Genomic DNA, 243,793 nt, shown 5'->3' on the forward strand with positions numbered 1-243,793 from the left:
ATTTTCGAACACTGTTGAGGGCAAGTTGTGGTTCTTGGCAAAAAAGGACATCTGGGATTTTCGGGAGTGGGATGCACCATCTCGGGAGCAGATGCAGTGGACGTAAAGAAATTGGGAATAGGGGATGGCCTTTTTACAGGAAGAGGGTGAGAGGAGGAATATTCTAGGTAGTTGCAGGAGCCAGTAGGCTTAAAATGGATATCGGTTTCCAGGTGGATGCCAGAGATGGAGACAGAGAGGTCATCATCCTCTGACATTCCCGCCATCTGCAATCTGAACCCACTACCAAAGACATTTTTCCCTCCTCACCCTTATGTGCTTTCTGGAGGGATCACTCTCCCCATGACTTCCTTATCTGCTCCACACTCCCCTCCAGCCCCACGACCCCCAGCACTTTTCCCTGCACCCGAAGCAAGTGTTACATCTGCCCCTATACCTCGCCCCTCACCCCCATCCCAGGCCCTAAGAAGGCTTTCTTCATAAAACAGATGTTCACCTGCACATCTGTTAATGTGCTATACTGTGTCCGCTGTACCTGTTGTGGCCTCCTCTACATCGGGGAAACTAAGCAGAGGCTTGGGGACCACTTTGCGGAACACCTATGCTCAGTTTGCATCAAACAACTACACCTCCCAGTCGTGAACCATTTTGACTCTGCGCCCCCCCCAACACTCCTTGGACAACATGTCCATCAATGCCTCCTGCATTGCCACGATGACGTCGCCCAAAAGATGCAGGAACAGCAACTCATATTTCGCTTGGGAACCCTGCAGCCCAAGGGTATCAATGTGGACTTCACAAGCTTCAAAATCTCCCCTCCCCCGACCACATCCCAAAACCAGCCCAGCTCGTCCCTGCCTCCCTAACCATTCCTCCCACCTCAAGCCCCACTCCCATCTCCTACCCACTAATCTCCTCCCACCTCCTTGATCTGTCTGTCCTCCCTGGACCAACTTATCCCCTCCCTAACTCCCCACCTACATTCACCTTCACTGGCTCTAACCCTGCCTCTTTGACCTGTCTGTCTCCTCTCACCCCATCTTCTCCTTTATCCATCTTCTATCCGCCTCCCCCATCTCCCTACTTATTTCAGAATCCCCTTCTCCTCCCCCATTTCTAAAGAAGGGTCTCAACCCAAAACGTCAAACTTTCCTGTTCCTCTGATGCTGCTTGGCCTGCTGTGTTCATCCAGCTTCACACCTTGTTATCTCAGATTCTCCAGTTCCTACTATCTCTGTAACAACTTTAACTTGTAATTTTATATTTTCCCCAGTTCTGGCCATGTGATCTTAAATTGAACAAAGAGGCTCTGCAATCAAATTCATAATTTGAACTGAAGTCATCATCGCCTACAGCATCGTAAGACTACTCTCATTAAAGAAAGATATTTGGCAGTGCTTTAATCTGAGGGCCACCACACCTCAGGTGAGGAAAGAGATTGAGAAGGAGAATCGATAATGGTAACCTCAGATGTGTTAAAAATTGAACCCGTGCTATTAAGCATGATTCTGCAATGCACAGCCAACTGATCTAACTTTCTGACCTTACAGCCAACAGATCGAACCAGAAGTTCATAAGACAAAGGGGCAGAATTAGGCCTTTTGGCCACTTGAAGTCTGCTCCATTATTTCATCATGGCTGATATGCTTCTCAGCTCCATTTTCCTGCATTCTCCACAAAATCCTTCAACCCATTACCAGTTAGAAATCTGTCTAATTCCTTAAATTTACTCATTGTCCGAACATCCACCGCACTTTGGGGTAGCGAATTCCACAGATTCATAACCCTTTGTGAGAAGTTGTTTTTCCTCAACTGTGTTTTAAATTTGTTATCCTAAGACTATGACCTCTTGTCTTAGAATGCCCCACAGAGGAAATATCCACTCCACATCAATTTTATCTATACCTTTTATCATCTTGAATACCTCCATTTGACCTTCCCTTGTTCTTTTAAGTTGCAGAGAGTATAGGCCTAAACTGTGCAATCTCTCTTCATATGACAAACCCCTTATCACTGGGATCAATTTAGTGAGCCTCCTCTGAACTGCCTCCAATGTCACTACATCTTTCCTCAAATAAGGGAACCAAAACTGTGCACCATACTCCAGGTGCAGTCCCATCAATGCCTTGTATAGTTGCAGCAGTACTTCCTTACTTTTATATTCTATTCCTTTAGCTGTAAAAGCCAACATTCCATTTGCTTTATAACAAAGTGTGGAGCTGGATGAACACAGCAGGCCAAGCAGCATCTCAGGAACACAAAAGCTGACGTTTCAGGCCTAGACCCTTCATCAGAGACCCTGCTGTGTTCATCCAGCTCCACACTTTGTTATCTTGGATTCTTCAGCATCTGCAGTTCCCATTATCACTGATTCCATTTGCTTTCTTTATTTGCTGCACCTGCCAACCCCTGCATTTGCAATTTTGATTCCTGTAATGGGCTAAGAATTCAAAGTGTCACCTATCTGTGTTATATTCCTATTCCCAAACCCAAGCAACACACATTTTAAACCAGTTCACAACCAAATTATGACTCAGTTTCCCCACAGAAAATTACGTGCTGGCATGTGTATAAATAGAGGGGTGTTAGTTAGCTCAGACAGCTAGTTTGCGATGCAGTCACATCAGAAGCATGCGTTCAATTCCCATGTTGGCTGAGGTCTCCGTGAAGGTTCCGCCTTCTCAATCTCTCCCCTCATCTGAGGCACAGTGATCCTCAGGTTAAACCACCACCAGTCAACTCTCTCTAATCAGAGAGCAGCCCTGTGATCCACTGGCACTTCACCTGTGTAAATAGAATAAAAGCAACAAACTTATGTCATCAATATTAAAAACCAGATCTTTGGATCTATACACATATAATAATGTAGTCCAATCAAAATAATGGATCAAACTGTTCCGAAAATGACTTCAAACAAAAGCTGCACAATAAAAGTATAATTTAGTTCAATTTTACAAATATTTTCTTCTTTAAATTCTCTCAGATTGGAAGCTGCCAAACATTTTCAGTGACAGTTTCAACTATAATGGCAAAATTTCCCATTTTCACAATGTTCAGTCAGTGTACAGTCCACTGTAACTTGGAGTAACTTTTCTCATGCAATCTTCTCTCCACCTCATTAATTGTGCAACTGGCTCTTGGGTGTTTTCAGGGAATAGGCAGCTGGAGAAGCAGAAGTGCCACTGCCAGGACATTCTGGCATAGATGGCTGTGGTGCTACATTGAGGAACCAGAGGTGCACCACTTCATGTGTTGCAAGTTAGGAATAATCCTTCAGACCATGATGCTCAAGTTATAATATTCAAAACACACATTCACTAGCACCCTCCAGCAGCTCAGAGACGTTCACCTTGGTGAAAGATTGGATTTTCTAGATTAGACTCAGGATCTAGTGAGTAAGTTACTGACAGTCCTCCACAACTGGTCAAGGAAATTGTGACACAGGTCTCTGGCAGTCAAACGACTGACAGAGACCAGGTATCTGCTCTACCCTAGGCAGAAGATGAGCACCCGTTCTTGGTTATTAATTACTTTGTGAAGCTGTACAGACAGGCACTGGAGTATCAGGCAGGTTCGTCAGTGTTAGTCAATAAACTGACTCAAAAGATTGAGCAGACAACTAACAATGTCAGTACTACGCTAGCTCCAACGTGTATATATCCATTGTCTCTATTCTTAAGTTAGCAACTGCCATGGACAGCAATTTCCAGCACACTCAGTTTTTCCCAGATATGTGCACAGAGTTGCATTTTATTACTGAAGCCATAAATGTTCAACATCAAAGGAAATGCAAAAGAGATGATGAGGGACCATCTGACCTCACTTCAGGTGACTCTTTCTCTAAGGAAGATAGAGTAGTGCTAGCAGAACTCCTGCTATGGGGCGGAGGATCCATACACAAGATTCACAGAAGCTTCTTCTCAGGACACTCCATAGATACCTCATCCTTCCACCACCTGTAATGTTGGGCTTAAAAACAATATCTTCAAATCAGAACAGTTAATTGCTCATGGCAATGAACAATTCAAGCAGATTGGAAAAATACATGAAAATAGGCCAAACGTAAAGAAAACGTGCCTGTTTTAGTTGAGCGGGAACCTCATAAACTTGATTGTCTGTGGGAAGCATTCTTTCATGTAGTTAACATGGAGCAACCTGGAAATCTTGCAACTTCTTTTTTCTACAATGGAAAGTCTGGAAAAGTGTTGAAAGTATTACAAAATGGCAATTCAGCAGGTAATCGAAGATCCAGAATAATATTAATATCAGGAACTTCGCCCCATTCATCTGGAATTAGAGATGGAGCTACTGTCGCCAAAACCCCTGACGGATAGAAGGCAGTGTGACACTCACTGACCTTTATAAATGTATACTATGTAGTTAAGATAATGGATTCACCCATTGGTTTGCATATTTCTCTAGTATATATTAAGGAGATGAGCTAGTAAGTTTGCTACACGTTAAAGTGCACTTGTCTTGAAATCATTTAGATCAGACCTTAAAGCATCCATTAGGTACTTTCTACCTAATAATACACCAACCTCATACTTGTGATGCCGAAGCTTGCAGCAGTCCAAGCCAAGAAGAGCGGCATGCATCTTGGAAAGATACTTTCAGCAACGATTTCCACTTGCAATATCGTCCAAGGCAACAGAGCCAACCACAGTGCAGCCCCCAACACAGCTCAGGAGTACACTTATAAATAGTGGGAGGAAAAGGAAGAAAACTTATTGAGTGCACATTGGGTGGTATTGGTGACACATTGTAAATAATAATCCACTTCTTGAAATATTTTTACTGTTATTCTGCTGTTGTACAGTTTTTACTGTCATTCTTGTCTTAAGTCATACTCATGTCAGACGTGATCATCCCAAGGATGAAAGAAGTAATGGCTAATTATTGTATCACATGCATCTCAGATGTAACTGACTCCGTGACTGCAGATAGCCTCAGATGTCAGGACTTACTGAACTGTTGGTGATGATTATAGCCAATGTGTTTTGCTGTAATGTAAATAACAATGATGCTGAACATAGTTTGCTGGGATTGTGCTCAATTCTGACATGCACACAAAATCCAAATTGTGAAGGAGAGAATGGAATCGGTGATATTTCCACACATCTCTGCAGGGAAAAGTTCACACTGAACCAGCTTTTGAAGGGAGCGCATTGCCGTTCAAGGCAGGGAGATGTACAATGGGCAGCTTACATTTCCATCCACCTAATTATGCATTGGGCAGTAGATAAACACCACATGAAACGGAGCTTGGGTTTTTTTTAATTGGAACAGTGAAGGTTACTGGGGGTTCTGACAGGGGCACATGGACAGGTGGAACAGCTGTTCCCCTTAGTTGAAGGGTCAATATCAGAGTTGATTGGGGAAGCATAACCATCTAGGTGAAAGGCATGAGATTTAGTGAGGACTTGAGGAATGTTGTTTAACCAGAGTGGGGTAGGGTCTGGAATGCACTGCCTGGGAGGTTAGATGGAGCAGCTAACCTCACAACCTTTGAAAAGTACATGGCTGACCTCTTGAAGTATCATAACATTCAATGTTTTCAGCCAAGTGCAGGAAAATGGGACAGAGTTCTGAGGATGGGTCATCGGACCCAAACATTAACTGTGATATTTTCTTCACAGATGCTGCTGAACTTTTCCAGTAACTTCTGTTTTTGTTCCTGATTTACAGCATCCACAGTTTTTTGGGTTTTTATTTAGTATTTAACTCACTGCCATATCTCTTCTAGGCATGCCCACTTTGAAGTTCTGCTCCTCTGTCACCGATCACCAGAAGAGATTAAGGATATGAGCAGGATGGATGATGAGGCATTTATTCAGCAATATAAAAGGCAAAAATAACAAGGTCCATCCGTCCTTTGCTCTAAGCAAAAGCAGCTTGCCATACTACTGACAGAATGTTAAGCAATTAAACAAAGTTCCAACCTACCCCATTCCTTCTGGAAACCAGCTTTAATGAGGTTATCTCTGGCTTCTCGGGCTGGCAATACATTGATCTGACTTACTGTCTTCATAGAGTTATAGAATCCCTACAGTGTGCTATCAGGCCATTTGGCCATCAAGTCCACACTGATCCTCCGAAGAGCAGCCCATCCCCCCACCCTATTCCTGTAACCCTGCATTTCCAACAGCTAATTCAATTAGTCTGCACATCCCTGGACACTATGGGCAAATAAGCATGGCCAATCTACTTAGCCTGCGTATCTTTGGACTGCAGGGTGAAAACAGAGCACCCAGAGCAAACCATGCAGACAGGGGGAGAATGTGCAAACTGCACACATGGCCCTCTGAGGCTCCTGGTCAATGGTCTGATTCACACGTTAATTTTCACCTTCAGAAGATTGTTGCTGACTTCCCAATTCATCTGTATCCAGGACATCCCCTCTTTGTTTGAACCCAGTGCAATGGTTGCAGAATACCACAGTAATATGGGGCACCCTTCCCAGACTATACTACAAGACGCCACTGGAGTGGTCCAGGCATTGAAACCTCATCTTAAGGGAATGTCACAATGACACCACCCACAAACAGGAGGAGCAGCACCACATATTCTGCCTCAGGAGCCTACAGCCTGATGGCCTAAGCATCAAACCATCAGTTTTAAAATCTCCCCACCCCTGGCCTCATCCCATGTCCAACCCTCCCTCTCATCCCTGCTTCTCTGACATGACACAACCTGTCCATCTTCTCTCCCACCTATCCACCTCACCCATTCCACTGACCAAACCCACCACTCCCTACCTGCATTCACCTCTCAATATTCCCACCTTCCTTTCCCAGACCCACCCCTCTACTCTATTTATTTTCCAGCTCCCTTCCCCTCCCCATTGCTGAAAAACATCCTCACCCAAAACATCAACTTTCCTGTTCGTCTGATGCTGTGTGATCTGTTCCTCCAGCTCCACATTGTGCTGCTTTGGACTCCAGTGTCTGTAGTTCTTGCTATCTTTAAGGCAATCTATGGTCTGTTCCACTGTGGTACTGGTGAAAGTGTGGGCAGCATTGTATCTCCTTTCTGTGTCAGTCTGAAAGTTTCATAAAGGGGTTATGAACCTTGTTTGGAGTGGGTACCCTTTTCTTCCCAGCAGGCATCTCGATATGATCTGAGTATCTTGGTAGGAAGCAGGAACCTGAGAGTTCTCTGGTGTGTTAGAGTTTATATTTGTTTCAAAAATATGCTTTATCCATAAAAATATCTTTGTGTATATGCATTGTTCCAAATGCGCTGTACAGTAGCATATCAAGGAAACAAATGAACATTGGAGTTTGACTCTATCCGAAATAAAACCCAAAGACTGGTGGCTCCCAGGACATCTGGCACAACCTCCAGAATTTAACATCAATAGTCATGTATAATTTGAACATTGATGGAGTGGGTGCCTTTTCTGCTAATAACGATGCAGGTTAGTGAAAGGACGATCTCAAATAAACATGGATACAATCAATAACATTCTGCCCTTGAAGAAGCCAGCGGTGGTGGAGAGTGTCACTGCCCACATAAGTAAGCTGAACTGGGTCTTCAATGAGATGGAAATAAGAGATTCGCTACTCAGTAGTGAGATACTAAGTCACCATTTACACCTTGGGTAGAAGTTGGAAAAGCTTTTCTTTCAGTGTCAAAAATCTGAGCTGATTTTAATTCTCACCATATTTTCCAGCTTTCTCACCATTATGCATGCAATACTAGGGAGGGAAGCATTGTGCCCTAACTTGCTTTTCCTTCAAAACAGAATATGACATTTATACTTTTCTCAACAGGAGCTCTAACCTCACCTCTTTTCCACTTAATCTTTCTTCCCTCGTCACAGTGTAAACATAGAATATTTGATCAGGAGTAGGCCATTCAGGCTTTTAAGCTTATTACACCATTAGTAAGATCATCCAACTCAAAATCCTGTTCCTGCTTTTAACCACATCTTTCAATCCCTCGAGTCATAAGAACCATACCTATACCTTCCTTGAAAGCTTCAGTGCTTTGGCCTCAACAGTTTCCAGTGGCAGAGAATTCCACAGTCTCACCACTGTCTGAGTGAAGACATTTCTCATGTCAGTTCTAATTGGCCTACCCATTATCTTTAGACTGTGACCCCTGGTCTGGACTCACCGGTCATCAAGAACATATTTCCTGAACTTACCCTGTCTAATCCTGTTAGATTTCTATAGGTTTCTGTGAGATTGCCCCTCATTCTTCTGAACTCATGAATATAATCCTAACTGAGCCAGTCAGACTCGCTTCATCGAATCATAGAATCCCTACAGTCTGGAAGCAGGCCATTTGGCCTAATGAGTCCTTACCAACCCACCCACAAGCATCCCACCCAGATCCATCTCCCTACCTTATCCCTGTAACCCTGGACTTTCTCATGGCTAATCCACCTAATCTGCACATCCCTGGACACTATGGGCAATTTAACATGGCTAACCTGTCTTTGGACTCTGGGAGGAAACCAGAGCATCAAAGGAAACTCACACAGATGCAGGGAGAATATGAAAACTTTACAAAAAATGTTGTCCAAGGCTGGAATCAAATCTGAGTCCTTGGCACTGTGAGGCAGCAGTTACTGCTGTACTTAACTACTGTACTGCCCACTTAAAATAATCCTAAAATAATTTTCTGTGCATGGAATCTCTAAGGATTTATTATCTGTTTGTGATAATTTTAACTCCTGCTGCTTGTTGAACTATCATCTTAATATCTAGTTTTGATGTACCAGCTCTTGTTTGAATTTTTCTCCTGTTGTTTTAATTGGTTTCTCGCTTCTAAACCCAATTATCTACAAGGTAGTTGTCTGGGCTTTAATTAGGGCTAGTGAGGACTCCCTCCTGTAACTGAGTAAATGCTCTTCTCTGAGTGAATAGTTCATGCCATCAATGGACCCGTATGGTCCATGTTTCAGGAATGGGTGACAAGTCAGCTGAAACAACTCCTTGACCATGTAATACAGTATTACACATGATAAAGTGCCAAAGTTAGGTGATATAGGGACTTAAGCAGAGGATGTAGAGATATTTTGTTGACTTTACTTCTGCTTAAACCTGTTCAGCCTCTAGGAATCTGTTCTTATGCTGCTACAGGAAAATAAGCTGGTTAATTTGTGTATATCTGATAAATGTTTAAAGTATCTTCTGTTCTTAAGGTTCAAAGTATTGCAGGTCATGGTAAGGTTAATAAAATATATAAAACTTTAATTAAATACAAAGGTGAATACAATAATTAAGTAATTCCTTAGAACACATTAAGAATGGTAGGATAAGTACAATGTCACAGCTGACGCAAATGGGAGTTCCTGGATACCAGTTTAATCCAGAGCAAACACATCTTCATATATAACGAACAAAAACAGAGGTTGCTGGAACAGCTCAGGTGGTCTGGCAGCATCCGTGAAGAAAAATCAGAGTCAGTGTTTCAGGACTGGTGGCCCTCATAAATGTTTGATTTTGAGTGCCTTCAGCTCAGACTTTATCTGCTGGAGGATAAATTACAGATACTTTTACACATCAAAGAGAGGACAATTACCTGGATTCTTTACACCAAGAGGCAGTCACACCTCTTAGGGTTGGATTGTCTGGACCCGGGTTCGTTTCCAGCCTCGGGCGGCTGTCTGTGTGGAGTTTGCACATTCTTCCCATGTCTGTGTGGGTTTCCTCCAGGTGCTCCAGTTTCCTCCCGCAGTCCAAAGATGTGCAGGCTAAGTGGATTGGCCATGCTAAATTGCCCGTAGTTATTGGGGGTGTATGGGTTATGGGGGGATGGATCTGGGTGGGATGCTTCAAGGGGCGGTGTGGACTTGTTGGGCCAAAGGGCCTGTTTCCACACTGTAGGTAATCTAATGTAATCAAATTTGGTCAGTGTTCAGGGATGGTAGAATGTGACTCTGCATGAGACATTTAAGGAGACACAAGGGGCATGAGTCTCAGCCTTTGCAATTGTCCAATAGATTTGAGGTCTTTCAGCTATATGAATGCCAGTGAGGTCTGCAGAGAGAATGAGCAAACTGACCTGGCACCATGGTACATGAAGACATTCAGGGGTTGGCGGGAGTGTAAGAAAGAATATAGTGCTAATAGGGCACAGTACAGACAGGGGGAATAACACTGTTTTCTCCAACAAAGAGTGTGACTCCAAAAAATGTGTATCCCATGTCAGTGATTGGGACGTCTGTTCACATTTGCTTGACATATTTCTTCAAATCTCTCAGAAGGTGATGAATCTTTGAAACTTTCTTCTTGAAAAGCGTTTGGAAGCAGAGACCTTGGGTTGAGTTGTATAGAATCTCATTAGCAAAAGGATGAAACGTTACCAGAAGTAGATGGGAATGCAAATTTCAGGTTACACTGACATCAGGCATGATCTTATTGAATAGCTGCAAGACAGGCTTGAGGATTGAATGACCTACTCCTGCTCCTAATGTGTATGTGCATATATTTTTGTTACTGAGCAACCCGTCACATTGCCCTGTATCCCATGAGCTTTTACTTTTCCAACAAGAATAGAATTTAAAATATTGACAAGAAACCCAAAAACCAATAAAACTATACCACAGAATTTCCTCTAGAGCTCTCTCAAGCTTTTTACCAAGGGTGCCAGGCTTGATATTGACCATCATCCTCTTTTAGTTCTGTCTCCCTTTTAAATTGCAGTGCTGTCTAGTCTCAGGTCAACTCTCAACATTATTCTCATGTCCTGTAGCAAAACAAACACTTGCTGTCTACATGCAATGGGATATTCTATTTAATTAACCAGAGTCATAATCTCACTACTTCACAACACATCAATGCTGTCCTTGTACATTAGACAACGCAAGCTCACGAACTATCCTTTTTCAATTACGAGTTATGCTGACTTTGACAAATTCCTTGCCAATTCCCTAAGGCGGTCAATCAAAATTCGCATCTGCTCATCTTCTCAAAGGAAATTAGAGATAGTTAACAAATGCAGGCCTCACCAGTGGCGTCCATATTCTGTGAAAGAGTTCAAAAGTTACCTCTGATGATCCTGTAAGTTTAGTTCTATCCTTCATATGCTAAATTTTGTTGGGGTATAGTTACAAGCACAAAACCCTCTGGTATCTCAAACAAACAGAGATTCTTTGTGAGTAAACCTTAGTAATAAATCTTGTCAGTTGTTGAAACGTAATGGTTTAGGGTAATTCAGATTTAAGTGCATCATGTAAGATAAAAATGTCAAGTCACAACAATAATTGTTAATCATCAGTTGCAGGAAGCTGTGAGGAATGCAATTAACTTCCTATGTCTTTAGATGTTTAAAATTTCAGCCAAACATCCTGTGAGACAGATTGAATATTCAATGAAATATCAGCAAAAAGCTCCAGGGATTTGAACTAGTCTTCTTTCTTATTCATTACCTTTCCATCAACAAAGCTTCTCATTTTACCTGTAAACTTATCTTCCATTGCACCTGCAGGTTTTCTCAGGTATTGTCTGTATCATTACTATATTTGTAAGTTCTAGTGACTTGATGGGAGTTTCATTTACAATTTTCAAATTTACCTGTGTTCTCTGAAGTAAATTTTAGTACACCCAGAGAACCTCTACAGGCAACTATGTAATAGCTTTGTAGCATAGTTAGAACAGCAGATTTAAACAGAGTCATGGCAGAACACATAGCACCATGTGAGACTGGGTTTCATAGGATTTATGTGGTCCCATTGCTTTTACAGTTTGGAAAGAGGCCGTCAGGCCAATCGTGTCTACACCAGTCGTCAAACTTTCAACTATTCTAACACCATTTTCCAGCACTTGCCCCATCGCCTTTTATTTTCTGGTGTTTCCAGTGCATATCCAGATAGTTCTTACAGATCTTCAGGCTTCCTATACCTACCACACTTTAGGCAGTGAGTTCCGTATACATTCCACTCTCTGGGTGGAAAAGTATTTCCTCGAATTTCCTCGAAACCTCTGATCTTTGCCTTAAAATTGTGTATCTTGGTTATTCACCTCTCTACTAGCCTGAAAAGTTTCGCCCCACCTACCCTGTCTCCCTCCCTACACACCACTATCTGCGTGAAAAAGTCACCCCTCAGCACCTTCTTAAATCTTTTCCCTCTCACTTGAAACCTATGCCCTCCAGTTTTCAATTGTCCATCTTTGGAAAAGACTGTATGCATTCATCCTATCCAGTTCCTTCATGATTTTATACACCTTAAGGAATAAAGTCCTACCCTGGCCAACGTCACCCTATAACTCAGGCCTACTAGTCCTGGCCACATCCTCATAAATCTTTTTCGTGTACTTTCCAGTCTAACTATGTCATTCCCATAATAGGTGACCCTAAACTGTCCACAATACTCCAAGTGCGGCCTCGCCCACAACTTACATAATTATAACATAACTTCTCAACTCCTGTACTGAATGCCAATGAAGGCCAACATGCTAAATGCCTTCTTCACTACCCTGTCAATCTGTGCCACTGCTTTTAACGAACGATGTGCTTGTACTCTTAAGGCCTTCTGTTCCACAACACTCCTCAGGACCTTACCATTTACTATAGAAGTCCTACCTTAGTTTGACTTTCCAGAGTTCAACACCTCACACTTATCTGTGCATGAATTGCATTTGCCGATCCTCAGCCCACTTCATCTGATGAAGATCCGTCTGTGATTTTTGATAACCTTCCTCGCTATCAACGATACCTCCTAATTTTGTATCATCCGCAAACTTACTAATCATGCCTTGTACATTCACATTCAGATCATTTACATAAATAACAAACAACAAAGATCCCAGCATCAATCCCTGTGGTCCACCACTAGTCACAGGCCTCTAGTCCAAGAAACAACCTTCAACCATCTCTCCCTGCTTTCTACCATCAAGCCATTTTGAGGCCAATTAATTAGCTCTCCCTGGATCCCATGCAACCTAACCATCATGATCAGCCTGCCTTAAGGGACCTTGTCAAAGGCCTTACTAAAGTCCATACAGACAACGTACACTGCCCTATCCTCATCTATCATCTTGGTTACCTCTGAAAAACTCTAAAAGATCTGTCAGACATGACTTCCTGCGTATAAGTCAATGCTGACTATCCCTAATCAAACCTTGACTATCAAAATGGTGGTTGATCCTGTACTTCAGCATCCTCTCCAATAACTTGCCTACCACTGATGTCAGGTTCACCGGCCTGTAGTACCCTGGCTTGTGTTTGTTACCTTTATTAAACAATGAAACAACATTCTTCCAGTCTTCTGGAACTTCAGCTGTGACTAAAGTTGAAGCAAACATTTCTGCAAGGGCCTCTGCAATTTCTTCCAGAGCCTATCTGAGGATGGATTTGATCAGGCCCAGAAGATCTGTCCTTATCCACTTTAAGGCTGCAACCACCTCCTCTCTGGTAATATGTATGCTGTCCAGAACATCCCCACTTGTTTCCCTTATTTCCTTAGCATCCAGTAAATATTGAGGAGACATATTCGTCAAAAATCTCCCCCATCATCTGTGGCTCCATACATGGACAGCCATACTGATCTTTAAGGGGACCTATTCTCTTCCTAGCCACCTTCTTACTCTTAATATAGTTATAGAACCTCTTGGGATTATCTGTAACCTTAGATGCCAGATCCACTCATACCATGCTTTGCTCTTCTGGTTTCCCTCTTAAGTGTGTTCCAATACTTTTTGTAGTCATCTAGAGATTCATTTGAGCCTGATAGCTCAAACCTAATGTATGCCTTCTTCTTTTTCCTGACCAGAACCTCAATATCAAGGATCCCTAAACCTGCCAGCCTTTCCCCTCACCCTAACAGGGACATACTGTCCCTGGGCTCTTGATATGACACTTTTAAAACCTTCCCATTTGCCAGTCATTCCTTTTCTTTCAAACAGACTAACCCCAATCAACTGTTGCTAGATCCTGCCTAATGGCCCCAAAATTGGCCTTGCTCCAGTTTAGCACCTTAACCTGTGGACTGTCCTATCTTTTTCTACAACTGTGTTAAAACTATGTTGTGGTCATTGGAACCAAAGCACTCTCCACCTGACACTTCAGGCACTTGCCTGACCTTGTTTCCTAAGAGGAAGTCCAGGGTTGCACCCTCCTGAGTAGTGCCCTTTACATATTGATTTAGGAAACTTTCTTGGACATATTTAACAAATTCCACCCCATCCGGGCTTTTTACACTCTGGGTGGCCCAGTCAATACAGGGGAAATTAAAATCTTGAACCAGTACTATTCTGTTATTCCTACAGGCATTTGTAATCTGTCTACACATCTACTCTTCAAGTATCCACTGGCTATTTGGGATTCTATAATGTCCCAACTGAGTGACCATCCACTTCTTGTTTTTAACCTCTAATGATATGGCCTCATTTGATGACTCCTTAAGAATATCCTGTCTAAGCACTGTGGTTATGTGCTCCCTTGTCAAAGGGACAACTCCTCCTCCCCACTTCTGTCATACCTGTAGCTTCTGTATCCTGAAACATTATGCTGCCGGTCCTGCCCTTCTCTCAGCCTTGTTTCTGTTATAGCTATACTATCCCAGTCCCCAGTGCCAATCCTTGCTCTTAGCTCATCTGCCTTACCAGTCAGGCCTCATGCATTGAAATAAATGCACTTTAAACCAGAAGTCTCTTCCCTCCCTTTACCCTGCCCCGCCTATCCTGAATGGTAAACTTGCTCTGGACGGCTAATTTATTTTCCCCTGACCTCTCAATGGCCTCTCCCTTGTTCAGAGTCCTGCCCACCTACCAAACTAGTTTAATCACTCCTGGGTAACACTAGCAAATCTTTCTCAAAGAATATTGGACCCGCTCCAGTTCAAGTGCAACCGATCCCTCTTGTACAGGTCACCTCTACGCCAGAAGAGATTCTAATAATCAAGAACTGAAAACCCTGCCTCCGACACCAGCTCCTCAGCCACGCATTCATCTGGCCTGACTTTCTATTTCTATCCTCACTGGCATCTAGCACTAAGAGTAATTTGGGGATCATTATCCTTGAGGTCCTGCTTTTTAGTTTATCTAATGCTCATTTCACAGGACCCCATCTCTGTCTCCCTATGTCATTTGTACTGATGTGCACAATGACCTCTGGCTGTTCACCCTCCCCCTTGAGAATGTTCTGATACTGCTCAGAGACATCCTTGACCTGGCACCCGGGAAACGACACACCATCATGGTATCTCTTCTGCAGCCACAGAATCTCCTGCCTGTCCCCTTCACAACTGAGTCTCCTATCAATATTGCTCTGACTGCACCCTTTCCCTTTGAGCCTCAGAGCTGGCCCCACTGCCACTGTCCTATTGTCTATTGTCTATTAGTGGAGGCCAACTCTCTGGATACTTTTAAGAAAGAGATGGCTAGAGCTCTTAAAGATAGTAGAATCAAGGGTTAGTAGAATAAGGCAGGAACAGGATACTGATTGTGGATGATCAGCCATGATCATAATGAATGGTGTTGCTGGCTTGAAGGACCAAATGGCCTACTCCAACATCAATTGTCAATTGTCACTGAGTTGACTGCTACTGCTAGACCCTAAAAGATCATCTCCCCCAACATTATCCAAAGCACTACACCTGTTGTTGAGGGGAATGACCATAGGGGAACACTGTACTTTCTGCCCTCCCCTTTTACCTGTTCTGCTGCTCATCCAGCCGCTTGCAGCCTATACCTTAGGAGTGACCATTTCACTATAGCACTAATCAATGTTGTTCTCTGCACCCTGGATGATCCTGAGTGCATCCAGCTCCAGTTCCCTAACAGTCTGTCAAAAGTGGCAGCCAGGTGCACTTCTCACAGGTTTAGCCACCAGGGACACTGGAAGTCTCCTTGATCGCTCACATTCTGCAAGAGGAGTGTACCTATTGCCTTGCATCTGGACTAAAAAGATAACAAAGTGTGAAGCTAGATGAACACAGCAGGCCAAGCAGCATCTCAGAGGCTCTCTGATGAAAGATCTAGCCCCAAAATGTCAGCTTTTGTGTTCCTGCTTGGCCTGCTGTGTTCATCCAGCTCCACACTTTGCTACCTTGGATTCTATAGCATCTGCAGTTCCCATTATCACTATCCACCTCATAGAGCCTGTTTTCTTTTGGTCAGAGGACAAAGGAAGAAGTGAAACACCAATATAGTGTGAGTGATAATGGGAATTGCAGATGCTGGAGAATCCAAGATAATAAAATGTGAGGCTGGATGAACACAGCAGGCCCAGCAGCATCTCAGGAGCACAAAAGCTGACGTTTCGGGCCGAGACCCTTCATCAGAGAGGGGATGGGGTGAGGGTTCTGGAATAAATAGGGAGAGAGGGGGAGGCAGACCGAAGATGGAGAGAAAACAAGATAGGTGGAGAGGAGAGTATAGGTGGGGAGGTAGGGAGGGGATAGGCCAGCCCAGGGGAGATGGACAGGTCAAGGAGGTGGGATGAGGATAGTAGGTAGGAGATGGAGGTGCAGCTTGGGGTGGGAGGAAGGGATGGGTGAGAGGAAGAACAGGTTAGGGAGGCAGAGACAGGTTGGGCTGGTTTTGGGATGCAGTGGGTGGAGGGGAAGAGCTGGGCTGGTTGTGTGGTGCAGTGGGGGGAGGGGACGAACTGGGCTGGTTTTGGGATGCGCTGGGGGTAGGGGAGATTTTGAAGCTGGCGATGTCCACATTGATACCATTGGGCTGCAGGGTTCCCAAGTGGAATATGAGTTGCTGTTCCTGCAACCTTCAGGTGGCATAATTGTGGCACTGCAGGAGGCCCATGATGGACATGTCATCTAAAGAATGGGAGGGGGAGTGGAAATGGTTTGCAACTGGGAGGTGCAGTTGTTTATTGCGAACCGAGCGGAGGTGTTCTGCAAAGCGGTCCCCAAGCCTCCGCTTGGTTTCCCCAATGTGGAGGAAGCCACACCGGGTACAGTGGATGCAGTATACCACATTGGCAGATGTGCAGGTGAACCTCTGCTTAATGTGGAAAGTCATCTTGGTGCCTGGGATAGGGGTGAGGGAGGAGGTGTGGGGGCAAGTGTAGCATTTCCTGCGGTTGCAGGGGAAGGTGCCGGGCGTGGTGGGGTTGGAGGGCAGTGTGGAGCGAACAAGGGAGTCACAGAGAGAGTGGTCTCTCCGGAAAGCCGACAGGGGTGGGGATGGAAAAATGTCTTGGGTGGTGGGGTCGGATTGTAGATGGCGGAATTGTCGGAGGATGATGCGTTGTATCCGGAGGTTGGTGGGTTGGTGTGTGAGAACGAGGGGGATCCTCTTTGGGCGGTTGTGGCGGGGGCGGGGTGTGAGGGATGTGTTGCGGGAAATGCGGGAGACGCGGTCAAGGGCGTTCTCGATCACTGCGCGGGGAAAGTTGCGGTCCTTGAAGTACTTGGACATCTGGGATGTGCGGGAGTGGAATGCCTCGTCGTGGGAGCAGATGCGGTGGAGGCGGAGGAATTGGGAATAGGGGATGGAATTTTTGCAGGAGGGTGGGTGGGAAGAGGTGTATTCTAGGTAGCTGTGGGAGTCGGTGTGCTTGAAATGGACATCAGTAACTAGCTGTTTGCCTGAGATGGAGACTGAGAGGTCCAGGAAGGTGAGGGATGTGTTGGAGATGGCCCAGGTGAACTTTAGGTTGGGGTGGAAGGTGTTGGTGAAGTGGATGAACTGTTCCAGCTCCTCTGGGGAGCAAGAGGCGGCGCCGATACAGTCATCAATGTAATGGAGGAAGAGGTGGGGTTTGGGGCCTGTGTAGGTGTGGAAGAGGGACTGTTCCACATGACCTACAAAGAGACAGGCATAGCTGGGGCCCATGCGGGAACCCATGGCCACCCCCTTTGTCTGTAGCAAGTGGGAGGAATCGAAAGAGAAGTTGTTGAGGGTGAGGACGGGTTCGGTTAGGCAGATGAGGGTGTCAGTGGAGGAGGACTGGTCGGGCCTGCGGGACAGGAAGAAGCGGAGGGCCTTGAGGCCATCTGCATGAGGAATACAGGTGTATAGGGATTGGATGTTCATGGTGAAATGAGATGTTGGGAGCCAGGGAATTGGAAGTTCTGGAGGAGATGGAGGGCGTGGGTGGTGTCACGGACGTAGGAAGGGAGTTCCTGGACCAAAGGGGTGAAAATGGAGTCCAGATAGGTGGAGATGAGTTCGGTGGGGCAGGAACAGGCTGAGACAATGGGTTGACCAGGGCAGGCAGGTTTGTGGATTTTGGGAAGGAGATAGAAACGGGCTGTGCGGGGTTGGGGAACAATGAGGTTGGAGGCTGTGGGTGGGAGGTCCCCTGAGGTGATGAGGTCATGGATGGTGTTGGAGATGATGGTTTGGTGCTTGGGGTTGGGGTCATGATCAAGGGGGTGGTAGAGGAGGTGTCGGAGAGTTGGCGTCTGGCCTCGGCGATGTAGAGGTCAGTGCGCCATACTACCACTGCGCCACCCTTGTCTGTGGGTTTGATGTTAGGGTTGGAGCGGACGGCTGCCCATTCTGCAGGGGAGAGGTTGGAGTGGCTGAGAGGGGTGGAGAGGTTGAGGCGGTTAATGTCTCGACGGCAGTTGGAGATGCAGAGGTCGAGTGAGGGTAGGAGGCCTGGGGGTGGTGTCCAGGAAGAGGACTTGTGTTGGAAGCGGGCGAAGGGGTCAGTGGAGGGAGGGTTAAACTCCCAGTTAAAGAAGTAAGCGTGGAGGCGAAGGAGACGGAAAAACTACACTGTGTCCAAATGTGACTGGTATTCGTTGATGTGTGGTTGTAGGGGGACAAAGGTGAGCCCCTTGCTTAGGACTGACTGTTCGTCCTCAGTCAGTGGGAGGCCTGCGGGGATGGTGAAGATTTGGCAGGGCTCAGTGTGGTTGTCTACTCTGGGGTCGCTGGCTGTGGAGGTTGTGGGTGGAGCGATGAGGTCGTCGGCTGTGGACGGGGTTCCGTCGGTATCGGCCGTGGGCGGGGTTCTGTTGGCGTCGGCCGTGGGTGGGGTTCCGTCGGCGGTGGGAGGAGCGGGGTTGGCGACAGCAGCAGTGGTGAGGGTGGTGTGTGTAGTGTTATAACTGCAAGTGGAGGCTGTGACTGCAGCAGCGGTCCCGGAAGTGGTGTGCCTGGTGGTGGCGGATGTGATGTCATCGGTGGGGTCTCCGGCTGTGTCCTCATGGTCAATTTCCATCCCCACCCTTGTCTGCCTTCCGGAGACACCACTCTCTCCGAGACTCCCTTGATCGCTCCACACTGCCCTCCAGCCCCACCACATCCGGCACCTTCCCCTGCAACCGCAGGAAGTGCTACACTTGCCCCCACACCTCCTCCCTCACCCCCATCTCAGACCCCAAGATGACTTTCCATATTAAGCAGAGGTTCACCTGCACATCTGCCAATGTGGTATACTGCATCCACTGTACCCAGTGTGGCTTCCTCTACATTGGGGAAACCAAGCGGAGGCTTGGGGACCGCTTTGCGGAACACCTCCGCTCGCTTCACAATAAACAACTGCACCTCCCAGTCGTGAACCATTTTAACTCTCCCTCCCATTCTTTAGACGACATGTCCATCATGGGCCTCCTGCAGTGCCACAAGGATGCCACCCGAAGGTTGCAGGAACAGCAACTCATATTCCGTTTGGGAACCCTGAAGCCCAATGGTATCAATGTGGACTTCACCAGCTTCAAAATCTCCCCTTCCCCCAACGCATCCCACAACCAGCCCAGTTCGTCCCCTCCCCCCACTGCATCAAACAACCAGCCCAGCCCATCCCCTCCACCCACTGCATCCCAAATCCAGCCCGGCCTGTCTCTGCCTCCCTAACCTGTTCTTCCTCTCACCCATCCCTTCCTCCCATCTCAAGCCGCACCTCCATTCCCTACCTACTAACCTTATCCCACCTCCTTGACCTGTTTGTCTTCCCTGGACTGACCTATCCCCTCCCTACCTCCCCACCTATACTCTCCTCTCCACCTATCTTCTTTTCTCTCCATCTTCGGTCCGCCTCCCGCTCTCTCCCTAATTATTCCAGAACCCTCTCCCCATCCCCCTCTCTGATGAAGGGTCTAGGCCCGAAACGTCAGCTTTTGTGCTCCTGAGATGCTGCTTGGCCTGCTGTGTTCATCCAGCTCCACGCTTTATTATACCTGTATTATTGTTCTCCTGTCATCACATACCAGTTGCAGAGATAACAAAGTGTAGAGCTGGATGAACACAGCAGGCCAAGCAGCATCTTAGGAGCACAAAAGCTGATGCTTTGGGCCTAGACCCTTCATCAGAAAAGGGTTGGGGGGGTCTAGGCCCGACACGTCAGCTTTTGTGCTCCTAAGATGCTGCTTGGCCTGCTGTGTTCATCCACCTCCACACTTTGTTTAAAAAGTGTGAAGCTGGATGAACACAGCAGGCCAAGCAGCATCTCAGGAGCACAAAAGCTGACGTTTCAGGCCTAGACCCAGATGCTGCCTGGCCTGCTCTGTTCATCCAGCTTCACACTTTGTTATCTTGGATTCTCCAGCATCTGCAATTCCCATTATCTCTCTCCACAGTTTGTTATCTCATATTCTCCAGCATCTGCAGTTCCCATTATCTCACACACCAGTTGCACATATTTGGAGTGACTTACGAAAGCAGCTCGTTGATCCCAGAGAGATGTTATAGAACTTGAATGTATTCAATAATACATCGTACATGAGGAAAACCAGCAATGCCGTCAAAAGCAGCTGACCTTGCAGTATGACTGTTTTGAACAGTTGGTTAAGTGGATAACATAACTGGCATCAGTCCCTCCCTTATGTATCCATAATGAGATGCCTCATGTCACCCCTGCTGCCCTGGAAGCAACCTTTGGCATCGGAATTAAGAGTCACCATGTTTCAGTGTGTCCAGCCAAACAATCTGATAAATTTTGGGTGACCGTTTCTCATTCTCGCTCACCATTTCAGATGAGTATCAGAGATAATGGGAACTGCAGATGCTGGAGAATTCCAAGATAAATGGGGGGGTCTAGGCCCGACACGTCAGCTTTTGTGCTCCTAAGATGCTGCTTGGCCTGCTGTGTTCATCCAGCCTCACATTTTATTATCTTATTTCAGATGAGTATCTGGGTTAGAGGTCAGAGGTGAGGTGCTGAGCAGCTGAATGTGCCAGGAGCTGGTGGACAGGTGGCTGATTTGGAAATGCAGTTGTGTATGCTTGTTTTTATTCGCTCTTGGAATATGGGCATCACCACTGAGTGTTGGGAAAAAACCCATACGGCTCACTCATGTCCTTTAGGGAAGGAGACTGCCATACATGTGACTCCAGACCCATTGCAATGTAGTTGACTCTTAACGGCACTCTGGGATGGACAATAAATGCTGGCCTAGCCAGCAACGCCCTCATCCCAAGAGTGAATTTTAAAAAAAGTACTTCCCCACTATCATAAAATCCCTACAGTGCAGATAGAGGCCAATTGGCTGCACTCACCCTTCGAAGAGAATCCCATTCAAACCTGTCTCTATAACCCTGCATTAACCATGGCTTATCCACCCAGCCTGCACATCACTGGACACTACCGGGCAATTTAGAACAGCCAATCCACCTAAACTGCATATCATTGGACTATGGGAGGCTGGGAAATTGGTTGAGTAAGGTGACAGTACCTACCCATTATCCTTACTTTCTGTTGCCTGCCACTCAACCAATTTCCTAGCCATGTTAGTAATTTGTCCTCAGTTCTGTAAGCTTCTGCCTTAGTTAGCAGCATCTTATGTGGGACTTTATCAAAGGCCTTCTAGAGATCCAAATCAATAGACATTCCCCTACTCCCTTAGTCACTCCATCAAAAAATTCTTTGCAGTTTGTCAGACATGACCTACCAGTCATAAATCTATGATGTTTCTTCCTGATTACCTTAAATAATGATACATCTACGAGTATGTTTGGTGTCATCAATAGTGAAGTGTTGAGGATGGCAGGCGGAATAGTCATGGTCAAAATTCAAAGTTATATTGGGTAGTCATGTTCATAAAGTGGAAGGCTGTGCTAAATTGCCCTAGAGTGTCCAGCAATGTGCAGGCTGAGTGAATCAACATAGTTAATGCAGGGGTACAGGAATAGGCCTGGTGGGATGCTGTTCAAATGGTCAGTGCAGACTTGATGAGTCAATTGGCCTTTATCTGCATTGAAGAGATTCTACTATTGGTGAAGTGGGTGTTGAGAGAGGTACAAGATCAGAGGAATGGTTATGTTGTGGTCCATTAAAAATAATATGGGAAACATATGGGTTACAGAATGGTGTGAGAAGAAAGTGAGGTCTTGCTGTTCAGCAGTAAAGGCTGCAAGGCTAACAATAAGTGGCACAATTGTGCTCCCATGGTAATTTCCATTTTAGACTTCCTGTTATATTTTCCACTTATCCACTCTACTTTTTCTTTTTTTAATTCATTCTGAGGATTTGAGTGCTGTTAGAATGGGCAGCATCTATCGCTCATCCCTAATTGCCCTTAAGGAGGTAGTGGTGAACTGCCTTCTTAAACTCTGTGTCTATGTGGTGTAGATAGACCCACAATGCATTAGGGCCAGACCTCCAAGCCATTGACCCAGCCAGACTGAAGGAATGGTGGTATAATTCCAAGTTATGATAATATATACCTTGGAGGGGAACTTGCTGGTAGCAGTGAAACCACTTATCTGCTGCCCTTGTCCTTCAATGTGATAGTGTTCACGGACGAGATTCGCTGTTCATCTTGTGGATGGTACACATTCCTGCTTCTGTGTGAAAGTGGTGAAGGAAGTGAATGTTAAAGGCAGTGGATGAGTTGTGATAAGACAGGTAATTTCCTGCCTTTCGATTGGCTTGTGCTATTATGGATATGTTGTCCCAATTCTTTAGCCATGTGTGTTGAGACCAGTGAGAATTGGTCGTGTCTATTGGTGGTTAATTGGTGCTCGTGTACTCTTATTGCCAGTTTTCTTCCAGTTTGGCCTATGTCATGTTTCTCACAGTCCTTGCATGATATTTTGTATATTACATTATTTTTATTGGCTGTGGGAACGGGATTGTTGGGGGGGGGACTTACCAGGGGAAAGCAGTGGGGCACAGGTCTCTGGCACAGAGTCTGTCCTTGCTGCTCAGAAGGGAAGGGGGAAGAGGAGCAGAGCATTAGTCATTGGGGACTCCATAGTTAGGGGGACAGATAGGAGGTTCTGTGGGGACAAGAGAGACTCACGGTTGGTGTGTTGCCTCCCAGGTGCCAGGGTGCGTGATGTCTCTGATCATGTTTTTGGGATCTTTAAGGGGGAGGGGGAGCAGCCCCAAGTCGTGGTCCACATTGGCACCAACGACATAGGTGGGAAGAGAGACGGGGATTTAAGGTAGAAATTCAGGGAGCTAGGATGGAAGCTGAGAGCTAGGATGAACAGAGTTGTTCTCTCTGGTTTGTTGCCCGTGCCACGTGCTAGTGAGGCGAGGAATAGGGAGAGAGAGGAGTTGAACACGTGGCTACAGGGATGGTGCAGGAGGGAGGGTTTTGGATTCTTGGATAATTGGGGCTCTTTCTGGGGTAGTAGGGACCTCTAAGCAAGATGGTCTTCACCTGAACCAGAGGGGTACCGATATCCCTGGGGGGGGAAGTTTGCTAAGGCTATTCGGGTGGGTTTAAACTAATTCAGCAGGGGAATGGGCACGAAAATTGTAGTTCGACGATAGAAAAGGTTGAGAGTAGGTGGTCCGAAATAAAGTTTCAGGGAAGCAAGATGGCACCGGCAAGCAAGAAGTCAGATTGAAGTGTGTCTACTTCAATGCCAGGAGCGTCCGGAATAAGGTGGGTGAACTTGCAGCATGGGTTCGTACCTGGGACTTCGATGTTGTGGCCATTTCGGAGACATGGATAGAGCAGGGACAGGAATGGTTGTTGCCGGTTCCGGGATTTAGATGTTTCAGTAAGAACAGAGAAGATGGTAAAAGGGGCGGAGGTGTGGCATTGTTGGTCAAGGACAGTATTACAGTTGCAGAAGGGATGTTTGGGGACTCGTCAACTGAGGTAGTATGGGCTGAGGTTAGAAACAGGAAAGGAGAGGTCACCCTGTTGGGAGTTTTCTGTAGGCCTCTGAATAGTTCCAGAGATGTAGAGGAAAGGATAGCAAAGATGATTCTGGATAGGAGTGAGAGAGACAGGGTAGTTGTCATGGGGGACTTCAACTTTCCAGATATTGACTGGGAACACTATAGTTCGAGTACTATAGATGGGTCAGTTTTTGTCCAGAGTGTGCAAGAGGGCTTCTTGACACAGTATGTAGATAGGCCAACAAGAGGCGAAGCCACATTAGATTTGGTACTGGGTAATGAGCCCGGCCAGGTGTTAGATTTGGAAGTAGGTGAGCACTTTGGTGATAGCGATCACAATTCTGTTATGTTTACTTTAGTGATGGAAAGGGATAGGTGTATACCACTGGGCAAGAGTTATAGCTGGGGGAAAGGCAATTACAGTGAGATTAGGCAAGATTTAGGGAGCGTAGAATGGGGAAGGAAACTGCAGGGCATGGGCACATTAGAAACGTGGAGCTTATTCAAGGAAAAGCTCCTGTGTGTCCTAGATAAATATGTATCTGTCAGGCAGGGAGGAAGCTGTAGAGTGCGGGAGCCGTGGTTTACGAAGGAGGTGGAATCTCTGGTCAAGAGGAGGAAGAAGGCTTATGTTAGGATGAGATGTGAAGGCTCAGTTAGGGCACTTGAGGGCTACGAGGTAGCCAGGAAAGACCTAAAGAGAGAGCTCAGAAGAGCCAGGAGGAGACATGAGAAGTTGTTGGCGGATAGGATCAGGGTAAACCCTAAGGCTTTCTATAGGTATTTAAGGAATTAAAGAATGACGAAAGTAAGATTAGGCCCAATCAAGGATAGTAGTGGTACATTGTGTGTGGAGTCAGATGAGATAGGGGAAGCGCTAAATGAATATTTTTCAACAGTATTCACTCTAAAAAATGACAATGTTGTCGAGGAGAATACTGAGATACAGGCTACTAGACTAGGTGGGATTGAGGTTCACAAGAAAGAGGTATTAGAAATCCTTCAGAGGGTGAAGATAGGTAAGTCCCCTGGGCCGGATGGGATTTATCCTAGGATCCTCTGGGAAGCCAGGGAGGAGATTGCCGAGCCTTTGGCATTGACCTTTAACTCGTCATTGCGTACAGGATTGGTGCCAGACGACTGGAGGATAGCAAATGTGGTTCCCCTGTTCAAGAAGGGGCATAGAGACAACCCTGGTAATTATAGACCAGTGAGCCTTACCTCAGTTGTTGGTAAAGTGTTGGAAAAGGTTATTAGGGATAGGATTTATAATCATCTAGAAAAGAATACATTGATTAGGGATAGTCAGCACGGTTTTGTGAAGGGAAGGTGGTGCCTCACAAACCTTATTGAGTTCTTTGAGAAGGTGACCAAACAGGTAGATGAGAGTAAACCGGTTGATGTGGTGTATATGGATTTCAGCAAGGCGTTCGATAAGGCTCCCCACAGTAGGCTATTGTACAAAATGCGGAGGAATGGAATTGTGGGAGATATAGCAGTTTGGATCAGAAATTGGCTTGCTGAAAGAAGACAGAGGGTGGTAGTTGATGGGAAATGTTCATCCTGGAGACCAGTTACGAGTGGTGTAACACAAGGGTCGGTGTTGGGTCCACTGCTGTTTGTCATTTTTATAAATGACCTGGATGAGGGCGTAGAAGGATGGGTTAGTAAATTTGCAGATGACACTAAGGTCGGTGGAGTTGTGGACAGTGATGAAGGATGCTGTAGGTTGCAGAGAGACATAGATAAGCTGCAGAGCTGGGCTGAGAGGTGGCAAATGGAGTTTAATGCAGACAAGTGTGAGGTGATGCACTTTGGTAGGAGTAACCAGAAGGCAAAGTACAGGGCTAATGGTAAGATTCTTAATAGTGTAGATGAGCAGAGAGATCTCGGTGCCCATGTACACAGATCCTTGAAAGTTGCCACCCAGGTTGACAGGGTTGTTAAGAAGGCATACAGAGTTTTAGCTTTTATTAATAGAGGGATCGAGTTCCAGAACCAAGAGGTTATGGTGAAACTGTTCAAAACTCTGGTGCGGCCGCACTTGGAGTATTGTGTACAGTTGTGGTCACCGCATTATAAGAAGGATGTGGAAGCTTTCAAAAGGGTGCAGAGGAGATTTACTAGGATGTTGCCTGGTATGGAGGGAAGGTCTTACAAGGAAAGGCTGAGGGACTTGAGGCTGTTTTCATTAGAGAGAAGAAGGTTGAGAGGTGACTTAATTGAAACAAATAAAATAATCAGAGGGTTAGATAGGGTGGATAGGGAGAGCCTTTTTCCTAGGATGGTGACGGCGAGCGCGAGGGGGCATAGCTTTAAATTGAGGGGTGAAAGATATAGGACAGATGTCAGAGGTAGTCTCTTTACTCAGAGAGTAGTAAGGGAATGGAACGCTTTGCCTGCAACAGTAGTAGATTTGCCAACTTTAGGTACATATAAGTCGTCATTGGATAAGCATATGGACGTTCATGGAATAGTGTAGGTTAGATGGGCTTCAGATTGGTATGACAGGTCAGCACAACATCGAGGGCCAAAGGGTCTGCACTGTGCTGTAATGTTCTATGTTCTATGATCCTTTACGTTTGTCAGTAGCTATCACAGGCTGCCATGCCTTTCGCATATATACCATATATATATTTTCCCACTTATATTCAGTTCTGAAGAAGAATCACTGGACCTGAAACATTAATTCTACTTACTCTCCTCGGATGCTGCTGGACCAGCTAAGTTTTTCCAGAAATTTCTGTTTTTGTTGTTCTTGCTGGAAGAGGAGAATTGAGTGATAGTAATGTCATTGAATGTCAAGGGACAATGTTTAGTTTGTCTCTTAGAACATAGAACATAGAACAATACAGCTCAGAACCGGCCCTTTGGCACTCAATGTTGCGCCGACCTGTGAACTAATCTAAGCCCATCCCCCTATTATTGGAGATGGTTGTCACCTAGCACTTGTGTAGCACTAATGTCAGTTGTCACTTGTATTCCGAAGTCTGAGTATAGTCTAGGTCTTACTGCATTTGAATATGGACTGCTTCAGAATCTAAGGAATTGCAAATGGCACTGATTATTGTTCATTCATTAAGAGATGACTGCACTGCTGACCTGACGAGAGCAGGAAGATCCTGGTTGTGCTGACAACACTACCCAGAAATATCCTGAGGGTTTCAGATGTTTGTACCTGACAGAAACAGTTCATAATAACCTGTCAGCAGACATACGTTTGCATTCCTGGATGTTTACAGCTCTTGTTAACAGGCACACCCAGAATTAAGACCTGGGTTTTCTTTTCATTCTTTTGCAGATGATGATAGTCCTGTTCATAAATGGAATCTTTCCACTATTATCATAAACCACTCCCATGTTTTAATGCCTTCATATTTTTAACCTTAGTTGTGGAAAAATGCTACTTCAACCATAAAGTTTGGAGAAAAAATACTTCTACGCATACTCCAATTCAAAGGGTTTGCTTGGGACAGTGCCAATGTGGAGATTGCCAGATGATTTGCATGCTTAAAATTTCAAAAAATGGGACAAAATAGCTAAAAAAAAGATTACTTCCAGTGCTTGAGGGATCTTGATTGAAAGGACAAGTTATTTTATTAAAATGTAACATGCTTTCAAAGCTTTTACAAACCCACATTATCGACATCCTGGGATTACAATTGACCAGAGACTCAACTGGACTCGCCATGTAAATACAATGTCTACAAGAGGCAGCTCACCACCACCTTTTCAAGGATAGCTATGGGCAGGAATTAAATCCTGGCCCATCACCATTGCCTACATCTGATGAATGCATGAAGGAAAACTTCCAGCTCAGCCTTTATAAGGGAACAATGGATACCGATAGGCACAATGATTAGATTCTCTGTTATTGGAGGTGGTCATTGCCTGGCACTTGTGTAAAACAAGTGTTCCTTTCAACCCAAAGCTGGATATTGTCCAAGTCTTGCTACATTTGAACATGCTTCAGCATATGAGAAGCCATGAATGTTGCTGAACATCCTGCAATCTTTGGCAAACATCCCCATTTCTGACCTTATGATGGAGAGAAGGTCATTGAAGATGGTTAGACCTAGGACACTACCTTGAGGAACACCTACAGAGATGTCTCGGATCTGATATGATGCACTTCCAACAACCATCTTCCTATGTGCCAGATATGATTCCAACTAGTGTAAAGTTTTTTTCTGATTCTGATTGAATCCTTTCTTGCCCATGTTCAATATAATGCTGAGAAATGAGCTCCTGAGTCAATGTTGAGGACTGCAAGGGCAACTCCCTCCCTTTTCAGGGCCTGTCCCATTGACGGCATCATCAGGGACCACTGTAAGATATAATTCTGTGAGTATGTCCATGTCAGGTTGTTGCTTGACTAGACTATGATACAGCTGTCTCAACTTTGGCACGAGCCCTCAGATGTTGATAAAGATGGCTTTGCAGTGTTGACAAGGCTGTTGACTCCAATGTCTAGGTTGATATCAGGCATTCTGTCTGGCTGTGACATTTCAGCAGTTGATACAACTGTGATATTTCAGAGGGCAGTTGTGGGTCAACCACATTGCTATGGATTTGGAATCATTTGTGGGCCAGACTGACTAATGACAACAGATTTCCTTCCAAAAGGGCACTAGTGAAATTGATGGGTATTTACTACAACTCATAGTCTTCATTAGACTTTAATTCTGTACCTTTTGATTTCTGATTCCACAATCTCATGCCATGGGATTCAAACCCTAGACCTAGAATATCATTAGCAACAGTACTTCTACACATGCCAACAACTTATTTTGGAAATTTATATAATGCTTACCAATAAATATTTGAATAAAGTGACTGACGGAAAAACAGATTCTTTTATTTATGCACCATTCCCTTTGTTGAAAATAAGTTTGATTTATTTCTGACAATAATGCAGAAAGGAAGATAAATAATCATAAAATATCAACAAATGTTATATTTGCTTTACACACAATGCATTTTTCATGAGTATCTAACGCAACAGCCACTGCCAGAAAAGAAAACTGATGCAAATCCAAATAAATGTATGCCTGATATCTTACACATTTTTCCCTTTATGTCTCTCTCCTCCTTCAGACTTCTTGAAATGTAGCTCTTTGAATAACCTTCTGGTGAATAAGACCATAAATATGGGGACGGGTCTTTCGGCCCTTGACCCCCCTCCACCGTTCAATATGATTGTGGCCAATCTGATACCCCTCATATTCAATTTCCTGTGTTTTCCCCCGTAATCCTTGAGTCCCCTACTGGTCAATCTTTTTTGTTTCCTTCCATGGTTTGGCCTCCACATTTTTCTTTTAAGCCCTAAGAAATTCTCTTCCTCAGAAATCATTGGTTCTTGTGTCATTTAAATTATTCAAGGCATGAGGTGTATAAGTTTTTGATAGACAAGGGCGTCAAGGGTTGTAGGATGGAGTTAAGACCACAACAGATACCACAATTCATGAGCTTTTGGTGGAGCAGACTCAAAGAACCAAATAGGCTACATCTGCTCCTATTTCTCTATGAAACACCATGGGTTGATTTCCTAACTGGTAGAATTTCACCCTAGTCATTGAAGCAGAGTGAATATAATTTGTTTCAGTTCTTGGAATGTAGGTGTCTCTGTCACGAGGCAAACATTTATTGCGCAACCCTAAGTGTCAGTCACATTGCTGTGGTTCTGGAGTCACATGTGGGCTAGACCAGGTAAGAATGGCAGATTACTTTCCCTAAAGAACATTAGTGGACCAGGTGGGTTTTTACAACATGGTCACCATTAGGCTGGCTTTTTAATCCAAATTTTTAATGAATTCAAATTTCACCATTTGCAATCATGGACTTCAGACCCATGTCCCAATTCTAGATTATTAGTCCAGTAACACTATGCCACCACCTCCCCGAAGCCTGTCACTTTCCTGCTATGTACACACCCGATAGCCTGGTTCACAACAGTGAAGTTTAAAAACTGGTATAGATTGTGGGTTGCTGATGCTTTACCCAAGATAATTTCTATCTCTAATAAAATAATTCACAATTTTATCACTGACCTGCATTGTTTAATTCCCCCATCAACCCTTTCCAATTGACTGTTCTGAAATCAATTAGTATTTTTAACCAACTTGATCAGACATGTCACGGCACACCTCGACATCAGGTGGCCTTTAACCTGGGTCTCCCAGGCCAGATGTAGGGACACTGTCACTACAGTTGTCCAATACAGCTGTCTTCTTTATCACACAGGGTTCACTACTTGTTTGGAGACAGGCAGTGAATAAAAGAGAAATGAATAATGTACACACAATTACATCATACACAAGCAATGCGCAGTTGTTTATAAAGGAATTCATCATTATGATATTACAAATTAAAGCAATTTTCAGCTATATTCTAGTACTTATAATCAAGTTCCCTTCAAGAACAGCAATAGGCAAATATGACGATGTTCTGTTTAATAAATCCATGTTGGCAAGGTCTGAACATATCACTTGTGCCAAGTGCAGACACTGAATGCTGGAATAACCAAAGAGGCAGTCAGCTGATGTCAATGAAAAGTGCAATATCTGGAACATATTCCAGTAACACAGACTCAAACTCACAATAAACTAAACTTTAGGATGCAAAATAGCCCATCCATCAAGTGATTCTTCTCTGGTTACACAAAGGAAATTTTATGGATTTTCATCTTGTATTTCTGTATTGTTCCTGTCATCAAACTCTTCCATTGTGGGGGCTAAGTGGCACAACACAAGTGGCTCATAATTTTTTGAATTTTCTACTGAGACAGGATTAAATGCAGGAAATATTGGTTTGCGGAATTTTGTTTTAAAGGAGTGAATATGAGTCCCTCGGTTGATATTGTAGAAAGACAAGCGCCCTTCTTCATAATCTACAAATATTCCCAATCGTTCACAGTTGTGGTCCCTGCTGTTCAGATCAAGCAAAATGGATTCATCAGCATGAAGAGCATAATATTCCTTGTCAACCATCTGGATGGACCAGGAATATTTGTTCTTTCCCAGGATTGTTTCTTTACCTTTTCCTTTCCTGGCAATGGAGCTGTAGGCAACACCAATATTCCACCCATCCTTGTTCTTCACTTTGACCTCCCAGTAGTGTTTGCCTGATGAGAAGCTCTCATTTGCCAGAACATTGAACGAACACTCAAACCGTGCAGAATTGCTTTGGACACTAGTGGGTATGGGATTGTATTGCACAGAACGGAAGTCACTTGACAAAGTCAGATTCTTGTGTGCTGTGTTCTCATCAAAAGTAATATTGCTTGAATCTGTAACATTAAAAAAGATACTATTACTAAAATCTGAAATTTTACTGAAACTTGAAAAGGAACATAGTAGATGGGATATAATGCCTAAAAATGTTGATATCCACTTTGACAGGGAAAACAGAAAGGAGATTATTTCTTAATTGGTGAAAAATTATGAGGTGTTAATGTGCAAAGATACACGGGGATCCTTATTCTAACTCATTGAAAGCTAACATGCAGTTTCAACAAACAATTGGGAAAGCAAATGGTACATTTTTATTGCAAGAGGATTTGAGTACAGGAGTAAAGAAGTCTTGCTGTAATTGTTTCCAATCTTGATGAGATCATTCCTGTCATGTTGTCTACAGTTTTGGTCTCCTTGCTTAAGGAAGAATATTCTTGTAATAGAGGAAGTGCAACAAGTGTTCACCAGACCAATAAAAATTGAAAGAATCACAGATGCTGTAAACTGGGAACAAAAACAGAAGTTGCTGGAAGCTCAGCAGTTCTGGAAGCATCTGCGAAAAAAAAATCAGAGTTAATGTTTAGGGTCTAGTGACCCTTTCTCAGAAGGAACCGAAACATTAACTCTGATTTTTTTCTTCACAGATGCTGCCCAGACCTGCTGAGCTTACACCCAGCAACTTCTGTTTTTGTTCACCTGACTGATTCCTGACATGGCAGGAAAGATTTAGGAAACCAGGCATGTATTCACTAGAGTTTAGAAGAATGAGGCACACTGTCTTGAAACATTCAAAGTTCTTACATGACTCTACCAGATAGATGCTGAGAGGATGCTTCCTTTTGGTCAGGGGTTTTAGAATCAGGGACACAATCCCAGGTTAAGAGGTGGGCAATTTAAGACTGAGTTGCGGTGGAATTTCTTCATTCAGAGGATAGAACATAGAACATAGACCATTACAGCACAGTACAGGCTGTTCGGCCCTCGATGTTGTGCCGACCTGTCATACCGATCTCAAGCCCATCTAACCTACACTATTCCATGTACGTCCATATGCTTATCCAATGACGACTTATATGTACCTAAAGTTGGCGAATCTACTACCGTTGCAGGCAAAGCGTTCCATTCCCTTACTACTCTCTGAGTAAAGAAACTACCTCTGACATCTGTCCTATATCTTTCACCCCTCAATTTAAAGCTATGCCCCCTCATGCTCGCCATCACTATCCTAGGAAAAAGGCTCTCCCTATCCACCCTATCTAACCCTCTGATTATTTCATATGTTTCAATTAAGTCACCTCTCAACCTTCTTCTCTCTAATGAAGACAGCCTCAAGTCCCTCAGCCTTTCCTTGTAAGACCTTCCCTCCATACCAGGCAACATCCTAGTAAATCTCCTCTGCACCCTTTCCAAAGCTTCCACATCCTTCTTATAATGCGGTGACCAGAACTGGACACAATACTCCAAGTGCGGCCGCACCAGAGTTTTGTACAGCTACAGCATAACCTCTTGGTTCTGGAACTCGATCCCTCTATTAATAGAAGCTAAAACACTGTATGCCTTCTTAACAGCCCTGTCAACCTGGGTGGCAACTTTCAAGGATCTGTGTACATGGACACCGAGATCTCTCTGCTCATCTACACTACTAAGAATCTTACCATTAGCCCTGTACTTTGCCTTCTGGTTACTCCTACCAATGTGCATCACCTCACAGGATGGTGAATGTTGGAAATTCTCTACTCGAGAGGGCTATGGAAACTCAGTCATTGAACATATTTGAAAAGAGACTGACAGATTTCTAAATATTGAAGCTATCAAGGGACATGGGGACAGTGTGAAAAATGGTGTTAAGGTAAATTATCAGCCAACATCTAGTTGAATGGTGGTACTATAGGCTGAGGAGCTGAATAGCCAATACTCATGTGCCAGTTTTCTATGGCTATGGTTACTAACTGTACATTGCTGACTATGTTGAAGTTTGAATCAATATTGACAATGAAGCTTTGAATACGTAATTACACTGCATGGCATTCTTGATCATGGCTGTGATATGGTAGTGTAGTGGTTATGACCAATGTTCCCTCTAAGCTGTGTGCATGCAGCTGTGCCAAATGTCTGAGCATGGTAATCAGCATTTGTTTTTATTCATTCACAGGACGTGGACATCAATGTCCACCTCTAATTAGCCGAAAGCAGTTGACAGACAACCATATTGCTGTTGGTCTGGAGTCACATGCAGGCCAGGCTGGGTAAGGATGGTAGATTTTTTTTTGTAAGGACCATAAGTGAACCAGATGGGTTTTTCCAACAATTGGCAATGGTTTCATGGATATCGTTTGACTCTTGATCCAGATTTCCTTTTTATTGATTTCAAATTCTGGCCTGGCGGAATTTGATCCTGGATCCCCGAACACTAACTAGATTTCTGGATTAATAGTCTAGTGATAATATCACTAGCAATAGTTTCCCCTGCCAATTCCATTCACAGCATTGATCTCCATTTCTGAAAGTTGCTGCCATGCACAGACCTAAAAGGTCACCGCACAAGGGAAAAATGACTCAGAATGCCAATGATGACACAGGACTAATATTCAGTCATAAATCGCTTGGACCACTGCTCCAACCTTCCAAGAACTTCAAGTTCCTCTAATTCTGGCCTTTTCCCCATTCCTGGATATAATTACTCTTGAACCAAGACTGTAATGAGGTCAGGAGCTGAGTGGCCCTGGCGGAACCCAAACTGGGCGTCAGTGAGCAGGTTATTGTTGAGCAGGTGTTGTTTGATAGCACCATCAATGAAAACTTCCATCATTTTACTGATGATCAAAGGAGACTGTTTGGCCAATAATTGGTCAAGTTGTATTGACCTGTTTTTTTGTGCACTGTACATACCTGGGCAACTTTCTATACTGTGAAGCGGATGGTTGTGTTGCTGTACGAGAACAGCTTGGCTAGGGGTTACAGCAAGTTCTGGAACACAAGTGTTCAGTGCTATTGCTGGTATTTTGTCAGGGTTCACAGCCTATTCAGTATCCAATGCCTCCAATCATCAATTAATATCATGTGGAGTGAATTGAATTGGCTGAAGATTTTTTTTTACTGATTCATGAGACGAAGGCCTTGCTGGTCAGGCTGGTATCATTGCCCATTCTCCGTTGCCCAGAGGGTAACCACTTTGCTGTGTGTCTGGAGTCACACATAGACCAGACCAGGTAAGAATGGCAGTTTCCTTCCTTAAAGAACATTCGTGAACCAGATTTTTTTTCTAACAATCAGCAATGGCTTCATGATCATCATTGACTTATATTTCCAGATTTTTATTGAATTCAAATTCCACCATCTGCCATAGCGGTATTCAAACCCAGGTCCCCAGAACATTGCCTGGCTCTCTGGATTAACAGTCCAGCGATAATACCACTAGGCCATCACATCCCATTGTCCCCGCATCACTGGCCTCTGTGATGCTGAGGACCTGTGGAGGAAGCCAAGATGGATCATCTACTCAACACTTCTGGCTACAAATGTTTCAGACTTACCTTTTGCACTGAAGTGCTGGTCTCATCCAGCACATAGCTAGTCTCAATGGGGATATTTGTGACGACCTGTCCTACAGTACATTGTTTAATTGTCCACCACCATTCACAACTGGATGTGGCAGGACTGCATAGCTTAGATCTGATTCATTAGTTGTAAAATCCCTTAGCTCCATCTATCATTTACTGCTTATGCTCTTTGGCAGGCAAGTAATCCTGTTTTGTAGCTCCACCAGGGTGACCCCTCATTTTTAAGTGTACACAGTGCTGCTCCTGGCATGCCCTCCTGCATTCTTCATTGAACTAGAGTTGATCCCCTGGTTTGATGTAATGCTAGAGTGGAGGATATGCAAAGCCATGAGGTTGCAAATTGTTTTATAGAACATAGAACCATACAGCGCAGAACAGGCCCTTCGGCCCTTGATGTTGCGCCGACCTGTGAACTAATCTAAGCCCATCCCCCTACACTATCCCATCATCATCCATATGCTTATCCAAGGACTGTTTAAATGCCCCTAATGTGGCTGAGTTAACTACATTGGCAGGCAGGGCATCCCACGCCCTTACCACTCTCTGTGTAAAGAGCCTGCCTCTGACAGCTCTTAAATCTATCACGCCTCACTTTGCAGCTATGCCCCCTTGTACAAATGTTGGAGTAAGGTTCTGCTGCTAATGGCCCAGTTGGTACCCAGTCTTGTGTTGTTAGATCCCACTTAAAATGGTGTTAGTGCCCCACAAAATGATGGGGGGTACTCCCAATGTAGGTGTGACTTCATTTCCACAAAGACTGAGCAGTAGTAGCTCCTGCTGAAACTGTCATGGACAGGTACATCTGCAGCAGGCAGATTGATGAGTCAAGGACATTTATCTCACTTGTTGGTTCCCTGAATGGAGACCATGTCTGACAGCAACCTCCTTTAGGACTTGACCAGCTTGATCAGTAAAATTGCTTTCAAACCACTCTTGGTGATGGACCTTGAAGACTACTATAGTTTTACATATTAAACTACTATACTAATCCAATTTCTCGTCATTTTTGGCTCAATTCGAGGGAGACAGCAATATAGTGGTAATGTCATGAGACTTGTGATCATGAGGCCCAGAGCAGCAGGTGGAATTTAAATTCAGTGAATAAATCTTATACTCATAGATAGTCTCAGTGTTGGTGAACACAATACTGTCATTGACTTTTGTAAAAGTTCACCTAGTCCACTGAGGTCCTTTTAAGGGAAAGAAATCTGGTGTCCTTACCTGGTTTGGTCAATATGTAACTCCAGACCCACACTGACTCTTCTCTGCCCTCCAAAAATACCTAGAAAGACACTCAAGGGCAATCAATCAGTAACAAAGTCTGAGATAACAAAGTGTGGAGCTGGATGAACACAGCAGGCCAAGCAGCATCTCAGGAGCACAAAAGCTGACGTTTCGGGCCTAGACCCTTCATCATCTAGGCCCGAAACGTCAGCTTTTGTGCTCCTGAGATGCTGCTTGGCCTGCTGTGTTCATCCAGCCTCACATTTTATTATCTTGGAATCTCCAGCATCTGCAGTTCCCATTATCTCAGTAACAAAGTCTGGCCTTGTCACTTATGTCCCATGAGAGAATAAATACAAGTTTGCACCAGATGAAGTTCTGAAACTGAATGCTTTATTTGCAAAATTTTTGAGACAGCGCCAGAAAAAACAAATCTATTGCAGAGTTGCATCGTCCAATTGTTTCACTAACATTGCCAACTAACTTACTATTGCCACTTGCCCTGGGACACAATGTGACCCCAGGCCCACAATATTTGGCTGATTTTACATGTTGGGAATTGAACTCATGGCTTCTGGTGTGCTAGTTCAACCCCATACCACTAACATGTCTTCAGGAAGGTCTCAAATCCCAAAGGATATGATTTGAAATTAGGCAAATTACAATCAAGAAAGGAAGTCAAAGGTTAAAAAGTTGTAGACTGAGTTACCAAGAATTGAAATAAACTTAGTTCAAGGATTCAAGGACTAATTAAATGTTTCTGGAAGGAGGGAACATGTATATGGAAAATCAGGTCAGAGGGACTAACATTGTCTTATTGCTAAAGAAATCATTCATCAAAGATACTCTTCCCTCTATTGACCACCAGTGACAAAGGTAAGAGCAGAGCCTTTGCTTGTAGGCTTTTACAATATGCCTATAGCATTATCTCACAGAATACAAACAAAAACCAGAATAGGGAATGAGAATTTTCTTCACGTGCATAATTTATGCTATGAATGAAGAAACCTGGGTCTATTTGTCGATGAAAGAACTATTTTCTCACAGCTTACAATGTTACTAACCCACTCCTCATGCCCCACACTCACATTGCCACATTCGTGGAAGCAGTTTCTTCACAGCCTGGTGCAGCTCCTCAACAGAACGCACCAGTGATTTCAGTCTCCCATTCTCTGCTGGCATTTCTCTACCAATTGATCTTTGCAAATCTTCAAAAGCTTCCAGGCTAAAGAGTGTTAAAATAATGTGGAGATAGTGCACCTTTACAAGTTTGAATATTTGCAAGAATACAACTGAATTTCTTTATTAAAATATATAACTATAAATCTTTTTAGATCTCAAGCCCTACTTAGAAACCCAGACTCATAACCCATGCTACTGTTCCAGTGAAGTAGCAAGAAGCACTGTATTGTTAAACATGCCAGTTTTTTGGTGAGATGGCTATGATCTCATCTGATGGTCATAATGGATAAGTCTGATTTCAGATTAAATCTGGATTGATGGACCATAATAATAAAGTGTGAAGCTGGATGAACACAGCAGGCTAAGCAGCATCTCAGGACCACAAAAGCTGACGTTTCAGGCCTCGACCCTTCATCAGAGAGGGGGATGGGGAGAGGGTTTTGAAATAAATAGGGAGAGAGGGGGAGGCGGACCGAAGATGGAGAAAAAAGAAGATAGGTGGAGAGTAGAGTATAGGTGGAGAGGTAGGGAGGGGATAGGTCAGTCCAGGGAAGACAAACAGGTCAAGGAGGTGGGATAAGGTTAGTAGGTTGGAAATGGAGCTGCGGCTTGGGGTGGGAGGAAGGGATGGGTGAGAGGAAGAACAGGTTAGGGAGGCAGAGACAGGCTGGGCTGGTTTTGGGATGCAGTGGGGGGAAGGGAAGAGCTGGGCTGGTTGTGTGGTGCAGTGGGGGGAGGGGACGAACTGGGCTGGTTTTGGGATGCGGTGGGGCAAGGGGAGATTTTGGAGCTTGTGAAGTCCACATTGATACCATTGGGCTTCAGGGTTCCCAAGCGGAATATGAGTTGCTGTTCCTGCAACCTTTGGGTGGCATCCTTGTGGCACTGCAGGAGGCCCATAATGGACATGTCATCTGAAGAATGGGAGGGGGAGTTAAAATGGTTCACGACTGGGAGGTGCAGTTGTTTATTGCGAACCGAGCGGAGGTATTTCTGCAAAGCGGTCCCCAAGTCCCCACTTGGTTTCCCCAATGTAGAGGAAGCCACACCGGGTACAATGGATGCAGTATACCACATTGGCGGATGTGCAGGTGAACCTCTGCTTAATGTGGAAAGTCATCTTGGGGCCTGGGATGGGGGTGAGGGAGGAGGTGTGGGGGCAAGTGTAGCATTTCCTGCGGTTGCAGGGGAAGGTGCCGGATGTGGTGGGGTTGGAGGGCAGTGTGGAGTGAACAAGGGAGTCACGGAGAGAGTGGTCTCTCCGGAAGGCAGACAAGGGTGGGGACGGAAAAATGTCTTGGGTGGTGGGGTCGGATTGTAGATGGCGGAAGTGTCGGAGGATGATGCGTTGTATCCGGAGGTTGGTAGGGTGGTGTGTGAGAATGAGGGGGATCCTCTGGGGGCAGTAGTGGCGGGGGCAGGGTGTGAGGGATGTGTTGCAGGAAATGCGGGAGACGCAGTCAAGGGCGTTCTCGACCACTGCGCGGGCAAAGTTGCGGTCCTTAAAGAACTTGGACATGTGGGATGTGCGGGAGTGGAATGCCTCATCCTGGGAGCAGATGCAGTGGAGGCGGAGGAATTGGGAATAGGGGATGGAATTTTTGCAGGAGGGTGGGTGAGAGGAGGTGTATTCTAGGTAGCTATGGGAGTTGGTGGGCTTGAAATGGACATCAGTTTCTAGCTGGTTACCTGAGATGGAGACTGAGAGGTCCAATGTAGTGTTTGTCACAGTTTTTGCAAGGTATTGTGACAAACACTACATTGGACAAACAGGCAGAAAGCTAGCCACCAGGATACATGAACATCAACTAGCCACAAAACAACATGACCCACTATCACTAGTATCCTTACATACAGATGAGGAAGGACACCACTCTGGGACAACACATCCATCCTAGGACAAACCAAACAGAGACATGCACGAGAATTCCTAGGAGCATGGCATTCCAACTGGAACTCCATCAACAAACACATCGATTTGGAGCCAATCTACCATCCTCTGAGAAAAAGAACAGGAAATGACATCACCAATACAAGAAATGACATCACCAACCCAAGGAAACCTAAACAGATAAATAGAAAGCAGGACGTAACACCAGCACTTCATCGGAGGCTCACTGATGATGTTACCTAGAATGGTGACGAAACGTCTGAAAACTAACCTTGCAGCTCAGCGAGCAAACTCACATCCAGAACCTCAACCTGAACTACAAATCTTCTCAAAACTTGCTATGGGAAATCTTCCTTGTTCTCTTCCAACCTTTGTCAGCAAGATATAATGGCAATCTGCTGACCATGATTCGACCCATATTAAAGATTAGAGGCCAGAGGACAATCTTTCTTTCTCCCAGAGGCTGTAGCAATCTGGAATTCACTGCCTGAATGGATTGTAGAGTCACCACATTTAAAAATTACTTTGGTGCCTATTTGAAACATAATGACCTACAAGTGTGCAGAGGAGGCCTCTCCAGTTGATGTGCTTGGTTCCTTCACCTGTAGAGTAAACATTCATGATTTCTATCATGCATCTGTCTGGCTTTTTTGCCATCCACATGTCCAGAAATTGGATTATGGACTTCTATCCATCTTGACTTTTTCCCCAAATTTTCAACTTGCCACAGAAGTACAAATTTGACATTGCAGATCAATTGTGTATAAAGATCACCAAACTATAATACTTATTGATACTTATTGAAATCAGTATTAACTGGGTGGTACAGTTGCAACACCAATTTTACACACAGCAGAACGTTGAAAATGGACTTCATTGCAAACAGTCCTCCAGGCAGATTATTAAATCATTAAAAAAATGTGATTCTCACCGTGTCTTCCAACTCATGACTTCCTGTAATACAAAGGAATAGATAAATTAATTACACACTCATCCAGCACCAGTGAGACATTGAATATAATGCCAAAACCAATGTATCTGATCCTTTGCTGTCCTGGGAGTGTTTGATTGGGACAGTGGAGAGGAAGCTTCACTCTGCATCTTATTCTGTGTTGATTCTGTCCTGAGAATGTTTGATGGGGACAGTGCAGAGGGAATTTTACACTGTATCTAACCCCATGCTGTACCTGGGAGGATTTGATGAGAACAGTGTAGAGACATCTTTTTAGATTCATAGAATTTTTATTGCATGATAAAGAGGCCCTTCAGTAATCGTGTCAATGACAGTCATCAAACATTTATCTATTCGAACTGATTTTCCAGTACTTAACCCATAGCCTTGTATGGTCTGGCATCTCAAGCGTTTATTCAAATATTTCTTGTGTCTCAAGGGTTCCTATCTTTACCATCCTTTCAAGCAGTGAATTCCAGATACCAACCACCTCTGGAAGAAGATAAAAGTGTGGAGCTGGATGAACACAGCAGGCCAAGCAGCATCTCAGGAGTACAAAAGCTAACGTTTCCGGCCTAGACCCTTCATCAGAGAGGGGGATGGGGAGAGGGAACTGAAATAAATAGGGAGAGAGGGGGAGGCAGACCGAAGATGGAGAGAAAAGAAGATAGGTAGAGAGGAGAGTATAGGTGAGGAGGTGGGGAGAGGATAGGTCAGTCCAGGGAAGACGGACAGGTCAAGGAGGCGGGATGAGGTGATAGGTAGGAATTGGAGGTGTGGCTTGAGGTGGGAGGAAGGGATGGGCGAGAGGAAGAACAGGTTAGGGAAGCGGAGACAGGTTGGGCTGGTTTTGGGATGCAGTGGGGGGAGGGGTCGAGCTGGGCTGCTTTTGTGATGCAGTTGGGGGAGGGGAAGAACTGGGCTGGTTTTGGGATGCAGTGGGGGTAGGGGAGATTTTGAAGCTTGTGAAGTCCACATTGATACCATTGAGCTACAGGGTTCCCAAGCGGAATATGAGTTGCTGTTGTTGCAACCTTCGGGTGGCATCATTGTGGCACTGCAGGAGGCCCATGATGGACATGTCATCTGAGGAATGGGAATGGGAGTTAAAATGGTTCGCAACTGGGAGGTGCAGTTGTTTGTTGCGAACTGAGCGGAGGTGTTCTGCAATGCGGTCCCCAAGCCTCCACTTAGTTTCCCCAATGTAGAGGTAGCCACACCGGGTACAATGAATATAATATACCACATTGGCAGGTGTGCAGGTGAACCTCTGCTTCATATGGAATGTCATCTTGGGGCCTGGGATAGGGGTGAGGGAGGTGGTGTGGGGGCAAATTTAGCACTTCTTGCAGTTGCAGGGGAAGGTGCCGGGTGTGGTGGGGTTGGAGGGGAGTGTGGAGTGGACAAGAGAGTCGCGGAGAGAGTGGTCTCTCCGGAAGGTTGACAAGGGTGGGGATGGAAAAATGTCTTGGGTCGTGGGGTCGGATTGTAGATGGCGGAAGTGTCAGAGAATGATGCGTTGTATCCAGAGGTTGGTGGGGTGATATGTGAGAACGAGGGGGATCCTCTGGGGGCGGTTGTGGCGGGGGTGGGGTGTGAGGGATGTGTCGCGGGAAATGCAGGAGACGCGGGCAAGGGCGTTCTCGACCACTGCGCGGGGAAATTTGCGGTCCTGGAAGAATGTGGACATCTGGGATGTACGGGAGTGGAATGCCTCGTCCTGGGAGCAGATGCGGCGGAGGCGGAGGAATTGGGAATAGGGGATGGAATTTTTGCAGGAGGGTGGTTGGGAGGAGGTGTATTCTAGATAGCTGTGGGAGTCAGTGGGCTTGAAATGGACATCAGTTTCTAGCTGGTTACCTGAGATGGAGACTGAGAGGACCAGGAAGGTGAGGGATGTGTTGGAGATGGCCCAGGTGAACTTGAGTTTGGGGTGGAAGGTGCTGGTGAAGTGGATGAACTGTTCGAGCTCCTCTGGGGAGCAAGAGGCGCCGCCGATACAGTCATCAATGTAACGGAGGAAGAGGTGGGGTTTGGGGCCTGTGTAGGTGCGGAAGAGGGACTGTTCCACGTAACCTACAAAGAGGCAGGCATAGCTGGGGCCCATGGCCACCCCCTTTGTCTGTAGGAAGTGGGAGGAATCGAAAGAGAAGTTGTTGAGTGTGAGGACGAGTTTGGCTAGGCGGATGAGGGTGTCGATGGAGGGGGATTGGTCAGGCCTGTGGGACAGGAAGAAGCGGTGGGCCTTGAGGCCATCTGCATGAGGAATACCAGTGTATAGGCACTGGACGTCCATGATGAAAATGAGGTGTTGGGTGCCAGGGAATTGGAAGTCCTGGAGGAGGTGGAGGGTGTGGGTGGTGTCACGGATGTAGGTAGGGAGTTCCTGGACCAAAGGGAAGAAAATGGAGTCCAGATAGGTGGAGATGAGTTCGGTGGAGCAGGAACAGGCTGAGACAGTGGGTCGACCAGGGCAGGCAGGTTTGTGGATTTTGGGAAGGAGATAGAAACAGGCTGTGCGGGGTTGGGGAACAATGAGGTTGGAGGCTGTGGGTGGGAGGTCCCCTGAGGTGATGAGGTCATGGATGGCGTTGGAGATGATGGTTTGGTGCTCGGGGGTGGGGTCATGATCAAGGGGGCGGTAGGAGGAGGTTTCGGAGAGTTGGCGTTTGGCCTCGGCAATGTAGAGGTCAGTGCGCCATACTACCATTGCGCCTCCCTTGTCTGTGGGTCCGATGGTGAGGTTGGGGTTGGAGCGGAGGGCAGCCCGTTCTGCGGGGAAGAGGCTGGAGTGGGTGAGAGGGGTGGAGAGGTTGAGGCGGTTATGTCTCAACGGCAGTTGGAGATGAAGAGGTCGAAGGAGGGTAGGAGGCCTGGGGGTGGTGTCCAGGAAGAGGACTTGTGTTGGAAGTGGGCAAAGGGGTCTGTGGAGGGAGGGTTAGACTCCCGGTTAAAGAAGTAAGCGTGGAGGCAAAGGCGGCGGAACAGCTGCTCGATGTCCAAACATGACTGGTATTCGTTGATGTGTGGTTGTAGGGGGACAAAGGTGAGCCCCTTGCTTAGGACTGACCGTTCATCCTCAGTCAGTGGGAGGTCTGGTGGGATGGTGAAGATTCGGCAGGGTTCAGTGTGGCTGTCTTCTCTGGGGTTGCTGGCTGAGGAGGTTGTGGGCGAGTGATGTGGTCGTCAGCTGTGGGCGGGGTTCCGTCGGCTGTGGGCGGGATTCCGTCGGCGTCGGCTGTGGGCGGGATTCCGTCGGCGTCGGCTGTGGGCGGGGTTCCGTCAGCGTCAGTTGTGGGCAGGACAAAGTGGGCAGCAGCAGCAGCGGTGAGGGTGATTTGTTTGGTATTAGTTCTGGAAGTGGAGGCGGTGACTGCAGCAGTGGTCGCGTTCGCGGTCCCGGAAGTGGTGTGCCCGGCGGTGGCAGATGTGACGTCATCGGTGGGGTCACCGGCCGTGTCATCATGGTCAATGGCAGCGGGTGCATGGTGGGGGAGGGGCAGGGACAGGCTCGGGATTTGGGAGGTGCAGGAATCCTTCTTAAGGTGGCAGGAGCCAGTGAGTTTGTTGTACTTACGATTTTTGGAGTCCAGTAAATCTGAGTAGAACTGGGTGCATATTCCGCTTGGGAACCCTGCAGCCCAATGGTGTCAATGTGGACTTCACAAGCTTCAAAATCTCCCCTTCTCGCACTGCATCCCAAAACCAGCCCAGCTCATCCTCGCCCCCCACTGCATCACTAAACCAGCCCAGCTCGTCCCCGCCTCTCTAACCTGTTCTTCCTCTCACCCATCCCTTCCTCCCACCTCAAGCCGCACCTCCATTTCCTACCTACTAACCTCATCCCGCCTCCTTGACTTGTCCGTCTTCCCTGGAATGACCTATCCCCTCCCTACCTCCCCACCTATACTCTCCTCTCCACCTATCTTCTTTTCTCTACATCTTCGGTCCGCCTCCCGCTCTCTCCCTATTTATTCCAGAACCCTCTCCCCATCCCCCTCTCTGATGAAAGGTCTAGGCCCGAAACGTCAGCTTTTGTGCTCCTGAGATGCTGCTTGGCCTGCTGTGTTCATCCAGCTTCACACTTTATTATCTAGAACTGGGCGTTCAGTCTGTGGATCCTGCAGAGGATAAAAAAAACAGGAGAGATCCTTTAGAGGTCCTCAGTTATTGTACTCCTGAGATGCTGCTTGGCCTTCTGTGTTCATCCAGCTCCACACTTTGTTATCTTGGATTCTCCAGCATCTGCAGTTCCCATTATCACCTCTGGATGAAATTTCTTTTCTTCTAAACTCCTCTAAAACTCTAAAATAAATGCTGTTCATATTCACGTGCTGGAGTAATTGATGATGACAGTGTAGACGGCTCTTTACTCTGTCTCTTAACCCCATGCTGTCCCTGTTCTGGGAGACTTTGATGGGGACAGTGTTGAGGAAGGGTTACGTTCAGTTTAAAAAAATAGAGAGAGCTTTACACTGGATCTAACACCATGCTGTCACTGTCCTGGGAGTATTTGGTGAGGACAATGTCAAGGGAGCTCTACTTTGAGTTCCAAAGTAAGGAGATCTTTCCTTTCAGATTAAAAGAGAAGAATGAACTTTGCTCTGTTTCTAACCCTGTTCTACCTGTCCTTGAAGTGCTTGATAACAACATTCCTGAAGCAAAACGTGTTCAATTTCCACTGCTATATATGCCCCTCTGGTGAGCATAAAACTTAAACTATAAGATGTATCTGTGATAAGTATTATATATAAAAGATTTTTAGTGGTTTCCCAAAGCCTGTCCATCATCTAGAAGTTACAAATCAAGATTGTGATGGAATAAGAACAAGGGAACAAAGAAAATTACAGCACAGGAACAGATCATTCAGCCCTCTAAGTCCGTGCTGATCCAGATCTATCTAAACCTGTTGCCTATTTTCCAAGGATCTGTATCCCTCTGCTCCCTGCCTATTCTTGTATCTGTCCAAATACATCTTAAATGATGCTATCTTGCCAGCCTCTACCACCTTCGCTGGCAACACATTCCAGGCACCCACTACCCTCAGCGTAAAGTATTTTCCACGCACATCTCCCTTAAACTTTTCTCCTCTTACCTTGAAATCATGACCCCTAGTAATTGAGTCCCCCACTCTGGGAAAAAGCTTCTTGCTATCCACCCTGTCTATACCCCTCATGATTTTGTAGACCTCAATCAGGTCCATCCTCAACCTCTGTCTTTCTAATGTAAATAATCTTAATCTACTCAACCTCTCTTCATAGCTAGCACCCTCCATACCAGGAAACATCCTGGTGAATCTCTTCTGCACCCTCTCCAAAGCATCCACATCCTTTTGATAATGTGGCGACTAGAACTGTACGTAGTATTCCAAATGTGGTCGAACTAAAGTCCTAAACAACTGAAACATGACCTGCCAACTCTTGTACTCAATACCCTGTCCGATGAATGAAAATGCTATATGCCTTCTTGACCACTCTATTGACCTGCGTTGCCACCTTCAGGGTACAATGGACCTGAATACCCAAATCTCTCTGTGCATCAATTTTCCCCAGGGCTTTTCCATTTACCGTGTAGCTCACTCCTGAATTGGATGTTCCAAAATGCATTACCTCACATTTACCTGGATTGAACTCCATCTGTCATTTCTCTGCCCAACTCTCCAATCTATCAATATTCTGCTGCATTCTCCGACAGTCCCCCTCACTATCTGCTGCTCCACCAATCTTCGTGTCAGCTGCAAACTTGCTAATCAGACCACCTACACCTTCCTCCAGATCATTTATGTATATCACAAAGAGCAGTGGTCCCAACACAGATCCCCTGTGGAACACCACCGGTCACAGGTCTCCAATTTGAGAAACTCTCTTCCACTACTACTCTCTGTTTCCTGTTGCCCAGCCAGTTCTCTATCCATCTAGCTAGTACACCCTGGACCCCATGTGACTTCACTTTCTCCATCAGCCCATAATGGGAACCTTCTCAAACGCCTTACTGAAGTCCATGTATATGACATCTATAACCCTTCCCTCATCTATCAAATTTGCCACTTCCTCAAAGAATTCTATCAAATCGGTAAGACATGACCTTCCCTGCACAAAACCATGCTGCCTATCACTAATAAGCCCATTTTCTTCCAAATGTAAATAGATCCTATCCCTCAGTATCTTCTCCAGCAGCTCCCCCACCACTGACATTAGACTCACTGATCTGTAATTACCTGGATTATCCTTATTACCCTTCTTAAATAAGGGGACAACGTTAGCAATTCTTCAGTTCTCCGGGACCTCACCAGTGCCCAACAATGCTGCAAAGATATCTGTTAAGGCCCCAGCTATTTCCTCTCTCGATTCTCTCAGTAACTTGGGATAGATCCCATCAGGACCTGGGTACTTGTCTACCCTAATGCCTTTTAGAATACCCAACACTTCACTCCTCCTTATGCTGACTTGACCGAGAGTAATCAAACATCTTTCCCGGAGCAGCCACCCAGGTGGACAGAGTTGTTAGGATGGTGTGTTAGCTTTCATTAATAGAGGGATTGAGTTCAAGAGCATGAAGTTATTCTCCAGCTATACACAAGCCTGGTTTGGCCACATCTGGAGTATTGCGTCCAGTTCTGGTCGCCTCATTACAGGAATGATGTGGAAGCGTTGGAAAAGGTGCAGAGGAGATTTACCAGCACGTTGCCTGGAATGGAGGGAAGGTCTTATAAGGAGATGTTGAGAACTAGAGCTTTTCTCTTTAGAACGACGAAGGATGAGAGGTGACTTGATAGAGGTGTACAAAATGATCAGAGGTATAGTTAGAGTAGACAGCCAGAGACTTTTCCCTCGGGTGGAGGTAGCTATTACAAGGGGCATTGTTTTAAAGTGGAAGGAGGTAGATACAGGGGAGATGTCAGAGGTAGGTTCTTTATTCAGAGAGTGGTCGGGGCGTGAAATTCATTGCCAGAGTGGGTAGTAGAGTCAGCCTCATTAGGGGCATTTAAGCGGCTATTAAATAGGCATATGGATGATCATATAAGGTAGGGGTGGAGGTTAGATAGACCTTAGGTTTAGGGTAAAAGTTTGGCACAACACTGTGGGCCAAAAGGGCCTGTACTATGCTGTACAGTTCTGTGTTCTATGTTCTAACCTCAACATCCATCATGTCCCTCTCCTCGGTGAATACCGACGTAAAGTACTCATTAAGAATCTGACTCATTTTCTCTGACTCCTTGCATAACTTCCCTCCTTTGTCCTTGAGTGGGCCAACCCTTTCTCTAGTTACCCTCTTGCTCCTTATGTACGAATAAAAGGCTTTGGGATTTTTCTTAACCCTGTTTGCTAAAGATATTTCATGACCCTTTTTAGCCTCTTAATTCCTCGTTTCAGATTAGTCCTACTTTCCTGATATTCTTCCAAAGCTTTGTCTGTTTTCAGTCGCCTAGACCTTATGTATGCTTCCTTTCTCCTCTTTGCTAGTCTCACAATTTCACTTGTCATCCCTGGTTGCCTAATCTTGCCCTTTCTATCCCTCATTTTCACGGGGACATGTCTGTCTTGCACTCTAATCACCCTCTCTTTTAAAGCCTCCCCACATTTCACTGGGGATGTTTTGCGGTAAGGATAAATTATACAAGAGGGACGGATTGCACCTTAATAGGTGGGGTACCAGCATTCTGGCAGGCAGTTTTGCCACTGCAACGCAGGTGTGTTTAAACTAAGTAGTGGGGGGGAGGGGACATACTGGAAATGTAAGAAGCAAGTTAAAGGGAAAGTGAAAATAAGAGAAGTTAGGAAAGACAACAGAAGCAACCGAGCAGAAAACTCAAGAAGGGTTCATACAGAATGGTCAGGTGAAATAGGGATTGATAAGAAGGGTGAGGGGAGTAACAAATTAAAAATGTTATATATGAATGCACGAAGCATAAGAAATAAGGTGGATGAGCTTGAGGCTCAGTTGGAAATTGGCAGGTACGATGTTGTGGGGATAACTGAGATGTGGCTTCAAGTGGACAGGGCCTGGGAAATGAATACTCAAGGCTATACGAGCTATCGAAAGGACAAATAGATGGGCAGAGGGGGTGGGGTGGCCCTGTTGGTGAGGAGTGATATTCAGTCCCTTGCGAGGGGGGACATAGAATCAGGCGATGTAGAGTCAGTATGGATAGAGCTGAGGAATTCTAAGGGTAGAAAGACCATAATGGGAGTTATCTACAGGCCCCCAAACAGTAGGATGTAGGGCCTAAGTTGAATCAGGAATTGAAATTGGCCTGTTGCAAAGTTATTACTACAGTTGTTATGGGGGATTCCAACATGCGGGTAGACTGGGAGAATCAGGATGGTACTGGACCCTAAGAAAGGGAGTTTGTGAAGTGCCTCTGAGATGGATTCTTGGAACAGCTGCTACTGGAGCCTACCAGGGAGGAGGCAATTCTGGATCTGGTGTTGTGCAATGAACCGGATTTGATCAGGGACCTCAAAGTAAAGGAGCCATTAGGAGGTAGTGACCATAATATGATAAGTTTTAATCTGCCATTTGAGAGGGAGAAGGGACAATCGGAAGTGTCAGTATTGCAGTTGAACAAAGGGAACTGTGGAGCTATGAGGGAGGAGCTGGCCAAAGTTCAATGGTTCAATACCCTATCAGGGATGGCAGTGGAACAACAATGGCAGGTATTTCTGGATAATATGCAGAAGGAGCAGGATCAGTTCATTCCAAAGAGGAAGAACGATCCTAAGGGGAGGCAGGGGTGGCCATGGCTGATGAGAGAAGTTAGGGACTGTATAAAGATAAAAAAAGAAGTATAACATAGCAAAGTTGAGCGGGAAGCCGGAGGACTGGGAAAGCTTTAAAGAGCAACAGAGGATAACTAAAAAGGCAATTGTGGAGAAAAAATGAGGTTCGAAGACACACTGGCCAAAAATATAAAGGAGGATAGTAAAAGCTTTTTTAGGTATGCGAAAAAAAATGGTGAAGACTAAAATTGGGCCCTTGAAGTCAGAAAAAGGTGAATTTATGGGGAACAGGGAAATGGCAGAAAAGTTGAATAGGTACTTTGGATCTGTCTTCACTAGGGAAGACACAAGCAATCTCCCAGATGTTATAGTGACTGAAGGACCTAGGCTAATGGATGAACTGAAGGGAATTTATATTGGGCAGGAAATGGTGTTGGATAGATTATTAGGTCTGAAGGCTGATAAATCCCCAGGACCTGATGGTCTGCATCCCAGGGTACTTAAGGAGGGGGCTCTAGAAATCATGGACGTGTTGGTAATTATTTTCCAATGTTCTATAGATTCAGGATCAGTTCCTGAGCATTGGAGGATAGCTAATGTTGTCTCACTTTTCAAGAAAGGAGGGAGAGAGAAAACAGGGAATTATAGACCGGTTAGCCTGACGTCAGTGGTGGGAAAGATGCTGGAGTCAATTATAAATGATGAAATTACAAATCATTTGGATAGCAGTAACAGGATAGGTCAGAGTCAGCTTGGATTTACGAAGGGGAAATCATGCTTGACTAATCTTCTGGAATTTTTTGAGGATGTAACTATAAAGGTGGACAAGGGAGAGCCAGTGGATGTAGTGTACCTGGACTTTCAGAAAGCCTTTGATAAAGTCCCACATGGGAGATTAGTGAGCAAAATTAGGGCACATGGTATTGGGGGCAAAATACTGGCTTGGACTGAAAATTGGCTGTCTGACAGGAGGCAAAGAGTAGTGATAAATGAGTCCCTTTCGGAATGGCAGGCAGTGACCAGTGGGGTTCCACAAGGTTTGGTGCTGGGACTGCAGCTATTTACAATATACGTTAATGATATAGATGAAGGCATTAGAAGTAATATTAGCAAATTTGCTGATGACACAAAGCTGGGTGGCAGGGTGAAATGTGAGGAAGATGTTATGAGAATACAGGGTGACTTGTACAGTCTAGATGAGTGGACGGATGCATGGCAGATGCAGTTTAATGTGAATAAATAAGTGGCTATCCACTTTGGTGGCAAGAACAGGAAGGCAGATTACTATCTAAATGGAGTCAAGTTAGGTAAAGGGGAAGTACAATGAGATCTGGGTGTTCTTGCACATCAGTCAATGAAAGCAAGCATGCAGGTACAGCAGGCAGTGAAGAAAGCTAATGGCATGCTGGCCTTCATAACAAGAGGAATTGAGTATAGGAGCAAAGAGGTCCTTCTGCAGCTGTACAGGGCCCTCATGAGACTGCACCTGGAGTATTGTGTGTGGTTTTGGTCTCCAAATTTGAGGAAGGACATTCTGGCTATTGACGGAGTGCAGCGTAGGTTCACGAGGTCAATTCTCAGAATGGCGGGACTATCATATGTTGAAAGATTGGAGCGACTGGGCTTGTATACACTTGAGTTTAGGAGGATGAGAGGGTATCTGATTGAGACGTATAAGATTATTCAGGGATTGGACAATCTGGAGGCAGGAAGTATGTTTCCGTTGATGGGGGAGTCCAGAACCAGAGGACACAGTTTAAAAATAAGAGGTAGACCATTTAGAACGGAGTTGAGGGGAAACTTCTTCACCCAGAGAGTGGTGGATATATGGAATGCTCTGCCCCCGAAGGCAGTGGAGGCCAACTCTCTGGATACTTTCAAGAAAGAGATAGATAGAGCTCTTAAAGATAGTGGAATCAAGGGTTATGGGGATAAGGCAGGAACAGGATACTGATTGTGGATGATCAGCCATGATCATAATGAATGGTGGTGCTGGCTCGAAGGGCCGAATGGCCTACTCCTGCACCTATTGTCTATTGTCTATATGTGTGGATTTACCTTGAAACAGCTGCTCCCAATCCACATTCCCCAGCTCCTGTCAAATCTTGCTATAGTTGGCCTTCCCCCAATTTAGTACTCTTCCTTTAGGACCACTCTCATCTTTGTCTGTAAGTATTCTAAAACTTACAGAATTGTGATCACTGTTCCCAAAGTAATCCCCTACTGAAACTTCAACCCTCTGGCCGGGCTCATTCCCCAACACCAGGTCCAGTATGGCCCCTTCCCGAGTTGGACTATTCACATACTGCTCCATAAAACCCTCCTTACAAATTCTGCTCCATCTAAACCCCTAACACTAAGTGAATCCCAGTCAATGTTGGGAAAATTAAAATCTTCCATTACCATCACCCTGTTGTTCCTACATCTTTCCACAATTTATCTACATATTTGTACCTCTATCTCATCCTCGCTGTTGGGCGGCCTGTAGTACACCCCCAACATTGTCACCGCACCCATCCTATTTCTGAGCTCTGCCCATATTGCCTCACTGCTCCAGTCCTCCATAGTGCCATCCTTCAGCACAGCTGTGATATCCTCTTTGATGCAACTCCTTCATCCCTTTTACCTCCCACTCTATCCTGCCTGAAGCATCTATATCCTAGGATATTTTGTTGCCAATCTTGCCGTTCCCTCAACCAAGTCTCAGTAATAGCTATAACATCATACTCCCAGGTACTAATCCAAACCCTAAGTTCATCTGCCTTACCTATTACGCTTCTCACATTAAAACAAATGCACTTCACACCACCTGTCCCTCTGCTTCATCATCTGCTCTCTAACTACTCTTCCCCATAATCACACTGACTTCATTATCTAATTCCTTACAGGCTCTAGTTACTACCTCCTTACTGTCCACTAACCTCCTCTTTTGGTTCCCATTCCCCCTGCCACATTAGTTTAAACCCTCCCCAACAGCATTAGCAAAAGCACCCCCTAGGACATTGGTTCCAGTCCTGCCCAGGTGTAGACTGTGTGAGTTGTAAAAGTCCCACCTCCCCCAGAATACTCCTCATTTGCCTGGATGGGTGGAGTTCCTTTAAGGCGCAAGTATCTAAAGTGTGAAGTGAATCAAACATGACAACCTTATCCACTAGTGTTGCCACTTTCACGGAGCTATGGACTTGCACCCCAAGATCCCTCTATTTATCAATGCTCCTAAGGGTCTTACCATTTACCGTGCACTTTCATTTTGCATTTGACCTTCCAAAATTCTCACCTTACACTTGTCCAGGTAAAACTTCATCTGCCATTCCTACATCCAACTTTCCAGCTGATCCAAATATCCAACTGTATTTTTGAAAAAAACTTCTTCACTATCCAGAACTCCAACACTTTTGTGTCAACTGTAGACTTAATCATCAGATTACCGACATTTTCATCCATACTATATATCTACTAGTCACAGATCTCCAGTCTGAAAAACTCCCCTCCATAATTACTCTCTGTCTTCTACGGCCAAGCAAATTTTGTATCCAGTTTACTGACTCATGTGATCCCATGTAATTTAATCTTCTGGACCAGCCTACCATGAGAGTCCTTGTCAAATAACATCCACTACCCTATACTCATCAATTATCTTTGCCATTTCGTCAAAACTTCAATCAAATTTGTGAGACAAGACCACCCTCACACAAAGCCATGCTGACTATCCCTAATAAGTCCACATTCTTTTCCAAATATGAGTAAATCCTGTCCCTAAGAATCTTCTCCAAAAATTTCCTACCACTGATGTGCTCACTGGCCTATAATTTCCTGGATTATCCCTATTGCCCTTATTAAACAAAGGAACAACACTGGCTATTCTCCATTCTCTGGAACCACATTTGTGGCAAGATACAAAGACCTCAGTCAAGACCCCAGAAATCTCCTCCCTTGCCTCGGTCAATATCCTGGGATGGATGCTATCAGGCCCTGGAACTTAACTATCATCATATATTTTTAGGACACAACACTTCTTAACATTGACATGACCCAGAATATCAACATACTACTCCCTAATCTTACCATCATCCGTATTCTTGGTGAATACTGATGCAAAGTACTCATTAAGAACCTCACCCACTTTCTCTGGCTCCATGAATAAATTCCATCTTTTGTCCTTGGGTGAACCTACCCTTTCCCTAACTGCCCTCTTGCTTCTGATATACATATAAAATACCTTAGGGTTCTTTTTAATCCTCGACTAGGACATTTCATGACCCTTCCAGCCCTCCTAAATCCTTGTTCAAGTTCTTTCCTGTTTCCTTTATGTTCATCAATGGCCCTGTCTGAATACAGTTTTTTTAAAAAATGCATCCTTTTTCTTTTTGACTAATCTTTCATTATCTCTTGCTACTCAGGGTTCCCGAATCTTGCCATCTTTATCTATTGTCGTACAGGAACAAGCTGGTCCTGAACTCTTTAAAAGAACCCCACATGTTTGATGTGGATTTACCACCAAATAGCCACCCCCAATCTAATTTCTCCAGGTCATGCCAAATACTTTTGTAATTAACTTTCTTCCAAGTTAGCACTTTCACCTGAGAACCAGTCTTATCTTTATCCATAACTATCTTAAAACTTATTGAATTATGATCACTGTTCCAAAAACACTCTATCTCTGTTTACAAATTTGCTAATGACACCACTGGAGTGGTTCGGATTTCAAACAACGATAAGATAGAGTACAGGAAAGAGCTTAGTGGCACGCTGTAAAATAACAATCTCTCCCTTAATGTCAGCAAAATGAAGGAGGTGGTCATTGACTTCAGGATGCGGCATGGCGGGCCCCTGTCTGTATCAATGGTGCTGAGGTGGAGATGGTCAAGAGCTTCAATTCCTAGGAGTAAAAATCACAAATAATTCGTCCTGGTCCAACCACATCAATACTACAGTCAAGAAAGCACGCCAATGCATCTACGTCCCCAGAAGGCGAAGGAAATTCAACATATCCACAATGACCTTCATATATTGTTGCAGCTGTACAGGGACTTGGTGAGACCACACCTGGAATATTGTGCATACTTTTGGTCTCCTTTTCTGAGGAAGGACGCTCTTGCTCTCAAGGAAGAGCAACAAAAGTTTACTACACTGATTCTGGGGATGGTGGGTGTGCCCTACGAGGAGAGATTGACTAGGTTGGGATAGGTTTCACTAGAGTTCAGACTAATGAGGCAGGATCTCATTGAGTATTATAAAATTCTAATAGGACTGGACGGGGTAGGTGCAGGGAAGATGTTCCTGATGGCAGGTATGTCCAGAACAAGGGGTCACATGGAATAGAGGGAGAACTAGCTATTTGGATACAGAACTGGCTCAAAGAAGGAGGGTGGTGGTGGAGCATTGCTTTTCACACTGGAAGCCAGTGACCAGTGATGTGCCACAAGGATCAGTGCTGCGTCCACTACTTTTCGTCATTCATATAAATGATTTGGATGTGAACATAGGAGATATCGTTAGAAAGTTTTCAGATGGCACCAAAATTTGGAGGTGTAGTGGCCAGCAAAGAAGGTTACCTTGGAGTACAACAAATCTTGATCAGTTGGTCCAATGGGCTGAGGAGTAGCAGAAGGAGTTTAATTTAGATAAATGTGAGGTGCTGCATTTTGGAAAGGCAAATCAGGGCAGGGCTTATACACTTAATGGTAAAGTCCTAGGGAGTGTTTCTGAACAAAGGGACCTTGGAGTGTGGGTTCATCGCAGGTAGATAGGGTAGTGTGGAAGGCATCTGGTATTCTTGCCTTTATTAGTCAGTGCATTGAGTATAGGAGTTGGGAGGTCATTTTGTGGCTGTGAGGGAAATTGGTTTGGCTACTTTTGGAACACTGTGTGCAATTCTGGGTCATCTCCCTGCAATAGGATGGATGTTGTGCAACTTGAAAGGGTTCAGAAAAGATTTACAAGAAGATTGCTAGGTTTGGAGGGTTTGAGCAATTGGGAGAGGCTGAATAGTCTGGGATGTTTTGCACTGGAGCATCAGAGGCTGAGGGGTGACCTTATACCACTTTATAAAATCATGAGGGGCAGGGATAGGGTAAATAGACAAGGTCTTTTACCTGGGGTAGGGGTGTCCAAAACTAGATGGCATAGGTTTAAAGTGAGAAGGGAAAGATTTAAAAGGGACGTAAGGGGCAACTTTTTCACGCAGAGGGTGTGCATTTAAGGAATGAGCTACCAGAGGAAATGGTCAAAGCTGGTACAATTACAACATTTAAAATGCATCTGGATGGGTACATCAATCAGCGGGGTTTTGAGGGATATGGGCCAAATGCTGGCAAATGGGATTAGATTAATTTAGGATATCTGGTCAGCATGGACGTGTTGGGTCGAAGGGTTTGTTTCTCTATTTCTAGCTCTATTTCTCTATCGTAGTTCCGTGAATTAATCCAGACTTTAATGTCTCAGGACATTAAGATTCTGAGGAAGTGTCACAGGACCCAAAACGTTAACTCTGTTTTTTCCTTCACAGATGTTGCCAGATCTGCTAAGCTTTTCCAGCAACTTTGTTTTTGTTCCAGACTTTAAGGTCATTTTCATTATCTATTGTAATCCTTGCATTGAAATAAAATTACACTTCAAACCACCAGTCCTGCATATGCATTATCTGGCCTAGCCGGTTCTTCCTACAGACTTACTTAATTCAATGTTTACCTTCTCCTCAATCACTCCACTTGCTGACCCACTGCTCTGTTATGCCCCCACCACACTAATTTAAGCCCTTCCAAGTGGCATTAGGAAACCTACTTGCAAGGATATTGGCGCCCTTCCAGTTTAGGTGTAATCTGTGTTTCTTATACATATCCCTCCTGCCCTAGAAAAGATTCTGTGATGCAGATATCCAAAGCTTTCTATCCTACACCAGCTCTTTAGCCACATATTCAACTGTATTATTGTCCTCTATCTGGCCTCACTAGCACATGGGACAGGGAGTAATCTGAAAGACGTTAATGCTCGTGGTCTGGTTTTGCACATGAAGTTAATAATTAAGAGATAACAAGGTGTAAAGCTGGATGAACACAGCAGGCCAAGCAGTATCGGAGGAGCAGGAGGGCTGACGTTTCGGGTCTAGACCTTTCTTCAGAAATGGGGAAGGGGTAGGGGATTCTGAAATAAATAGGGAGAGCGGGGGAGGCGGATAGAAGATGGATAAAGGAGAAGATAGGTGGAGAGGATACAGACAGGTCAAAAAGGCAGGATTGGAGCTAGTAAAGGTGAGTGTAGGTGAGGAGTTAAGGAGGGGACAGGTCAGTCAGAGGGCGGACAGGTCAAGGAGTCAGGATGAGGCTTGTAGGTCGGAGATAAGTGTGGGACTGGAGGTTAAAGGAGTGGATAGGTAGGAGGAAGGACAGGTTAGGAAGGTGGGGACGAGCTGGGCTGGTTTTGGGATGTGGTCGAGGAGATTTTGAAGCTTGTGAAGTCCACATTTATACCATCGGGCTGCAGGGTTCCCAAGCTAAATATGAGATGCTGTTCATGCAACCTTCGGGTGGCATCATTGTGGCACTGCAGGAGGGCCAGGATGGACATGTTGTCCAATGAGTGGGAGGGGGAGTTGAAAAGATTTGCGACTGGGAGGTGCAGTCGTTTGTCGCGAACTGAGCATAGGTGGTCTACAAAGCGGTCCCTAAGTCTCCACTTGGTTTCTCCCATGTAGAAGATGTCACATCAGGAACAGCGGATACAGTATACCACATTAGCAGATGTGCTGGTGAATACCTGTTTGATGTGGAAGGTCTTCCTGGGTCTGGGATGGGGGTGAGGGAGGAGGTGTGGGGACAGACGTAGCACTTCCTGCGGTTGCAGGGAAAAGTGCCAGGGATGGTGGGGAGTGTGGAGCAGACAAGGGAGTCACGGAAAGAGTGGTCCCTCTGGAAAGCAGATAAGGGTGGGGAGGGAAAAACATCTTTGGTAGTGGGGTCAGATTGCAGATGGCGGAAGTGCCAGAGGATGATGCATTGGATCCGGAGGTTGGTGGGGTGGTGTGTGAGGACCAGGGGGATTCTGTTTTGGTTGTTATTGCGGGGAGAGGATGTGAGGGATCAGTTGTGGGAAATCCGGGGAGACGCAGTCAAGGGCATTTTCGACTATTTTGGAGGGGAAGTTGTAGTCCTTGAAAAATGAGGACATCTGGGATGTCCAGGAGTGGAATGCCTCATCTCGGGAGCAGATGCAGTGTAGGCAAAGGATTTGGAAATAGGGGATGGCATTTTTGCAGGGAAGTGGGTGAGAGGAGGTGTATTCTAGGTAGCTGTGGGAGTCAGTAGGCTTGAAATGGATATTGGTTTCCATATGGAAACAGAGACGCCCAGGAAGGAGAAGGAGGTATCAGAGATGGTCCAGGTAAACGTAAGGTTGGGGTGGAAGGTGTTGGTGAAGTGGATGAACTGTTTGAGCTCCTTGTGGGAGCACGAGGCGGTGCTGATACAGTCATCGATGTATTGGAGGAAAGGGTGTGGTTTAAGGCCAGTGTAGTTATGGAAGAGGGATTGTTCCACCCATCCTACAAAGAGGCAGGCATCGCTTGGGCCCATGTGGGGACCCATGGCCACCCTCTTTGTCTGTAGGAAGTGGGAGGAATTGAAGGAGAAGTTATTAAGGTTGAGGACGAGTTCAGCTAAGCAATTGAGGATGTCAGTGGAGGGAGACTGGTCAGCCGTTAGGCCATCTGCATGGGGAAAAGTTAAGTTAATAGTTAAGTCATTATCTAAATGAATATTTACCTGTAGTTCTTGTACAGTCTCACACTCTTGATCCTCACACATTTCATTGAATCTTTCCATTAAAGATGTTATAGCATCACTGTATGCCTCCTTGTCCACTTGTTGTCCTGTGATAATCGTCTCCATTGACAAGTGTTCTGCTTCGATTAGACTCATTGTTACTCTCATATCATTGTCCAGGAGCTCCTTAAGTATGTTGTACTTCTCTTCAACAGAATCTTTTGCTTTTGAGATGATAATCTACGCAACAAGCAATTCAAATATTTTACTAAAATAAGGATGAGGGCTGAGAAAGTAAATTGTAGGGTGGAGGCGGTGGTTGCAGAAGATAAGAGAATGTGAGGGACAGTGTGAGATAACAAGGTGTAGAACTGGATGAACACAGCAGCCAAGCAGCAGAGGAGCAGAAAGGCTGATGTTTCAGGCCTAGGCCCTTCTTCAGAGTGTGTTGGAATTTGCTTCACTCCCAGAGTTAACTGAGATATGATTGTCAGAATTTGGATTTGTGTAACCTGTTCATTAGGTAGAGAAATGAAATTAGCAGCTGGTTGACATACTGATAACGTTGGAGAGATGTTGATGCAGTGGTAATATCGCTGGGTTTATGTTAAGGAAACTTGGGTTCAAATCTCACCATGGCAAATGATGAAATGTGAATTTGATTGAAAGCTAATATTAAGGTGACCATTGCTGGTTGTCATTAAAAATCCATCTGATTGGCTCATGTCCCTTTATGGATGGAAATCTGCCAACCATGGACAATCTATTCAAATGTATCTCCAGACACACAGCATTTTTAAAAAAATTCACTCATGAGATATGGTCCCCACTGGCTGGCCAGCATTTATTGCCCATCCCTTGAGGTAACAGTGAGCTGCCTTCTTGAACCACTGCAATCCAATGCGGTGAACTGTTAACTGCCCACTAAAATAGCTTAGAGTCAAACATTTCAAGAGATGCCAGCCTTGCCAGTGATGCCCATGTTCCAAACAAGATTAAAGAAATAAACACATTTGGTGAGAGTATCAGGTGTTGGCCATCACAATGAAATACCCAAGCCTCATTCTTTAGCTATCTGTGATTGTCCAGGTGACCTTGTTCCTCATGTCATATTAACTGTGTAATAATTACATCGTTAAGCTGGCCGTTGTGTCAAGTCTACAGAATAGGCCAGAGAGAACTTACTTCAATTTACATTCTGAGCATACAATGTGTGACATAACTGACAAAGAAGGGGCACACAGTATCTCACGGAATAGAGTGTAAGGGCAGGACTAACACAAAAGCCAGAGGGGTAACATTTGCAGAGACCAAGTTTATTCCTTTTGTAAAAACTAAAAGAACTGTGGATGCTGTAAATCAGGAACAAAAACAAAGTTGCTGGAAAAGCTCAGCAGGCCTGGCAGCACCTGTGGAGGAGAAAAAAGAGTTAACACTTCGGGTCCGGTGACCCTTCCTCAGAACCTCAGAGTTCTGAGGAAGGGTCACCGGACCCAAAACGTTAACTCTGTTTTCTCCTCCACAGGTGCTGCCAGACCTGCCGAGCTTTTCCAGCAACTTTGTTTTTATTCGTTTTGTGTCTTCTGGAAACCAGGATGTTTGAATGCATTGCATAACTCTCAGTAAAGGTAAAGTCCCCGTTGTCTCACTGGGACACAGTGCTGGTCTCTTGTCAGAGAGAGGGAGACAACTGGTGGTGGCTTAATCTAAGGGTTACCATGCCTCAGGTGAGGGCAGAGTTTGAGAAGTAGAGTCCTTCATGGTAAGCTCAGCTAGTGTGAGATCTGATACCACAGCATGACTATAATACTAATTGCACAATTGGTTTCTGAGCAATAAACCAGCATTTGGACAATTTGCCGAGCCTGAATCACGAGGAATAATTTAACAGAGATGAAGAGATTTCCTAACAGGTCATGAGAGAGTTGATTTGGGGGGTGCGGTGGGAAGCGCGTGGCGGGGTGGTGAACAGAGTTTGAAGGAATTATTCAGTACTAAGAGAGGGTAAGACCGTTAGAGTAGACCTGACAACGTTGTCAGATGAGCAGGCCATAGAGCATGCTAGTAACATGAAAAATGAGAGTAAACAAGGTTTGTTTTGAGAAGCCACAGTGAATGACCAAGGTCAGTGGTGCTAAGCTCACAGATATTGAAAAAACATGAGAAGAGAATAAAGTGTTCTTCAGCTTTCGATTTTAAAACTTGAAAATAGTAAGAAGAAAAGGAAAATGAGTTAGCGGATGAGTTAGTCTTTTTCCCAGAGTGGAATTGTCAAATACTGGGGGCATAGATTTAAGGTGAGAGGGGGAAAGTTGAAAGAAGATTTGTGATGAAAATACTTTCTAGGGAGGGCTAGAACAGGTTGCTGAGGGAAGTGGTAGAAGCAGATACAATAGCAATATTTAAGAGGCATTTAGACAGACACATGAACAGGTAGAAAATGGAGGGATAGAGACCATGTACAGACAGATGGGATTAGTTTAGAATGGTATTGTGGTTGGCGTAGACTTGGTAGGCTGAAGGGCCTGATCCTGTGCTGTACTGTTCTGTAGAATCACAGAAACCACACAGTGCAGATAGAGGCCATTCAGCCTGTATCAATCCTTCAAAGAGCATCTTAACCAGATCCACTCCCACCACCTGAAACCCCACATCCACCATGGCCAATCCACCTAGCCTGCACGTCCTTTTGGGCTGTGTTTAATGTTCTTACGTTCTACAGTCTTGAAGTCCTTAAAAGGCATGACCAGGGAAGAAACATAGGAACATCGTAATTATCTTCGGGAGACTTGTTGTATGTTCCCCTATGAAGACAGGATCTACGTTTCAATTTGACTGTGTGACTACAACTAACTTGCTCCAAGGGGTGAGCGATGCCTCTTATGGTGTAGTGATAGTGTACCTATCCCCTGAACCAGGAGGTCCTCTCACCCATCCCTTCCTCCCACCCCAATCCGCACCCCCATCTCCTACCTACTAACCTCATCCCACCTCCTTGACCTGTCCGTCTTCCCTGGACTGACCTATCCCCTCCCTACCTCCCCACCTATACTCTCTCCACCTATCTTCTTTTCTCTCCATCTTCGGTCCGCCTCCCCCTCTCTCCCTATTTATTCCAGTTCCCTCTCCCCATCCCCCTCTCTGATGAAGGGTCTAGGCCCGAAACGTCAGCTTTTGTGCTCCTGAGATGCTGCTTGGCCTGCTGTGTTCATCCAGCCTCACATTTTTATTATCTTGAATTCTCCAGCATCTGCAGTTCCCATTGTCCCTGAACCAGGAGGTCTGTGTTTGAGTCCCACCTGCTCCAGAGGGTATAATAGCATCTCTGAACAGTTTGACTAGAAACCTATTGTATTACTCAGCTCTAGTTGCCCTCAAAGTCAATTCGTATGGTAATGATGACAAGACATGATTCCATAATATGATAATAAAATGTGAGGCTGGATGAACACAGCAGGCCAAGCAGCATCTCAGGAGCACAAAAGCTGACGTTTCGGGCCTAGACCCTTCATCAGAGAGGGGGATGGGGGGAGGGAACTGGAATAAATAGGGAGAGAGGGGGAGGCGGACCGAAGATGGAGAGTAAAGAAGATAGGTGGAGAGAGTGTAGGTGGGGAGGTAGGGAGGGGATAGGTCAGTCCAGGGAAGACAGACAGGTCAAGGAGGTGGGATGAGGTTAGTAGGTAGCGGGGGGTGCGGCTTGGGGTGGGAGGAAGGGATGGGTGAGAGGAAGAACCGGTTAGGGAGGCAGAGACAGGTTGGACTGGTTTTGGGATGCAGTGGGTGGGGGGGAAGAGCTGGGCTGGTTGTGTGGTGCAGTGGGGGGAGGGGACGAACTGGGCTGGTTGAGGGATGCAGTAGGGGAAGGGGAGATTTTGAAACTGGTGAAGTCCACATTGATACCATTGGGCTGCAGGGTTCCCAGGCGGAGTATGAGTTGCTGTTCCTGCAACCTTCGGGTGGCACCATTGTGGCAGCGCAGGAGGCCCATGATGGACATGTCATCAAGAGAATGGGAGGGGGAGTGGAAATGGTTTGCGACTGGGAGGTGCAGTTGTTTTTTGCGAACTGAGCGGAGGTGTTCTGCAAAGCGGTCCCCAAGCCTCCGCTTGGTTTCCCCAATGTAGAGGAAGCCGCACCGGGTACAGTGGATGCAGTATACCACATTGGCAGATGTGCAGGTGAACCTCTGCTTGATGTGGAATGTCATCTTGGGGCCTGGGATGGGGGTGAGGGAGGAGGTGTGGGGTCAAGTGTAGCATTTCCTGCGGTTGCAGGGGAAGGTGCCGGGTGTGGTGGGGTTGGAGGGCAGTGTGGAGCGAACAAGGGAGTCACGGAGAGAGTGGTCTCTCCGGAAAGCAGACAGGGGAGGGGATGGAAAAATGTCTTGGGTGGTGGGGTCGGATTGTAAATGGCGGAAGTGTCGGAGGATAATGCGTTGTATCCGGAGGTTGGTAGGGTGGTGTGTGAGAACGAGGGGGATCCTCTTGGGGCGGTTGTGGCGGGGGCGGGGTGTGAGGGATGTGTCGCGGGAAATGCGGGAGACGCGGTCAAGGGCGTTCTCGATCACCGTGGGAGGAAAGTTGCGGTCCTTGAAGAACTTGGACATCTGGGATGTGCGGGAGTGGAATGTCTTGTCATGGGAGCAGATGCGGCGGAGGCGGAGGAATTGGGAATAGGGGATGGAATTTTTGCAGGAGGGTGGGTGGGAGGAGGTGTATTCTAGGTAGCTCTCGATCACCGTGGGGGGAATAATATGAAATGGCCCTAAGTTTACAAGTAATCAGCAAGCACAAGATGGCTGGCATATGAAAGGGAAGCACCTGAGTATCTCAACATGTCACAGTGAAGAATCCAATGGCCTTTTGGCACAGGGAAATTCCAAAATTAAAAAGAATTTTTAAAAAATGAGAGAGACCGGATTGCTCTGTGGGAACTCAATTTGTTAGAGGAATTGTATTTTTAAAAAGAAGCTTTGGAAGCAGGAAGGACTTGGAATGGGGAGCTGTAATGGGCCTAGTGGGATGGCACGGGCACCATGGGGCTGAATGGCTTGCTTTTGCTCTGAGAGATTCTGATGGATTGCATTTCCATAGCATCCTTTATTTGAACAGTACTTTTCGTCGCTTCAGGATGCCCCAAGCTGTCTTATAGCCAATGAAATTCTTGGTCTTGTTGTTGCAATGTGTGACACCTTAGGTAATTGAGAACTAGTCTAGGAGACTGCAGCAAAATCTTACAAGGTGATGAATGTCTCAATAACAAAAAAAATACAGGTCCAGCTTTGGGAATGGAGGGTTTGAGTAATGAAAATAGGCTGGGACTTTTTTTCACAGGAGTGTGGGAGTTTGAGGGGTGTGGTTTATAAAGATTTTATAAAATCATGAGGGGCATAGATAACGCAAATAGTCGAGGTCTTTTCCATAAGATGCATGAGTTCAAAACTGGGGGGGTATTTTTAAGGTGAGAGGAGAAAGATTTAAAAGGATGGTGGGGTGGGGTTGAGCAACTTGTTTTCTGCAGCGATAGGTTTGTGTGGAATGAGCTGCCAGAGGAAGTGGTAGATGCGGGTAGAGTCACATTGTTCAAAAGACATTTGGATAAGTTCATGAAAAACAGATTTCACAGGATAGAATCCCTATGGTGTGGAAGCAGGGCCCATTCGGCCCATCAAATCCACATTAACCCTCCGAAGGGTGTTCCCCCCCATGCCCCCACCTATCCTTGTAACACTGCATTTCTCATGGCCAGTCCACCCAGCCTGCACATCTTTGGACTGTGGGAGGAAACCGGAGCACCCGGAGGAAACCCACGCAGACCCGGGGAGAATGTGCAAACTCCGCACAGACAGTTACCCAATGGTAGAATCGACCCCAAGTCCCTGGCGCTGTGAGACAGTAGGGCAAACTGCTGAGCCACTGTGCCACTGTTTGGAGGGCCAAACTTAGGCAGGTTGGACTAGTTTAGTTTGGGAACGTGGTCAGCATGAACTAGTTGGACCGAAGAGTTTCTGTGCTCTATGACTCTTTGATAATGGCCCAAAGTGCTTCACAGCCAGCTGAGATGTAGCAGCAGATACAACTTGTTAGGAAGGAAAAGCAAAGGCCAGCTTGTGTCCAGTAAGGTTCTCCAAACAGTAAATAGATTGTGACCACATAATCTGGTTGCACAATAAATAGTGAACAAGGCCCTAATTTCCTTGAAATTTTTGCCTTGGGAAGCTTTATGCCCAGCTGAGAGGTCAGATACACGTTCCCAATCAGCACTGCTGGCATACAGCCACCATGCAGACTGCAGCAGTTCCAGAAGCTAGCTCACGATTGCTGTCTTCTCCAGAACAACTATAGATAGTGAATAAACATTGGCTGTACTAGTGACTCTAGTATTCAGTGAACAATTGTGAAAATTGCAGGACATTGGTTTAGCGTCCCATTTGAAAACTGGGACACCCAACAGTGCACCACCTCGGTATTGTAGTCGTTCTTTTACCTAGATCTGAAGCTCCCGTCTCTGGAGTAAAATTAAGATGAGGTTACCGACCAGGCGAAATAGCTCAGTCGGGAGAGCGTTAGACCGAAGAACTAAAGGTCCCTGCTTCAATCCTGGGCTTCGGCATTATACGAGCTCGCTGATGGGGTCAGCCTTTGTTTATGGACTTCAGATTGGTATGACAGGTTGGCACAACATCAAGGGCTGAAGGGCCTGTACTGTGCTGTAATGTTCTATGTTCTGTGTTCTATGTTCTAAATCAGAAGCTAATGGTGAAGAAATTAGCCTGAAAGTTTCTGGAGGAATAAAGGACAGAGGAACTTTATCATCCTGTGCTTACTTCAATGTCTCTTAAGGTCAAAGGAATCTTGATCATGTCCTTCTTGATTTTGTCATGAATCTTCTTCAACTCCTTCACTTTCTTTCTAATCTGAAACTGAAATGAATTAAGCAATAAGCGAAAGACTGCAGATGGAAATCGTAAAAGAAGATGGACACAGTAATCTCAGCATCAAGGGGAGAAGGGTCTGCGGAAGGGTCACCGGACCCAAGACGATAGCTCTGATTTTTTTCTTCACAGATGCTGCCAGACCTGCTGAGCTTTTCCAGCAACTTCTGTCTTTGTTCAAGAGAAGAAGGGGCTGACGATACAGCTCAAAGACTTCTACTGAAAAATCTTCATGAACATTACATTCGTCAATGTACAGATGTCGCCTGTGTACTTCCAATGTCTATAGTGAAAGTTAATTTGTCTACATGTTCAGAACCTGAACTAGACTACAGTGACTACAGCAGGAGTAAAGATCAAGGAATCTTACAGCGAGTAACTCACTTACTGACTCGCCAAAGCCAGGCACAAGTCAGGAGTGTGATGGATTACTCCCCACTTGCCTGAATGGGTGCAGCTCCAATAACATTCAAGAAGCTTGACACCATCCAGGACAAAGCAGCCGCTTGATTTCTTTTAAAGTTATGGTCACTATGTTGCTAGTTTTTTTTAAATCCAGTTTTTTACTGGATTCAAATTTCACCATCTGTCATAGTTAGATTTAAATCCTTCTCTCCAGACCATTTGCCTATGGTTCCAGATAACTCGTCCTGGAACAATAAACTGCGCACAGTCAGGAAAGAGAGATCACATCCAGTGTGAGGCTCAAACCAAGTCAGTATACATTTCTGGGGTTTTGCAGCAATGTGGGAATAGACTTGGTAAATTTCTCTTTTTTTCTCTTTTTAGATGTTTAAAATTCAGTAAACTAGATAAAAATTTAATAAGGCTGCGAACCCAGCAGACTGAGAGACAATTATCAGTCAATCACGTGAAGCCTGAATAGGGCCTCATAAATCCATAAGACTATAAGATAGTTGAGCAGAATTAGGCCATTTTGCCTAATAAGACTGCTCTGGCATCTGATCATGTCTGATATGTTTCTCAACCTCATTCCCCTGCCTTCTCCCTATAACCATTGATCCCCTTACCAATCAAGAACATAAAAATCGAAAGAGCTGCAACTGTTGTAACGCAGAAACAAAAGCAGAAATTGCTGAAAAAGCTCAGCAGGCCTGGCAGCATCTGAGGAGAGAAATCAGAATTAACATTTCAGGTCCAGTGATCTTTCCTCGGAACTGAGGAAGTATATCATTTGTAGCCTTCTTATGTCCTCTTCACAAATTTGTTCCATACCTATCTTTGTATCATCAACATGTTACTTACAGTTGTCACTTCAGACTCAATCTGGTGGTCATTTCCCTCACCTGAGCCTCAGTCAAATAGTGAATAACATATAAAGAATAATCATAGAAATATAACATTATGTTTGATTTTTACACAGAATATATTGAAATTTTATTGCATGGGAGCAGGACTACAGAAGCAAAAAGCTGGAGATGTTCCTTCTATGAAGCATAGCTTATAGCATCTCACTTGATGAATTACAAGTAGTTGGAGAAAGTGCAAAGAATACTCAGGATATATTTACAAACAGCTTTATGACTGATTTATTCTCATATTGAATCACAAGCAAATCTAGATAAGGTGGCTCAAGGGTTTTAGGAGAGCAACTGAATGAGTAGCTTACACCAGTTGACAGGAAAACTATTTAATTAAAAGCCAGTGTTCTCAAGGGAAATCTTTTTTTAAACTTAAAAATCTATTGCCCATGTGGCAGTTAAGCGTGTACCACATTGCTGTGGAATTAGTGTCATATGTAGGCCAGGAAATTTCCTTCCTTCAAGAACACTCATAGAACATAGAACAATACAGCGCAGAACAGGCCCTTCGGCCCTCAATGTTGCGCCAACCTGTGAACTAATCTAAGCCCATCACCCTACACTATCCCATCGTCATCCATATGCTTATCCAAATGCCCCTAATGTGGTTGAGTTAACTACATTGGCAGGCAGGGCGTTCCACGCCCTTACCACTCTCTGAGTAAAAAGCCTGCCTCTGACGTCTTTAATCTACCACCCCTCAATTTGTAGCTATGCCCCCTTGTGCAAGCTGAAGTCATCATCCTAGGAAAAAGACTCTCACTGTCCACCCTATCTAATCCTCTGATTCAATAACCAAATGAGCTTTTCCCAATAATTGACAATGGTTTCACATTGACTCTTTCATTTCAGGTCTTTCTAAAAAAATTGAATCAAATTCCACCAAGTGATTTGAACTTAGGTCCCCAGAACATTATCTGGGTCTCTGGATTAACAGGTTAGCAACCATGCCACTTGGTCACCCGTCCTCTAAGGAATATATAAACAAATATGGCTGTCTTTTCCCCTGACTTGGATATACTTAGCAGTTCAATAATTTTGGTTATTTCTGGTTCTATACTCCTGGTTCGTTGGAAATTGAATCTCAGTATATGTGCTGCTGTTTAACCAACTAAAACATCAAAAAGAGGTTTTTATCTCATCAACTATATTATGTGGGTGGATCAGCATTTCACACTAATACCTATCAAGATCCTGTTTATAAAGATCTGAGGAAATGAACGTGCTCAGCAGCTAATCAATCCTCCTCTCTGTGTCCAGTTTGTCCGTTGCACACTGCACTAGATTTAAGTAATAAAAAGATCAGGCACTTACCTTTTGTTCCTTGCAGGCCTCATCAAATGGTGAGAAATTGTGTGTTTTGTGCTTCTTCCCCACCAAGCAGCGAGGGCATACACAGACCTCACATTCGTTGCAGTAAAGGATCAGGCTTTCACTGTGGATCACACATTGCACACCTAAGGTGCTCCCACTGGTATTGCTAAAAATACTGCCCTGATTATTTCGCAAAGTCATGTCAAATCGTTGCAATTTCTTACCCTTCGGTAATCCAGATACTAATGATTGAGAAAACTTTAAAGCAAGGTAAAGGCAGAATAGAAAAAATCATTAACTGACAGCACTCAGCAAGCAAAGAGCTGATTATAAAGCAAGTTGCCAAGGGGAAGGGCCATGCAATTTGATCTTGGGTGTCGCACAAGGATCAAGATACCAATGACAGCTTTTTTATTTAAAGTATTTCCTCAAATGTTTTTGCGTCAAGTGAAACTATGATTTTATTCCTTCACAATGTGCACAAAGAATTTAACAACTTCTCAGAAACCATCTTTTTCTAAAGAAAGAAAAGCCTAGTTTATATATTTCTGCCTCATCTTATTTTTCCAGCATTTATGTTTATCACCTATAATGCGAGATAAACATCTTTCTAGTAACCGATGAGATGATCAAGGTGTTTCGTGCCATTGGAGATGTTTGAATACAAACCTTCGTTGATATATTGTCTCATCACATCCACGAGGATGGGATGCTTTTTTGAAGGTTAGACTTGTTGGGTCGAAGGCATCTTTCTGCACTGCAGGTATTCTATGATTCTATGAGCAATTTATAAAGATTTTAAAAATAAACATTTCAAACACTTTGGATGAATCAGATAACTCCATCCACCTGTCACTTCTTGCTGAACTAATTTGGCCCCCTGCTCCCTGACCACGTCAAGCTTAAAATTTTCATGTTTATGACCAAAATAATTCATGACATTTTTCAGTGTTGGAGATGCATGCGTCCAAGCTAGCGAAGGATATGTGGGGAGGCACTGGTGTAGAGTCTTTGGCACTCTCTACCCAAAAATGTGGAAGAAGCAGAGCTATAGAATCATACAATAGTAAAGAGACAAGATAGCACGGTCGCTCAGTGGTTCACAGGATCCTGATTCAATTCCAGCCTTGGGTGGCTACCTGTGTGGAGTTTGCACATTCTCTCAGTGTCTGTGTGGATTTCCTCCCACAGTCTGAAGATGTGCAGGTTAGGTGCATTGGCTGTGATAAAGTGCCCATAGTATCCAGGGATGTGTAGGTTAGGTGGATTAGCCATTGGAAATACAGGGTTACAGGGGTTAGAGTCGGGTTGTGAGTCTGGATGGTGAGCTCTTTGGAGAGTGGGTGTGGACTTGTTGGCTGAATGGCCTGTTTCCACACTGCAGGGATTCTAGACACAGACCTTTTGGCCCATCATATCTGTACTGCCAAAACAATGCTTAATCTATGCTAGTCCCACTTTCCAGCACTATGCCTCAAAACCTTGAATGTTAAGATATTTCAGGTGTTTATCCATGTCTTTTAAAGTGCTAATAAATATTGTGAGGTTACCACCTCAACTACCCTTCCAAGCAATGCATTCCAGAACCCACAACCCTCCCTTCTAAACCTCCTGCCTTCTATCTTAAAAGTATATTCCCTTGCTATTGACCCTTCAAGTAAGATGAACAGCTGCTTTCTACACCCTGTCCATGCCTGTCATAATCTTATACATCTCTATCACATCTTCTCGCAACCTCTCTGCTCCAACGAAAACAACCCAAACTTATCCAGCCTCTATTCACCACTGAAATGCTCCATTCCAAACAATGTTGTGGTGAGGCTCCTCTGCATCCCCTCCAGTAAAGTCATGTATTTCCCAAGGTGTGGGGACCAGAATTGCACACAGTACTCCAGCTGTGGCCCAACCAAATTTCTGTATAGCTCCAAAATGACCTCCCTGCTCTTATAATCTATGCCATGACTGATAAACACCTCTGAGCTTCCTACTGTTCTACCATTCACGGAATATTCCGTTGACTTGTTACTTCTTCCAAAGCCACCTCCTTACATTTATCAGGGCTAAATTCCATCTATCACTGAGCTGCCTATTTAACCAATCCATTTATATCTTAGAACGTAGAACATAGAACAGTACAGCACAGAACAGGCCCTTCAGCCCACGATGTTGTGCTGACCATTAATCCTCATGTATGCACCCTCAAATTTCTGTGACCATATGCATGTCCAGCAGTCTCTTAAATGTCCCCAGTGACCTTGCTTACACAACTGCTGCTGGCAACGCATTCCATGCTCTCTCAACTCTCTGTGTAAAGAACCCGCCTCTGACATCCCCTCTATATTTTCCTCCAACCAGCTTAAAACTATGACCCCTCGTGTCAGCCTTTTCTGCCCTGGGAAATAGTCTCTAGCTATCAACTCTATCTATGCCTCTCATTATCTTGTATACCTCAATTAGGTCCCCTCTCCTCCTCCTTTTCTCCAATGAAAACAGTCCGAGCTCAGTCAACCTCTCTTCATAAGATAAGCCCTCCAGTCCAGGCAGCATCCTGGTAAATCTCCTCTGAACCCTCTCCAAAGCATCCACATCTTTCCTATAATAGGGCGACCAGAACTGGACGCAGTATTCCAAGTGCGGTCTAACCAAAGTTTTGTAGAGCTGCAACAAGATCTCATGACTCTTAAACTCAATCTCACTGCTAATGAAAGCCAAAACACCATATGCTTTCTTAACAACCCTGTCCACTTGGGTGGCCATTTTAAGGGATCTATGTATCTGAACACCAAGATCCCTCTGTTCCTCCACACTGCCAAGAATCCTATCCTTAATCCTGTACTCAGCTTTCAAATTCGACCTTCCAAAATGCATCACCTCGCATTAATCCAGGTTGAACTCCATCTGCCACCTCTCAGCCCATCTCTGCCTCCTGTCAATGTCCCGCTGCAGCCTACAACAGCCCTCTATACAGTCAATGACACCTCCAACCTTCATGTCGTCTGCAAACCTGCTGACCCATCCTTCAATCCCCTCATCCAAATCATTCATAAAAATTACAAACAGTACAGGCCCAAAGACAGAGCCCTGTGGAACACCACTCACCACTGACTTCCAGGCAGAATATTTTCCTTCTACTACCACTCGCTGTCTTCCGTTGGCCAGCCAATTCTGTATCCAGACAGCTAAGTTCCCCTATATCCCATTCCTCCTGACCTTCTGAATGAGCCTACCATGGGGAACCTTATCAAATGCCTTGCTGAAGTCCATATACACCACATCCACAGCTCGACCCTCATCAACTTTTCTTCCTCTAACCTAACACCTTACTCCTCACTGTTAACCACCCGGCCAACCTTCCCTGAATATTTTTAAAGCAGATGTAGATAGATTGTTGTTCAGCAAAGGGGTGAAGGATAATCAGAAGTAATTGGAAATATGGATTTGAAGTTACAATCAAATCAGCCATGATCTTTTGAAAGCAGGGCTGAATGGTCGACTTCTGCTTCTGATTCGTATCCTTGTTAAAAAGCTAATTGCAGTGGTTTGGGACCACCCTGTAATATGTCTCTTGCTTGGCAGCTCACAGGATTAGAAATTTGTGTGAAAAGGAAACAAACAGTCAGGATGCTTTCTTTCTGATTGCGGACAAGTGTGAGGTGATGCACTTTGGTAGCAGTAACCGGGATGCAAAGTACTGGGCAAATGGTAAGATTCTTGGTAGTGTAGATGAGCAGAGAGATCTCAGTGTCCATGTACATAGATCCTTGAAAGTTGCCACCAAGGGTGACAGGGCTGTTTAGAAGGCATACAGTGTTTTAGCTTTTATTAATAGAGGGATCGAGTTCCAGAACCATGAGGTTATGCTGCAGCTGTACAAAACTCTGGTGCGGCCGCACTTGGAGTATTGCGTACAGTTGTGGTCACCGCATTATAAGAAGGATGTGGAAGCTTTGGAAAGGGTGCAGAGGAGATTTACTAGGATGTTGCCTGGTATGGAGGGAAGGTCTTACAAGGAAAGGCTGAGGGACTTGAGGCTGTTTTCATTAGAGAGAAGGTTGAGAGGTGACTTAATTGAGACATATAAGATAATCAGAGGGTTAGATAGGGTGGATAGGGAGAGCCTTTTTCCTAAGATGGTGACGGCGAGCACGAGGGGGCATAGCTTTAAATTGAGGGGTGAAAGATATAGGACAGATGTCAGAGGTAGTTTCTTTACTCAGAGAGTAGTAAGGGAATGGAACGCTTTGCCTACAACAGTAGTAGATTTGCCAACTTTAGGTACATTTAAGTCGTCATTGGACAAGCATATGGACGTACATGGAATAGTGTAGGTTAGATGGGCTTCAGATTGGTATGACAGGTCGGCACAACATCGAGGGCCAAAGGGTCTGCACTGTGCTGTAATGTTCCATGTTCCATGTTCCATGTTGTATGCCAGCCTTCAAACTGATCCTGATGGTGAAGCAATTCTGTAAGAGTACAAACAAAATACTGCAGATGCTAGAAATCTGAAGCAAACACAGAGAACTAAGAAAGTGCCATATCAAACTTTAAAAATTAACTCTATTTTTCTCTATAAGAATAGGGCTGGAACTGCACTGCTATGAGTGCTATACTGTTGGGAGACATAGAAGACTGAAGACAATGGAGAGGAAGGGATTGAACAAAGAACTAAGAAATTTACAGCACAGGAACAGGCCCTTTGACCCTCCAACCTTGCTCTGATCCAGATCCTCTATCTAAACATGTTGCCTATTTTCCAAGGATCTGTATCTGTCTGCTCCCTGCCCATTCATGTACCTGTCCAGATACATCTTAAATGACACTATTGTGCCCACCTCTGCTGGCAACGCATTCCAGGTACCCACCACCCTCTGTGTAAAGAACTTTCCATGCATTTCTCCCTTAAACTTTTCCCCTCTCTCCTTGAAGTCATGACCTCTCGTAATTGAGTCCCCCACTCTGGTGGATAAAGCTTCTTGCTATCCACCCTGTTTATACCTGTCATGATTTTGTAGGCCTCAATCAGGTCCCCCCTCAACCTCCATCCTTCTAATGTAAATAATCCTAATCTACTCCACCTCTCTTCATAGCTAGATTGGTTTTGATTGGTTTTGAGAATACTCTTTGTTGCTGTTGAAGTGGTACCAGACCCACCATGATTGGGGAATGGAATGCTTGGAAATTCGGTGTTTTTACTATGGTCATGCCCCAAATTTACATATGTGCCTTGACAATAGTAACCATGTGTGGAGAGTTTGGACGGGAAATGGGCGCTGTTCAATATAACTCAAAAATTATTCTCACTGGCTGTGAGATTGCACATGGTCTCAAATTTGTGTGGGAAGAACTGTGGGTAGCTATGTGATATATGCTTTTTAAATCAACTATTTAAAGTGAAAGTTACCTTTTTATTTCAGAAATCATTCCCCTGTTAATGTCTGAATTATGTTAATTTCACCTCGCTGCAGTAAAAGATTTAAAAAGTTAGATCTTGTTGAATGGTTCTCTTAACGTTAGTTATCAGAGTTTCTGCTCATTTTACACTTTTACATTCCTCCGAACCTGCTTCACAGTCCTTGTCTGCTTCACCACGATTCTGATCCACTTGACATTATTTAGTAATATTTTCACAGTGATCCCGACCTGCTTCACACTGCTGTTCATCTGCTTCACAATGTTGCTGACCTGTTTCATGACAATCTGGGATAACAAAGAGTGGAGCTGGATGAACACAGCAGGGCAAGCAGCATCTTAGGAGCACAAAAGCTGACATTTCAGGCCTAGACACTTCATCAGAAAAGGGTTAGGGGTGTCTAGGCCCGAAACGTCAGCTTTTGTGGTCCTAAGATGCTGCTTGGCCTGCTGTGTTCATCCAGCTCCACACTTTGTTATCTTGGATTCTCCAGCATCTGCAGTTCCCATTATCTCATGATAATCTGGACCTGATTTACACTCCTCTGTTTGCTTTACAATGAATTTATTTTTCTTCACATTCTTTCCTGTCTATTTCATAATGATCCTGACCTGCTGTGCATTAGAGACTGAGGCAAAGAATATCCTTTTATTGTCACGTGCATTCAATATAAAATATTGTGAGAAGTGTGTACTGTTCCTCATACATAACTGCCATTCGCAGAATAAAATAAGTAAGATAACTTAAAGAGAGTCCACTTTTCTTTCTCTGCTACAACATACCGCTGCCAGATTCTTGCTCTGGGCTACACCAGCCCACAGCACGGTGCTGAGTGTCCGACACTGGGCTACACCAGCCCACAGCACGGTGCTGAGTGTCCGACACTGGGCTACACCAGCCCACAGCACGGTGCTGAGTGTCCGACACTGGGCTACACCAGCCCACAGCACGGTGCTGAGTGTCCGACACTGGGCTACACCAGTCCACACCGTCCATAAAGGTTACATGTGTACAGAAAGAGGTTTGTAAGAGCATTTGAGCTTTAACTAGTAATGTCAACAGTTCATAGGTTTTATTTAAATCTGTAGCTAGAATCAGCTATTTGTAAAAAGTAGCATTTCTTGTTTAATAGTGCTCCATGCTTTCTGTCAAAACAGAGATAAATTGGGGAATCCTGGGTGGGCTTGAATATCTCTAATTTCTGTGGCTTCTCCAGAAACAGTGCAGCTCGATTTCCAGTGTGCTACCCTAATGAGGCAAGACAGTGTCAGCAGCTAAAATAGGGACGTTAACATTCCAGGTAGATAGCTTTTCCAAAATTGGTATATGTAGGAAGAGAATTATACTGCAGTGGCAATGATGTGGAGGAAAGGAGGCATGAGATAAAGATTAAGGGTAGAAGAGCAAATTGCAGCAGTTCACTAACAAATAATGAACAGTTGGTACAGAGTTTGTGTTAAGGGGTGCCAGACAAAACCCTTCAGCGGCTTCTATCACTTTTCAGCAAAGAACAGATGCTGCGAAGGGGCATACATTAGTAGATACTGTACCCTTTTTGACAGACTGTAAACATGCATTGAAAGGCAAATGTGACTGTAACTACTTCAAACTGAAAGTCAAATATTGGACCAGAAATCAGTCACTAATAATTGTTGATAATAAAGTGTGAAGCTGGATGAACACAGCAGGCCAAGCAGCATCTCAGGAGCACAAAAGCTGACGTTTCAGGCCTAGACCCTTCATTAGAGAGGGGGATGGGGAGAGGGTTCTGGAATAAATAGGGAGAGAGAGGGAGGCGGACCGAAGATGGAGAAAAAAGAAGATAGGTGGAGAGGAGAGTATAGGTGGGGAGGAGGGGAGGGGATAAGTCAGTCCAGGGAAGACGGACAGGTCAAGGAGGTGGGATGAGGTTAGTAGGTAGGAAATGGAGGTGCGGCTTGGTGTGGGAGGAAGGGATGGGTGAGAGGAAGAACAAGTTGGGGAGGCAGAGACAGGCTGGGCTGGTTTTGGAATGCAGTGGGGGGGAGGGGATGAGCTGGGCTGGTTGTTTGATGCAGTGGGGGGAGGGGACGAACTGGGCTGGAGTTGGGATGCGGTGGGGGAAGGGGAGATTTTGAAGCTTGTGAAGTCCACATTGATACCATTGGGCTGCAGGATTCCCAAACGGAAAATGAGTTGCTGTTCCTGCAACCTTTGGGTGGCATCCTTGTGGCACTGCAGGAGGCCCATGATGGACATGTCATTTAAAGAATGGGAGGGGGAGTTAAAATGGTTCACGACTGGGAGGTGCAGTTGTTTATTGTGAACCGAGTGGAGGTGTTCTGCAAAGCAGTCCCCAAGCCTTCGCTTGGTTTCCCCAATGTAGAAGAAGCCACACCGGGTAGAGTGGATGCAGTATACCACATTGGCAGATGTGCAGGTGAACCTCTGCTTCATATGGAATGTCATCTTGGGGCCTGGGATGGGGTGAGGGAGGAGGTGTGGGGGCAAGTGTAGCACTTCCTGCGGTTGCAGGAGAAGGTGCCGGGTGTGGTGGGGTTGGAGGGCAGTGTGGAGCGAACAAGGGAGTCACGGAGAGAGTGGTCTCTCCAGAAAGCAGATAAGTGTGGGGATGGAGAAATGTCTTGGGTGGTGGGGTCGGATTGTAGATGGCGGAAGTGTCGGAGGATGATGCGTTGTGTCCGGAGGTTGGTGGGGTGGTGTGTGAGAGCAAGGGGGATCCTCTTTGGGCAGTTGTGGCGGGGACAGGGTGTGAGGGATGTGTTGCGGGAAATCCTGGACCTCTCAGTCTCCATCACAGGTAACCAGCTAGAAACTGATGTCCATTTCAAGCCCACCAACTCCCACAGCTACCTAGAATACACCTCCTCCCACCCACCCCCCTGCAAAAATTCCATCCCCTATTCCCAATTCCTCCGCCACATCTGCTCCCACGATGAGGCATTCCACTCCCACACATCCCAGGTGTCCAAGTTCTTCAAGGACCGCAACTTTCCCCCCCGCTGTGGTCGAGAACGCCCTTGACCGCGTCTCCCGCATTTCCCGTAACACATCCCTCACACCCTGCCCCCACCACATCCCAAAACCAGCTCAGTTCGTCCCCTCCCCCCACTGCACCACACAACCAGCCCAGCTCTTCCCCTCCACCCACTGCATCCCAAAACCAGTCCAACCTGTCTCTGCCTCCCTAACCTGTTCTTCCTCTCACCCATCCCTTCCTCCCACCCCAAGCAGCACCTCCATCTCCTACCTACTACCCTCATCCCACCTCCTTGACCTGTCCATCTCCCCTGGACTGACCTATCCCCTCCCTACCTCCCCACCTATACTCTCCTCTCCACCTATCTTCTTTCCTCTCCATCTTCGGTCCGCCTCCCCCTCTCTCCCTATTTATTCCAGAACCCTCTCCCCATCCCCCTCTCTGATGAAGAGTCTAGGCCCAAAACGTCAGCTTTTGTGCTCCTGAGATGCTGCTTGGCCAGCCCCACACTTTGTTATCTTGGATTCTCCGGCATCTGCAATTCCCATTATCACTAATAATTGTTGGTGCCTTTTAAACACAAAGTGATGTGCAACGATCAGAATGCATTTCTCTGGAAATTCATTTATAGCTTCAGATAATTAATTACGTTACCTGTTGCAAAAGGTTGTGAAGCCCTTTGATCATATTACTCACAGCAACTTTAGGCTTTAATGCAGGTGACACAATACTTGCATGGCAAGTATGAGTGAGAATCTGGAATGTGAATCATTTTACAAAGAATTTACCATTGTCTCAACTGCTAATTAAAGCATGTCATCAAGCTGGATAACAAAGTGTGAAGCTGGATGAACACAGCAGGCCAAGCAGCATCTCAGGAGCACAAAAGCTGCCTGGCCTGCTGTGTTCATCCAGCTTCACACTTTGTTATCTTGGAATCTCCAGCATCTGCATTTCCCATTATTTCTCATCAAGCTGGATATCCCACTTATAGAATTTGAGAAATTTCCCGTACAGAAATAGATAATTCAGCCTTATCATGTGTGTGCCAGATCTTTGAAAGATCATATGAACAGTGAAAGGCCATTTACACTCTAAAGTCTGTAACCTCGTTCACAAGATCCAACCCATCTGTGACCACACTCCAAATATCCACCTCTGTCTAGATCCATTAATATGTTTGATTAACAGACCCATCAATCTGGAATTTAAAATTTGCTACTCATAGAATATTAATGACCACTTGCAGATTAATGTTACAAATTCATGTTTATAATTCATTTACTGGATATGGGTGTTGCTGGCTGGGACATTTATTTCCTGCCACTAGATGCCCTCAAGCAGATGATATGAGCCGCCTTCTTGAACTAAAAACCGAAAGAATTGCAGATGCTGTAAATCGGGAACAAAAACAGAAGTTGCTGGAAAAGCTCAGCAGGTCTGGCAGCATTTGTGAAGAAAAAAATCAGAGTTAATGTTTCAGGTCCAGTGACCCTTCCTCAGAACTGATGGTGCCAGGGAAAATAAGGAAGGAGGGTGGGGAGGGGAGTAAACAAAACGATAGAGCTTAAAAAGAGAGAAGAACAGTGGGACAGACAAAGGAGCTGCTAATGATCAGGCCGGAGGGTGAATAGTTGTTAATGGAGACTATTAGTGACTAACAATAGATAGTGTGTAATGGCAGGCTGTGTGGAGTGTGGGGGAGGAGTCTGGGACATGGGAGAGTTTAGGCTCTAATATTATTGACCTTGATATTGAGTCCAGAGGGCTGCAGAGTCCCCAAGCAGAAAATGAATTGTTGTTCTACCGGAGACACTAGGAACTGCAGATAAGACCATAAGACAGAGGCAGGGTCTAGGCCTGAAACGTCAGCTTTCCTGCCCTATCATGCTGCTTGGCCTGCTGTGTTCATCCAGCTCCACACCTTGTTATCTTGGATTCTCCGGCACCTGCAGTTCCTATTATCTCTTATACAGAAAAACAACCCACACTGATCAAATCCTCAACTTGCACAGCAACAATCCCAGTGTGAGTGTCTGTTCTTTCCAGTCTGGCAGTCAGGCTCACCATTGTTCTACCATTCTCACATTCTGATCACTCAGTTTGCACCATCTAACTCTTTCATCCCCACAGAATTGCATAAATGCTGTCCCTTCAATATGTCACAACAGCTCTGTTGAAGAGTTATCTAGACTCAAAACATTAGCTTGCACTTGCTCTCTATGGATGATTTCCAGCATTTTTTGTTTTCAGTACAGATTCCAGTATCTCTAGTAATTTGCTCCTCCTTTCAGAGCATTAGTCTGGGTCTGGCCAGTGCAGGCTCAATGGGCAAATAGCCTCATTGCACCAACCCCTCCAACCACCCCTAACTCTCCACAAGAGGCCTGACATAGCAAATAGGCACGTGTTTCGAAACCGAGGGTGGGTGCAGTGTGAACATGCAATCTTTCCATTCCTTTTGGGCTTTCATAATGGATGTTGGGAGAAAAGCAAAACCCAGGCTGGAAGACAATCCACTTTTACAGGAACAAAAACAAAGTTTGTGGAAAGCTCAGCAGTTCTGGCAGCATCTGTGAAGGAAATAACGGAGTTAATGTTTCAGGTCCGATGCCCATTACTCAGAACTTTGGCTGAGGTAGAGCATGGATGCAAACGCGGAACAATCCTTGGAAAAATCCCATCCGGCCCAAAAGATTTATCTACCTTCACATCTTCTAGAATTGATAACACCTCCTCCTTACTAACCTCAATCCTTTCAATTCTGGTAGCCCGTAACTCAGTCATCTCCTCTACAATGTTCTCCTGTTCCTCAGTGAAAACAGATGAGAAATAATCATTTAGCTCCTCTCCAAACTCCACAGGGTCCACACTCACAACTTCCCACTTCTGTCTTTGACTGGCCCTATTCCTACCCTTGTCATCCTCCTTTTCCTCACATACCTATAGAAAGCTTTAGGGTTCTCCTTTATTCTACCTGCTAATGTCTGCTCATGTCCCCTCTTTGCTCTTCTTAACTCTCTCTTTAAATCCTTCCTAGCTAATCTGTAACTCTCCATCGCCTCATCTGAACCATCTCATCGTCACATAAGCTTCCCTCTTCCGCTTAACAAGAGATACAATTTCTTTAGTAAACCACGTTCCCTTACCTTATCGCTTCCTCCCTGCCTGACAGGGACATACCTATCAAGGACACGCAATATCTGTTCCTTAAACCAGCTCCACATTTCGATTGTCCCCATCGCCTGCATTTTGCAAACCCATTCTATGCCTCCTAAGTCTTGCCTAATCGCATTATAATTTCTCTTCCCCAATCCATAACTCTTGCCTTGTGGCATGTTCCTATCCCTTTCCATCGCTAAACTAAACATAACCGAATTATGGTCACTGTCTCCAAAGTGCTCACCTACCACTAAATCAAACACCTGGCCTGGTTCATTGCCAAGTACCAGATCCAGTGTGGCCTCCCCTCTTGTCAGCCCTTCGACATACTGAGTCAGGAAATCCTCCTGCACACATTGGACAAAAACTGATCCATCCGATGTACTAGAGTTATAGCATTTCCAGTCAACGTTAGGGAAGTTAAAGTCTCCCATAATGACCACCCTGTTCCTTTCACTCCTGCCCAGAATAGTTTTGCCAATCCTCTCCTCCACATCCCTGAAACTTTGTGGAGGCCTAAAAAAAAACTCCCAGCAGTGCTATCTCTCCTCCCCGGTTTCTGACCTCAGCCCATACCACCTCAGTAGACGAGTCCTCATCAAAAGTTCTTTCAGCCACCGTTATACTGTCCTTGACTAACAAAGCCACACCTCCCCCTCTTACCACCTTCCTTGATCTAACATATAGATGATAATGGAATAGTGTTGGTTAGACAGGCTTCAGATTGTTGCACCGACCTGTGAAACCATCGAGGGCTGAAGGGTCTGTATGCACTGTAATGTTCTATGTTCATAATAGATTCTTGAGGGTAGCAGGACAAGTAGGTCAGGTGATTGAGGCAGGTGATGAGATACATGAGGCAGTAAGAACTACCTGTACTGGAGTCCGAGAGAACACAGTGCGGAGCCGGAGGAACACAGCAGGTCAGGCAGCATCAGAGGGGCAGGAAAGCTGACGTTTCAGGTCAGGGCCACTGCATGCCGGTGTGCCTACCAGACCTAGGACATAATTGCACTGGGAGGAACCAGAGATTAGATTGACTGGGCTGAAGTGTTTCAGCTATGAAGAGAGACTGAAGAGTCTGGGGGTGTTTTCCTTAGTGTACAAAATTATGAGGGGCAGAGACAGAGAGCAACCTTTCCCTGAATGGTGGTGTCAATAACCAGTAGCATAAATGTGAGAGGAAGGTAGTTGAAAGGGATAAGGAAAAAATGCTTTCACAGAGTCTGATGGATGTTTGGAAATCACTGCCTGAAAGAGCAGTAGAGGCAGGAAACCTAAAGATATCAAAGATCTGTTTTGATGATCATTTTAAGTGTTGTAGCACAGAATGCTTCAGGCCAAGTACTGCAAAACAGGAATTGAGTAGATACATCTTGGTGAACAACGCAGGTGTAGCTGGTCATAGAACGACAGAAATGATAAGAAATAGAAAGGGGCCAAAAACAGAAATTGCTGGTAAAGCTCAGCAGGTCTTGCAGCATCTGTGAAGAAAAAAACCGAGTTAACGTTTCGGGTTCCTTCCTCAGACCTAAGGAACACTAAGGAAACTGAGGAACGTTGCTTAGCTTGCAGGGTCACTGGACCCGAAAAATTAGCTCTGTTTTTGCGTTCACAGATGCTGCCAGGCCTGCTGAGCTTTTATAGTAAATTTGTTTTTGTTCCTGATTTACAGCATCCGCAGTTCTTTTGGTTTTAATAGAAAGGGGTCATTTGGCCTATCTTGTCCATGCTGACCCAGAGATAGCCAGATGCCCTTTCTAATCCAATCTTACTGCACACAGCACACAGCCCTGCAGTTTAAAGCACTTAAGGTGCAGATCCAGATTTTTTTCTTTAAAAAAAAGAGTTGAGGGTCTCTTCCTCCACCACCAACTTAGGCAGCATATTCCAGACACCCACCATCCTCCCTGTAAAAATGGTTTTCCTCATGTCTCCAAGATAATAAAATGTGAGGCTGGATGAACACAGCAGGCCAAGCAGCATCTCAGGAGCACAAAAGCTGACGTTTCGGGCCTAGACCCTTCATCAGAGAGGGGGATGGGGAGAGGGAACTGGAATAAATAGGGAGAGAGGGGGAGGCAGACCGAAGATGGAGAGTAAAGAAGATAGGTGGAGAGAGTATAGGTGGGGAGGTAGGGAGGCGATAGGTCAGTCCAGGGAAGACGGACAGGTCAAGGAGGTGGGATGAGGTTAGTAGGTAGATGGGGGTGCGGCTTGGGGTGGGAGGAAGGGATGGGTGAGAGGAAGAACCAGTTAGGGAGGCAGAGACAGGTTGGACTGGTTTTGGGATGCAGCGGGTGGGGGTGGGCGGGGGGGGAAGAGCTGGGCTGGTTGTGTGGTGCAGTGGGGGGAGGGGACGAACTGGGCTGGTTTAGGGATGCAGTTGGGGAAGGGGAGATTTTGAAACTGGTGAAGTCCACATTGATACCATTAGGCTGCAGGGTTCCCAGGCGGAATATGAGTTGCTGTTCCTGCAACCTTCGGGTGGCATCATTGTGGCACTGCAGGAGGCCCATGATGGACATGTCATCTAAAGAATGGGAGGGGGAGTGGAAATGGTTTGCGACTGGGAGGTGCAGTTGTTTATTGCGAACTGAGCGGAGGTGTTCTGCAAAGCGGTCTCCAAGCCTCCGCTTGGTTTCCCCAATGTAGAGGAAGCCACAAAATCTCCCCTTCCCCAACTGCATCCCTAAACCAGCCCAGTTTGTCCCCTCCCCCCACTGCACCACACAACCAGCCCAGCTCTCCCCCCCCCCCCCCCCACCCGCTGCATCCCAAAACCAGTCCAACCTGTCTCTGCCTCCCTAACCGGTTCTTCCTCTCACCCATCCCTTCCTCCCACCCCAAGCTGCACCCCCATCTACCTACTAACCTCATCCCACCTCCTTGACCTGTCCGTCTTCCCTGGACTGACCTATCCCCTCCCTACCTCCCCACCTATCTTCTTTTCTCTCCATCTTCGGTCCGCCTCCCCCTCTCTCCCTATTTATTTCAAAACCCTCTCCCCATCCCCCTCTCTGATGAAGGGTCTAGGCCCGAAACGTCAGCTTTTGTGCTCCTGAGATGCTGCTTGGCCTGCTGTGTTCATCCAGCCTCACATTTTATTATCTTGGAATTCTCCAGCATCTGCAGTTCCCATTATCTCTGATACTATCAGTTACAAGCTGGTTGCCGAGATGGAGACTGAGAGGTCCAGGAAGATGAGCGATGTGCTGGAGATGGCCCAGGTGAACTGAAGGTTGGGGTGGAAGGTGTTGGTGAAGTGGATGAACTGTTGAGCTCCTTTGGGGAGCAAGAGGCGGCGCCGATACAGTCATCAATGTACCGGAGGAAGAGGTGGGGTTTGGGGCCTGTGTAGGTGCGGAAGAGGGACTGTTCCACGTAACCTACAAAGAGGCAGGCATAGCTGGGGCCCATGCGGGTGCCCATGGCCACCCCCTTAGTCTGTAGGAAGTGGGAGGAGTCAAAAGAGAAGTTGTTGAGGGTGAGGACGAGTTCAGCTAGGCGGATGAGGGTGCCGGTGGAGGGGGACTGGTCGGCCCTGCGGGACAGGAAGAAGCGGAGGGCCTTGAGGCCATCTGCATGCGGAATGCCTCATGTCTCCTCTCATTCTTCTACCACTCAACTCGAGTCTATGATCCCTGGTTTTTGAACTTTTGCGAAGGGCACCAAGGACTGCCTGTCTACTCTATCCCTACCCCTCACAATTTTGTATACCTCTATCAAGTCACACATTAGCCTTCTCTGTTCCAAGGAAAACAACCCCAGCCTCTCCTTGTGACTACAATTCTCCAGGACTGGCAACATTTTAGTAAATCCTCTGTGCACTCTCTCCAGAATTACATCCTTCCTGTGATGTGGTGCACACAATCTCCAGCTGTGGCCTCACTAGTATCTTATACAGTTTTGTCATTATTTCCCTACTTTTGTATTCCATATCTCTGCCAATAACGGAGCGCATTCCATATACTGTCTTTACAACCCTTACCTACCTGTACTGCAACCTTCAGGGACCTGTGCACTTGTACACCGTGATCTCTCACTTCACCTACCCCTCTCAGTATATTTCTGTTTATTGGGTATTCCCTTTTACTGTTTGCCCTCCCTTTCACACTTAACAGAGTTGAACTCCATTTGCTACTTTCCTGCCCACTCCGTCAATCCATCTATATCATTTCAGAGCTTACAGTTATCCTATACACTACGTACAACATGGTCAACTTTTGTATCATGTGCAAATTTCCCCAACTTTGAACACTCCCCACTCAACCCCCACCATGTTCAAGCCTAATCTTTAAATGTAAAAAGCAAACAGCAAGGCCCTCAATACCAAGCCCTGTGGAATACTTGAAACAGTTTCCATTTGCAAGGGCAGCCATTAACTATTACCCTTTATTTCGTGTTACTAAACTAACTTTGGATTCAATTCAACATATAATTTTTGTATCTCATGGGCTTTTACTTTATTGACCAGTCTGCTGTGTGGACCTTGTCAAAAACTTTAGTAAAATCCACGTAGGCATCATCTGTTGCACTATCCTCATTGATCTTCCTTGCCACTTCCTTAAATAATTTAATCAAATTTGTAAGGCACGGCATTCCCTGAATAAAGCAATGCTGACTATCCCTGACTAGTCCATGAATTTTCATGTGAAAGTTTATCCAATTTCTCAGGATTGATTCTTAACAATTTGCCAATCAAAGAAAGATTAACTAGCCCATAATAGTTCTTCAGTTCCTTTCTACCCTTTTGAAATGGAACTATATTCACATTCCTCCAGTCTTCAGGCACTTCACCGGTGTCTAGTGAGGATTGGAAAATAATTCTCAGAACATCTGCTACTTCCTCACTGACCTCCTTCAGCATCCTAGAAAACAATCCATCTAACCCTGGCAACCTATTCACATTCAAGAAACCCAACTCCTCTAACACTTCCTCTTGTTCTAATTATTTTAGCTAATGCTTCACACCAATCCGCTTGGATTATTATATCCACATCTTTTTACCTCGTGAATACAGAAGAAAAAATAATTTAAAACTCTTCCCATATTCCTCTGCATTTTCATACAAGTCCCACATTTTCCTCATCTATCCTTTTTACCTTCATATACCGTTAAAATATCCTTGGATTTGCCTTTTATCTTGCTCACTAATATTTTTCATCCCCTCTTTGATTTCCTTATTTCTTCTCTAACTTGATCCCTGCACTTTTTTTTACTCCTCTGGCTTTTTCTATGCTGTAATATGTTATGATTATCTTTCCCACCTGAAACTGAACATTTTAATTCCAAAAATTTACGGAACAGACATCCATTCCCATTTCTTTTTTGTGGAATGGGCCAATTAGACAATAGGTGCTGGAGTAGGCCATTCGGCCCTTCGAGCCAGCACCACCATTCGCTATGATCATGGCTGATCATCCACAATCAGTATCTTGTTCCTGCCTTATCCCCATAACCCTTGATTCCACTATCTTTAAGAGCTCTATCTCTTCCTTGAAAGTATCCAGAGACTTGACCTCCACTGCCTTCTGGGGCAGAGCATTCCACATATCCACCACTCTCTGGGTGAAGAAGTTTCTCCTCAGTTCTGTTCTAAATGGCCTACCACTTATTTTTAAACTGTGTCCTCTGGTTCTGGACTCACCCATCAATGGAAACATGCTTCCTGCCTCCAGTGTCCAATCCTTTAATTATCTTATACACCTCAATCAGATCCCCTCTCATCCTTCTAAACTCAAGAGTATACAAGCCCAATTGCTCCAATCTTTCAACATATGATAGTCCCACCATTCCGGGAATTGACCTGGTGAACCAACGCTGCACTCCCTCAATAGCCAGAATGTCCTTCCTCAAATCTGGAGACCAAACTACACACAATACTCCAGGTGCGGTCTCACCAGGGCCCTGTACAGCTGCAGAAGGACCTCTTTGCTTCTATACTCAATTTCTCTTGTTATGAAGGCCAGCATGCTATTAGCTTTCTTCACTACCTGCTGAACCTGCATGCTTGCTTTCATTGACTGATGTACAAGAACACCCAGATCTCGTTGAACTTCCCCTTTACCTAACTTGACTCCATTTAGATAGTAATCTGCCTTCCTGTTCTTGCCAAAGTGGATAACCACACATTTATCCACATTAAACTGCATCTGACATGCATCCGTCCACTCACCTAGCCTGTCCAAGTCACCCTGTATTCTCATAACATCTTCCTCACATTTCACCCTGCCACCCAGCTTTGTGTTATCAGCAAATTTGCTAATATTACTTTTAATGCCTTCATCTATCATTAATGTATATTGTAAATAGCTGCGGTCACGGCACCAAACCTTGTGGAACCCCACTGGTCACTGCCTGCCATTCCGAAAGGGACTCATTTATCACTACTCTTTGCCTCCTGTCAGACAGCCAATTTTCAGTCCAAGCCAGTATTTTGCCCCCAATACCATGTGCCCTAATTTTGCTCACTAATCTCCCATGTGGGACTTTATCAAAGGCTTTCTGAAAGTCCAGGTACACTACATCCACTGGCTCTCCCTTATACATCTTCATAGTTACATCCTCAAAAAATTCCGGAAGATTAGTCAAGCACAATTTCCCCTTTGTAAATCCATGCTGACTCTGACCTATCCTGTTCCTGCTATCCAAATCAATTCTGACAACTCAGCCAAAATAAATGCTTTCACACTAAGTTTTGCTGGTTTTGATTTTTGAGCTCGCATTTAAGTGCCTACATCAGAGGGAACAATCTTTCTAAATTATTCCAAACTTATTACATTAAAAACCTTGATGTCGGCAGGTCTTAACCTTCTCTGTTACAAAGGAAAATAGTCTAAACATCTTCCAGCCCTCATTACTGAAGTGTTCCATCCTACCAATATCCTCCAGTCAGGTACCCTCACTACTTCTCCAGTCACATTAACACATTTTCCTCATTCAAAAAACATTCTCTGGGTGAGAGGGACACAAACAAGATTGCATTTCCTGTACATTCTGAGTCTTTGGGTTCCAGGCCTTCTCTTGAGCCACATCAATCCTATTTACCCATAAGACCATTAAAAGTAGGAGCAAAAGGCAGCCAATCAGGCCATCACATTAGCTGCTATTCAGTGAGACAATAGTCTTTGACTCCACTTTGCTGACTTACCCCATAAGCCTCGATTTCCTTACCAATTAAAAATAAAATTCTCAGCCTTGTATATACTTAACCACCCAGCTCAGATCCCTCCATCTTAGGGTATTCACAACCCTCAGAACAAAATTCCTCCTATGTCTCTTAAAAATGCAATTCCTTTTGCTGTAAATATACTACCTGGTCCTAGACTCTCTTACACTGGGAAACAGCCTCTCCCCTTAATCATCATACATTTCAATACAATCTCCTCTCATTGTTCTAAACTCCAATGAGTACAAGACCAACTTACTCAATGTTTCCTCAAATGGACAGGCTCTTCATATTTGGTATCAACCTAGTGAACATTCTCTGGACTGCCCCCAATGTCACTATATCTTTCATTAGGCAAGAGGGCCAAAACTGTTCAGTTTTCCAGCTGCGGTTTAACTAGTGCCTTGTATAGCTGTAGGAAAATCTCCTTACTTTTGTACTCCACTTCTTTTGAAATAAAAGCCAACATTCCATTTGCTTCCCTTATTACTCAATGAATTTGCATTCTAATAATGTGATTCCTACTGTCCGATTCCCAAATCCTTGTGTGCTGCAGGTTTCTGCAGTCTTTCTCTACTTAAATAACATTCAGCTGACAAAGGAGGTTGGTTAGTTGAGTTGGCTGAATGGTTGGTTTGAAACACAGACTAATAGCTTCAATGTGGGTTCAACTCCTGCACCAGTTGAAGTTACCATAAAGATTCTCCTCCTCTTTCTTTCCCCTTGCCTGGAGGTGTGGTGACCCACAGGTTAAACCACCAATCATCATACTAATGAGAAGCTCTATAGATTGGTAAGACAATGATGATTTTACCTTGAATATTCAACTCTTGTTATGAGGCAACCTCATTTCCCACATCATATTCCATCTTGCCAGCTTGCTTAATATTTCTATATTCTTCTGTACCCATGTTATCCTCACGACTTCCCATCTATTTTTCTCCCATCTGCTAACTTGTCACTGGCACACTTTCCTCATCTGAACCAACATTGCAAGTTGGAAATAGTTGTAGCCCCAGCATTGATGCCTGTAACATTCCACTGTTACAGGTTGCCATCTTGAAAATGCTGCTCTTCTCCTTACTCTCTTCTGTTAGAGAATCTATCCATGCTAATATATTACTTCCAACACCATGACACTTACCAAGTAGCATTATGTACGGTACCTTACTGAACATCTTTTGGAGTCCTGATATGATATCTACTTGCTCTCCTTTATTTATCATGTTTGCTGTCTCAAAAGAATTCTAAGAAGTGTCAGGCATGATTTCTTTTTCATGAAGCCATGCATTTTGGTAAAACAAACCAGGTCAGGGCTTCTACAGTTAATGGTAGAGGTGCTGGTGCAAACTTCTTTGTAAGTGGAGTCACAGATAGACAGAGTGGTGAAGATGGTATTTGGCACACTTGTTTTCATTGCTCAGACCACTGAGTACAGGAGTTCGGACATCGTGTTACAGCTATACAAGACCGTTTGTCCTGCTGTAGGAAGAATGTAATTAAAGTAGAAAGGGTACAAGAAAGATGTTACAGAGTCACAAGGAGAGGCTGGATAGGCTGGGATACATTTCCCTGGAGTGTTGGAGGCTGAGGGGTGACCTTACATAGGTTTATAAAATCATGATGAGCATAAATATAGTAAGCGACAGAAGGTCTTTTCCCCCAGGGTACCGGGGTCCAAAACAAGGCGGCACAGATTTAAATCTTGCCCCTCTCACCTTCGAAGGGACCTGAGCGGCAACCTTTTCCACTGAAGGTGGTGCTCTGTCTTCAGTCCCATGCATTCCTTTTGCTTAAGTTCAGAACAATTGTTTCCGACCCAAGTTTCTCAAGCTGAAACCGAATGCTAACTTTTACTGTGTAATGATCAGTTTATTAGAGATCTTTATACATGTCATTTATTAAACCTGACGTATTGTACATTACCAGTTCCAAACTAGTCTATTCCCAGGTTGGATCCCCGGCCAAGTTAAACAATTCGTGGTCTCTCAGGGAATCAAGGGGAACAGGTGAGAAGGTGGAGACAAAACTCAAAGTCACGCATGATCAAATTAAACTTTGCGACAGTCCCCAAAAGCACCCACAATATAGTCTCTAGCTTAATGCAATGCAAGTGAATATAAGGAGCAGAACTCCACCAGAAATCAGTTTAAAACATCAAAACTCATTTAGGGAAAATCGTTGCAATTTTGTTTTGTCATGTCTAATTGTCCAGAGGGTAGCTGAGCCACCCACATTTCTACGGGTCTGAACTCGCATATAGGCCAGATCAGGTATACATAGCACATTTTCTTCCCTGAAGGAAATTAGAGAAACAAATAGGTTTCTTTGATGATAGTTTCCATTAGCTAGATTTTTATTACAATTTTTATTGAATTCACATTTTACCTTCTGACATGGTGGGCCTCGAACCAAATGTCCTCAGAACGTTAGCCTGGGGGTCTAGGTTACTCACCTAGTGATGTTACCACAATGTCACTGCCTCCCTGGGACAAATGTAAAATAATGAGACTGCACATAATTCTAAATTAATTACAGATTCAATTCTGTACCCGTAATACACGTATGTATAAAGTTAAACACACTATTTAGATTCTAAGTGAACCTCTGTAACCTTAACTTGCACATTTGTCTATTACCACATGAAGCTGCATTGGACTGGGTACAGCTACAATAGATTTAAGGTGGATGACTGAATGAGTACAGCACCAACAACACAACAGGCTTGACACCATCCAGGGAAAAGCAGCCCACTTAATTGGCACCACTTCTTCAAGTTTAACTCCCTTCACCAACACTCAGAAGCAGCAGTGTTTACTAACAGCGCACTGCAGAAATCAACCAATGCTCCCGAGACAGTATCTTCCACATCTACATTCCCTTCCATCTAGAACGACAAGGGCAGCGGGTACCTGGGAACATCACCATCTGCAAGTTCTCCTCCAAGCCACTCACCATCCTGACTTGGAAATACATCAACATTCCCTCAGTGTCACTGAGTCAAAATCCTGGAATTCGCTCCCAAAGGGCAGATGGTTCCATCTATAGGAAATGGACTTCAGCAGCTCACCACCACCAGCTTTGCACAACTATTAGGACAATAAATGCTGGCTCAATTAGACCCCAGATCCTGTGAGAAAAATTAGTTAAAATTGGGTAATGCATCATGTTACTGCGTTTCTTTCACGCCAATTCTTCTCACTATTCTAACTTGATATCTTACTGTCAACTTATTTACCACACTGGGGGAGGCAATGGCCTAGCAGTATTAGCACTGGACTTTTAATGCAGAGACCCACATAATGTTCTGGGGACCCAGGTTTGAATCCTACCAGGGCAGATGGTGGAATTTGAATTCAATAAATGCCTGGAATTAAGAACCTGTTGACGACTGTGAATCCATTATCAATTGTCGGAAAAACCCATCTGGTTCACTAATATCCTTTAGGGAAGAAAACATCCATCCTTACCTGGTCTGGCCTACATGTGATTCCAGATCCATAGCAATGTAGTTCACTCTTAACTGCCCTCTGGGAAATTAATGCTGCCTCACCAGTGACACCCTTATGCCATGAATGAATAACACCAAAAAATTCCTTACTTCATGCAGAGAATTGGATTTGGCAGCCACAACTTGCATAATAAATTAAAACTTCGCAGCAAGTCCTGAAAATTCCTGAAAACAATTTTTAAAAAGCTATACTGAAAGAAATGGAATTAGAAACACTCTCCAGTAAACTTTATTTTCCCTCAAATATAACATCGAATGAGACAATCCACAGTCAGTGTCTCCGGATGATCAGGTGAATTTTAATCTTCGGTATTCAAAAGTTGCAATTTATTTTTCAAAATGAAATTGAACGAATTGTGACATTGCAAAGAAATCAAGCAATTCCAATAAAAGGTAAGTTGATATGCTATGTCCGCCGCTACCAAATATAATTCTCTCCTTCCAAACAGGCCTATAATTAATTAAAGTGTATTACTAGGGGCATAGATCTGCCAGTAACACTGGAGTACAGTACTGATGTGTCAATGGTGGGAGTAAGTGCAGGGGTGCACTGCACTTGACTACAGGGAATGCTGCCCCACACCTCTAACTAGGGAGTTAAAATGCGAGTTGGGGTCAGGTGGGAAGAGGAAGAAAAGCAAAATGGTACCTTATGGACCACAGTGCGTGAGCATGTCTACAAAAGATCGGAAGGGAAAACTTGACAGAGACTTTCTGGCTGTGAATTCTGCAATTAACTGTCAAGATTCCAAAGCACCTGCCTAGTAAGGGAAAGCATCTGAAAGTCTCAAATTGCCAAGTGTTCAAATTTTTGAGAAATATGGTCATAACAGTGCCTTTTAAAGTTGAATAATATGGAAACTCCATCACTCAAGTGAAGAAATTTCAATACCTTTAAAACAAACTTTGAAATCCAAGATGAAGAGATGGGTTTCACAATTACCCACATCTCTCTCAGCACACCATTCACTCAGAATGATTGCTTATCTGTCGGAGCTAAATTTGATCGCTGTTTATATTTTTAAGAACCAACTTCGGAGGGGTCAAGGCTACATATAACATCTAAGAAGGGGGAAAGTAAGTAAATTCAGTCTCTTGTTTAGAATAACCTATGAAAGACACCCCACACTTTCACCTTCTCTATTCTTACACCAGTCTGCCACTGGAGACCATAGCCTCTCAAATAGTACTAAAAACTGGAATTAGGTCACCAAGATCCCTCTGCTCCCCAGCCTGGAGCAGGTTTACAGGCAATGCTGGTGCAGTCTTGCAGATGAACACCAAACACTGGACTAGCAGCTCACTCTCAGTAATAAGTCGAATGGGGACTTAGTGCCTCAGGTCAACATGCACAGAATCGAGAAAATCAAATTGAACAGAAGGTACTGTCAGCATCAAGACAAGTCCCTAAGTATTGTGGTTCTCTAACAGGCAACACCAAGTTACTGAATCAATTCGATTACTCCCTTTTGGAAGGGGAAGGAATCCTGTGAACGTTAATACTCTCTTCAGGGACAGACTGCAATTTGGATTTAAACTTTGCAAGTCTTCAAAAACAACTGATTCCTTCACATGTTGCAATGAAAGGACAAGTAGATTACAAACAGACAACAGATTCATCATTGGAAGGTTACACAACAACAGCACTTCACTCTGTCAGCCAGAGAGGCCAGGATTACAGTGAAGGCTCTCAGTGCATAATACACAAAATAAATAAAACAAACAAAGTTCCAGGCTCTTTCCTAGACCTTCTCTCAGGAGTCTTACATTCAAGCTGTTGGAGAAGATGTTCCAACAACACAGCAAGTATCAATGCAAAATGAAAAAAAAAAAATCAATATTTATAACATTAGTCTGGGCTTTAATCAGCACCACCATCTGTAGATGGATAAATTTTAGTTTGACCTGCAATTTGAACAAGAAAAACAGAACATAAAATAATAAGTAGATGGGAAATATGGTTTAACTGTATGCATTAGCCACACAGAGCAATTGTTGTCTTCAAAACATATGTAACACCTTACACCCAACCCCTGCAGCAGACATTCGAGCAAGCACAGCTCCCCACCTGGGCTCCAATGGCATATGCAAAGAGCTGCTGTGGCAGGAGCCAGCACAGAGAAAAGATGCTGTGTTTCTTGGCAGACTACTGCAACTCTGCCTGGTTACCAAGTCCTGAAGAGACTACAAGTTTATGACAGGAACACAAAGTAGCCCGGCTTTTACAACATCTCAGCTTAGAGCACCTCTGGTAACCTTTTATGAATGGGAGCAAGCCTGGAGACAGGCTCAGTTATGGCTATGGGCAAAACCCCGAGTAAATATTAGTAATGGAGCAGAGGATGACAGCTCATGCAGGACAACAGTTATTTTAGGTGGGTCAGAGTTTTATAAAGGCGGTGCTGTTGCAGCAAGACAAAAGATGAGATAGGCAGCACCTACCTCACCAGGGTTAAGCTCCAAGAAGACAAATCCCCCAATATTTAGCTGGAGGATGACAGCAAGCATTGGGCTGTGTTTTAGTTTTAAAAACACCTACCTGCTATTCCCAACCAGGTGAAAACTACAGCCTCTAGGATCAGGAACCTAATACATGAACAGCAATTTATTTTTTTGAATTTGATTTTTAAATTATCTAGCATGCTTAAAATTCAGCCACACCCATACTGCCATGTCGAGCCGCCTGGATTCTAAAAAGATGATCTTTAATGTTCTTGGAATTTCTTTTAACAATGATGCCAAGTTACTAAGAATACTTCAGACACTGGGAGTTTTCTTGCTGTTCTGAGGGTTGTCACCAAGCATCTTTGACTTCAAATGTTCCTTGTATGACAAAATGTCCCCTTGCCACTTGGAGATGGTCTGCTTCTCACACACCCAGATCTCCTGAGCAACCTGAAAGCAAAACCAAAATTTAGCAACCAAATTTCAGAGGATTAAAAAAAATCAGTTGCAGACAAGCTAAAGCAAATAGTTGAGAGAAAAAACATGATTCATTTACACCGAGGTCAGCTCATGCCCCTAACTCCCCACGTTACAAACATTTATCACCTGCAGTCTGTTTGTTGATCCAACATATAGCAGTTTGGTCAGTCCTATTCCCCTAAGTCCTGCAAGTTTTTACTTTCCTTAAGTGCCGAATCATTTTCCTTTTACAATAAATCAACTGTATGCACTTCCATAATCTGCAAATTCTAACCATTATAAATCTCATCCACCTTATATACTTCTATCAAATCTACCCTCAATCCAATGACCCAGTGCTGTCCACTTCCAACCTTTAAACCCTGCTCACACGGCTCCAGTTTTTCCTATCACCCATTATGACTCTACTCTGTGCCATTTCCAATGCAGACTTGCATAGCCAGGTACCTACTGTGAACTCTGATCAGTAACATGACAAAACTCATCACTAGAGTAGTTTTATAAACAGGGCTTTATTACATTAATGTAGCTACATAAATAAAGCTGTTTATTGTAAAGAGTCAGAATCAATTCATAATGAACAAAAATTGTTTTACACCAATGGGCTTTGGCACAATTTCAATAACCAAGGCAAGAGTTAGGAGTAGGGATACACCATTCAGCCCCAAGGCTGTTCTGATTTAGTCAGATCATGGCTGATCTAATTGTAGCCTCAACTTCACTTTGTCAATCCCTTTATCCTTGACTGCCTTGTTAATCAAAAATCTAACCTGCCTGGAATCTACTCCTTGACAAAGCATCCACTTCTCTTTGGGAGGGGAACAGAATTCCAAAAATGTTATCACAGTCAAAAAAAACTCGACAGAATCCCTTAGTTTAAAACTCTGGCCCCTAGTTCTGGGCACCAACACAAGGGGAAATATCCTCTCCACATTCACCCTATCCAGTCCCTTCAGAATCTTACAGTAAGATCACGTCTCATTCTTCTAAACACTAATAAGTTTAAGTCCCTTCATCCCAAGGAGCAGTCAAATGGTTCTTCTGAACTGATCCTATTGTCAGTCTATCGCTCAAGTAAGGAAGCCAAAATTGTACATAGTATGAGATGGGACTTCACACAGGCCCATACAGATGTAGAATGACTTCCCTACTTTTGCACGAGACCCCTCCTACATTAAAGGCCACATTCACTTCCATTTGAAAGGAAGATAACCAAACACGTTGCCTCAAAACTTTTATCCCCCTCTGTTTATTCATGGATGACAGCAATGCTGGCCAGCAGCATTAACTGCACAGAGGGCAGTAAAGAGTCAACCACATTGTTGTGCGTCCGGAGTCACACGTAGGCCAAACCAGGTAATGATGGCAGTCTCCTTCCCAAAAAGGAGATGAGTGAACCAGATGGGTTTTTCTGACAATCGACAATGGATTCACAGTCATCATTAAATTCTTAATTCCAGATATTCGTTGAATTCAAATTCCACCGTTTGCCATGGCAGAATTCAAACCCGGGTCCCTAGAACATTATCTGGTGCTCTGGATTAACAGTCCAATGAAAATACCACTAGGCCATCACCTCTTACCCGCCAACCTCTCAAGTAGAAGGGACAGAAGAAAGCACCAAAGTGCCATTTACCTGTTGAATGAGCCTGAAGTCGTGGCTGACGAGCATCATTCCACCCTCAAACTCATTGATAGCATCAGCCAGGGCATCGATGGTTTCAATGTCCAGATGGTTTGTAGGTTCATCGAGGAAGAGCATGTGTGGTGTTTGCCAAGCCAACCAGGCAAAGCACACACGGCATTTCTGTCCATCAGAGAGATTCCGGATTGGGCTTACCTAGAATACAAACAAAGCTTTTGTAGAGAGCAATGACTATGACACACGGTGGGTTCAGCTTCCCTATGCCCAATAAGGATTCGATTAAAACAATTCTAGACTGGCACTACATATACCAGTTCTCATAATAAACAATTGCCTCTGCCACATCAAATGCAAAATACTTGTCAAGGTAAAGCAAAACCACAAATGCATTAGGGCACCAAGTACCAGAGCAATCCTATGTGAAGTGCCAGCTGGGTAATGCCAGGGGACTCTGGAGATTAGAGACCTACAGAGAAATAGACGGAAACACTCGGCAAGGTATACAAGCATTATTGACCCTTAATCATAACATCTCACCCCACACACACACACACACCATTGTGGGGGGTGGGGGGTAAAATTAATTTCTCCAACAGAAAGGTGAACACCTTGGAGACATCCGGAAGTTGATAGCTCAGTGAGACTCCAGTCATCACTTTGAAAAACAAGCTTCAAAGTAAAAAGGATGCAAAGGCACTGGATAGTGCAGAAATGTTTCCCAGGAATGGTTACGTGGATCTGAAACTTAATTTCCTCAGATAGACTGGACAATCTAGGTCTGTTCTGCTCAGAGAAGCAAACATTTAGAGGAGATTTGATAGATGTTTTCAAAGGGGTCTGGACACAATAGCAGAGTATACATTCTCACTGGTGGACGGATCAAGACAAGAGGATACAAATTTAAATTAGTTGCAAAAAATGGCACAAGGAAAAGCTTTGTCACACAGTGAGTGGTTAAGGTCTGGCATGCAGGTTCAATCAAGGGTTTTAAAAGGGAATTAGAACAACAGAGCAGTTACTGAAAAAGGAACAAGGTTACAGGGAGAAGGCAGAAGCATAGCACAAATTAAACATCCTACCAGAACAGGCACAGACACATTGATCTATTATTATGCTGTAGGAGGCCATTCAGTTCAGCAGATTAAAGTTTCCTCATTCCCCTTTCTGTTCATCCCCACCCAACATGCAATCCCAAATAAAACCCTTAAAAGGAAGCAGCTGCTTTAAAGCAGGCAAGTCCTTTTCTTTTTCATTCCTGGGATACAGCAGCCACTGGCTGGGTCAGAATTTATTGCCCTTCCCTAGCTGCTCTTGAGAATGTCACATCGTCCTGTCTTCTTTGGCTGTTGCAGTCCATGCGCTGTAGGTAGACCCAAAATGCTGCATGGGAGAGTGTCCCAGGATCTTGATCTAGTGACACTGAAAGAAGTGATATATTTTCAAGTCAGGATAGTGAATGGCCTGAAGGGGAACTTACGAGTGGTGTTTCTGCTGCCCTTATTCTTCTCGATGGAACTGGTTGTGGGATCTGAAGGAGTCACAAATGGTGACCATTATGCAATTACCAGCAAACATCCCCACTCCTAAACCTATAATGGAGATCAGTGGAACAAGAATACATCCCTGAGGACCTCCAACCACTACAACCATCTTGATTTCTGCCAGGTAGGACTCTGGATTACACAAATTGAAAATTGTTGTTTGAACGGGAGGTTATATCTCTGGAGAATAGGTTTAGACTATACTTTTCTATACAAGCATGCACTTCCGTCACCCACCCTAAGAAGAAACTACCCATTCACCCACTCCCCAACCTGACCAGGACTGTGATGCACAGCATACCTACCTGCTGTTTTCCTGAAAGTCCATAACGCCCAATAATCTTTCTCATTTCCTCCTTCTCCTTGATCTCTGGATAGCATTTCATCATGTATTCCAAAGGGGACAGGTCCAGCTCTAATTGATCTTGCAAGTGCTAGGGGATAGAGAGGGGGAGAAAAATACATCAGAGAGCAGAAATCCCTTCAAAGGAAATTCCTAGAGTCTCTCATTCTTCTGCTCCACATTCCTGGTGGCATAGCCAAATGGAAATACAGCTGCTTCAGTTTGTCGTCTTGCTTTTGTCGTAGCGGGAATGTGCTGGAAAAATCATTCGGACGTACTCAATGACTGGAATTCAGTAGTTTTAAAAAGGCATAAATCAAAAGAGAAACTGATGATAATATTCAGCAGGTCAGGCAGCTTTTGTGAAAGAGAAAGAGTTAACATTTCAGGTTGATGATCTTTCAGTCTCCAAAAGGTACCAGCTCAGAATCAGCTTTACAAATGGTTATAACTATTAGGAAAGACTCAAGAAGAAGCCCAATTGTTTTACTATTCCCAACAATTATTAAAACAGTTGAAGAGATTTCAATGGAGCAGACATGTCCATTGTGGAGACAGAATGTCCAAAACTCTAAATCCAAATCAGGAATTCACAGGAAACATTTCTCCCAATGAGAGCAAAACTCAGGAGGGTACACACGAATCTCCAAACCGACCTTCACGTACCACATTCTCCACCTGGCATAGTCTGCAGATTGCACATTAGGTTCTGAGGCAGCTGATTAGTGCAAAGTGGAATCAAGTTATACTTGATCTTAAAAGGACTGCCTAAGAGAAAGAACTTGCGCCAGCCTCTCAACCCATTGAGAACTCTGACCTGATGGAACTCTGATTTTAATCGGGTCACCATTGGTTAGGAACATAGGAACAGGAGCAGTGGGTCATTCAACTCCTTGAGTTTGCTCTGCCATTTGGTAAGATCATGGCTGATCTGTGGCCTAACTCTATGCACCTTGGACTTGTATCCATTGATACCCTTTGCTGAATAAAGTTTTGTCTCTCTCAGATTTAGACTTAACAATTGAATTAGCATTGACTGTCATTTGAGGCAGATTGTTCAAACCTCCACTACCTTTGCATGTGGAAGTGCTCTCTAGCCTCTCTCCTGAACGAATCTGGCCTTAATTCTTAGACTATACCCTTAGTTGTAGGAACTTCAACCAGTGGAAATAGTTTATCTACCCCACCCTTCCTTGTTGCTATCCTGAAGACCTCAAATAGATCACCCATTTAACCTTCTGAATGAGAGAGAATAAAGGCCTAACTTGTCTAAGCTCTCAAGCCATAATGCAATCAACCAAATGGAATTGGACCTCAGACAAACCCATACAGAACAGAACCGGAAATGACAACTCGCCATAACAGATATGACAGCATAGATTCCAAATGGAGCAGAACAACATTGCTTCATTGGAGGCCTCACTGACAAACGTCTGAACGAAAACAAGCCAGATCGGCGAGCAAGTCAACAACCTTGCCTAATCTCTCTTTATAACTTAATATCAGGTATCATTCTTCTCTGCTGGTTCTGAACTCCATTCAGGGCCAAAATTTTGATCCTGAGGTATAGTGCCCAAATCTACTCCGAATGCTCTACGTGGAGTAATTAACTAGCATTTTGTGTAACTGCAGCATAATGGCTGCATCACCACACTCCGGCCTTTTAGCTATGAAAGGCAGCATTCCATTAGCTTTCTTAACTGTTTTCTGCCCCACTTCATTGGTGCTCCAGCCTGAAATTCTTGCTTTGTTTTCTTTCTTCAAGACACTCCTTAAAAATCTCTGACCTAATATCTTGGGTAGCTCAGTGTCATTTGACTTTAAATGCTACTCGTGAAGTTCTTGAGAGAATTATATACAGAAATGGTCATTATTGCAAAGTTGCTCTTAGTAAAGAAGAGAGCCCTTTGACCCATCAGTAAAGTCGAGTTTGGGAGGCAGTGGCATTGTAGTAATGCCTCAGGGCTAGTAAACCAGGCCCCAAATTAATAAAAACAGAAACCTAGAAAAGGAAGAAGCCATTTCATCCTTTCCTGCTCTGCCATTCAACATGATCACAGCTGAGCCTCTAACTCAATGCCGTACGTCCGCTTTCTCCCCAAATCCCTTGATGCCTTTAAAATGTAATCAATTATCAACCTCTTTCTTGAGAATTCAGTGACTTGACCTCCACAGCCTTCTATAGTCAGGAATTCCACAGGTTCACTACCCATTGAGTGAAGAATTTTTTCATCATCTCAGTTCCAAATGGCCTACCCCATATCCTGAGATTCTGTCCCTGGTTCTAGACTCTAACAACCAGAGAAAACATGCTTCTTGTATCGAGGCTGTCCAGTCCTGTTGGAATTAGAATACATTCCAATCAGAACCCCTCTCATCCTTCTAAACTCTAGTGACAAAGTCAGGGAAAGAGTAATTTGTGCCACACAAATGCCAGGCAATGACCATCTACAATAAGGGACAATCTAACCACTATCCTTGACATCCAACTGTATTATCACCGCAGCCTTCACTACAACAGGCTTGGGGTTACCACTGACCAGAAACTCAACTGGACTCACCACATTAACACAGTGGCTACAAGATCAAGGCATCTCCTGATGCTCCATAGTCTGTCTAACATCTTCAAGGCACAATTCATGAGTCTGATGGACTACTTTCCACTTGATTGGATGAGTCCAGCTCCAACATTACTCAAGAAGATCGACACCATCCAGGGCAAAGCAGCCCACTTGACTGGTACCATATTCAAAAGCATCCACTCCCTCCACCACTGATATAGTAGCAGCAGCATGTGCTGTCCACAAGATGTACTGCAGAATTTCACCCATGCTCCTAATAGAGCACCTTCCAAACCCATGAACACCTCTACCTAGAAAGACAAAGGCAGCAGATACATGGGAACACCATCCCCTGCAAGTTGACAGACAGGAGGCTGGAAGAACACAGCAAGCAAGGCAGCATCTGGAGGAAAAGAGCGGTCAACGTAGTATAAAGAAGGTATTACCCTTCTTCAGGGCTGGATCTGGGGGTAGGGGTAAAAGGATGGAGGCGGAATGGTGGTGATAGGTGGCCACTGGTAGTTGGCATGACTTTGTTGGACAACAGGAGGGATGAATCCGGTTGGCGGTTGGAAGGGAGGGTCATAAGATGGAATAGAAGGGAGGAGATAGAGCTGGAGGGGGAGCCGGGGGATGGGTGAGAAGGTTATTTGAAAATCGGAGAAGAACATAGAACACAGAACGGTACAGCACAGAACAGGCCCTTCAGCCCACGATGTTGTGCCGACCATTGATCCTCATGTATGCACCCTCAAATTTCTGTGACCATATGCATGTTCAGCAGTCTCTTAAATGTCACCAATGACCTTGCTTCCACAACTGCTGCTGACAACGCATTCCATGCTCTCACAACTCTGTGTAAAGAACCCGCCTCTGACATCCCCTCTAGACATTCCTCCGAGCTAAAAACTAATTTCAAGCCCACCGACTCCCACAGCTACCTAAAATACAACTCCTCCCACCCTCCCTCCTGCAAAAATTCCATCCCCTATTCCCAATTCCTCCGCCTCCGCCGCATCTGCTCCCACGACGAGGCATTCCACTCCTGCACATCCCAGATGTCCAAGTTCTTCAAGGACGGCAACTTTCCCCCGCAGTGGTCGAGAACGCCCTTGACCGCATCGCCCGCATTTCCCGCAACACATCCCTCACACCCCGCCCCCGCCACAACTGCCCAAAGAGGATCCCCCTTGTTCTCACACACCACCCCACCAACCTCCGGATACATCATCCTCCAACACTTCTGCCATCTACAATCCGACCCCACCACCCAAGACATTTTTCCATCCCCACCCTTGTCTGCTTTCCGGAGAGACCACTCTCTCCGTGACTCCCTTGTTCACTCTACACTGCCCTGCAACCCCACCACTCCCGGCACCTTCCCCTGCAACCGCAGGAAATGCTACACTTGCCCCCACACCTCCTCCCTCACCCCTATCCCAGGCACCAAGATGACTTTCCATATTAAGCAGAGCTTCACCTACACATCTGCCAAAGTGGTATACTGCATCCATTGTACCCGGTGTGGCTTCCTCCACATTGGGGAAACCAAGCGGAGGCTTGGGGACCGCTTTGCAGAACACCTCCGCTCGGTTCGCAATAAACAACTGCACCTCCCAGTCGCAAACCATTTCCACTCGCCCTCCCATTCTTTAGATGACATGTCCATTATGGGCCTCCTGCAGTGCCACAATGATGCCACCCAAAGGTTGCAGGAACAGCAACTCATATTCCGCTTGGGAACCCTGCAGCCCAATGGTATCAAAGTGGACTTCACCAGCTTCAAAATCTCCCCTTACCCCACCGCATCCCAAAACTAGCCCAGCTCTTCCCCTCCACCCACTGCATCCCAAAACCAGTCCAACCTGTCTCTGCCTCCCTAACCTGTTCTTCCTCTCACCCATCCCTTCCTCCCACCCCAAGCCGCACCTCCATCTCCTACCTACTAACCTCATCCCACCTCCTTGACCTGTCTGTCTTCCCTGGACTGACCTATCCCCTCCCTACCTATACTCTCCTCTCCACCTATCATCTTTTCTCTCCATCTTCAGTCCGCCTCCCCCTCTCCCTATTTATTCCAGAATCCTCACAAAATCCCCCTCTCTGATGAAGGGTCCAGGCCCGAAACGTCAGCTTTTGTGCTCCTGAGATGCTGCTGGGCCTGCTGTGTTCATCCAGCCTCACCTTTTATTATCTTGGATTCTCCAGCACCTGCAGTTCCCATTATCACTAAAACTATGACCCCTCATGTTAGCCTTTTCTGCCCTGGGAAATAGTCTCTGGCTATCAACTCTATCTATGCCTCTCATCCTGTATACCTCAATTAGGTCCCCTCTCCTCCTCCTTTTCTCCAATGAAAAAAGTCCGAGCTCAGTCAACCTCTCTTCATAAGATAAGCCCTCCAGTCTAGGCAGCATCCTGGTCAAACTCCTCTGAACCCTCTCCAAAGCATCCACATCTTTCCTATAATAGGGTGACCAGAACTGGACGCAGTATTCCAAGTGCGGTCTAACCAAAGTTTTATAGAGCTGCAACAAGATCTCACGACTCAAACTCAATCCCCCTGCTAATGAAAGCCAAAACAACATATGCTTTCTTAACAACCCTGTCCACTTGGGTGGCCATTTTAAGGGATCTATGTATCTGAACACCAAGATCCCTCTGTTCCTCCACACTGCCAAAAATCCTATCCTTAATCCTGTACTCAGCTTTCAAATTCGACCTTCCAAAATGCACCACCTCGTATTTATCCAGGTTGAACTCCATCTGCCACCTCTCAGCCCATCTCTGCATCCTGTCAATGTCCTGCTGCAGCCTACAACAGCCCTCTATACTGTCAACGACACCTCCAACCTTCGTGTCGTCTGCAAACTTGCTGACCCATCCTTCAATCCCCTCATCCAAGTCATTAATAAAAATTACAAATAGTAGAGGCCCAAGGACAGAGACCTGTGGAACACCACTCACCACTGACTTCCAGGCAGAATATTTTCCTTCTACTACCACTCGCCGTCTTCTGTTGGCCAGCCAATTCTGTATCCAGACAGCTAAGTTCCCCTGTATCCCATTCCTCCTGACCTTCTGAATGAGCCTACCATGGGGAACCTTATCAAATGCCTTGCTGAAGTCCATATACACCACATCCACAGCTCGACCCTCATCAACTTTTCTAGTCACATCCTCAAAGAACTCGATAAGGTTTGCCCCTCACAACGCTGTGTTGACTGCATTTAATCAAGTCATGCTCTTCCAGATGGTCATAAATCCTATCCCTCAGAATCCTTTCTAACACCTTGCAGACGACAGACGTGAGACTTACTGGTCTGTAATTGCCGGGGATTTCCCTATTTCCTTCTTTGAAGGGAGGAATTACATTTGCCTCTCTCCAGTCCTCAGGTACGACTCCAGTGGAGAGCGAGGATGCAAAGATCTTCGCAAGTAAGTGGCGAAGCAATTGCATTTCTCGTTTCCCAAAGCAGCCGAGGATAAATCTGGTCCGGGCCTGGCGACTTGTCAACCTTAATGTTTGACAAAATTTTCAGCACATCAGCTTCCTCTATCTCTATCCATTCCAGCATGCACACCTGCTCTTCAAAGGTTTCATTCACTACAAAGTTTGTTTCTTTCGTAAAGACAGAAGCAAAAAAAACTCATTTAGGGCTTCCCCTACCTCCTCAGACTCCACACACAAGTTCCCTATGCTATCCCTGATTGGCCCTACTCTTTCTTTGACCATTCTCTTATTCCTCACATAAGTGTAAAATGCCTTTGTGTTCTCCCTAATCTGTTCTGCCAAGCCTTTCTCGTGCCCCCTCCTGGCTCTCCTCAGACCATTTTTGAGCTCCTTCCTCGCTTGCCTGTAATCTTCTAGAGCTGAGCTTGACCCTAGCTTCCTCCACCTTATTTAAGCTACCTTCTTCCTTTTGACGAGAAGCTCCACCGCTCTCGTCATCCAAGGTTCCTTTATCTTACCCCTTCTTGCCTGTCTCAGAGGGACATATTTATTCATCACTCACAACAACTGTTCCTTAAAAACAGTCTCCACATGTCTATAGTGCCTTTACCATGGAACAATTGCTCCCAGTCCATGCTTCCTAACTCATGTCTAATCACATCATAGTTTCCTCTTCCCCAATTAAATATCCTCCCATTTTGCCTAATCCTCTCCTTCTCCAGAGCCAGGTAGAATGTGAGGCAGAGCCAAGTAGAATGTGAGGCAGTTATGGTCACTATCACCAAAACGCTCTCCCACCACAAGATCTGATACCTGCCCCGGCTCATTTCCGAGCACCAAGTCTAGAATGGCCTCTCCCCTCGTCAGCCTGTCAATGTACTGAGTTAGGAAACCCTCCTGAACACACCTTACAAAAACAGCTCCATTCAAATCTTCTGCTCAAAGGAGGTTCCAATCAATATTGGGAAAGTTAAAGTCACCCATTACAACAACCCTACTACGTCCACACTTTTCCAAAATCTGCCGACCTATGCTTTCTTCAATCTCCCAGCTGCTATTGGGGGGCCTGTAGTAAACCCCTAACGACGTGACAATTCCCTTGCTGTTCCTAATTTCCACCCACACTGACTCGGTAGGCAGATCTTCCTCAACAATGGAGGCTTCTGTAGCTGTGATACCCTCTCTGATTAGAGTGCTACACCCCCTCCTCTTTTTCCCCCCCTCCCTATTCTTTTTAAATGCTCTAAACCCTGGAACATCCAGGAACCATTCCTGCCCCTGAGAAACCCATGTCTATGTTATGGCCACAACATCATAGCACCAGGTACTGATCCATGCTCTAAGTTCATCACTTTTATTCCTGATACTCCTTGCGTTAAAGCAAACACACTTTAACTGATCCCTTGGTTCCTTCCCAGGAAAATCCTTCCCACTAGCTGGTCTACCTCTTGCTACTGCCTCACCTGCATCAACTCTCACCTCCGGTATACAGCTCAGGTTCCCACCCCCCTGCCATACTAGTTTAAACCCTCTCAAACTACTCGAGCAAACCTTCCACCCAGGACATTGGTCCCCTTCCAGTTCAGATGCAACCCGTCCTTCTTGTACAGGTCCCACCTTCCCCAGAAGGCATCCCAATTATCTACATATCTGAAGCCCTCCCTCCTACACTAGCTGCGCAGCCATGTGTTAAGCTGCGCCCGCTCCCGTTCCCGTTCCACGCCTCGCTATGTCGTGGCACCGGTAGTAAACTAGAGAACACTACTCTGTTCGTCCTGCTTTGCAGCTTCCATCCTAACTCCCTGAAATCACTTTTTATATCCTCAATCCTTTTTCTGGCTATATCATTAGTGCCAATCCGTAACACGATTTCTGGCTGTTCGCCCTCCCCTTTTAGAACCTTATACACCTGATCGGAGACGTCCCGGACCCTGGCACCAGGGAGGCAACATACCTTCCGGGAATCCCGATCCTGACCACAAAATCTCCTGCCGATTCCCCTAACTATCGAGTCCCCTACCACGAGTACTTTTCTATTCTGCCCCCTTCCCTTCTTTGCCACAGTGTCAGGCTCAGTGCCAGAGAACTGACTACGATGGCTTTCCTCTGGTAGGTCATCCCCCCCCCAGCAGTATCCAAAACAGTACACTTATTGCTGAGGGGAATGCCCACAGGGGATCTCTGCACTGTCTGTCTGTCCCCTTTCCTCCCCCTAACTGTAACCCATCTATCCTTGTCCTGAGCCTTAGGAGTGACCAACTCGTGGTAACTCCTCTCAATTACCCCTCTGCCTCCCGAATGATCTGTAGTTCATCCAGCTCCAGCTCCATTTTCCTAACACGGTTTTCAAGGAGCTGGAGTTGGGTGCACTTCCGCAGACGTAGCCAGCGGAGACGTGTGCCATGTCTCCCACCTGCCACATTCTGCAGGAGCAAGCAACTGCCCTAGCATCCATACCCCACTTAGCTGAACACCCACTCAGTACTAAAGTAGAAAGCTTAGCTCAAGTTGCTATAAAATTAATAACAAACTTATATTCAATAGAGAAAGTTTAGAATGAACCTTACCTTATTAACTAGGTTAGAGGAGGAGAGCGGGTGGGAGACACTACAGTTGTAGAGTCTCGGGTTCTTCAAAAGTTGAGTCCTCCAGCCTGTAGGATGCACAGGCGGAAGAGAAGATGTTGATACTCAAATCTGCATTGCAAGTGACTGCAAAGCTGGAGGTGGCAGAGGACGGACAGTCAGAGGGGACGTGGGAGGGCAGAATTGAAATGGGTAGTGACCAGGAGGTTAGGTTGACCATTACGGGCCAGGCAAAGATGCTCAGTGAAATGGTCACCTATTTATGTTTGGTCTCACTGATGTACAGAAGACCACGTCGGGAGAACTGGATGCAACAGACTAGGTTGGAGGAGATGCAGGTGATGTTCTGACTCACTTGGAAGGACTGTTTAGGGCCGTGAATGGAGATGAGGGAGATGGCACGTGGACAGGTGCTGCATCTTTTACAGTTACAGGGGAGGGTTGGGGGGGGTGGCTGTGAAGGGAATGGTCCTTGCAGAAGGCAGAGAGGGGTGGGGAGTGGAAGATGTTCCAGGTGGCAGAGTCTAATTGGAGTTGGAGGAAGTGTTTTAAGGATGATACATTGGGCGGGAAGCAAGGACCTTCCTTCTGCAGTTCTCTCATTACTTCGTGCTCAAAGTAGTTTCACCAAGGCCTCAAACAACTGCAGTAAAACCTCCTTTTATAATTCGTTGCCCTTACAATAAACAATATTGTATTTGCCTTCCTAATCACTTCTCTACCTGTATACTACCTCTGTGATTCATGTCTCAATACACCCAAATGCCCTTGTACCTCAGAACATTGCAATCACTGTCCATTTGAACAATATTCAGTTCCTCTATTATCTGAACGCAGTGCACACATTCTGCACGAACATTTTGCAGTAGTTGGAATGCATTCAGTTAACCCAGCTAAAATTATTTTTATTCCTCATGGTTTGAGCGTACCACTGGCCAGACCAGCATTTATTGCCCATCTCAAAACTTTTGTTTCTACTTCACAACTAGCTTTCCTACTTTTGTATCAGTAAATTTAGCAAACATACCATCTACATCAGTGACGAGGCTGAAAGGATTTGAGAAGTGGTTAAGGCTTTAGCACAGATTCCTGTGGTACCACAACTACTGAGAGTTTTCCAAATCGAAAACAACCCATTTATTCATTTCAGACAATGAAGGCCATCAATTTAACTGGGACAGGGTAACCATAGTAGCCTAAGCCAAACTGACACGCACAGGAATTCCTAGAGGCATAGAATTATGGGTGATGAAGTGACAACAAACAGAATTGGGCCTCATGTACAAGCACACACAGATTAAAACCAGAAATAACACTACTCATCATTGAGGATCAGACAGTATAAATTCCAAGCACAGTAGAATACCATTGCTTCATCGGAGGCTCCACTGATGATGTCACCTAGCATGGTGACGAAACTTCTGAACAAGAACAAGCCAGCTCGGCAAGCAAGTCAACAACCTCACCTTACTACCTTAAAAATTGATTCTAGCATTTCTCAATGATAGACTAACTGGCCTACAATTTGGTGCTTTGGTTTCAATCCTTTCTTAACCAAGGTGGCCTATCCTCTCTGCCACTGGGCAGATATGCAACTACCTCAACAAGCCCCTGTCACCACATTGGCTGGGCACACATAAACAAAAGGAGTATATCAGATCAGATCAAATCGCAGGAAACTGCTTCCTCAATTAACCAACCATGCAATTATCAGACTTCTTTCATTTATTACACATGTCAGATGAGCAATTGTGCTGAGGGTTTTTACTCTAATTTACATTAATTGGCAGAGCAGCATTTATTGCCCATGCCTAAACGTCAATTTTATCTCATCAGACTCAGTAGATAGAGGGTTCTGGAGGTACAGCAATGCAATAACACCAATTTTAGATAGCAAAGAGCCAGAATATACTTGATTGGCCAAATAACTTCTTTGTGCGGGTGCTGCTGCCTGACAGCTCCGAGCCCAAATTCAGAGATAAATTAATCTCTAAAGGAAAGGCAAATATCTGTTCACTACTAGTCAGGTATATTCCTCAGGTCAGTGGGCGCACTTGTTCCTACAAAGTAGGGGCCACAGTAAAATGCCACACTTATTGCCCACCAAGCTAGTGGTGGGCTTTGTCCATGACCTGTTTGCCTGGCCCTTGCGTTTATACAGGGAAACCAGAGAAGGGAGGAGAAACAGAGGTTACCTGATGGTATCGTCCAATCTTGACATGTGAGTGTTTTCGAACCATTCCATCACAAGGCAGGAGCTACATAAATGAGGTTTAAGAAAAATTCAGCACAGAATCAAGATTGCAGGGGATTCAGTCAATATTATTACACCAACTCTAAACAATGCTACGAACGGAAATGGGAAATTTATGCTTCCTGATGTGGATGACACTGGGATCACTATGAATTACTGCTTGCTGAAGATTGTCAAAAGGTAATGGATATTCATCCATTGCAATTACCGAGTCCAAGATCATCCGGAGTTAACCAGAGGGAGTGGTGGTCAGAACTCACTGGCAGTGGGCTGGAAATCAAGCTCCACTATTTTGGAGATGTCAGAAACATGAACATTTCATTAAAATAGTGAATTTCTCAGTTTTACCCGTGTACAATTCAGGTTAAAAGAATATCCAGGCCATGCTTTTATCGTTAACAAGATAATGAGTAACTTTTGCAATCAAACTGTTTTTAACCAATGACAACAAAAATTCAAGTTGAATTTCTCATGTGAAGCTTTATAACTTAAAAACAAGCAGAGTTTAAAAAATTCTCATGTAGAAATATACACACTGACAAGGTAAGGAGTGAATAAAGAGAGGACAGAAAAAAGGAAGGAACACAGTCTAATAAAACCAAATTTGGACAACAGGAGTGGCGATGACAAGGTGTGGACCTGGATGAACACAGCAGGCCAAGCAGCATCAGAGGAGCAGGAAAGCTAATGTTTCAGGCCGAGACCTGCTTGGCCTGCTGTGTTCATCCAGCTCTACACCTTGTTATCTTGGATTCTCCTGCATGTGCAGTTCCTACTATCTCTGACTCAACAGGAGTGGATTGTTTGCTTTCAGGTTTTTTTTGGTTGATGAAAGAGGTTTGTTTACACACCAATAATGTCTTTCAATCACTAATTAAGAGCTTGTCGCTAGTGTCTCTGAAGGTGGTTCTTTTGAAGAAAAGAAAGAAAATTACAGCACAAGACCAGGCCCTTCGGCCCTCCAAGCCTGCGCTGATCGAGATCCTCTGTCTAACCTGTCATCTATTTTCTAACGGTCTGTGTCCGTTTGCTCCCCGCCCATCCATGTACATGTCCAAATATATCTTAAAAGACGCTAACGTGCCTGCGTCTACCACCTCCGCTGGCAACGCGTTCCAGGCACCCACCACCCTCTGTGTAAAGAACTTTCCACGCATATCTCCCATAAACTTTTCTCCTCTCGCTTTGAGCTCATGACCCCTAGTAATTGAGCCCCCCACTCTGGGAAAAAGCTTCTTGCTATCCACCCTGTCTATACCCCTCATGATTTTGTAGACCTCAATCAGGTCCCCCCCTCAGTCTCCGTCTTTCTAATGAAAATAATCCTAATCTACTCAACCTCTCTTCATAGCTAGCACCCTCCATACCAGGCAACATCCTGGTGAACCTCCTCTGCACCCTCTCCAAAGCATCCACATCCTTTTGGTAATGTGGCGACAAGAACTGTACACAGTATTCCAAATGTGGCCGAACCAAAGTCCTATACAACTGCAACATGACCTGCCAACTCTTGTACTTAATGCCCCGTGCAATGAAGGAAAGTATGCCATATGCCTTCTTGACCACCCTATTGACCTGCGTTGTCACCTTCAGGGAACAATGGACCTGAACACCCAGATCTCTCTGTTCATCAATTTTCTCTAGGACTTTTTCATTTACTGTATAGTTCACCCTTGAATTTTATCGTCTAAAATGCATCACCTCGCATTTGCCCGGATTGAACGCCATCTGCCATTTATCTGCCCAACTCTCCAGTCTGTCTATATTCTGCTGTAATCTCTGACAGTCCCCCTCACTATCTGCTACTCCACCAATCTTAGTGTCATCTGCAAACTTGCTGATTAGACCACCTCCACCATCCTCCAAATCATTTACATATATCACAAACAACAGTGGTCCTAGCACAGATCCCTGTGGAACACCACTGGTCACAGGTCTCCAATTTGAGAAACTCCCTTCTACTCGTACTCTCTGTCTCCTGTTGCCCAGCCAGTTTTTTTATCCATCTAGCTAACACACCCTGGACCCCATGTGACTTCACTTTCGCCATCAGCCTGCCATGGGTAACCTTATCAAACGCCTTACTGAAGTCCATGTATATGACATCTACAGCCTTTCCCTCATCAATCAACTTTGTTACATCCTCAAAGAATTCTATTAAGTTGGTAAGACATGACGTTCCCTGCACAAAACCATGTTGCCTATCACTGATAAGCCCATTTTCTTCCAAATGTGAATAGATCCTATCCCTCAGTATCTTCTCCAGTAGCTTCCCTACCACTGACGTCAGGCTCACCAGTCAATAATTACCTGGATTATCCTTGCTGCCCTTCTTAAACAAGGGGCCAACATTAGCAAATGTCCAGCCTTCCGGGACCTCACCTGTGTTTTGGTGTTATAAAAGCAGCTATTTCTTTAAAATAAAATGAAACTTGTCAATATCCCTTAAGCAAGTTGATTTCTGTGATAAACTGTGCATGTCCAATTTAATTGAATTCTAATTTTGGAACAGGATAGAGGTTTGCTTTTGGAACATGTTAACTTCGCAATAATCAACAGAAAGTTTGTGATTCATCCGATTTCAGGGCTTTCTCAATGAAATTAGAAAATAGGAGTACTGGGCCATTCAGCCCTTCAAGCCTGCTCCACCATTCAATATGATTATGGCTGATCATCCAACTCATACTCACAATCCGGTGGAACTTTCCTCCCATCCTCCTTGCTGACTGGACCCCCTCTCCCAAAACCCCCTCCCACCCCCACCGGGTGTATATTTACAATCCCTTCCTATGTTCTGCTTGCTGATGCTTAATGTTCTGTGCTCAGCAAAGGTGTTTAGTTTTATCTCCCTGCACCCCCATCTCAACGGATTTCAGGAATGACATGACTTTGAACTCTGTCACTTTTGCCTCAGTGCCCATTTTGGTGGACAAGATGCCCTCTCCCTCAACCAAAGATCCCTTCACCAATCTCCAACATCTCCCTCCACCAGGAGTCCTCCCTCTGGCCTTTTACCTGCACACGACCTGTTCATCAAAGCTCTTGGTGCGACATTGATTGCCTCAATTATTTTCCACTCCCACGCGTTTCAACCAAACTCCCTCAGCACTGACTGCATTCCGTGATCTCAGATCCAACCTTCAGTAAGCAAGCCTGACAACAGGGATGGTGCTGCTATTGTCTGGCATACTGACCTCTCCATTGCGAGGCCAAGCATCAACTCTCATGCCTCTTTCTATATCTTCCTGGAGTATGACCCCACTATGGACCACTGGGCCATTGTGCCCTCAACAATCAAAATCTCATTCCATCTGATCTCCCCCCAACAGCCTCCAAGTTCATAGCTTCCCAAACACCACACAGCCCATTTCTACCTCCTGCCCAAATTCCTCAAACAGAACTGAATGAGCAGGTTCATTGTTTCTGCGCTCTCCTCTCTCACAGAACTCATCATCTCTCCCACCCTGACTTAATTTTCCACTCCTTGTCCAGTCCATTTCCACTTACATCCACAATTCCTCCAACGCTTTAAATCAGTTTCAGAATTTCCAAGTCACGGGTTCCAGCCCCCTCTTCTTCACCATGGATGTGCAATCACTTTAAGTGTCCATTGCCCATCAGGATAGTCTCAGGGTTCTTCACCATTTCCTGAAAACAAGGTCTGAACTGTCTTCACCCACCACCATCGTACTCCACCCGATCGAGCTCATCCTCACTTTGACCAACTTCTTTTAACTCCTCCCATTTTCTTTAAGTAAAAAGGTGTGACCATGGGTACCCACATGGGCCCCAGTTATGCCTGTATCTTTGAGGCACATGGAGCATCCGTTGCTCCAGTCCCACTCTGGTCCTCACCCATTTCTTTCTCTGGTACCTCAATGGCATCACTGGTGCTGCTTCCTTCTGAGGTCCAGAATTGGAGAAGATTTATCTGTTTTGCTTCCAATTTCCACCAACTGTCAACTTCAGCTGGCCCATCCCTGACACCTCCCTTCCCTTCTCTTCCTTAATATCTGTTCCTATTTCTGGGGATAGGCTGGACACCAATATCCACTATAAACCTGCTGACTCCTACAGATCCTGCTTCCTGTAAAGACAAATTTCATTCTCCAGTTCCTCATTTTCCATCACATCTGTTCTGATGAGGCTAACATTGACATGGGACCCTCCAAAATGTCCACCTTCTCCTCAACTGACCACTATAGTTGACAGCTGTGCCTGATCCATCTCCCACACTTTGGCCGTCGCCCCCTCTCTCTTCTTCACAACAGCAACAGGGTCCCTGGTCCACACCTACCAGCATTCACGTCAAAAAGACCATTAACTGCCACTTCTGCCAAATCCAGACAAACTTTCCCCTCCAATTCCTCGTCAGCCTTCTTCGGGGACAGTTCCCTCTGGAGCACTCTGGGTCCACTCCTCCCCACAGCCTACGACACCTCCCCATGCGATGTTCACTTCTTCCTCTTCACTATCCAAGGACCCCGATACATCTCCCAGATTACCCCAATCCCCTATATCGTTACCCTAACCCCCAGACACCAGGCCTTATCATCACATTGGTTGCTACCACATCCATCACATTGTCAGCTTCTAATGGTCTCAATTAGCCCAAGATGACCTTTATCCATTCCTTTGTCTGCCTATCTGTCGTTCTCTCTCCACCTGTCCTTTACTCCTCCCCACTCTGTATTCAGCATGTATACCAACCTTTTACTTGCTACCATCAGTTCTGAAGGGTCACTGGACCTGAAACATTAACTCTGATGCCCTCCACAGGTGTTGCCTGACCTGCCGAGTTTTCCCAGCAATTTCTGTTTGTTTCTGATTTCCAGCACCTGCAGTTCTTTGGTTTTTTTCCCCTTTAGTATCCAACTCTGAACCCTGTTCCCACTTTTCCCACACTGTGCTCCCATTCCGGGTCTTTGGTTAGGGTCGCTCATTACCTATTCAGCTGTGCTAATCGGTTTTTCAAAAGTGTATGTTAGAATCAAAGACAAGGTTTAATTGAAGGCTGGAGGTTTCGCTATAGCCTAATATTAAAGTCTGGCAAAACTTGATGGGAAATGTTAAGTCAGGGCTCAGAAACTAGGGGTCATTTGACACCCTCAAATCCTAATGGTCGTAGGCTTATAATGATGGAACTGGTGAGCAATCATAGCGATCAATCTCTACCTACAATCTGCAAGAAACCCAGGTACAAGAGGAGGAGGAGTACCCCTATTCCGCACTCAGTGAGAAAGACCAAACAAATGACACATCACATTTCAGCCCTCTACATATCCTCACATTGGCTCCACAAGATACTCACATCACCTGCCAGCAATTTCAGTAATGTAGATTTTCCAGCTCCATTCGGCCCAACCAGGGCCACTCTGGTGTCCAAATCTATGCCAAACTCCAAATTTCGATAGATTAATGGCTGAAAAGAAAACAGACAATAATCAGAATTCCTACTTCTTTCAAACTTCTAACCTCCATCCCCTCAATCCATCCTTTGCAGCCAGTCCCCAGGATTTGACTCCAAGCTCAAAAGAAAACACCCAGTCTCCACTGCTCACTGCCTACACAGTAGCAGCCGTTCCTGAATGACTTACCCCATCCTTAGTGTACTTGAAGCTCACATTCTGTACCATTATAACAGGGGGAGGAATCTTCCCACAGGATGGGAAGCAGAATGACAATGTCTACAAGAAAAATACAGATAATGGATTAGAACATTAGAACTGTAAGAAATGCCTATACAACTGGAATAGATTCATCCTATAGCCCTTGGCAGAAGGGAGACAATAGAGGGGGGTATACATGTTCTGTCCTAGCACCATTTCCAAGGAACTAACACCCATTAGCCACAAAAACTGAAAGAACTGTGGAAGCTGTAAATCAGGAACAAAAACAAAGTTGCTGTAAAAGCTGAGCAGGTCTGGCAGCATCTGTGAAGGAAAAAAAGAGTTAATGTAGGCCAGATCAAACAAGGGGCAGGTATCCTTTAGGGGAAGTCATTATTGGACCAAGATAACAAAGTGTGAAGCTGGATGAACACAGCAGGCCAAGCAGCATCTCAGGAGCACAAAAGCTGATGTTTCGGGCCTAGACCCTTCAGAGAGCTCTCTGTTGAGGGGTCTAGGCCCGAAACGTCAGCTTTTGTGCTCCTGAGATGCTACTTGGCCTGCTGCGTTCATCCAGCTTCACACTATTATCTTGGATTCTCCAGCATCTGCAGCTCCCATTATCTCTGATACATTATTGGACCAGATGGGATTTTGCAACAATGATCATTTCATGATAAATATTACTGATATGAAAAGCATAGGAGTAAGGCATTTATCCCCGCCGGCCTACAGTGTCTTTCTAATCATCTCTTTCCCACACTACCTCCACAGCTTTTGATGTAACTCATACTGAAACATTTATCAATATTAGCCTTGATGTTGGACTGAGCAAACTTCAACCGTATAAGTTAATTGAACTTATTAACTTAATTCCAGCATCTGCCATGATGGGATTTAAACAGTATGCCCAGAGCACTCTGGGTTTACTAGTCTGCTGACATAACCATTAGGCCATGACTTCTCTAATTGCAAACCCAAAAGCAGACACACAAGCATTGAACTTTAAAAATAGATCAACACCTAAACAGCCACAGCCCCTGAGGCTGTCACTGAAATAAAAGTCCAATATAAGAAACAGCCACTCCATCCTGTCCTGAATTAACTGCTCAATAATGGTAGGTAGTGGACAAGAACAACACCTACTGACGCCCTGTCCTGACTTCATGAGGTGCTTTTACCCAACTGTGCTAAAACATGACAATCAAGCAACTGTAGAATCCCTGTAGCCTGACTGTACTCAGTGAGGATATTGTAATCCTGCACTCTGTAGGTGTACAAACTGCTTGTGACAAGGTGGAACGACCCAAACCCCTTGCAAGAGATACTACTTTAGAAAACACAAAGTGTGAAGAACGTTGGAAAGTCGCAGAGTGTAAGGATAAGAGGCTTGAGATTCTTAAAATTAAAAATTCAGGTTGGTGGGAGTGACACACAATGACTGTTAGAACGGAAAATCTCTATTCATGAAATTGCTACTGCTACAGCCCATTGGTGTTGCAATGTCACAGAACTGTCGCCACAGGTTTTTAGCCACCCTTATTGAACGCACATACGTCGCACAAACCTTGTCACTGATGACTTTCTCCGTCAGCCCAGAGGCCATCATCTTCTGTAGCGTCTTCTCTTTGCTCTGAGCTTGTCGAGCTAACTTGGCACTGCCATGTCCAAAGCGGGCAATGTAGTTCTAGGGTATAGAAGAAAACAAGATTAGGATAGCAGGCAAACTTATTGAGAATACAATGAGCAACAAACCTGCTTTCCCCAGGTTAGATTTTTAAAAACTTGACCTGGAAGTATGAAATTGAGGGAATCCAGAAGTACAAGGAGATATCTGTTAAAGTTATGAGGTGCTGGGGAAGTGGTGATGTAGCAGTAATGTCACTGGACTAGTAACCCAGAATTCCAGGCTAATGTTCTGGGGACATAGGCTTGCATCCACCATGGCATCTGGTGACATTTGAAATCAATGAAAAACTGCAATAAAAAGCTAGGCTATTGTAATGCAGATAATGTAACAGGTTTACATTGTAAACAACAGATATGTAACCATTATTAACTGTAAAAAAACCATCATCTAGTTCACCAACGTCCTTTTAGGGAAGGAAATCAGCTGTCCTAATACAACTTCAGCTCCACAGTAATTTGGTTGACTCTTTAAAAGCACTCTGGATAATTAGGAATGATAATAAATTCTGGCCTAACTGATGATACTCAAGTCCCATGAACTTTTAAAAATCGTTCCAAGAGCATGACAAGGGGTTTAATAAATAAATTTAAAATTAGGAGACAGAATGATTTATATGCCCTATCCTATTGATTGAGTGGTCATGACTGAGGAAACATTGACCTAAATACTTCTTATTTAGAATTAGAATTAGGTTTTATTGTCACGTGTACTCGAGTTCAGAAGTACAAGAGTACAGTGAAATGTGTACAAAGTCTCTAATCACCGGCATCAATTTGGGTACAAAAATCCAGCTTAAAAAAAAACCCATCTTAAAGTACCAAAACCAGAAATTAAAAAAAAGAAAGTAACTGTCCACATTTAAAAGCCTAGTCTCCATGCAGTAGCTTTATCTCTGTAAGGCAAGTAGGCCTCCCAACCCAAAGCCTCGAGTCTCAGTGCCGTCACAGGACCTCAGAAGTCGCTCCCACAGTCCCTTGTTTAATCTAACCATGGAGGGTTGTGAAGCTGTGGAATTCAATTGAGTTAGTGATTGGAGCAAGTGAGATAGGTGGGCAAAGGACAGGTACATGAGATTTGGATACTGTTCACATGAAGAATAAACACTAGAGTCTGGTTGGGCTGACTGACCAACTTTTGGGTTCTAACCTAACCAATGGATCCTCGTAAATTAACTAGTTCACGTGAAGGGAATTCTACCTGAAGTGACTCCACCTTCTCTGTATAGAATTCCCTTCAGCATCCCCAGCCACCCACATCCATGTACTCACCTTCATGTGTGTAATCTGATCTTGTTCCCAGGTGAACCGCTTCATCTGGTTCTCCTCTAGTTCCAGCCTGGTCTTCACATATTGGTCGTAGTTACCCTAGAACACAAGCCACAAGTGACTCCAATGCGGTTTCTCAGTTTAAGGTTTTAGCAAAGAATTGTAGCTTGCTGTGTGGGTGAGGTTATTGACTTGCTCACCAAGCTGGCTTGTTTTCATTCAGATGTTTGGTCACTATGCTGGGTGACATCACTTCAGAGGCCTCAATGATGTTGTTGTTTTACTCCACTTGCAATTTACATTGCCTGGTCTGTTATGGCGAGTTGTCTCGTTTCTGGTTTTGTTCTGTATGTGTTTGTTTAGGAGGTCCAATTCCTACAGTCATGGTTCTCAACCCATAATGCAATCGTCAAACCTATAGAATTGGACCCTATATACAAACCTATACAGAACAAAACCGAAATGACAACTCACCATAACAGACTGGACAGTATAAATTCCAGGCAGAATACAGAATAACATCGCTTCAACGGAGGCCTCACTGATGATGTCACCTAGCATGGTGATGAAATGTCCAAACAAAAACATGCCAGCTCAGGGGGCAAGTCAGAAACCTCACGCAGTTTCGTGGTGCCCCAGAAAGTAACACTGGTCTCACTAATACTACGCCAGCATTAATTTGCATCAAAGAGATTCAGAAAGCAAAGATTGAGGCACAGGATCTCAATTTTATCCACATTTGTCACATTGTTGTTAAATTGTGACTTTAAAAAATCCTTACCCAGGGTATCCATGGTGCCAACATTTTACATGGGTGTATCTATACCACACAATTCAATGAAACGTCTCACTACCACCACCAACTGAAGGTTAAAATGAACAAATATTTTGACTTTAATTTTTTTTGTTCTTCATTGGATGTCACTCTCACCTTAGTCAGACAGACAGGGATTCACAAACTGTTCTAAATATTAGGCACATAATCCAGGATGTCACTTATTTCAGCAATTTCAGGCAACCTTATCGAATCAGAAATTTATTCACACAAATCGCTCAAAAGCGTCAGTGACCTGAAATGCAAATGGTTTGTCTCTCTAGCCCAGAGATGACTTTTTCAAGCACAGCTTGAGTTAATGGGAAAATGGAGCAAGCTCAAGGTAATGCTGTTTATTTGGATGCTCATATGTGCATTCTGACTTTTAGCTCAAAAGCTGATCCGTTTTTGCACCAGCTAGTTCTATTTCTCACTGCATTTATCATCTCCTGATTTCAGTCTTAGCATGATGCCATTGTCCAATCTGCAACTTCCTTCTGGGCAGTTAGAACCACGAGCCATCATAGAGGACTGATTCCCTGCAATCAACTGCCACAGTTGGTGAATTTTCACACTCAAGGTGAGCAATCCTGGTGGAGAAACGCATAGGTCAGCTTGAGGTTAAACACAGAGGGAAGCTGTCTCTATTCTTTCAAACTAAAGCTCCTTCAACACTGTGCTGTACCTGTCTTAGGACTGTTCGAAGGGGACAATGGTTGAGACAGAATAAGGGTCAATCCACATTGCCTTAGCAACATATGTAAACCTATATCTTAGAATAGGCCAGATACAGCCTTAATTCCATTTTAGAGACGTAGGAACTGCCGATGCTGGAGTCTGAGATAACAAGGTGTGGAGTTGAATGAACACAGCAAGTCAGGCAGCATCAGAGGAGCAGGAAAGCTGACATTTCGGGTCTGGGCCATTCTTCAGAAAAATTGAAGAAGGGTCCAGACCTGAAATGTCAGCTTTCCTGCTCCTCTGATGCTGCCTGGCTTGCTGTGTTCATTCAGCTCCACACCTTGTTATTTCCATTTTAGCTGTTCTGGGTTTACTGCATTTCCTGGTTAATTTAATGTCATGTCAGCGTGAGTTTCTTCCCCCCCCAGTGATCTGTTCTAGAATAGAAGCTGTTCAGTATAAGTTCACATCTGAGTACTCACTGTATAATACTTCAGTTTGCGGTTGTGCATGTGAATGATATTGTTGCAAACTCCATTCAAGAAATCCTGGGAATGAGATACAAGGACAAGGATCCGGGAGAATCTGGTGGGAGGAAGAGCAAAAAATCAGATCAAAATCAAAGATTTGTTAAAAATTTCATCTTTAATACATTTCCAGTACTCCTAGCAGCATTTACATGATCGAACTGAATAGCACGTCTCCCAGCAAACTTGGAAACGATTGCAAGCAATAAAATACATAAGGAGAACATTTTACCCAGTAACCACCTGCCTTGGAATCAGACAGTGACACTGGGTAACTCGAATCTCCAAAGTCTCAGCCCCGAATTCAACAACCACAATATTCGAGAAGCCAATTGGAATCCAACTTTACTGTGCTCAAAAACAGACAGGAACAAAAACAGGTTTTACGACAGCAGATGCAGCACCAATCAATAAAAACGCTCATTTTTGTTCAGGGAGGGGACAAATACATGCAGCATGCTCAGGCCCACATTTGAAAATGTACCCTGTACATTTCAACAGACATTTTTAGAGGAAAGAATCAGTTTGTGCAATGGGCTGTGAGAAAACATATCGGCTAATGCTTCGCCTGGGTAGTCTAGTACCCACAATTCAGGTTCCATCACTGGAACAGGAAGAATGAGTGTTTGCATTCCCTGCTTCTGAATGGCAGTTTCTTTGAAAAGTGAAAGTGTGCTTCCAGACAGCTGGCATAGATCAGACCAGGCCATATGATCCCCTATGCTGAAACTGTCTCATGTTTCCAAGTAAGTGCGCCATGTGAAGCATATTCACCTGCATCATACAAGTGCATAAAGTGTAGTTTCAGAATTATCACAAATCTGAAAGTACTGCTGCAGCCTGTAGAAAGACTGACTCACACTTGGCCTGATACACATCACAAGTATACATAATCCAGATCTCACTCCATCAGTGCCTCACTTTGTGATCACTACATGACTGTGGGCAGTAAGATTATCCCTGCAAGATCACTGCATAGCCAGGGTAAAGAGCCACTTACGATTTCAATTCCTCTTCCAGCCATACACAGGCATCCAAATCAAGGTGATTAGTAGGTTCATCTAACAAAAGCATGAAGGGTTTGATAAATAATGCTCTAGAAAAAAATAAGAAGAAACCACAGTAATCACGAACAGGCAGAAATAAAGAGAGGTCAGCTGCAATAACCCAAGTTTAAATATTTCCCCAAACTACAGGAATTTTTCTGCAGTACCAGGCCTCTCCACTAGGGGGAGCTGACAGAGAGGTACAGAGGCTTAATACTAGCAAATGACCAACCCAAGTCAATCAGCACCAGTCACTAGCTCATAGTGCATACAAAAGGTCACTATCTAAACTCATCCAGTTACTGGAATAAGCTTTAATAAAAAGAGAATCATAGTTCTTACTATATGCAAATTCGATTAATAGCAATGAATAAGGCGTTGACAGTTCTATGTTCTATGTTCTAATACAGGACGCTAGAGTTGGAAATGCAGAACAAATCCAGAAGCAACCAAAGCAGAAAGTCTTTCCACAGAGCCTGATCCAAACTCAGCACATCAAGGCATTGCAGTAACTAGCCCAATGGGGCTGTGAGACTAGAAAACAAATCAGGAAGCAGACTGGGAATTTGGACATCTCTGCTAAAACCAATAGAAACGATAATGAGAGAAAAAAAACCAAGAGCAGAGAAGGTATAAAACCAGTTCATTTTGGAGGTTATATGTAAAGTTCTTGCCTTCCCCACAGCACCATCTCATGCTTGATTACCTTGCAAGGGCCACTCTCATCCTCCAGCCTCCACTAAAATCCTTCATCATCTTCCGCTGCATGGCTGGTGAGAACCCCAATCCGTGGAGAATCCGGGATGCTCGCACTTCTGCCTTGTCTGCATCCAATTCCTCCAAACGGTCATAGATTTGTAGAAGTTTCTCACACTCCGCTGGAGGGGGAGGGAGAGGGGGAAGAGAGAGAGAAAAATACAGTTGCAGGCCAGAAGATCAAATACAACTGGGTACAGATGGAACAACTTGGTCTGGTTACTATGCACACCACCCACAGTCACAACCAATCATCCTCCACATATTGCAGTAGCTAGTTACAGCTGCAACACAGCACAGTGAAAGGTGACTTCTTTCACAATTATCTACATTTTATAGGAGATCCTTTAGAGACCAAAGGCTGTATGGACAGTGCAAAGAACACTAGGCCCAGCATTAAAGTAATATTTGCACAATTCGCTGTCACATCACTATCACATTAATTAGTAACATTCAACAGATATTTTTCAAGCTGGAGGAAGCTGTGTAGCAGGGAGACATTGTTCCAACTCACAGAAAGAACAAATGGGCATGAATTTAAAATGATGTTCAAAATAAGTGATCGTGATGTGACAAAAAAACATTTTACACGTCTTTAGGGTTTGGACTGTATTGTCATGAAGTGTGGAGGAGGCAGGTTCAACCGAGGCATTCAAGTGGATGTTGGAGATGATTAACTGGATAAAGGCAAAGGGTATGGGGATAATGGAGATTGACAACAGGTAACGAAACCAGTTTGTACAGCCAGTACAAGTATAATGGGCCGAATAGTCTCCTTCTGCACTGGAACAATTCTGTGATTCTGAGAGATTACAGCTCTGCTCTCGTTCTAATTGGTGTAGCTGAAGTACTGCGTACAGCTTTGGTCTCCACAGGACCTTTGGAATTGGAGGAAGCTCGAAAAAGACTCTCTGAGTTGATTCTTGGAGTGCAGGGATTAACTTATCAAAAATGGCTTAACAGGCTCTGCCTTTACTTAGAGTTTAGATAAATGAGGGGTGATCTTATTGAAACATACAAGATTCTGAAGGGGCTTGATACGGTACATACATTTTTTCCACTAACAGGAAAAAATTTTAAATGGACATTAACTTTAAAAGTGACTTTCTTCTCTCAGAGGGTAGTAAATGCCTGGAATCTTCTAACCAAGACAGTGGTGAAGGCTAGATCACAACATATTTAAAGGTGAGGTCTTCAGATAGATTTTTGAACTATCAGGGAGTTGAGAGCTACGAATGAGCTGGCATATAACAGGGTTTAAGGGCAAACCAGCAATGATCTTGTTGAATTGTGAGGCAGTCTTGAGTTTGAGGGGCTGAACGCTACTTCTGCTCCTATTTCTTATGTTCCTGTGTGGAACTGAGACAGCACTACCATCATTTAAATTTGCTATGAAACCCCAGGTTCCTTCGGCCTGGATAGATACAAACAATGAGGGGTAAGGAACATGAGTCTTCAACACATTTTACACAAGTTGAGACGAGTGGACAAATGTATAGCAAATATAAAATAATATGGATAAGTGTGAAGTTGTCCACTTTAGTAGGAAAAATGTAACGGCAGGGTATTATTTAAACAAGTAAATGCTGATACACAAAGGAACTTTTGTGTACCAGTCAGTGAAAGTAAATATGTAGTTGCAGCAAGTAGTAAAGCGGACAAATGGCATATTGATCTTCATTCCAAGAGGGTTTGAGTACAGAAGCAGAATGCCTTACTGCAGTCATATATAGAACATAGAAAGGTACAGCACAGTACAGGTCCTTCGGCCTACAATGTTGTGCCAAACTTTTACCCTAAACCTCCACCCCTACCTTATACTATCATCCATATGCCTATTAGCCGCTTAAAAGCCCTTAATGAGGCTGACTCCAATACCCGCTCTGGCAATGCATTCCACGCCCCGACCGACCACTCTGAGTAAAGAGCCTACCTCTGACGTCTCCCCTATATCTGCCTCCACTCACTTTAAAACTATGCCTCCTCATAACAGCTACCTCCACCCTAGGAAAAAGTCTTTGGCTGTCTACTCTATCTGTACCTCTGATCATTTTGTACACCTCTATCAAGTCATCTCTCATCCTTTGTGATTCTAAAGCCTGTCAACCTTTCCTCGCAAGACCTGCCCTCCATTCCAGGTAACATCCTGGTAAATTTCCTCTGCACCTTTTCTAACACTTCCACGTCTTTCCTGGGCAACCCAAATAAGGGGTAGGCCATTTAGAACAGAGTTGAGGGAAAACGTCTTCACCCAGAGAGTGATGAATATATGGAATGCTCTGCCCCAGAAGGCAGTGGAGGCCAACTCTCTGGATACTTTCAAGAGCTCTATCCATCTCTTTCTTGAAAGGTAGTGGAATCAAGGGTTATGGGGATAAGGCAGGAACAGGATACTGATTGTGGATGAACATAATGAATGGTGGTGCTGGCTCAAAGGGCAGAATGGTTTACTCCAGCACCTATTGTCTATTGACCAGAACTGGACACAATACTCCAGATGTGGCTGAACCAGGCTTTTGCATAGATGGGGCATGAAACTTCACTGCTCTTGAACTCAATCTCTTTATTAATGAAAACTAACACACCATATACCTTCTTAACAACTCTATCCACCTAGATGGCAGCTTTCAGGGAACTGTGAACATGAACCACAAGATACCTCTGCTCCTCCACACTGCCAAGAATCTTTCCGTTAACCCTGTATCCTGCTTTCAAATTTGTCCTTCCAAGATGAATCACCTCACACTTTTCAGGGTTAAAACTCCATCTACCACTTCTCAGCCCAGCTCTGCATCTTATCAATGTCCCTTTGTAAACTAGAACAGCCCTCCACATTATCCACAACACGACCCACTTTTGTATCATCCTTAACATTGCTAGCCCACCCTTCCACTCCTTCATCCAAATCATTTACAAAAAAATCACAAATAAAAGAGGACCCAGGACAGATCCCGGTGGTATACCACTCGTAACTGAGCACCATGTTGAATATTTTCCATCCACTACCACCCTTTGTCTTCTAAGGGTGAGCCAATTCTGAATCCAATCTGCCACATTTCCCACTATCCCATGCCTCCTTACCTTCTGCATGAGCCTATCATAGGGAACCTTATCAAATGCCTTACTTAAATCCATGTATACCACATCCACTGCTCTAGGTTCATCCACGCATTTGCTGACCTCTTCAAAGAATTCGATAAGGTTTGTGAGGCATGAGCTACCCCTCACAAATCTATGCTGACCATCACAAATCAAATTGTGCCTTTCCAAGTGATCATAAATCCTGTCTCTCAGAGCCCTTTCCAAAAATTTGCCCACCACTGACAGAAGACTAACTTGGCCTGTAATTTCCAGGGTTATCCTTATTCCCTTTTTTGAACAAGGGAATGATGTTTGCCTCTCTCCAATTTTCTGGTGCTACACCTGTACATGGCCTTGGAGAGAACACACCTCAAGTACTATATCCAGTTTTGGTCTTCCTACGGAAAATATATACTTCCCACAGAGGAAGGGCAGCAAAGGATCATCAGACTGATTCCTGCGATGGCAGGTTTGACAAACAAGGAGAAGTCAAGCTAACCGTGCTGGATTGTGGGGATAAAATTGAAATGTATAAAAGGTCGGAAAGGGGTCGAGTAGATTAGATGCTAGAGGATCCAAAACAATGGGTCACTATATCAGGAAAGACAGAGATGAAGAGAAATTTCTTCAGAGGGTGGTGAACTGTGACAGTTATCTACTACAGAATGCTATGAAGCTAATGTCACTGAACGTACGTGAGCAATAAACAGATAGATTTCTAGCCACTAAAGGTGTAATTGCATAAAAGGGATTGGACCTGAATGGAAAAAACAATGTTCAAGTGGATAGTTACAGTCTTCGTGGGCTAGACGTTCTGCTTCTTTCTCCAGCTCAATACGTTCCCTATCCACCTCAATCACACAGTCGAGTGGTGTTTTGTCACTAGGCGGCATCTCCCGTGTAAGATGGTAAATGTCAATGTGTTCTGGTATTGGTAATTCCCGGTGGCCCAGAGCAGACAGCAGCATGGATTTCCCTGAAGTGAGGAAGATATAAATTAGTGTCTGAAGTCCACAAAAACTGCAAGTTAGAATCTAGCACAATTCAGAAAATCCAACTATTACCAAGACAGCCAAGTGCCCAAATATAATGATCTGGAGAAGACCCTTTCTAAATCCTGGACTCACTGGCCAAATGCCACACAGTTCATGTGTTCTGGTCACACAGTGGCCACCATGCTGACCATTCAGCATTTCATTTGGCTCCACTTTGCCTGTGTGGGTGGTGATAAGACAAAGGCCAACAGCATATTACTACTGACTTCCAGATTCATCACATTTCCACTGCTTTTAAAGGAATGTATTCTAATAGCCAAGGAAAAGGCACTGCATAAAACAGTGGAGAGCAGCTATCAACTTCCTAAATGTTTCAGAGTTATAAACTACAAGAACTTCAAGGCATGTCTTTGCTCACTGAGCACGTGACCTTACCAGTTCCATTGAGACCAATCAGTCCATAACGCCGGCCAGAATTTAGCTCAAGTTTTGTGTCGCTTAGTAGCTCCTGACCGTGGAAAGTAAGTGACAGGTTGATGATGTGAACATCCGTGCTGTTGGGATGCGAGGCCAGTACTCCTGTGACTGCTCGTGCTGCTGCTTTCTTCAGCTCAAAATCATCAAGCTCATTGGTAATTTGTGCTACTCCTATGGAAAGGGAAAGATGTAAGAGGAAAAATCATGTCACAATGGCAATGAAAGCCAGGTATGGCTGAGAAGGCACCAAGGCACATGACATGATAGATTGTTACAACCTACTGGGGTAGCATATTGTAAATCAAGCCATCTTTTCTTGGAATCATACCAAGTTCCATAACGCTATCCCAAATTTTCCTGACCTTCTGGCCAAGACTGATGAAAGCATAAACCAGGTTTCGGTACTGAACAAAAAAATATTTATCAGTAGCCTATAGCTACAGGTAAGCAAATTAGCGCCATGGACATTTAACACTACTAACTAAAACTTGAATCCCTTTATAAACTTCGACACACACACACACACACACAGGAAAACAGGCAGTTCACAGAGGTAAAACAGAACTGCAGTCGGTTTTTGCTTCCCCATTCTAACATTGAGATGACCGTTCTTCATCTAGAAAGGCCCTTTGAGTTTAGGAACCACTGAATTGATTTAATTTTGATTTTGATTTTTTTGTCAGGTGTATGGAAATACAGTGAAAAGCTTTGATATGAGCAGTACAAGCAGATCACAGAAGGCAAAGGATGTACAGATCAAAAAGACTTCAGGCATACAAGTTACCTTGCAGGTTACATTATTTGAGGCTACAGTTCATTCAATGGTCTGATAATGGCCAGAAGGAAGCTGCTCCTGAACCTGCTGGTCCATGTATTTAGGCTTCTGTACCTTCTGCCTGACGGAAGAGGCTGGAGGTGAGCATTACCAGGGTGCGATGAGTCTTTGATGATGTTGGCTGCCTTTCCACAGCAGAGAACCGTGTAAATGCAGTCCATGGATGGAAGGTTGGCTTCCGTGATGATCTGGGCTGTACACACCACCCTCTGTAGTTTCTTACTGTCCTGGGCAGAGCAGTTGCCGTACCAATCCATTTGGCACCCGGACTGTACGCTTTCAGTGGTGCATCGGTAGAAGTTAGTGAGGGACCCTTATGGACACGCCAAATTTCCTGAGTGGCGTGAGGAAGAACAGGCATTGTTGTACCTTCTTGACTGCTGCATCTACGTGGGAAGCCCAGGGCAGGTCATTAGTTATTGTCACTCCGAGGAATTTGATGCTCTTCACTCTTTCAACCTCCGTTTCATTGATGCGAATGGGGGTGTTCTTTTCCTTTCTTTAAGTCTGTGATCAATTCTTTAGTTTGGCTGACATTGAGAGAAGGTTGTTCTCATTGCACCACAATACCAAGCCCTCTATCTCCCTTATGTATTTTGACTCGTCGTTGTTAGATATCTGTCCCAATGCGGTGGTGTCGGCGAACTTGCAGATGTCATTTGTTTAGAATTTGGCAACACAGTAAGGTGGGGGGGCGTCTTCTGTGTTGTGTGTTACTGTGGAGAAGGTGCAGTTACCTATTGTCACTGATTGCAGCCTGTGGGTCAGGAAGCTGAGGATCCAGTTACAGACAGCAGAGCCGACACCAAGGTCACGCAGCTTTGAGATCAGCCTGGAGGGATAATGGTGTTGAAGGCGGAGCTGTGGTCAATGATCAGAAGTCTGATGTAGGTGTCTTTGTTACCAGATGTCCCAGGAATGAATGTTGCATCCTTTGTGGATTTATGTCAGTAGGCAAACCGTAGGGGACAGAGGCAGGCTGGGAGACTGGAGCTGGTGTGGGCAATGACCAGCCATCTCGAAGCACTTCACGGATTAGATCATAGAATCCCTGGTGTGGAAACAGGCCCGTCAGCTCAACAAGTCCACACCATTCCTCGGATCATCCCATCCAGACCCATTTCCCTATAACCTACCTAATGGATGTAAGTTTGCTCGCTGAGCTGGAAGGCTCATTTTCAGACGTTTCGTCACCATTCTAGGTAACATCATCAGTGAGCCTCCGGTGAAGCACTGGTGTTATGTCCCGCTTTCTATTTATCTGTTTAGGTTTCCTTGTGTTGGTGATATAATTTCCTGTTCTTTTTCTCAGAGGGTGGTAGATTGGCTCCAAATCAATGTGTTTGCTGATGGAGTTCCCGTTGGAATGCCATGCTTCTAGGAATTCTTGTGCATGTCTCTGCTTGGCTTATCCTAGGATGGATGTGTTGTCCCAATCAAAGTGGTGTCCTTCCTCATCTGTATGTAAGGATACTAGTGATAGTGCGTTGTGTCTTTTTGTGGCTAGTTGATGTTCACGTATCCTGGTGGCTAGCTTTCTGCCTGTTTGTCCAATGTAGTGTTTGTCACAGTTCTTGCAAGGTATTTCGTAAATGCCGTTCGTTTTGCTTGTTGTCTGTATAGGGTTTTTTTTTAAGTTCATCAGCTGTTGTTTTAGTGTGTTGGTGGGTTTGTGGGCTAGTGGACTACCCTGATGCCAAGAGGTCCGAGTAGTCTGGCAGTCATTTCGGAAATGTCTTTGATGTAGGGGAGAGTGGTTATGGTTTCTGAGCCTGTTTTGTCTGTTTGTTTGGGTTTGTTGCTGAGAAATCGGCAGACTGTGTTCATTGGGTACCCGTTCTTTTTGAATACGCTGTATAGGTGATTTTCTTCTGCTCTTCGTAGTTCCTCTGTGCTGCAGTGTGTGGGCTCCATCCTAGGACAAGCCAAACAGAGACACGCACGAGAATTCCTAGAAGCATGGCATTCCAACCAGAATTCCATCAACAAACATATTGGCTCCAAATCAATCTACCACCCTGAGAAAAAGAACAGGAAATGACATCACCAATGCAGGAAATGACATCACCAACCCAAGGAAACCTAAACAGATAAATAGAAAGCGGGACATAACACCAGCACTTCACCAGAGGCTCACTGATGATGTTACCTAGAATGGTGACTAAACGTCTGAAAACAAACCTTCCAGCTCAGTAAACCGGCTTACATCCGGAACAAAATAAAGACCCACTCTTTTGTGGACTGAGAAGAGGAGAGCGCAACTGTGTTGGAGGTGGAAGGAAGACGTCGAGTTGGCTGTGCACCTTTGCAACTGGTGGATCTTAATGCTGGCTTCGGCCTCATGCTGGTTCAGGGGAGCAGCCAACCTGCAATGATGGCTGCGGCGAGTGCTCGTGCCCCAGGTCAGGGGTCCTGAACACCATCCGCGTTTCCGTGAAGAAGGCGGATGAAGGTGCACCTGTGGACCGCACCTTCTTCGTGAAGAGGGTCCTGTTGGACTGTTGCGGGTTCGCTGCTGCGGACATTTACTGCCTGCAGGATTTCCCCAGAGGAGGTTTCTACGATGTAACCTTCAGGAGTGCCAAGCTTGGCGAGTGCTTCCTGGACGTTTTCAAGGAGAAAGGAGGTGATGGCCCCCTCTCCATACTGACCGCTGTCCCGCTGTTCGTGATGCAGGTGCAGAGGAGCCATATGGTGACTGTACATATGTACAATCCGCATGTGCCAGCAGCTGATGTCCTGACCTGCCTCAGAAGATACGTGAAGGTGGAAGGGGACCGAACCAACATCATGGACCCCTTCGGGATCTGGACCAGTAAGAGGCAGGTCAGGGTGACGCTGAGGACGGGCGCGGACGGTCACATCGTACACCCACCGTCCAGCTTCGCGATTGGCGGGAGCAAGGGCTACCTGACCTATGCAGGGCAACCTAAAGTCTGCCATGCCTGTGGTAGGTCAGGTCACGTGGCGGCCGACTGCAAAGCCACCATCTGCAGGAACTGCAGGGAGGAGGGACACCTTGCAAAGGATTGCCCAAAAGAAAAAAGCTGCAACCTTTGCGGGGAAGCGGGCCACCTCGATAGGGCATGCCCGCGGCAGGGGACCATCTACGCCCAGGTTGCTGGCAGGGGCAATGCGGGGCAAGCCCCCCCCAGAGGAGAGGAAGGCACCAGGCCCCTGCAAGGACCCCCCTAATGTGCAGGAGGGCCAGGTCGTGCAGGAGGGCCCAGCCCCGCAGGACGGACCAGAGGCCAGCAAAGCGCCCCTGCAGGCTCCGCTCCCCCCCCGACAATCCGGAGTCGATGGAGGAGGCAACAGGTGAGCCAGGGGAGTGGACACCGGTCCGGAAGGCGAGGAGGAAGGTGCGCCGGCGGGCCCTGACACCGCAACCATCAGGCAGGAAGAGGCAGCTACAGGGGGGCTATAAGAGCTCTTCTGACGAGGGGGATTCGGAAGCGGTCTGCCCAAAGCAGAAGCTAAAGATCTCAAGGGAGAAGGAAAGCAGCACCCTGATTCCAGGTGATGGGAGGCATCCTGAGGCTCCCTCCGACACTCAGCCAACCGCCTCTGGGGCCCTGGAGGGGCCCCTGGAACCTTCAGGTGGGAAGCAGGAAACAGCCTCACCCAGAGGCAGACTATCTTGCCTCCGTACCCCCGACGGGGGGATGCCACCCAGAAGGCAGCACGGACGGTTTCTTGAGCCCGGAGAGCATCCAGCAGTTCGCCTGGGCAATGGGCATGAAGCGACAGATAGAGGGGCTGGACCTTGGACTCGGGGAGGGTACTGCAGTCACTGCCCACAATGGGGGTATGAGTTGCGCGCATTAATGTGCGCAGCGTCAAGTCCACCGCAAGATGTGTGTCCACGTTGGCCTACCTGACCATCAAGGCGGACCTCCTGTTTCTGTAGGAGTGCGCGATACCGCACCTCAGCAGGTACGGGAAATGGTCGGGCGCCTGGACCTGTGGGCCTTCGATCTGGTCGGGGAGGGGGGGTGGTAACGACTGTCGTTCCTCGGGCCTGGCTATTCTGCTGTGGGGGCACGACTTCACCATCTCTCAAATTGGTGGTGGGGGGTGCGCCTCCTAGTGGCTGACATCACCTACAGGAATGCTCCCCTGAGGCTAATCAACGTGTACGCCCCAGTGATACGGAATGAGCGGTTGGCCGTCCTGCAGTGGCTTCCACCCCTGCTGGCTATGTCCAGGCCGGTCATCCTAGGCGGAGACTTCAACTGCATCATCGATGCAGATTGAAGATCCGGCGTGGGGACAGCGGGTGGGGGGAGTCAACTGGACGTCATGTCCAGATTCCTGATGGGCACGGTGAAGGACGCCAAGCTGCTCGACGTCTTCAGCACCCCTGCAGATGGAGCGCAGCGGAGGTACGCCTGGTCGCGGCCAGACGGGTCTATCCGCTCAAGGATAGACTTCCTGTTTGTGTCACGGGCGTTCTCGGTCAGGTCCACCGGCGTCAAGCCGGTGTTCTTCTCTGACCACTGCCTCCTGCTGGCCGACTGTCACTTACAGGGCAACCAGCAGGATGGCAAGGGGATGTGGAAGCTCAACATGACTCTGTTAACCCCAGAGAACGTCGAGGAGCTTAAGAGGGAGTACGCCAGTTGGAGAACCGTGAAACCCCTCTTTGAATCTCTGGGTGACTGGTGGAAGATGGTGAAGGAGAACATCAAGAGGTTCTTTGTCCTTAAGGGTGTTCAGAAGGTGAGAGGGGGGCGGGGAAATCTGTCGCGACTCCAGAAAAAGATGCAGAACCTGCTCCTTCTGCAGTCGATGGGGGTCGATGTCACGGAGGACCTCCACGAGGTGAGGGGCCAGCAAGCCTTGCTTTTCGCCGCGGAGGCGTCCAGGATAATCTTCTGGTCCAGGGTCCACTCCGTGGAGCAGGACGAGACGTACTCGTGTTTCTTCTTTCAGAAGGTGCACAAAGAGAGCTCTGTGCTTAGCCGGCTGAAGGAGGACGTCGGCTCGGTGACGTCGTCTCAGCCCGACATTTTGAGGATCAGCAGATCCTCCTATGCCGGAATGTATGACGCAAAGCCCACTGACAGCATCGTTCCTGTCGTCAATCACGGAGGTCTTAGACGACGGCACAAGGGAGTGGCTGGACCGGCCAATATCCCTGGACAAGCTGACCAGAGCCCTCAAGTCCTTGGAGAGGAATAAGACTCCCGGGAGTGATGGCTTACTGATCGAGCTGTATTCCGCTCTGTGGGACCTGCTGAAGGTGTACGACAGTGCGCTTTGGGCAGGGAAAACCTGCAAGTCCACGAGGAAGGGCATCATCCTCATTTACAAGGAGGAAGGGGGAAGAGGGAAGAAATTAAGAATTGGCGTCCCATTTCATTATTGAATGTGGACTACAAAATCCTGGCCAAGGTCATAGCCAACCGGGTCAGGTCTGTCCTGGAGTCGGTAATTCACCCTGACCAAACCTGTGTTGTGCCGGGCAGGAAGATTGCTGAGAGCCTCGCGCTCATCAGGGATATAATCGCCTATGTGCAGGACAGGAGGGTGGACACCTGCCTCATCATCCTAGACCAGGAGAAGGCCTTCGACAGGGTCTCTCAAGCTTACATGAGGGACGTCCTCTCCAAATTAGGGTTCGGGGAGGGCATCCACAATTGGATCCAGCTGCTCTACGCCAACGGCGTTAGTGAAGTCTCGATCAATGGGTGGGAATCGGACAGTTTTCCCGTCAGATCTGGAGTCAGGCAGGGCTACCTGCTCTCTCCTGCCTTGTTCGTGTGCTGTATGGAGCCCTTCGCCGCATCCATCAGGAAGGACGTGAACCTGAAGGGCGTGACTATCCCAGGCAGCGGAGGCCTTCAGGTCAAGACCTCCCAGTACATGGACGACGTCGCCATCTTCTGCACTGATCATCAGTCGGCGAGTAGGCCGTTGGACATCTGCGGCCAGTTTGAACTGGCCTTGGGTGCCAAAGTCAATCGGGGCAAGAGCGAGGCCATGTTCTTCGGGAACTGGGACGACCGCTCCTTCACCGTCAGGACAGACTACCTGAAGGTGCTGGGTGCTTGGTTCAGTGGAGCTGGGGCGTGCACTAAGACTCGGGAGGAGCGTATCACCAAACTGAAGTAGAAGCTGGGCAGGTGGATGCTCCGGTCCCTCTTTGTTAAGTGCGAGGGCATTTCGGTACTGTTGTATGTGGCGCAGACCTGGCCTATTCCCTGGACCTGCGCCGCTGCGGTCACCCGGGCCATCTTCCACTTCATTTGGTGGCCGAGGATGGATCGGGTCCGCAGGGACACCATGTACAAAGACCTGGAAAATGGGGGAAAGGGCGTACCGAACGCCACCCTCACCCTGATGCCTACTTTTGTGTGCGGCTGCATCAAGCTGTGCGTAGACCCTCAGTACGCAAACACCAAGTGTCACTACTTACTGAGGTTCTACCTGTCCCTGGTGTTGCGAAGGATGGGCCTGGCCTCGTTGCTGCGGAACACTCCAAGTAGTTGGACCGTCCCGTACCACCTGTCCTTCGTGGAGAAATTTTTGAAGGGAAACAGCTTTGACCACAAGGCTGTCAGGCAGTGGTCAGCACGTAGTATCCTCGAGGCCCTTCGGGAGTAACAATGACTCTCTTACGAGATCGCATAGTTGCCCACTATGACGTTTTGACGTATTTTTGGCGCATAGTGTGTGTCGTACCTCCCCGTTGGCCCCGCCGGTAAGCCCAGCAGTCCTGGCTGCTGGGTGACCAAACGACCAGAAAAAGTACGAGACAGCCATGGTCTGTACAGACCAACTCTCAAAAAAACCAGTATGAGTCTTCCAGTTTCACTGGAGCAGTCCGGCTGGGAAGCGTCCCGGATAAACAACCTGTCCGCAGCCTTGTCCAGAACTGCGAGCTGTGATAAGTTACTAGGTTGTACATGTTTAAAACCCGCAACAAGGTCCATCTCGGTCCAGACCGACAGTGACCTTGAGACGTTACCTCCTACCTTACATGGAGCTGAGACTGGTCACCCCTCCCGGGGGCCGACTCACCCTGTAACGGATGACATAGATAACATTGTAGAAGGCACCGTAAGGGCAGCCCACCCTGCGGTTGAGATCAGCATAACCACCCAAACCTTCTACAACAAAAGTTAGAGACGTAAAGCAGGGCACAGACGAAAAAACGATAAATGAGACTGGCGATGAAACAGCTGATGCAACTGCCTTCATGGAAGGAGTCGTTATCGAGCCAGTATGCGACAGAACGTCCGTCTCAGAGGTAATCATCCACTATCCCGTCGATGGGCTGTTCTGCAAGGACTGCGACACCCTCTTCCCCACGCTGAGCCTGTTTAAGATCCATATGACTAAAGTGCACGGTATAAAGAACATCCGAACAAAATGTTCACGCTGCGATAAGGCAGGAGAGTACCATTCAATAGCCTGCCATTATCCCAAATGCAAAGGAACGAAACCACCCCCAAACTGGGGACTTTGCATGCAGCGCGTGTGATCAACGGTTTTCAACACTATCAGGCCTTGGTCAACACGAGAGGCACAAGAACCCAGTTCTACGGAACGAGAAACGCCTCAAACCGGCACCCAAAGTCAAGGGCAAACCTGGGAGAAACGACCACGTATGGTCACAGGAGGAGGTGGCACTCCTGAGGGAATTGGAGGTGAGATTTGCAGGATGCAAATTGATAAACAAATCCATCGCAAGCATGCTGAAAACCAAAACACCAAAGCAAATCTCAGACAAGCGCAGGCTCCTGGCAAACACCCCGACGGAGGTCAAGACCATCAGCGAGCCAACGATAGACTCGCACGATTCTGAGGTAGAGAGTGTCCAGGAGAATTCCGATGGTCAAGCCCAACGCCAAAGAGCCAGCCGAAAAACACCAGCTTCGATCCCTAAACATCGGGACGTAGATGACCAGCTTACACAAGCTGAGGAGCTCTTGAGCGCAAGGAAGGACCTGGACACGCATGCCCTTGGAATCGGACAAGCGGAAAGTATTACCGACCTACTAACGAATAGTAGGAAAAGACAGGACAAACACAAGAGGCCTCAAAAAGATCGGGCCAAGAAAGACAAAAGGCCCGGTAGCAATACCGGAGCCAAAAAACGGTGGGCAGCACGTAAAGCGCTGTTTAGAGCAACACAGCGGCTTTACAAATCCAACCAGCATCAACTAGCTCGCGAGATAATGGGGGCGGCGACCTCATCCGCTTGCCCTCTCTCAAAAGAGGAATTGGAGACATGTTTCCGTGAGAAACTGTCAGCACCAAACAAGAAATCGAACATAAATAAGTATGCCCCATACACTGGCAAAGTCGATGTCAGGTCCTTGATGAAACCCATAGAGGTAGAGGAGGTTGAAGCAGCCATCAAGGGGATAGATGAGAACAGTGCCGCTGGACCAGACAGCCTGAAACTGCAGGATGTAAGAACACTCCATGAGCAGGAGGAAACTCGTCTATCCCGCCTCTTCTCCTTATGGCTAAAGTCAAGCACGATCCCCGATTCACTAAAAAAAAAGAGTCGAACGGTCCTGATTCCTAAGTGCGAGGATAAGGAATGCTTGAAAAGCATTGATAACTGGCGACCAATAACCATCGGTCCAATGCTGCTCCGTATGTTCACAAAAATAACGGCAAAACGCCCGAGTGAAGCAGTCGAAATAAACCCCAGGCAAAAACGGTTTCTAGCAGACACTCCCGGATGCAATGAAAACATTGCTCCCTTGATATTTTTGAGGATAACAAAATACAACCGTAAGGACCTCGCAGTTGTCTTTGTCAATCGAGCGAAAGCGTTCGACTCGGTTGGGCACAAGCTATTGATCAAATCTTTGCAAAAAGAGTGAAACTACCCAAAGCCTTTGCAAGTCTCATTGAAGACCTATACACTGGCAACACAACAGTGGTGGAAGGGAAGAGAAACATAACCACCCCAATAACCATTGAGAGGGGCGTAAAGCAGGGTGACCCACTCTCAATATTATTTAACATTGCTTTGGATCCGTTGGTGTGCTCTCTGGAGAGGGCCAACTCAGGGGTCTCCATGCCCCTGGGCGGCAGAAGAGTCAACTGCTCGACTTTGGCCTTCGCCGATGACATTGCCCTTTTAAGCGACTCACACACTGGTATGGCTAGGAACCTTAAGCTACTCCAGGTATACTGTGACCATACAGGCCTAAGTATTAACACAGCGAAGACCGAAGGATTCCACTTCACTTTTAAAAGGAAAACCTCCTTGTACAATCACTTCGCAAACTGGAAGCTGAGGGACGAATCCATAGCCTACATATCCCCAGGCGACACAGAGAAATACCTGGGTGCCCGCATCGATCCATGGGCAGGTGTGGCAGAAGGGGAGTGGGAGGAGAAGCTTAAGTCCTGGGTTAAAGGAATACAGGCAGCACCTCTCCAACCACGACAACGGTTGGAGATCCTAAAAGTTCATGTCATCCCCCGATTGTACTTCCATCTGATCCCGACAGAAGCATCACAGGCTACTCTCAAAGCTGGACCAAATAATCCGCAATGCCAAAGAATTCCTACACCTACCACCTCATACCGCAGACGGAATGCTATACGCTAGCAACAAGAATGGCGGTCTAGGCGTCCCAAAACTAGAAGTGCAAATCCCATTCACGATTGTTCGCAAACACGAGGCACTAGACATGTCCAGTGATGTGGTCATTCGGGCCTCATTTCAGTATAAAAGGAGAGAGCAACACAGAGACCGCTGCGGGACTGCGCAAGCTCAAGGTGCTCAAGGAAATTGAAAGTTTCCAACCCAGTAGCCGCAGCAGCGGCGGGGGAGGGGGAACGACACGATGACCACCATCCAAGACATGATGCCGGCACTCCAGAAGGCAAAATGTGGGATGACCAAAACCACCCAACAGGTATGCAGGCTGGAGGGAGTGGGAATTCGAAAAATGGCAAAAGCTGGAATGTCAAGGGGCAGGCATCCAGTACTTTAGAGTCGACAAGATCTCTAATTCTTGGACAAAGGCCAGAGTACAGCAAAAATCCTCTAGATTTATCAACAGCGTGCTCGTGCTGTGTAATCTATACCTGACAAGAACCACATTATCTAGAGGTAGGCCAAACCGAAACAAATTATGCCGAAGGTGTGAGATGGCGAACGAAACCATATCACACATCTCAGAATGCTGCCCATTCGTAAAAAATGCTCGGATAAAACGCCATAACAAGATCGCTGACCAGTTGCAGAAACATGTCAGTAAGTACTGCTGGACATCGTACGTGGAGCCCAGACTGTTTAACAAAAACGGCTCCCTATGGAAACCTGATCTCATATTAAGAAAAGACCAGAAGATCGCGGTTGTAGATGTCACAGTGCAGCACAAGAATGACAGTAAAGCACTGGAAACAGCATGGCGAGAGAAAAAGTATAAACACCTGAATGCCGAGGTCACGGAATTGACGGGAGGCGTGGTGCCCAGGTATTTTGGCTTCGTGATGGGCGCACGAGGCAAGTGACTGGATATGAATAACCGCCTCATGAAATTCCTCGGCATCGAGAGATGCGATACGTTCACCCAAAAGACATCAAGACTCACTCTGTCACTGACACTCGAACTCTTATAACTCTTCAGTGACAAGTGAGCAAAAACTGCAAACGGTGAGGTAAGATCCTCCACCGAGACAGAAGCAGGTCCACATAATCCTTACAAAGCCAATAACATCACTAGGGCTCCGCTGATAATGACGATGACAACCAGCCTCATATAACACCAGTATCACCTGGTCCTTGGTCTGTGGTGATGCTAGAGAGCACACAAACATCGACGAGCGACGTAAAGACTCGGAAAAGGCACTTCCCGGAGAGTTCCAAAATAAAGGAGAGGGTGGATCCCGTCGTGTGGTTCCCCACACAGACTGCCAAAGTTGTTTGGCAGAATGCCTCATCACCAGAACTTTCAAACAAGCACGAGGACATTGCTTGGCTGGCGGTGAGAGGGGCTCTGCCAGTGAGATCCTTTACGCACGCCCGGAATCTCTGCACCACCGCACACTGCCCTCAAGGCGACTGCAGGGTGGGTGTGGGGGGGGGGGGGGGGGGGGGAAAAAGGGGGAAGAGGAGGGGAGGAAATGAGACTGAGACTGTCTATCACCTCCTTCTGGAGTGTGCCTATGCACAGGTCAGGAGGGAGATGCAGTGGTATTTGTCGAGGGTCGTTCTCAGCAGTTCCGTGACATGGGACTCCATGCTCTACGGGCTGTTTCCCGGGACACACACCCCGAGTCCAACATCAACTGCGCCGGGAGGACCATCAACGCGGTGAAAGACGCTCTTTGGTCTGCCCACAACTTGCTGGTCTGCCAGCTGAAAGAACTGACCCCGACCGAGCGTTGCAGACTGGCGCACTCCAAGGTCCGGGACTACGTGCTGAGGGACGTGCTAAAGCTTGGGGCAGCCACTGCCAAGGCGCAGTCAGGAAAGACCACCGTATGAAACCCTTCGTCCAGAGTAGAAAAAAGGGCCCTATCTGGTAACTGGGCCCAGCCGGCGCCTTCCCCAACTGGCAGGAGGCCAATGGGGACTGTGTGGGGAGACGACTGCCGGGGTGGTTTCTTTGTTTTGTTTTTTTCCTTTAGTTGGTGTACGTACCCCCCCCCCAGTAACCCGGAGTGGCTTGCATGACTGGGTAGGTGTATAAATGTTTTATTTTTTGTACATTCTATGATGAAAGTATATTTTTTCAATAAAAAAATGGTGACGAAAATGTCTGAAAACGAACCTTCCAGCTCAGCAAGCAAACTTACATCCAGAACCTCAACCTGAGCTACAAATCTTCTCAAAACTCACTAACCCACCTAATCTACACATCCCTGGACACTATGACACAGCCAGTCCACCTAACCTGCACATCTTTAGACTGTAGGAGAAAACCGGAGCACCTGGAGGAAACCCACGCAGACATGGGGAGAATGGCAACTGTCTGTGTGGAGTTTGCACAAAGGGTGGAATTGAACCCGGGTTCCTGGCGCTGAGAGGCAGCTGTGCTAACCACTGAGCCACCATGCCGCCCCAGATTATCGAAGTCAGAGCTATTGGACGGTAGTCATTAAGGCACACTGCATGTGTTTTTCTTAGGTACGGGGATGACAGTGGTCTTCTTCAAGCAGGTGGGGTCTTTGACTTGTAGGAGGGAGAGACGGAAGATGTCGGTGAATATCTCTGCTAGTTGGTCCACACAGGATCTGAGTGCTCGGTTGAAGACACCATCTGGGCCTGTTGCTTTCCTTGGGTTGACTCCCAGGAAGACTGATCTGAAGTGGTGACAGAGGGAACAGGTATGTCTGGGGCTGTCAGGGCAGGTATCAGAAGCTGGTAGTATTCTGCAGAAAAAATTGAGCATGCCAAGGAGGGATATGTCATTGTCCACTATCTTACACTGCTTCATTTTGTATCCCACAATGTTGTTTAGCTTTGCCATTGACAAGAGTCTTTTTGGTAGGTCTGGACCTCTAACTTGGTTCAGTGCTTCCTCTTGACCTCCCTGATGGCTTTGTAGAGGTCATATTCGTATCTAGATTTTCTGTATTGATCCAGGCCACTCGGCTGGATTGCTGCATGCCTGGGTCTTCAGTAGGGAGTGGATTTCCTGGCTCATCCAAGGTTTACAGTTGGGGGAACACTCAGACTGACTTCTTTGGTACACGGTCCACCATGCACTTGCTAATGAAGTCCGTGACGGTGGTGCCATACTCGTCTAGATTTTCCACTGAACGCAGTCCAGTCCACCGAGTTCAAGCAGTCCCGGAAGCCGTCTTCCATTGCCTCAGACCAGCACCGTACTTCCATTTGTGCAGGACCCTCCAATGTTAGCTTCTGCTTGTAAGCTGGGAGGTGGAACACAGCACTGTGGTTGGATTTTCCGATGTGCAGGCAGGGCATTGAGCAGTAGGCATCATTGAAGGTTGAGAGGCAGCGGTCCAGAATGTTCAGTCCTCTGGTGGGGCAGATGATGTGTTGGGGGTATTTTGGCATCACCTGCTTTAGGTTGGCTTGGTTGAAGTCGCTGGCCACAAAGAATAGGGACTCTGTGTTTGTGGCAGTGTGCATCATGTCTAGGGCATTCCTCTGGAGGTTTTCATTTGCTGTGTACTACTTACAAACCAATGGTTCTCTTGGGAAATATCTGATTTATCAATTCAAAAGTCTCAGTTCCGAGCAACTGCCGAAAGAACTGTTTTCTGGTTTCCTTAAAGTTTATATTGAGTTTCTTAACTTCAAAAAGAACAGTAGCATAGCTTTGTGTTTTCCTGTTTCTGTAACTTGTTTCCAGCCTGATGAGTTATCACAGAACCAACCAGCTTCTCTTGTAAACAACTCCTCAGCTCCTGACTCTCCCACCGCCACAAAAACAGAGATCACAAGAAGTAATGATTCCTTGCTGTGAAATTATGCAACCACCCTGGTGAATCCCTGTTTTTAAAATCAGTTCTTTTTCATTGCTCTTGATTTTTAAAGATGCAAAAATAAAAATACATAGTCTTTACTGAACGCAGTTAGCCATTCACCCCAAACAGTCAGTCTATAGGCTTCAAGGATCCATAAGAACAGAACCGAATGCATGATATTTCTTTAGCTACAGTTTCATACATTCTATAGCAGAGAAAGAGGACATTTGGCCTTAGTGGTCCTGCGCCACATGAGCCTTCCCCTGCCTGCTTCAGCATACCAAATCAGTAAATCCATCCAGTCATTTCTCTCTCCCTTGTGCATTTAGCCAACTTATCACTCAAACTAAAGAGGTTTGTTCTGAATTCTCAACTGGATTAATGGCTATTACATTTATTTGATAGGATCATCCGGCTGGACGATCCCGATCTACAATTGCACCATAGTGCTATTGGCGCAGAGGAATGCGAAATCAGGCGATTAGTACATCATAGAGATTATCTGAGAGACGGGAGGGTACAGATCGAGGTACAGCGCTGAGATGGACACCACCTTAACCATACGCACCTCGCATATAATGATCATAGCACTTGACACTCCCCACCATTGTTGTTGTGATCAGGTCTCCTATAGATATCTTGGAGATACCCAACCTTGTGAGGTGATTAGCACTTCTGTTATAAATAAGACCACGGCAAGATATCACCACTGGAATTTGCTTTATCGTTGAAACATTGTGGCCGATTGCTGCCAGATACCTGTGTGTGGCAGCTACCACTTCATCACATCCATACTTTCCATCTTCAACTTCCAGGTCTCCTCTAGCCGTGATTCAAGTGGCACCACATAACAGACGTAGGCAGTCTCTCTCTCGATCATAATGATGTCTGGGTTGAAGAACGACGTCTTCAATGGAATTCGCGGCTCGATCACCTCCTTTGCCTCCTTCACCTGATGCAGCTGTCGCACCAGTTGTTTCACCACTCAGCTATGTCGTGCGCAGCGCGCGTCATGTGTAATCGTACAGCTCTGCAATATATGATGTAGAGTCTCTGGATTGCCACAATTAGCGCGGCATTTACAGTCACACCCTCCACGAGCTCCGTGATCTTCGCGTCTTCAGCGAAAGCGACCCTGTTCTTATTTGGGTCACCCTTATAAATAATCTTGGGAACATCCCCTTGTTGTTTGAGATCCACCTATGCGACACCTGGTCTATTGTTACGCCCTGTAATATTCTGCAGTCCGCGTGGGACAACATGTGTCCCTTCCAACCTTCCTTAGCTTCTTCTACCGTGGAAACTTCCATCCCTCCAACCCTGCCCAGTCTGGTCATCTCTCTACAGACCGGTTGGAAGGAACCCAGTGTCGCCAACACTCGCATCCAGGGTCTATCCTTGGCCAAGAGACGTTCCAATCGTCTCCCTTTTTCAATAGGGATAATAGTTGACAAGCAAGGGATCTCTAACCCACCATCTTTTACAGTAGAGTGTATAAACCCAATGGGGGCGTCCTTCGGGAGACGAAGCCAACTCCTGATTGCCCGTCTGATCTGCCGATCCAATGCCTTAAGGGTATTTCGGTGGACTTCACCCAATGTTAGACTATATTTCATTTTCGGTATTAATTATGAATGGACAATCTCCACTCGCTGTTGAGATTTTAAAGGGGCACGTGTAACCTCAGAGCATATCATAGAGGATTTTCTTTGAGGCATCGGTGCCCATCCTTTCCAATTCAGTTGGACTCCCAGGTATTTGATCTGGTCAGTCGGGCCCATTGCTGGAATTTCCACGCCCTGGATCACAGTCCTCATATCCCTGACGGCTACCTATTTGTTCTTCTTAGACCCCACGACTGAAAGGGTTCTTGACTTTGCCGGATTGATAGTCATTCCGACCATATCCGAAGATGTTGATAATTTCACCAATTTCTCCTTCAGTTGCTGTTCGTTCTCAGCAAGCACCATCAGGTCATCCGCATAGGCGAACACATTCCACCTTTTCTCCCGCAAACTGGCATCCTATACGGCGATCGGCCAACTCTATCACCTCATCCATTGCCATAATAAAGAGCAATGGAGACAACGGATCACCTTGCCTCACCCCTCTGGTGGCTCTGATCGTGGGGCTGCCCAGCAGGGCCTCCGCACCATTGTATCCACTCTTTATTAAAGTCACCAGCGGGGGAGGTGCACCAAATCCTGCTGCTGATCTGAAGATCGTGTCGTGTGCGACCAGATCAAATGCCTTCGACACATCAATAAAAGCGCAAGACAAGTTGTCAAATCTTGCACTCGCCTCACGTAACACAGCCGTTACAAGCTGAGTGGCTTTGAATGTTCCACCTGTCCGTAAAAAACCAAAATTGAAAAGATGGCAGATCCAGACAGGCAATCCTTCTCTCAGCCAAAATCTTGTGAAGAAGTACCCGGAGCACCACAGATGTCACGTTAATCGGTCTCAAATTTGAAGGGTGGTTAACCTTCCCTTCGGACTTGGGGACCAATGTTATCCGGGATAGAGTCTCTTTGGAATATACTCCAGAGCAATAATCATGTTAAAATACGCAGCCCAGATATTAACATCTGCTGCTGCCATTTGCTCAGCTGACATCCTATTGACACCTGGCACGGTGCCCCTAGAAGCCATTATGGCTTTCTTCACGTCCTCTGCCTCGCATAGAGCGATCAGTTTCCGTCGTTCATCTAGGATTTTCTGAACTGGTCTATCATCCTCCTTCGGCTTGCGGGACAGGAGACCTTCCCAATATTGCGATGTATCCTCGGGCCAGCCTTTGTCAGCAGCGACCACGTCCCTCCACTCCCCACGGAGGATGGTTTTAACAATGTCCCCTCTCCGTTTCCCCCAGTGGGCCTGGACACGGGCATATTCCTTCCGTCTTCACTGTTTAGCATTAAGTCGCTGCCAGCTTTGAGCCGTTACCCGAACTTTTGATGGTAACCATTTCAACTACAGATTCTCATCCGCATGTTCGTCCAACGTCTCCCTTGCCTCCCTCAGCGAGCACTCCCCTCGGATGATACGTTTGGTCAATCCCCGGAGTACCAGGGATCCAAACGTCTCTGCACGAACATCCTGTAGCTGTTGAATGGCTACCTCAAACAATCGACGACGTCACTCTTCACATACTACAGGGAGTTGTTCTCAGTCTCTGTGCGGGGTCCTTGATCTTCAGCTCTTCCCGACGTTGTTCCAGATGTCATCAGCGTCGGCTGTTGCCCTCGCTTAGTTGTTCCCCGTTTCCGGACAGTGGGCTCCAGGTTCTTCGTCAGCATAGTACTTGTTTTGTGGTCCTGGGCTTCTTCTGCCTTCGATCTTCTTTCCGATAATATGGATGGGATCTGCCTTCCTCCTCCTGTGGATAAAACTACCTCCGGTATCGGGCTCCCCCCACTAACTGATTCCGGCCAACCAATGGACTTCAACCTAGCCCGCACGGCCTCAGGGGTCTGTCCCAGCTGCTCAGCCATAGCTTGACAAATCGCCTTTTTATCCATACCAGGCATCCAACGAGCGGCAATATAATCTCTCAGCCGCTCATCCTCGTGTGCCTCCCATCATCGCTTGACCACCTTCACGGCCTCTAACTTCTTTCGATTGTCCGCTTCCGGATGTTGTCGTCTCTGGTGCTGGGATAGTCTGATCTTTGTACCAAAGGCTGCCTGGCAGATCTCGCACCTCCAACTAGGCTCGGTTTTAGTGTCACCTTCCACAAAACGCGTTCCTCTGTGACCATTCAGTCCCGACCTCGATCTGTACTCCTTCCCACAATGCTCACAGATAAACCTCGCAATTCCTCCACGACTGCTGTGCCGAAGCGGTGGCCTCGGACTTTTCCATTTCTTTACATGACGTAGCACAGCAGACTGCAAATTCTACTGTTGGTTTTCCCAACAAGTAGAAGTATTTTGTCTGCAACTACTCTCTCAAGTCCTTTCAGAATTTTAACAATCCATCTCTATCAGGATAGATACAGAAAGGTTCTTTCCCACGTGGAAGGCATTCTCTCAGAATAAGGAGTCACTCATTTAAGATGGAGATGAAGAGAAATTTCTTCTCTTGGGGGTTATGAATCTGTGGAATTCTTTATCACGGAAGCCTGTTGAGGTTGAATCTTTAAGTACACTCAAGGCTGAGATAAAAGGTATCTCATTAATGAAGTGAAGCAAGGATTTTGGGTAAAGGTGAGAAAATGGAGTTGAGGATTATCAGATCAGTCATTGAATGGTGGAGAAAACTCAGTGGGCTGAATGGCCTACTCCTATGTCTAATAGTCTTGTTAGTTAGTGGAGCAAGCAGGGCTTTTGTTCAACATCTCATTTGAAAGGCAGCAGCTCCAAAACAGTGGAGTTCTACCACCCTCTGTTGATACAACATTCCCACTGCACTGCTTTGAGTGTCAGCCTTGACTTTGTCTTTGAGGAAGGCTTAAATATGCAAGTTTGGAGCTGCCTGTCCCACCAACTGTGAAAAGGCTAACAGATAAAAAAATACTTGATATCTAAAACACAATCACTATTCCTGCTTTCAGGAAACTGCTTGTACAAGACCATACATACAAAGAAACATGTTGGAAGAAAACCAGAAGAATGGCAAGTGTATTTGGAAAAAAAGTGATAGAACATAGAACAGTACAGCACGGTACAGGGCCTTCGGCCCACGATGTGCTGAACTTTAACCCGAAACCTAAGGTCTGTCTAACCTCCGCTGCTACCTTATACCATCATCCATATGTCTATCTAATAGCTGGTTAAATGCCCCTAATGAGGCCAACTCCACTACCCTCTACGACAATGCATTCCACACCCCTACCACTCTCAAGTAAAGAACATACCTCCGGCATCTCCCCGATATCCCCCTCCTTTCACCTTACAGGTAGGTCCCCTCGTAATAGTTACCTCCACCCTAGAAAAAAGTCTGTGGATGTAGGCAGCAATCAGAGTCTGTGTTGAGGTAGCCCATGGGGATCAGGCTAGCGTGGGGAGGGGGCCAGAAGAGGGAGATAATGTTAAAATTAATAACTAAAGTTCCTACCTGCATCATGAACAGAAGAACCATTCAGTTGCGGCCTTTCTGAATTTTCCACCCTCTCTACACCGATGTCACCATTTTCCTCAGGTACATCTGTGGTCTTAGGTTTACGTTGACGTGCTTTTGCTGCTTCCTTCTTCTTAGCTGCCTTTTTCTTGGCCAAATCAGAAGGCATGGCTGTTGGTCAGTATGTATTAGTGGAAGTACAATCTGTGGAAGCAAAACACCGATTAAAAATTAAAAAGGAAGATTTTAATAAATCTTTCACTCAATATGGGACCACATTTCAGGGAACGTTAGATATGTGCGAACCCACTCTTAGATCAGATCAATCTCTGTTAAACTGGACAGAAGTTAAGGGGAAACAATCCATACTCTCTTCAGGCTGGTTCAACATTTCATCCCAAGTCCTCTCTATTTGCAAAACAGTTCATTTCCACGCTACATCAGCTTACTTGCTGCTGCCAGAACCTCAAATCACATCTTTGTTAACTCCAAACTGAACTATTCAATAGTCCTGCTGGGCCACCTCATAACGCCCCCAACTTCAGTTCATCCAAAATTCTGCTGCTCGTATTCTAAAATCACAAAGTGCAATGACCAGAATTGGACAGTTAGGGCCTAGCCACTGTTTCTTAAATGGTTCAGCAATATCCCTATTTATGAAGTCCAAGATCCCACATGCTTTGCAAACTACTTCCACAATCTGGTCGACCACCTGCAATGACTGACATAGTTGTAGGCTAGGTTTGTTTGTTCCATTAGGCCTTATTGGATAGCAGCAGTATATTGTCTCTCACTGCCCCTTCTGCAAAAATATATCACTTCTCAGCTACGTTACATTCCATCTGCTAGTTGTCTGCCCTTTTGACTAAATTGCATTGCAATCAATTGATAGCCTTCTCACCACATTCCACATCTTCAAATTTGGAATTGTTAATGAATTTTGATCATTGAGATGAAAATTCAAGTCATTTATACACAAGAGCAGTGGCCCTCACACTGAGATGCCACTGTCTACCAACTTCCAGTTGAAAGAAGAATCATTTACCAAAAGTCATTCCTTTCTCTTCTTAAAGTCAGTTTTCCTATGTTGACAGTGAGCTTCGAACTTGTTCATCAGCCTTTAAAGTAGTACCTTGGCAAATGTTCTCTTAAAGACCACATGAATAATCTGCACCACATTCCCTCCTTCAACCTTAGCTGCTATTTCAAAACAACTGAATTAAATTAGTCAAGCATAATTTTATAGTTACCAATGCAGATTAGGCTTTAAGTGCTTAATAATGCTTTCTCTCTTAATTACAACTTAACTCAACATACAGCTCAGGCTCGAGGCTTTGGCAGTGTTTTGACGATACCAGTGAAGGTGGGTGTTCTGGAATTAGCCGTGACTTTAATTAAGCTATTCCAATACAGCTGCAGGGGTGGACACTTTCCTGTGTAATGACCTGACCAAAAAAGTAGCACAAACCCAGTCCACCTATTGACCAAAGTGTCATTGACAGTGCAAACAAGCAGTACTTATTCATGCCTAGGTCAATCAAACAGCTTGGGTTCTGTCAGAACATGCATACCCTGACCTCATTACACCATTCATTAAAACAGGGGCACAACAGCTGAATTGCGGATGTAAAGCAAAAGTGACTATCTTTGAGATCATCACTATATTTGACTCAACAGCAGCATCAAGGAGGCCTAGCTAAACTGCAATCAATGCGAATCAGGGAAAACTCTACTGCTTGGAGCCAAACTTCCTTTTTCCTATTCATTTGTGGGATGTGGGTGCCACTGGCTGAGCCAACATTCATTGTCCATCCCTAGTTGCCCTCAAGGTGGTGGCAGTGAGCTGCCTTCTTTAACCGCTGCAGTTCTCCTTCTGTAGGTCACTCCACAATGCTATTAGGGAGGGAACTCCAGGACTTTGACCAAGCCACCACGAAGGTACGGCAATATTCTTCCAAGTCAGGATGGTGAATGGCTTGGAGTGGAGCTTGCAGGGGGCGGAGTTCTCATATGTCTGCTGACCTTGTCCTTCTGATAGAAGTGGTCGTGGGTTTGAAAGGTGCTGTCTGAGAATCTTTGGTGAAATTCTGCAGCGCATCTTGTAGATAATACACACTGCTGTTACTGAGCATTGGTGGTGGAGGGAGTGGATGCTTGTGGATACAATGCCATTCAAACAGGTTTTTGTCCTGGATGGTGTCAAGCTTCGAGTGTTGTTGAGGGCTGCACCCCTCCAGGCAAGTGGGGAGTATTCCATCACACTCCTGACTTGTGCCTTGTAGATGGTGGTCATGCTTCCAGGATTCAGGAGGTGAGTTACTCGCCACAGTATTCCTAGCTTCTGGCCTGCTGTTGTAGCCACTGTGTTTTTTACGATGAATCCAGTTGAGTTTCTAGTCAATGGTGACACCCAGGATGCTGATATTGGGGGAATTCACGGATAGTAACACCATTGAATGTCAAGGGACGGTGGTTAGATTGTTTCTTATTGGTGATGGTCATAGCTTGGCATTTGTGTGGCGCCAATGTTGTCACTTTGTCAGCCCAGGCTTGGGTATTGTCCAGATCTTGCTGCATTTGAACATGAACTGCTTCAGTATCTGAGGACTCACAAATGGGGCTGAACATTGCTCAATCATTGGCAAAGTGGTTTTAAGTACAGAGTAAAGATGACTTGCTTCTATTGTATGGCATGATGGTGAGACCTGACTTGAAGCACTATGCAGTTTTAGTCTAGATCCTGAGGTAGCAGAAGTATCCTATCAGGTGAGCTCAAAGTGTCTTGACCTGTACGCTTTGGAGTTTAAAAGAATAGAAGGTAATTTTATCGAAACTTTCCTGTTGTATCATGTAAAAATTATAGTTGAGTGTCCTAGAACCAGGAAAGTTTCATAACAAGGGTTGGGGCATTTCAGAATTTGACAAGAACTTTTTTCACTCCAGAAGGTGGAGAGTAAACCGGTTGATGAGGTGTATGTGGATTTCAGCAAGGCGTTCGATAAGGTTCCCCACAATAGGCTATTGTACAAAATGTGGAGGAACAGAATTGTGGGAGATATAGCAGTTTGGATCGGAAATTGGCTTGCTGAAAAAAGACAGAGGGTGATAGTTGATGGGAAATGTTCATCCTGGAGACCAGTTACTAGTGGTGTACCACTAGGGTCGGTGTTGGGTCCACTGCTGTTGGTCATTTTTATAAATGGCCTGGATGAGGGCGTAGAAGGATGGGTTAGTAAATTTGCAGACGACATTAAAGGTTGGTGGAGTTGTGGATAGTGACGAAGGATGCTGTAGGTTGCTGAGAGACATAGATAAGTTGCAGAGCTGGGCTGAGAGGTGGCAAATGGAGTTTAATGCAGACAAGTGTGAGGTTGTGCACTTTGGAGATCTCGGTGTCCATGTACACAGATCCACGAAAGTTGCCAGCCAGGTTGACAGGGCAGTTAAGAAGGCATACAGCGTTTTAGCTTTTATTAATAGAGGGATCGAGTTCCGGAACCAAGAGGTTATGGTGAAGCTATACAAAACCCTGGTGCGGCCGCACTTGGGAGTATTGCGTACAGTTCTGGTCACCGCATTATAAGAAGGATGTGGAAGCATTGGAAAGGGTGCAGAGGAGATTTACTAGGATGTTGCCTGGTATGGAGGGAAGGTCTTACAAGGAAAGGCTGAGGGACTTGAGGCTGTTTTCATTAGAGAGAAGAAGGTTGAGAAGTGACTTAATTGAAACATATAAAATAATCAGAGGGTTAGATAGGGTGGATAGGGAGAGCCTTTTTCCTAAGATGGTGACGGCGAGCACAAGGGGGCATAGCTTTAAATTGAGGGGTGAAAAATATAGGACAGATGTCAGAGGTAGTTTCTTTACTCAGAGAGTAGTAAAGGGAATGGAACGCTTTGCCTGCAACAGTAGTAGATTCGCCAACTTCAGGTACATTTAAGTCGTCATTGGATAAGCATATGGACGTACATGGAATAGTGTAGGTTAGATGGGCTTGAGATCGGTATGACAGGTCGGCACAACATCGAGGGCTGAAGGGCCTGTACTGTGCTGTAATGTTCTATGTAATAGAACTGAACAACGCTTCAGAAAGTGCTGTCTTATTGTGTAATACCATTGGCTCGGGGTCTGAGCCCACACATCACTGGCCACCAGCAAAACATTTGCTGATGGAATATAGCCAGTGCTTACCCAACAGTGCTAAATGCCAGCGATAACTGGCAAAGCCAAGACGAGGAAACTGACCAACTTATTCCCTCCCTGCACAAGGCTAAACTGAGAATGAAACAAGCTAACCCTTCACCTTCTGAGTCAAGTCCAATTTTCTGCACTGTGGTTACTTGTAAGTGACCATAATGCATAAGATTTAAACGTAATCATCGATAAGGGCAAAGCTGGACTGAAATAAGACTTTAAAGCGTGGAGGAATTGATTTTCATACAAGAGAATATCTGGTTAAGGGGCCTGTTCTGCACTGTATTGTTCTATGTTCTAACTGGTGGCAGCTACATTCCAGAAAAATCGACATCACAGGAGTAGAGTATTTCAAAAGGGTAACAGTGTGAACTGCAGGGCTAATGTGTTCCCACAAAAGTGAAGGGTGGGATTAGGAAGTCCAGCAAACTGTGGAAGTGAAGAAATTTATAAGCTTTTTTTCCTTTACCTTAAGGCAGATACCAAAGGTTCAAAACAGCAAATGCCTTTAGATGATTTTGAAAATGCAGAGGGTTATTTAGAAATTGAGAGCAAAGAGAGGACAAGAAAAACAATGGTGGGTGACATTATAAAGGAAAATCTAAACAAAAAACAAAATCATTGGAGAAACTCAACAGGCCCGAGAGACCCTTTGTCAGTGGACTTGAAAAGTTAATTCTGTTTTTTTTCCTCCCTAGATGCTGTCAGATCTGTTGCATTTCTCCAGCAATTTCTGTAGTTGTTTCAGAACTCCAGGATCCACATTTCTTTGTTTTATTTTAAAGGAAAATCCAAAGGCGTTTTTTAAGTATTTTAGGTGCAGCTGAATAATTCTGTTCCTGATTCCTGACTCCTGACATTTCCGACGCAGAACCTCTCGCCTCTTGCTTATTTTGTTGGTCCCAACGTGGACCACAACAACTTGATTGCCCCCCATCACTCCGATATCCTTTCAAGCTGATTCGAAATGTCTTTCACTTTGGCACCAGGCAGACAACACATCATGCAGGACTCTCAATCCTGCTATCTGTACTCCTAATTATAGAATCCCCTACCTTTTCTTTTTAATCCCAACACCCCTCCCCCCCCCAGCTTGAATGGCCTCTTGTGCTAGGTACAGTGGTCAGTTTGCCCACCTTTCTACAGTCCTATTCCTCACCGACACAGGGAGCAAGTATCACCTACCTATTGAACAAGGTCAAGAGCTGAGGCTCCACCAATGCTAAGTTCATGACCCCTCTCTCCCTCACTTGTAGTCACACTCTCCAAGCCCTGATCACTGCTTTTAATGTAGAGAATGTGACTGCCTCCTGAATTACAGATTCCAGGTAACTCTCCCTGATGTATCACACAGTGTGTGACGCTCAGAATCCAGCTGATCACTTTGGATTGTAGTTCCTCGAGCAACCAGCACTGGCAACAGATGTGGTCACTATGAAACATCATGCTGTTACAACACATCACCTGACCCTGCAGCTTCAGGTTATTTAGTTATTTCTTAATTTGTATTTTTAAAGTTCCTACCTTTCTTTATTTTTAATGTGTAAACTATTGCTCCAATTTGCCTTTAATCTGAAAGCAACTTATAAACAGAACACAAATTAGCAGTTACTTACCAACAATACAATTTTCCTGTGATGCCACTTGTTTTATTTACTAGCTCTGGTCCCAGAGTTTCCTCTGGTCTTGGGTCCTCTCCCCACTATGGGTTTCCGGTATGTAGGGCCTTGGTCTTGATTTTTATTTCCTGCTCAGTCTGTATCCTGCCCTGCTAGATCGTTCTTCTTGTTATGCTCCACAGACCCCCAGACCTTACTTGGATATCGAAGAGAAGCACTGACCAATGGCAGAAGTGGTAGGACTGACACCCTCCTCCCTCTTTCACCATGTTCCAGTGACACTAATGAAACAAAGCAGCACTCCAGTACCAACTCAAAACCCAGGTCAACTCATACTTAGACATAGTAGAAACTGCAGATGCTGGAGAATCTGAGATAACAAAGTGTGGAGCTAGATGAGTACAGCAGGCCAAGCAGCATCTCAGGACCACAAAAGCTGACATTTCAGGCCTAGACCTTTCTTCAGAAAGGATCTTCTGAAGAAAGGTCTAGGGCCGAAACATCAGCTTTCCTGCTTGGCCTGCTGTGTTCAGCTCTACACCTTGTTATTGCAACTCATACTTAGTCAACTTTTGTCAGGAAAAAAATTCTTTCAAACATATATACAACACAGAATAGGAAGAAAAAACCGTGAATGCAGACAAGATTTTTCACACTTCAAAAGGGCCTAAAGTCAGCCACAGCCATTTCAGGACGTCATGAAGTGCAAATCATCAACGCAATGCTTTAAAGCAATATCAGAATGGAATTTCACACCTATATGTGAAATGCATATGTTGCAAATTTACCCCCTTTAAAGATTTAGCCAATTTGTAAAGTTTCTCCACATAACCTCCTGCTTCCCAGTGCCAATCTTCAAAATCTCCTCTGTCACCACTATGACCTGGACATTCTTCCCAAAATGTGGTCCCCAGAATTGGATTCCATGCTTCAGGTAATACCAAATCAGTGATTTATAACAACTAACATTTGTTTCTCAGTTTATAAAGCCCAGGATAAAGTGGATGCAGCCAAAAATAAGCAATGAAATTGACTTTAAAAGATGACAATGATTTAAAACTGCACTCCTATATTCACCAGCTTCAGTAATTTTTTGGTCCATGCATGGGACAAAAGAGCCTCACTCCAGAGGGAGTGTAAATGTCCAGTCTGGAGTTTAGAAGGATAAGAGAGGATCTGATCGAAACTTGGGAGAATACGGAGAGGCCCGAATACAGCAAATGTGGAGAAGACATTTCCACAGATAGGAGAGACAAAGGCTTGACAGCACAGCCTCAGAGTAAAGGGACACCCCTTTAGAACTAGGAGGGGGAGAAATTTCTTTAGCCAGAGGGTGGTGAATCTGTGGAACTCATTGCCACAGACGCCTCCAGAGACTCTGACATTGAATGTCTTTTTAAAAAAAAAAGTTCCTGATAGGTTAGGGGCTGAGGCTTACAGAAAGAAGGCAGGAGAATGGGATTAAGAAACATATCTGTCATCATCAAATGGTGGATTGGACTCAGTGGGCCAAATGTCCTAAATCTGTACTCATCTTATGGGCATCAAGGCCACATTTGATCTAATCCTGATCCACAAAGCACCTCCATTCTTTTGGTTTCTTTTCTTTTTTCTCTTTTCATGTTTTTTCCTTCATTTCTACTTGCCTCACATCTTCAGATGGCATTGGCAGTGGTGAGCTGAGCGAGCACGGCCGAGGTGAAGCCTAGCCTGGACCTTGGCTTCAGAGTGAGGCCCAGCATGGACTCGTCTGCTTTTTTTAAAAATCCTTTTCTACATTAGAAGAACTGAAATGCTGAAGTTTTAACTTTTTTTCTTATTTACATAGAACTTTGTACCTAGGCCCCTGTGTCTAAGATGGCACAGGAAATGGAAACTTTGTACATTTGCACTGTACTCATGTATCCCTGTACTTGAATACATGACAATGAAATCTAAATTTTAATTCTAAATGTGATATTAAGAAGCCCTAGCAAAACTGGAGTCAATGGGAGTCAGAGAGAAAACATTAGAGAACACTTGGCTTTAAAAAATAGCTTTGTGATAATATTAGTGAACAAACAATCCGGAATCCCACCAAGGCAGATAGCAAAATTCAATTTCAATCAATAAACGTAGAAATTTAAAGTTTTTGAGAAGACTTGCAGTTCGGGTTGTGGATGAAGTTGTTGATTTGTTTGCTGAGCTGGTAGGTTGATTTGCAGACATTTCATCGCCATACTAGGTAACATCATCAGCGTGGTTCCGATGAGGCCAACCACCACATCAAAGCAGACCAATAAATAACAAGTGGGACAGACAAAGAATGCTTCATGGGGTGGCACAGTGGCTCTGCGGTTAGCACTGCAGCCTCACAGTGCCAGGGTCCCAGAGTCAATTCCACCCTCAGGTGACTGTCTGTGTGCAGTTTGCACATTCTCCCCTTGTCTGCGTGGGTTTCCTCCCACAGTCCAAAGATGTGCACGCTTGTGGACGGGCCATGCTAAATTGCCCATAGTGTTCAGGGGTGCATGGGTTATAGGGGGAATGGGTCTGGATGGGATGCTCCAAGGGTCGGTGTGGACTTGTTGGGCCAAACAGCCTGTTTCCACACTGTAGGGATTCTATGATTCACTGGAGGCATATTGATGATGTTACCTAGTATGGTGATGAAACATCTGCAAACCAACCTACTAGCTCGATGAACAAATCAACACCAAATCTGGAAATAAACACTCGTCTAATAGCCACTCACAACAGTAAAATGAGTTTTTGTCCCATTAACCACAAGCAGCCTTTAAAAATAAATGATACTACGGGGATCAAGCTATTACACTTTCAATAATATTCAATTGCAGAGGTAGCACGGTGGCTCAGTGGTTTGCACTGCTGCCACAGAGTACCAGGGACCTGGGTTCGATTCCACCCTCAAACGACAGTCCATGTGGAGTTTGCACATTCTCCCTACGTCTGTGTGGCCTTCCTCCGGGTGCTCCGGTTTCCTCCCACAGTCCAAAGATGTGTAGGTTAGGTGATTGGCCATGCTAAATTGTCCATAGCGGCCAGCAGTGTGTAAATTAAGATAATAAAATGTGAGGCTGGATGAACACAGCAGGCCAAGCAGCATCTCAGGAGCACAAAAGCTGACGTTTTGGGCCTAGACCCTTCACCAGAGAGAAGTAATTTACACCAGTGTGTAAATTAGGTGCATTAGACATGGGACATGCAGGGTTCGAGGGAAAGAGTAGGGGGATGCGTCTTAGTGGGGCGATCTTCAGAAGGCCTGTATGGACTTGTTGGCCTGAAGGGCCTGTTTCCACACTGTAGGAATTGTATGATTTATGAACTAAGTCAACAATCCACAGTACACTGGTCAGAGTATGAACAGGAAGTTACTCTTGCCCAGTGACAAGATAAAGTGCTAGCAGCAGCCATATGATAACTGGACCCCGAGAAAATAACGACCAGATTGGGCTGTCTTTCCCGAACTCACTCTACCCTAGAGAGACTGCAGCAGTTCAGGCAGGCAACCCGCTACCATCCGTTTCAAAGGCGGTAAGTACTAACACATCCTATAAACGAATTAAAAATGGACCTTTCTTGTCAGAACTGCATTAGGTGCGTTACGGGAAGGCGGCGATTCAGCCCATTCAGCTAGTTCCACCATTCAGTCCCATCAATGGGATGGTGAATGCTAAAATGTATGAACCCGCACTGGTTCATTGGATTTCACTAGCGACAAAGATCTAGACCTGAATAGCAACTGGAGCTTGAACCGAGGGCTGACTCTGGGAAGTTTGGGACAATTCCCCGCCACAAGCAAAGGCTTTTGCCTGGGGCCTAAGCGGCCAAGGCCTAGCTGCAGATTCACAGCCGCTCACCCCGTCCTGAAAGGAGATGTCTCAGCTTCTTCTTTATTAACTTAATCCCCGAGGCCACAGGCTGGGTGGTTCCTCACCTGAAAAGCCAATGGTGGACTGTCGATTGCCGTCCTGTTTGATGCCGGTTCGTCAGCAACAGCTCCACAAGCCGCGTGCCGACCGGCTTCTGCCTACCTTACCCCAAGCGCCCGGCGGAAGCTCATCCCTTGGTCCTCTGGGAATTGTAGTTCCCCAGTGCAGTTTCGGCTGCCCATTGGCTGGAAGGAGCTCCACGGAATAACTACAACTACCAGAATGTACCGCGCGGGACGCCAGGCTCCACCCTCCCCTCGTGGTCACCGCCCGTCCCAATCTGCGGACACTCACGCGATACCGTTTCACTGCCCCTCCGCCTTTTGGGAACTGTAGTCCACTGTGTGATTCCGAATCATTGTTCAATGGGCGCGATGAACTACTCTCTCTCTACAGATCTTGGAATGCGTGATCTTTTACGAGTTAAACCGATTTCTTTCGAATTCAAAATTCAAAACAGTAATTACTTCATTATAGTTCCAAATTACAATAGATAATTGTGTGTGATTAAATGAAATTCCACGTAACTAAACACACCTTTGGTTGACTGACAGTAGACTCTGATCGACACACCCCTTTCAAGCCCTGTTGCACTCTGGGAGTGGCTCGCCGGCTGGTGTTGACGTCAACGGCGCCATTGATGAGCAGCGGAACACGTCACGTGCCGGTGCGGGAACTACAACCCCCAAGTGGCTTTGCGGCGTCGCCTGGGCAACGGGACTCGCCGCTCGATCACGTGTTGTAACGGCCGCGCCGAGAGGCGGGAAGGAGCCGCTCGGTTAACGGTAAGAAATGGCGGGGGTGCGTTTGGCAGGCTGACCGCCCGGGCCAGCTCTTTGAGGGTGGAGAAGATGGGGCCTCTCCCTCCGCTCCACTTTCTCATCTCCTCCCACTCCACTTAACCCCCAGCCCACCCCGTCCGGATCTGGTTTCCTTCAGTATCCTTTTGACGCAAGGTTATGGATATATCAATTCTCATCCTTCCATTTACCGGTTGTGGATTCGCTCTTTCACTGTTTCGGAGGGTGGTCTTTCCATTTTTCTTGTCAAGAAGGTGAACTTGCAGAGTGAGTGAGAGAGAATATTATTTTACTTCACCACTCACAGTGGGAAACAGAGAGAGAGATTTTGTTCCTCCACAGGTTGCATGTTTCTGCTGTATTGTCCAAACACAAAAGCTGTGGCCGATCACCCAGGAACCAGTCAAGATGTTGTCACCGAGCCGAGTACAACCAGTCCTATTTGAGGAAACATAACAGCTGCCCTAAATGCACACCTACTGAGCTGAGGTGTCTTATCACCACTGCGCCCGCCCAAATGCTTCAATAAGAGAACATTTCAGGTACAAGGTAATGTTACTATCTGCAAGATACACTGCAGAAATTCACCAAGGCTTCTGAGAGATCACCTTCCAAATCCTTGACCACTTCCAAAATCTTAGAATGTTCTCCCTACAGCAGGTCACCAACACCTTGAATGCAACTAGGGATGGGTGACAAATGCTGCACCAGCCAGTGATATGCACATCTGTGAGTGAATAAAATAAAACAGTACAACCCTACCCTTGTATTCTTGCCCCACTTGAAATGTATGCTAACATTACATTTGCCTTCTTAACTGCCAACACAACCTGCAAATTAATCAGAAGGGATCTTGAATTAGGACTCCTAAATTTCTTTGTGCTTCAGATTTCCGAAGCCTTTCCCTATTAAGAAAATAGACTATGGCTGTAATCTTCCTGCCAAAGCACATAACTTCACATTTTCCCACATTGTATTCCATCTGCCACTTACCTACCCTCTCTCCTAACCTGTCCAAGTCTTCCTTCAGCCTTCTCACTTCTCCAACACACCCTATCCCTCCACTTATCTTTGTGTCACCTGCAGACCTATTGATGCCCTGAGTGCCTTCATCCAGATTACAAATGTATAAGGTGAGTGATTATGGTGGTCCCATCACTGACCCTTGCAAAAATGTGCTAGTCACCAGCTGCCATCCTGAAAAAGACTCCTTTATCCTATTATCTGCCTTCTGCCAATCAGCCAATCCTCAATCCTTGCCAATACCCTTGCCCTTGACGCCGTGAGCTCTTATTTAGCAGCCTCTGGTGCGATAACTTGTCACATACCTTCTGGAAATCCAAATAGATCATATCCACTGGCTCTCCTTTATCTGACTTGCTTATTATCTCCTGAAAGAATGCCAACATATGTATCAGGCATGACTTCCCCTTGATGAAGCTGTGCTGACTCAGCCTTGTTTTACCATGAACTTTCAAATATTCTGCAATCTCCTCCTTAATAATGGAAGAATTTTACCAATGACTGTGATCAGGAAACCAGTCCATAATTTTCCATCCTCTGCCTTCTGGCCTTCTTAAATAGGAGTGTCACATAAGCCATTTCTGATCCTCTGGGGCCCTCCTTGAGACCAGTGAGTCTTGAAAGATCAACTTGGCTGTTTGTTAATTTCTTTCTGAAATGGCCATTCAGATCAAGGGCAATTAGGGATGGGTAACAATAACTGCAATCCATCAAAGAATTTTTTTTAAAACGTAAGACTTTTAGCCCAAAATCGAGTTGCATTTTGGACAAATCAAAGCCATTGTTTTTAATTGTTATTCCAAATTGTATTCCTCAGTTCTGATTCCATTCAGCTCTGTGTCGACTCTTTGAAGATGAAGAATTTACTAGCTTGCTACCTTGATATCATATTTAACCCCAAGAGGAGCCTCCATAGTTATAAATGGGCAATCACATGGGCTGCCTATTACAAACTGTGACATCACACAGCATCATCCTATCTCAGTTCATCTACTGGTGAAACATTTATACTGATTTGATTGATTTGTCTCCACTGACCTGTCACTAAAAATCAGTCTTCCCAGCCCCATCTACCAGGACTGCTAAAACAGCTGATGTCTTTTCAGAAATAATGGGAACTGCAGATGCTGGACAATCCAAGATACCAGAGTGTGGGGCTGGATGAACACAGCAGCCCAAGCAGCATCTTAAGAGCACAAATGTTGTGGTGGCCAAAACTGCCAAAAATTAAAATCCCTTCTGCTGATATGGATTTTTAATCAGAAATGTAAAATTCTGACAAAGGTAACTAGACCCAAAACATTAAATCTGATTTTTCTCCCCAGGTGCTGCCAGACCAGCTGAGCTTTTCCAGCAATTTCCATTTTTGTTTCTGATTTAGAACGTGCACAATTCTTTTGGTTTTTATTATGGATTTTTAATTTCTGAACTGGACCTGCTTGTAGCCCTTTCTATCAGTCGCTGTCTCTGGGTCATAGATCTTAAATTATTGAATACTTAAGCAGTTATGTCATCAGGCAGATTATTAAATTGTTTTGACCCAAGTGGAATGATATTTTTGAAATATTGTTTTGGTCCATTGTTTAAAATATTTAACTTATGACTCTACCAGACACAGTACTCCAAAAGTGGCCTCACCAACATCCTGTACAGTGCAATAAGGGCAATAAATGCTGCCTAGCCAGCGGTGCCCTCATCTCATGAATGAATGAACAAAGAAAAAAACTAAAATCGCAACATGACGTCCCAACACCTGTACCCAGTGGTTTGAATAATGAAAGAAAGTTTGCCAAATTCCTTCTTCACCATCCTGTTTACCTGTGATGTCACTTTCAAAGAACTATGTACCTGAACCTCTCGGTCTCCCTGTTTGATGACATTCCCTAGAGCCCTGCCATTAACTACATAAGTCCTGCCCTTGTTTGTTTTACCAGAATGCAACACCTCACATTTATCTAAATTAAACTCCATCTGCCACTTCGATCCTTATAATTATCTGATTCCCTATTAAATGCCTCAATTGAACCAGTCTCCACCACACTTGCAGGCAGTGCATTCCATGCTCCAACTACTTGCTGTGTGAAAATGTTTTCTATGATTACTTTTGCTTTTTTTGCACATTACTTTAAATCTGTGTCATCTTGTTCTTGCTTCTTTTAAAAACGGGAACATCTCCCTATCTACTCTATTCAGCCCATTCATGATTTTGAAAACAAAATTAGAAATTTTTGGAAAACTCAGCAGGACAAGCAGCATCTGTGGAGAAAAAGCAGTTAAAATTTCGGGTTGTGACCCATCTGATTTTGTTTTTGATTTTCAGCATCCACTTTTCTTTATTTTGATGATTTTGAAAACCTCTATCAAGTCTCTTCTCAGCCTTCCCTTCAACAGGAACACTCCCAACTTCTGTCCTCACCACTGCAGTGTCTCATTCCTGAAACCATACTTATAAATCACATGTGCACTCTCACCAGTACATTCACATCTTTCCTGTAATGTGGCACCCACAAATGTACACAATACTCCAGCTGAGGTCTAACAAGTGTCTTATACAAGTTCAACATCAACTCCTCACTCTTGGACTCTATGCCTTATTCATAAAGTGGAGGACATTGTAGGCTTTATTAACTGCTCCCTCCACTGTCTTGCCACCTTCAATGTTCTGTGCATATATACAACCAGTTCCCTCTGCTCTTGCGCCTCCTATTTTTTATTGTCTTTCAATGTTATTCCTACCAAAGTGCATCACTTCACACTTCTCTGCATTGAACCTCAACTGGCACCTGTTTGCCCACTCCATCAATTTGTCACTTTCCTTTGGGAGTCCTCACATTATAATTCTGCCAAGTCTGGTGTCATCCGCAAACTTTGAAATTGTCTCCTGTACACCATGATCCAGATCATTATCATATATCAGGAAAAGATTTCAATCATTATTATATGTCAGGAAAAGCAGAGATACCAATACCATCTTTGGGGTGCTCTACTGCAAACCTTCCTCCAGCCTGAAAAACATCCATTAATCGCTCCTTCTGGTTTTCTATCATTCAGCCAATTTTCTATCCACATTGCTACTGTTCCTTTAATATTATGACCTCAACCATCCTCATAAGACAGTGTCGTTCAGTATCAAGCATCTCCTGAAAATCCATGTACACCATATCAACAGCATTACCCTCCCACAACTCTGATAGGGTTGCCCTTATCCTTACCATCCCACCAACATCCACATCCAGAAGATCACAGACACTTTTACTACCATCTTCAGCGAAATGCCACCCCCAGACAAGTATTCCTGGCCCCTCTCTTGTCCATCTTCCGCAGGAACTGTTCCCTTTGGGACATCCTGGCCCACTCTTGCTTCACACCCCAACAGCGAAGGTGCATCACCTCTTCTCTCTGCCCCACCCCAACTATCCAAGGGCTCAAACATAGCTTCCAGCTGAAGCAACACTTCACCTGCACTTTCCAGAATCTAATCTACTTCATTTCCTGCTGACAATGTGGTCTCCTTCACATTGGGGAAAAGAAACGTAGACTTGCGTGACCCTTGGCAGAACAACTACGTTTTGCTCACAAAAAAGACCCTGAGCTACCTGTTGCCTGCCGCTTTAACACACCACCCTGTTCCCTTGCCAACATCTCTAGTTTGCTGCAGTGTTCCAGCAAAGCTCAACGCAAGCTGGAAGAGCAACACCTCATTTTCCGCTTGGGGACCCTGCAGCCCTCCAGACTCAATATCGAGTTCAATAATTTCAGGGCCTAAACTCTTCCATGTCTTAGCACTCCCCATCCAACACCCCACACACAAGGCCTTGTTATCACATAGCCTGCCATTGCACACTACCTATTATTAGTCACTAACAGTCTCCATTAACAACAATTCACCCTCCCAGCCTCATCATTATCAATTCCTTTGTCTATCCAATGGCTCTTCTCTCTGTTTGAACTCTATCCTATCATTTACTCCCTACCTCAACCCCCCCCCCTCCCTGTTTTCTGCATATAAGCTGATGTTTTCCCAGCTCTCCTCAGTTCTGAGGAACAGTCAGCAGAACTGAAACATTAATCTGACCTTTTCTCTCACAGATCCTGCTTGACCTGCTGTACTTTTCCAGAAACTTCTGTTTTTCTTCCTGATTTACAGCATCTGCAGTTCTTTTGGTTTTTACCACTTAGAGCTTTTCTTTTGCCTCTTCAAAAAGCTCCAAGTTAGTTAAATTGATGTTTCATAATAACCCTTTTCCACATGACAACTGATTCTATCCTAAATAATTGTTTCCAGAAGCTTCCCAACTACTGAAGTTAAACTGACAGGCCTATAATTACTGGGGTTATCCTTGCAATCTTTCTTGATCAAGGCCATAGTTTGCAAGTCTCCAGTCTTCTGGCATCTCGCCTGAGTCCAAGGAAGACTGAGAGATTGTGGTCAGTGCCCCCTCCCACAATTCCCACCCGCACTTACTTAAAATTTCCTTGGATGCATCTCACTCAATCCTGGTGCCTTGTCAACATTTAGTGCCATCAATCTATCTAAAACTACTTCCTTATTAATTTTGGACCCTTCTATCACCATGGACTGGGAATGTCCTCCTCTTGTAAAGACAGAAAAGATTTACAAGGATGTTGCCAGGTTGGAGACTTTGAGCGAAAGGGAGAAGCTGAATAGGCTGGGGCTATTTTTCTCTGGAGTGCTGGAGTCTGATGGGCGACCATTTAGAGGCTTATAAAATCATGAGGGATACGATAAACACCAGGTGTTTTTCCTAGAATGGGGAAGTCCGAGACTAAAGGGCGTAGGTTTAAGATGAACGAAGAAAGATTTGAAAGGGACCTAAGGGGCAACTTTTTCACACAGAGGGTGGTGCGTGTATGGAATGGGCTGCCAGAGGAAGTTGTGGAGGCTGGTACAATTGTAACACTTAAAAGGCATCTGTTTGGGAATAGGGAGCTTATGCCAAATGCTGGCAAATGGAGACTAGATTTATTTAGGATATCTGGTCAGCATGGACGAGTTGGACTGAAGGGACTGTTTCCATGCTATACAACTCTATTTCCTCTAAGCTGAAAACTGAAAGAACTGCGGATGCTGGAAATCAAACAAAAACAGAAATTGCTGCTAATTGTGGCATTAATTTCTGGAAGTTGCTGCCACACGCAGGCCTTGGAAACATGCAGCCTCTTAAAGGAGTTAGAGGGAATGCTGATACAATGTATTCGCTTAACATCTCTCCATGTACCCTGCCTCGATGTGTAAATATGTTTTGGGTCTCTAATTGGCCTTATTCCTCCTTTTAACTAGTCTTTTATTATTTACATGGCTGTTGAAGACTCTGTCATTTCCCTTTAGGTTAAACATCCGGAAGTAGGAGCAGGAGTGGGCCTTTAAGCCCCTTGAACCTGCTCTGCCACTTGAAATGATCATGCCTGATCTCACCTCGGCCATACTGTACTTTATTGCCCTTTGCACATAACCTCTCAATCCATTACTAATTAAAAATCTACTACCTCCTCCTAAAAATTTACTCCATGTCCCAGCATCCACCACAGATATGGGACCCTTTTAAGAGAAGTAATTTCTCCTCATCTCTGATTTGAATCTGCTACCCCTTAGCCTGAAAGTATGATGTCTGTTCTAAATGGTTTCCTCTTGTGGGACATTCTCTCTACATTTATTTTTGTCAAATCCCTTTAACATCTTAATTAGAACTCCTCTCATTCTTGTAAACTCCAAAGAGTGCTCAATCTCTCCTCATAAAACACACCTCTCACATCTGGACTCAATCTAGTCAATGTCCTACTTGTCTTTTCTCATAATTCCTCTTTGATTCTCTTATTTACTTTTTCACTTTTCCTCTAAACCTTTGGTATTCCTATTGGAACAAAAACAAAGTTGCTGGAAAAGGTCAGCAGGTCTGGCAGCATCTGTGAAGAAAAAAATCAGAGTGAATGTTTCGGGTCCGGTGACCCTTAATCAGAACTGATGGTGCTGGGAAACATCGGTTTATATGCAGAAAATAGGGTGGGGTGTGGGGTAGGGAGTCAACGATAGAATAGAGCCTAAAGAGAGAGAGGAAACTAGTTTTAGCAAATACTCGGTCAAACACCAGGAGTGACAGTGAAATTAATGTTGGTGGGCAAGAAGAAAGATTGGAACGGTATTGCTGTTGGTTCTGAATTGTATTTTCTGCCTTAACACCAACACTTTTTCTTTAGTTTTTACCTACTCTTGTCATCCTGAGAACTATGGATTTGTTTGTACTCCCTTTCCATTTGAGGGAATATACTTGGATTGTACCAAAAACCATCTGCTTTTTGAAAGTAGCCCACTATCTAGTTATTGTTTTTCCCACATGTTATCGACCTCCTGTGCTGTAACTTACAGGGCTATGGATGAAAAGCTAGAAAATGGAAGTAGGCTGCATGGCTTTTCTTTCTCTGCTTTCTGAATAATTGGAAATGGAAGTAAATCTTTGCTTCACCTGGAAAGGGATTTGAGATCTTGAACTACAAAGAAACAGAATGTAAGAGGTGCCTTGGAAAGGAGAGGGGCTATGGGGGTGACTGGGGAATGGAAAGCCTCATTAGTGTACCACACTGGAAATAAAGCCTCACAATTCCCAGAGTGATCACAGAAGTGAAATATTTTGAAAAGTAGAATTGCAGAATTCCCCAACTTATCTCTTTTTCATACTCGGGTTGACAGAAAGCATGGACTACACTTCTGCACTCAAAAATACTCTTATTACAACTAAATAGATTCTCGCTGCAATAAACAATTATGAACCTTTGACCTAAGATAATGAAATGTGAGGCTGGATGAACACAGCAGGCCCAGCAGCATCTCAGGAGCACAAAAGCTGACGTTTCGGGCCTAGACCCTTCATCAGCGAGGGTGATGGGGTGAGGGTTCTGGAATAAATAGGGAGAGAGGGGGAGGTGGACCGAAGATGGAGAGAAAAGAAGATAGGTGGAGAGGAGGGTGTAGGTGGGGAGGTGACACTTCCGCCATCTACAATCCGACCCCACCACCCAAGACATTTTTCCATCCCCACCCCCGTCTGCTTTCCGGAGAGACCACTCTCTCCGTGACTCCCTTGTTCGCTCCACACTGCCCTCCAACCCCACCACACCCGGCACCTTCCCCTGCAACCGCTGGAAATACTACACTTGCCCCCACACCTCCTCCCTCACCCCTATCCCAGGCCCCAAGATGACTTTCCACATTAAGCAGAGGTTCACCTGCACATCTGCCAATGTGGTATACTGCATCCACTGTACCCGCTGTGGCTTCCTCTACATCGGGGAAACCAAGCAGAGGCTTGGGGACCGCTTTGCAGAACACCTCCGCTCAGTTCGCAATAAACAACTGCACCTCCCAGTCGCAAACCATTTCTACTCCCCCTCCCATTCTTTAGATGACATGTCCATCATGGGCCTCCTGCAGTGCCACGATGATGCCACTCGAAGGTTGCAGGAACAGCAACTCATATTCCGCTTGGGAACCCTGTAGCCCAATGGTATCAATGTGGACTTCACCAGCTTCAAAATCTCCCCTTCCCCCACCGCATCCCAAAACCAGCCCAGTTCGTCCCCTCCCTCCACTGCACCACACAACCAGCCCAGCTCTTCCCCTCCACCCACTGCATCCCAAAACCAGTCCAACCTGTCTCTGCCTCCCTAACCTGTTCTTCCTCTCACCCATCCCTTCCTCCCACCCCAAGCACCTCCATCTCCTACCTACTAACCTCCTCCCACCTCCTTGACCTGTCCGTCTTCCCTGGACTGACCTATCCCCTCCCCACCTATACTCTCCTCTCCACCTATCTTCTTTTCTCTCCATCTTTGGTCCGCCTCCCCCTCTCTCCCTATTTATTCCAGAACCCTCACCCCATCCCCCTCTCTGATGAAGGGTCTAGACCCGAAACGTCAGCTTTTGTGCTCCTGAGATGCTGCTGGGCCTGCTGTGTTCATCCAGCCTCACATTTCATTATCTTGGATTCTCCAGCATCTGCAGTTCCCATTATCACATGAACCTTTGACCTACTAGTTAAAACTTGAATTCCTTTATAAACTCCTCCTCCACACGTATACATGCAGACATGCACATAAAACCACGATAAAGACTGGAAAGGCAGTTCACTGGATCCTATGCAGAGGGTTTGCTGAAATGATAATTTTGCTGATCCAAACACTGCTTTGTGGTCTTCCTTTTCCAGAACGATTCATTTGTTTGCATGAAAGACAGGGTGGCTGGTTCCCACTTATACAGGTTGTTGATATTTCAATGAAAAATCACAGCTTACAGCAATTGGAAAGGGCAAATAAATTAGCTATCTTCAGGCTTAAGCTGCTTTTTATTGTGGAGCAAAATTCAGCTGCTTTGCTTTTAGTGATCCGCAGGTTTCTCCCAGACATTGTCAGTCCCAAGCTGTTCATCTGCAATTCGATCATTGTAGACAGGCGGAGCCAGTGTTATCAGTAACTGGCCACTAGCCCACAGGCCAATTCAGGTACTCTCAACTGCTGGAGTTCCAATCGCACACAACTCTCTGGCCTCAACTCATCTGTAAGTGGGTGAGAGATAATGGGAACTGCAGATGCTGGAGAATTCCAAGGTAATAAAATGTGAGGCTGGATGAACACAGCAGGCCAAGCAGCAAATCAGGAGCACAAAAGCTGACGTTTCGGGCCTAGACCCTTCATCAGAGAGGGAGATGGGGAGAGGGAACTGGAATAAATAGGGAGAGAGGGGGAGGCGGACCGAAGATGGAGAGTAAAGAAGATAGGTGGAGAGAGTATAGGTGGGGAGGTAGGGAGGGGATAGGTCAGTCCAGGGAAGATGGACAGGTCAAGGAGGTGGGATGAGGTTAGTAGGTAGCTGGGGGTGCGGCTTGGGGTGGGAGGAAGGGATGGGTGAGAGGAAGAACCGGTTAGGGAGGCAGAGACAGGTTGGACTGGTTTTGGGATGCAGTGGGTGGGAGGGAAGAGCTGGGCTGGTTGTGTGGTGCAGTGGGGGGAGGGGACGAACTAGGCTGGTTTAGGGATGCAGTAGGGGAAGGGGAGATTTTGGTTTCCACTACTGCTTGAATAAGCGACTGTGTTAACAGGACTTCCGATGCTTTTGAAATATGCAGCAATCCTTGGGTTATAAATCAGTCCTTTTGGCATTTCAGTCTGTGATCAGAAAATAAATTAAAAGATTATAATCCTTACAGAATGAATTCCAGTGTGACATAAGAAACAGAGTGCTCAGTAGGGAAGGGAAGATGTGTTTAGTGATGTTATCTCACACTGGAGTTGGTGAAAATGGTGTTTAATCTGTTGACCACAGTCCACGTGAATTCTGTTGTGCTTGGAGAAGTGGTAGGCAGAGAAGAAATAGATCAGACTTGGTTGATGGTCCTGTCAACCACGCTGAAAGGTTGGTGTAAAACCTTCGATCAAGGACAAAGGAAAATGTTCTGAAGTACAAGGATGATTGGTTATATTGCCTGATCAGATTTGACAGAAAAAGTTGAGATTTTTTTACAGAAAGCAGGTTGCAAGAAAGTATAATCAATGTACCTATAGATACCAGTTGGTTTGTTTTTTCTTTATTCCGTTGTGGGACATGGGCATCACTGGGCCAGCATTTTCTGTTCATCCTTAGTTACCCTTAGGAAAGTGGTTGTGAGTTGCCTTCTTGAACTGCTACAGCCCATGAGCTTTTACCAGACCCACAATGGGAGCAAATTCCAGGATTGAATAGTGTACTGAACTTTAATTATAGTCCATTGTCAGAGATGGAGAAGTCGAGGATGGGCAAAAATGAAACTTCCTAGTCTGGGTTGAGAGCAGGAAGCTGCAACGATAGCTAATATCAGAAAAAGGTGAGTAAGTGGGCCCCATGTAAAGCTGGAATGTGGAATACTTCACATTGCAGAAACAGATTAGGTGATCATTTTCATTTTGCAGTTTGTGGGCTATTTTATGTAAAATCGGAATGCCGCGTTACAGTACCAACATAAGCTGATACTTTGTTTGAATCAATATATTTCATAAGATGTGGGCATAGCTGGCTAGTCCAGCATTTATTGCCCCTCTTAATTATCTTTGAAAAGGCGGTGGTCTTGAACTACTGCAATCCGTACAAATTTATGCAATTGACCTCAAAAGTGATTTGAGGTGCCATTATATATGCTATATAAAATGAGAGGCTTTTTTCAAGCTTCTTGACACTGCCAATTTTGAATCTAATTGGCCCCTTTCTCTCAGATTCCAAGGGATTTTAAGTTACTAATTGTTTTGTTGTGTGTGATCTTGTCAAATCTTTACTGAAATACATTTTGGTTCTGGCAAATGTACTGTCCTCATTAAGTCTGCTTTATTATTTCCTGAAAGAACTGAATGAAGTTCATCAGAAATATTCTTCTCTCAAAATCCATGCTGTTTCCTTGATCAGTTTCTCTGAATGACTATTTATACTTGATGTCAGAAATTTTTCCATCAATATCCTCCCACTGAGATTAGGCCTATAATTACTTGATCTATCCTCCCCCCTTTTTAAACCACAGCACAATGGGAGCTGTCGTCCAATACTCCACCTATAGTGAGAGAATTAGAAATGATGGTCAAAGCCTCCATTGTTTATTCCTTTGCTTTCCCCAGCATATGTGATATATATTGCATCTGGTATGTATTTCATCTGGGCCTGGTGAATTATCTACTTGCAACAAAGCTAAATGCTTAACATTACACACACAAGTAAGCGTAAAGCTGGCTATTTGGTGATAACTCTCAATATTTTTTAAGCTGCCATCCACAAACTTTATTATTGGATGAGTAAATTAACTGATTTAAAAGCAGAAAGTGCTGAAGAGTTTTAGCAAGTTCAGCAGCAGTAGTGTAGGGAGAAACAACAGTAGCACAAACAAAAACAAATTACTTGAAAAAATCAGCAAGTCTGGCAACATCTGTGGAGAGAAACAAAGTTAATGTTTTGGCCCAATGACTCTTCTGCAGAACTGAAAAAAGTCACACTAGACTAAAGACGTTAACTGTTCCTGTCCACAGATACTGCTATTCTTCTCCAGCACTTTGCATTTTTTCCCTCAGATCTCCAGCAACTGCAGTATTTTGTTTTTATAACTAATCGGGTGAGGTTCTACATTGTTTCCCAGGCACACTACTTAGGTATCAGCTTCATGTGTAAGTCTTTTCGTGCATTCTGAGTGACCCTTGACCTGATCCAACTTGAACTAACCAAAAGGAGATCAGGATGATCCAAAATCCAACACTGACTAAGTCCTGATGTTGGCAGTTTTTGGATGCTGTTTCCTCTGTGATACATTTGTGAAAGTTGGGATAGGTTGAAGAGAAATAGGAGACTTCTGTTTTCTTGAAGGTTGTGCAAATGTGCCTGTAAAAATTGCTAACTGTTCTTTTTTTTTAGCATGTAATCCCAGCTTCTATTGAAAACAGCACTGCAGCTCAACCATGGCAATTCCTGCAGCACCACCAAGCTACGCTGAGGTGATGGCGAGTAAGGAACAGCTATTCTCAAGCCAGCAGTCTTACTCCAGACAGCAGCCTTATCCAGGCCAGCATTCTTACCCTATGCAACAGCCTTATCCAGGCCAGCATTCTTACCCTATGCAACAGCCTTATCCAGGCCAGCATTCTTACCCGATGCAACAGCCTTATCCAGGCCAGCAGCCAGGGCCGCAACCGCCGACAATGCCTGTGCATCCTAGCTGGACATTTGTGCAGCCTAACCCTGGTGAGTATTTACCCTCTACGATCCAATGATTTGCAAAGCCCGTCTGTGCTGGAAGAATACAAATGTATTCAGCGTCTTGAGCTTGTTCTGCCACTCAGTTAGATCATAGCCAATCTGTTGCACAGCTCCATTGCACCACCTGGGTTCCATAATCCTGACAAGTCTTCCCCCAAAAAAGCCCTGTCAATTCCAGTTTTGAAATTTTGAACTGATACCAGTCGCAGCAGCTTTTGTGTGGGAGAGAGTTCCAGACTTCCCATTCCTGTTGTGAACAGTGCTCCTCCTTCTGACCCTACTTCTGTTCTTGTGTTCCAAAGACAATGAACTGAATTTCTGTTTGAAAACCAGGCTGGAAATAGCATTTCAGTCAGCATTGAATAAGTAATTAAAAGGGAGAAACTTGCAGGGTTATGTGGCCAAGGGCAGAACAGTAAGGAACTAACTGAATAGCTCTTTCAGAGAACTAACACAGGAACAAATGACCCCCTGTTCAGTCCAAAATGACAATTTTCCAAACTGCTTTCATCAAGGTCATAGAATCCTACAGTGTGGAAACAGGTCCTTCGGCCCAACAAGTCCACACTGACCCACAGAGCACCCCACCCAGACCCATTCCCCTATAAACCCATCTAATCTACATATCCCTGAACACTAAGGGCACTAAGACGAAGGTAGGTGAGGACCTGGAAACAATCATTATTATGGAAGAGGTAATGTTGGGCAAGCTAATGGAGCTAAGGATTGATAAGTCTCCTAGCCCTGATGGAATGCATCCCAGGGTACTAAAAGAGATAGCGGGAGAAATAACAGGTGTTGGCAGTAATTTTCCAAAATTTGCTGGACTCTGGGGCAGTTCCAGCAGATTGGAAAACAGCAAGTGTAACGCCACTGTTTAAAAAGGGAGGTAGACAAAAGATGGGGAATTACAGACTGGGTAGCTTAACCTCTGTAGTGGGGAAGATGCTTGAGTCCATTATCAAGGAAGAAATAGCAAGGCATCTCGATAGAAATTGTTCCGTTGGGCAGATGCAGTATGGATTCATGAAAGGCAGGTCATGCTTGACAAATCTTTTGGAATTCTATGAAGACATTACAAGCAAGGTGGACAATGGGGATCCAGTGGATGTGGTGTACCTAGATTTCTAAAAGGCCTTCAACAAGGTGCCACACAAGAGGCTGCTGCATAAGATAAGGATGCATGGCATTAGGGGAAAAGTATTAGCATGGATAGAGGATTGGTTGACTAACAGGAAGCAAAGAATGGGGATAAATGAGTGCTATTCTGGCTGGCAGTCAGTGACTAGTGGTGTGCTTCAGGGATCGGTGTTGGGGTCACAATTATTTACAATTTATAAAGATGATTTGGAATTAGGGATCACGTGTAGGGTGTCAAAGTTTGCAGATGACACTAAGATGAGTGGCAGGGCAAAGTGTGCAGAGGAACATAGATACATTCAGTGAGTAGGCAAAGGTCTGACAGATGTAAATAAATGTGAAGTCATACATTTTGGTAGGAGTAATAGTAAAAGGGATTATTACTTGAATGGTAAAAGGTGCAATGCAGAGGGACCCGGGCGTCCTTGTGCATGAGTCACAGAAGGTTGGTCTGCAGGTACAACAAGTTATTAGGAAGGCAAACGGGATTTTGTGCTTCATTGCTAAAGGGATTGAGTTTAAAAGCAGAGAGGTTATGTTGCACACATGAGGCCACACCTGGAGTACTGTGATGTCTCCTTAATTGAGGAAGGATGTACTGGCACTGGAGTGGGTGCAGAGGAGATTCACTAGGTTGATTCCGGAGTTGAGGGGGTTGGCTTATGAGGAGCGACTCAGTAGATTGGGCTTATATTCATTGTAATTCAGAAGATTGAGAGGTGATCTTATAGAAACATAAATTTATGAAGGGAATAGATAAGGTAGAAGTAGAGAGGATGTTCCCACCAGCAGGTGAAGCTGGGACAAGAGGGCATAGCCTCAACATTAGAGGGAGCAGATTTAGGACTGAATTGAGAAGGAACTTCTTCACCCAGAGGGTTGTTAATCTATGGAATTTCTTGCCCAGTGAAGTAGTTGACGCTAGTTCGGTAAACATTTTTAAAGCTAAGGTAGATTTGTTTTGAACAATAAAGGAATTAAAGGATACGATGAGAACACGGGTAAGCCAACCTGAGTCCACAAAAAAGTCAGCCATGATCTTATTGAATGGTGGAGCAGGCTCGACGGACCAAACGGCCTATTCCTGCTCCTAGTTCTTATGTAATTTAGCATGGCCAGTTCACCTAACCTGCACATCTTTGGGTTATGGGAGGAAACCCACGCAGACATGGGGAGAACATGCAAACTCCACACAGTCGCCTGAGGGTGGAATTGAACCTGGGTCCCTGGCACTGTGAGGTAGTAATGCTAATCACTGAGCCACCGTGCCACCTTGAGTCTTCTCTATTGAATGTATACACGCAGTACGTTTTCTCTGTTTTAGATCTCCAACCTCCGTGTTTCATCTCTTTGTTTATCTAAAAGTAATGTCTTTTTGCAAATTTTACCCTTCTGTTGTGCAGTTACAGACCTGTCTCCACCAGTACTGCACCATAGTGTTATATAGCGGCAGTCCTGACCTCACCACACAGAGTACCCCAGTGTTTTACAGTATAATTGCTTGTTACCTGCAATGAGAGTATGAAATACGGAAGATGATTTGCAGGTTAGAATCTGTAATCCGGGTTCAGTGTTTGCCTTTTGATTTGCTCTGCAGGAAGTGGGTTCAGCAGTAGTTATGGGCCTTCCACGTTCAACCCATACTCTGATCCAAGCAGCACTGGGAGCATCAATGCATTTGCTGTAGACTCCTGGAGCAGCCAGAAGATACGACATGTCTTTATCCAGAAGGTATGTTGCTGACATCGAGCAAATCTGAGCAAATGTCTGTCAGAACAATCTGGAACTCACCTAGCCTTTCATCCTGTCTGTGACCCTGGTGCTGGCCCACCTCTGCGCACTCAATTCACTGTCCATCATCCCTCCCTCCCTCCATTGCCGCTCCCTGTTTTAACACCTTCATTTCCTTCCCTTCCTCCCTCCATCACTGCCGTCCCCCTCTCGTTCCTTCATTGCCATTCGTTCTTCCACCTCATTCATCTTCTCTACCCCCTGTCTCTCTCCTTTTCTAAGAATGGATCCTGCTGAGTGTGGGAAATGTTACGATATTACAAACTCATAATGGGCAGTGATTTTTGTATTCCAGGTTTATGCCATCTTGATGGCACAATTGTTGGTGACCTTTGGGATAGTGGCAGTCTTTACATTCTGGTAAGTCTCTTTATTCTGCTCTAAAAACTGTTCTGGTGATTAATTAACTTTGTGATTGTTTCTCTCCCCCATCCCTAACAGACTGAATGGCTCAGTGAGGTCCCCAGTATAAGCTGTCACAAGAAGCAGGATCTGAGGCTTCAATAATTCTGCGAAATGGACAGCTCTCAAGTGAGGCACTGATGGGTGCTGCAGTGGATTGCCAAGTATCTTAATGAGACTATTTGTGGACTGTATCAACAGAAACAAATGGCAGACATTTGTTTCTTGAGACACCTTTATTGTGAATGCTTGGGTCAGCTCCAAATTTCAATCATGGGTTAGTTCACAGAGAGTCTGTGAAACTGGAGTGAGTACTCGCTTTGATTGGTTGACATCTTTATAAAGTTATAATTTTAAAAAATTCTTTCTTTCAATATCTGTATGTTTATTTGAACAGGAGTAGCAGTGTGAAATGAGGTAAATCTTTTATTGTCAGTATAACGGCTCCTACAAGATTGTACAGCAGCAGTTTCTTTCAAAACAGATTTTTGAATAGGTGGTTGGTGCATTTTAAGGTCTTTATTTCAAGTGCATATGGTTGTTATTTTGTGGCTCTTTGATCTTTATGTAGGGAAAACAGGTGAGTGGGCATGTAGGGAGCTATGGAATCAAAATGGGAGGTAGCACAGGAGTTGGTGGAGAGAGGGAGGGCTAGAGAACATAATAATAACCTTTAATACACATGTGACAAAGTCTCAGAGAACTAAGGTGGGCCATTCAACCCATCTTTGGCCACATCCAAACTGCTTTCTAGATCCCTGCAGAGGGATCTGGGTAGCCATGTCCACAGATCAATGAAGGTGGCAGTCCAGGTAGATAAGGTAGTAAAAAAGGATCACAGCATGCTTGCCTTCATTGGAAAAGGCATTGAGTATAAAGATAGATAAATTATACTGCAGCATTATATAACTTTAGTTAAGTGACATTTGGAATATTGCATACAGTCTGGTCACCACACCACCAGAAGGATGTGAATACTTTGGAGAGGGTACAGACAAGGTTTATGAGTATGTTGCTTGGCATGGAGGATATTAGCTGTGAAGAAAGGTTGGATAGATTGGGATAACACAGTACGGAGCTGGAAGAACACAGCAGGCCAGGCAGCATCAGAGGAGCAGGAAAGTCAACATTTCCGTTCAGGACCCTTCTTCTGAAGAAGGGTCCCAACCTGAAATGTCAACTTTCCTGCTCCTCTGATGCTGCCTGGTCTGCTGTGTTCTTCCAGCTCCATACTGTGTTATCTCTGACTCCAGCATCTGCAGTTTGAATAGACTGAGTTAGCTTTCACTGGAACACAGAAGGTTGAGGGCTAATCTGATACAAATTTATAAGATTGTGAATGACATGGACAGAGTGGAAAGTATGAGGCTTTTTCCCAGGATGGAGGGGGTCAATTACTTCGGAACATAGTTTCAAGGTGAGAGGGGGGTAGTTTAAAAAAATGTGCAAGGCATATTTTTCACACAAAGGCTGGTGAGTGCCTGGAATGCGTTGCCAGAGGAGGTGGTGGAAGCAGACACAATCGCAACGTTCAAGAAGCACCTGGGTAGATTCTTGACTAGGAAGGGAATTGAGAGGTACGGATCTTGTAAGTGAAGACAGTTTTAGTATGGAAGGGCAAAATGTGACAGCAGAGGCTTGGAGGGCCGAAGGGCCTGTTCCTATGCTGTATTGCTGTTTGTTCTTCTTTGCCTTTGTTTGTACCCTGGCCTCCCTAGCATGAAAATAGTGCCTGTGGGGTTCTGCTGAATTGGAAATTCCCTGAATTGAGCTTCCCACCTCGATGGCCTCGGTGAACACAGATATAGATTGATAGAACTGAGTTGTCCTTTTTCCAGTCTTTAACATTGATCAATCTGGATCTCTGTAGAGACTGGGTTGCCTTGTTTGTCTTCCCAGATGTAAGCAAATTGAGAAGACTGAGGTCATACTTTTTGCCTATCTAAGCAGTCCATTGATCTTTTCCTACAGTTTACATATTTCTTGCTCATTAACAATCACATGGCTTCAAGTATAAGCCTTTGTTTGAACACTTTCCAACATAACCCTTTGTTTCCTGCCACTGATTGTCTCTTATTCTTGTATAGAATCATACAGCATGGATACAGACCCTTCAGTCCAACTTGTCCATGCTAGCCAAGTTTACCAAACTAAACTAGGCCCACTTGCCTGCGTTTGGCCCATATCCCTCTAAACATTTCCTATTCATATACCTATTCAAATGTGTAACCTTACCTGCATCTACCACTTTTTCTGGCAGTTCATTCCACACATGAATCACCCTCTATGTGAAAAGGTCGCTCCTTGTGTCCCTTTATATTCTCACCTTAAAAATATGTCCCCTAGTTTTGAACTCCCCTACCCTAGGGAAAAGACCTTGGTTACTCACCTTTATTTATGCCTCATGAATGGAATTTTAGTTTTCTGATCAGTCTACCATGTAAAATCTTTGTCAAAAGCCTTGCTAACATTAGGTGAATAAACAAGCTACTTCCTTTATCAATCCTCCTTGCTCTCTTCTCAAATCAATTCAAGATAGTCATGATCTTCCCTTAATAAACCCATTATGACCGTCCTTGACCAATCTGTATTTCTCCAAATGTCAATTTATACTGCATGTTAGAACTTTTCCAATAATTTTCACACTATTCGAGGTTAGGTTAACTAGTCTGTAATTACTTAATCTATCTGACTCTCCCCTTTTCTTCTCCTCCTTCTCATTCTCATTCTTCAGCAATTCCTCAGACTCAAGGATCCACTTGTTTCCACTTTGTGGGAAGGGTTTTTCCTCTGGTGTGTGAATAGTCCAATCCTGGAATTACACAGTAGGACAGGTGTTATTTGATAAGGTGGGTGGTGGAATGCTGTGAATTCTACCTCGTTTTTCCACTGCTTGCACTTAGGTTCCATTGTTCCCCACTTGGTGATGCTTGAAGTGATTGGCAGATACTCCTCCTCCAGTTTGTGCATTCTGATGCAAGCATTTCCCATGCTTCGGTGGGGCTGTTGCATTTATTTAAGGAAGTGTGGCCTTGCAGCATTTCCTCTGCCCTCCTAGTGATTGCATTCCATTGCAGTGCTAAGCATTGAGCACTTGTTTTGGGAGTGTTGTGGCCCAGTGTGACCAGTGCTTCGATACTGGGGATATCGGCCTGGGAGTGGGGACTCACATTGCTACACTTAACCGGCCAGTAGATTTTCAGGATTTTGTGAAGTTAAGAGATGTGTGCATCACTGGGGCAGAATTTATTGCCTGTTCCTAACTGTCTTGAGAAGATGGTGAGTAAGATCAAAGAATAGTTTGTTTTTATTATTCATTCACGGGATATGGGTGTCACAGCAGGGCTGGCATTTATTGCCCATCCCTAAGTACTCTCGTGAAGGTGGTGTCTGCTTGAATTACTGCAGTGCTTGGGGCAAAAAAGACCCAGCCACACAGAAGGATGAAGATATATTTTCAAGTCAGGATGTTAAGTGTCTTGGAGGACAGCTTTCAGGTGATGGTGTTCGCATGTATCTGCTGTCCTTGCCCTTCTAGATGGTAGAGGCCATAGGTTTGGAAGGTATGTCAGAGGAGCCTTCATGAGTTGCTGCACTGTGATGATACATGCTGCTGCTACTGTGCATTTTAAGAAGTTTACCTTTATCCTCCACACACAGGCTAGAACAAAGAACAAAGAAAATTGCAGCACAGGAGCAGGCCCTTCGGCCCTCCAAACCTACACCGATCCAGATCCTCTATCTTAACCTGTCGCCTATTTTCCAACGAGCTGTATCCCTCTGCTCCCTGCCCATTCAAGTACCTGTCTAGATACATCTTAAATGACGCTATCATGCCTAACCCTACCACCTCCGCTGGCAATGCGTTCCAGGCACCCACCATCCTCTGTGTAAAGAACTTTCCACGCATATCTCCCTTAAACCTTTCCCCTCTCTCCTTGAAATCATGACCCCTAGTAATTGAGTCCCTCAGTCAGGGAAAAGCTTCTTGCTATCCATCCTGTCTATACCACTCATGATTTTGTAGGGCTCCATCAGGTTCCCCTCAACCTCCGTCTTTCTAATGTTAATAATCCTAATCTACTCAACCTCTCTTCATAGATAGCGCCCTCCATACCAGGCAACATACTGGTGAACCCGCTCTGTACCCTCTCCAAAGCATCCACATCTTTTTGGTAATGTGGCAACCAGAACTATACGCAGTATTCCAAATGTGGTTGAACCAAAGTCCTATACAACTGTAATAAGACCTGCCAACTCTTGTACTCTATGCCCCATCTGATGAATGAAAGCATGCCGTGAGCCTTCTTGACCACTCTATCAACCCGCGTTGCCACCTTCAGAGTACAGTGGACCTGAGCACCCAGATCTTTCTATGCATTAGTTTTCTCCAGGGCTTTTCCATTTACCGTATAATTCGCTCTTCATTATTTTCTGATGTGCTGTATCTCCCTTAGACTTCGTGCATTGTGGTGCCATTATTTAAAAAAGGTGGTAAGAAAAAGCCAGGAACTACTGACTATTGAGCCTGACATTGGTGGTGAATAAGTTGTTGGTAAGGATTCTGAGGGACAGGATTTGCATGTATTTGGAAAGGCAGTGTCAGATTGGGATAGACAATATAGCTTTGTGTTTGAGAAATGGTGTCTCACTAACTTGATAATAAAATGTGAGGCTGGATGAACACAGCAGGCCAAGCAGCATCTCAGGAGCACAAAAGCTGACGTTTCGGGCCGAGACCCTTCATCAGAGAGGGGGATGGGGAGAGGGAACTGGAATAAATAGGGAGAGAGGGGGAGGCGGACCGAAGATGGAGAGTAAAGAAGATAGGTGGAGAGCGTATAGGTGGGGAGGTAGGGAGGGGATAGGTCAGTCCAGGGAAGACGGACAGGTCAAGGAGGTGGGATGAGGTTAGTAGGTAGCTGGGGGTGCGGCTTGGGGTGGGAGGAAGGGATGGGTGAGAGGAAGAGCCGGTTAGGGAGGCAGAGACAGGTTGGACTGGTTTTGGGATGCAGTGGGTGGGGGGGAAGAGCTGGTCTGGTTGTGTGGTGCAGTGGGGGGAGGGGACGGACTAGGCTGTTTTAGGGATGCAGTAGGGGAAGGGGAGATTTTGAAACTGGTGAAGTCCACATTGATACCATATGGCTGCAGGGTTCCCAGGCGGAATATGAGTTGCTGTTCCTGCAACCTTCGGGTGGCATCATTGTGGCAGTGCAGGAGGCCCATGATGGACATGTCATCTAGAGAATGGGAGGGGGAGTGGAAATGGTTTGCGACTGGGAGGTGCAGTTGTTTGTTGCGAACTGAGCGGAGGTGTTCTGCAAAGCGGTCCCCAAGCCTCCGCTTGGTTTTCCCAATGTAGAGGAAGCCGCACTGGGTACAGTGGATGCAGTATACCACATTGGCAGATGTGCAGGTGAACCTCTGCTTAATGTGGAATGTTGCAGGAACAGCAACTCATATTCCACCTGGGAACCCTGCAGCCATATGGTATCAATGTGGACTTCACCAGTTTCAAAATCTCCCCTTCCCCTACTGCATCCCTAAACCAGCCTAGTTCGTCCCCTCCCCCCACTGCACCACACAACCAGCCCAGCTCTTCCCCCCCACCCACTGCATCCCAAAACCAGTCCAACCTGTCTCTGCCTCCCTAACCGGCTCTTCCTCTCACCCATCCCTTCCTCCCGCCCCAAGCCGCACCCCCAGCTACCTACTAACCTCATCCCACCTCCTTGACCTGTCCGTCTTCCCTGGACTGACCTATCCCCTCCCTACCTCCCCACCTATACTCTCTCCACCTATCTTCTTTACTCTCCATCTTCGATCCACCTCCCCCTCTCCCTATTTATTCCAGTTCCCTCTCCCCATCCCCCTCTCTGATGAAGGGTCTAGGCCCGAAACGTCAGCTTTTGTGCTCCTGAGATGCTGCTTGGCCTGCTGTGTTCATCCAGCCTCACATTTTATTATCTTGGAATTCTCCAGCATCTGCAGTTCCCATCATCTCTCACTAACTTGATTGAGTTTTTTGAAGAAGTGACAAAGAAGGTTGATAAAGGCAGAGTGGTGGATGTTGTCTATATGAACTTTAGTGAGGCGTTCAACAAGTGTGTGCGTGTGGCAGACTGGTTAACAAGGTTAGATCATATGGACTTCAGGGAGACCTAGCCATTTGCATACAAAATTGGCTTGAGAGTAGCAGGCTGATTGTAGTGTTTTTTGGACTGGAACTGTGACCAGCTGTGCACTACAAGGATTAATGCTGGGTCCATTGCTCTTTGTCATTTATATAAATGATTTGGATGTGAATATAGGAGATATGTTTAGTAAGTTTGCAGATGTCATCAAAATTGGTGGTGTAGTGGACAGTAACGAAGGTTATCTCAGAGTTCAATGGGACCCTGATCCGATGAGCTGAGAAGTGGCAGATGAAGTTTAATTTAGATAAGTGTGTTTGCATTTGAGGGGGCAGTGATGGCCTAATAATATTATCACTAGACTGTTAATCTGAGACCTAGATAATATTCTGGGACCAAGGTTTGAATCCTGCAGTGGCAAATGGAGGAATTTTAATTTTAAAGAAAAAAATCTGGAAGTTGACCATAATTCTATTGTCGAGTGTTGGAAAAACCCATCTTGTTCATTAATGTCCTTTAGAGAGGGAAGCTGCCATCCTTACCTGGTCTGTGACTCCAGACCCACCCCAATGTGACTGACTCTTAACTACCCTCTTGGCAATTAGGGATGGGCAACAAGTGCTGGCTTAACCAGCAATGTCCTCATCCCATGAATGAATAAAAAAAATTTCATAAGGCAAATCAAGGCAGGACTTAGGTACTTAATAGTAGGGTTCTGTGGAATGTTGCCTCACAAAAAGACCTTGGGGGTGCAGGTTCATAGTTTGTTGAAAGTAGAGTCACAGGTAGACAGAGTAATGAAGATTGCTTGTGGTACACTTGTCTTTATTGATCAGTGCAGTGAATATAGAAGTTCGGATGTCATGGTGTGGTTGCACAGGAAGCTGCCACGTTTGGAATACTGTGTTCAGTTCTTCCTGCTATGGGAAAGATGCAGAAAAGATTTACAAGGATGTTGATGGGATTGGAGGGTTTGAGCTATAGGGAGAGGCTCAATAGACTAGGGCTGTTTTCCCTGGAGCCTCCCAGGCTGAGGGATGACCTTGTAGAAGTTTATGAAATCATGAAGGCCCTGGATAGGGTGACTAGCCAAGAACATTTTCCAGGATAGGGGAGTCCAAAATTAGAGGGCACAGATTTCGGGTGAGAGGGGAAAGATATAAAAGGGACCAAAGGGGCAACCTCTTCACACAGAGGGTGGTGCGTATATGGAATGAGCTGCCGAAGGAAGTGGTGGAGGCTCATGCAATTACAATATTTCAAAAGCATCTGGATACATACATGAATAGGAAGGATTTACAGGGTTGTGGTCCAAATGCTGGCAAATGGGGCTAAATTAATTTCTGACATCTGGCCAACATTGACAAATTGGACCAAAGAGTCTATTTCCATGTTGTACAACTCTGCCTTTTTGAACATTTTTGGATTATGCCATGTCAGAATACCAGTTTGTGTTTCTGACTGAGTTGTGACTTAATTTTCAGCTGAACATTCAAAGATGAATAAATTCAGTGTATGTTTCTGCTTCCCTGCACAGTGACCCAGTCAGAACGTACGTGCGGAACAATCATATTTTGTACTACACCTCTTTGTAAGTGAAAATTTCTTCCTGTTGTCTCTTGACACTATGAAGGAAGTGTTTAATGGAACATTGAGACTACTGTTTTAAATTTTTCGATCTAGGTTTCTGTGTAGTACTCCAAAGGTCCATTTGCTAAGCAGCATGCAGAATTTAAAGTGCAGAGACACACTGTTTGACCCAGTTGACCTTTGCAGATTGTGCAGTGACTCCACTTGAATTCTTCAATCTCAAACTGGATGTGGGAGCGGCTGCAGTTCTCATCAATGTCTCCCTCAGCAATGACCCCACCACTCTCCTCACTTCCTTCTATCTTCGCGTTGCCAAGAAGGTCTTTTATTTTGTTCTAGGGTTCTGGATGTTAGAACAAAGAACCTTCGGCCCTTCAAGCCTGCGCCGATCCAGATCCTCTATCTAAACCTGTCAACTATTTTCTAAGGGTCTGTGTCCCTTTGCTCCCTGCCTGTCCATGTACCTGTCCAGATACATCTTAAAATACACTATCGTGTCTGTGTCTACCACCTCCGCTGGCAATGCGTTCCAAGCACCCACCAGCCTCTGCAGAAAGAACTTTCCACGCGTATCTCCCATAAACCACCTTCCTCTCACTTTGAACTCATGACTCCTAGTAATTAAGTCTCCTGCTCTGGGAAAAAGCTTCTTGCGATCCACCTTGTCTGTTCCCCTCATGATTTTGTAGACCTCAGTCAGGTCCTCCTCAATCACCATCTTTCTACTGAAAATAATCCTAATCAACTCAACCTTTCTTCATAGCTAGCGCCCTCCATACTAGGCAACACCCTGGTGAACGTCCTCTGCACCCTCTCCAACGTATCCAAATCCTTTTGGTAATGTGGCGACCAGAACTGTATGCAGGACTCTAAATGTGGCCGAATGAAAGTTTTATACAACTGTAACATGACCTGTCAACTCTTGTACTCAATACCACGTTGCTGACAAAACTACAGTATAAATTGCACCCCATTGTGATTGTTGAGCCCACTCCCAACAGTTGAATGAATCTCTGATTTTCACTCTCCCTGCCCACAAATGGGGATTGTCTACCTCACAGACACTCCATAGACTCGTGGTAGTCACTGTTGTGGATATTTCCATATGCTGCAGTGAAGATGAACCAGTTTTCTGTAGATGTTCCTTTAAACAGTTCCCAGAGTTAAAGTTTTCATAAATCTATGAATCTCTTGGCAAAGCTGAAATACTTTTTGCTTTGTTTTCTCTCCAGTGCTGTCTTCATCACCACCTACCTCATTCTTGTCTGCTGTTCCGGAATCAGGTCAGTTCCAACTGAAACCTCTCACCAGCTTACACATTGCCACTTGCTGTGCTTTTGTTGTTCTTGCCACTTATGGCAATATCATGAACCCCTATTTGCCCGTTGACTCCCGGTCCCCTCCCTAACCCCACTCTACAGATCCTAATTTTCTTTGCTGTCCTATACAGAGTAGGAGATTTGAAATAGATTTGACATAGATTCCTGAGCTGGTTGAGCTCCAATAGCATCCCTTGTGTGCAATCAGTGTGACAGATGGATGATGTTGATAAGCCCCTGGCTTCAGCCTAGCTTGTCTTTAAGCTAACAAGGAGGGGCAGGCAGGGGTGCCAGTGGGCAACGAGGGTATCTTTGTTTAAATCAGAAAATGCTGAGGAAACCCAGCAAGTCTGGCACATCTGTGGACAGTGAAACAGGATTAACATTTTGAATCAGCTATGACTCTCCTTCAGGACCTGAATATCACTAATGCATGGCAGGTCAGGTAATATGTGCTGAAAGGGAAAAAATTGAGGTTATGTCTCATGTTGAATTTGCTCTAACGATAAGTCATTGAGCCAAAACATTAACCAGTTCTGCATGGTTACTGCCCGACTTGTGTACTGTATTCCTTTCCTCTCTGTTTTGGTCAGTAGCTAAGTTTGGAGACCTGCAGGCATTCAGCAGAGTCCAACTACCCAGGCATCTAGTGAACCAACCAAGAAACAATCCTTTCACAACATCACATACACTACCGTATTCATAGACATTTAAAAGGGATAATTTGAAAGCCATATACCAGGCAGAAAATTAAAAATCTCTGGGATCATTGTTTGCAGTTTTGTTCAGCTAGTTTAGTAGATTTTCTGTTTCTACTAAACTAACATTTTCTTCATTTCTTTCGATCTTTTCTTTTTGTCTTCATGCAGGAGACGCTATCCCTGGAACTTGATTCTGCTGGCAGTTTTTGTAAGTGCTTCTCGCAATGTTATTGAAGTTGAAAATGTCTGTATGATTGTGAACATTTATCTGCTAAATATCCCGTCATCTTCAGCAATTCCAGAGTTCCTAACATTAACTGAGGTCCTGTCTGTGCCTCAGGTCCATGTTAAAGATTCCATGATGTATTTGAAGAAGAGATTTTGAGCTGCGCTGCCCCCACCAACCCCCTTCCCCCGTGCCCTCCTGTCCTATGGTCAATATTTACGTCATGAAAAGATAATTTAGATATCACTGTGGGATCTTGCTGTGTAAATATTGGCTGCCACATTTCCTACGCTACGATAGTGACTTTGTTTAAAAAATATTGTCACTGGCTGGCAAAGTGCTTTGGTCACTCTAAAATTGATCCATAGTGGAGATATGGGGATTCTAAGGCCACAGTCAGATCAACCATGATCTTATTGAGTGGTGGAACAGGCTGGAGGGGCCAAATGGCCTACCCCTATAGTGACACTATGGAAGTGGAATTCTTTGTTTGTTAAAATTTTTTTTTCCGTCTTCTCCCACTTTTCCACTTGCCTGTTTGCTCCAATCTCTACTGTAGAGCAACATGAATAGCAGAAAGTGTCCTTCTATGAAACAGCTGGTGGGATCTTTTGCACTCACCAAAGAATGCAGATAGGACCTTGGGTGAACACTTTCTCTGAAAGGTGACCCCTCTAACTGGGCATATTGAACCCACAGTGGCCTTGCCTCTGGGGTGACAGTGTTACCCTCCGAGCTCAGCTGACCTGCAAACGGGCTGGTTTTACAGTTTGTTCTCTGGCCAGCAAACTGACTTGCCTGGATTCTACCTCACCAACCCCAAATTGACCGACTGTTTCACTTGCAAGCCCACATGGATCCAAACCTTAATAGTCTCAGTTATTCTTTGAAATGATCATTTTCCACAGGCAGAGACTGTAGCAGGTGGTATTTGCACCACAGTGGCATTTTGTACATGTCCACACAGCAGCCTCGTGGATCTGATCCTGGATTAGATGCTGCAGAATGTGAGTTCCTGTTTTGTTAAGACAATCTGGGAAGTTGGATAATTTATGGTCTGGCACTGGGAGAAATCACCCAGAAAACTGTTGAATTTACCCCAACTGAGTAACTGATGTCCTTCAGTTTCTGCTACCTCAATCTGATCTGGGTGACAAGTGGCTCTGGTGAATGACTCAATCCTCCAGTAAATAATCATGCACCCCAAGAGCAAGTTAGAACATGATGTAAAAGTCTAGCCATCATCATTTCATTCTCTTCTTCCTGACTCATCTTTTGTTTCATTCGCTCCGGAGCTGTGGATATTGCTGGTTAGCCAGCATTTATTGCCCGTCCATAGCTGCTCTTGAGAATTTGATAGTGAGCTGCCTTCTTGAACCACTGCAGCCCACGTGCTGAAGGTAAACCCACAATGCCCTTAGGAAGGGAAATCCAGGACATTGACCCAGTGACACTAAAGGAAAATCAATATGTTCCAAGTCAGGATGGTGATTGGCTTTGAAGGGATCTTGCCAGAGATGGTGTTCCCTTGAATCTGTTGCCCTTGTCCTTCTAGATTGAAGTGGTTGTTGATTTGGAAGATGCTGTCTATGGTTCTTTGGTGAATTTCTGCAGTGCTTCTTGTAGACGGCACACACTGCTAGTACTGAGCATCGGTGGTGGAGAGAGTGATTGCTTGTATATGTGGTGCCAATCAAGCAGGCTGCTTTGTCCTGGATGGTGTCAAATTTCGAGTGTTGTTGGAGCTGCACCCACCATTGCTAATTCAGTTGGACTAAATAAATTTCAGTGAATTTGAACTTCTCTTGTCTGATGTGGTCTTTCCTTCTCTCCTTAGACTCTGGGCATGTCATACATGGCAGGAATGCTTACCACGTAAGAACTCTTATTAAAAAAAACTCACACAAATTAAAATATTCAGGCCATTAATGGGAACACTGCGGGGAAAGCAAGAGAGATCCATCAGGCAGAAAACATAAGAAAGAGGTGTAGGAGTTGGCCATATGGCTCTTTGAGCCAGCTCCACCATACCTTGATATCATGGGAATCTTCTGCTTCAGCACCATTTTCCTGTACTATCCCCAGATTCCTTAGTGTTTGTAATCTGTAAAAATCTACGATGATTGAGACTTCGAATTCTGAATCAGCAAATGTCAAAATTTCGCAGTCTTGTAAGTGAAGAAATACCTTAATGGCTTACCTGCTTAAACTCTGTCCCTTGCTTCTGGACTCACCATCCTGTCATGTTCTGTAAGAAATTTGTACATTTGAAAGAGGTCACCTCTCATCCTTCTAAAGTCCAGAGAACATAGAACCTGTCTCTTTAATCCTTCTTTCTCGGCCAATCCCTCCATCCCAGAAATTAATCTGTGAATCTTGTGCTCCCTGTATAGCAAGTATATCTTTCCTTGGGTAAAGAGACTAAATCTTCACACACTACTCCAGCTACAATCTCATCAAGCATCGACATAATTTCAGCAGGACATACTTACTCTTATAATAAAAGCAAAATAGTATAGATGCTGGAAATTCAAAACAAACACACAGAGAACACTGGAGAAACCCAGCAGGTCTGGCCACATCTATGGAGAGAGAAACAGAATTAATGTTTTGTTTCCGGTGTGACCTCTACTCAGAACTGAAAGGGTACTGTTGTACTCCAGTCCTTTTACAATAAAGATTGACATATATTTGCTGCCTTAATTGCTTTCTGTCCTTGCATATTAACTTTCAGAGATCCCTGAATAAGGGCACTCACCTCCATTTGAAGTTCAACATTCCTAGCCTCTCATAATTTTAGGAATACTCACATTTCTCCACATTGTATTCCATCTCCTGGATTGTGTTGGACTCTTATCAGTGCACCTCATAATCTTATGTACCTCTATAAAGTCCCCTCTCAACCTTCACTGTTCCAATTGAAACAACCCCAGCCTATTTGATCTTTCTTCAAACCTCAGACCTTTCAGCCGAAGTAACATGCTGGTAAATCTCCTCTGTCCCCTCTCTAGTGCAGTCACATCCTTCCGACAATATGGTGATCACAACTGCACACAGTATTCTCATTATGTCCTAACCAGTGGTTTATACAGTTCTAGCATAATCTCCTCGATCTTGTCTTGTTTCCCTTGTCTAATAAAGCCAAATATCCCAGGTGCTTCCTTCACCAACTTATCTATATCCTGCTGCTTTCGGTGATCTGTGGTTATGTACACCAAGGTCCTTCTGATCTTCAGTATTTTCCAGGCTTTCACCTTTAATATTGTAATCCCTTGCCTTGTTAATATGAAATTTAAATTTAGTAAAAATCTGGAATTAAAAAGTCGATCTAATGGTAACCTTGTCAATTGTTGTAAAAATCTACCGGGTTCACAAATTTTCTTGAAGAAAATCTACCATCCTTACCTGGTCTGACCTATATATGATTCCAGACCTACTAGTAACTGCCACCTGGACAATTAGGGCTGTGCAATAAATGATGGCCTAGCCAGTCATGCCCCTGCCCCGTGAGAACTAAGAAAACAATACACCTCTAATTTCCTGATCTATAGTGTAATTTACATTATCACTGCTGTTTGATGGCCTACAGACAACTCCCACCAAGATCTTCTGCCCCTTGCTATTTCTTCATGCCTGGCAAACTGATTCTAATCTTGAATTTTAAAACTCAGGTCATCTCTTATAGTACTAATGTGTCTTTAATTAACCGAACCACCCTACCTCCTGTTTCCAGCTCCCTTTCAATGTTCCCTTCACACTAAGTGGTTGCAGCCATTTGGAGGCTCCATGCATACCAATTCCAATGTGGACACTGGATCCAAAAACTACTGCCAGCCACATACCTTGGAGGAAATGTTAAAGAGGATGTAGCTCCTGTCCTTCCTAAATATCATTGCCTCTGGATTTTCAGGTCCCTATTTTGTTTGCTTTATAACCACACGTATGTAATGGCTATCATGTTGTAGAAATGAATTTCTATTTGAGTTGACAATTCAGCCATTTAGTTGTGAGGGCTGGAGACATCAGATACAAAGACCTTTTTTTTGTTTTTGTAAATCCTTTATGTTACCATGCTCTTTCGCTTGCAATTTCCTTTATTGCTTTGTCATTTTCCTTATATCTACTGAATCTTTCCCAAATGCTTCCCCATAACACCAATTAATTTAAAGCCCTCTCTCAAATTTCCTAATAACAATTTATTAGAACTCTAGTCCTAGCACAGTAGGGGTGAAGTCCAGCCCCATTTTCCCCAGTACGGGTGTCACTGCCACACGAATTGGAACCTGGTTTTCCCACTCCAGTCTTTGAGCTATGTATTCATCTTTTTTCTCTCCCTACCCTATTGCAATTATCCATGGTTCAGGTAATCCAGAGATTATGACCTTCGGGATATTCTGCTATTTAAGGCATAGCTTTTTATACTACCTTATGCAGAATGTCTTTTCTGGCCTTACTTTCTTAGTATAAGGGATTCCCCAACTCCCCCAAACTTGACTGGCTGCTATCAGTCAACTCATTCAAGTGACAGCCTATGCTCCGATCGTACAAACTGCAACCTTTTAGACATTTGCAAAGATTGAGGCTTCTGCACTCCGACCTTCTTGATCGTATTGCCTACTTGACTCACAGTCCTATTCTCTTATCCCTTACCATGGACTAAATCAGAAGGTAATAACCTAAGGAGTGTTGACTGCCTCCTGGAACAAACGTTTTATTTGTTAAGGGATGAGGACGACACCAGTCAGGCCAGCATTTATTGCTCATCCCTAATGGCAGTTAAGAGTTCAATCACATTGCTGTGGGTCTGGAGTCATGTGTAAGCCAGACCAGGGAAGGATGGCTGTTTTCTTCCCTAAAGAGCATTCATGAGCTAGATGGGCTTTTCCTGACAGTCAACAATGGTTTCATGACTATCATTAGATTCGTAAATTCAAATTTATTGAATTCAAATTCCATAATCTGCAGTGGCAGAATTCATATAACTTCTGGGTCTTAATATTAACATTCGAGTGACAATAGCTCTGATCATTCTGAGCCAAAGCTGTTTGAGCTGCAAACCCTTACCACAGAAGTGGTTGCCCTGGATTGCTGTGGCATCCAGAAGAACCTACATGCTACTGCAGTAATGATGCCCTGCATCATTATTGTGTTCATGAAACTTATTTATTTAAATTATTTTATAGTTCCCTCCCTCATTAAACTCTGTTCACTTACCCAACTCCTGCTTCACACTCCGCAGTCAGGGAACGTAGGGAAACCCCTGTGTTTAGACTTTGATAAGCAATAAGTCAATTCTGAGAAAACAGAACAACTGAGGAAGAATCTGCTGCAGCACCACAATCCTCTGTGATCACTGCCCTTCTATAACCCTGACCCGTCACACACACTTTTACTGTCTCTCTCTTTCTCTCTGTCATACACACACACACTCACACTAACACACACAAACACACTTTTACTTGCACACACTACTGTCTCACACTCTTACTTTCTCACCACACTGTCTAGCCCGCACTCTCTTTCTCACTCCAGCGCACTTTCATCCACCGTGCTTCTTCTCGCGCCTGCACACTTTCTTGTGCTCTTTCAGGCTCCCGCACTCTTTTGCGCTCTTTCTCGCACTCCTGCGATCTCTCTTACGCGCTCCCGTGTGCTCTCTCACATGTGCTGTCACTGTTGCTCAGTCACGCGTTGTTTGGAGCACACAAAGGAGTTAATACAATTGTGGTGGGAGTCCAGACCAAGTAGACAATATCTTAAACTCAGAGCCATGCCTTAAATGGTAAAGTTAATAACATTATTCTTACAAAGAGAAGAATGAATCTGCAACACTTTCCCCTTAAAACTGTTAAAGCTAGGCTTCATTTACAATTTCAAAAATGAACTATGTGTGGAACCTGGGTTGAACAGTTCATGGGCTTGGTTTAGTTTAATTTAATTTACACTGTTATTTGATCATTTTAACCTCTGACTGTCTTGATAAGTAAGTATTAATTCATCTGCTTATTACCTCCCTAGTTACCATAACACAAAGAGTGTGATGATCTGCATTGGGATCACTGCTTTAGTCTGTCTCGCAGTCAGCATCTTCTCTTTCCAAACAAGGGTATGTTAACCATTTTTAACACAGTGATATGGTAATGGCTGCTAAAGTTACAACCCATTCACTGTTGTCTTGATGTCATGGATTTGGTGAGGCCAATTCCTAATGGTAGAGAGGCAGAGCCAAATCATTGGACGGTCAGTGCTGAGGTAGTGCCATTATGACAGTGTCAGTGCTTTGATACCAAAACATACAGCAGCAGAAGTTGGATATTCAGCCCATTGAGTATGTTATGCAATTCACTGAGATCATGGCTGATCTGACAATCCTCCATTTCACTTTCCTGCCAAATCGCCATAAACCTTCATTCTGTTAATGATTAAAAATTTGTCTACCTAAGTGTTGACAATTCGTTGTGGTAAAGAATTTCACAAGCCACTGAGAAAAGAAATTCCTCCTCATCTCTGTCTTACATGCATGATCCCTTATTATGAAATTATGCCTTCTAGACCTAGATTCTTCCACAAGGGGAAACAACTTCCTGACATCCACCCTGTCAAGCCATGCATAACCTTATGTATTTCAATAAAATCTCCTCTCATTCTTTGTATCTCAAACAAGTAATGGCCCAACCTACTCAATCTGTACTCGTTAGACAGTCCCTCCAAACTGGTATGAACGTAATAAACCTTCTCTGGATCACCTCCAATTCCAGCGTATCTTTCATAGAGAAGGGCCCAAAACATTTACAATATTCATTGTTGTGGTCTAATTCATGTCTTGAGTAATTTTTACAACATGTTACATTGGACAACAGTACATTCACTGTATCACAGAGGGAACAGCTCACTGTTGATGGCTCAGCACTGAGACTTGGCCACACTGTTTAGATTAGATTAGATTAGATTCCCTACAGCATGGAAACAGGCCCTTCAGCCTAACAAGTCCACACCGCCCCTTGAAGCATCTCACCCAGACCCATCCGCCTATAACCCACACACCCCTGAACACTACGGGCAATTTAGCATTGCCGATCCACCTAGCCTGCACATCTTTGGACTGTGGGAGGAAACCGGAGCACCCAGAGGAAACCCACGCAGACACAGGGAGAATGTGCAAACTCCACACAGACAGTCGCCCGAGGCTGGATTCGAGCCTGGGTCCCTGGCGCTGTGAGGCTGCAGTGCTAACCACTGTTGGGCACCAACTCCCTTTCTCCCCGTCAGTGCTGAAGCTTTTGTTTTCCCTGTGACTTGAGACATTTGCTCAATATTACCAGAACAGATAAACTGTCCATTTGAGATAACAAAGTGTGTAGCTGGATGAACACAGCAGGCCAAGCAGTATCTCAGGAGCACAAAAGCTGACGTTTCGGGCCTAGACCCTTCATCATTGTGCTCCTGAGATGCTGCTTTGCCTGCTGTGTTCATCCAGCTCCACACTTTGTTATCTTGGATTCTACAGCATCTGCAGTTCCCATTATCACTAAACTGTCCATTTGGTTTGACGCTATACAAGAGATCTTGGCGTACAAAAATGACTTTGTAATGGTGGGGCCCAGGATGGATCAGTGGGTTAGTTAAAGCATAGGAGCTTGGTAATTCTTGGTTAGGGAATGAGTGAGGTTGATGGGAATTGACCAATGAATTTCCAAGCCCACTTTCCAGCAGGATGAGGGCAGTATATAGATGGGGACATCACCATAAGTCACCATCCTGACTTGGAAATATATCACCATTCCTTCTGTGTCACTGGATAAAAATGCCCTCCGTTACAGAACTGAGGGTCTACCTTGTGCACATGAACTGTAGTAGTTCAAGAAGGTAGCTCACCGCCACCTTCTCAAGAGCAAATAGGACATGCAATAAATGCTGACCCAGCCAACAACTCCCACATCCTGTGAATGAATAAAAAAAATCTGGAAGAGAGTGGGGTCAGGAAGAGGGAGGTGAGGAATAGGATGGGTATTGACAATGGTCGGGGGAAAGAAAAGTGTTGGTCAGGTGTTGTAAAGAGAAGTGGCGGGTAGAAATCAGGAAGCCTTTAAAGATTGGCAGAGAGAAGGTTTTTACAGCCAGAAAACCAGGATAGTGAGCTCCTGATGTCTGGTTTTAATCATCCCCTCTCTTGACTCCTCTGGTGTTTACTGTAGCATTGGAGCCATTACTTGGAGAAATCCTCTTGTTGACTCTTGCTTTTTGTTGCAGTTTGACTTCACCTCCTGCCATGGGCTGATGTTTGGACTATTGATGGTATTGTTCATTACTGGGATAGTAATGGTCTTTACTGTTCCATTTGGATACGTAAGTAAACAACCTGACCATAGGTCAGTTTCTTATGATGTTAATAGGATAATGTGATTAGAAACACTGATATGCTAGTCTAAAGTAAACAGACTCTGAATTTTATGAGTTAGAAATACCTATTCAGAAAATTATTAGAAAATTGAACATTTTACCTAAATTTATTCCAGAGACGTGGGTATTGCTTGCAGGGCTGGCACTTATTCCCTATCCTTAGGAGACAATGATCAACCATGTTATTGAACTGCTGTTAATGATTTGATACTGAGTAGCCCCTACAAAGGGTAGAGTCATGTGACTGTTCCCGGTCAACACTGGTATTAATAGAAGAAAGAATAATATTAATGCACAAGTTGGATGAGATTGATAGATTCTGATTATGTAAAAGTGTAAGAAATAGAAGCAGAACATGGCCAATTAAGTCTTCTCCAGCAGCTAATAAGATCATGGCTGCTCCAATGTGACCTTAACCCTACATTTCCTGTCTGTATTTTCCCCCACCATAACCTTTGACTCTATTGTAGATCAGAAATCCTTTTAATTCAGCTTGAATAAGCCCAACCTAACTGTGAGAGATAATTCTGCAGATGAATGTTGCTCTGAGAGAGGGAAAAAATCTCCGTTCAAGTCCTTCTTAAATAAATTCCTTAGTTTGAAACTGTGTCCCCAAGACAGATAGATTAGCGACATTTAAGCGACTCTTGGATAGGCACATGGATGATAGTATAATGTAGGGTAGTTCAATCCTAGTAGAATAATAGGTCAGCACATTATTGTGGGCCGAAGGGCCTGTACTGTGCTGTACTGTTCTTTGTTTTTTATGTAAGTTCTAGACTCCCCCCACATGGCAAAGCATCCTCTCAGGACCTACCTTGTCAAACCTTCACAGATCTTTTAGATTTCAGCAAGATCACCTCTCATACTTCTATGCGCTAATAAATGTACACTCAGTTCATCCTTTCCACTTAAGACAATCGCCTCCATTCGTGGAATTGGCTTAGTGAACTACATATGCCCCTCACAGAACAAGGAGTGCCAAAGGCGCAGTCTCTCCGATACCCTGTATGCTGTAACACAACTTCCGTAATTTTTACATCCCACCTCTTTTCCCAGTTGTGGCAAGCATTCCTTTGCATGCTAACATGTTGTGGTTTGTGTACAAGGGCAACCATATCCTTCTGCACTGCAGCATTCTGCAGTCTCTGTTCATTTCAATAATGTCATTTTTCTATTTCCCTGCCAGAACGAACAAAGTCATATTTTCTCACATTACATCTATCTGTCAAATTTTTGCCCACTCACTTAACCTATAGCTGTTAACATAATATTCATGTACTCTACACAGTTTGCTTTCCTAGCTATCTTTTAGCTGGACTGCATGTTTGCAGTGCAGATTGACACCAGCAGCTCAGGTTCAATTCCTGTATCGGCTAAGATTCATGATAACTGTTTCTCAATGTTGTCCGAGGTATGTTGATCCTCCGGTTAAACTCACCACCAATCATCTCTAGCGAGTTTTGAGAAGATTTGTAGCTCAGGTTGAGGTTCTGGATGTGCGTTTGCTTGCTGAGCTGGAAGGTTAGTTTTCAGACGTTTCGTCACCATTCTAGGTAACATCATCAGTGAGCCTCTGACGAAGCACTGGTGCTATGTCCCGCTTTCTATTTATCTGGTTAGGTTTCCTTGGGTTGGTGATGTCATTTCCTGTTCTTTTTCTCAGGGGATGGTAGATTGGCTCCAAGTCAATGTGTTTGTTGATGGAGTTCCGGTTGGAATGCCATGCTTCTAGGGAACACCAGCGCTTCGTCGGAGGCTCACTGATGATGTTACCTAGAATGGTGACGAAACGTCTGAAAACTAACCTTCCAGCTCAGCGAGCAAACTCACATCCAGAACCAATCATCTCTAATGAGAGATGTCTGGTTCTCTAAAACTTTACTTTTGTTTCTGTGACATCAGCAAATTTGGCTATAACACAATCAGTCACTAGTACTGGTTGTAAATAGTTGAGGTCCAAGCACAGATCCATGCAGCACACGAGTTAAGACCCCTTTATTATGACTTTTTGTTATGTGTTCGTCAGCCACTCTTTCATCCATGCTAACATAAAACCCCAAATATTATGAGCTCTTAATTTGAGTATTAATCTTTTAGTGGTATTTTATTGTCTCTTGTTCTGAACACCCTCACCATTTGTTCCACTCATTCCTCATTCTCCTCTGTCAACCTCCTTTAAGTTCTGAATAGGAGTCAAATGCACTCAAAACATTAACTCTGTCTCTCTCACTTACTCTTTCCACAGATATTTCCAGACATCCTGAGTTTCTCCAGCACTTACTTTATTTAATTTCATTTTTAGTTTTGCCTCGTGCTGCTTCTTGCATGCCCTCCTGCAATCTCTATTGATTCAGAGTTGATCCCTTGGTTTGATGGTAATGGAAGTGTTGGGGATATGCCAGGCTATGAGGTTACAGATTGTGTCAGAGTACAGTACTGTGGAGAAGGATAGGGAAGATAGAGAACTTGGAGAAAGAGTGATATCGAGAAAAGTGTCCATGTACAGAGAAGAAGGTACTGGACTCCTTAAAATATATAAAGGTGTGTAAATCCCTGGGACCTGATCAGGTGCACCCCAGAACTTTGTGGGAAGCTAGGGAAGAGATTGCTGGGTTCTTTGCTGAGATGTTTGTATCATCGATAACTGTGAGTGATGTGCTGGAAGACTGGAGGTTGGCTGAATTTATGTCATTATTTAAGAAAGGTGGTAAGGTAAAGCCAGGGTACTATAGACCAATGAGCCTGACGTCAATGGTGGGTACATTATTGGAGGGGATTCTGAGGGACAGGATTTACATTTATTTGGAAAGGCAAGGACTGATTAGGGACAGTCAACACAGCTTTGTGCATGGGAAATTGTGTTTCACTAATTTGATGAAAATTTTTGAAGAAGTGACAAAGAAGATTCATGAAGGTAGAAGAGTGGATGTTGACTGTATGGACTCCAAGGCATTTGACAAGGTTTGAAAAAGGAGACTGATTAGCAAAGTTAGATCACAGAATCTAGGGAGATCCAGCTATTTGCTACAAAATTGGCTTGAAGGTAGGAGGAAGAGGGTGGTGGTGGAGGATAGCTTTTCAGACTGGAGGCCTGTGATCAGCAGTGTGCTGCAAGGATTGGTCCTGGGTCCATTCCTTTTTGTCATTTACATTATTGGTTTGAACATGAAGATAGGATGTATGGTTGGTAAATTTGCAGATTACACCAAAATTGGTGGTATAGTAGATGATAAAGAAGGTTAGCTCAGAGTAAAATTGGATCTTGATCAGATGGGTAAATGGCCCAAGGAGTGGCAGATGGAGTTTAATTTAGATAAGTGTGCACTTTGGTTAGGCAAATCAGGGTAGGACTTATACATTTAATGGTAAGGTCCTGAGGAGTGTTGCTGAGCACGGAGACCTTGGAGTGCAGGCTCATGGTTCCTTGAAAGTGGAGTTGCAGGTAGATGGGGTAGTAAAGAAGGCTTTTGGTACACTTGCCTGTATTGATCATTGCATCCAGTATAGGAGCTGGGAGGTCATGTTGTGGCTATACAGGACATTGGTTAGGCCACTTTTGGAATACTGCATTGTGATTCATCAGAGGATTAGATAGGGTGGACAGTGAGAGTCTTTTTCCAAGGATGATGACTTCAACTTCTATAAGGAGGCATAGCTACAAATTGAGGGGTGATAGATTTAAGACAGATGTCAGAGGCAGGTTCTTTACTCAGAGAGTGGTAACACCGTGCCTGCCAATGTAGTTAACTCAGCCACATTAGGAGCATTTAAACAGTCCCTGGATAAGCATATGGATGATGATGGGATAGTGTAGGGGGAGGGGATTAGATTAGTTCACAGGTTGGCGCAACATCGAGGGCTGAAGGGCCTGTTCTGCGCTGTATTGTTCTATGTCTATGTTCTAACTCTGGTCTCCGTGCTGTAGGAAGGATGTTGTGAAAGTTGAAATGTTTCAGAAAATATATATAAGGATGTTGCCAGGTTTGGAAGGTTTGAGCTGTAGAGTGAGGCTGAATAGACTGGGGCTATTTTTCCTGGAGATTGGAGACTCAAGGGTGACCATACAGAGGTTTATAAAATCAGGAGGGGCATGGGTAAGATAAATAGACAAGGTCTTTTCCCCAGTGTAGAGGATTCTAAAATTAGAAGACATAGGTTTAAGGTGAGAGGGAAAAGATTTAAAAGATACCTAAGGGGCAACTTTTTCTCCAGAGGGTGGTGCATGCATGGAATGACCTGCTAGAGCCGGTGGTTGGAGCTGGTACAATTACAATATTTAAAAGACATCTGGATGGGTAGATGAATAGGAAGGGTTTAGAGGGATGTGTCCCAAATGCTGGCAGATGAGACTAGATTAATTTCGGATATCTGGTTGGCATGTGTGAGTTGTCCCAAAGGGTCTGTTTCTGTGCTAAACAGTTCTATGACTCAATGACTCTGAGTGTTCAGTGGTGGTAGGAGTGAACAATGAAAGGTGAGGATGGGATTGAGCAGCCTTTGTGATTCTGTTTTTCAAGTTAGCCCCTCGCTGCTCACAGTCCCCCTGTAGAAACTCTTTCCTGTTCCTGCCTGTGAAGATGATACCCACGAGGACAGGAAAAATGGATCCTTCCATTCCCACTCCAAGTACCACTCCAGGCCTGAGAGCTATCCCTGGTACTGGTGGGCACTCTGCTCATTCAAATGTATCCTTCCCCACATCACTGTGTTTGCTCCTTCACCCTGCAGCCCCAGTTGCAAGAATCTGAAACCTGTTGGGAAAATGAGGGGCTGAGGCTGCTCCACTGCTATCATCTGAATCCCCATACCAGCCTCATTTATAATCGCACCAGAGCCTGATCATTAGTTCAATTCCAAAGTACCTGACCTAAGGGGTGTGACTGTTCTTTGGAACAAAAAACATCCACTCTGGAACACAACTCCCTGATGCATCACAGTGTCCAAAGCTCAGAGTCCTCCTCATCAACTCTGAAAGAGGTTCCTTGGCCAGCAGACACCTGACTCTAGATCATGTTGTAGTGGTCCCCCTGGTGTATGAATCTAAGACAGAATGAGTCCACATTAAATTTTGCTCATAAATTAGATGTCTTTTCTCCAGAGACTTGACCATTCATCTGTATACCCACTTTTTAGTTATTGTAGAATCTTATAGCAAAGAAGCCTTCTGGTCCATTGCACTTGTGCCAGCTGTTTGTAAAAAAAAATCCAATTGGTTCATCTTCTGCTCTTTCTCTGTCCCTCTACAAACGCCAACCACCCTCCCCCCAATCTCAAGAAAGAAGGTTATTGTTGAATTTGTTACTGCTCTCTCTTACAGCGCTTTCCAGATCACAAGTCCTCATTGTGTAAAAGAAAAAAATTCACCTCTGACTCTGCCAATTATCTAAACTCTGTCAGAGATAATAGGAATTGCAGATGCTGGAAAATCTGAGGTAACAAAATGTGAGGCTGGATGAACACAGCAGGCCAAGCAGCATCTTAGGAGCACAAAAGCTGACGTTTCGGGCCTAGACCCTTCATCAGAAATGGGGGAGGGGGAGAGGGTTCTGAAATAAATAGGAAGAGAGGAGGAGGTGGATCGAAAATGGATAAAGGAGAAGATAGGTGGAGAGGAGACAGAGAAGTTAAAGAGGCGAGGATGGAGCCAGTAGAGGTGCGTGTAGGTGGGGAGGTAGGGAGGAGATAGGTTAGTCCAGGGAGGGCGGACAGGTTACAGGGGTGGGATGAGGTTAATAGGAAGGAAATGGGAGTGCAGCTTGAAGTGGGAGGAGGGGATAGGTAAGAGGAAGAACAGATTAGGAAGGTGGGGACAAACTGGGCTGGTTTTGGGATGCAGTAGGGGGAGGGGAGATTTTGAAGCTGGTGAAATCCACATTGATACCATTGGGCTGCAGGGTTCCCAAGCGGAATATGAGTAGCTGTTCCTGCAACCTTCAGGTGGCATTGTTGTGGCACTCCAGGAGGTCCAGGATGGACATGTCGTCTAAGGAATGGGAGGGGGATTTGAAATGGTTCGCGACTGGGAGGTGCAGTTGTTTATTGCGAACCGAGCGTAGGTGTTCTGCAAAGCGGTCCCCAAGCCTGCACTTGGTTTCCCCAATGTAGAGGAGGCCACAATGGGTACAGTGGATGCAGTATATACCACATTGGTAGATGTGCAGGTGAACATCTGCTTGATGTGGAAAGTCTTCTTGGGGCCTGGGATGGCGGTGAGGGAAGAGGTATCGTGAGGGGCAGGTGTAGCACTTCCTGCGGTTGCAGGGGAAGTGCCTGGTGTGGTGGTGTTGGAGGGAACTGTGGAGCGGACAAGGGAGTCCTAGAGAGAGTGGTCTCTCCAGAAAGCAGACAAGGGTGGGGAGGGAAAAATGTCTTTCGTGGTGGGGTCGGATTGCAGATGGCGGAAGTCTCGGAGGATGATGCGTTGGATCCGGAGGTTGGTTGGGTGGTAGGTGTGGACGAGGGGGATTCTCTTTAGGCAGTTATTGCGGAGATGGGGTGTGATGGATGAGTTGCGGGAAATGTGGGAGACACGGTCGAGGACGCTCTCAACCACTGAGGGGGCGATTTCCTTGAAAAACGAGGACATCTCAGATGTACGGGAATGGAATGCCTCATCCTGGGAGCAGATGTGGTGGAGGCGAAGGAATTGGGAATAGAGGGTGGCATTTTTGCAGGAAGGTGGGTGGGAGGAGGTGTTTTCTAGGTAGCTGTGGGAGTCGGTGGGCTTGAAATGGATATCGGTTTCTAGGTGGTTGCCTAAGCTGGAGACAGAGAGGTCCAGGAAGGTGAGGGAGGTGTTAGAGATAGTCCAAGTGAACTTAAGGTTGGGGTGGAAGGTGTTGGTGAAGTGGATGAACTGTTCAAGCTCCTCGTGGGAGCTTGAGATGGCACCAATACAGTCATCAGTGTAACGGAGAAAGAGATGGAGTTTAGGGCCAGTGTAGGTGCGGAAGAGGGACTGTTCCACGTAACCTACAAAGAGGCAGGCATAGCTTGGGCCCATGCGGGTACCCATGGCCACCCCCTTTGTCTGTAGGAAGTGGGAGGAATCAAAAGAGAAGTTGTTGAGAGTGAGGACAAGTTCGGCTAGGCGGATGAGGGTGTTATTGAAAGGGGACTGGTCGGGCCTGCGGGTTGGGAAGAAGTGGAGGGCCTTTAGGCCATCTACATGGGGAATGCAGCTGTATAGGCACTGGACGTCCATAGTAAAAATGAGGTATTGGGCACCGGGGAATTGGAAGTTCTGGAGGAAGTGGAGGAGGGCATGAGTGGTGTTACGGACATAGGTAGGGAGTTCCTGGACCAAGGGGGAGAAAATGGAGTCCAGATAGGTGGAGATGAGTTTGGTGGGGCAGGAGTAGGCGGAGACAATGGTTCGACCAGGGCAGGCAGGTTTGTGGATTTTGGAAAGGAGATGGAAGTGGGCGGTGTGAGGTTGAGGAACTTTGAGTTTGGAGGCTGTGGGTGGGAGGTAGCCTGAGGTGATGAGGTTGTGGATGGTTTGGGAGATGCTCGGAGGTGGGGTCATGATCCAGGGGCAGTAGGAGGTGGTGTCGGAGAGATGGCGTCTGGCCTCAGCGATGTAGAGGTCAGTGCACCGTACTACAACTGCGCCTCCTTTGTCTGCGGGTTTTGTGGTGAGATTGGGATTGGAGTGGAGGGCCGCACGTTCTGCAGGGAGAGGTTGGAGTGGCTGAGGGGGGTGGAGAGGTTGTGGCGATTGATATCATGACGGCAGTTGGAGATGAAGAGGTCGCGGAAGGGTAAGGAGGCCTTGGGTGGTGTCCAGGAGGAGGGCTTGTGTTGGAGGCAGGTGAAGGCGTCAGTAGAGGGAGGGTTAGGCTCCTGGTTAAAGAAGTAAGCGTGGAGGCGAAGGCGGCGGAAAAACTGCTCAGTGTCCAAACATGACTGGTATTCGCTGATGTGTGGGTGGAGGGGGACAAAGGTGAGCCCCTTGCTTAGGACTGACCGTTCGTCCTTAGTCAGTGGGAGGTCTGGGGGGGATAGTGAAGATTTAGCAGGGCTCAGTGTTGCTGTCTTCTCTGGAGCTGTGGAGGCTGTGGACGGAGTTAGGTCGGCGGCGGTGGTGGGCGGAGTTGTGCTGGCTGTAGGCGGGGTTCTGTCGGCATCAGTGGTGGGTGGGATTGTGTCCGTGTCCATGATGGGCGAAGCGGCATTGGCGGTGGCAGTAGCGGTAATGTCTGTGGTGTTGGTTTCGGAAGTGGAGGCGTTGGCTACAGCAGCGATGGTGTTCACTGTCCTGGAAGTGGTGTAGCTGGTAGTGGCAGACGTGACATCATCTGTGGGTTCTCCCACAGTGGCCTCATGGCCAATCACGGTGGGTACATTGCGCAGAAGGTCCTGGGTAGGGCTGGGGATTTGGGAGGTGGAGAAATCCCATTTTAGGTGGCAGGAACCAGTGAGTTTACTGTACTTACAGTTTTTAGTGTCCAGTAAAGCTGAGTAGAATTGTGAGTTCAGTTTGTGGATCCTACAAAGAATAAAGAACAGGAGAGGTCCTTTGCAGGTCTGGGAGAGGGAGACTCTGAGCTGGGGTCGGCTTGATTGCAGTGCCTGGAGATGCCGGCGCATTGCTGCAAGTGCGTGTTTCAGGGGTAACAGGGAGAAATGCTTCTGAAGGGTCTCTCATCCCGCCTCCTTGACCTATCTATCCTCCCCGGACTGACCTATCCCCTCCCTACCTCCCCACCTACACTCACCTCTAATGGCTCCATCCCCGCATCTTTAACTTCTCTGTTTCTTCTCCACCTATCTTCTCCTCTATCCATTTTCGATCTGCCTCCTCCTCTCTCCCTATTTATTTCAGAACCTTCTCCCCCCTCCCCCATTTTTGAAGAAGGGTCGAGGTCCGAAACATCAGCTTTTGTGCTCCTAAGATGATGCTTGGCCTGCTGTGTTCATGCAGCTCTACACGTTGTTATCTAAACTCTGTCCTCTGGTTACTGATCCTCCTGCTAAAGGAAATAATCTCTACATGATTTTACAATTCATGATTGAATCTCCCCTTCAGCTTCTGCAGTCTGTCTACATTCACTGAAGTTCTTCCTCATCCCTAACATTCTGTTAAATCCCTTCCTCACTCACTCTGAGGCCATGAAAAGCTTCCCAGAATTGGACATGGTTCTCTTGCCCAGGCACCAAAATCAGAATGAATGTAAAAACATTCTTAAAGAAAAGAAACACACCTTAAAATCTTTGTCTTCTGGTTATTAGTCTTCGGTCAGTGGACTAATTGTCCTCAGTTATTCTATCAAAATCATTCATCAGTGACTGCAACTTCACAATGTATAAACTGTGCCAGACCAAGACCTTTACATCAAAGAGGAGTGTGCTTATTAGGTGAATGGCCTTCCCTGGTGCCTGCTAATTGTCCGGTCCTCTTCTCAGACCTGATCAACACCCCTGCTCCCCCAGGGAACATGTAAGGAGCTTAAACTGCAAAGAACGAGTAGTAACATGTTACTGTGCTACTTTCTTTTCAGCTTCCTTGGTTACAGACATTTTATGCTGGACTTGGAGCTCTTGTCTTCACCATGGTAAAGAAGTTAAATATTTTTCTTCTTCAATCTACAGTGCACAAGTTGGGTTTGAGAGGCCAAGATACTGAATTGCAATTTGCTTGACTGTTGTCTTGTCCTGTTTCAAAGGATTGGCTGGTGAAAGGTTCCACTACCAGCGCAAAGATCTTTGTTCCTTACACAGGGATGTGGGCAAACTGGGAGATATTAGGATACTTTTAAGCTGTAGATGGGGATATGAGAATTGTTGAAGAGAGTCATACTGTCAAAGCAGTTCTTCTTGCACTCATTAGAGCTCCCACCTCCTGCATAGGACTAGCCCCTCAAATAGAGCTTCCTATAAGAAGGCCCCACCCACTGCAGGTAAAAGGAACCTGTCTGGACATAGTGTTCTTTTTAGTTAAATGAAAACTTGGGGGACACTGATTTTGTGTGTAATAGGCTTACATCAGTCAGAGTCAACTTGTCTTTTGGTATTTATAACTGTTTTGTTGTATCTGTTCCCTGATATAATCTCCACGATATAGCTTTCACCAGAGTCCACTTGCCAGGCATTAAGCACGCTGTAGAAATTGTTGTTCCCTTTGAAGTTTGTTATTTTTGCCTCTGTCTTGATGAGTGCAAGATGAACACCTTGATAATATGTCTTTTTTTTCCAGCAATACTTAAGATTGGAAAGTAGGAAACTCTGTGAGGAACTCCATTGCAGTTTTGGTTACAGCCACCTAAAGCACTGTGTCTAGTTTGTTTTCATTCATGGGACGTGGGCATGACTAATGGCCAGCTTTATTGCCTGTCCCTAGTTGCCCCTCAGAAGATGGTGGTGAATGGTGTTCTTGAACCCCTGCTGTCCATGTAGTACATCTACAATGCTCTTAGGGAGGGAATTCCAGGATTTTGACCCAACAACAGTGAAAGAATGGCAATATATGTTTCAAACTCAGGAAAGTATGCGGTTGGAGGGGCACTTTTTGTTTGGTAGTGGTGTTCTCATGTACTTGCTGATTTTTCCTTGTGGGTGATAGGGCTTGTAGGTTTGGAAGGTACTAACTAAAGAGTCTCAGTGAATTTCTGCAGTGCATCTTGTAGATGGTACACACTGTTGCTACAGAGTGTTGGTGGTGGAGGGAGTGGATGCTTGTGGATGGGATGCCAGTGAAGCAACTGTTCTGTCATGGATGGTTTACTTTTATTCATTTCATGGATGCGCGTGTCACTGGCTAGGATTGCCCTTAAGATTGCCCATCCTTAATTGACCGGAGGGCAGTTGAGAGTCAACCACATTACTGTGGTCTAGAGTCAAGTGTAGGCCACACCAGATAAAGGTGACAGCTTCCTTCCTTAAAGGACGTAAGGGACCCAGGTGGGTTTTTCCTGACAATCACAAGAATTTCATAGCAGACCTAGGTCTCCGGATTAATAGTGTAGCAATAATATTACTAGGACCATCGCTGCCCCTTAAAGTATCAAGCTTCTCGTGTGTTGGAGCTATGCCCATCCAGGAAAGTGGGGAGTATTCCGTCACACTCCTGACTTGTGCCTTGTAGATGGTGGACAGGCTTTGGGGAGTCAGGAGGTGAGTTACTTGCTCCTGGATGCTAGCCTCTGACTTGTTCTTGTAACCATTCTACGGCTAATTCACTTAGTTTCTGGTCAATGGTAACATTGATAGTGGGGGATTCAGTGATAGTAGTGCCACTGACTGTCAAGGGATTCGTGCCTGGCATTTGTGTGGCACAAATATTACAAGCCTGGATACTGACCAGATCTTGCTGCAATTGAACGTGGACTGTTGTCGTGAAAGGTGCTGAACATTGTGCTATCACCAGTGAACAGTCCCACTTCTGACCTTATTATAAAGGGAAGGTCATTGATGAGCAGGTTAAGAAGTTTGGCCTAAGGACTCTAGCATGAGGAACTCCTGCAAATATGTTCTGGAGCTGAGATAACTGATGTTCAACAACAACAACCATCTTCCTAAGTGCCAGGTATGATCTGATTTCATTTCTTATTGTCACATGTACTGACATACAGTGAAAAGTACTGTTTTGCGTGCTAACTAGACATACGATACCTTCCATAAGTACATCAGGGAACTAGAACAGCATATGGAATATAGTGTTACAGCTGCAGAGAAGATACAGAGAAGATCAGCTCTAATATACCAGAGACCCGTTCGTAAGCCTGATAATAACAGGGAAGAAGCTGAAGTCCATTTGACCCATATCCCTCCAAACCCTTCCTATTCATATACCCATCCATTTGCCCTTTAAATGTTGTAATTGTATCAGCCTCCACTATCTCCTTTGGCAGCTCATTCCATGCATGCACCACCCTCTACCTGAAAATGTTGTCCCTTTGGTCCCTTTTATATTTTTCCCCTCTCGACTTAAACCTATGCCGTCTAGTTTTGGATACCCCCACCCTAGGGAAAAGACTTTGTCTTTACCCTATCCAAGCCCCTCATGATTTCATAAACCTCTATAAGGACACAACTTAGCCTCCAGCACTCCAGGGATAATAGCCCCAGCCTATTCAGCCTCTCCCTCCAACCCCGGCAGCATCCTTGTAAATCTTTTTTGAATCTTTTCTAGTTTTAAAACATCCTTCGTATAGGAGGGAGACCAGAATTGCAAGCAGTACTCCAAAACTGACCAAAGCAATGTCATGTACAGCCGCAACATGGCTTCCCAATTCCTATACTCAGTGCACTGACCAATAAAGGCAAGCATTCCCAAACACTTTCTTCACTATCCTTTCTACCTGCGAATTCACTTTCAAGGAACTATGAACGTGTGCTCCAAAGTCTCTTTGTTCAGCAACACTCCCCAGGCCCTTCCCATTAAGTATGTAAGTCCTGCCCTGTTTTGATATGTGTTTCCAAACTTTTGTATCTTCTGCCTGTTGGAAGAGAGTATAACTGGAGTGGAACGGGTCATTGATTGTATTTGCTGCTTTTCCAAGGCGGCACGAAGTATAGACAGAATTAATGGATGGAAGGCTAGTTTTCGTGATAGACTGGGCTGCATTTTCAACTCTCTTAATTCCTTGCAGATTTGGGCAGAGGAGTTGCCGAACTAAGCTGAGGTGCATCCAGACAGCATGCTTTCTGTGGTGCATCTGTAAAAACAGTCTTAATGGACATTTTGAATTTCCTTAGCCTTCTGAGGGAGTAGAGGTGTTGGTGTACCTTCTTTACTGTAGCATCGACGTGGATGGACAAGGATATTTTGTTGGTGACATTTGCTCCTAGAAGCTTGAAGCTCTCACTTCCACTTCCACCATCGATACAGACGCGGGGATGTCCACCACTCCACTTCCTGAAGTCGATGACCAGCTCTTTCGTTTTGCTGACATTGAGGGAGAGATTATTGTCTTTATACCACTGTGCCATTAAGCTGTCTCTGTCTCATCGTTGTTTCAGATCTGACCCGCTACAGCGATGTCATCAGCAAATTTGTAAATGGAGTTAAAGCTGAATTTAGTCACATAGTCATGAGTATATGAGGAGTATAATAAAGGGTTGAATATGAAGCCTTCCGGGGCACCAGTGTTGAGGATTATAATGGAAGAGGTGTTGTTTCCTATCCTTACTGATTACGGTCTACAGGTCAGGAAGTTGAGGATCCAGTTGCTGTGGGGATCAGCAGAGTCCTAGATCTTGGAGTCTGGAGATGAATTTTGTTGAAGTGATAGTGTTGAAGGCAGATCTAAAGCCAATAAATAGGAACCAAAACAACTGCAAGTGCTGGAACTCAGAAGCAAAATCAGAAATTGCTGGAAAAGCTCAGCTGAGTTCTCAGAACTCTGAGTTCTGAGGACGGGTCACTGGACCTGAACCGTTAACTCTGCTGGACCTGCTGAGCTTTTCTAGCAACTTCTGATTGTATTGCCAATAAATAGGAATCTGATATAGGTATCATTGTTATTCAGATGTTCCAGAGATGAGTGTAGGGCCAGGGAGATGGTGTCTGCTGTGGATCTATTGCAACAGTAGGCGAATTGTCGTGGATTGAGGCAGTCTGGGAGGCTGGAGTTGATGTGTATCAATACTAACCTGTCAAAACACTTCATAATGATGGATGTCAGAGCTACAGGGATGGATGTCAAAGCTACCTTAAAGTAGTCCTTTTTCTTCGGCATTGGAATGATAGTGGTCATCTTGAAGCAGGTGAAAACCTTGCATGATAGTGAGGAGAGGTTAAAGATGTCTGCAAATACTGTCACCATGTGGTCTGCACAGGATCCGAGGGTACGGCCAGGAACTCCATCTGGGCATGTTGCTTTCTGTGGGTTCACTCTCAAAAAGGCCAATCCGACATCTGCAGCAGTGACTGTGGATGCAGGTGCATCCGAGACTGTCAGTGCAGATAACACCATTTCACTGACCTTCTGCTCAAAGTGAGCATAGAATGCATTTTGTCCACTGGGGGAGACGCTTTTTTGCCAGCACTTCTACTCAACTTCACTTTCTATCCTGTTATATCATGTAAGCCTCATCACAGTTGACGAGTGTTTATCTGGTTAGTATGGGACTCTGTTGTCGCTTGCTGGCTCTGATGGCTTTGCAAAGATCATTTCTAGAGTTTCTGAATAGGTTAAGACCAGCCTACTTGATTGCCTCAGTCCTGGACTTCAGTAGGGAATTGATCTCCCAATTCTTCCGTGGTTTCTGATTGGGGGAACACTCGGATTAACTTCTTTGGCAAACTGTTCTCTGCATACTCACTGATGAAATCTGTGACGGTACTAACATACTCAGATTGGCCACTGAGTTCTAGAATATGGAGCAGTTGGCCGATTCCAAGCAGTCACATAACCGCCTGTCTGTTACCTCAGTCCAGCACTGCATGACTTCCTGTACTAGATCCTCATGCTTCAGTTTCTGCTTTAAGCTAGAGAAGGGGCACAGCCTTAAGGTCTGATTTACCAAAACGCGAGCAGGGAATGGAGCAGGAGGTGTCTTTGATGGTTATGTAGCAGTGGTCCAGGCTGTTTGGGCCTCTGGTGGGACAGGAAATGTGTTGATGGTATCTTGGTAGTACACCAGCTACAATGAAAAAGGCCTTGGGCTCTGTTGGTTCATGCAGTTGGGTGCTCCAGGAGCCCCTGGTCTTTGTAAGGTCAGATCCTGTTGGGCCGTTGGTTGTTTCCGGAGGTAGTAAAATGACCAGACCAATATGTAGACTTAAGAAAACATTGTTAGTAATTCTTCAGAATTACAGTTGAGATTTAAAAGAGTCCATGGTATTATGGGCAATGTACTGGAATGAAGAGAGGATTAGCTGACTGGCTGAAGGCAGAATAGGGAACAAAAGGGTCTTTCTCAGGATGGCAGCCAGTGACTAGCAGAGTTCTGCTGGGACCACAACTATTCATGTTGTACATTAATGATCTGAATGAAAGAACTGAGGGCATTATTGCTAAGTTTGCAGATGGCGCAAAGATAGAACATTACAGCACAGTACAGGCCCTTCGGCCCTCGATGTTGTGCCGACCTGTCATACCGATCTGAAGCCCATCTAACCTACACTATTCCATGTACGTCCATATGCTTGTCCAATGACGACTTAAATGTACCTAGAGTTGGCAAATCTACTGTTGCAGGCAAAGCGTTCCATTCCCTTACTACTCTCTGAGTAAAGAAACCACCTCCGACATCTGTCCTATATCTTTCACCCTTCAATTTAAAGCTATGCCCCCTCGCGCTCGCCGTCACCATCCTAGGAAAAAGGCTCTCCCTATCCACCCTATCGAACCCTCTGATTATTTTATATGTCTCAATTAAGTCACCTCTCAACCTTCTTCTCTCTAATGAAAACAGCCTCAAGTCCCTCAGCCTTTCCTCATAAGACCTTCCCTCCATACCAGGCAACATCCTAGTAAACCTCCTCTGCACCCTTTGCAAAGCTTCCACATCCTTCTTATAATGCGGTGACCACAACTGTACGCAATACTCCAAGTGTGGCCGCACCAGAGTTTTGTACAGCTTCACCATAACCTCTTGGTTCCGGAACTCGATCCCTCTATTAATAAAAGCTAAAACACTGTATGCCGTCTTAACAACCCTGTCAACCTGGGGTGGCAACTTTCAAGGATCTGTGTACATGGACACCGAGATCTCTCTGCTCATCTACACTGCTAAGAATCTTACCATTTAGGCCTGTACTTTGCCTTCCGGTTACTCCTACCAAAGTGCATCACCTCACACTTGTCCGCATTAAACTCCATTTGCCACCTCTCAGCCCAGCTCTGCAGCTTATCTATGTCTCTCTGTAAAACATCCTTCGTCACTATCCACAACTCCACCAACCTCAGTGTCGTCTGCAAATTTACTAACCCATCCTTCTATGCCCGCATCCAGGTCATTTATAAAAATGACAAACAGCAGTGGACCCAACACCGACCCTTGCGGTACACCACTAGTAACTGCTCTCCAGGATGAACGTTTCCCATCAACCACCACCCTCTGTCTTCTTTCAGCAAGCCAATTTCCGATCCAAACTGCTATATCTCCCACAATTCCATTCCTCCGCATTTTGTACAATAGCCTATTGTGGGGGACCTTATCGAACGCCTTGCTGAAATCCATATACACCACATCAACCGGTTTACTCTCATCTACCTGTTTGGTCACCTTCTCAAAGAACTCAATAAGGTTTGTGAGGCACCACCTACCCTTCACAAAACCGTGCTGACTGTCCCTAATCAAATTATTCTTTTCCAGATGATTATAAATCCTATCCCTTATAACCTTTTCCAACACATTACCAACAACTGAAGTAAGGCTCACTGGTCTATAATTACCAGGGTTGTCTCTACTCCCCTTCTTGAGCAGGGGAACCACATTTGCTATCCTCCAGTCATCTGGCACTGTTCCTGTAGACAATGACGAGTTAAAGATCAATGCCAAAGGCTCGGCAATCTCCTCCCTGGCTTCCCGGGGGATCCTAGGATAAATCCCGTCCGGCCCAGGGGACTTATCTGTCTTCACCCTCTGTAGGATTTCTAATACCTCTTCCTTGTGAACCTCAATCCCTCCTCGTCTAGTAGCCTGTATCTCAGTATTCTCAACAACATTGTTGTTTTCTAGAGTGAATACTGTCGAAAAATATTCATTTTGTGCTTCCCCTTTCTCCTCTGACTCCACACACAACTTCCCGCTACTATCCTTGATTGGCCCTAATCTTACTCTCGTCATTCTTTTATTATAAATCTATAGAAAGCCTTAGGGTTTACCCTGATCCTATCCGCCAACAACTTCTCACTGTCCCCTCCTGGCTCTTCTGAGCTCTCTCTTTAGGTCTTTCCTGGCTACTTTGTAGCCCTCAAGCGCCCTAACTGAGCCTTCACATCTCATCCGAACATAAGCCTTCTTCTTCCTCTTGACCAGAGATTCCACTTCCTTCGTAAACCACAGCTCCCGCACTCTACAGCTTCCTCCCTGCCTGACAGGTACATACTTATCTAGGACACACAGGAGATTTTCCTTGAATAAGCTCCACATTTCTAATGTGCCCATCCCCTGCAGTTTCCTTCCCCATCCTATGCTCCCTAAATCTTGCCTAATCTCATCGTAATTGCCTTTCCCCCAGCTATAACTCTTGCCCAGTGGTATACACCAATCCCTTTCCATCACTAAAGTAAACATAACAGAATTGTGATCGCTATCACCAAAGTGCTCACCTACTTCCAAATCTAACACCTGGCCGGGCTCATTATAGGGGGCGGCACGGTGGCTCAGTGGTTAGCACTGCAGCCTCACAGCACCAGGCACCCAGTTTCAATTCCAGCCCCGGATGACTGTCTGTCTGGAGTTTGCACATTCTCCCCCTGTCTGCGTGGGTTTCCTCCGGGAGCTCCGGTTTCCTCCCACAGTCCAAAGATGTGCAGGCTAGGTGGATTGGCCATGCTAAATTGTCCATAGTGTTCAGGGTGTGTGGGTTATAGGGGGATGGGTCTGGGTGGGATGCTTCAAGGGATAGTGTGGACTTGTTGGGCCGAAAGGCCTGTTTCCACACTGTAGGGAATCTAATCCAATCTAAAAAATTTACCCAGTACCAAATCTAATGTGGCTTTGCCCCTTGTTGGCCTGTCTACATACTGTGTCAGGAAGCCCGCCTGCACATACTAGTCAAAAACTGATCCATCTATAGTACTCGAACTATAGTGTTCCCAGTCAACATTTGGAAAGTTGAAGTCTCCCATGACAACTACCCTGTCTCTCTCACTCCTATTGAGAATCATCTTTGCTATCCTTTCCTCTACGTATCTGGGACTATTCGGAGGCCTATGGAAAACTATACTATAACTCTTCTTTCCTGTTTCCAACCTCAGCCCATACTATCTCAGTTGACGAGTCCCCAAACATCCTTTCTGCAACTGTAGTACTGTCCTTGACCAACAATGCCACACCTCCCCCTCTTTTACTATCTTCTCTGTTCTTACTGAAACATCTAAATCTTAGAACCTACAACAACTATTCCTGTCCCTGCTCCGAAATGGCCACAACATCGAAGTCCCAGGTACCAACCCATGTTCAACCCATGCAAGTTCACCCACCTTATTCCGGATCCTCCTGGTGGAGGACAGGTAGTATTAAAGAGGCAGAGAGGCTGTAGAAGGACTTGGACAGGCTAGGAGAATGGGCAAAGAAGTAGCAAATGAAATATAATATGGGAGGTGTGAGGTTATGCAATTTGGTAAGAAGAATAGAGGCTTAGACTATTTTCTAAATGAGGAAAGGATTCAGAAATTTGAAATTCTCTTAAGGTTAACATGCAGGATCAATTGACAGGCAAATTCAATGTTAGCATTCATTTCAAGAGGGCTAGAATACAAGAGCTGAGACCACATTTTGCATATTCAGAAGAGTTTTGGGTACATATTTAAAGAAGAATGTGCTGGCTCTTCAAGGGTCCAAAGAAGGTTCACAGGTCCCCAAGATGAAGGGCTTGCCACATGAGGAAAGGTTGAATTCCCTGGATCTGTATTCATGCAGTCTAGAAGGATGAGGAAGAAACCTCGGTGAATCATACAGAATACTGACAGGCCTTAATAGAGTGGGCGTGGACATTGCCACAGAACGCTGTGGAGGCCAAGTCATTAAGTGTCTTTAAGCCAGACATAGATAGGTTCTTGATTAGTGAGAGGATCAAAGGTTACGAGAGAAAGTAGGATAATGGGGTTGACAAATGTCATCCATAATCGAATTGCAGAGCAGATTTGATGCACTGAATGGTCTAATTCTGCCGTTATATCTATGGTTTAAGTTGTGAGCACTTGGACTGGACATAAATCCCTTCTTGGGATTTAGATTAAGAAATGCTTACATGCAGTGATTATGTTATGAAATATGGTGATCTATAGTTTTTCTGGTTAGTAGATTTATAGACAATACCAAAATTGGTAGCATAGTAGATAGTGAACAAAGTTTTCTAAGATTACAAAGGGATCTTGATCAAATGGGTCAATGGGCTGAAAAATGGCAGATGAAGTTCAATCTGAATAAATATTAGGTATTGCATTTTGGTACAAAAGGGGTAGGGCCTTGGGTACTGTTGTAGAACAGGGAGTGAGCAGTGCAGGTACATAATTCTTTGAAGTTTGCATCACATATAGACAGGGTGGTTCAGAAGGCATTTGACACACTTGCCTTCATTGCTCAGTCCTATGAGTATAGTATCAGAGATAATGGGAACTGCAGATGCTGGAGATTCCAAGATGATAAAATGTGAGGCTGGATGAACACAGCAGGCCAAGCAGCATCTCAGGAGCACAAAAGCTGACGTTTCGGGCCTAGACCCTTCATCAGAGAGGGGGATGGGGGGAGGGAACTGGAATAAATAGGGAGAGAGGGGGAGGCGGACCGAAGATGGAGAGCAAAGAAGATAGGTGGAGAGGGTGTAGGTGGGGAGGTAGGGAGGGGATAGGTCAGTCCAGGGAAGACGGACAGGTCAAGGAGGTGGGATGAGGTTAGTAGGTAGCTGGGGGTGTGTAGGTAGCTGGGGGTGCGGCTGGGGGTGTAGGTAGCTGGGGGTAGAGCAGAGGTTCACCTGCACATCTGCCAATGTGGTATACTGCATCCACTGTACCCGGTGCGGCTTTCTCTACATTGGGGAAACCAAGCGGAGGCTTGGGGACCGCTTTGCAGAACACCTCCGCTCAGTTCGCAACAAACAACTGCACCTCCCAGTCGCAAACCATTTCCACTCCCCCTCCCATTCTCTTGATGACATGTCCATCATGGGCCTCCTGCACTGCCACAATGATGCCACCCGAAGGTTGCAGGAACAGCAACTCATATTCCGCCTGGGAACCCTGCAGCCATATGGTATCAATGTGGACTTCACCAGTTTCAAAATCTCCCCTTCCCCCACTGCATCCCTAAACCAGCCCAGTTCATCCCCTCCCCCCACTGCACCACACAACCAGCCCAGCTCTTCCCCCCCACCCACTGCATCCCAAAACCAGTCCAACCTGTCTCTGCCTCCCTAACCGGTTCTTCCTCTCACCCATCCCTTCCTCCCACCCCCAGCCGCACCCCCAGCTACCTACTAACCTCATCCCACCTCCTTGACCTGTCCGTCTTCCCTGGACTGACCTATCCCCTCCCTACCTCCCCACCTACACCCTCTCCACCTATCTTCTTTGCTCTCCATCTTCGGTCCGCCTCCCCCTCTCTCCCTATTTATTCCAGTTCCCTCCCCCCATCCCCCTCTCTGATGAAGGGTCTAGGCCCGAAACGTCAGCTTTTGTGCTCCTGAGATGCTGCTTGGCCTGCTGTGTTCATCCAGCCTCACATTTTATCATCTATGAGTATAGTAGTTGGGAAGTCAAGTAGAGGTTCAATGGGTTATTGGTGAGGCCTGTTCTGGAATACTGTGTCCAGTTCTGGTCGGCCCCAGTTATAGGAAGGATATTATCAACCTGGAGAGGGTTCGGAAGAGATTTACAAGGATGTTGCCGGGTATAGAAGGTTTGAGTTATATAGAAAGGCTGGAACGTTTTTCACTGGAGCATCGGAGGTTGAGAGATGACCTGTTAGAAGTTTATAAGGTACAGATAGAGTTTCATGGTGGGGAATTTCAAGACTGGGGGCACATTTTTAAGGTGAGAGGAGAGATTTTTTTAAAAAGGTAATTTTTTTACAGTGTGGTTCACATGTGGAATGAACTACCTGAGGAAATGTGTGGAGGGATATAGGCCAGGAGCAGGTATGTGGGACTAGTTTAGTTTGGGATTCTATTCGAAATGGACTGGTTGGACTGAAGGGTCTGTTTCCTTGCTGTTTGACTCAATGGTAAATGGAGAATTCACACAATAGCCTGCCTTTTCAATCAGGATTTTGAGACTTTTTTGTGTAAGTTGCGTTAATGGACAGTACATTCTTTTTGTTGTACTTTATGATTACCTTCCTACATTTCTCTCACAGTTCCTGGCTTATGATACACAGCTTCTCCTGGGGAACAAGCGCTACTCTCTGAGTCCTGAAGAACATGTGTTTGGAGCACTCTGTCTGTACACAGACATCATCTACATCTTTATGTTCCTCCTCCAGCTGTTCGGACATCGGGATTGAGCAGCTTTAGGCTCCTGCCCAATGATTTCATATAATCCTTTAAGCTGCACTCATTTTTTGTTCTATCTTTACAATGTTTTCAAGCAGCCACTAACCTCTTCCCTGAAACTCCATCCATCTGTGAGATCAGTGATCATTTCTATTGCTTTTATTCAATTCTCCAATCTTGAATGAGTAATATTCAAAATTTTAGTCAAAGTGTGATATGCAGAGCTTCCCTGAACTGGAATGTTCCTGGGAAAGCACACTGAGAAGCTTCTCTCTAGCTTGACCCAACAACCCTCACTGTCTTGTAACTTAAGCTTTAAATGTAGAAAGCATCTAACAACCCAGTTCCATTCCATCCACAGTGATGCTGACAGATGCTTGGTAGATCCTTTCTCTGATGTATAAAAGTGGTCTATTCAACACAAGTAGGCATCAAAAACTGCACATCCCTCCATGGGGCTATCCAAGGGTGAGCACTTGGGCGGATTTTCTCTCTCTCCTTACTAGCCATCGTTCTCTGTTCCTCCCTACAAACTGGAGAGCATGACCTTAGCAGATCACTTCCCCTTGTTTTTTTTTAACAAAACCAATTTTGGTTTTGCTGTATTTTGTGTTGTGTAAAGTATGTCCCAGGCACAACTGTCAGCCTGGATAAATTTTACCTGTGTTCAGCTTTAAATAGATAGTTATGTATTCTGGTTCTGCTGGCAGGTTTAACACCCATAAAAGGCAGGAAAATCTAATTAAGTCCCTATATGATTTCATTGCATGCTGTTTCTTATTCTCTAATCAACAGTTGGTGCCTGTCCTGTCACCAACTCAATTACAGCTAGCCTGCAGTGGTGATTTCCATAATCTCTGTTATGCAACAGAGTTGGCAGCAGCCAAGTGCTGATGTATTGTGGCATATTTCAGGGTTCGTCTCACTCGCTCTGCCACCTCCCAACTCCACTGCATCATCCAATTCCCATTGTGTCGGCAGCAGCACTAGCAATTCAGCCATGCTTACTATTGCTATTATGTGTGGTACTTTCCCCTTTGATGTCAGGCTGGCCCAGTGTGCAAAGTCAGTCGCCTTGAGGCATCCAATAAGCAGGTTCTCCCCATATTCTGTTTATACTGAGGCAGCCTCTGTCCTTGAAACTCTCTTCCAGTGAAAAGTATAACTGAAAATGGCCTTTCAAAACAAGGGTAGAATTTTAAGCAGCGTATTAATGTGAAACCTGTGACAGTATTTTCTAATTATCTGCAATCTTTGTGCTCTTTGAATTAAAATTGTTACTGCCTTTCAACTCGTCTGAAAACTGTCTCCTTTTAGTAAATGCAATGATAATAATTCATAGCAAGGGGCCACTCAGCTCACTGTTTCTGTAGCAGCTCTTTGAAACAGATAGCCAATTAATCCCAAATGTTGCCTGTTCTTTTCCCAGGGCCTTTCAAACACTTTTCCCAAACATTAGCACTGCTGCCTCACAGCGTCTGGAACCCAGAATCAATTCCAACCTTGGGCAACTGTCTGTGTGGAGTTTAGACATTCTCCCCATGTCTGTGTGGCTTTCCTCCAGATGCTCTGGAATCCCCCCACAGTCCAAGGATGTGCGGGCTCGGTGGATTGGGCATGCTAAATTGCCCATCGTGTTCAGTGATGTATAGATTAGGTGGGTTATAGGGGAATTGGTCTGGGTGGGATGCTCTGAGGTCGGTGTGGACCTGTTGGGTCGAAGGGACTGTTTCCACACTGTAAGGATTCTATGATTTATCTTAGTCCCTTTTGACAACTATTGAATTCATTTCCACCATCCTTTCAAGTAGCTTATTCCATCAAAACATATTTTGTTTTTAATTCATTCACAGGATGAAGGTCAGTGGCTAGGCCAGCATTTATTGACAATTCTGAATTGCTCAGAGAGCAGTTAAAGCATCAGCAACATAGCTGTTGGTCTGGAGTCACAGGTAGACAAGACCAGGTAAAGGTAGCAGATTTCTGTCGCTAAAGGGCAATACTGAGCCAATGGGTTTTCATAACAATTGGTAACGATTTCATTTCCATCGTGAGTGTCCTAATTCCAGATTTTTTTATTGAATTCAGATTCCACCATTTGCTACAGAGGGATTTGAACCCAGAATAGTCTCTGGATTAATAGTCTTGATGCTAATACCACTGGGCCAACATCTCTGCACATCAAATTGCTGACCTGCCACGAGAAACAAACCTCGTAATTTTGAGTATACGTTATATCTTCCCTTAAACTTTCTTCAATGAAAACAATCCCAGCTTCTCCACTCTCTCAAGTCCTTTACATACCATTCTGATAACTCACCACCGCACCCTTTCCAAGAATGGGAACAAGGGCTGCAAATGTAGCTCCTTTCCTTTCCTCAACAACTAATTCCCTATAACGGTAATGATGCTGTATTATAGAAATATGGAAACATCAGTAGGGTTTAGCTTTTCATGATTGCTCCATCATTCAATATGATCATAACTGATCAACCAACTCAGTACTGTTTCTCCCTGTAACCTTTTATGCCTTTAGCCCCTAAGAATCATCTAACTCCTCGAAAGCATTCAATGTTTCAGCCTCGACTACTTTCTAATCAGATAATTGCACAGGTTCAGTGTGCTGGATGAAGAAATAACCCTTTCTTCCTGCAACTAGTTTGTTTGGTTTTGGCTGACATTTCAGCAAGTGCTCGATTTTTGCTTCAGTTTACAGCAAAGCTGGATCAGCGTGTGGGCTGGCAAGTGTCCCTCCCTGGTCTGGGCTTCCTGGTTCATCACAACCTGCATGGTGATGAGAGGACCTGTGATCAGTCAGTTTGACACACGTTGTCTTAAATTTGACCAACACAACTCAATTTCAAACTGCATTTAGCAACTGAAGCAGACATTACAACAGAGGATGCCATCAACCCACAGCTCTGCTCCCCTCATGGCCTCATTAACAGAGTTAGGAGAGCATTGACCTAGGAGAGATTGCAGGTCAGTTCTCCAGGTGGGTCATTTATTTTGCTATCACTTACTATGGGTTTGGCTTTTCATCTTAAAATCATTTCCGAAATGAGCGCTGCACTGTCAAAGATGGCATCTTTCAGGACAGGTCATTAAACCAAGCCCTATCTATCCTTCTGGTAGATGCAAAAGATCCCATGGCACTTGTATAAACAAAAAACTGGCTGTTCCTGATGTTCTAATCAATATTTATCTTTCAGTCAACATCACAAAAACAAGAGTACCTGATTATTGCCGTTTGATTGTGCTGGCTTGTACAAGAATGTCCTTTGTGTTTCCCTATCAAATGTAGCTCATTGGCTGTAAATATTTCAAAGTAAATGAGAAAGAAATCATCAATGTCTTGAAAATTTAAGGAAGCTTTTAGACAATCAAAAGACTGACACAGGACAGAGAAGACTAGAACCCAAAATCTGTCTTCAGGCAGACCACATAATGATGTCTTCTTTCTACTGAGTCCTTAGTTACATCTCCACAAGTACAAACATCCAAGTACTGTCAATGGCACAGTTTCACTTCAATGAAGGATGTTCACCAAGTTCATGATGACAGAATCACTTTTGACTGATTATCTGGTTAAAGGGTTACATTACTGTACCATCACAGAAACCTCACTGGTCTCTCAGGATGAAATTTTATCCCAGCATTAGGCTGTAGCCTTATGTACAATTCTCTTTGTAATCATGAACTGCTGATACAGAGTCTAACTGCAACATTCCAAACATCTGAAAACCTTTCAGGAGACTCTACCTATTTTGGATGAAATGTAGCTTTAGCATGACAGGAGTTAGCAAAATGTTGTTTATTCTTAATTGTTTTGCATTTAAGTATAAAGTTTTCTAATCCACCACAATCTACCCTCTTGATTTTCTGTTACTACGGTTTATCTGATGTGTAGTCAATCTGTTGAGGCACAGACTGATATATTTTTGTAGCATACATAGATAAAACAAACACAAAAGGGTTTGTATCAACTATGTGACCTAATTATAACAAGTGCTTCAATGGGCTCCTAAGCAACACCACACTATCAAAATAGGAAGTGACAGCTCCTTGTTTAGAGGACTCTTGGCATATATTCTATGGGGAAAGGATGTATAATCAGATTGCAGATACAGTCATCATATAGGGTGGGAGCTACGTCTGTGATCTCTGGACTTTGGGCTCTACAGAAACACTTTACTCAGTGACAGAAACATTTGGCAAAGAAAAGTGCTTAATAAACACAGCACACTTTCTAATACAGGCACACGTTAACATGGGCATGAGAGCACATGTCAGAGGAGATATGACGTACATGCTTCAGGACGGGCACTCACAACAGCACACGTCAACGTAGACTTCAATGTGAGACTACACTTAGCATCATGGACACAACAACATATAACAGTACATGTTGATTTGCACTCGGGCACACATGCTAGCAGACACAAAAGCACCCTCAACATGAATACCTATCAGGACACATGAACACTCAAAAACGAACTACATTAGCATGCATGCAACATCTGAAGTCACATATTATAACAGATTAAAGAGCAGATAATGCACCTATGCAAAAACTAAAAAATATGGTCTGAGAACACAGACTAGGTGGTAGAATACAAGAGTACAAAGCAAACAGTCAAACTTTCTAGTTTCACAACATTTCTTCCCCACAACATAGCTCTCTCATGATAAATTGAAAAGAATGCCAAAAAACAGCTTCCAGAAAAGGGTATTCAGCAGAAATTCTGTGGTGTCTCCACACTAACACTATATTCGAAAGTTTTTGCTTAATAAAACTGTCTAATCACACAATTACACAGCTACAAGATCCATGTTAACATACATATACACAGAAGCACATTCAATGACACATTCATGATAGCAGGGACAGCAGCAAACAATAATACAGAAGTGAGAGCAGACATGAATATACAGACAGGGGTATACATCATGTTCATACGCAATTATACAGATGACAACAACTGTGCACTAACCTATGTGGCATATGCAGACATGAAATAGTGACATACGCTCAGGCCACATACAGGAGGACATACAAGAGGACAACGCTCACCGACGTGATTAATGACACACACACACACACACACACACACATAGACAACAAAGGGTTAACCAAACAGGTTTCACACAATTTCCTTACAAACAAAAAGTGCTTTCTCTCCAATTAAATGTAATGGAATGCTAACAAAAACCCTTCGAGAAAGAACAGTCATTCTCAGAAGCCCCAGCTGCCCGTCCACTTGGTTGGTACAGGCAGCAGGAGTTGTGGTTGGTTCCAGACGACTGACATTTGAAGATGGGGTAGTTGACATAGGCAGCTCCATATCTCTCACCTTCCCCTTAAGGGGGACAGAAATCTGCAAAGTAGGGATGCTGCAAGGCTTCCTCAGCTGAAATCCTTTGTACTGGGTTACATTTTAACAGATTCTGCAAATAAAAACAAAAAGGCATAAATATATTTCAAGACACAGGCCAGACAATTGTAAACACTGTCCTTTCACAGGAGAGGAGTTAAAACTTGCATAGATGGACCACTATTGGTATTCCTACAGAAAACTCTGACACAAGATAGATTTGTTTTTTTGACGTAATCCCAAATGGTTAAGGGCCACAACAAAAATTGGTAAAAGTTTGGTAAGAACAATTTCAATTGGGAGGCTAGGTACATTGAAATGGAAAATATTACCATCTTATATAAAGCACAGGGACAGGTCATTTGGCCCAACCAGTCCATGTTCCACTCAAGCCTCTTGCCATCTTTCCTAAAATCTAAACCTGTAGTGCAGAGTTCCACATTTTCAACACACTTTAACAAGTTTCCTCCAAAATCCCTGTTAGTCCCATGAGTATGTTATTGTGGAGTCCCTAGTTCTGCTCTTCTCCACAAGAGGAAACATTCTCTGTATCCACTCGATTAAAACTTTCAATCATTTAAAAGATCTCAATTAGATCATACCCTCAGCCTCCTCTTCTCAACAGACACAGTCTGCCAATCACAGTTCTAGTGTGATCTTCAAAAATCAACTGCACTCATAGGCACTGGAGTGTGGCGATTTAAACACTTTTGTTAAAAAAAGAGACAAATTACCATTTTATTCTTTCTTGTAAGGTGAGCAGAACTGCACAGTCTTCTAAGTATGGTCTAACAGTGCTCTTTTCTTTATTCTTACATTGGACATCGGTGTCACAGGTAAGCTTGTCGCCCATCTCTAACTGCTCTTTACTATGGGGCTTGCTCAGTCATTTCAGAGACCATTTAACAGTCAACTACATTGCTGTACGTCTGGAGTCACATGTAGGTCAGACTGGGTAAACATGGCAGATTTCCAACCCTAAAGGGATGTTAGTGAAGCAGATGGGGTTTTTTTACATCACATAACTAGAAACTAGCATTTGATTCTCAATTTATGAATTGAATTTAAATTCCATCAGCTGCCGCAGTGGGATTTGAACCTTTGCCCAAGAACATTAGCCTGACCCTCTGAATTGTTAGCTTCAGTGATATTAAAACTATACCACTACCTTTGAGATAATGGGAACTGCAGATGCTGGAGAATCCAAGATAATAAAATGTGAGGCTGGATGAACACAGCAGGCCAAGCAGCATCTCAGGAGCATAAAAGCTGACGTTTCGGGCCCAGACCCTTCATCAGAGAGAGGAATGGGGTGAGGGTTCTGGAATAAATAGGGAGAGAGGGGGAGGCGGACCGAAGATGGAGAGAAAAGAAGGTAGGTGGAGAGAGTATAGGTGGGGAGGTAGGGAGGGGATAGGTCAGTCCAGGGAAGACGGACAGGTCAAGGAGGTGGGATGAGGTTAGTAGGTAGATGGGGGTGCAGCTTGGGGTGGGAGGAAGGGATGGGTGAGAGGAAGAACAGGTTAGGGAGGCAGAGACAGGTTGGACTGGTTTTGGGATGCAGTGGGTGCTTTGATACAGGTTTAGGATAACTTTTCCTGCTTTTCAAAGAGCAAAGAAAATGACAGCACAGGAACAAGCCCTTCGGCCCCCCCAAGCCTGCGCTGATCCAGATCCTCTGTCTAAACCTATCGCCTATTTTCCAAGGATCTGTATCCCTCTGCTCCCTGCCCATTCATCTATCTATCTAGATACATCTTAAATGACGCTATCGTGCCCACCTCTACCACCTCCGCTGGCAACACATTCCAGGCACCCACCACCCTCTGCGTAAAGAACTTTCAATTCTATTCCTCTAGAAGTAAAATCAATAGTTTAATTTGCCTTTTTGTTATGGCCTTGCTCATCTGCGGCACAACCTTTACTGATTACAGTATTGGTACTCGGAGATCCTGGTGTCTCTTTCCAACTAAACCTCCATGTAGCAGTGATCTGCCTGCTCTTCCAAAACAACCTCACATTAATTATTGTTGAACTTCAATTGCCAGTTATTTTACCCACTTTCCAAGCTTATTAAATTCTCTGCCTCTCTGATTTGGTGTCATCTACAAATTTAGAAAATATATTTTTAATTTCAAACTCCATACTGTTAATGTAATGTGATGTGAACAGCAGGCCAAGTATGATCCCTGTGAAACATCTCTTCCCATTTGCTGCTACTTTGAATAACTCCCACTCTTTGTCTCGAAGCCACAGAACAATGCACCCTGATACTTGTCCTGACTCCACATTTTCTGACCCGATTCATTAGTTTATTATGAGGCACATTATCAAAGGCCTTTTAAAAATTCAGAAGTATTACATCTCTTGCGATACCATTGTCTAATCTTCTCATCACCTCAAACATGTTCAATGCAATCGGTCCTCTTTGGAAATTGATGCTCTGTACTGATCAACTTGAAGAGTCCTTTCTTTGTACTATCTTAAGAGAAACAAATGTTGGAAAAGATGGGCACATGGGACCAGGTGAATCATCCTTATTTAGAAACAGCATAGACATCATGGTCAAATGATCTCTGTGCTGGAACTATTTTTTAGATTCTATAAAATCTCTTACATGAGGTCTGAACCCACAGAATCAGAGACAACTTGCATCAGGGAACTCTAGCCGCCAATACAGCAGACTGGAGGAGTTAACAAGTACAGTTTTAATGGCTCAATTCTCATAGGAATTGCTTTAGTGCCCAAAGCATCTCTCACCTGGAGTAAGTCTCGTCCAGTAGTGTTGAGTTTTGGAACGACATTCAGTAAAGATGTTGTCGCAGGATACATGGGATATGGCTAGAAAAGAACAATCAGAGATTCACGTCAAACTGCCTACGACGAGTGCAAAGATTACACTGAATGGATGAGTCTTGTAGTGGGCATACAGTAAACAAACAGATCAAATGTTCATGTTGAAAATCATTAACAATTAGTCCTTCTAATACCCTGTTGTCCTGATCTCCCCTCTCCAAGAAACTCATGCTGGCTGCAGTGCTTGTGATTTTCATTTCCAACATCAATAAATGCTGAAACAGACCTCAAGACTCAGCTTTGGAACGTTAACCGTTTTTTCTCTCTCCATAGACGCTGCCAAACTGCTGAGTTTCTCCAGCATTCTCTGTGTTTGTTTCAGATCTGCAGAACTCTGCTTCTCTTGAGAGTCTATAAATGCTGGCCATGCCAGCAATGCCCACATCCCATAAACAAGTTAATAACACTCACTAAAGCCAGTGCGTCGAATGAATTGGCCTGGCTCTGATTTTAAGTTTAGGCTGCCAATGGAGCCTTTTCAGTCCCGCAATCCATAGCACAGCTACTGAGTGACTAATAGTACAGACATGCCATCACACAATGTGAAATGGGTCACATTACCCCAGGGACAAGAGGGCCTGGGGCAGAAGGAAGATGAGGTTAGAGCCAGGGAGAGGACAGGGGTCCTCAGATTTCTGTTCCTTGGAGATCCAGTCTTGCACCAATCTCTAAAACTATGGGCAAGCAATAATTCCAATGCCATAAACCCAAACCCTTCGATCCCTCAACAAACCAGCAAGATACGGTCTCTACTTCAATCACAGGAAATGGTCCCTTTGTATTTTACACACTCTATAAAATCATCCTTTCAGCTTCACCGCGCTAATGTAAACTCTCCTCACAGGAGGACACAGAGGCTGACTCCAGCAGGAATGCTCCATTCACCTTGTAGTCAGGTAGTTTGGTCATGGAAGGCCACTGCTCCTCAGTCGGGGTTCCCAGCAAAGTGTAACTGTTAAGGAACATTCAGGAAAGTGGGGGCAAGGAAGGCTAGATTGAGATTTGCCAAGAGATAGGGAGGGGGATGAGACGCGTGCGTGTGTGTGTATTGAAAGAGAAAGAGAGAGTCGCAGTAGAAAGTGAGAGAACAATAGCTTTGACATAACCAGAACCTCTCCAGCAGTACTTTCTCCTCCTGTCACTGTATTACCTCAAATATCTAACTCCCTCCTTATCCTGATTTGCACACTGCTCCTGGATGCTGTCCTGGACAGACACAGATGCAGCTTCTCACAGTTCAAGCTGACACAGAGCTGAAGCTCAAGAGTGATCCAGTTTTATTCAGTTAGACTGTCTACCTTGTGGGGCCAAACCTCAAAACAATCAGTCAAGTTCAGTCAAACACAGATGAGACCTTGTCATTGAGGTTCACTACAAACTACAACCCTTCCCACCTGTCTGACTACGTCCTTCAGCTGTAGGTAACCCATAAGCATCTTTATCGCTGTCCTCTCTTTCCAGCTCCAAACATAATTCAATAACTCTGAGCTTCAGTCTCAACAGCGTCAGCCTCAGGCATCATGTAACATCGTGACAGGAAGAGGTTATTTCATTCTTGGAGTTGTTCCACACAACACTAAGATCATGGCTGCTCTGTGAGCTAACTCCACGTGCCTTTCTCCTAAATAATTTCAGTTAGCAAGTAAAACAACACCAAATTTAAAATTAACAACCAAGCTAGAATCAACTGAGGGTTGAGCATGAAAGTTTCAAACTTCCACAACTCCTCAATAACAGTAATGAAAAGAAATGAAGATTGGAGGGTGGCTAATGTAACCCCACTATTTGAAAAGGAGGGGGGGATGATTGGTAATCAGAGACTGGTTGGCTGAGCATCTTATCTGTGGAATCAGTGGACCAGTAATCCACTGGTATCCAGACATGAGTCTGAATCCCACCATGGCAGTGGAATTTGAATTTGGCAAAATCTAGAATTCGAAGCTAGCCATTATTGATTGTGTAAAGCTCAGTTTGGTTCCCTAATGTCCTTTAGGGAAGGAAACTGCCATCCTTACCTGGTCTGACCTACGTGTGACTCCAGGCCCACAGCAATGTGGTTAACTCTTAACTGCCCTTTGAATCACCTGAATAAACTTCTCAATTCATCGGCATTTGGGTTTGGGTAACAAATCCTGACCTTGCCAGTGACACCCAGGCCCTTCCTGCCAATCAATCCTGGAAAGGTACCCAGGACAGTGGGATGGTCACCTCCCCTGTGCCTCCATGCCCTTTGTTCAACACAGATCCCAAGGCCTCTCTTCAGTTACCTTGTGCTGAGCTGTTGACCCTTTCTAGACAGATAACAGGCCACACAAAGCACCATCCTATTGACTTAGAAACGTCAACATTGGAAGGCTAAACCAAGACCTGAACATGTTAATAATAGAAAACAATTCCTCTGCTGAGGTGGCTTCAACCTGTGCTCACCAATTTTGAATGCAATCCGAAAAATACTGTGTGTCTTTAGAATGCTAGATGACCACCAATGCATCCACTACTTCCGTGGCCGCTTCCTTTAATATTCTGGGATGTAGACCATCAGGCCTTGGGGATTTCTCAGTTTCTAGCACCAATTCTTCTCTTTTAACATACTGACCACTCTTGCAGCCTGCTTTTATATTCTTCTACACTCTCATAGGAACATGGGAATTAGGAGCAGGAATGGGGATTTCAGCCCTCCAAGCCCGCTCCACCATTTAACATAATCATGACTGATTTTATCCTGGTCTTAACTCCACTTACCAGCCTGCTGCCCAAGGCCCTTTCTCCTGCTTTTCATCAGAAACATATCTGTTTCTTTCTTGAATCTGTTGATTGTTTGTGCCTCCACTGCACCTGGGGCAGTAAGTTCCACAGATTCACAACCCTCAGAGTAGTTTCTCCTCGTCTCGGTTTTCAACCTACCTCCTCTATATCTATGCCCTCTTGTCCTAGACAGTCCCACAAGGGGCAACATCTGTTCATTATCCACCTCATCAATTCCCTTTAGATTTTATATAGCTCTATCAGACTCCCCCCTCATTTTATGGAACTCTATTCAGCTGCTCCTCATACAAGAACCCTTTCATCCTTGGAATCAATTCGGTGAACCTCCTCTGAACTGCCACCAAATCCTTCTTCAAGTAAGGAGACCAGACCTGGACACATTCTCCAGTTGTGATCTCACCAATGCCTTATATAATTGTAACAACACTTCTTCAGTTCTTTAATACAGGCTTTTTGCAATAAATGCTGGGATTTCATTTGCCTTTCTTATTATATGCTGCACCTACAATCCCACTGTCTGTGATTCATGCACAAAGAAACCTGATCCCTCTGCACTGATGCACTTTGAATCTGCTTCCCACTTAAATAATAATTTGCATTTCATTTTTCCAGCCAAAACAGATAACCTCACACCTATCCGCATTAAACTCCATCTGCCAGATTCTGGCCTATTCTCTTAGCCTATTACTATCCGTTGAAAACTCTTTACCACCTCATCACTGCCTGCTTTCCCATCTGTTTTAGTGTCTCCATGAACTTTGCCATGTTATACTCTGTCTCTATTTCTCTCTCTGAAGCAACCACACCTCTGATCCCAGCACAGTCAGTCAGCCCCTCCCTAAACTCTGAGGCCCACCCGGTTTGTCTGCCCCTCCCCGACCTCTGGCCTCACCGTCCATTTAGTCAACCTCTCCCCAACTCCGAACCCCCACCTAGTTAGTCAGCCCTTCCCTAAACTCTGAGTCCCACCCAGATAGTCAGCCTCTCCCCAACTTCTGACCTCACCTCTGCAAACACACCCCACCCCGAGTCACTCAGCAAATCCACAACCTCTGATCCCTCTGCCCGAACAGTACAGATTCCCATATTTGTATGTCATCTCCCACAAGCTTCAAACTTCTGCCTCTAGCTTCCTGAACTGTCTATACATTTGCTCTAATAGTGTTGGCTGACATTCAGTCACAAACTCTCCAAACCGTGCATTCTCATGTAGAAACTCTCAAAACTTACTGTGACCATAAGTCCTAAACTTTCCTCCCTTTCCAAGGTTGGCCTCAGTTCCTCCGACAGCTCAGGATGCTATTTACAGAAAAGCTACTGTATAAATGCAGGATAATAAAATGTGAGGCTGGATGAACACAGCAGGCCCAGCAGCATCTCAGGAGCACAAAAGCTGACGTTTCGGGCCTAGACCCTTCATCAGAGGCGCTCTCTGATGAAGGGTCTAGGCCCAAAACGTCAGCTTTTGTGCTCCTGAGATGCTGCTGGGCCTGCTGTGTTCATCCAGCCTCACATTTTATTATCTTGGATTCTCCAGCATCTGCAGTTCCCATTATCACTGTATAAATGCAGGCTACTTTTGTTACAATCTTCTACACATGACTACAAGCACAGGATTCAAAAAGGATATCGGAAAATCCTCTTCAATTGATCGTCCACATCATTCCCAGGGAACAATGGCCTTCCTGCATTTGCTAACTCTGTAAAAGAAAGCATTTTTTTTTATGGGAATGCTGCAGTGGGAGCTTCCAGAAGAATTATTTCATTCAAAATATAATCCATTCTCAAACTGCAAACTCATAAAGAGCATCTTAATTCCATGGGATCATTTTCTCTTCATTACTTATTGCACTCAGTTTCAAACGATCAAAGTAAAAGTTGAAATAAACACAAAATGCTGGAGAAGCTCAGGTCTGATAACATCTGTGAAGAGAGAAAGAGTGTTAACATGTCAAGTCCAAAGTGACTCGCTTCTTCAGAAGTGAAGAGAGAGTTGAATAGTGACAGGTTTTAGGCTGTACAGAAAGATGGGAAAGAGTGAAATAGATTATTTCTTCAGTTCCTTACAGGAGCAGGACTTGGCATTAATAAAGTCTACAATGTACCGCAGAAATATTTGTGGCAGGGGCCCCAAGTGGGACAGGAATAAGAAAGGTACAATATATCCCACAGGCATCGCTCGGGCCTTGACTGGTTTCCAATGGCCACACCTTTCATTTAAAGAGAAGTTAAAGGAGAAATTGTTTGACAAGAGGACAGGCTCAGCCAGGAGGAGGAGGGTGTGATGGCTGGGGATTGTTCAGGCTTCAGTTCAGGGAAGAAGTGGAGAATCCTGGCCTGGTCAGAAGAATCATGAATGTGGAAAATGGTTGAATGTGTCAGTCTGTGACGTACCTGCAAATATACAGCCAGCCGACCACATGTCTATGGAAGTGGAGTAGAGCTTGGCACCAAACAACACATCTGGGGGGCGGTACCACAGCGTGACTACCTGCAAGGAACAAAGGGCAGGTTAAGCATGACCCATGCTCCTATTATTAGAGCACTGACTGCTACACCCAAGGAATAATCCGGCACGCAGCCAGCCAACTGAAATCAAGATTCAAACAGCAGCAGTGACCAAATGATCAGTTAATCAGGAGGTAGGTTGTGAAGTAATGCAAGTGTTGATTTTAAGGAAATTTATGATCATAGTCACAGGCCATAGGCAGTCACAACTTGTGCACATTTCTGATAGTTTATTGAGTTTGTTAAGAAGTGGCAGTTTAGATTTGATACAATGACAGTTGTGGATGGTCCAATGATATTAAAGGGGACACAGCTTATTGGTGCAGTCTGTTTCAGTGTCATTAAAGTTTTGAAGGCAGCATCCTGCTCTCTAGTTGAGGTGTTCGTGAATTCCTCCCAAGGTCTTCGTCCACCTCTTCTTCTGACACAACTGAAGAAGACAACTCTGAAGGAGGGCCTTCAAGGACCACAACATCCCCCCGGCAGTGGTCGAGAGCGCCCTTGACCGCGTCTCCCGCATTTCCCACAACACATCCCTCACACCCCGACCCCGCAATAACCGCCCTAAGAGAATTCCCCGCGTTCTCACACACCACCCCACCAACCTCTGGATACAACGCATCATCCTCCGACACTTCTGCCATCTACAATCCAACCCCACCACCCAAGACATTTTTCCATCCCCACCCTTGTCTGTCTTCCGCAGAGACCAGTCTCTCTGTGACTCCCTTGTCCGCTCCACAATCCCCTCCAACCCCACCACACCCGGCACCTTCCCCTGCAACCACAGGAAGTGCTACACTTGCCCCCACACCTCCTTCCTCACCCCCAGCCCAGGCCCCAAGATGACTTTCCATATTAAGCAGAGGTTCACCTGCAAATCTGCCAATGTGGTATACTGCATCCATTGCACCCGGTGTGGCTTCCTCTACATTGGAGAAACCAAGCGGAGGCTTCGGGGCCGCTTTGCAGAACACCTCTGCTCGGTTCGCAATAAACAACTGCACCTCCCAGTCGCGAATCATTTCAACTCCCCCTCCCATTCCTCAGACGACATGTCCATCATGGGCCTCCTGCAGTGCCACAATGATGCCACCCGAAGGTTGCAGGAACAGCAACTCATATTCCGCTTGGGAACCCTGCAGCCCAATGGTATCAATGTGGACTTCACAAGCTTCAAAATCTCCCCTTCCCCCACTGCATCCCAAAACCAGCCCAGCTTGTCCCCTCCCCCCCACTGCATCACAAAACCAGCTGGCCTGCTGTGTTCATCCAGCTCCACACTTTGTTATCTTGGATTCTCCAGCATCTGCAGTTCCCATTATCTCTGAAGGAGGGCTGCCCTCTGAACCAAGCACTTGCTGATATTGGACTGGTAGCTTACTCAGTAGTTAATCAATTGTCTGAATCCTTTTGGCCAATGAACATGGCACAGATAGTCATAATGTCATGATGCCAGGAGTTGTAACAATTGTTAGAAAGTCTCAAAGTGGCTGCTCACCACCATCTTCTCAAAGCCTATGAAGGACACTGGCCCAGTCAGCAACATCCACATTCACACGTGAATTACAAAACAAAGTTTTTGTCTGTTTAGCAAGATGTGACATATGGAAAAGCACAGGAGTCTGTTCTGGCCCTCAAACATTTACAATTGACATCAATGACTTAGACAAGGGAGTGAAGGCATGGTAGCCAAATTCATATACAACACCGAGAGAGGCAGGAAAGTAAACTGTAAATTGTGCAGAAGTCAAGCAAGTTGCAGACAGGTTGAGTGAGTGATCAAAAGAAGTAAAAAAGCAATAGGGATTAAATGTAAGTTTATAAAAAGATGTTACAACAGAAGTGAGGCAACACCTCATGAGCTAGTACTGTGAGGCACGTTTGATCAGGAATGAAAACTCTAAGGTTCCGCAGCAGCAGATATGACTGGGTAGGGCACCCCTGTATCAGCTTTCAGAGCAAACTAGGTGATATAAACCGATCAGAGAGGTGGGCTTGGAGGGAAAAATCCTTCCTCCTCACCTTTATTGAAAGGAGAGGTTAGGCGAGTATATTTGAGAAAGGTACCCAGCCTGATGTCACACTTGCAAACGTCAACAAATAAGAAAACATCCCTTCAGAAACAATCTCAGAGCTGGTTATGCCTACGGATCCATACACTGCTTTATTCCGAGAGTTGATGAGACAAGTCTGGGAAGGTGATTTGAAATTGTTCTCCTACCTCTGCAGAGTAACATCGGACAGGGATTCCAAATGCTCGAGCAAGCCCAAAATCAGCCAGCTTCAGCTCACCATTCTTAAAGAGTGGAACAGAAAGCAGTGACATACAATAATAACATAGTCACAGTGAATTTACAATTCTCACAAACATTGCTGTCACCCTCTCCTGAGATTTCCCAGAACAGGTACTCCTCCCATTCCACAACTATGCCCAAAACAGACAGCGGATTTCTCAGGCCCAGACCCTCTAGACTATTAACTTCGTGTCCATACATCCCACTGAAGGGCTGTGTACATTCGGCAGTATTTCAGTTTCCCTGAGCATCTCTCATGAATTTTGTGCAGCTTTCCCAAAGCCCTCCAGGCCCCTCATTTGGGTTTATCTGACTCCGGTGGTCTCTGCAGTACACTCGGACTCACCCTGTTGATCAGGAGGTTTTGAGGTTTCAGGTCTCTGTGTAACACATTTCTGCTGTGACAGAATGCCAAGCCCTTCAGTAACTGATACATAAATGACTGCAGGAAAAGAACAAATGAAATTGTGAGATTAGAGACAGACAGGTTTGCCCAGGAAGTGTTTATAGGACAATGTATCCATTTCTAAAATACACAGCGTGGCCAACAGATGTAAAGGAAACTCTGTTTACCTTCACAATCTCAGGATCCAGGTCTCCATTGCAGCTGTCAAAATACTTCTTCAAATCCTGTCATAAGAGGTGAAGCTGTAAAAACCATACATACAAGAGACCCTTCCACAAAACGTTAATTACAGACAGGGCAAAGGTCTAACGGTGAGATTTTAACCTGCAATGCACTCTTGGTCATCAGGTCTGCAATTTCTAAAATCTAATACCCTTGGATTCGATTGCAGCTTGTGATCCACCCTTGGGGATTTATTATTCCATATGTAACCTCACAACCCCAGGCTACACTCCTTCTCCAGCCATTATTATTCTATATGTAAACCAACAGCTGTAAATTCCTCATATAGATTCCAGTCTGTACCTCACTGCTGGGCATCTGTTATATGAACCATCAAAATGATGCAGCACAGAAAGGGCCATTTGGTTCAGCTTGTCCATGTCCATAAGACCATAAGACATAGGAGTGGAAGTAAGGCCTTTCAGCCCATCAAGTCCACTCTGCCATTTAAATCATGGCTGATGGGCATTTCGACACCACTTCCCTGCACTCTCCCCGTAGCCCTTGATTCCTTTTGAGATCAAGAACTTGTCGATCTCTGCCTTGAAGGCATCCAACGTCCCGGCCTCCAATGCACTCTGCGGCAATGAATTCCACAAGCCCACCACTCTCTGGCTGAAGAAATGTCGTCTCATTTCAGTTTTAAATTTACCCCCTCTAATTCTAAGGCTGTGCCCACGGGTCCTAGTCTCCCGGCCTAACGGAAACAACTTCCTAGCGTCCACCCCTTCTAAACCATACATTATCTTGTGAGTTTCTATTAGATCTCCCCTCAACCTCCTAAACTCTAATGAGTACAATCCCAGGATCCTTAGCCGTTCATCATACGTTAAACCTACCCTCCACGTGAATCTCTGCTGGACATGCTCCAGGGCTAGTATGTCCTTCCTGAGGTGTGGGGCCCAAAATTGGACACAGTATTCTAAATGGGGCCTAACTAGAGCCTTATAAAGCCTCAGGAGCACATCGCTGCTTTTACATTCCAACCCACTTGAGATAAACGACAATCCAGAGACACCCAGATGCCCTTTTTAATCCTATCTTACTGCACACAGCTCTCCATCTTACATCACTTAACATGCAAACCCAGGTACTTTATGAAACAATTTAGGGTCTCTGCCTCCACCATCAACTCTGGCAGCTCATTCCATACACACACGGGGAGGTGATGGCACAGTAGTACTGTCACTGGCCTGCTAACCCAGACACCCAGATAATGTTCTGGGAACCCGGGTTCGAAACCCACCATGGTAGATGGTGGAATTTGAATTCAATCAATATCTGGACTTAAGAGTCTAATAACTACCGTGAGTCCATTGTCGGGGAAAACCCATCTGGTTCACTAATGCCCTTTAGGGAAGGAAACTGCCATCCTTACCTGGTCTGCCTACAAGTGACTGCAAACCCATAGCAATGTGGTTGACTTTGAAAGGCCCTCTGGGCAATAATACTGCTTAGCTAGTGACACTCATCCCATGAATGAATTTAGAGAAAAATCTGTACTGCATCCTCTCAAGTTTAGTAACTTTATACCATCCTTCCCTTTGAAGGGTAAACAGAATTGCACACAGTATTCTAAAAGCGACCATGAAATAAGCCATTCAGCCCCCTGAGTTTGCTCCTCCATTCAATGAGATCATGGCTGATCTGATAATCCTCAGCTCCACTTTCCTGCCTTTTCCCCCACTGCCCTTGATTCCCTTGGTTTATTAAAAATCTGTCCATCTCAGCCTAGAATATACTTGATGTGGAGGTGCCGGTGTTGAACAGAATGGACAAAGTCAGAAGTCACACTGCACCAGGTTATAGTCTGATAGGTTCATTTGAAATCACAAGCTTTCAGAGCACTGCTCTTCCATTAGGTGAAGTGGAGAGAAGCACAAACACACAGAATTTACAGTCAGAGAGATTGTTGCAAAATAATTACAGGTAATTAGAAGTGTCAAAAGAGTACAAACAGTGACAGTGGAGTGTCAAGAGGTCGAGTAACAAGTCTTTGCAGGTGATCAAAAGTGTCAACAGCTGAACAGCAAGGGTGGGGATGACCTATGATCTGATTAAGGCAGAGAGATAATTACAAAAAAAAATCAAAAAATGATGGTGCTGCAGACAACCAAAGTGGGCCTCTTGCTGAGATATTTGTATCATCAAGTGGTGAGGTGCTGGAAGACTGGCTAATGTGGTGCCACAATTTAAGAACGTGGTAAAGAAAAGCCAGGGAAATGTATTCCTGCAGGCCTGACATCAGTGATCGGCAAGTTATTTGAAGGAATCCTGAGGGGCAGGGCTTACATGTATTTGGAAAGGCAAGGACAATTTAGGGATAGTCAACATGGCTTTGTGCATGGCAAACCGTGTCTAACTTGATTGAGTTTTTTGAAGTAACGAAGAGGATTGATGAGGGCAGAGCGTTAGGCGTGATCTATATGGATTTCAGTAAGGCATTCGACAAGGTTCCTCATGGTAGATTGGTTAGCAAGGGTAGATTACATGGAGTAGAGAGAGAATTAGCCATCTGGATATAGAACTGGCTCAAAAGTAGAAGACAGAGGATGGTGGTGGAGCGTTACTTTTCAGACTGGAAGCCTGTGACCAGTGATGTGCCACAAGGATCGGTGCTGGGTCCACTGCTTGTCAACATTTATGTACATAATCTGGATGTGAACATAGGAGATATGGTTAGTAAGTTTGCAGATGACACCAAAAATGGAGATGTAGTGGACACTGAAGAAGGTTACCTTACAGTACAACGGGATCTTGATCAGATGGGCCAATGGATCGGGGGGGTGGCAGATGGAGTTTACTTTAGGAAAATGTGAGATACTGCATTTTAAAAAGGCAAATCAGGGCAGGTAAGATCCGGTGGAGTGTTGCTGAACAAAGAACCTTGGAGTGCAGGTTCATAGCTCCTTGAAAGTGGAGTCATAGGGAGACAGGAGAGTGAAGAAGGGGTTTAATATGCTTGCCTTTACTCGTAAGAGCATTGAGTATAAGAGTTGGGAGTCATGTTGCTGCTCTACAGGACACTGGTTGGGCCACTTTTGGAATACTGCGCAATTCTGGTCTCCATCCAATAGGAAGGATGTTGTGAAACTTGAAAGGGTTAGAAAAGATTTAGAAGCATATTGCCAGGGTTGGACAGTTTGAGCTGAATAGGCTGGGGCTATTTTTCCTGGAGCATCGGAGGCTGAGATATGATTTACAGAGGGTGACAAAATCATGAGGGGCATGGATAGGATAAATAGACACGGTCTTTTCCCCCAGGGTGGGGGGGCAGTCCAAAACGCGAGGGTGTAGGTTTAAAGTGAGAAGGGAAAGATTTAAAAGGGACCTAAAGGGCAACTTTTTCACATAGAGAGTGGCACATGTACGGAATGAGCTGCCAGAGGAAGTGGTGGAGGCTGGTACAATTACAACATTTAAAAGGCATCCGGATGGGTATATGAACAGGAAGAGTTCAGAGGGGTATGGGCCAAATGCTGGCAAATGGGACCAGATTTATATAGAGTGTCTGGTCAGCATGGACAAGTTGTACCAAATGGACTGTTTTTATGCTGTACATCTCTATGACTCTATAAATGGCTGGAATAACACACGTATAAAAGTCACATGATGAGGGTCTAATCCAAGGAACAAGTAATCCAAAAATGTACAACCTAATTAAGATAGAGAGATCATATTAAGATTTCAAGGTGTTTGTGTCAAAACAGATTAGTAAGGAAGATTTTACAAACACAGAAAAGTAGTGGGGTGACATGTAGCGTGGCATGAAGACAGGATCACATCTTCATAGGCACGGGACTGGGCTATCAGTTTCTGCTTGGTGATTCTGTGTTGTTGTGTATCTCGAAGTTCACCTTGGAGGACGCTTAACCGAAGATCGGAGGCTGAATGCCCTCGACCACTGATGTGTTCCCCAACTGGGAGGGAACATCCCTGCTGGCGATTATTCCATGGTGAGCATTCAGCCGTTGGGAGGAGTTTGCACACTTCGGAGCATCCTTTCCTGCAGCGTATGAGGTAGACAACATTGGCCAAGTCAGGTGAGTATCTGCCGTGTACAGAATGGGTGGTGTTCTCACATATGATGGTAGTATCCCTGTCTATGATCTGACATGTCTTAAAGGTTGCCTTAGCAGGGTTGTGGGGTATTGTGGTCACTGTTCTCCTGAAGGCTGGGTAGTTTGCTGCGAACAATGGTCTGTTTGAGGTCTGACAGTTGCTTGAAGGTGAGAGGTGGGGGCGTAGGGATGGCCCTACCAAGATGTTTGCCATCATCAATGACGTGTTGAAGAACATGGCTCCACTCCACAGAAGTACTGGACGCTGAAGGGTCGTGTCTTCTGAGGAGGTCGTTGTGGTTTTTCACTGTGACAAAAGTGGCAATCAATGAGGTGAGCATCGTATCCCGTACTTATGAGAGTATCTTTCAGCATCTTTAGGTATCTACCACGTACCTCCTCATCGGAGCAGATCCTGCGTATAGACAGGGCTTGCATGTAGCAGGTGGCATCTTTAACATGTTTAGGATGGAAACTAGAGAAATGAAGCATCGTGAGGTTATCCAAGGGTTTGCAGTCGAGCGAGGTATTTAGGTGTCCATCCTTGATGAAGATCCGTGTGTCCAAGAACGAGACTGATTCTGAAGACTGTCCATGGTGAGTCTGGTGGTGGGATGAAACAGTGACTAAAGCATGGCAGAATTTTGCATTCACTTTGAGAGGGATGAACACAAGTTGGAAACAAGCGTTGGAAAAATGTTAGGAAAACTTATGGGGCTAAAGACTGATGTTTCCTGGAATTGATGGAATGCATTCTGGGATGTTTGAGGAAATAGCTACAGAGATAGTGAATGCACTGATAGTAATCTCCCAGGAATCAATTTGGAAGAGTCCCAGAGGATCGGGAAACTGCTTGTGTAACATCTTTATTTACAAAGGGAAAGAAACAAAAAACAGGTAAGTACGGGCTTAACGTGCTATTGGTAAAACGTTAAATCAATTAGAAGGGACTGTATTAGCTTAGCATTCGCAAATATGTATTATGATCAAGCAGAGTCAGAACAGCATTACAAAGAAGTCATGCCTGTCAAAAATTTACTAGAATTCTTGTGTGAGGTAACGAGCAGGATAGATAAAGGGGAAGCAATTGATGTCATATATTTGGATTTTCAGAAGGCATTTGTTAAGATGTCATATATTAGATTACTTAATAGAATAAGAGTCTATTGTATTGCAGATGGTATAGTAACAGAGAATTGACTAAATAATAGAAGACAAGAAAGTTGCAATAAGAGAGCGCCAATGATTCTCGGCCCAATCTACTTGGGAACAGCTTAAAATTCAGCAAAAAAGGACCAAGGGGAAAACACAGTATGAAAAGTAAGCTTGTAGTGAACATAAAGTCTGACATTAAGACTTCCTACAGATACATGAAGAGAAAGAGACTGGTGAAGACAAATGCAGGTCTCCTATAGCCAGAAATGGGAGAATGCATAATAGAGGACAAAGAAATGGCTGAGCAACTGAATACATACTCTAGTTCTGTCTTCACGAAAGAGGACACAAATCAGATACCAGCAATGTTGGAGAGTGCAAGATTTACTGGGAGCAAAGAATTGAGGGAGATGAATATTAGTACAAAAATGGTGCTGGGAAAATTGACGGGATTGAAGATGGATAAATCCCCAGGGCCTGATAATCTACATCTCAGAGTACTTAAGGAAGCAGCTCTATAAATAGTGGATGCATTGGTGGTCATCTTCCAGGATTCTATGGTCCCTGCAGATTGGAGGATGGCTAATGTCTCTCCAATATTCAAAAAGGGAGGTAGAGAGAAAACGGGATTATAGACCTGTGTGCCTGATATCAGTAGTGAGGAAAATTCTCAAATCCATTATCAAGGACTTTATAACAAAGCATTTAGAAAGAGTCAGCATTGATTAATGAAGAGGAAATCATACTTGACAAACCTGTTAGAATTCTAATAAGAAGTTATGAGTCAAGTTGACAAGGGGGAGCCAGTCGATGTATATTTGGACCTTCAGAAAGCGTTTGACAAAGTCCCACATAAGAGATTAATGTGTAAGATTAAAACACATCGGATAGGGGAAGTGTATTGAGATGGATAGAAAACTGGTTGACAAAGAGGAAACAAAAAGTAGGAATTAATGGGTCCTCTTCAGATTGGCAGGCAATAACTAGTGGGGTACTACAGGGATTGGTGTTGGAACCCCAGCTATTCACAATATGTACTAATGATTTGGAGGAGGTAAAAAACGTAACATCAAAGTTTGCGGATTATACCAAGTTGGGTGGGAGGGTGAACTATGACGAGGATGACGAGATCCTTCAGCATGATCTTAACAGGTTGGGTAAGTGGGCAAATCAACGGCAGATGCAGTATAATTTGGATAAATGTGAGGTTATTCACTTTGGAAGCAAAAACAAGGGGGCAGATTACTTCCTGAATGGCTATAAACTGGAAGAAGGGAGTGTGCAGTGGGACCTGGGCATCCTTGTGCACCAGTCACTGAAGGTAAGCATGCAGGTGCAGCAGGTAGTAAGGAAGGCAAATGGTATATTGGCCTTCATTGCCAGAGGTTTCGAGTACAGAAGCAGGGATGTGTTGTTGCGGTTGTACAGGGACTTGGTGAGACCATATCTAGAATATTGTGTGCAGTTTTGCTCTCCTTTTCCGAGGAAGGATGCTCTTGCTCTCGAAAGAGTGCAGCAAAGATTTACCAGGCTGATTCCAGGAATAGTGGGTGTGATGTATGAGGAGAGATTGACTAGGTTGGGATTGTTTTCGCTGGAGCTCAGACAAATGAGGGGGGAATCTCACACAGGCTTATAAAATTCTAACAGGAATAGACAGGATAGATGCAGGGAGGACATTCCCGATGGTGGATGGTCACAATATGAGGATTCAGAGTAGAGGATTTAGGATGGAGATGAGGATACATTTCTTCATCCAAAGAGTGGTGAGCCCATGGAATTCATTACCATAGGAAGTAGTTGATACCAAAACATTGAATGTATTCAAGAGGCAGCAGGAAACAGCACTTGGGGCAAATGGGATCAAAGATTACGGGGGGAAGGCAGAATCAGGCTACTGAGTTGGACGATAAGCCATGATTGTGATGAATGGCACAGCAGGCTTGAAAGGCCTCCTCTTGCTCCTATCTTCTTTGTAGACTGCTCTATAGAATAAGAGCCTATGTACTGCAGACGGTAAATCAAAATAGAGAATTGGCTAAATATTAGGAGACCAGAAAGATGTGATAAGGGGACTCCAATGAGTACAGGCCCAAATACAACTTCCTTCATATGCACGGTCCCTCCATTCCTGGTGTCAGTCTAGTGAAACTTCTCTGGACTGCCTCCAACACCATTCTATCTTTCTTTAGGTACCTGAAACTGTTCACAGTATTCCAGTTGAGGTCTGACCAGTACCTTGCACAGATTTAGCGAAACGTCCCTCCAATTACACTCCATTCCCTCTGAAAAAAGCCCAATATTCCATTTGGATCCCCATTATCCCTGAACTTGGATACTAGCCTTTCATTCTTATCCCTGGTCACCTGCAGCCATGTCTCTGTAATCACAGCATATACCAACCTATAATTTATTCACAAGTGTTTAATATAAAGACCTCAAACTCCTTGGTTTGATTCTAGACTTTAACTCACTCATGGGTTATTGTCATGTCTCACTGGAAATCAAGCCCCACTAGCCCTGAGTAATTACCAAACGTAACATTTTCATTGAAGTGTATAAGATTCCCCAATTTACTTATCACTTAGACCCAGTGTTGGCCATGTTTCTGCACATAAGAATGACTATTACAGTCAAATAGTTGTTCACCAGCAGCTAAAATCTTTTAACTGTCAACAGGACGGCACGGTGGCTCAGTGGTTAGCATTGCAGCCTCACAGCATTAGGGACCAGGGTTCGATTTCAGCCTCGGGTAACCGTCTGTGTGGAATTTGCACATTCTCCCCGTGTCTGTGTGGGTTTCCTCCGGGTGCTCTGGTTTCCTCCCACAGTCCAAAGATGTGCAGGCTAGGTGGATTGGCCATGCTAAATTGCTCGTAGTGTTCAGGGGTGTGTAGGTTATAGGGAATGGGGATGGGGATGGGTGGAATGCTTCAAGGGGCGGTGTGGACTTGTTGGGCCGAAGGGCCTGTTTCCACACTGTGGGGAATCTAATCTAAGCTAAAACACTGCTAGTTGAAACACTAACCTCCTTATAAAACTTCCTTTACACACCAGTTATAGGAAGGTATTATTAAGCTGGACAAGGTTCAGAAATTTACCAGAATGTTGCCAGATATGGAAGGTAGTTTTAAAGAAAGCTTGGATAGGCTGGGACTTTTTTTCACTGGAGTGGAGGAGGTTGAGAGGCGACCTAGTAAAAGTTTATAAAATAATGAGAGGTATAGATGGAGTTAATGGTAATTGTCCTTTCCCTAGGCTGGGGGATTTTAAGATCAAGGATCACATTTTTAAGGTGAAAGGAAAGAGATTTTAAAAAAGACATGTCACCAACAATGGGTTTCCATTCCACAGACTAATCAGCTACTCATTGCCGCCTGAACTCCAATTTGGATTGAGATAGTAGGAACTGCAGACGCTGCAGAATCTGAGATTACAAGGTATACAGCTGGATGAACACAGCAGGCCAAGCAGCATCATAGGAGCAGGAAAGCTGACGTTTTGGGCCCATTTTTGAAGAAGGGTCGAGGCTGGAAACATCAGCTTTCCTGCTCGGCCTGCTGTGTTCATCCAGCTCTACGCCTTGTTATCTCAATTTGGATACGCTCATTTACACCAGCCTGTCTGCAGTAACTTCCCCCAACTGCCTGACAAAGCAGCAATGTGGACAGCAATTACAATTGCTGGTAACATGCTTTTAAAAAGGGCATCAACGTCGTTCACAATCCTTTATTTTTAATAGCCCTTCTCCCATTTCAGTCCACTATCAAAAATATGCAAAAATAAAAATGGTCTTCACATTATCCTCTAATTCTAAATATAGACTCCTGGATCCCTCAAGTAGATACCAGACCAGAACTCAGTCCCAGGTATTTTAAAACTCTTAGATTTGATTCCAAGCAATGACTTAATCCTAGTGTATCTATTTTCTATTTACATGCATATTCTAGAACCCGCAATTAAATTCCAGCCTGTAACTCACCCCTCAGTATGTTATTCTCTATGTAAACCCCCAAAGCCTGTATCATACCCCAGCCTGTAACTCACTCTGTACTGTCTGTTGGAGCTGGAGGCTGTTGCAGGGATCTGTAGTTACCTGGTCACAATACTCAAACACAAGTGTCAGCTTCTTATCACTGTGCAGGACATCATGTAGCCTTTGGAGGAAGAAGAAAATTCAGATCAGATAAATTATCTCTGGCTGCAGAATGAATGTTTCAGAAACGAAGAGCTGCTGCGGGCCTGACTTTTGATCCTACCTTTTACAACAAATACAACTGTGTCAAGGTGAATATAATAAGAAGCAGCAGGTAGCAATGCACCACCAACGACTGAATCTTGCCCAAAGGTTAACCACCACTTCCTGAACTCTGCCCACCCACTACCTTCAAACAGTACCCTCAACAGCAAAAGTGTCCCTAAAGGCTGCCCTATGCCTGTGATTCCTCAGTCTTGTCTGACACAGCCCCCTTAGCCCAATCCTTTAGGTCCTAGCTTCAATTCCTGGCATCTCTATTGGGCATTCTTGTGACACAGTGGTACTGTCCCTTCCCTTCTCCTTGGAGGCCCAGCTTCTAGTCCCATCTGCTCCAGAGTTTTGTCATAACTTCTCTGAACAGACTGGTTAGAAAAATAGGTTAGGCTTTAAAAAAAAATCAGCCCAATTCCAACCCCTGTGTGTTGAAAACAGAGACACCCCCCCTCTTAACCATGGAAGAAACTATTGTTTTTATGGTCACTGGTGCCCTCGATCGACAGTGTCCAGTACTGGACAAAAACAAAGCAAACCTCAAGCCCCAGCACAGAGACTGCAACAAGATTGTGGACACCTGTGGCAGATGCCAGTCTTACCTCACAATATTTTTATGTTTCAACTCTTTCAGAAGGCAGATTTCCCGCAGAGCTGAGCTGGGGACACCCTAAGATATTCAGAAACAAGACAGAATTAAGTACAGTGGCTACAGATTCCTGGTGCCAGAGCAATAGTGACAGAGGGCAGTCAGATGGCATGGAAAAAGACAGCAATACCAAACAGTACATTATAGATAACAAAGTGTGGAGCTGGATGAACACAGCAGGACAAGCAGTATCTCAGGAGCACAAAAGCTGACGTTTCGGGCCTAGACCCTTCATCAGAGAGGGGGATGGGGAGAGGGTTCTGAAATAAATAGGGAGAGAGGGGGAGGCGGACCGAAGATGGATAGGGGAGAAGATAGGTGGAGAGGAGAGTATAAGTCAGTCCAGGGAGGACGGACAGGTCAAGAAGGCGGGATGAGGTTGGCAGGTAGGAAATGGAGGTGTGGCTTGAGGTGGGAGGAGGGGATGGGGAGAGGAAGAACTGGTTAGGGAGGCGGGGATGATCTGAGCTGGTTTTGGGATGCAGTGGGTCGAGGGGAAGAGCTGGGCTGGTTGTGTGGTGCAGTGGGGGGAGGGGACGAACTGGGCTGGTTTTGGGATGTGGTGGGGGAAGGGGAGATTTTGAAGCTGGTGAAGTCCACATTGATACCATTGGGCTGCAGGGTTCCCAAGCGGAATATGAGTTGCTATTCCTGCAACTTTCGGGTGGCATCATTGTGGCACTGCAGGAGGCCCATGATGGACATGTCGTCTGAGGAATGGGAGGGGGAGTTAAAATGGTTCGAGACTGGGAGGTGCAGTTTCGCAATAAACAACTGCACCTCCCAGTCTCGAACCATTTTAACTCCCCCTCTCACTTTGTTATCTTGGATTCTCCAGCATCTGCAGTTCACATTATCTCTGATCCCAAATGGTACGTTAGACCGTTTTCTCTGTATAACTGAACAAAGTGGACACACCAGAGCACAGTTTTACAGAAGAAGATATGGAATAGGAGAATCCTACTCAGGCCATGTCATTCAACAAGATCATGGCCGAGCTGGCCAGGCCTCACCTCCCGTTTCATGTCAGCTCAGCACAGACGTCAACTCTCTGAAATTTCAAAAACCTATCTACCCCCTCTTCAAGTGATCAATGATCTCGCCGAGGTAAAGAATTCCAGACATTTGCTCCCCTTTGGGAGGAAAATATTCAGCTTCACATTTAAGTTTTAAAGGAGTGTCCCCTTAATCTGTGCCCCAGTTTGAGATTGCCCCACTGAACAAAACATTTCTCAACATCGATCCTGTTAAGTCCCCTCAGAATCTTCTATGTTTCAATAAGACCACCACTCATTCTTCCAACTCTAATGAATAAACTACATGTTTAGTTGCTTGTGATAATGCAACCTCTTCAAGCCATTGTAGTAACAAATAATTAAATTTACACAGCGGCTCAGGGGTTAGCACGGCTGCCTCACAGTGGCAGGGACTCAAGATCGATTCCACCCTCGGGTGACTGTCTGTGTGGAGTTTGCATGTTCTCCCAGTGGGTTTGCACGTTCTGCGTGGGTTTCCTCCGGATGCTCCAGTTTCCTCGCACAGTCCAAAGGTTTGGAAGCGAGGTGGATCAACCATGGGAAATGCAGGGTTAGGGTGGGATGCTGTCCAAGGATTGGTGTGAACTCATTGGGTCGAATGGCAAGCTTACGCACTGGTGCAGTAGGCTAGAGCAGCATTGAGACAGTCTATTTACCTCATCATCATCATCCAGACGTACTCTCTTCAAAGCTACAATTTCATGGGTTTCCCGGTTTTTTGCCTTAAAGACAGTGCCATACGTTCCTGTCAGGAAAGCAAACAGAGCCATTTGGACCTTCATAATTTCCAACTCAAACAACTAGCATCGTGTTTTAAACATCAGCAATTAGGGAAAAAGATGGTTCAGAGAAAGTAAATAAAGAGGAACTCCAGCTCTGTCGGAGGGTCAGCGCTGAGGGAGCGGGCACTGTCGGAGGGTCAGTGCTGGGGGAGCACTGCACTGTCGGAGGGTCAGTGCTGAGGGAGCGGGCACTGTCGGAGGGTCAGTGCTGAGGGAGCGGGCACTGTCGGAGGGTCAGTGCTGAGGGAGAGTCGCACTGTCGGAGGGTCAGTGCAGAGGGAGCGGGCTCTGTCGGAGGGTCAGTGCTGAGGGAGCGGGCTCTGTCGGAGGGTCAGTGCTGAGGGAGCGGGCACTGTCGGAGGGTCAGTGCTGAGGGAGTGTCACACTGTCGGAGGGTCAGTGCTGAGGGAGTGTCACACTGTCGGAGGGTCAGTGCTGAGGGAGCGGGCACTGTCGGAGGGTCAGTGCTGAGGGAGCGGGCTCTGTCGGAGGGTCAGTGCTGAGGGAGCGGGCACTGTCGGAGGGTCAGTGCTGAGGGAGCGGGCACTGTCGGAGGGTCAGTGCTGAGGGAGCGGGCACTGTCGGAGGGTCAGTGCTGAGGGAGCGCTGCACTGTCAGAGGGTCAGTGCTGAGGGAGCGGGCACTGTCGGAGGGTCAGTGCTGAGGGAGCGGGCTCTGTCGGAGGGTCAGTGCTGAGGGAGCGGGCACTGTCGGAGGGTCAGTGCTGAGGGAGCGGGCACTGTCGGAGGGTCAGTGCTGAGGGAGCGGGCACTGTCGGAGGGTCAGTGCTGAGGGAGTGGGCACTGTCAGAGGGTCAGTGCTGAGGGAGCGGGCACTGTCGGAGGGTCAGTGCTGAGGGAGCGGGCACTGTCGGAGGGTCAGTGCTGAGGGAGCGGGCACTGTCGGAGGGTCAGTGCTGAGGGGATGGGCACTGTCGGAGGGTCAGTGCTGAGGGAGCGGGCACTGTCGGAGGGTCAGTGCTGAGGGAGTGGGCACTGTCGGAGGGTCAGCGCTGAGGGAGTGGGCTCTGTCGGAGGGTCAGTGCTGAGGGAGCGCTGCACTGTCGGAGGGTCAGTGCTGAGGGAGCGGGCACTGTCGAAGGGTCAGTGCTGAGGGAGCGGGCACTGTCGGAGGGTCAGTGCTGAGGGAGTGGGCACTGTCGGAGGGTCAGTGCTGAGGGAGTGCCACACTGTCGGAGGGTCAGTGCTGAGGGAGTGGGCACTGTCGGAGGGTCAGTGCTGAAGGAGCGGGCACTGTCGGAGGGTCAGTGCTGAGGGAGCGGGCACTGTCGGAGGGTCAGTGCTGAGGGAGCGGGCACTGTCGGAGGGTCAGTGCTGAGGGAGCGGGCACTGTCGGAGGGTCAGTGCTGAGGGAGCGGGCACTGTCGGAGGGTCAGTGCTGAGGGAGTGGGCACTGTCGGAGGGTCAGTGCTGAGGGAGCGGGCACTGTCGGAGGGTCAGTGCTGAAGGAGCGGGCACTGTCGGAGTGTCAGTGCTGAGGGAGTGGGCACTGTCGGAGGGTCAGTGCTGAGGGAGTGGGCACTGTCGGAGGGTCAGTGCTGAGGGAGCGGGCACTGGGCCCGGGCCGGACGTTGCGGTGATCGGGTGGCGCTCAGCCTTGGGACCGGGCCGCAGAGGAGCCGGCAAATCCGTTTTCTCCTTTGGCGGGAACAAGTGGGCGGTCAGCGATACTTGGACGAGCCGCTTCTCCCCCCAGAACCGGACACTCGGCCCCTCTTTCCACGCCTTTACCTTCCCCGATTTTTTCCAATTTCTCGTATTTCTGCATCGCGGCGGCCTCACACCGACCGGCGGGAGACCGGCTCACAGCGCCACCTCCCGGCTCGGAGGCTCACTTCCACCACACCACTCGGTGGATCCACAGCGCCACCTCCCGGCTCGGAGGCTCACTTCCACCACACCACTCGGTGGATCCACAGCGCCACCTCCCGGCTCGGAGGCTCACTTCCACCACTCCACTCGGTGGATCCACAGCGCCACCTCCCGGCTCGGAGGCTCACTTCCACCACACCACTCGGTGGATCCACAGCGCCACCTCCCGGCTCGGAGGCTCACTTCCACCACTCCACTCGGTGGATCCACAGCGCCACCTCCCGGCTCGGAGGCTCACTTCCACCACTCCACTCGGTGGATCCACAGCGCCACCTCCCGGCTCGGAGGCTCACTTCCACCACTCCACTCGGTGGATCCACAGCGCCACCTCCCGGCTCGGAGGCTCACTTCCACCACTCCACTCGGTGGATCCACAGCGCCACCTCCCGGCTCGGAGGATCCCCAGCTCCTCCATCCATCATCTCCAGCTCCCCTCTCTGACTCCCCCCTCTTCTCCAGCCCACAGCGCCATAACCAGTGTGCGAGGAACGCCAGCTCTCTGACCCCTCCTCCTCCCGCCCCCTGGATCGTGACACCACCCCTGAGCACCAAACCGTCATCTCCCAAACCATCCACAACCTCACCACCTGAGGTTACCTCCCACCCACAGCCTCCAAACTCAATGTTCCTCAACCTCACACGGCCCGTTTCTGTCTCCTTCCCAAAATTCACAAACCCGCCTGCCCTGGTCGACCCATTGTATCCGCCTGTTCCTGCTCCACCAAATTTATCTCCACCTATCTGGACTCCATTTTCTCCCCCTTGGTCCAGGAACTCCCTACCTACGTCCATAACACCACCCACGGCCTTTCCCTCCTCCAGAACTTCCAACTCCCCGGTCCCCAATACCACATTTTTACTGTGGATGTCCTCCTCCGCACCTACACTGGTCCTAAACCCCACCTCTTTCTCCGTTACATTGATGACTTTATCGGCGCCGCCTCGTGCTCCCACGAGGAGCTCGAACAGTTCATCCACTTCACCAAAACCTTCCACCCCAACCTTAAGTTCACCTGGACTATCTCTAACACCTCCCTTGCCTTCCTGGGCCTTTCTGTCTCCAAGTATGGCAACTACCAAAAACCGATTTCAAGCCAACCAACTCCCACAGCTACCTAGAACACACCTTCTCCCACCCACCCTACTGCAAAAATGCCATCCCCTATTCCCAATTCCTTCGCCTCTGCTAAATCTGTTCCCAGGATGAGGCATTCCACTCCCGCACATCCCAAATGTCCTTGTTTTTCAAGGTCCGCAACTTCTCCCCCCTCAGTGGTCGAGAATGTCCTTGACTGTGTCTCCCGCATTTCCAGCAACTCATCCCTCACACCCCCTCATCGCAATAACAACCAAAACAGAATGGCCCTCATCCTCACGTACCACTCCACCAACCTCCGGATCCAACACATCATCCCCCAACACTTCCGCCATCTGCAATCTGACCCCACCGCCCAAGACATTTTTCCATCCCCACCCTTATCTGCTTTCCGGAGGGACCACTCTCTCCATGACTCCCTTGTCTGCTCCACACTCCCCTCCAGCCCCACCACACCCGGCACTTTTCCCTGCAAGTGCAGGAAGGACCTGCCCCACACCTCCTCCCTCACCCCCATCCCAGGTCCCAACAAGACTTTCCACATCAAGCAGATCTGCTAATGTGGTATACTGTATCCGCTGTTCCCGTTGTGGCCTCCTCTACATCAGGGAAACCAAGCCATAGGCTCTCAGTTCGCACTAAACAACTGCACCTCCAAGTCATGAACCATTTCAACTCCCCCTCCCATTCCTCAGACGACATGTCCATCCTGGGCCTCCTGCAGTGCCACAATGATGCCACCCGAAGGTTGCAGGAACAGCAACTCATATTCCGCTTGGGAACCCTGCAGCCCAATGGTATCAATGTGGACTTCACCAGCTTCAAAATCTCCCCTTCCCCCACTGCATCCCAAAACCAGCCCAACTTGTCCCCACCTCCCTAAGGTGTCCTTCCTCTCACTTATCCCCTCCTCCCACCTCAAGCCCCACGTCCATTTTCCACCTTCTTGCCTCATACACCCCTTTGACCTGTCTGTCCTCCCTGGACTGATCTATCTCCTCTCTATCTTCGCAGGTGCTGCCAGACCTGCTGAGACTTTCCAGCAACTTTGTTTTTGCTCTCCATTTAGTTCCCTCCTGCCCATTGATCATAATTGACTGGCTGAGCCCTGAGCCTCTAACTGGAACCACCTGCATTCAGATGCAGAAAATAAAAGATCATAGCAATTGGGGTAACATAGTGGCATGGATAAAAGAGTTCTTGCTAACAAAAATCAGATCGAAGGTATGTCACGTGATGTGCCACAAGGTTCAGTGCTATGGCTTCAATACTTTACAATTTATATAAACTATTTGGCTGAAGGATCAGTGGTATCAAAGCTAAATTTTCTGATAACACAAAGATAGGTAGGAAAGTGAGTTGTGAAGAGAACATAAGGGGCAAAGATCGATTAAAAGGATTATGAGGAAAAGTGTGAAATTGTACATTTTGGTCGAAAGAATAAAAATGACGCATAATATATAAAGAATGAGAAGTTGCAGAACTCTGTGATGCAGAGAGAGCTGGGTGTTTATGTGCATGAATCACACAATGTTTGTATGCAGGTACAAGTACACAGGAAAGCTAAGTGCGGGAAATCAGGAAATTAGTGCAGGGGGCACTGAAAGTCTGCAGACTGATATAAACAGCTTAAGTATGTGGGCAAGATAATAAAATGTGAGGCTGGACGAACACAGCAGGCCAAGCAGCATCTCAGGAGCACAAAAGCTGACGTTTCGGGCCTAGACCCTTCATTTATTATCTTGGAATCTCCAGCATCTGCAGTTCCCATCATCTCTAAGTATGTGGGCAATAGTCTGGCAGATGGAGTACAATGTTGGTAAATGTGAGGTCATCCATTTTGGTCCAAATAACAGAAAAATAAACTATTATTTAAATAATGAAAAATTATAGCATGCTGTTGTGCAGAGGGACCTGGGTGTCCTTGCATATAAGTCACAAAAAGTTAGTTTGTAGGTGCAGCAGGTAATTAAAAAGGCAAATGGAATATTGTCCTTCATTGCTTTCCTCAATCTCCGTCTTTCTAATGAAAATAATCCTAATCTACTCAACCTCTCTTCATAGCCAGCACCCTCCATACCAGGCAACATCCTGGTGAACCTCCTCTGCACCCTCTCCAAAGCATTCACATCCTTTTGGTAATGTGGCAACCAGAACTGTACACAGTACTCCAAATGTGGCCGAACCAAAGCCCTATACAACTGTAACATGACCTGCCAACTCTTGTACTCAATACCCCGTCCAATGAAGGAAAGCAAGCCATATGCCTTCCTGACCACCCTATTGACCTGTGTTGTCACCTTCAGGGAACAATGGACCTGAACACCCAGATCTCTCTGTTCATCAATTTTCCCTAGGACTTTTCCATTTACTGTATAGTTCACCCTTGAATTTGATCTTCCAAAATGCATCACCTCGCATTTGCCTGGATTGAACTCCATCTGCCATTTATCTGCCCAGCATAAGGTGCTGGTGAGGCCACACCTGGAGTACTGTGTACAGTTTTGCTCTCTTTACTTGAGAAAGGATGTGGTGGCACTGGAGGGGGTGCAGAGAAGGTTCATGTGGTTGATTCTGATGTTGAGAGGGCTGGTTTATGAGGAGACACTGAGTAGACTGGGACTATCCTCATCAGAATTTAGAGGAGTGAGTGTCATCTTATAAAAACACATAAAATAATAAAAGGAATAGACAAGATAGAAGCAGAGAGGTTATTTCCACTAGAGGATGAAACTAGAACTAGGGACTATAACCTCAAAATTAGGGGGAGTGAATTTAGTACTGAGTTAAGGAGGAACTTCTTCACCCAAAGGGTTGTGAATCTGTGGAAATCCCTGCCCAATGAAGCAGTTGAGGCTACCTCACTGAATGTTTTTAAGGGAAAGATAGATGTTTGAACAGTAAAAGAATTAAGGATTATGGTGAGCCAGTGGGTAAGTGAAGCTGAGTCCATGAAAAGATCAGCCACGATCTTATTGAATAGTGGAGCAAGCTCCATGGGCCAGATAGCCTACTCTTGCTCCTATTTCTAATGTCCTAGTAGAATGTAATATAAAAGACCAGCATGCAAAATTAAAACACATGAGATTGGAGGTTGTATACAGAAGTGAATTAAGAAGTGGTCAGCAGACAGGAAACAAAGAGCACAAATAAACTGGTCCTTCTGTGAATGTCAAGCAATGAGTAGTGGGGTACCATAGGGATCAGTGCTTGGACCTCAGCTCTTTTAGATGAGCAAACTACATATCTCCCTATTTGCAGATGGCACAATCATGGCAGATGCAGTACAATGTGGATAAATGTGAATTTGGTCGCAAAAATGGGAAGGCAGATTATTATCTGAATGGTGATAGGTTGGGAAATGGGTTGACATAATGGGACCTCGGTATCCTCATAAACCAGTCACTGAAGGGAAGCATGCAGTTGCAGCAAGAGG

The 243,793-nt window shown here is 45.3% G+C and overlaps 4 protein-coding genes across 16 annotated transcripts; 1 reads left to right on the top strand and 3 right to left on the bottom strand.

Moving 5' to 3' along the window:
- Positions 1-28,834: 28,834 nt before the first annotated feature.
- LOC125451755 (E3 ubiquitin-protein ligase TRIM21-like) lies at positions 28,835-67,390 on the bottom strand. 3 transcript variants are annotated; one of them, XM_059646385.1, is made up of 6 exons: positions 67,043-67,390; positions 64,299-64,394; positions 57,470-57,709; positions 39,970-39,992; positions 37,054-37,190; positions 28,835-31,237 (listed from the first exon to the last, which is right to left on the bottom strand). In XM_059646385.1, exons 1-6 carry the CDS (start codon positions 67,241-67,243, stop codon positions 30,621-30,623), a joined length of 1,314 nt encoding a protein of 437 aa, XP_059502368.1. In that variant the 5' UTR covers positions 67,244-67,390; the 3' UTR covers positions 28,835-30,620. The 3 variants fall into 3 exon arrangements, with proteins under 3 accessions (XP_059502368.1, XP_059502369.1, XP_059502370.1); XM_059646386.1 differs by lacking the exon at positions 64,299-64,394; XM_059646387.1 differs by lacking the exon at positions 57,470-57,709.
- A 22,168-nt stretch (positions 67,391-89,558) lies between these two features.
- abcf2a (ATP-binding cassette, sub-family F (GCN20), member 2a) lies at positions 89,559-153,236 on the bottom strand. 4 transcript variants are annotated; one of them, XM_048528667.2, is made up of 16 exons: positions 152,598-152,716; positions 148,658-148,941; positions 142,844-143,050; positions 123,487-123,699; positions 122,850-123,032; positions 118,926-119,097; positions 118,174-118,269; positions 117,129-117,231; positions 115,155-115,250; positions 113,764-113,883; positions 112,185-112,274; positions 111,899-112,009; positions 106,529-106,591; positions 95,696-95,824; positions 93,841-94,044; positions 89,559-92,174 (listed from the first exon to the last, which is right to left on the bottom strand). In XM_048528667.2, the coding sequence occupies exons 3-16, from the start codon at positions 143,013-143,015 to the stop codon at positions 92,037-92,039; spliced, it is 1,890 nt and encodes a 629-aa protein (XP_048384624.1). In that variant the 5' UTR covers positions 143,016-143,050; positions 148,658-148,941; positions 152,598-152,716; the 3' UTR covers positions 89,559-92,036. The 4 variants fall into 4 exon arrangements, with proteins under 4 accessions (XP_048384624.1, XP_048384625.1, XP_048384623.1 ...); XM_048528668.2 differs by lacking the exons at positions 148,658-148,941; positions 152,598-152,716 and adding an exon at positions 153,130-153,236; XM_048528666.2 differs by lacking the exon at positions 148,658-148,941 and having other exon boundaries at positions 152,598-152,718.
- Positions 153,237-153,243: 7 nt separating this feature from the next.
- faim2a (Fas apoptotic inhibitory molecule 2a) lies at positions 153,244-210,297 on the top strand. Of its 7 annotated transcripts, none has more exons than XM_048528670.2 (12): positions 153,244-153,377; positions 165,850-166,176; positions 168,929-169,062; positions 169,418-169,482; positions 177,196-177,249; positions 178,481-178,531; positions 179,437-179,476; positions 181,332-181,369; positions 185,513-185,600; positions 187,745-187,840; positions 197,401-197,454; positions 208,871-210,297. In XM_048528670.2, the coding sequence occupies exons 2-12, from the start codon at positions 165,894-165,896 to the stop codon at positions 209,015-209,017; spliced, it is 1,050 nt and encodes a 349-aa protein (XP_048384627.2). In that variant the 5' UTR covers positions 153,244-153,377; positions 165,850-165,893; the 3' UTR covers positions 209,018-210,297. The 7 variants fall into 7 exon arrangements, with proteins under 7 accessions (XP_048384627.2, XP_048384634.2, XP_048384635.2 ...); XM_048528671.2 differs by lacking the exon at positions 153,244-153,377 and adding an exon at positions 153,384-153,659; XM_048528674.2 differs by lacking the exon at positions 153,244-153,377 and adding an exon at positions 153,669-153,941.
- Positions 210,298-212,361: 2,064 nt separating this feature from the next.
- cdk5 (cyclin dependent kinase 5) lies at positions 212,362-239,249 on the bottom strand. 2 transcript variants are annotated; one of them, XM_059646288.1, is made up of 12 exons: positions 239,121-239,249; positions 237,244-237,332; positions 235,504-235,571; positions 234,749-234,809; positions 225,382-225,438; positions 225,155-225,250; positions 224,736-224,810; positions 222,398-222,494; positions 221,634-221,703; positions 218,123-218,183; positions 217,142-217,222; positions 212,362-214,454 (listed from the first exon to the last, which is right to left on the bottom strand). In XM_059646288.1, exons 1-12 carry the CDS (start codon positions 239,155-239,157, stop codon positions 214,368-214,370), a joined length of 879 nt encoding a protein of 292 aa, XP_059502271.1. In that variant the 5' UTR covers positions 239,158-239,249; the 3' UTR covers positions 212,362-214,367. The 2 variants fall into 2 exon arrangements, with proteins under 2 accessions (XP_059502271.1, XP_059502272.1); XM_059646289.1 differs by lacking the exons at positions 218,123-218,183; positions 221,634-221,703.
- Between the last annotated feature and the right edge of the window lie 4,544 nt (positions 239,250-243,793).

This window comes from Stegostoma tigrinum, chromosome 5 (assembly GCF_030684315.1).
Source record: "Stegostoma tigrinum isolate sSteTig4 chromosome 5, sSteTig4.hap1, whole genome shotgun sequence".
Lineage (NCBI taxonomy): Eukaryota > Metazoa > Chordata > Chondrichthyes > Orectolobiformes > Stegostomatidae > Stegostoma > Stegostoma tigrinum.

Coding starts and splice junctions, on each gene's coding strand:
- LOC125451755 (XM_059646385.1), bottom strand. CDS start 67,243: ATGACTTTGCGAAATAATCAGGGCAGTATTTTTAGCAATACCAGTGGG. Junction 57,710..64,298: donor TGACCTTAAGAGACATTGAA/GTAAGCACAGGA, acceptor CTTGTTGCGTAG/ATTATCATCTCAAAAGCAAA. Junction 37,191..39,969: donor GTCATGAGTTGGAAGACACG/GTGAGAATCACA, acceptor AACACTCTTTAG/CCTGGAAGCTTTTGAAGATT.
- abcf2a (XM_048528668.2), bottom strand. CDS start 143,015: ATGCCTTCTGATTTGGCCAAGAAAAAGGCAGCTAAGAAGAAGGAAGCA. Junction 119,098..122,849: donor ACGTCTAGCCCACGAAGACT/GTAACTATCCAC, acceptor CTCCCCCTCCAG/CGGAGTGTGAGAAACTTCTA. Junction 94,045..95,695: donor GACTTTCAGGAAAACAGCAG/GTAGGTATGCTG, acceptor TTTGTATTCTAG/GTAAGCCCAATCCGGAATCT.
- faim2a (XM_048528670.2), top strand. CDS start 165,894: ATGGCAATTCCTGCAGCACCACCAAGCTACGCTGAGGTGATGGCGAGT. Junction 166,177..168,928: donor ATTTGTGCAGCCTAACCCTG/GTGAGTATTTAC, acceptor TTTGCTCTGCAG/GAAGTGGGTTCAGCAGTAGT. Junction 169,483..177,195: donor GTGGCAGTCTTTACATTCTG/GTAAGTCTCTTT, acceptor TTCCCTGCACAG/TGACCCAGTCAGAACGTACG.
- cdk5 (XM_059646288.1), bottom strand. CDS start 239,157: ATGCAGAAATACGAGAAATTGGAAAAAATCGGGGAAG. Junction 235,572..237,243: donor GTCTGGATGATGATGATGAG/GTAAATAGACTG, acceptor TGAATATCTTAG/GGTGTCCCCAGCTCAGCTCT. Junction 221,704..222,397: donor GGCTGGCTGTATATTTGCAG/GTACGTCACAGA, acceptor TTTCTTTTACAG/AGTTAGCAAATGCAGGAAGG.